Below are 288358 nucleotides of genomic sequence, written 5' to 3' on the forward strand. Positions count from 1 at the left end.
AAGAGAGGTGGCCCTGGACCGACTGAACACCGTGCGCAGATCGTGATATTCCTCCGGCACCCCTGTCAAATCACCAGGCTCCTCCTGTGAAGAAGAGACAGAGGAAACAGGAGGGATAGCAGACATTAAACATTTCACATGACAAGAGACGTTCCAGGAGAGGATAGAATTACTAGACCAATTAATGGAAGGATTATGACAAACTAGCCAGGGATGGCCCAAAACAACAGGTGTAAAAGGTGAACGAAAAATTAAAAAAGAAATGGTTTCACTATGATTACCAGAAACAGTGAGAGTTAAAGGTAGCGTCTCACGCTGAATCCTGGGGAGAGGACTACCATCCAGGGCGAACAAGGCCGTGGGCTCCTTTAACTGTCTGAGAGGAATGTCATGTTCCCGAGCCCAGGTCTCGTCCATAAAACAGCCCTCCGCCCCAGAGTCTATTAAGGCACTGCAGGAAGCTGACGAACCGGTCCAGCGTAGATGGACCGACAAGGTAGTGCAGGATCTTGAAGGAGAGACAGGAGTAGTAGCGCTCACCAGTAGCCCTCCGCTTACTGACGAGCTCTGGCCTTTTACTGGACATGAAGTGGCAAAATGACCAGCGGAACCGCAATAGAGACAGAGGCGGTTGGTGATTCTCCGTTCCCTCTCCTTAGTCGAGATGCGGATACCTCCCAGCTGCATGGGCTCAGCACCCGAGCCGGCAGAGGAAGATGGTAGTGATGCGGAGAGGGAGGCGACGGAGAGCGCGAGCTCCTTTCCACGAGCTCGGTGACGAAGATCAACCCGTCGCTCAATGCGAATAGCGAGTTCAATCAAGGAATCCACGCTGGAAGGAACCTCCCGGGAGAGAATCTCATCCTTTACCTCTGCGCGGAAACCCTCCAGAAGACGAGCGAGCAAGGCCGGCTCGTTCCAGCCACTGGAGACAGCAAGAGTGCGAAACTCAATAGAGTAGTCTGTTATGGATCGATTGCCTTGACATAGGGAAGACAGGGCCCTGGAAGCCTCCTCCCCAAAAACAGATCGATCAAAAACCCGTATCATCTCCTCCTTAAAGTCTTGATACTGGTTAATACACTCAGCCCTTGCCTCCCAGATTGCCGTGCCCCACTCACGAGCCCGTCCAATAAGGAGAGATATGACGTAGGCGACACGAGCAGTGCTCCTGGAGTAAGTGTTGGGCTGGAGAGAAAACACAATATCACACTGGGTGAGGAACGAGCGGCATTCAGTGGGCTCCCCAGAGTAACACGGCGGGTTATTGATTCTGGGCTCCGGAGATTCGAAAGCCCTGGAAGTGGCCGGTGGATCGAGGCGGAGATGGTGAACCTGTTCTGTGAGGTTGGAGACTTGGGTGGCCAGGGTCTCAACGGCATGTCGAGCAGCAGACAATTCCTGCTTGTGTCTGCCTAGCATCGCTCCCTGGATCTCGACGGCTGAGTGGAGAGGATCCGAAGTCGCTGGGTCCATTCTTGGTCGGATTCTTCTGTTATGGTGCGTGAATGAGGACCCAAAAGCGAATTAACAAACAGAGTACTTTAATGACGAACATACGTGGGCTCAGATGGACAGGTAGATTCCGACAGGACAGGACAAGGTTGCAGCACACACGATGATAGTCTGGTTCAGGCATGAGACACATAAACAAACAAACAAGAATCCGACAAGGACAGGAGCAGAAACAGAGACAGATATAGGGACCTAATCAGAGGGAAAAAGGGAACAGGTGGGGAACGGGGTGAATGGGTAATTAGGAGGAGACAAGGCACAGCTGGGGAAAAGAGGGGGAGAAAAGGTAACATAACAACGACCAGCAGAGGGAGACAGGGTGAAGGGAAAGGACAGAGACAAGACAACATGACAGATTTATGGGAAAGTTAGCCTAGCCTAACAACTAGACCGCTATTTGATTGGATTACATGAAATGTTTTTAAGAGGTTAACAAGCAAGCAGTCATGTCATTTGTCATTCACACACATACATTTATATTGGAAGGGGATAGGCATATATAATGGAAAACAAATGACATCTTTCAGTTCTACCCTCCCCTAATTATTCCTTTGATGGTACTAAAGCAATATAAGGGAGAAAATAACTATGAGTAAATCGTTCCTCCTCTTAAAGTTATGCAATAGCTATTTGTATGTAATTACACCCCTTGTTTTTTCATGGCCAACCTTCCAAGAAATAGAAATAGCTAGAAGAGATCTGTCTTTGGCTGATGGCTGGGCTGTGTTCAGAACACACTGACAGCTAACTCAGCAGAGAGGTTGTATGTCCTATGTCAGCAGAAGGACCAGGCAGATCCCAGGTAGAACCCTTTGGGGTTCCGTGTAGAACCCTTTCCACAGAGGGTTCTACATGGAACCCAAACGAGATCTCCCTGGAACCAAAAAGGGGTCTCCTATGGGAACTTCCCTAGAAGCCTTTGGAACCTTTTTTTCTAAGGCCTTACATGGAACCACACACAATAGTGCAGTAGCCTAAGTTCACTAACAAGAAAGCAGTAGCCTAGTTGTCATTTAATTTTGCAGTCTGGTTTTATTTTGCAGGAGAAAAAAGGGCCCCATGTTATACAGAAAAGTGCTTATGTCCTCTTAGTGTTTTACTCCATCTCTCTCTGGGCTTCGATGATTATTGGCATTACATTTGATGGAGGCGAGGGAGAATGCAGCTCACCTGGTCTCCCAGTCTACTCCTGTACTCTGTGTGCTGCTGAGAGAGCCCTAGATTGTGTGTCCTCACAGGGTGTCCTGTCCTCACAGGGCCAGAGAAAGAGCAGTGAATCTGTTTCTCAGTCACATCACCATACTGGTCCCCAGTGACTGTGCTGCGCCTGCGCTCTACTGCTGAGCTCGTTACCAACGATTCTCTCACTGGGGGACTGGAGCCGCTATAAATAGCCTCCAGTAGGTCTCTGGTGAGCAGGGCGGGGTGGGGTGGGGGGGGGGGGGGGTGTTATTGACTGGAGTGTCCTGGCTGTCCACCTGCGTCCTCATTCCTCTGTTACGGTCCAAAGCTAAGGGTGACTTTTCCAGGGTGTGTGTGTGTGTGTCACAGAACACCATGTGGCCTCATTTGAAATGGGATGTCAAGGTCTCTGCTGTATAGGCTAGCTGCTGTTCCACAAAGTCAAAATTCCTGATTCAAGAACGCGCTCTAGTATCGCTGACCTCGATTTACCTAGCCTACTTTTTGGTATGCGACTGAAGACTATATTTTTTTCATAGCTTTATCAGTGTGTGCATGTGCAATGTGTAGGCTACACATATGTGTGTGAATTATATAAAGTGGGGAGATGGATGAGGGGGAGATCCATTGGTGTCACCTTCCACATTTGCAGCAGGCAAGCATGCAGTCAGTCAGGGCGAGGGGCAAACACTGCAGTGCTATAATCCCCATGCATGGGGATGCACTCACTGCACAGAGCTCTCAGTACACACGGACAGAATACATTCATACTGCATACACGACGCAGCACTGAAAATGCAGTAGCAAAATGTACACAGCAGACTCTGTCAGAGACTGCAGCTCATGATTTCTTCGATTAAGTGCATACTTACACTGCTGATTGAAGAATGGCAAAGTGCAGGGAGACCTAGTGCCCAATAATTTATACACTAGATGACTGATATGGGGGAGCTGTGTTGGCGCCACCGTGCCTCCATCACTCCCTCACCATTGTAAATTATATTCTACATTCATTTTTGCCACATTTATTCTATTACAGAGACCTTTATTAATGTAGGTTGTCCAATCAAAAACGCATCTTTTGACCAATGGGTAAAATAATGAATAATAATAATTAGTCCTCTAAGAAAACCAATGGTCCAACCTCATGTCTCTGTCATAATCCATTCAAAAGTTATTTACATTTTTTTACCTATTAGGATGGCCAAAATTAGGGTGACTAAATCAATGGAGGCCAGTGGAAAAAAAGTGTACAAAAATCAGGAAAATAGCATTGGGTCAGCTTGGGTGGATGTTGGGCGAGAATGAAGGCTAACTGACAGGCTTTCTGTTGAACTCATCATCTTTGTTCTTCATAACTCATCATAAAACAATATAGAGGTAAGATGTATATCTATTTTAAGGCATTTCATTTTTTCAAGATAATTTTTTCATATTTTAATATACACTTTTAATATTAATATGAAATTCCTGTTCTGTTGATTTCTCACAAAAACAAGCGTATTTGTGAAATGTCAACGGAGCACTGAGTGTACCGCAACATTTTCATTTTAAAATTTGGCTTTTTGCAACCCTTGGAAACAACTTAGCATATGACTACCACAACATGTAAAATCCTCAAAAGTCACAGTGAGAAAGCAGAACCGCTCTATCAATAGAGCTTGGTGCTTATTATTAGATATATCAGGTTACGAAATCTGACTTTTTGGATGTAATGTTAATGTCATGTTAGAGAAAGACCCAACTGAACGATTCAAAACAGAAGAATCATATTTGTCTTGGTAAAATGTATTTTATAAAATAAGGAAGTGAAATTTAATCACCAAAGTGTGTTTTCATCCACCCTGGGCAGAGTGTGTGGACACCCTACTTAATACTTTAAAATTATATTGTGTGAGCTATACATACAAATATTTGTATTTATAAAAGCATTTTCCATAATTTATAGATATGACTAATGTAACTGTTCCCACTACAACAACATACTTAAATAAATGTAATTTTGTCCTTGAAACATTTTAATTGAAATACTGTAGAATTCCATTAATTCTGATGGAGGACTGCTCATACTGGGAAGAGCCAATATGGCCGACCGGTGGCTTCGAAGCCTCTCAATGGCCAATACATAGCATTAGTAATCCAGGGTTTATATACAGTGCATTCGGTTAGTATTCTGACCACTTCCCCTTTTCCACTTTTTGTTACGTTACAGCCTTATTCTAAAATGGATTAAATAAAACATTTTCCTCATCAATCTACACACAATACACATAATTCCAAAGCGAAAACAGGTTTTTAGACATTTTGGCAAATGTATTAAAAATAAAGAACAGAAATAACATATTTACATAAGCATTCAGACCCTTTACTATGAGACTCGAAATTGAGCTCAGGAGCATCCTGTTTCCATTCATCATCCTTGAGACATTTCAACAACTTAAATTCAATTGATTGGGCATGACTTGGAGAGGCACACACCTGTCTATATAATGTCCCACTGTTGATCGTGCATGTCAAAGCAAAAACCAAGCCATGAGGTCAAAGGAATTGTCCATAGAGCTCAGAGACAGGATTGTGTCGAGCCACAGATCTGGGGAAGGGTACCAAAAATGTTATGCAGCATTGAAGGTCCTCAAGAACACAGTGGCCTCCATCATTCTTAAATGGAAGAAGTTTGGAACCACCAAGACTCTTCCTAGAGCTTGCAGCCAGGCCAAACTGAGCAATCGGGGGATAAGAGCCTTGGTCAGGGAGGTGACCAAGAAACCGAGTTCCTCTGTGGAGATGGGAGAACCTTCCAGAAGGACAACCATCTCTGCAGCACTCCACCAATCAGGCCTTTATGGTAGAGTGGCCAGACGGAACCAACTCCTCAGTAAAAGGCACATGACAGCCCTCTTGGAGTTTGCCAAAAGGCACCTAAAGGACTTTCAGACCATGAGGAACAAGATTCTCTGGTCTGATGAAACCAAGATTGAACTCTTTGGCCTGAATGCCAGGCGTCACGTCTGGAGGAAACCTGGCACCATCCCTACGATGAAGCATGGTGGTGGCAGCATCATGCTGTGGGGATGTTTTTCAGCGGCAGGGACTGGGAGACTAGTCAGGATCGAGGGAAAGATGAACGGAGCAAAGTACTGAGAGGTACTGATGAAAACCTGCTCCAGAGGACCTCCGACTTGGGCGAAGGTTCACCTTCCAACAGGACAATGACCCTAAGCACATAGCCAAGTCAGCCAAAGCCCGGACTTGAACCTGATTGAACATCTCTGGAGAGGCCTGAAAATAGCTGTGCAGCGACGCTCCCCATCCAACCTGACAGAGCTTGAGAGGATCTGCAGAGAAGAATGAGAGAAACTCCACAAAGACACGTTTGCCAAGCGTAAAACCCAAGAAGATTCGAGGTTGTAATTGCTGCCAAAGGTTCTTCAACAAAGTACTTAGTAGAGGGTCTGAATACTTATGTAAATGTGATATTTCAGTTTTAGTTTTTTATAAATTAGCAAAAATGTCTAAACCTGTTTTTGCTCATTATGGGGTATTGTGTGTAGATTAACAAAATATGAAAAACGTCCAGCGGTCTTGTCACACCAGCCTTGTCACACCAGCCTTCGCTTTGTCTCCCCTTCCTATCCAGCTCAGATGTTCGGCGTCGCCGGCCTTCTAGCTGCTGCCAAACCTACTGCTGGCAAACGCCCTTCGCTCATCAACCCTGGACTTGTCTCGTCATCATTGCACACACCTGGTTCCAATCCCCACTCTATAACTGTATATATATATACTCCTGCCATTTGTCTTTGTCGGTCATTGCAAATGTTACTTGTTTTCCTGAGAGGAATCTCTCCTACTATTTCCTGAGTACTTTATATTTTGCACTTTGTGTTTGCCCTGTGCCTTTTTGTTTATGAAGATGCATTTTGAGCACAACAGCATTTGGGTTTCGTCCCAAATTGGGTTTCGTCCCCAGATCTATGGTGCTGAAATAAACTCAGTAGTTCTAAACCTGCGAATGCCTCCTGCCTACTCGTCTCTACACCAGTGACAGGTCTGAGAACTTTTCGAATACGCTGTACATCATTGGGTATTCCCCACAATGCGGTTTGGGATGTGATGTGAGGGAGGCTCCTGGAAAAACAGCACAAACAGGACTGGGACTAAATATCAGCCCCCCAGGCTCTTTAACAGACCAGGATGCTTAGAGACTTACACAGCAACACAAATGTAACTTACTTTACTTTATGTAGTCTGTTATAATAGCTAAATGATGTGGCAGTTTTGTTTGCATTGGCAGATTCTGTTTTGTTTGTTTTGGCTCTTGTTTCAACTGATTGCCATTTATCCACAATTAACCACTAAAGTCCAATTAGGCCTACACCACTCTGTCTGTACTGAATAGAATCCCTAGGATCTTAATTAGTGCCACTTTCTATTTCATGAGGAGCTTAATGAAATTGCTATTGTCATCCCTTCTCCCCTCACACAAGACACACACACATGATGCAGTGCTATTTGAAAGCAACAATCTCTGAGTTATCTGTGCCCATGAGGTTAGGCCTTTGCTGCACTGGAGGCCCAGGCGCCTCTAATTGCAAAGATAAGGGCAGAAGGGAGTTGGGACAGGCGCTGGTTTGGCAGTCAGACTGGCGGGAAACAGTTGCACCTCTCATGCTAGATTAGAGTCTCTCTGAGAAGTCCTTGTGCATGCTTCTGAGTGCAGTTTGGATAGCAGCTTGCAAGTCTCCGGCATCTTACTGTAGGAAACAAACAAAGGTAAGGGTTAAGGGCAGTCTCCATTTGTCATCTAATTAGTGTTCTCCATACTGTCCACATTAGTTAATGTGTAGTTACTGATAGTCATTTGATTTAACAGTGTTCATGTGAAAATAACAAACCTATTTCTTAACTGAATAATTCTACCTCTTTTGGTGAACATACCCAGAGAACAATGCCATTTTAGTCTATGTACTCAGCATTGCAAACAGTGGAAATGTATTTCTCTATTCAGTAAAACAATAGCCAACAATCTCTTTGAGAGGATGGATAAATTGACAAAGTGAGAAGGTGCAGGTCTGACTCTCCTCTCCCGGGGCCTCATTTATCAACCATGCGTACATTTCTCACCAAAATATGGCATACGTGGAGATTCAAGGATTTGTATTTGCAACAAATTACTGGGATTGATCAATCTGTCACAGAACAAATACAGTTGTATAGTCGGAAGTTTACATACACCTTAGCCAACTACATTTAAACTCAGTTTTTCACAATTCCTGACATTTAATCCTAGTAAAAATGCCCTGTCTTAGGTCAGTTAGGATCACCACTTTATTTTAAGAATGTGAAATGTCAGAATAATAGTAGAGCATGATTTATTTCAGTTTTTATTTATTTCATCACATTACCAGTGGGTCAGAAGTTTACATATACTCAATTAGTATTTGGTAGCATTACCTTTAAATGGTTTAACTTGGGTCAAATGTTTCGGGTAGCCTTCCACAAGCTTTCCACAATAAGTTGGGTGAATTTTGGCCCATTCCTCCTGACAAAGCTGGTGTCAGGTTTGTAGGCCTCCATGCTCGCACGCGCCTTTTCAGTTCTTCCCACAGATATTCAATAGGATTAATGTCAGGGTTTTGTGATGGCCCCTCCAATACCTTGACTTTGTTGTCCTTAAGTCATTTTGCCACAACTTTGGAAGTATGCTTGGTGTCATTGTCCATTTGGAAGACCCATTTGCGACCAAGCTTTAACTTCCTGACTGATGTCTTGAGATGCTGCTTCAATGAATCCCCATAATTTTCCTGCCTCATGATGCCATCTATTTTGTGAAGTGCACAAGTTCCTCCTGCAGCAAAGCACCCCCACAACATGATGCTGCCACCCCGGTGCTTCACGATTGGGATGGTGTTCTTCGGGCTTGCAAGCCCCCTTTTTCCTCCAAACATAACGATGGTCATTATTTCCAAACAGTTCTATTTTTGTTTCATCACACTAGAGGATATTTCTCCAAAAAGTATGATCTTTGTCCCCATGTGCAGTTGCAAACCGTAGTCTGGCTTTTTTATGGCGGTTTGGAGCAGTGGCTTCTTCCTTGCTGAGTGGCCTTTCAGGTTTTGTCGATATAGGACTCGTTTTACTGTGGATATAGATAATTTTGTACCTGTTACCTCCAGCATCTTCACAAGGTCCTTTGCTGTTGTTCTGGGATAGATTTGCACTTTTTTGCACCAAAGTACGTTAATAATCTCTAGGAGACAGAACGCGTCTCCTTCCTGAGTGGTATGATGGCTGCGTGGTTCCATGGTGTTTATACTTGTGTAGTATTGTTTGTACAGATGAACGTGGTACCTTCAGGCGTTTGGAAATTGCTCCCAAGGATGAACCAGACTTGTGGAGGTCTAAAATTGTGGAGGTCTAAAATTATTGGCTGATTTCTTTTGATTTCCCTGATGTCAATCAAAGAGGCATTGAGTTTGAAGGTTGGCCTTGAAATACATCCACAGGTACACCTCCAATTGACTCAAATCATGTCAATTAGCCTATCAGAAGCTTCTTCCATGACATCATTTTCCTTGAATTTTCCAAGCTATTTAAAGGCACAGTCAACTTAGTGTATGTGAACTCGAAATAATCTGTCTGTAAACAATTGTTGGAGAAATTACTTGTGTCATGCACAAAGTCTTAACTGACTTGCCAAAACTGTAGTTTGGTAACAAGAAATTTGTGGAGTGGTTGAAAATGTGCACAAATTTCTATTGAGGTGCGGGGCAGAATGTTTTAAAATGTTTTGCAGTGACAAAAAAATGTATTCTGCCCGAGTGCCAAACAATCAGGACATTAACTTTTTTTGCCACTTGTAGGACAGATTTTTTTACTTGTCCGTAATTTTTACTTGTCCCCCAATAAAAGTTATGTAACACCATTGGCCAAAAGGGTGACTTAAAATGAGTGAAGTACATAGGTGGGATGTGAATTAATTTTCTGCATTTGCCCATAGATGATGTTATTGCATCCTAGCGGCCATTCCCTTAAAATGTTTTACAAAAGGAAAAAAATAAAATTTGACTACTACGCATTTGGCTCGCACACTATGGGAGTGACGTGAGGAATCGTGACATTAACAAAATATATTTAGGGAGCCAAATCTTTTCGAATATCCTATTGTACTGTGGTGGCACCAAAGAGATGTGTAGTAGTCTAGGCCTATCTGGCTATCTGTGTTTGGCGAAGCGCGCAGATGGAGTGAGTGACACAAAGTCAACAAGCCTTGCTGGCTGTGCATCTTGTGATGGGTTGTAAAGCGTTATGGGCTACAGAGCAACTCTGCTTTCTGGATAATTATAAACTGATTCACATGTTTGCGTCATCCTCCTGTCTTATTAGGCCTAGGTTACTATATGCGTTGTGGGTAGGTTGCACATTGCTAAAATAATATGGAAATAGACCTAGGCCAACTACGCATAATTTCTTTCAGAAGCTTTCGTCAGCTGTACCCTAAGTTTTCTTTTGACTCCTCATTAGATTTTTCCATATTGATATTGTTTGCTCAATTTTCTCTTCTTGTGGTCTAAAATATTTGTCATTCAAAATAAATCTGTGATTGATAATAGCATAGACTCTGACTTTCATAATTATTCCTGTTTAAAAGCTGCAACTTTAGGACATTACACTTTATTAGAATAGTTTGGAAAATGCTCTTCATAACTTTAATTGATCTTAATGTTTTTATGATATTTCAAATAGTAGGATTAGGCTTTTGGTTGTTTGGTTCGCAACGGCAAGGAGGGATGACTTTTTCCGATCTTTTATGTCATTTATGTCAAATAATGCTTTGCTCAACTGTAAAGTTTGTTCAAATTTCTCATTTGATTTTTATATCTTGCTATTGTTACTTTTATCTCTCCCATTATTACTTTAGGCCTCCCATGTTTTGGGGTTATTGAAAGACAACTTAAATCTTTCGGAGATAGCGTAGCACTCTGTAATATTCATTAATTTGTTTGATGAAATATGAAATAGTGCGGCAGGGGAAATCTAGCATGCATTCAACTGAGAGTGGCTTAATAGGCCAATTCATATTCATATCAAATTAAGAGAAAGTATAACATTTGGGCTCCTATAAAATAAGACACCGTAGTGTTCGTTATAAAAATAGACTTTGGCTATTGGCCCAGATTATCCGACATTCGAGAGAGAAAAAAACATTTTCTGACCAGATATTTTGTGCTGCTTTGGTGAGACTCTTAGCTCTGTCTATATTGTTCTCTTTCTTTGTGTAAATATAACATATTTATTGAAAAAGGTTTTAGCAAATAGGAATATAGGCAATTTACTGCTGTGCACTGCCTGATCCAATTCTGATCGTAGTAATTGTTTAATATTGTGATTTCTTTACTTGTCCATTCGGACAACTGAAATCTATATTCTGGTTGACCAACATATTTTTTTACTTGAACCAGACAAGCCTTGATTTCGAGCCCTGACAATGGCATTATATGCTATGCAAAATACAAATTGGTGTTCAATATTTTGTTTATTTCTCTGTATAACTCTGTTGCAGATAAACATGCACCGTACAAAAAGCTAAGGGTGAAAGAATGATTTAATCATTGGTTCACGCATGAATTGTCTGAGAAATGACAGGAAAGAAATTTGGGCTAAGACTGACTGATTCTACATCTGATTGGCAGTCCTTCAGACATTTGAGAAATAGATGGCTAGCTCTGGTTAGAAAAGCAAAACATATTTCTTGAATTCTGTATCGGAGAGTGGTGTAATCAAGCCAACTTCTGGAAAGCGATCAAATCTTTGAAACAAAACTCCACCTCCTTGTTGCCCCAGCAGGTTTTGATAGCCTCTGGTCCCATGCGGAAGACACATTTCAGTTGAATGCATTCAGTTGTACAACTGACTAGGTATCCCCCTTTCCCTACTAGACAACATTTTAATAACCATTTTGCTTCAGCTGGCCACCTGTTTGAAAGGATAGTCTCTGGAAATTCATCTCATTCCACTAGGGGAGTCCTTAAGTCACTTCAGATGTGTCCAAGTAAACAGGATTATTAGGGAAATCGTTCTTCTTGCAAAGAATGTAAACTCTTAAACTATTATTTAATCTGACTATCAACAATAATCTTATTATTGTGTGCATGTAACCGTGCTCGGTAATGTAAAAAAAAATCCATAGGGGGTGATTTACTTGATTCCTTATTACTGCAGCTCTTTGCCCAACTTATTGCAGAACCATTGACCTATCTTTTTTACTTGACAATTGTTTCTGGTGTTATCCCTAAGATCTGGAACGCGGCACATGTTCTCCCCCTACATAAAGGAGGAGATCCTTCTGACTTAGATAACTACTAAATGATCTTGCCCTTCCAAAGTTTTAGAATCCCTCTCAGCTAAGAACTTTTTAAACGTATATTCTTAATGTGCATCAATTCGGTTTTAGACCTGAACATAGTACTATTTCAGCTTGTTTAAGATGATGTGTTAAATTGCTTAGATCATAAAAATCATTGTGCTGCCTTATTTATAGACCTTTCCAAGGCCATCAACACTGTTGACCATCACATTCTCATTCAAAGATGGACTGAAATAGGCCTGTGATTACTGATTACTTTTAGGGGCGACTGCCCCACAATTGCAGTTATCGATGGCAATTTGAATGCACAAAAATACCATGACGAGATCCTAAGGCCCATTGTGAGGCCCATTTTTTTTAAGGCATCTGTGACCAACAGATGCATATTATCTTTATTCCCAGTCATTTGAAATCCATAGATTAGGGCCTAATGGATTAATTTCAATTAACTGATTTCCTCATATAAACTCAGTAAAATCAATGAAAATGTTGCATGTTGCATTTATATTTTTGTTCAGTATAAATGTATTAAAAATTAATTACGTTTATCATAAGACATGAACAGAATGCATCAGTGATTCATATTTCCTGCAACTTTCTGAAGAAGTAACAAGAATTCCCCCTGGCTGTGTATGTGCGGTACATGCAGCTACCACTTTGTGTAGCCGATAGGATGCTAATGAAAAATCTTCTGGTAGATGGAAAAGCTTTCCCAAAAACCTTCTCAATTAAATGTTAACTATAAAGTAGCCAATGGCAGAATGATATCTGGCAGAATGATATCATGATTATTTGTATAAATCCAGTGGGTATTTGTTTGCAAACTCAACCATCACATGCTCTACAAAAACACTGCTAAACAACAGCCTCTTGCTAGGTGTGTACTGGAATTAAAGGGTACCTAAACCCCAAAAATGTCATAATAAAAAAATCCCAGACCTCAAAATTGGTCTTATGATCTAGTTTAAGTATTGATGTGGACTTAGAACATCCAATTGAGTTGTTTTCTATTAAAAAAAAACTGAAAAACAGGGGGAAATGGAAACCTGGAGAAACGAAACAGATAACTTAATTTTTGAAAAAGCGGAATCAGGTTTAAAACTCAAATGGATTTTATAGGGCCCTACAGATTGCAACAGCCACTATTAAACATTTGGATGCCGTCTACCATTGCGCCATTTGCTTTATCACAGGTGACAGTTGTAATACTCATCACTGCATCCTATATCAAATGGTTGGCTGGTCATCATTGAAGTCCTGCTCTCGAGCGGCTAGATGTTCTTTACCATTCGGCCATCAGATTTTCCACCAATGCTCCTCACTTAAACTGGTCATCTCTGTATACCTGTCGCAAGACCCACTGGTTGATGCTTATTTATAAAACCATCTTAGGCATCACTCCCCCCTATCTTGAGATATCTACTGCAGCCCTCATCCTCCACATACAACACCCATTCTGCCAGTCACATTCTGTTAAAGGTCCCCAAAGCACACACATCCCTGGGTCGCTCCTCTTTTCAGTTCACTGCAGCTAGCGACTGGAACGAGCTGCAACAAACATTCAAACTGGACAGTTTTATCTCACTCTCTTTATTCAAAAACTCAATCATGGACACTCTTACTGACAGTTGTGGCTGCTTTGTGTGATGTATTGTTGTCTCTACCTTCTTGCCCTTTGTGCTGTTGTCTGTCCCCAAATAATGTTTGTACCATGTTGTGTTGCTGTTATGTTGTGTTGCTACCATGCTGTGTTGTCATGTGTTGCTGCCTTGTTATGTTGTTGTCTTAGGTCTCTATTTATGTAGTGTTGTGTTGTCTCTCTTGTCGTGATGTGTATCCTATATTTATTTTTAAATTTATTTTTAATCCCAGCCCCGGTGCCCGCAGGAGGCCTTTTGCCTTTTGGTAGACCGTCATTGTAAATAAGAATTTGTTCTTAACTGACTTGCCTTGTTAAATAAAGGTTCAATTAAAATAAATTAAATATAAGTCCCATAGATCACTTCATTACTCCCTTTTTGTTTACAAAGCTCTACTACACAAACTTCCAATTTACCTAACTTCGTTCAATTTAGTTAAATCCTTTAGTTTTAGTGCCCTCCATTGTTGGAATAACCTGTATCTAATCTTGATTCCCTGGTTTTGTTACGGGAGTTTAGGTGTTTCTGCCTTGGTATAGGTTCTGAGATGAAATAGGCTATGATGCCGCGCTCCTATCGCACAGCAATACTGTAGCTTACCCATACATATTTTAAATAGGCTATTTACCTTGGAGCACGCTTGGCTATTGAATGAGTGATGGATAAATGGTAGCCTAACGTTTGTTGTGTAGCGGGAATAAACCAGTCATCTCAGAAAAGAAGAGACATGTCCTGCAATACGATTATGATTTATGCCTATATAATGAAATTAAAAGTAACATTTTAGGCTACATGCTGCTGGTTCGATCCCAGGTTGTGTCACAGCCGGCTGTGACCGGTAGCCCCAAAGGGCAGTGCACAATTGGCTCAGCACTGTCCAGGTTAGGGGAGGGTTTGGCCAGCGGGGCTTTCCTTGGCTAATCGCCCTTTAATGACTCCTTGTGGCGGGCTTGGCACTTGCAAGCTGACTTCGGTCATCATTCGAACGTTGTTTCCTCCGACACATTGGTATGGCTGACTTCCGGGTTAAACGAGCAGTGTGTTAAGAAGCAGTACGGCTTGGCTGGTCATGTTTCGGAGAACGAATGTCCCGGCATGTTGGGTTGTTGCAGCGATTAGACAATGACAACTACCAATTGAATATATATTTTGTAATATTCAATTGGGGAGAAATTGGGGTAAAGTATATAAAAAGTCAAATATATATATATTTTGTGATATTCAATTGGTAGTTGTCATTGTCTAAGCCTATTTAATCTCAGAACCTATACCAAGGCAGAAACACAATAATGTATTGATACAAACTTGAATTTATTCAGGGGAGCCCAATTGAGACCAGGATCTAATTTACAATGGACCTATACCTCAGAACCTATACCCAGGCAGAAACACAATAACACAATAAACACAATAATGTATTGATGTGTATATATATATATATATATATACATCAATACATTATATACAGTGCCTTGCGAAAGTATTCGGCCCCCTCGCCCAATTTTTCAGTTTTTGATTTGTTAAAAAAGTTTGAAATATCCAATAAATGTTGTTCCACTTCATGATTGTGTCCCACTTGTTGTTGATTCTTCACGAAAAAATACAGTTTTATATCTTTATGTTTGAAGCCTGAAATGTGGCAAAAGGTCGCAAAGTTCAAAAGGGCCGAATACTTTCGCAAGGCACTGTATATATATATATATATAAAATATATGATCAAATTTGATAAATACAACCTTTGCGGGAAAACTGCCGCACGTAAGATTTAGAGTATTTTTTTGTGTTCACGCATCTTTGATAAATAAGGCTCCAGACCTTTTTCTGCAGGTCTGTTTTTAGATGCTGGTATGTGCAGGAAACAGACTGCATACTTGGACAGGACCGTAGTTAGCCTCACTAACTGTGTGGAATGCTACTAAAAATCAGTAATCTGGGCCAAGCCATTCAGTTAGAAACATGTGCATTGCTAGGGTCTTTGCACATGGCTGTCAAGTCTAGCTATTTTGTATCCAATGTCCAGTACATATTAAATTTGCCATTTTTTTAAATTCATTCATAGTAAATTTGATGCTTAAAATTATCTTTTGCGTCAGCAGTGAAAACATGATCTGATATGATATTGGTCCAGTCGTATTTAGGCAGCCATTCAAGGTAAACAGGGGTAGCTGGTTTATGGATCTCTGTGACGTCTGTGTGTGGAATTCAGTGGCATCATGTGATATTTGTTCTCAACAGCTGCGAGGCGGTCCAGCTATTATAGTCTGATGTGCTGGTATTTAAACACCCACAATGAAATGAACATCAAATAGCTCTCATGCCAAAGCTCTGTGTAGCTAACATAGGCCTAGGTGACACCTTTTCAAGGCATCAGACGATATTTGTGGAGATGTGGACAATAGCACTACTGGTATGTCACTGTGCTATTGCAGTAACAGGTATCCTAGCTTCTGGTAGACCTACAGTATGCCACTGTGGTATTAGGCCTAACAAGTCGCTTCCAGCAGTTCCAGAGCTGTGTTTAAGCTGTGTCTAAGTGCTATGGAATCGACCATCCAGTCTTTGGAGCAAGGCCGGCAGCTGAGGTTGAGGTTGCTGAGATCTGGCTTTGACCTGCTGTGTTTACTGTGAGAGAGCTTTGACACTGGCAGTACAGGAAGTTTGGCCCTTGGGGAGCCTAGCTCTCGAGAAAAAGATGATAAAACATTAAATATACATGAAAGCCTAGCCCAGCTTCTGGATGGTGGTGAAGTGTGTGTGTGTGTGTGTGTGTGTGTGTGTGTGTGTGTGTGTGTGTGTGTGTGTGTGTGTGTGTGTGTGTGTGTGTGTGTGTGTGTGTGTGTGTGTGTGTGTGTGTGTCTACAATGGATAGCAAAACTTGACAATATGTATGTATTATAAGGCTTTCTCAGGTGTCAGAAGAACCACATTAGATATTCGCTCCACAGTGATGTACTGTAAAGGCTTTCTCACATCAATTGAGACAGAGCCACATCTGACTCAGGAAGTTGCTGTAAACTCAGCATTTTCTCTCCCGTCTCTGCTTTACTCTCATCAGGTCACAACACATACCTTCCTGTTGAACGTGGAAAGAGTGGGAGCTCGGTTTGTTGTATTGGAAAGTTTGTTGTTTAGGAAAGTTTTGAAAGTCTATTGAAAAAGTTTGGTTACTAGCTAGCTACCTTTTGAGTTGGGATGCCGCAACGTGGTTTGCATCAGTTGCTGGGACCACTACTATCTGTCCAGTGATCCTGCCAATAAGGCCAGGTCTGAGGAACTGCTTGGCGTAGCAGCTAGTCTAGCTGCTAGCTACCAGGCTATCAAGCTAGTGGGGTTTTCTTGAGGGCTTGAACACAGCCTACATTGCCGGTTAACCATTGTGGCTGGGTTCGCAGATTGTCCCGGGCTTGTGGCTGTCTAGATCCTTGCAGGTTTATTTTTTTATAATACATTTTTTTTAAACATGTATTGAATATTTAAAACATACAATATACAGTGCCTTGCGAAAGTATTCGGCCCCCTTGAACTTTGCGACCTTTTGCCACATTTCAGGCTTCAAACATAAAGATATAAAACTGTATTTTTTTGTGAAGAATCAACAACAAGTGGGACACAATCATGAAGTGGATGACATTTATTGGATATTTCAAACTTTTTTAACAAATCAAAAACTGAAAAATTGGGCGTGCAAAATTATTCAGCCCCTTTACTTTCAGTGCAGCAAACTCTCTCCAGAAGTTCAGTGAGGATCTCTGAATGATCCAATGTTGACCTAAATGACTAATGATGATAAATACAATCCACCTGTGTGTAATCAAGTCTCCGTATAAATGCACCTGCACTGTGATAGTTTCAGAGGTCCGTTAAAAGCGCAGAGAGCATCATGAAGAACAAGGAACACACCAGGCAGGTCCGAGATACTGTTGTGAAGAAGTTTAAAGCCGGATTTGGATACAAAAATATTTCCCAAGCTTTAAACATCCCAAGGAGCACTGTGCAAGCGATAATATTGAAATGGAAGGAGTATCAGACCACTGCAAATCTACCAAGACCTGGCCGTCCCTCTAAACTTTCAGCTCATACAAGGAGAAGACTGATCAGAGATGCAGCCAAGAGGCCCATGATCACTCTGGATGAACTGCAGAGATCTACAGTTGAGGTGGGAGACTGTCCATAGGACAACAATCAGTCGTATATTGCACAAATCTGGCCTTTATGGAAGAGTGGCAAGAAGAAAGCCAATGTCTTAAAGATATCCATAAAAAGTGTTGTTTAAAGTTTGCCACAAGCCACCTGGAAGACACACCAAACATGTGGAAGAAGGTGCTCTGGTCAGATGAAACCAAAATTGAACTTTTTGGCAACAATGCAAAATGTTATGTTTGGCGTAAAAGCAACACAGCTCATCACCCAGAACACACCATCCCCACTGTCAAACATGGTGGTGGCAGCATCATGGTTTGGGCCTGCTTTTCTTCAGCAGGGACAGGGAAGATGGTTACAATTGATGGGAAGATGGATGGAGCCAAATACAGGACCATTCTGGAAGAAAACCTGATGGAGTCTGCAAATGACCTGAGACTGGGACGGAGATTTGTCTTCCAACAAGACAATGATCCAAAACATAAAGCAAAATCTACAATGGAATGGTTCAAAAATAAACATATCCAGGTGTTAGAATGGCCAAGTCAAAGTCCAGACCTGAATCCAATCGAGAATCTGTGGAAAGAACTGAAAACTGCTGTTCACAAATGCTCTCCATCCAACCTCACTGAGCTCGAGCTGTTTTGCAAGGAGGAATGGGAAAAAATTTCAGTCTCTCGATGTGCAAAACTGATAGAGACATACCCCAAGCGACTTACAGCTGTAATCGCAGCAAAAGGTGGCGCTACAAAGTATTAACTTAAGGGGGCTGAATAATTTTGCACGCCCAATTTTTCAGTTTTTGATTTGTTAAAAAAGTTTGAAATATCCAATAAATGTCGTTCCACTTCATGATTGTGTCCCACTTGTTGTTGATTCTTCACAAAAAAATACAGTTTTATATCTTTATGTTTGAAGCCTGAAATGTGGCAAAAGGTCGCAAAGTTCAAGGGGGCCGAATACTTTCGCACTGTACTTGCAGTGAAGGCGCTCAACAACTACATGGCATTAGTCATCTAACAGCCTCCCATCCAGAGCAACACACAGAAGCAACCAGGGTCAACACCCTGCTCAAGGGCACGTCGACAGATCTCCCACAAGGTCAAAAACGGGGACTCCATCAGCCACCGGCCCAAGCTCCCAACTGCCATGCCACCAGCCCTCCAAGAACCCCCCCTCCCTCCCACAGTTCCCAATGAGCTGCCCCGTCAACCATCCAAAGGATATTTTAAACTAACAAAAAGAGTTCTACAAGCAGTTGTTACAACAACAAGAATATAGCTTCAAGTAGCTTCCAGGGTCAGCTCGATGTGTTTAAACAGGAGAACAGCAAGATGACAGCAGTAAGTCATTGAGTGAGGACATCAGTTGTGTATGTGAATCCATGATAACAATGGACAGAGAATTCAGATTATCTCGAGGGACAATCAAGGCAGAACAACATGGTTGTGGACGGAATTGCAGAATCTCCACATGAGACCTGGACAGAGTCTGAGGATAAAGTGAGGGAAATGATCTCGGAGAAACTGAAGATGGACCACAGGAAGATTGAGGTAGAGCGTGCCGACAGGACTGGAAAACCCACCATCAGCCCAGGTGTCAGGCAGTGCTTACATCCTCAATGACAGGCTCATTGTCCACCCTCCCTCCCTAAAGCCTGGAAGGGATGAGAGAGCTAAGCCTATGGGTTCGTAGCTTCAACTCCGTAGCACACACACACACACACACACACTTACACACACCAACTGATTAATGGTCTACTGAATGTATATTTTTTTTATCTTCCTATGTTTGCTCTTTTCCATATTATGTCTATTTATTATAAGCTACCCAGGAAAGGGCTGAAAACAGCCCATATTCATATGTTTAGCTTTAGAAATAAGGTTCATGAAATCAATTACTTGCTATCAGATCAAAATGATATATTAGCCATTTCTGAGACTCACTTAGATAATACATTTTATACAGCAGAATGCTTATGGGGGAGGTATTGGTGTATATATATTCAGAGCCATATCCCTGTAATGCTTAGAGAATATCTTATGTCAAGTGTTTTTAAAGTGTTGTGATTGCAGGTTCACCTGGTACATCTAAAGCCTTTTCTTTAGGGGTGTTGTTTTATGCCACCAATTGCTGTCAGTATCTAAATAATGTGTGAAATGCTTGATAGTGTATGTGATGTAAACAGAGGTCTACTTTCTTGGCGACTTGAATATTGACTGGTTTTCAACAAGCTGTCTGCTCAAGAGGAAGCTTCATACTGTAACCAGTGCCTGTAATCTGGTTCAGGTTATTAATCAACCTACCAGGGTGTTTACAAACACTACAGGAACAAGATCATCCACATGTATTGATCACATTTTTCCTAATACTGTTGAACTTTGTTCTAAAGCTGTATCCGTACTCATTGGATGCAGTGATCCTAATATAATGGCTACTGTATATCCAGGAAAGTCAAAGTTCTAAAAGCTGGGCCTAAAATAGTGTATCATACAAAATATTTAGCTGTGACTCATATGGATGATGTTAAAAATATGTGTTGGTCTGATGTGATTAATAAGGAGCATCCAGATGCTGCACTTGAGTGTATGAAAATTGCTTCTTCCAATTACTGATAAACATGAACCTGTTAAGAAACTGACTGTTAGAACTGTTAAGGCTCCATGGATTGATGAGGAATTGAAGAACTGTGGTTGAAAGAGATGGGGCAATAGGAGTGGCTAATAAGTCTGGCTGCACATCTGACTGGCTGACTTACTGCAAATTGAGAAATTATGTTACTGAACTCAACAAAATGCAGAAGAAACTGTATTATGAAGCCAAGATCAATGATTTAAATATTGAGTACTTAAAATAAAATTATGGGCAGAAAGACAAATTCCAACTCCATCTTTCTACAAAGGCACAAGGCGAGACACAGATGCAGACACAGGATGCAGATGGTTTGAGTCTTTGATATTTATTAATCAATCCAAAAGGGGTAGGCAAGAGAATGGTTATGGACAGGCAAAAGGTCAAAACCAGTTCAGAGTCCAGGAGGTACAGAGTGGCAGGCAGGCTCGAGGTCAGGGCAGACAGAATGGTCAGGCAGGCAGGTACGGAGTCCAGAAAACAGGCAAAGGTCAAAACCGGGAGGACTAGCAAAAAGAGAATAAAAACAGGAGTACGGGAAAACACGCTGGTTGACTTGATAGAGAGACAGGAAACACAGGGATAAATACACCAGGGAAAAAAAAGCGACACCTGGAGGGGGTGGAGTAAATCACAAGGACAGGTGAAACAGATCAGGGACACTTTCATCAAATCAGATGGCTTATTCATCACAAAACCATTTGATGTTGCCAATTATTGTAATGATTACTTGTGGGTAAATTTAGGCAGGAAATGCCAACAAGAACAGTGAGCCATCATACTCATGCATAAAAAAACAAATAATAAAAGAAAAGCGTTGTAAGTTTAAATGTTGTTAAGTTAGTGTGGGAGAGGTGAAAAAAATATTGTTATTGATCAATATTGACAAATCTCCTGGCATTGACAACTAGATATAAAGCTATTGAGGATGGTAGCTGACTCTATAGCCACTCCGATCTGTCGTAGCTTTAATCTGAGCCTAGAGGAAAGTCTTTGTCCTCAGGCCTGGAGGGAAGCCCAAGTAATTCCGCTACCTAAGAGTGGTAAAGAGGCCTTTCCTGGTTCTAACAGCAGACCTATCAGCTTGCTGCCAGCTCTTAGCAAACTGTTTGAAAAAATGGTGTTTGACCAAATACATTGCTATTTCTCTGTAAATAAGTTAACAACAGACTTTCAGCATGCTTATAGAGAAGGGCACTCAACATCTACTGCACTGACACAAAAGACTGATGATTGGTTGAAGGAATGTGATAATAAGAAGATTGTGGGAGCTGTACTGTTAGATTTCAGTGCAGCCTTTGATATTATTGACCATAACCTGTTGTTGAGAACGTATGTGTTATGGCTTTTCAACCTCTGACATATTGTGGATTCAGAGCTATCTATCTAATACAGTGGTTCCCAAACTCGTATCCCTTAAAACATTCAACCTCCAGCTGTGTACCCCCTCTAGCACCAGGGTCAGCGCACTCTCAAATGTTGTTTTTTTTGCCATCATTGTAAGCCTGCCACACACACACACACTATACAATACATTTATTAAACCTAAGAATGAGTTTTTGTCACAATCCGGCTCGTGGGAAGTGACAAAGAGTTCTTATAGGACCAGGGCACAAATAATAATATAATAATAATCAATAATTTTGCTCTTTATTTAGCCATCTTACATATGAAAACTTATTTGTTCATCAATAATGGTGAATAACTTACCACAGGTTAATGAGAAGGCTGTGCTTGAAAGGGTGCACATAACTGCAATGTTGGGTTGTATTGGAGAGAGTCTCAGTCTTAAATCATTTTCCACACACAGTCTGTGCCTGTATTTAGTATTCATGCTGGTCAGAGCAGAGAATCCACTCTCACATTGGTATGTGGTTGTAAAGGGCATCAGTGTCTTAACAGTGCAATTTACCAAGGCAAGAAACTCTGAGCACAGCCCTATCCAGAAATCTGGCAGTGGCTTCTGATTACATTTTCACAGAACCGCTTGTTGCAGTTTTGATGGGGCTCTGTAGTTTAGATATCGGCAAGTGGACTGGAGGCAGGGCAAGAAAGGGAATAATGAATCCAGTTGTTTGTGTTGTCCATTTCGGGAAAGTACCAGCGTAATTCCTCACCCGGCTCACTCAGGTGCTTCGCTATATTACATTTAACATTGTCCGTAAGTTTGAGTTAATTTGCACACAAAAAAAAGGCATTCCCTTGGCAGCAAAGAGCCTCTCGGTGGATGCTGCAGTTTACCCAAGTGGCGTCGGAGCAACTGCTTGCACGCGCGTTACCACTCCACTCTGTCTCCCTGGCATGGATTTTGCGCCCTCCGTACAGATAAACACATCTTGACCACCAAAGTCCATTTGATGTCACAAAGCTATCCAGTACTTTAAAAATATCCTCTCATGTCCTGGTTTCCAGTGGTTTGCAGAAGAGGATGTCTTCCTTAATTGACCCCCCATAAACGTTACAGACATATACCAGGAGCTGTGCTGAGAAATAGGCTGTTTACTTTGGGAACGTTATTTTTCCAAACATAAAAATAGTGCCCCCTAGCTTCAAGAGGTTAATGCAACCGGTGTGTCAGATTTAAAAAAAACTTTACGGAATAAGCATAATCTGAGAACGGTACTCGGAGCCCAATCCAGCCAGGGAAATATCCGCCATTTTGGAGTCAACAGAAGTTACAAATAACACCATAAATATTCACTTACCATTGATGATCTACATCAGAAGGCACTCCCAACAAGTCCAACGATGTATGGAATCAATCTTTAGGATGTTTTTAACATAAAACATCAATAAGCTTCCAAGCAGAGATTTCCTATGTCTGAAGAAAAGCACTGGAACGAGAGGTAACTCTGTCGGGAGCGCGCGAGAGACCAAGGCACTATGCCAGACCACTTACTCAAACAGGCCTCAAGAGCCCCTCCTTTATAGTAGAATCCTCATTAAAGTTTCTAAAGACGGTTGACATCTAGTGGAAGCCGTAGGAAGTGCAACTTTATCCATATCCCACTGTGTATTCGGTAGGCCAAGTTTTGAAAAACTGCAAACCTCCCACTTCCTGGTTGGATTCTTCTCAGGTTTTCAACTGCCATATGAGTTCTGTTATACTCACAGACATCATTCAAACAGTTTTAGAAACCTCAGAGTGTTTTCTGTCCAATAATAATAATAATAATATGCATATATTAGCATCTGGGACAGAGTAGAAGGCAGTTCACTCTGGGCACGCTATTCATCCAAAAGTGAAAATGCTGCCCCCTATCCCAAAATAGTTATTTAAACAACAATATGTGTGTTGATGTATGCTGATGATTCAACCATATACACATCAGCAACCACAGCTAATGAAGTCACTGAAACCCTTAACAAAGAGTTGCAGTCTGTTTTGGAATGAGTGGGCAGTAATAAACAGGTCATGAACATCTCTAAAACTGACAGCATTGTATTTGGTACAAATCATTCCCTAAATTATAGACCTCAGCTGAATCTGGTAATGAATGGTGTGGCTATTGAACAAGTTGAGGACACTACATTTCTTGGTTTTTACATTCGATTGTAAACTGTCATGGTCAAAACATATAGATTCAACGGTTGTAAAGATGGGGAGAGGTCTGTCCGTAATAAAGAGATGCTCTGCTTTTTTGACACCACACTCCACAAAGCATGTCCTGCAGGCTCTAGTTTTATCATATCTTGATTATTGTCCAGTCATATGGTCCAGTTCTGCAAAGAAAGATCTAGATAAGCTGCAGCTGGCCCAGAACAAAGCATAGGCCCATGCCTTGCTCAGAGGGCTAATATTAATATTATGCATGCCAGTCTCTCTTGGCTAAGAATTGAGTTAATACTGACTGTGTCAATTCTTGTTTTTTATAGGAAACATTAATGTGTTGGAAATTCCAAATTGTTTGCATAGTCAACTTACACACAGCACTGACACACACAGTTATCCCACCAGACATGCCACCAGGGGTCTTTTCACAGTCCCTAGGTCCAGAACAAATTCAAGGAAACATACAGTATTATACAGAGCGTTGAGTGCACGGAACTCCCATCTTATATACCGCAAGTGAACAGCAAACCTGCTTTCAAAAAACAAATAAACCAACACCTCACGGCACAACGCCTCTCCCCAATGTGACCTACTTGTTGTGTGTATGTACTGACATATATGTGTAAATGATAGATGCACGCACACACACACACTAAATGTTTTTAAATGTCAGTAAATTGTAAAGTATTTTGTCTGTAATGTCTTTTTTGTTATGTGTCAGACCCTAGTAAGACTAGATGTTGCTAATGGAGATCCTAGTAAATCAAATTTCTTTTTAATCTAAAAATGCTGATTAACGCTTTAAAAAACAGTTTCCTCATCTGTACACTGTTAGAGAAAAGGGTTCCAAAAGGGTCCTACGGCTGTCCCCTAGGAGAAACCTTTTTGGTTCCAGGTAGAACCCGTTTTGGTTCCAGGTAGAACCCTTTTGGTTTCCATGTAGAACCCTCTGTAGAAAGAATCTACATGGAACACAAAAGGGTTCTTCCTGGAACCAAAAGGGTTCAACCTGCAACCAAAAAGTGTTATTCAAAGGGTTCTCCTATGGGGACAGCCAAAGAACACTTTAAGGTTTTAGATATCACCATTTTTGGGGCGGCAGGTAGCCTAGAGCGTTGGGCCAGTAACCCGAAAGGTTGCTGGATCAATTCCCGGAGCTGACAAGGTAACAATCTGTCGTTCTGCCCCTGAACAAGGCAGTTAACACACTGTTCCTCTGTAGGCCGTCATTGTACGAATTTGTTCTTAACTGACTTGCTTAGTGAAATAAATGTTAAATACACATTTTTAAAAACAATCTTATTCTACTATACTGCAGAGTGGTGCTTCATGATTATGCATGGAATGGGCCTATGCTTAGAGAATGCAGATAGGCCATTTGTTGTTCTCTTTCTGTGTGCATGTGCCTTCATCAACATTCAACGGAGTCTACATCACGACTCCCTTGGGCATGTTCTGCTCTGACTTCTAAATGTAACTTGGAGGACTCAAGGCAATTCAACCCTTTATTAGCCAACTTCAGGCCTATCTGTTTTAGAAATAGGCCTAGATGAGTTGGTGTAAAAATGCGTTGCAGTAGTAGGCTACATATTGATTCCAATCATTCTGTTACCTTTGTTTGCATGAATGCAAAATAGTCAGCAACACAATCAATAGACAATGAGTTATGACTAGGTGTCCTAATACAGAGTCAGGTTAAGGTCTACCGTCCTAGCTTAATGTCCTGTCCTTTAACATCCTCCTAGAGGTCGGCCACAGCCCCTCACTGAGATTTTGCACAGAAAAGCCAATAGTTTGTTTCAGCTTATATACTGTGCGTTGACGATTGATGGTGACGAAGGATGTCCAACCGTAATTTTAACGTTAAACGCCATTTTAACAATAAACTTAGTTCACACATTTAATCTGTCTCTGCAGCCAGGGCCTAGAGGGGAACCCAGGGAGCGGAATCTCACAGAATCGGGGATGGGCTCATTTCTGCACACTTCTTTATTCAATTTAGGTTACTTTGAGGTTGAGGTTATGATTTAGCACACACATGAGTTTCCCCAGTCCCAGGTGCTGTACAGATGCACTGGAGCTGCTGATGTGGACACACACAAACACACACAAATACGGACTGTGGCGAAGGTGGCTGAAAAAATTCAATTTAAAATTCTGAAACATGCAGAATTCAAATGAAGGGTATTTAATCTCACGTAGTTTCTTAGAAATTATAAACTGGTGAAATGCTGTTACACCACATTCACCAGATCCATAGTGTGGCTGACTATGATAGTTGTAGTTCACACACAGATGTTCCTTAGATATACCATGAAAGATTTCACAGACTCCAAAACAATATCTACACAAATGTTCTTAGCTTAGGGAAGCATGATGAAGACAATTCCAACTTGTGAATGCAATGATATTTTTGTGAAAATGTATTATTTGTCTAAAAACATGCACTTTCCCTGATCTGTATACTCAGACTAGGCTGTATGTGGTAATATAATGTAATGTAGCCTAATGTAACATGAGCAGCTGAGAAAGCAGAGACAGTGGTCAGTCAGTCAGTCAGTGGTAGCTAGTAGCTACAGCAGAAGCAGCTGTAGTTTAATTTTTTTTAAATTTCACCTTTATTTAACCAGGTAGGCAAGTTCTCATTTACAACTGTGACCTGGCCAAGCTAAAGCAAAGCAGTGCGACACAAACAACAACACAGAGTTACACATGGAATAAGCAAACATACAGTCAATAATACAATAGAAAAAATTATAATAATAAAAAATAAATGTAAAAAATGTAAAAGTCTATATACAATGTGTGCAAATGAGGCAGGATAAGGGAGGTAAGGCAATAAATAGGCCCTAGTGGTGAAATACTTACAATATAGCAATTAAACACTGGAGTGATAGATGTGCAGAAGACGACTGTGCAAGTAGAGATACTGGGGTGCAAAGGAGCAAAATAAAGAAAATAAATAACAGTATGGGGATGAGGTAGTTGGATGGGCTTTTACAGATGAGCTATGTACAGGTGCAGTGATCTGTGAGCTGCTCTGATAGCTGGTGCATAAAGCTAGTGAGGGAGATATGAGTCAAATCAAAGTTTATTTGTCACGTGCGCCGAATACAACAGGTGTAGGTAGACCTTACAGAGAAATGCTTACTTACAGGCTCTAACCAATGGTGCGGGTAAAAAAGGTGTGTGTTTATTTATTTATTTATTTTACCTTTATTTAACCAGGTAGGCAAGTTGAGAACAAGTTCTCATTTACAATTGCGACCTGGCCAAGATAAAGCAAAGCAGTTCGACAGATACAACAACACAGAGTTACACATGGAGTAAAACAAACATACAGTCAATAATAAAGTATAAACAAGTCTATATACAATGTGAGCAAATGAGGTGAGAAGGGAGGTAAAGGCAAAAAAAGGCCTTGGTGGCAAGGTAAATACAATATAGCAAGTAAAACACTGGAATGGTAGTTTTGCAATGGAAGAATGTGCAAAGTAGAAATAAAAATAATGGGGTGCAAAGGAGCAAAATAAATAAATAAATTAAATACAGTTGGGAAAGAGGTAGTTGATAGGGCTAAATTATATGTGGGCTATGTACAGGTGCAGTAATCTGTGAGCTGCTCTGACAGTTGGTGCTTAAAGCTAGTGAGGGAGATAAGTGTTTCCAGTTTCAGAGATTTTTGTAGTTCGTTCCAGTCATTGGCAGCAGAGAACTGGAAAGAGAGACGGCCAAAGAAAGAATTGGTTTTGGGGGTGACTAGAGAGATATACCCGCTGGAGCGTGTGCTACAGGTGGGAGATGCTATGGTGACCAGCGAGCTGAGATAAGGGGGGACTTTACCTAGCAGGGTCTTGTAGATGACATGGAGCCAGTGGGTTTGGCGACGAGTATGAAGCGAGGGCCAGCCAACGAGAGCGTACAGGTCGCAATGGTGGGTAGTATATGGGGCTTTGGTGACAAAACGGATTGCACTGTGATAGACTGCATCCAGTTTGTTGAGTAGGGTATTGGAGGCTATTTTGTAAATTACATCGCCAAAGTCGAGGATTGGTAGGATGGTCAGTTTTACAAGGGTATGTTTGGCAGCATGAGTGAAGGATGCTTTGTTGCGAAATAGGAAGCCAATTCTAGATTTAACTTTGGATTGGAGATGTTTGATATGGGTCTGGAAGGAGAGTTTACAGTCTAACCAGACACCTAAGTATTTGTAGTTGTCCACGTATTCTAAGTCAGAGCCGTCCAGAGTAGTGATGTTGGACAGGCGGGTAGGTGCAGGTAGTGATCGGTTGAAGAGCATGCATTTAGTTTTACTTGTATTTAAGAGCAGTTGGAGGCCACGGAAGGAGAGTTGTATGGCATTGAAGCTTGCCTGGAGGGTTGTTAACACAGTGTCCAAAGAAGGGCCGGAAGTATACAGAATGGTGTCGTTTGCGTAGAGGTGGATCAGAGACTCACCAGCAGCAAGAGCGACCTCATTGATGTATACAGAGAAGAGAGTCGGTCCAAGAATTGAACCCTGTGGCACCCCCATAGAGACTGCCAGAGGTCCGGACAACAGACCCTCAGATTTGACACACTGAACTCTATCAGAGAAGTAGTTGGTGAACCAGGCGAGGCAATCATTTGAGAAACCAAGGCTGTTGTGTGTGTAGGTAAGTAAAGAAATAAAACAACAGTAAAAAGGCATTTGAAAAAAGAGTAGCAAGGCTATATACAGACATCTGTTAGTCAGGCTTATTGAGGTAGTATGTACATGTAGGTATCGTTAAAGTGACTATGCATGAACAGAGAGTAGCAGAAGCGTAAAAAGAGGGGTTGGCAGGTGGTGGGACACAATGCAGATAGCCCGGTTAGCCAATGTGCGGGAACACTGGTTGGTCGGGCCAATTTAGGTAGTATGTACATGAATGTATAGTTAAAGTGACTATGCATATAAGATTAACAGAGAGTAACAGCAGCATAAAAGAGGGGTTGGAGGGCGGGGGGGTACACAATGCAAATAGTCCTAGTAACTATTTGGTTACCTGTTCAGGAGTCTTATGGCTTGGGGGTAAAAACTTTTGAGAAGCCATTTTGTCCTAGACTTGGCACTCCGGCACCGCTTGCCATGCGGTAGTCGAGAGAACAGTCTATGACTGGGGTGGCTGGGGTCTTTGACCATTTTTAGGGCCTTCCTCTGACACCGCCTGGTGTAGAGGTCCTGGATGGCAGGCAGCTTTACCCCAGTGATGTACTGGGCTGTACGTACTACCCTCTGAAGTGCCTTGCGGTCGGAGGCCGAGCAATTGCCGTAGCAGGCAGTGATGCAACCGGTCAGGATGCTCTCGATGTTGCAGCTGTAGAACCTTTTGAGGATCTCAGGACCCATGCCAAATCTTTTTCGTTTCCTGAGGGGGAATAGGCTTTGTGGTGCCCTCTTCACGACTGTCTTGGTGTGTTTGGACCAATCTAGTTTGTTGTTGATGTGGACACCAAGGACTTTGAAGCTCTCAACCTGCTCCACTACAGCCCCGTCGATGAGAATGGGGACGTGCTCAGTGCTCCTTTTCCTGTAGTCCACAATCATCTCCTTAGTCTTGGTTACATTGAGGCATAGGTTGTTATTCTGGCACCTCCCGGCCAGGTCTCTGACCTCCTCCCTATAGGCTGTCTCATCGTTGTCGGTGATCAGGCCTACCACTGTCGTCAGCAAACTTAATGATGGTGTTGAAGTCGTGCCTGGCCATGCAGTCGTGGGTGAACAGAGAGTACAGGAGGGGACTGAGCACGCACCTCTGGGGGGCTCCAGTGTTGAGGATCAGCGTGGCAGATGTGTTGCTACCTACCCTCACTACCTGGGGGTGGCCTGTCAGGAAGTCCAGGATCCAGTTGCAGAGGGAGGTGTTTAGTCCCAGGATCCTTAGCTTGTTGATGAGCTTTGAGGGTACTATGGTGTTGAACGCTGAGCTGTAGTCAATGAACAGCATTCTCACATAGGTGTTACTTTTGTCCAGGTGGGAAAGGACAGTGTGGAGTGCAATAGAGATTGCATCATCTGTGGATCTGTTTGGGCAGTATGCAAATTGGAGTGCGTCTAGGGTTTCTGGGATAATGGTGTTGATGTGAACCATTACCAGCCTTTCAAAGCACTTCATGGCTACGGACGTGAGTGCTACGGGTCTGTAGTCATTTAGGCAGGTTGCCTTTGTGTTCTTGGGCACAGGGACTATGGTGGTCTGCTTGAAGCATGTTGCTATTACAGACTCAATCAGGGACATGTTGAAAATGTCAGTGAAGACACCTGCCAGTTGGTCAGCACGTGCCTGGAGCACACGTCCTGGTAATCCGTCTCGCCCCGCAGCCTTGTGTATGTTGACCTGTTTAAAGGTCTTACTCACGTCGGCTACGGAGAGCGTGATCACACAGTTTTCCGGAACAGCTGATGCTCTCATGCATGCCTCAGTGTTGCTTGCCTCGAAGCGAGCATAGAAGTGATTTAGCTCGTCTGGTAGGCTCGTGTCACTGGGCAGCTCGCGGCTGTGCTTCCCTTTGTAGTCTGTAATAGTTTGCAAGCCCTGCCACATCTGACGAGCGTCGGAGCTGGTGTAGTATGATTCAATCTTAGTCCTGTATTGACACTTTGCCTGTTTGATGGTTCGTCGCAGGGCATAGCGAGTCTGCAGCTTCAGTGATTTTTGCAGTTCGTTCCAGTCATTGGCAGCAGAGAACTGGAAGGAAAGGCGGCCGAAGGAGGAAATGGTTTTGGGGGTGACCAGTGAAATATACCTGCTGGAGCGCATGCTATGGGTGGGTGCTGCTATGACCTGGAGCCAGTGGGTTTGGTGGCGAATATGAAGCGAGGGTCAGCCAACAAGAGCATACAGGTCGCAATGGTGGGTAGTATATGGGGCTTTGGTGACAAAACGGATGGCACTGTGATAGACTGCATCCAATTTGCTGAGTAGAGTGTTGGAGGCTATTTTGTAAATGACATCGTCGAAGTCAAGGATCGATAGGATAGTCAGTTTTCCGAGGGTATGTTTGGCAGCATGAGTGAAGGATGCTTTGTTGCAAAATAGGAAGCCTATTTAATTTTGGATTGGAGATGCTTAATGTGAGTCTGGAAGGAGAGTTTACAGTCTAACCAGGCACCTAGGAATTTGTAGTTGTCCACATATTCTAAGTCAGAACCGTCCAGAGTAGTGATGCTGGACGGGCTTTCAGGTGTGTGCAGCGATTGGTTGAAGAGCATGCATTTTGTTTTACTTGTATTTAAGAGCAGTTGGAGGCCACGGAAGGAGAGTTGTATGGCATTGAAGCTCGTCTGGATGTTTGTTAACACAGTGTTCAATCAAGGGCCAGAAGTATACAGAATGGTGTCGTCTGCGTAGAGGTGGATCAGAGAATCACCAGCAGCAAGAGCGACATCTTTGATGTATACAGAGAAAAGATTCGGTCCGAGGACTGAACCCTGTGGCACCCCCATAGAGACTGCCAGAGGTCCGGTCAACAGGCCCTCCGGTTTGACAGTCTGAACTCTGTCTGAGAAGAAGTTGGTGAACCAGGCGAGGCAGTCATTTGAGAAACCAAGGCTGTTGAGTGTGCCGATAAGAATGCGGTGATTGACAGTCGAAAGCCTTGGCCAGGTTGATGAATACAGCTGCACAGTATTTTCTCTCATCAATGGTGGTTATGATTAGAGGTAGACCAATTATGATTTATCCAATGCCGATACCGATTTTTGGATGACCCAAAAAAATCCGCTACCGATTAATCGGCCGATTTAAAAAAAAAAAAAAATGTTTATTTGTAATAATGACAATTACAACAATACTGAATGAACACTTATTTTAACTTAATATAATACATACAAAAAAATCTATTTAGCCTCAAATAAATAATGAAACGTGTTCAATTTGGTTTAATAATGCATAACAAAGTGTTGAAGAAGTAAAAGTGCAATATGTATTATATATTGCCAGTGTATCCGGTATAGCTTCCGTCCCTCTTCTCGCCCCTACCTGGGCTCGAACCAGGAACACATCGACAACAGCCACACTCGAAGCAGTGTTACCCATCGCTCCACAAAAGACGCGGCCCTTGCAGGGCAAAGGGGAATAACTACTCCAAGTCTCAGAGCGAGTGACGTTTGAAACGCTATTAGCGCGCATCCTGCAAACTAGCTAGCCATTTCACATTGGTTACACCAGCCATTAGGCTGATAGGCTTGAAGTCATAAACAGCGCTGTGCGTGCGAAGAGCTGCTGGCAAAACGCACAAAAGTGCTGTTTGAATGAATGCTTACGAGCTTGCTGCTGCCTACCATCACTCAGTCAGACTGCTCTATCAAATCATAGACTTAGTTATAACACACAGAAGTACGAGCCTTTGGTCATTAATATGGTCGAATCCGGTAACTATCATTTCGAAAACAAAACGTTTATTATTTCGGTGAAATACGGAACCGTTTGGTATTTTATCTAACTGTTGGCATCCATCAGTCTAAATATTCTTGTTACATTGCACAACCTTCAATGTTATGTCATAATTACGTAAACTTCTGGGAAATTAGTTCGCAATGAGCCAGGCAGCCCAAACTGTTGCATATGCCCTGACTCTGCATGCAATGAACGCAAGAGAAGTGACACAATTTCACCTGGTTAATATTGCCTGCTAACCTGGATTTATTTTAGCTAAATATGCAGGTTTAAAAATATATACTTCTGTGTACTGATTTTAAGAAAGGCATTGGTGTTTATGGTTAGGTACAGTCGTCCAACGATTGTGCTTTTTTCGCAAATGCGCTTTTGTTAAATCATCCCCCAGCATTGCATCGATTATACAACACTCCTTCCGTGGCCTCCAACTGCTCTTAAACGCTAGTAAAACCAAATGCATGCTTTTCAACCGTTCGCTGCCTGCACCCGCACGCCCGACTAGCACCACCACCCTGGATGGTTCCGACCTAGAATATGTGGACATCTATAAGTACCTAGGTGTCTGGCTAGACTGCAAACTCTCCTTCCAGACTCATATCAAACATCTCCAATCCAAAATCAAATCTAGAGTCGGCTTTCTATTTCGCAACAAAGCCTCCTTCACTCACGCCACCAAACTTGCCCTAGTAAAACTGACTATCCTACCGATCCTCGACTTTGGCGATGTCATCTACAAAATAGCTTCCAATACTCTACTCAGCAAACTGGATGCAGTTTATCACAGTACCATCCGTTTTGTTACTAAAGCACCTTATACCACCCACCACTGCGACCTGTATGCTCTAGTCGGCTGGCCCTCGCTACATGTTCGCCGCCAGACCCACTGACTCCAGGTCATCTACAAGTCTATGCTAGGTAAAGCTCCGCCTTATCTCAGTTCACTGGTCACGATGGCAACACCCACCCGTAGAACGCGCTCCAGCAGTGTATCTCACTGATCTTCCCTAAAGCCAAAACCTCATTTGGCCGCCTTTCCTTCCAGTTCTCTGCTGCCTGCGACTGGAATGAATTGGAAAAATCTCTGAAGTTGGAGACTTTTATCTCCCTCACCAACTTTAAATATCTGCTATCTGAGCAGCTAACCGATCGCTGCAGCTGTACATAGTCCATCGGTATATAGCCCACCCAATTTACCTACCTCATCCCCATACTGTTTTTATTTTATTTACTTTTCTGCTCTGTTGCACACCAGTATCTCTACCTGCACATGTTCATCTGATCATTTTTCACTTCAGTGTTAATCTGCTAAATTGTAATTATTCACTCCTATGGCCTATTTATTGCCTACCTCCTCATGTCTTTTGCACACAATGTATATAGATTATTTTTTTTCTACTGTTATTTACTTGTTTATTGTTTATTGTTTACTCCATGTGTAACTCTGTTTTGTTATCTGTTCACACTGCTATGCTTTATCTTGGCCAGGTTGCAGTTGCAAATGAGAACTTGTTCTCAACTGGCCTACCTGGTTAAATAAAGGTGAAATAAAAAATAAAATAAATATGCAACGCAGGACACGCTAGATAAACTAGTAATATCATCAACCATGTGTAGTTATAACTAGTGATTATGATTGATTGATTGTTTTTTATAAAATTAAGTTTAATGCTAGCTAGCAATTTACCTTGGCTTCTACTGCATTCGCGTAACAGGCAGTCTCCTTGTGGAGTGCAACAAGAGGCAGGTGGTTGTAGCGTTGAACTAGTTAACTGTAAGGTTACAAGATTGAATCCCCCGAGCTGACAAGGTGAAAATCTGAACAAGGCAGTTAACCCACCATTCCTAGGCCGTCATTGAAAATAAGAATGTGTTCTTAACTGACTTGCCTAGTTAAATAAAGGTATATAAAAAAAAAATATATATATATTAACAAAAATCGGCAAAATCGGCGCCCAAAAATACCAATTTCCGATTGTTATGAAAATTTGAAATCGGCCCTAAGTAATCAGCCATTCCGATGAATCGGTCGACCTCTAGTTATGATATCGTTTAGGACCTTGAGCATGGCTGAGGTGCACCCATGACCAGCTCGGAAACAAGATTGCATGGCGGAGAAGGTACAGTGGGATTCGAAATGGTCGGTGATCTGTTTGTTAACTTGGCTTTTGAAGACTTAGAAAGGCAGGGTAGGATTGATATAGGTCTGTAGCAGTTTGGGTCTAGAGTGTCACCCCCTTTGAAGAGGGGGTTGACCGCGGCAGCTTTCCAATCTTTGGGGATCTCAGACGATACGAAAGAGAGTTTGAACAGCCTAGTTAATAGGGGTTTTAATTTTAGAAAGAGAGGGTCCAGATTGTCTAGCCCGAATGATTTGCAGGGGTCCAGATTTGCGGTTCTTTCAGAACATCAGCCATCTGGATTTGGGTGATGGAGAAATGGGGGAGGCTTGGGCACTGTGGGGGGCGCAGGGCTGTTGACCGGGGGTTAAAGAGAGGAGATCTCCAATGAGAAGGTGCTAATGTAGGTTACGTTTTAAAGACACGTTTATGTGGGACCGGGAGCACTGCCCTGCCCTGCCTCCAGACTCTGAAGTGGTTCCATACAGCGCCTCCGTAGCTGTTGTTTTTCTTCCTGTGTGGGAGCCAGGCAGCCACTTGGTAACCTGATCCCAGATCTGTTTGTGCTGTCTTGCAAACAACCCCAGGAATTGGCATGGCAGCTCAAACAGATCTGGGACCAGACACCGGGATAGCCTCCTGGGCCCATGGCCACAACTGGAGAATGGAGTAGAGAGTGGGACAGAAGAGCTGGGAACTGGGTGCAGATACAGCTTCTCAGCATCAATAGGAGGCTATTATTGTTTGGCCTTGAAAATACCTTTTGTAAGAATGAGTAATGACGACAATAGAGGATCCCTCCGTTGAATAAATATTATTATATTTTTCTACCTTTGATCCATTCATGCATTGTTTTTAAGTATTTTGCTTTGTGTGTTTACTGAAGTGCCCTAGTTGGTAGGTATCAGGTATCAAGGTAAGACCCATGTGCAGACTGTGTGAAGTAACAATGTTTATTGTAACAACAGGGGCAGGCAAACGACAGGTCAAGGCAGGCAGGGGTCGATAATCCAGAGTAGGAGCAAAAATACAGGATGGCAGGCAGGCTCAGGGTCAGGACAGGCAAGGGTCAAAAACCAGGAGGACAGAGAAAGAGAAGCTGGGAAAAGACAGGAGCTGACAGGAAAACGCTGGTAAGCTTGACAAACAAGACAAACTGTCACAGACAGACAGAAAACACAGGTATAAATACCCATAGGATAAGTGGGGAAGATAGACGACACCTGGAGGGGGTGGAGACAAGCACAAGGACAGGTGAAACAGATCAGGGCGTGACAGTAGGGCAATTTTTCCGATGCACAGCTAGCCTCTGAGTCTGTGTGAAGTTTTCCTCCAAGTTTTATATTGTTAGACAATAATTTAATATGATTTGAGATTGCATCAGTTAACTCTGGCAAGAAAGGGAAAAGGCAACATAGCCAGCCTATTCCTCACACTCCATGATGTCACCGTCAGGCTGTTTTTCCGTTGAGAGAAGAGAACACTCAAGGAGTTTACGAGGAGAGAATATTCCTCTCTCTTCCAAGATGATTGGCAAGTTAGTTTCTCCTTGTGAGGTGTGGGGAATATGTGTCAGTAAGAGAGGGAAACAGGGAGAGAGAGTGGGAGAGAGAATCAGAGAGAGCGAGAGAGACAGGGAAAGAGAGAGGTGAAGATGGCAGTGCTAAGAAGCCCACTCTGGCTGCCTCTCCTCTCTTCTCATTTCCTCTCATCTCCTCTCATGTTTCTCTCTGAGTGAGATATCGAGTGGACACTAGAGGCTACAGCCAACACTCTCACATATCCCACATTGACAGGTGGCTCTTCAGAACAAACCCCACACACACACCCCACATTGACAGGTGGCTCTTCAGAACAAACCTACCACACACACATGCAGCGGATTAATGCTATATAATTAATCTGTTTGGCCTGGACACAAAGGGCTGTGAGACAGGTTTAATCCTAGACACATGGAAAGTGGGATTTATAAGGAGGGTACGGGGCAACAGAAGACAAACAGCAGAGGGGCTAAGAATCTTGGAGATGGGGAAAGGGCCAATAAAACAGGGGGAAAGTTTGCAGGACCCCGGAGGGGGCAGATCCCAAGTGGACAGCCATACCCTCTGCCCAAGACGATAGCGGGGAGCCGGGGTCCGGTGGCGGTCCGCCTGTCGACGATACCTCGTGGGAAGAGCGGTCCGAGCTCTCTTCCAGGTACGCGAACAGCGGCGGACGAACATCTGGGTAGAGGGTATGTTGACCTCTTCCTCTTGCTCCTGGAAGAGCGGGGTCTGATAACTCATGGAGCACTCAAAGGGCGAGAGCTCAGTGGCCGAGCAGGGAAGGGTGTACTCCACCCACATGAGTTGCTGGCTCCAGGTGGTGGGGTTGGCCGAGACGAGGCATCGAAGAGTTGTCTCCAGGTCCTGATTGGCACACTCTGACTGGCCGTTGGATTGGGGATGAAACCCAGAGGACAGGCTGGCCGACAACCCAATGAGTGTGCTGAATGCCTTCCAGAACCGGAACGAGAACTGAGGACCACTGTTGGAAACCATGTCCACCAGAAGTCCATGGATCTGGAAGACATTCTGCACCATGAGCTGGGCAGTCTCCTTGGCAGAAGGTAGCTTAGGGAGGGGAATTAAATGGGCGGCTTTGGAAAAACCTGTCCACCACGGTGAGGATAGGGGTGTTGCGGAGGGCGACCAGTGACGAAGTCCAGGGATATATGTGACCAGGGACGATTAGGGACAGGAAGAGTTTGAAGGAGGCCAGCCGGAGTTGCCGAGGAGTCTTGTTCTGAGCACAGATGGCGCAGGCGGCGACAAACGCGGAGACGTCAGGAACCATGGTGAGCCACCATCGCACAAAGGCCAGGGTCCGACGGAAGCAAGAGTGGCAGGCAAGCCTGGAGGAATGAGCTCATTCCAGGACGGCGGAGCGGGCAGCATCTGGGACAAACATCCGGTTAGCCGGGCCCGCCTCACGGGCCTGGTTCTCTATTCCCCAGATGAGGGTAGCCGCAAGGCATGATGTAGGGGGAATGGTTTCGGGGTTCGTGGGTGTAGAAGCGGGGCAATCGCGGCGTGAAAGTGCGTCCGGCTTAACATTCTTAGACCTCGGGCGGTAGGAGATGGTGAAGTTGAACCTGGTGAACAACAGGGCCTATCGAGCTTGCATGGAGTTGAGACGCTTGGCGGTGCTGCGATATTCCAGGTTCTTGTGATCCATCCACACTACGAATGGAAGTTCTGCCCCCTCTAACCAATGTCTCCACTCCTCCAAGGCCATCTTCACTGCGAGTAGTTCTCTGTCCCCCACATCACAATTCCTCTCTGTGGCATTAAGGCAATGGGAGAAGAAGGCAGCTTAAGGTCCAGCGCAGAACGCTGGGACAGGACAGCCCCCATTCTGACATCCGAAGCGTCTACTTCCTCCATGAACTGACGGGAAGGGTCCTGATGGATCCATATGAGAGCTTTGGTGAAGTGGTTCTTAACTTCTTATGGTATAGTGGATGGTTGCGTCCCACTGGGAAAATGGGAAAATGCAGGGCGGCAAATAAAATAAAAATGATATAAAAATCAAACTTTCATTAAATGAATAACCTCAACCAAATTCCAAAGACTGGTGACATCCAGTGGAAGCGGTAGGAACTGAAGACAGGTTCCTAAGAAATATAATTTGCCAATGAGAACTCAGTGAACAGACAGACCAAAAACAAGAATTCTGAACGGCTAGTCCTCGGGGTTTTGCCTGCTACATACGTTCTGTTATACTTACATACGTGATTCAAACAGTTTTAGAAACTTCAGAGTGTTTTCTCTCCAAATCTACTAATAATATGCATATCTTATATTCCTGGCATGAGTAGCAGGAAGTTGAAATTGGGCACGCTATTTATCCAAAAGTGAAAATGCTGCCCCCTATACCTTAAGAAGTTAAGGTCCAGGAATGCCCGGTCAGCAGCTGGGGACCACGTGAACTGGACCTTGGGAGAGGTGAGTGCTAACAAGGGGTAAGCCAAGCTGCTGTAACTCCGGTTAAAACGGCGGTAAAAATTGGAAAATCCTAAGAAACATTGCAGCTGGGTTGGGGCCAATCCAGCACCGCTCTCACCTTTCCTGGATCCATCTGCACATTCCCAGCAGCGATGATGTATCCAAGGAAGGAGATGGTGGAGCGATGGAACTCACATTATTTTGCTTTGACGAACAGGTGGTTCTCCAGGAGATGCTGGAGGTCTTGTTGGACATGGAGAACGTGTTCTTGAGCTGAGCGGGAAAAGACTAGGATGTCGTCGAGGTAGACGAACACAAACCGGTTCAACATATCCCGGAGAACGCCATTAACCAGGGCATCACCAGGTATTCATAGTGTCCGCTAGCAGTGTTGAAGGCTTCCACTCATCACCTTCCCGTATCTGTACCAGGTGGTAGGCGTTCCGCAGGTCTAACTTAGAGTAGATAGTGGCCCCCTGGAGCGGCTCAAAAGCCAAGGCGATGATTGGTAGCTGGTAGCAGTTCTTAACCGTGATGTCATTGAGTCCCTGTTTGTCGATGCACAGGTGCAGGGTTTTGTCCTTCTTCTCCACAAAGAAGAACAATGCGCCGGCAGAGGAGGCAGAAAGACCAATACCCCCTGCAGCCAGGGAGTCCACGATGGACGTCTCCATAGCCTTGGGCTCCGGACCCGACAGTGAATACAGCCGTCCCCGGGGTGGTGTAGTGCCCGGCAGAAGGTCGATTCCGCAGTCATAGGGTCGATGCGGAGGAAGTGAAGTGGCCCGAGCTTTGCTGAAAACCTCCCGAAGATCCTGGTACTCCACGGGGACGGCGGAGAAGTCCGACCCTTCTTCCGGGTCCACAGGAAGACGTCCCGGGGGAAGGCTTTGCCGACTTCAGGCAATGGGCATGGCAGAACGGACTCCAGCCCATGATAGTACCAGCAGTCCAGTTGATAAGGGGATTGTGGCGCCGGCGCCAAGAAAACCCCAATACCACGGGAACCTGAGGAGACTTGATGAGCATAAACTGTATAAACTCACTGTGGTTCCCAGATACACGCAGGTGGATAGGAGTAGTATTGTGGGTGACCCTGCCTATAGAGCGCCCATCCAGTGCTCTAACATCCAGGAGACTGGAGAGGGGGTGAGTGGGGATGCCCAGCTCAGACACCAGGGTGGTGTCCATCAAACTCTCATCGGCCCCAAAGTCTGTGAGAACCCGGAGAGATTTAGACTGGTCGCCCCACAGCAGGATGTCATGGAAAGGTGTGTATGGCCCACTAGAGTACTCATATCTACTGATGAGCCTGGTCTCTTTAAGGGACAGGTAGACACATAATGACCAGCAGTTCCGCAATACAGACAACTCTGGGTGTTAAGTGTGTGTAAGCGTTCGGCTGGAGACAGCCTATCTCTGGCAAGTTGGATCGGCCCCGAAAAAGGAGAGTCGGCAGAACTCAGAGACTCTCGGGGGAACTCGGGTAAGCTTGGATCCTCTCGGGACGTAGACGCCGGGGACTTCCGGAGTTCCTCTGAGGCAAGGTGAGATTCTTTGGCGAGCGATTGGGACTGGAATCAAACCTCCTCTCCTTCCTACGTTCCTGTAGCCGCCATCGATCCGGATGGTCAAGGCGATGAGCGAATCGAGATCCGTAGGCAGCTCCCGGGCTGCGAGCTCGTCCTTAACCTCCTCCGATAAACCATGAACGTATGTTTCGAACAGGGATTCTGGGTTCTAGGCACTCTCGGCAGCCAACGTGCCGAAATCAACCGCATAGTCCGCCACACTGTGGGACTCTTGCCGAAGCTGGAGTAACTTCCAGGCAACCTCGCTCTACAACGTAGAGTCAAAAACATTTTTCACCTAAGCCACGAAGTCCTCCAGGCTGAAACACATGGCAAATTGTTGTTCCCACACCGCCGTAGCCCAGGCGAGAGCCCTCCTGGACATTAACGTTATGAGATACGCTATCTTCGAGCGGTCAGAGGGGAAGGAAAAGGGCTGGAACTCGAAGATGATGGAACACTGGGAGAGAAACGCCCAACAGGTTCCTGACCCTCCAGTGAAATGTTCCGGAGGAGGTACGTGGGGGTGGCCTGGAGAGACTCACTGCTGACAGTGGTGTTACTGGGGGGCTGGCAGGCTACTGTCGTGGCCGGCTGCCTCACAGATAATCTGCGGAGTTGCTCCAGCAATGTATTCAAGGCACAGTCATAGCGTTCTGCCAGGGAATCCGTCCAGAAGACCTCAAAGTAACTCCTCATGACTCCCAATGGTGGCTCCTTGGGAGGAGATATTGTTGTGGAGCTGGTCCGAGTCTGCTGGGTCAGTCATGACCAGTTCGTACTATCAGACCTGCAGACAGACAGTTTGAAGTAACAAAAGATTATTACAAAAATAGGGGTCAGGCAAACGACAGGTCAAGAGCAGGCAGAGGTCAGTAATCTAGAGCAGAGTCCGAAAGGTACAGAACGACAGGGCACGCAAAATGGTCAAAACCGGGAAAACTAGAAAACAGGGACTAGAGCGAAAACAGGAGTACGGAAAAAATGCTGGTAGGCTTGACAAGACAAGACAAACTGGCAACAGACAAACAGAAAACACAGGTATAAATACACAGGGGTTAATGGGGCAGAAGGGCGACGCCTGGAGGTGGGTGGAGACAAGCACAAAGACAGGGGAAACCGATCAGGGTGTAACAATCTTTTTTACTTTTAGTTTTATACACGAGCTTCAAACAGCTGAAAATACAATATTTTTGGTTCTGGAAAAAATATTTCACAGCAGTTTAGATGGTACAATGATTCTCTACACTATACATGCTTGTTTTGTCAGAAACTGAAATTAGGCAAACTATTAGAATTTTTTCAACCAGGAAATGGTGGGGTGATTTCTGCATAATGCAGCTTTAAGTCAGTGTCATGGTTACAGTCACGGTCACTTAGGCTATTATAATAATGATATAGCATGTGATGCATCTTTCCCTATGGTCATTGTTATTGTCAGAGACTCGTGGCCTCACTAATGACTGTAAATTAACAGTCAATCCGTAGTGGCTACCCAGTACACAGATGATGATCATTGTGACATGTGAGCAATGTTCCCTCTAAACTGCGTGCAGGCGCGAAGCTCCCTGTGACTGCCATGCATAACAAATATCAGCCCGCACAGAGTAGCACGAGATTGAACTTCACTGAACTTTCTAGAGTTTTCCTCCTTAGTTAACATTGTCAAAGTTTCCCTTTACTGTGGGAATTGTGATCGAGTCAACGCAATATTAGCCACTTTCAATGCAACGTCCCGAAACAAAACAAACTTTGCAAGACTTAGTATGCAAAACTAAATATGCAAGCGATTTTCTTGTAGGCAGAACACATCACTGCGTGATTCTTTTGCATTGCCATACAGACTCAACACGTACTCTACACAGACCGTTGTAGCATAACCAATCAGAGCTGCAGTAAGCCTATATGCAAATTGCCATAATGGAACTATGCCATTCAGTTTAAACTGGACTGTGTTAACAGCATGAGCGGTGGTCGTGAATAGATGCGCTTTTAAAAAAATATCAAAGCGAGAGCTGCATTTAGCCATGTGTGCACATTTTTTTTATATCCTTTGCTAGTTAATGAGTTATTAGCACAGTTATAAATCATTTGTAGTCAGCAATGGGGGAGTGGTTGCTTCCAACAAGAGCACAAAATGTGTGCATTTAAAGCCATCTTTGAAAAGCGAGTCAGGAAAATAACTTTTTTAATGCCTAAAAGGGGCACTGTTGTATTTTTAGACTGTCTTGAATAAGTTAAGTAGCCAATAGGCGTAGTGTAGTATAATTGGTCTGATTCTCTGTAATAATGGTATGGGAATAATAATTAATTTGATTTTGTAAAGTGGGAGAAGTGGATAAACAAGTTAATTTAAAGCCCTGTATGTTTTTTTTCAAATGTCTCATGGAATGCAGGCCTACATTGAACACCACATATTGGCTGCTACTGTGGACTGATTGATAGAACAGCTATTTCCATGTTAAAATGTTATGGGATGTGTTTTTCTCCATAGTTTTTGATGGTAGACCACTCTGGTAGGACTATATTACGATCAAATAACCACAGTAGCCTACTTGACCACTGTTAAAACTATAACTTAAAGCAGTTACAGCCTCAGTGTTCACAGTAAACACGCACCGGAAGTTGCACAGAAGTTTCACAATGTTGAAGGGAACATTGCTTGTGAGTCAGTTGTCTACTGGCTGAAAATCTGAAATTGTGTGTTTTTTTATTTTATGCAAGAATTAAATTGAAACTAAAGGCAGGCGGAGTGGTCTGGGCTTAATCAGGCTCTAAATCTGAATATGTTTCTGTGTGGGGTGTCAAACAGGATGTGGGGCCTGTAAACCTCTCTGCTCTCTGAAACATTTCTCAGTCGTTAGGCAGCCTTGGAAACATCTTTTGTGTGGTATAGGCCTTGTACAGTGCAGTACAGGGGTGTGGTCAGCCAGCCAGAGTTCCCTATTTTACCGCTCACCACAAACTGACTGGAGTGTTTTCCATCACAACCCAGAGAGCAGTAATATTCTCCAGCTTATTACTACCCACATTTTCTACGGACTTGTCATGTTGTAAGTTGACGATCCAAATTTGAACAGTTGGAAAATGTGTAAAATGCTTACCACAAATGCTTAATCCTTGGCCCTCCCTCTTCTCTCTACTGAAGCTAGAACTATTTTCTTCTGAGACAAAGACAAGCTTTGTCAGCACAGCCAGGACATTTGGAAGTGAGAAATGTGCACGTCGTCCACCAAGGCATCTGGTGCTTTTGATTTCTAAAATACTAGTATATTCAAAGACATGAATAAAAGAAGCACATATCTTCCTACTAAGGACGAGCAACACAGACACAGGTCTCGAAAGTTATTTACCATACAATGGGGTGATTGTGTCCTCTACAATCTGTCATACACATGAGCTAAGCCTAAGGTAGCCTAAATCAAATGACCACAGTGTCCTGAGGGAAGGGAGACAAATAACAGGATTGAAATAAAATATATTCTCAAAACAACTGCGTCTCCACCTCTCCCACCGCCTGTACCTCAGCTTGGAAAAATAGTCTGAGTGGGGAGGGAGACTTCCTCGTGGCTAGACTGTGTGTGTGTGTGTGTGTGTGTGTGTGTGTGTGTGTGTGTGTGTGCGTGTGTGCGTGCGTGCGTGCGTGCGTGCTTGCGTGTCAGAGAGAGGTATAGGCAGCACAGAGGCAGACAGGCTGCTTCCGTGTCTTGATCTGTGTGTGTGGAGGCAGTAGCAGCTGGACTACTCTTGGCCCTGCTGCTCTTTCTCAGTGGCTCTCTGATCCAAAGGTCTGGCGTGTTGCTCTCTGTGCATAGACGCTGTATGTGTAGTCTGTCCAGCTCAACTCCGGTAGGAGTCAGTCAGTGTATATAGGGGGAGTTACAGTGCAGGGCAGTTTCTGTGAAGGTGTCATCAAGACCATTGCTGTTTTCTTTCTGTGAGTACACTCTCTATGACACTCTATCCCTCTGTCTCCCTTTCTCTTTCACCCCCTTTTGATATCCATGTTTATGTTTTTTAGAGCTCAGTCTCAGTCTGTGACCTTTCAGAAGTTGGTTAAAGGTAGTCAGGTTGAAACATGAAACCTTTAAGGTATTTGAGGACATTAGTTGGACAATTGAAAATTAAAAATGTTTTTTTTTTATGGCTGATCTTAACAGATATCCACAGATCTTTTTTAGTAACATTATGGGCTAAATATACGAGTCACTTTTTCTCTGAAGTAACAACCTGCTATATAATGCTAGTGTTGGTCATAGTTCACCAGCAGTTCATCTCTTTAGAGTCTTGGTTATTTAAAGGCTGATTGAGGCTGAAGCCTGCCCTGGGCTGAGCCATGCAGAGTGGGTCACACATCAGAGGATGTGATGAAGCAGTGTGATATTCAACCCAACATCCTTTCTCCAACCCACTGCCAAACTGGGGCCAGCCAGGACTCAGGAGCCACCCACCCACTGTTTACTGTGGTGGATAATGCTGAGGAAATGAATCAGGCTCCTCCATATTCATGTTAGCTACAGTATGTTCAGCTAGCATTACAGTATGTTCAGCTAGCAATGAGAGAGAGATATATTTTAAGGGTATTACGAGGTGTATTTGGTGTATTATACCCCAAGTACATTTTTTGTTGTTGTGTGGTTGTTTAGGTAGGCCTAGATCTACAGTATTCGGTGCACCACTGCTTGTTGTAGCATCTGTCATCTCCATGGTGTGATTCCTATATAGCCAATATATGGAATCGTATGTAACCATCTGCAATCCATTCATTAAAGGACTGTGTCAGTCTTAATATTAAAGGAATAAGCACAGAGACGCCACTTAATGTGTGGGTCTATGTGGTGGGCATCTCCTCTCAGGAAGTTGACTGAGAATTGCCTCATCAGGGTCGGGGGATGTCTTCTGTCAGTGACAGAAAGAGTGAGAGTGGAGATGTCTGTCAGTGCTACCAAGCTCCATTAACCTTCTGATGATGGGAGCATGCCCCTGTGCCCTATATCCACATCTGCTCCCAGAAAAACAGAAACACTGAGCATGGGCTGGGTAGAGAGACTGGACTGGTAGCCCGCCCACAGCACCTGCTTTATTGTACCTTCCCTATGAGATCAAGATACACAGTTCATTGGAGGGAGGTCTCCCACTGTGTGGGATTATAGACTGGAAAACGTTTAAAGTTCAACTTTCTGTGGACTGGTTTCATAGGGTAATTTCCTTAAGATTATGATATAAACAGTAGCCTATTTGGTTGTTGTGGTTCATGGGATGTTTGTTGTCAAAGGGATAGCGTAGCAATGTTCTCCAAATTGTTTGTTGTCTCTCCTTTAGGGCTCAAATGGATAAGAGGAGGTCTCAAAAGTGTTTCACTCACATCTCAATCCCAAACAGATAAGAAATGTCAGTTGGTACAAGCTTTCCTTATCTAAACTCAGCAACCTTTGGATTGTTGTTAGCTCTATGTCTAAGAAAACCCCATAAGATCTCTATATTTGTAATCATCTCTTTTTGAGAAAGTCTTTACATCCCCTTGCTGTCAAAGTCCATGTAATTAGTGAAAATAACACTCCAATAGTCAGGGCAGTAGCTTTGGTAACTAGAAAATCATAATCTACTTTTTAATTTGCAGATATGCTGCTGACAAATTCCCATATTTAGCCTAACCTTCCCACAAACCGATTTTGCCACATTACTCATATTTCCTGAGGAATATTGTGTTTTTGTGAAAATGTTTGAAGGGAAATTAGGGAAAACTAATCAAGAAGACTTCATATTAATAAATAAAGTAAGCTTTCATATTCTGATGTCTTTCTCTCTCGCTCTCTCTCTCTTTCTAAGACATTGGGTTTGTCATAATTAGGTCATTTTGATGGAGGACACACTCTCAGTCTAGTAATGTCCTTCTCTCACTGCTGAGGAACATTAAAGGTTGTCTTTACATAACTGTGTCCTGACAGTATAAAAACTAAACCTTGAGTGGGGCTGTTGCAGTGACCGTATTACCGCCACACCGGCGGTCACGGTAATTAGGCTTCTCCAAGCTCTGATTCTGCTGATGGTCATTAGTAGCCTACCAAACTTGCTAACTGCCTGGTACTCAGCACTCTATTGTTCCTCTAATCACTCTGACATCAATGCAAATGTATCGAAAATCTAATCAAACACTTCATGAGAACCCATGAGCTCATGTTGTGCAACATTTCTATAGGCTATGCCAGTGGTTCCCAAACCACTTTTATACCCCTTCTAGCACCAGGGTCAGCACACTCTCAAATGTTGTTTTTTTGCCATCATTGTAAGCCTGTCACACACACACTATACGATACATTTTTAAACATAATAATGAGTGTGAGTTTTATCACATCCCGGCTCGTGGGAAGTGACAAAGAGCTCTTATAGGACCAGGGCACAAATAATAATATAATAATAATCAATTTATTTAGCCATCTTATATATAAAACCATTTGACATTGTCGGTAAGCTTCAGTTCATTTGCACACAAAAAAATCATACAATGATGGAAAGACCTGTGTGTTGTCCTTGTTAATGCAGACACAAAAGAGCTCCAACTTCTCAATCATAGCCTCAATTTTGTCCCTGTAATCCTAGATTCAGATCATTCAGGCGAGAAAAAACATCACCCAGATAGGCCAGTTGTGTGAGAAACCAGTCATCATGCAAGCAGTCAGACAAGTGAAAATTATGGTCAGTAAAGAAAACTTTAAGCTCATCTCTCAATTAAAAAAAAAATAGTCAATACTTTGCCCCTTGATAACGAGCGCATTTCTGTATGTTGTAAAAGTGTTACATGGTTGCTGCCCATATCATTGCATAATGCTAAAAATACACGAGAGTTCAGAGGCCTTGCTTTAACAAAGTTAACCATTTTCACTGTAGTGTCCAAAACGTCTTTCAAGCTGTCAGGCATTTCGAATCATAGTCGCACACCTCATGTAGGCTAGCCCATAGGCCTATATGTTTTGATAAGATTTGTATCACAACTAAAGTGGCCAAATAACATCTTAAAATTAAGCACATTCATTTGTTTTACAAGGGGTTTAGAGCCTAAATGGCATACATAAGCTTCAATATGCACATCGGAATTGGATAAGGACTCGCACAGTTGTGTCCCCGATGTGTCTGTCTTCACTTGTAGCCTGTGAAAAAGACCCGATCACGTGATGGAGAGCCATGTGAGTGAGAGGTGCTTAGGAGTGCGCAGCTCTCAGGGAGAAGAGCACAATGCAGCACTCCAGGCCAATGGCACAACGACCACTGGCCGCAAAAGACATGGATTTTTTAGGGTGCATTACGGCCACAAAAGGGATGCCACTGTAAAATTTGAGGCATTATCAAGTGCTTGTCAAATTGTGAATGAGAGACGAATGAAGAGTGTACAGTCGGCGCAAAAAAACTAAGCAGAGCTCATACCTTTCAAGCTACTTTTTAAAAATCATCATTAGAGTCTCATCATGCAGCCTTACGTTGTATTAAAAATCAAAACATATAGCCCAACGTTTGTAGAACAACTAAAGTTACATTAATAACTCTAAATTAAGAATATAGGAGTACCTATTTATTTTTTAACAACTCAACACAGATTAGCTGCATGTGCGCACACCCCCAAATCGTTTGGAGAAAATATTTATATCTTTTTTCAGCTTTATTCAGTTGTATTCTTCATACTATAAGATAATTCCACGGAATTCTAAGCAAATCTTGTCTGCAAAATGAACTAGTGTAACTCACAGCCGTTTGGCAATAGCCAGATCAGGACCAGAGTTTGCTATTCTGTTCTTCTGAAATGGTCTACATTTTCTTCATATCATGCTTTATTAGACCTGTATAAAATAAATAATGGATTTATTTTGAAGGTGTAGGCTATATTATATGGATTTATTAGACTTTTAAAAATGTAAATGTTCCAAAGGTCTCCATCAGTGGCTTGTAGGCTGTGTGTGGAAACCAGGAGATGCTATATGTGCTTATTTTAATTAATGGTCAGTTACTGTGAGACCGACAGTTATTTGCTTGACAATCACCGGCTGACTAATTTTCGTGATTGCCACAGCCCTAACCTTGAGTCATGCACTACTACGAAGGTAAAAACAAATGTGGCCCTTGTGTCTTTGTCAGGATGCAGACTTTGCCTATATAGGCCCAGGCTATGTCTCAGCATACTGCAGAGACAGGTTTTACAAACAGTGTTTTACAAACAGTGAGCTGATTTCCAAATATTAGCTAATAAGTCTTTCCCTTTATTGCTTTTGACTCATGATTATTCAACAGACTTTACCTCAGTGTTTGCTTCCTCAATTTCTGTTATTTCGCAATTTCACTACATTTTCAAATTTAAAGCTGCTCTTAGCTTTTCCTCAATTTTTGTCTCACTTCCTCATCTTGGCTTCATGTTTTACCAACTTTTCGATATGATTTACATAGGCCTAACTATTGTCACATGCATTTGCCTATCTAGCTGAGGTACAGTACCAGACCTGTCTGTGAAAATGCAAGTGTGGATGGATGATATCACACAGGCATGAGGAGAAGACAGTGGGCTCTAGCAACATCATATGACGGGCCACACACAGCACACACGTTTTGTTCTTCTATCCTCGTGGGGACCTAAAATATATTTCCATTTGAACCCCTACACCTAACCTAAAACCTAACCCTAAACTTAACTCACTAACCCCTTACCCATACCGTAACTATAACCCTAATTGTAACCCTAACCCTAAACCTAACCCCTAAGCTTAAAATAGCCTTTGTCCTCATGGGGATGTGAGAAATGTCCCCACGAGGGAGAATTGTTTTACTAGCCTTGTGGGGACTTTTGGGGATTTTAGGTAACCACATGGATAGATGAACCAATCCGATAAGACTGTAAGGACCTGCAAGTTCTCTATTTACAGTTCAATATAAAAAATATGTATATATATATATATAAAGTGACATTGGGAACTTTCCTAAGGAGACAACCACCTATAGATCAGCAGACCTGGGTTCAATGGATTCAAATTGTATTTGAAATCTATAAAATACTTTTATTGAATTTGCCCAGCGCAATGAATTTGTCCGGCGCAATGGAACTAATGGAACATTTCCAAAAGGGCAAAACTCTGCCCACCTGGCTGTCATCTCAAACTATTTTAATGATTTAAAATACCATTTGAACCCAGATCTGGGTAGATGATTTTGCTGGGAAGCCAGCTTGGTTTTTATTCCTGCTCATGCTGCCTTTCAATATACACCCCAGGAGGTTGTGTGAAAGCCTGGGCTAAAAATAAGAGGCAAGCTGCTTGTAGCATGTCACGTTAAATGTGCTAAATGCCTTGCAGTGTTAGGGCTGGAGGTATGCTAACTGTGATGTTGGTTAATGTTTTAAGAACACATACACCCTGCAATGTTCCCTGACTGATCTGCCGAATGTGGTGACATCTCACTTTCCATTCGTTTTGCCCTTTCTGGCCTGCTATCTCTTAGTATGCACTTTTTGGATCTCGAAGAATCATGTCTAGATTTTAATGCAACTTATTATAATGCAGAAGTGCCCTTTGCTTAGATTAGCTTTTTAGTTCATTGTAGAGTTGAAGTACGACTCAATTTGATTCTAAATAGGCCTTCCTGCAATAGAAATGTTAACTTTAGGTCTATGCTGTATGCTGCGGTAACTAGAGTAAATGCGGAAGCTGTCTGCCCTAAGCCCTCAGCTGATCCCTTTTATTGATGTAGGACACCAGAGGTAAATATGTACACAGTGGTGGAAAAAGTACCCAATTGTCATACTTGAGTAAAAGTAAAGATGCCTTAATAGAAAATTACTCAAGTAAAAGTGAAAGCCACCCTGTAAAATACTACTTGAGTAAAAGTCTAAAAGTATTTGGTTTTACATATACTTAATGTCAAAAGTACATTTAATTGCTAAAATATACTTAAGTATCAAAAGTAAAAGTATAAATCATTTCAAATTCCTTATATTAAGCAAATCAGACGGCACCATAAAAAAAAAACGTAATTTACAATCGAAGCGTTTGTGTTTAGTGGGTCTGCCAGATCAGAGGCAGTATGGATGATAAAGGATGTTCTCTTGATAAGTGTGTGAATTGGACCATTTTTCTGTCCTGCTAAGCATTAAAATGTAACTAGTACCTTTGGGTGTCAGGGAAAATGTATGAATTAATTACATGTCAAAGTTGTCCAAAATATAAAGAGTAAAGTACAGATACCCATAAAATGACTTCAGTGGTACTTTAAAGTTGTGGTGGCAGCATCATGTTATGGGGTGCTTTGCTGCAGGAGGGACTGGTGCACTTCGCAAAATAGATGGCATCATGAGGCAGGAAAATTATGTAGATATATTGAAGCAACATCTCAAGACATCAGTCAGGAAGTTAAAGCTTGGTCGCAAATTAGTCTTCCAAATGGACAATGACCCCAAGCATACTTCCAAAGTTGTGGCAAATGGCTTAAGGACAACAAAGTCAAGGTATTGGAGTGGCCATCACAAAGCCCTGACCTCAAATCCTATAGAATATTTGTGGGCAGAACTGAAAAAGCATGTGCGAGCAAGGAGGCTTACAAACTTTACTCAGTTACACCAGCTCTGTCAGGAGGAATGGGCCAAAATACACCCAACTTATTGTGGGAAGCTTGTGGAAGGCTACCCAAAATGTTTGACCCAAGTTAAACAATTTAAAGGCAATGCTACCAAATTCTAATTGAGTGTATGTAAACTTCTGACTGACTGGGAATGTGATGAAAGAAATAAAGCTGAAATAAATCATTGTCTCAACTATTATTCTGACATTTCACATTCTTAAAATGAAGTGGTGATCCTAACTGACCTAAAACAGGGAATTTTTACTAGGATTAAATGTCAGAAATTGTGAAAAACTGAGTTTAAATGTATTTGGCTAAGGTGCATGTAAACTTCTGACTTCAACTGTAGGTATAGCAGACTGGGTCAGAGAGAGGTTGAAAATGTTATTGAAGACACGTGCCAGCTGGTCAGCGTATGCTCTGAGTATGCGTCCTGGTAATCTGCCTGACCCTGCGGCCTTGTTAATGTTAACCTGTTTAAAGGTCTTACTCACATCGGTTACGGAGAGCATCCGGAACAGCTGGTGCTCTCATGCATTGTTCAGTGTTGCTTGCCTTGAAGCGAGCATAGAAGGCAATTAGCTCATCTGGTAGGCTCGCGTCACTGGGCAGCTTGCGGTTGTGTTTCCCTTTGTAATCTGTGATAGTTTGAAATACCCTTCCACATCTGACGAACTCAAAGCCGGCATATTAGGATTCAAGCCTGTTTGAAGGCTCGTCGGAGGTCGTAGTGGGATTTCTTATAAGCGTCTGTATTAGTGTCCCGCTCCCTGAAAGTGGCAGCTCTAGCCTTTAGCTCAGTGTGGATGTTGCCTGTAATCCATAGCATCTGGTAGGGATGTAGGTTCACTGTGGGGACGGCATCATCAATTAATTTATTAATGAAGCCGGTGACTGATGTGATAATTTCCTTAATGACATCGGATGAATCCCAGAACATATTCCAGCCTGTGCTAGCGAAACAGTCCTGTAGCTTAACATCCGCTTCATCGGACCACTTCCGTATTCAGCGCGTCACTGGTACTTCCTGTTTGTGTTTTTGCTTGTAAGCAAAAATCAGGAGGATAGAGTTATGGTCAGATTTGCCAAATGGAGGGCGAGGGAGAGCTTTGTATGCATTTCTGTGTGTGTAGTTAAGTTGATTTAGAGTTTTTTCGCCTCTAGTTGCACAGGTGACATGCTGGTAGAAATGAGGCACTCTCACTCTGTGTTTGTTTGTTTGTGTATGCTATGCGTGTCAGTCAGTAATGATTGGGATACCCTTCCCTCAGACCTCACCTCCCCACCTTGCTTCAAATCAATGAATGAGTTCCACAGGGAGCTGTAGTAAAGCTCATTACAGTAAAGAGTGGAGAAAGCAGTCAGTGGCTCTCCAAGCTAAGAGCACCACCTGTCTGCTGGACACAGACTAGCCTACATCATATTTCATTATGTGTAGGCTATTCAGAATATTTGTCTCTATTTGCAAACAGACATGTGCATTGGTTATTGATGCCAAGCCACTGCCGGTTAAATTACAATCTTCATCTTCCCCTAGTTAAGTGCCTTCAAACCAACTCAGTTGTGTGGTCTGAGTGTGTTGTGTTATATTTGGTTTCCAGTCCAAATCAAATCAAATCAAATCCCTGTGTTGTGTTTTCTCAGCTCTGTAACAGGATGTGTCCTGACTAGCGGGAGTTGACAGTCTCAATACCTCAGCTGTCCTCTCACTCTGCTCAGAGTGGTGTCATACCCATACACTGTCTTGTATGTCTTGGCACAGGCTGAAATGCCATCAGTGGCAGCACCATATCTGCTAACCACCCCTTCGCAGACTATACTCTCTCTTCTCTCAAACGTATAGGCCTACAGTAGTCTCCCTTTCACTTTACAACTGTACCAAATGTACCCAATATCTGCTTGATAAGATGTAGTCATCTTTTCCTGTACCGGATGCCACCCAAAGGGTGATGTGAATCTGGAATAGTTTATCTAATACCACGGGCCATGTTTCACTTATTTCTATTGAAATAAGCTAAATAATGTAAACCCGTACTGAATATATAGGCTAATCGTGATTCAGTTCTACTTCATAATTTCAACCAGCAGACGTCACAATGACTGAAGCATTTGTGTCATACCCATGTATTCATAATAATATTTACACCCTGTTATCTCTCTCTCTCCTGTCCATTGTAGGCAGCAGGTATAGCAGACAGAGTCATGCTGAAAGGGGGCATGGCCAAGGCAGTGCTGCCCAAGCCAGGGCTCCAGGAGAGGGCCAAGCAAGCCTCCCTTGCCCCCTCTACCACCACCTCCACCACAGCTACAGGCATCAAAACCTCCAGATCCTCCAACACCCTGGCCACAGACCTGCGCCTTAGCAGGGTGAGTGGTGCCAGACACAGTAGATGACAGGGGCACCACTGAACACACCCAACATCTCCTTGATGAATGGTGGGAGGTTGGGAGTGGAACAGGTGGGAGGGAGATAGGGGAAGAGACCACCCCTTACATTTTTCTAAGAGCATCTCTGTCCATTTGGATGATTGAAATAAATGTTCAATTGAATTAGCCTACCTCTGCATCACGTGCAGACACTGATCTCGGCAGGGTTTTACAAAGTATACACACTCTTACAAAAAAAGGTGCTATCTAGAACCTAAAAGGGTTCTTCAGCTATCCCCTTTCCACAGAGGGTTTTTACATTAAACCCAAACGGGTTCTACCTGGAACCAAAAAGGGTTGCATTGACAGCATGATTATTTGTCTGAGAGTGCTTTTCAATTTAATACTAGTAGATTGAGGATGTTTTCCAATTGGTAAGGTAATCTGTGGTTTGCTAAATCCTGACTGAGTGTGTATGTATGTGTATATTGTTCTAGCTGAAGAGGGCCAGTAGTGATGACACACTGGCCAAGCCTGCCCTGGGTGCGGCAGCCACAGGCTCACGCATGAAGAAGACTGTCACTGCAGGGGCCATCTCTGACCTGGCCGAAGCAAGACCTCGCAGCCTCTCAGGTAGGGGACCCATAGTTCAGTGCACACACACCCACACGTTTTGTTCTTTTATCCTCTTGGGGACGTAACATTTATTTCCATTCAAAATCTTATTTTCCCTAACTTTAACGAAATCTAACTCTTAAACTTAAACCTAACCACTAACCCATTACCCTAACCCTAATTCTAACCCTAATCCGAACCCCTAAATTTAAAATAGCTTTTGTTCTTATGGAGATGTGGGAAAAGTCCCCACAAGGGATAATTTTTCTTGTTTTACTATCCTTGAGGGGACTTTTGGGGATTTTAGGTCCCCACATGTATAGAAAAACCAACCCACACACACACATAGAGTGCATTCGGAAAGTATTCAGACCCTTTGACTTTTTCCATATTTTGTTACATTACAGCCTTATTCTGTATTACATATTTTTTTAGACATTTTTGCAAATGTACATACGTATTCAGACCCTTCACTCAGTACTTTGTTGAAGCACCATTGGCAGCTATTACATCCTCGAGCCTTCTTGTGTATGACACTACAAGCTTGGCACACCTGTATTTGGGGAGTTTCTCCCGATCTTCTCTGCAGATCCTCTCAAGCTCTGTCAGGTTGGAAGGAGAGCGTTGCTGCACAGCTATTTTCAGGTGTCTCCAGAGATGTTCGATCAGGTTGAAGTCCGGGCTCTGGCTGGGCCACTCAAGGACATTCAGAGACTTGTCCCGAAGCCAGTCCTGCATTGTCTTGGCTGTGTGCTTAGGGTCGTTGTCCTGTTTGAAGGTGAACCTTCGCCCCAGTCTGGTTCTGAGCGCCCTGGAGCAGGTTTTCATCAAGGATCTCTGTACTTTGCGGTGTTCATCTTTCCCTCGATCCTGACTAGTCTCCCATTCCCTGCCGCTGAAAAACATCACCACAGCATGATGCTGCCACCACCATGCTTTACCGTTGGGATGGTGCCAGGTTTCCTCCAAATGTGTCACTTGGCATTCAGACCAAAGAGTTCAATCTTAGTGTCATCAGACCAGAGAATGTTGTTTCTCATGGTCTGAGAGTCCTTTAGGTGCCTTTTGGCAAACTCCAAGCGGGCTGTCATGTGCCTTTTTACTGAGGAGTGGCTTCCGTCTGGCCACTCTACCATAAAAGCCTGATTGGTGGAGTGCTGTAGAGATGGTGGTCCTTCTGGAATGTTCTCCCATTTCCACAGAAGAACTCTGGAGCTCTGTCAGAGTGACCATCGGGTTCTTGGTCACCTCCCTGACCAAGGCCCTTCTCCCCTGAGTGCTCAGTTTGGCTGGGAAGAGCCTTGGTGGTTCCAAACTTCTTCCATTTAAGAATGATGGAGGCCACTGTGTTCTTCAATGCTGCAGACATTTTTTGGTGCCCTTCCCCAGATCTGTGCCTCGACACTTTTCTGTCTCAGAGCTCTACAGACAATTCCTTCGACCTCATGGCTTGGTTTTTGCTCTGACATGCACTGTCAATTGTGGGACCTTATATAGACAGGTGTGTGCCTTTCCAAATCATGTCCAATCAATTGAATTTACCACAGGTGGACTCCAATCAAGTTGTAGAAACATCTCAAGGATGATCAATGGAAACAGGATGCACCGGAGCTCAATTTCGAGTTTCATAGAAAAGGGTATGGATACTTATGTAAATAAGGTGTTTCTGTTTTTTATTTGTATTACATTTGCAAAAATGTCTAAAAACCTGTTTTCACTTTGTAGTTATGGGGTATTGTGTGTAGATTGATGAGGGAAAACATGTATTTAATACATTTTAGAGTAAGGCAAGAACGTAACAAAATGTGGAAAAAATCAGGGGTCTGAATACTTTCTGAAATGCACTGTATATGTACATTCATGCTACACACATATCACAACTGCTGCAACCACTCTTATTATTACACTGCACAATTTAAACACTACCCTCCAATCCCCCTTCCCCAAAACACGTGTAAATATTGGACTATAAATTGTGTGTTATTCTTATGCTAAAAGGTTTATTCTATTCTACTGAGCCATTTACTTTATGTTCATAAAGTAAATGGCAGTTAACCCACTGTTCCTAGGCCGTCATTGAAAATAAGAATTTGTTCTTAACTGACTTGCCTAGTTAAATAAAGGTAAAATAAAATATTCTTATATTTTCTTATTTCTTATTGTTGTTGCATTGTCCAGAAGGAACCTGCAATAATCATTTCGTTGGACGGTGTATATCATGTGTATCCTGTACATATGACTAATAAAACATTAAACTTGTAACACACACACACAATCACACGTCCCTTTTACTTCCTCTTTCTTTGTTATCCATATGAAACAATATTCCACCTGAAAAGAAAATGTAAACTCTGGGTCCTTCCGACAAAAAGTAACTGAATGGACAAGTATCAATCAATGTTATTCTATCAAATATTGTAGTTTACTTTTTGTATGCTGAGTTGTCTGTCTGTGTGAAATAATTACACACACTGCATTTACATATCAGAGTGTATAATGGTGTTTTTCCAATAATCAGTTCAGAAGCACACTTCACTCCTTCTTGTAGTCCCTGTTGCTGATTTCATTTTGCTCTGTGACGTACAACCAGGGAGACATCGGGTACAACTTCCCCTGATGGCCACTAGAGGGCCATAGATCATCACTCTGATTTTTCTGAAAAGGCTCAAGTTCTACAATACAAGCCATAAAGAACTTTCCCTGAAATCCCCTCTTTATTTCCATATCTGTTCAGTGTCTAGCTGGCCTGTTGGGATGCAGGTGGTAGTCTGAGTAGTCTCCTATTGTTTCGGTGTCCAAACCTGACACAGTGAGTGGACATTATCGTTGTCTGTCCCTGTAACGACCTCTGAATAGTTCTCTGAACTGTGGCCATTTGTTCTGCCATGATACAGAAAATATGAGGACTTATTTTCCAATAGGATAGGTCGGCGCTTATTGAAAGGGAAAGAATGATCATCATTGTTCTCCTTAGAGAGATTTGTGTGTGTGTGTGTGTGTGTGTGTGTGTGTGTGTGTGTGTGTGTGTGTGTGTGTGTGTGTGTGTGTGTGTGTGTGTGTGTGTGTGTGTGTGTGTGTGAAGCGTGTGCACACGTACAGTATGTGTCTTTGTGTGTGCGTTAGTGCAGCAAGCGTGAATGTGTTGGGTTGTTGTTAGTGAGTTACACACTCAGATGTTTAGTGTTAGGGACTGTCAGTCAGGGGTCCGAACATGGGTGAGCATGAGGCCATCTTACAAAAGAACACCCAGAACATGTTTGACTGAGTTGACTGTGTTGGACTCTGTGTTGGAACCTCAATAACAACCTTAGCAAATTAACCCAGGGCTCTGTCATTGTGACAGCATAATACTGTAACTGTATCACACTTTCGCCCACTGGACACATGCTGTACACATCAATCATTAAGATAGATCTCTCAATTGCAGCAGGCATTCATTATGGGCTATATTTTCTAAATATTTTGACTAGTTCACTGTTTAATGTCATTTGGATTTGCCGTAAATTTATATTAGATTCAACTATACTTTATAGTCTGTTTTACACTGAAATTTGAATTGCATTATATGTTCCATGTCACATAAGTATTTAATGCATTACACAATTAAGGCTCTTGTAATGATTTTCTGAGCATGTGAATAATAAACTCGACCCTTAGCTGTTGTATAAACCCTGTCTGGGTTTTGACTGAACTGAGCATAAGGGCTTCTTAGGAGAAGTGTTTGATTGTTTATGGTGTCCCAGTGTGAAGTATGTTGTTGCTGCTGCGTCATAGGAAGATCCTTATTTATACAGCCTGCTGTCGTTTAGTCGCTTGCATGTCTGTCTCTGATATGTTTACTACTGTTTTTGCTTGACTGGGTGTTAATTTCAAAAGAAAACAAGTGTGTCTATTTCTGTGTGTGTGTGTGTTTGGTTTTACTATCCTTGTGGGGGTCAGAAATCCTCACAAGGATAGTAAAACAAGGAAAATTGGACAAATAAGGGGACATTTCACCGGTCCCCACAAGGAAAAAGTATATTTTAAGGTTAGGGGTTAGGGAAAATAGGATTTTGAATGGGATTTAATTGTTTGGTCCCCACAAGGATAGTAAAACAAACGTGTGTGTGTGTGTGTGTGTTGTACCTACCTTTCACGTGTTGATGTGACGGGCCAGGTAGGGCATAATTGAACTATGGGAACAATATTTAATCTCACATAGAGAGCAGTAGTAACGGCATATTTTTGTAGGCATTAACTCCGCCATTGTCATGGTTCCACCTGTCACCAGAGGGCGGCAGAGACTTCCTATTGACATTAACGACACTCAGGTGTGTCCAAACCACTCAGACATTCCTAGGTTTCCTTTTGATCACTGCTCCTGAGAACCGCCTTAACCTAGGGTACCCCTGGCTAGTGCTACATAACCCACTATTATCTAGACTGGGGTATGAACAGCCAGACTAAATGCCTAAGACCCCCACCAAGAGCCTTGCCGTGTTCCCCGGCATACATTGACGACCAAGACTTTTCCGCTCTGCCTCCCGAGGACTTCGACCTCCGGGAGGCCTTCAGTAAAGAGGCAATCCACTACCCTCCCTCCTCATCGTCCATACGATGCACCATAGAAATCCTACCCGGCGCCCCCTTCCCATGGGGAAGCAGTCATGACAATTACATCCGGGAGTTGCTGGAGGCAGGTTTCATTCGCTCCTCTTCGTCCCCAGCTGGTACAGGCTTCTTCTTTTTGGAGAAGAAGGATGGAGGTCTGCGTCCCTGCATCGATTACAGAGGGCTGAACAGGATTACGATTAAGAATCGTTACCCTCTACCCCTGATGTCCGCCGCCTTGGAGTTGGCCATGGGGCCCAATTCTTCACCAAACTGGACCTCCGCAACACTTACAATCTGGTGAGAATCAAAGAGGGAGATGAATGGCCTTTAAAACCCCGAGTGGCCACTATGAGTATTTAGTCATGCCCTTCGGATTATCGAACTCACCGGCAGTCTTCCAAGCATTAGTCAATGACACGCTTAGGGATATGTTGAATCGGTTCGTCTTTGTTTACCTTCTCCAAGACCCTTCTGGAACACATCCTACACGTCTGCCAAGTCCTGAGACGCATCCTGCAGAGTCAACTATACATCAAGATAGAGAAGTGTGAGTTCCATGTATCCCAAGTTTCTTTTCTGGGCCACATTATCTTTACTGCTAGCATCCAAATGGACCCCATAAAAGTGAGAGCGGTCATCGACTGGCCCCGTCCCGCCTCACTCAAACAAGTCCAGCAGTACCTCGGGTTTGCCAATTTTTACAGGCTTTTTATATACGCAACTTTGGTGCGGTGGCAGCGCCTCTCACGGCCCAGAAACGTTTTTGCTGGATCCCAAGGCTGACAGGGCATTCGGGAAGCTCAAGAGATGTTTCGCCTCCGGACCCATCCTCGTCCATCCTGATCCTACCCATCCCTTCGTGGAAGAGGTGGATGCCTCAGACACCGGGGCAGGGGCGTACCTTTCACAGCAGAACAAGGGGTACAAGAATCTGCACCCATGTGCCTTTCTCTCCAAGCGGATCTCGCCAGCAGAACACAATTACGATGTAGGCAACCGGGAGTTCTTGGCAGGTAAGTGGGCCCTTAAAGGGTGGAGACACTGGTTGGAGGGGGAACCTCATCCTTTCGTGATTTGGAGGACCATAAGAATTTGGTCTCCATTTAAGAAGCCAAGAGGTTAAACGCTCACCAGGTTAGGAGGGCTCTGTTCTTTAACAGGTTCAACTTCACACTAGCCTATCGCCCGGGATCCAAGAATCAGAAAGCAGATGCCTTGTCCCATCAACACGATGTCTCTAACAAGGAGAGGGACTACAAGCTCATCATCTCCAGCTTCCGCATTGTGGCCCCCGTGATATGGAGTATTGAGACCACAGTCCGACAAGCCTAGACCCGAGAACCTGACCCCGGCGGGGTCTCACTAACAGATTTTATGTTCCGTGATCAACCCGTTCCCGAGTACTACAATGGGGACACTCCTCTAAATTAGGGGTCTGGGGTTAATCGGACAGTGGAGTTCCTGAGGTTAAAATTCTGGTAACCCACATGATTGAGGATGTGAGATCCTTCGTTACGGCCTGCTCCACCTGGGCCCTGAGCAAGTCCTCACAACAGTGACCAGTTGGGTTGCTCCAACCTCTGCCAATCCCCAGCCAGCTCTGGTTCCTGAGGTTGAAATTCTGGTTACCCAACATGATTGAGGATGTGAGATCCTTCGTTACGGCCTGCTCCACCTGGACCCTGAGCAAGTCCTCACAACAGCGACCAGTTGGGTTGCTCCAACCTCTGCCAATCCCCAGCCAGCTCTGGTCCCTCCTGTCCATAGACTTTATCACAGGCTTACCCCCATCCCAAAGGGCATACCTCGATCCTTACCTAAGTTGCCCTCAGCAAATCTCATGATTACCCATGTCTTTTGACTACAGGGACTTCCCCTGGACATTGTCTCGGATCGTGGGCCCCAGTTCGTCGCACGGTATTGTAAAGCCTTCTGCTCCCTTTTGGGGGTGTCGGTAAGTCTCTCCTCGGGGTTCCACCCACAGTCGAATGAGCAAACGGGGAGGGTCAACGGGTGTGGCTGTCCACCCGTGACCTTCCCTTAAGGGTGGACTCGCGGAAGCTCACTCCACGCTACATAGGACCATTCAAGATCCTGAGTTTACTATCGCCTCCAGCTTCCCAGGTCTATGAGAGTCTGTCCATACTTCCATGTCTCCCGTCTCAAGCTGGTAAGGACCAGTCCCTTCTCCCCCCACACCTGCCCCTCCGCCCCCTTGACTTCTTGATGGTCGCCCGGCCTATACTAATCTGCTGGAGGCTCGTCGGGTCTAAGGCACCCTGCAGTACCTGGTGGACTGGGAGGGCTACGGCCCGAGGAGTGGGCGTGGGTGCCTGCCAGGAACATCCTGGATCCAGGACTTTTTCGGGACTACAACCAACTATGTGGTGGTCGCCCTGGCTCCGCAGCTGGAGCCGCTCCTAGAAGGGGGGTACGGTCATAGTTCCTCCTGTCACCAGAGGGCGGCAGAGACCGTCCTAGAAACATTAACGACACTCAGGTGTGTCCAATTTACTCATTATGATTTCCCTGTTAAAATAGGTGTGATTTCTGTTGTCCTTTGCAGAAGCCGGAATTGTTTACCATGTGTGTTCGTTTCCTGAGTGAGTTTTTGAGACTTAGTGTTTGTTGTTTTTCAAGTGTACTGTGATCCTGCGGCTACTGTTTCTCAGTAAAGTATTGTGTTTATGCTTAACCACTGATTCCTCGTCTGGTCTCTTCTCTGCACCTGGGTCCAACCTCACCACGTCACAGCCAAGGCTTGTTGGCCAAAGCCTATGGGGAAATTAATGGGAGTTTTGGAGGGTGTTTGGGTAAATCCAACAATAAGTTATATGTTAAATACAGGCTTAGGAGATTTTACATGTTTTGTTCTATGAGATAATATTCCATCAGCTAACATCACGTTTTGTGAATTTTTAAGAATTTATGTAATCAAAACAAGCACAAGCACATAAAGGCCTCATAATTCATGAAGGTCATGTTAACTGACTGATATTGTCTCCTAGAACAAAATGTATATGATCTCCTAAGGCTGTGTTAACCTCAGATCTTATATTTGGTGTTTATCCCAAAACACCATGCTTTCCCAATTAACTTACTCTATTGGAATGGCTGAACGAACCAGAGGTAACTCATTTCCAGCTTTGGACTACAAGCTGGTGAGCTCTATTGTGGAAGAACGCTGTGCTATTTCATGTGTTTGGCAGCATTGTGTGTGAATACCACAAAGTAGGGTGGAGCAGGATCTGATCACACTAGACCTACTTTAACTGGCTTTGACTGACTGAATGGCTGACTGCAGCTTGCCTGTGCTCTAGCTGTTCCTACTGTGTGTACAATACACAATGGAAGTATTCAGACCTCTTCACTTTTTCTACATTTAGTTACTTTACAGCCACATTCTAAAATGGATTAAATAACTAATTTTCCTCATCAATCTACACGCAATACCTCATAATGACAAAGCGAAAACAGGTTTTTAGAGATGTATTCGGACCCTTTGCTATGACACTCGAAATTGACCTCAGATGCATCCTGTTTCCATTGATCATCCTTGATGTTTCTACAACTTGATTGGAGTCCACCTGTTGTAAATTCAATTGATTGGACATGATTTGGAAAGGCACTCACCTGTCTATATAAGGTCCCACAGTTGACATTGCATGTCAGAGCAAGAACCATGCCATGAGGTCGAAGGAATTGTCTGTAGAGCTCTGAGACAGAAAAGTGTCGAGGCACAGATCTGGGGAAGGGCACCAAAAAATGTCTGCAGCATTGAAGAACACAGTGGCCATAAGGTCGAAGGAATTGTCCGTGGAGCTCCGAGACAGGGTTGTTTCGAGCCACAGATCTGGGGAAGGGTACCAAAAAATGTCTGCAGCATTGAAAGTCCCTTAAAACACAGTGGCCTCCATCATTCATAAATGGAAGAAGTTTGGAACCACCAAGACTCTTCCTAGAACTGTCCATCGGGCCAAACTGGGCAGTCGGGGGAGAAGGGCCTTGGTCAGGGAGGTGACCAAGAACCGAATAGTCACATTGACAGAGCTTCAGAGTTCCTCTGTGGAAGAGAACCTTCCAGAAAGACAACCATCTCTGCAGTACTCCACCAATCAGGCTTTTATGGTAGAGTGGCCAGATGGAAGCCACTCCTCAGTAAAAGGCACATGACAGCCCGCTTGAAGTTTGCCAAAAGGCACCTAAAGGACTCTCAGACCATGAGAAACAACATTGTCTGGTCTGATGAAACTAAGATTGAACTCTTTGGTCTGAATGCCAAGCGTTGCGTCTGGAGGAAACCTGTCACCATCCCTATGATGAAGCATGGTGGTGGCAGCATCATGCTGTGGTGATGTTTTTCAGCGGCAGGGAATGGGATACTAGTCAGGATCGAGGGAAAGATGAACGGAGCAAAGTACAGAGTTTCTTGATGAAAACCTGCTCCAGAGCACTCATAGGTCCACAGACGATGCAATCTCAACCACACTGCACACTGCCCTAACCCATCTGGACAAGAGGAATACCTATGTGAGAATGCTGTTCATCGACTACAGCTCGGCATTCAACACCATAGTACCCTCCAAGCTCGTCATCAAGCTCGAGACCCTGGGTCTCGACCCCGCCCTGTGCAACTGGGTACTGGACTTCCTGACGGGCCGCCCCCAGGTGGTGAGGGTAGGCAACAACATCTCCACCCCGCTGATCCTCAACACTGGGGCCCCACAAGGGTGCGTTCTGAGCCCTCTCCTGTACTCCCTGTTCACCCACGACTGCGTGGCCACGCACGCCTCCAACTCAATCATCAAGTTTGCGGACGACACAACAGTGGTAGGCTTGATTACCAACAACGACGAGACGGCCTACAGAGAGGAGGTGAGGGCCCTCGGAGTGTGGTGTCAGGAAAATAACCTCACACTCAACGTCAACAAAACTAAGGAGATGATTGTGGACTTCAGGAAACAGCAGAGGGAACACCCCCCTATCCACATCGATGGAACAGTAGTGGAGAGGGTAGTAAGTTTTAAGTTCCTCGGCATACACATCACAGACAAACTGAATTGGTCCACTCACACAGACAGCATCGTGAAGAAGGCGCAGCAGCGCCTCTTCAACCTCAGGAGGCTGAAGAAATTCGGCTTGTCACCAAAAGCACTCACAAACTTCTACAGATGCACAATCGAGAGCATCCTGGCGGGCTGTATCACCGCCTGGTACGGCAACTGCTCCGCCCACAACCGTAAGGCTCTCCAGAGGGTAGTGAGGTCTGCATAACGCATCACCGGGGGCAAACTACCTGCCCTCCAGGACACCCACACCACCCGATGTTACAGGAAGGCCATAAAGATCATCAAGGACAACAACCACCTGAGCCACTGCCTGTTCACCCCGCTATCATCCAGAAGGCGAGGTCAGTACAGGTGCATCAAAGCTGGGACCGAGAGACTGAAAAACAGCTTCTATCTCAAGGCCATCAGACTGTTAAACAGCCACCACTAACATTGAGTGGCTGCTGCCAACACACTGACTCAACTCCAGCCACTTTAATAATGGGAATTGATGGGAAATGATGTAAAATATATCACTAGCCACTTTAAACAATGCTACCTAATATAATGTTTACATACCCTACATTATTCATCTCATATGTATACGTATATACTGTACTCTAAATCATCTACTGCATCCTTATGTAATACATGTATCACTAGCCACTTTAACTATGCCACTTTGTTTACATACTCATCTCATATGTATATACTGTACTCGATACCATCTACTGTATCTTGCCTATGCTGCTCTGTACCATCACTCATCCATATATCTTTATGTACATATTCTTTATCCCCTTACACTGTGTATAAGACAGTAGTTTTGGAATTGTTAGTTAGATTACTTGTTGGTTATTACTGCATTGTCGGAACTAGAAGCACAAGCATTTCGCTACACTCGCATTAACATCTGCTAACCATGTGTATGTGACAAATAAAATTTGATTTGATTTGATTTGAAATAGGGCTTGGTCTTTTACCAAATAGGGCTATCTTCTGTATACCACCCTTACCTTGTCATCACACAACTGATTGGCTCAAACGCATTAAGAAGGAAAGAAATTCCACAAATTAATTTTTAATTTAAACATATTCCAGGTGACTACCTCGTGAAGCTAGTTGAGAGAATGTCAAGAGTGTGCAGAGCTGTCATCAGCTACTTTGAAGAATCTCAAAAAATATATTTTGATTTGTTTAACACTTTTTTGGTTATTACATGATTCCATACTGTATGTATTATTTCAAAGTGTTGATGTCTTCACTATTATTCTACAATGTGTAAAATAGTTTTTTTAAATAAACAAAAACCTTTTGAATGAGTAGGTGTGTCCAAACTTTTGACTGGGTTCTGTAGATTTGTGTATAGTAACCATATTGTTCATAGCGTATCCCTTGTAAAATCCCTCTGGGGTAGCAGACTAGCAGTGTTTGTTTATTCAAAGCCCATCCACACAGTGTTTGGGGGTTGTGTTTTGGGTAGATTGCTAATTCACATCTCTCTTTATGGCTGTTGATTAGAGGCTTAACAAATTGATTTTTAGTTTGACAAAGGGCTCCTGGGAGCTGAGTGAGACTGTGAAACCAGGCACCAAGTGTGGCGCAGAATAACTTTCTCAAGCTCTCACACAATTAAACCCAGATTGGCTTTAAATGTATCAAGAGGCTTTAATGAAAGAAGTTTGTTTTTCAAGGTTTTCACACTGCAGGATACAAATTAGATTATTATACTTTGTACCTGCATAATGATTTCATCAGGCAACTTCCTAAATCATTCCTTGCTCTTCAGCCATGTTATGGGACCAGATTTTGTAAAAACATTTTTTTTTAAATAAATTTAAAAAAACACTTGTTTGTAAAGCACTCTGCATCTCAAGGAGGAGGGCACAGAGTCCACTTATCCTTGTTTGTTTTTATTTTACCTTTATTTAACTAGGCAAGTCAGTTAAGAACAATTTAGTATTTTCAATGACAGCCTAGGAACAGTGGGTTAACTGCCTTGTTCAGGGACAGGATGACATATTGTTACCTTGTCAGCTCAGGGATTCGATCTTGCAACCTTTTGGTTACTACTCCAACGCTCTAACCACTAGGGTACTTGCTGCCCCTACTTGCCGCCCCTTGATTGCAAACTGTACCAATTTATTCCCTCAGCTAAAGATGTTGAAGTCAAAATAAGCTAAGTTGGCCTTTATATCCAATCAAAATCATAAAAGAGACAGATGGATATGTCTCCACAGGGATTTCATGTTTGAAATGTTCTATCTGCCTCCTCCACACAAGTAAGTGCAGGTAGCCTAGATGTTAGAGCGGTGGGCCAGTAACCAAAAGCTTGCTGGATTGAATCCTCAAGTTGACAAGGTAAAAATCTGTCGTTCTGCGCCCTGGTAACCCACTGTTCCCCTGGACTCTGTGGATGGCGATTAAGGCAGCCCCCGACACCTGATTGATTCAGAGGGTTTGGGTTAAATGTGGGAGACACATTTTTTTGTTTTGTTTTTTTTCACCTTAATTTAACCAGGTAGGCCAGTTGAGAACAAGTTCTCATTTACAACTGTGACCTGGCCAATATAAAGCAAAGCAGTGCGACAAAAACAACAACATAGAGTTACACATGGGATAAACAAACGTACAGTCAATAACACAATAGAAAACTCTATGTACAGTGTGTGCAGATGTAGTAAGATTAGGTAGGTAAGGCAATAAATAGGTCATAGTGGCAAAATAATTACAATTTAGCATTAACACTGGAGTGATTGATGTGCAGATGATGATGTGCAAGTAGAGATACTGGGGTGCAAAAGAGCAAATCAAATATATAACAATTTTGGGATGAGGTAGTTGGGTGGGCTATTTACAGATGGGCTGTGTACAGGTGCAGTGATCGGTAAGCTGCTCTGACAGCTGATGCTTAAAGTGAGTGAGGGAGATACAAGCTTCAGTGATTTTTGCAATTCGTTCCAGTCATTGGCAGCAGAGAACTGGAAGGAAAGGCAGCCAACGTAAGTGTTGGCTTTGGGGATGACCAGTGAAATAGATCTGCCCGAGCGTGTGCTATGGGTGGGTGTTGCTATGGTAACCAGTGAGCTGAGATAAGGCGGGGCTTTACCTAGAAAATACTTATAGATGACCTGGAGCCAGTGGGTTTGGCGACGAATATGTAGTGTGGGCCAGCCAACGAGAGCATACAGGTCGCAGTGGTGGGTAGTATATGGGGCTTTGGAGACAAAACGGACGGCACTGTGATAGACTACATCTAATTTGCTGAGTAGAGTGTTGGAGGCTATTTTGTAAATAACATCGCCGAAGTTAAGGATCGGTAGTATAGTCAGTTTTACGAGGCTACAGTTGAAGTTGGAAGTTTACATACACCTTAGCCAAATACATTTAAACTCAGTTTTTCACAATTCCTGACATTTAATCCTAGTAAAAAGTCCCTGTCTAAGGTCAGTTAGGATAACCACTTTATTTTAAGAATGTGAAATGTCAGAATAATAGTAGAGAGAATTATTTATTTCAGCTTGTATTTCTTTCATCACATTCCCAGTGGGTCAGGAGTTTACATACACTCAATTAGTATTTGGTAGCATTGCCTTTAAATTGTTTAATTTGGGTCAAACATTTCGGGTAGCTTTCCACAAGATTCCCACAATAAGCTGGGTGAATTTTGGCCCATTCCTCCTGAGAAAGCTGGTGTAACAGAGTCAGGTTTGTTGGCCTCCTTGCTCGAACACACTTTTTCAGTTCTGCCCACAAATGTTCTATAGGATTGAGGTCAGGGCTTTGTGATGGCCACTCCAATAACTTGACTTTGTTGTCTTTAAGCCATTTTGCCACAACTTTGGAAGTATGCTTGGGGTCATTGTTCATTTGGAAGACCCATTTGCGACCAAGCTTTAACTTCCTGACTGATGTATCTAAGATTTATCGATGGTGACAGTGTTTCCTAGCCTCAGTGCAGTGGGCAGCTGGGATGAGGTGCTCTTATTCTCCATGGACTTTACAGTGTCCCAAAACTTTTTGGAATTAGTGCTACAGGATGCAAATTTCTGTTTGAAAAAGCTAACCTTTTACTTTCCTAATTGACTGTGTATATTGGTTCCTGACTTCCCTGAAAAGTTGCATATCGCGGGGACTATTCGATGCTAATGCAGTACGCCTCAGGATGTTTTTGTGCTGGTCAAGGGCAGTCTAGTCTGGAGTGAACCAAGGGTTATATCTGTTCTTAGTTCTACATTTTTTTAATATGGCATGCCTATTTAAGATGGTGAGGAATCCACGTTTAAAGAACAACCAGGCATCCTCTACTGAAGGGATGAAGTCAATATCCTTCCAGGATACCTGGGCCAGGTCAATTAGAAAGGCCTGCTCGCTGAAGTGTTTTAGGGAACATTTGACAGTGATGAGGGGTGGTCGTTTGACCGCAAACCCATTACGGATGAAGGCAATGAGGCACTGATCGCTGAGATCATGGTTGAAGACAGCAGAGGTGTATTTAGAGGGCAAGTTGGTTAGGATGATATCTATGAGGGTTCCCATGTTTACGGATTTAGGGTTGTACTTGGTAGGTTCCTTGATAATTTGTGTGAGATTGAGGGCATCTAGCTTAGATTGTAGGACGGCCGGGGTGTTAAGCATATCCCAGTTTAGGTCACCTAACTGTACGAACTCTGAAGATAGATGGGCAATCAATTCACATATGGTGTCCAGGGCACAGCTGCGGGCTGAAGGGGGTCTATAACAAGCGGCAACAGTGAGAGACTTATTTCTGGAGAAAAAACATTTTTTTTAAAAGAAGCTCAAACTGTTTAGGCACAGACCTGGATAGTATGACAGAACTCTGCAGGCTATCTCTGCAGTAGATTGCAACTCCGCCCCCTTTGGCAGTTCTATCTTGACTGAAAAGACGGCTAGGATATCAGGGTTGGCGGAATGTGCTAAAGCAGTGAATAAAACAAACTTAGAGAGGAGGCTTCTGATGTTAACATACATGAAACCAAGGCTTTTACGGTTACAGAAGTCAACAAATTAGAGCGCCTGGAGAATAGGTGTAGTACTGGGGGCTACAGGGCCTGGGTTAACCTCTACATCACCAGAGGAGCAGAGGAGGAGTAGGATAAGGGTACGGCTAAAGGCTATAAGAACTGGTCGTCAGTTCAGAGAAGAAAAGGAGCAGATTTCTGGGCGTGGTAGAATAGATTCAGGGTATAACACACAGACAAGGGTATGGTAGGATGTGAGTACAGTGGAGATAAACCTAGGCATTGAGTGACGATGAGATTGCATCTCTGGAGGCACCAGGTGAGGTCTCCACTTGTGTGGGGGGTGGGACTAAAGAGCTTTCTAAGGCATGTAGAATGGGACTGGCGGCTCTGAAGTGAAATATAACAATAAGAACTAACCAGTTGAAGGCATTCAGTTGTACAACTGACTAGGTATCCCCCTGTCCCATGTTGAAATAGATGAACATGACTGTCAGTGGACAGACCAGACAGGTCTGTAGAGCTGCTGCTGATCAGCCAGTGTAAAATCCCATTCAGCATGATCATGTAATGGAAGTGTGTTAGTCTAGTCAACAACGCATACATACTGGGTGGACTGTTGAGACCTATATAATGGTTAAGACATAATGATGGTTTTTGAAAGGTCTGAGATGAGATATCGGCTTGTGGTCCGAGGTCTTTAAATGATATTTTAACGTCTTTGTGTTGTGAGATGATATTCTAAGTGAAATGTCTGTGGCTTATCTTGATGTATTGATGCTGATAGCAGGGGCAATGCTTTACTTCAGAGTGTAATGAAATTTGCTGTAGCTTTTGAGATTTGTACGATTTGTACCATGCTGTCAGTCATGATTAAAGATGGTTCTGCTCTATTGATTTATGTCTACATATGATTTACTTGGTGTACTTTATCCTCTCACCACCTTGCTCTGTGGTAAGTATTTTGTACCAAAGCCTGTTTTTATTGCTGGATTATGTGTGTAACTGTCAATGTGGCTTCATCCTCCAGTATGTCAAGAGGCTTGTCTCATGTCAGTTGTCAGCATTGTTGTGTTAGAACTGTAAAATCTAATCAGCTCCTCTTCATCAGGTCCTCTTCATTATTTCATTGTGTTACTTTTTATTTTATTTTTTACTTTCGTTTATTTAGTAAATATTTTCTTAACTCTATTTCTTGAACTGCATTGTTGGTTAATGGCTTGTAAGTAGGTATTTTTCACCTGTTGTATTCGGTGCATGTGACAAATACAATTTGATTTTAAATGGCTTGTGATGATAGGCAATCTGGACTAACAGGGCTTTGATGGATGGATTTCATTACCAAGCATTGTTCAGACAGGTCAGACATTACACAATTCAAAATCTGCTTTAATTTGTGATGTTTGATGTTGGTTTGGGTGTTTTTTCCAAATAACATATTGAAAATGTTATTAAAATGTTTCACTTGTTCTAATACAGTGGGGCAAAAAAGTATTTAGTCAGCCACCAATTGTGTAAGTTCTCCCACTTAAAAAGATGAGAGAGGCCTGTAATTTTCATCATAGGTACACTTCAACTATGACAGACAAAATGAGAAAAAAAATCCAGAAAATCACATTGTAGGATTTTTAATGAATTTATTTGCAAATTATGGTGGAAAATAAGTATTTGGTCAATAACCAAAGTTTATCGCAATACTTTGTTATATACCCTTTGTTGGCAATGACAGAGGTCAAACGTTTTCTGTAAGTCTTCACAAGGTTTTCACACACTGTTGCTGGTATTTTGGCCCATTCCTCCATGCAGATCTCCTCTAGAGCAGTGATGTTTTGGGGCTGTTGCTGGGCAACACGGACTTTCAACTCCCTCCAAAGATTGTCTATGGGGTTGAGATCTGGAGACTGGCTAGGCCACTCCAGGACCTTGAAATGCTTCTTACGAAGCCACTCCTTCATTGCCCGGGCGGTGTGTTTGGGATCATTATCATGCTGAAAGACCCAGCCACGTTTCATCTTCAATGCCCTTGCTGATGGAAGGAGGTTTTCACTCAAAATCTCACGATACATGGCCCCATTCATTCTTTCCTTTACACGGATCAGTCATCCTGGTCCCTTTGCAGAAAAACAGCCCCAAAGCATGATGTTTCCCATGCTTCACAGTAGGTATGGTGTTCTTTGGATGTAACTCAGCATTCTTTGTCCTCCAAACACGACGAGTTGAGTTTTTACCAAAAAGTTATATTTTGGTTTCATCTGACCATATGACATTCTCCCAATCTTCTTCTGGATCATCCAAATGCTCTCTAGCAAACTTCAGACGGGCCTGGACATGTACTGGCTTAAGCAGGGGGATACGTCTGGCACTGCAGGATTTAAGTCCCTGGCGGCGTAGTGTGTTACTGATGGTAGGCTTTGTTACTTTGGTCCCGGCTCTCTGCAGGTCAGTCACTAGGTCCCCCGTGTTGTTCTGGGATTTTTTCTCACCGTTCTTGTGATCATTTTGACTCCAGGGAGTGAGATCTTGCGTGGAGCCCCAGATCGAGGGAGATTATCAGTGGTCTTGTATGTCTTCCATTTTCTAATAATTGCTCCCACAGTTGATTTCTTCAAACCAAGCTGCTTACCTATTGCAGATTCAGTCTTCCCAGCCTGGTGCAGGCCTACAATTTTGTTTCTGGTGTCCTTTGACAGCTCTTTGGTCTTGGCCATAGTGGAGTTTGGAGTGTGACTGTTTGAGGTTGTTGACCGGTGTCTTTTATACTGATAACAAGTTCAAACAGGTGCCATTAATACTGGTAACGAGTGGAGGACAGAGAAGCTTCTTAAAGAAGAAGTTACAGGTCTGTGAGAGCCAGAAATCTTGCTTGTTTGTAGGTGACCAAATACTTATTTTCCACCATAATTTGCAAATAAATTCATTAAAAATCATACAATGTGATTTTCTGGATTTTTTTTTCTCATTTTGTCTATCATAGTTGAAGTGTACCTATGATGACAATTACAGGCCTCTCATCTTTTTAAGTGGGAGAACTTGCACAATTGGTGGCTGACTAAATACTTTTTTTGCCCCACTGTATCTAGTTTGTGTTTGAGCATGTGGCAGCATCATTTCTCAAATGCCTCAGTTTAAAAGTAGGGAATGCATCAAAAAATGTACTTGATGTCTCTGCTTATTTAGTAAATGTATGTCATTTTGTTGCGATCATCAAGACAGTGTTCCCTAGAGACCGTGACTCCACTTCCTGGTGTCCCTATCTGTCTGCTCCTGAGACCCAGCCAGAGCCTGTTTCAAATACCACAGCACTTAAAGGGCAAATCTGGCACTGTTAACATGTGTGTTGTTTTTATGAAGTATTTAGTAGTGTCCTACACAGTTTTAGGGTAATTTTATGATTTCATGTCTATTGACTGTTTAGTGATGAGCAAAGTGATCCCTGAGCAAAGTGATGATCCCTGAGATGACTTATTAAATGAATTATGAACAGTCGTTTTTTGCTATCTATATAGCCTGTTTTCTATATATATTTTTCTGTTGCTCAGGTTTTCTTCGTCTAATAACATCTATAAATATTTTAAATAGACGCATAAGAACCTATGGAATGATATTTATAGTCAGCTTACTCCAATATTTTTATGTTGTTCAAGGCTCAAACTCCCATGATTCAGTTTGGCAAAACCACTCCCACCATCACTTTTCCAAGTTGCGGATGCAGCCATTGCGCGCTTTCCAAATAGCCTATACTTTCATACTTTTTGTTAGTTCCAATAGGCCTATGGTGTTTTTGGATGGATGGTTTCTTGGGCAGTTGCTTAGGCTGTATTTTGATTTTTGAAGATTTTATTTCAGATGCAGCTAGCATTGCTGTTACCATCAAAGATATTGCAGGCTTCAATCATGATAAACTAGGATTCCGTAGTGATTTGCCTGTAAATTTCATAATGAATGTTGTTCTTACAGGCCTAGCGTTACATGTTGTTTGGACTGTTTTTTAAAGACAGTTGCAAATACTATTATTTCAGATATAGCAGTCGAGCTAGATAGCATGCTAGCTAACCAGCATCACACACCGTAATTTATGGTTAACGTCTATTTAAAAAATATATATAAATGTTTAGTGTAATGCATTTGATTGGTGACAATAGCTAGGTTTCCATCTAATTGGCGACAGATTCGCATGCAAATATTCCTGCATTTTCAACTCTACCAATAGTTTTGTCACAAATTGTTGCGTTATATGGTCTTGGCATGTGCGCTCAACCATTGCAAATGGGTAGGCTAGTCTACATAGAGATTATTATGGATAATATTTTTATTTGTCAAACATCGATCATCATATCACCAGAATACGACCCTCGATATTTATAGGAAAGGAACATCAAGATCACCGTGCAGTTTCACCATCCTGTGAAGTTCATAATGTATTTATCCGTAGCCTTATAAACTGAATGGTTTCCTGAGTCGTAGTGAGAGGACCACACACCATATCATAGTGTGAACCAAAACTTCCTGTTTCCATCACAGCTGGCGTTTACTTGCATAAACGTATGATTACAACCCATAGTAATGTGAAATGAACTCATGACATAAGCTTCATGTTAACTTGCTAGCCAACTAAGTTAACTGCAGGCTAACGTTATTATACCTCAGAGAGGCTTAATGGCGGAGCATTGCACCATGGGAATAGTAGTATACTGTAGTCCAGGGAAATGAAAAGCTTAAATGCAGTATGACTTAAAATGCTACAACATCAACGTGTATCATATCTTACAGTAGTGCATATATACTAATAGCACAATAACTGGTTATTAAGTGGTAGAATTGTCGAGAGAGAGAGAGACGTCAGACAAGGGGTCACAGCCACGTCCAGATGACTTATTTAAGCACTTCATCAATATTTAAATGAAGCCTTCCTTCACTGTGAGAGTAGGGAATCCCTAGTGGAGCACCAGAAGGAGAGGAGGAGATAAAGAGAAGCAGTTTTTACTCTATAAATAGCAGCTTTATCATCAGCCCTAATGGGGTGAAGTGATGTGTACTACTAGCTACTTCATGGATGGGTCCTTCCTTTACCGCAGACCTGTTCTGATTTAGACACTGCTGTGCTTACATTGAATGGATGCAGAGGCCTGTGGGCAGTTTGAACTTTTAAGGTCTTGTAGTGTGTCACTGTTCAAAGGGACAGTTGTACTCAAGCCTTTTCCAGTGTCAGTGTCTTGGCTTAAAGAGACACTAGATATTTGAAATTGCCTCTGTGGATCAATATCAGTTAAGCCAAAACAAATATCTCTGCTGTATTAATAGCAAGAATACAAGTCCGCAGCTGTAACTGGTGGCTTGACAGTGTTCATACTGACCATCTAAAGGGCAAAGAAGATCCCATTGTGATGAGTGATTCAGCCCAGACCCTCAGGCTGAAGGCCCTCTGGGCCTGTCTGAAACACACTGTGTACCGGTCATTAGGAGGTCAATATGAATCATCAGATCCAACTAAGGTTATGAGGCCTTCACACCTGCTGCCTCGTTTACTGCACACTGTCCACTTCCATTTCATTAAGAACCCACTGAGAGATGTTTCACTTGCTGTAAACATCATCCACATACTGACTAGCTAGCATAGTTGACTAGCTGTTATAATTGGGCACCCACTCAACAACATATCTTTGTCTCATTAATAGATTAATGAGTGCTGTTATAGTTTCAAGTTTCGCTGTATCTATGAGGCGAAGGCCTGTCAGGCATGTCATATTTCTCCCTTCATGGTGTAGTTAAGCCCAGCCTGTCTCTCAGCCAGATGAATACTGCAGCCTCTGTCAGTGACTGATGGGGAACAGGCACCCACAGGTTTCTCACCATGTGTTGCCTCTCCAGAAGTATTATAATATGTACTTCATTCATCAGCCCAGAAACCTTATCATTTAGACATTACCACAAGTCATTGTGACTGGTTTGAGAAACCTAATAAGGGGTTCTGGTCTGTCCTCATGCCTAGCGAGCGAGCGAGGCTTCCCTGAGTGTGTGATGAATGATGTGAGTTATCCCTCGGCCTGACTGACTGTCACAGTGAAGGATGGAGAGGAAGAGGACGAGGGGAGGAGAGGGTTGCAGAGCAGCTGGTGGACGTGCCCAGACACCAGACTGGAGCTGCGTCTGAACTGGTTCCCTATTCCCCATATAGTGCACTATTTTGGATCAGGGCCCTGGTAAAAAAGAAAAGTAGCGCATTATATAATAAATAGGGTGCCATTTTGGACACACTCTGGGACCCTGGAGGCCTGTGGAGAGGCCTGGAACATGTGGCCCTGAGGGGGCATTGTATGTCTTTGTCGCCCACCTCAGACTGGGGCACAGTCACTCTCTCTATCCCCTTCTCATCGCTGTCATATGAATTAATCAAACGTGCCTCAATACCACTGGGACTCCTCAGTTCTCTCTAGCCTCCATAAGCATTCTACCATGACAGACACACACACACACACACTCAGAACAGACTCAGAGCGGTGGTAATGATGCTGGTCATGAGAAATCACGACTCCACACCCACTCAATATATTCGGGTGGGGCTTTAAAAGAGAAGGATTAACGTGCAAACAGTCTATTTAGGCAAAATATTTAGATATTTCTCATCTGACATAAGGTTTGTACACAAACACACCTGTTGTTGGTCTGTTTACTGAACTACATACAACATGCATCCATGTCATGAGAAGACTGTGTCCCAAGAAACCCCCAAAGACCCTGTGTTGGTTTACCTGGTGTGGTTCTGCAGTGATTGACTCAGACAGAAGGAGAAAGGATCATTGGAGAACACTAGAGAAGGAGGAGGAAGAGGCAACACAGCAGCATCTCTGAGTTTAAAAAGTCTATGCCCATAATTCGATTTTTTCAAATATTGCAGCAGATATCAGAGACTTGTAAAGGAAAGAGAGAAATTAACACACACACACACATAGTGATAGAGAGGGAGACACACTTAAAGATGGAAAGATAGAGGTTCCCTTCAAGCCGGGTCACTCAATAAGGGACCAATCCAACCGGAGATGACACATCAGTTCACTCCCAACTTCATTTCTCCTACTGTGGCTTTTACCATCATTAATATTTCAGACACATACATTGTGAATGAGAATGAACCCACTGCCCCTCCCTCTCCTCACACAACCCTCCCTCCGTTTTCAGACACACCCCTCCTGCAGGGAGAATGGCGCCCCCCAGTAATGCAGAGTCCTGCTATGAAAACACTGCTAGTGTGTGTGTGCACATGCATGTTTGTGTGAGAGAATGTGTGTTTAGAGTTTGCCAAAAGGGTTGGAACCACAATTATTTTCTAGTCGTTCTGACCAGCAAAATAAAGTTCTAAACCAGTTTGTTTGATTGTTCCTTTTTTTTGCAGAGCGGCACCAGAATGAAAATAAAAACATGTCTTACCTTTTTGTTGTTAATAAATTCAATGTGAAACGTGATAACTATAGTCTCCTTAACTAGCATTGAAAAGGTCTTCTCTGAATCACGCTTGTCATTTTAATAGATTACTAGACCATGCTTTTCATGGGGAGAGGCAGTTCGCCTACACAACCACACACCAGGGTTTCCATTAGCCGGAAGGGCTAATTGCTGGCTTTTGGGCAATAAAAAAAAAGAAAAGATCGGCTTTCTATCAAAGGCTTTCTATCATGCTGTGTTGATTATAATAGGCTGCTTATATTTTCCCTATAAACAATGGCTTCTTACTTTTGATATTAAACTTAACCTTTATTTATCTAGGCAAGTCAGTTAGGAACAAATTCTTATTTACAATGACGGCCTACACTGGCCAAACCCAGACGACGCTGAGCCAATTGTGCGCCACCCTGTGGGACTCCCAACCACGGCCGGTTGTGATACAGCCTGGATTCAAACAAAGGTGTCTGTAGTGACGCCTCTTGCACTGAGATGCAGTGCCTTAGTATGATACACCACTCGGGAGCACATAAAGAATTGCATGTCAGTGTTGAAGCATGCTTCTCTTCCTTCAAATACACTACCGTTCAAAAGTTTGGGGTCACTTAGAAATGTCCTTGTTTTTTTTAAAGAAAAGCAACATTTTTGTCCATTGAAATAACATCAAATTGATCAGAAATATAGTGTAGACATTTTTTATGTTATAAATGACTATTGTAGCTGGAAACGGCAGATTTTTTTATGGAATATCTACATAGTCGTACAGAGGACCATTATCAGCAACCATCACTCCTGTGTTCCAATGGCACGTTGTGTTAGCTAATCCAAGTTTATAATTTTAAAAGGCTAATTGATCATTAGAAAACTATTTTGCAATTATGTTAGCACAGCTGAAAACTGTTGTTCTGATTAAACAAGCAATTAAACTGGCCTTCTTTAGACTAGCTGAGTATCTGGAGTTTCAGCATTTGTGGATTAGATTACAGGCTCAAAATGGCCAGAAACAAATAATTTTCTTCTGAAACTTGTCAGTCTAAACTTGTTCTGAGAAATGAAGGCTATTCTATGTGAGACATTTCCAAGAAACTGAATATCTCGTTCAACGCTGTGTACTACTCCCTTCACAGAACAGCGTGAACTGGTTCTAAACAGAATAGAAAGAGGAGTGGGAGGCCCCGGTGCACAACTGAGCAAAGGGACAAGTACATTAGATTGTCTAGTTTGAGAAACAGACGCCTCACAAGTCCTCAACTGGCAGCTTCATTAAATAGTACTCGCAAAACACCAGTCTCAAGGTCACAGTGAAGAGGCGATTGATGCATTTAGTGCTCTAATCTCTGACAACTGAACCGTGAGGTGAACAATTATTGTTTTAGGAAAGTAATTTTTTTAAAATAAATTGCCGATAAAGTTTTGCATATGCTACACATCGAAACACAAGAAATGGTGTTTTGTAATTTGTTATAGGCTATTTAAGGATATATAAATGTGGCTCATTTGGCCAACATCCCTCGTTTATTGATGGCGCTGGCTGTGCCAGGTTGGATCTGAATGCATATGGATGTCCCATGTAACCAGTTCCCATGCTTTTAAAATTAAGGTTCTGTTGTGGAACTTTTCCTCAGATGTTCAATTCTGTTCCCTAAACCGGTTCCAACCCCTGGTTTGCCAGAGCTCCAGTTAGTTTGTGATCTTGCTCTCTGTTGGACAGATGAAGTCAGGAGAGTTCACATGAAAGGGAAGAGAAGAGAGAGCTCTGATGTCAGCCTCTGCCAACAAGACAAATCATCCTTTTCCTCCCCCTCTTTCCTTCCTCTCTTCCTCCTCCATCAGTCTCTCTCTTTCATCATACTGTACAGGGATATTTACTTTGTCGAGGCACAATACACTGTGTTAAAAGCAGCAGTCATGTATGCTCTGTTGTGAGAGTGAAAAACAGCTCTTCAAGTCTGTGAGACTGAGGGAAGGAGGAGGAGGGCCGGTCTGTGTGCGTGTGTGTAGCCGTGGAAGCCACTCCCCCTTTGTGCTGATTCCAGCCGTCACTGGGCTAATGAAGCCCACACGGCTCTGCCTGCCAGCCAGTGTGTCACTGCAATGTCACCAGTCTGAATGACACATACACACATACACGTACACACAATCAAGCAGCGGGACAGCCTGCCTCCACTCACTCTGCCTCAGGAAGAGCTGGAGAGAAGAGCGAGAGAGAGAGAGAGAGAAAGGAAGGAGGGAATATTATTTTTGTCTCCTGTATGTTTTTGTATCTCTACCGGTGTATCGGACTTAGACATTGCTACATACTGTTAGATAGAGAGCTTCTCTGAGCAGAGCCGGCCTCCCCCGCTGCCGGGGTTCTTGGATTAGTCCGTCCCGGTGGGGAGAGCTGCCGACCGGACCAGCATGGGGAACCAGGCGGGAAGACTGGAGGAGTCCGAGTCAGGTCTGCTACCTTACCATACCGTACTTAATCGTGTGCCAGCTTAGCACTGTTTACTCACCACTCCAACAGCAATACTCATTCACTTCATCAGCCTATCTTCCCCCCCCCCCCCCCCTCCTCTCTCTCTCTCTCTCTCTCTCTCTATCTAGTCTCTCCCCCGCCACCCTGTCTCTCTGACTCTGTGCTCTGTTGATGTGGGAGGCCAACAAAGCCATGCGTTGCCAAATAACCTAGTTATGAATCTGATCTCAGTCCGTGTCAGAAAATCCCATTTAAAAGATTCATTGTCAGACATATGGAGCTGTACCTAGACTTAGTGCCAGTGGCCCTGAACGTTGCCTGAAGCTGCATACGTGAGTGTACTTGATGGTTTGTACTGTAGGTTTACTCTGCCCTTCTCTTATTGCTCAAATGCTTCAAAGAAGGATATTAATTGACTTGTAGCGTGTTAGTTTGCATGTGTGTGTGTGCATGTCTTGTGTATATTTGTGTATGTGTGATTGGTTTACGGTGAAAAGTGCTGAGTGTGTTTTATCTTCCAGCAGCTTCCTCTCTGTCAGAGGCAGGGAATCAGCCAGAGGAGATGGTATCGCTGTCCCATGTACTCTCTCTCTCTCTCTCTCTCTCTCTCTCTCTCTCTCTCTCTCTCTCTCTCTCTCTCTCTCTCTCTCTCTCTCTCTCTCTCTCTCTCTCTCTCTCTCTCTCTCTCTAGACTGCTTAACACATTTCCATTTCAAAGTCTCTTTTAACTTCATTCAGCAGCCTTTAACTTCACATTAGTCAGTCTCATTCTCATCTCTATTTTCTCTCTCATCAACAAATGGGCCTTTCAGGTTGTTTCTTACCTCTGTCCTATCCACGAACAGCATATCTGCATTGTCAGCTCCCGTCTGTGGGCTCAGTGGCTCCTAGTGTAAAGTAACTGATACAGAGGTGTGTGTGTGTGCCATTCATCTTTGTGTGTGTTTGTAGGAGTGTGTGTGGGAGCACCTCCGTATGTAGCCAGATCTCTTTCCAACCCAAAAGGGCCTGTTCAGTGTTCTAGTGTGGGCAGCTAGTAAAGTCTCTGTGTCGCTGTAGCCAAGCAGCCAATAGAGAAAAGCCAAGCAGCCAGTGAGGCCACAGCCCACACTACACAGTGTAGCGGTTATCAGCTAGTGAGTGTTAAGTCGTGTCATTTCAGAGCGGTAGTGTGTGTGGTGTGAGATAGCACGGCAGGCTCTGATTCAGAAGGCTTCAGTACGGAGCTGCTGCATGCCAGCAGGAGAGATTAGACTCTTGGTTCCTGTCACACAAATTTCTCTACTCGACTGCTCGCGAATAGGACACTCATAACATATTGTTATTACTGTAGCTCTAAATTGGCCCCATTTAGGGTGAAGAACACTTCAGACATGACTCGTCTGTACTGAACACACACTCACAGTGAGATGAGGTGTCCTAATGTCACCTTCTCAGGGTGACTTGTCCTCTAGAACAGCTGGAAATAAACCCATCATCCCCGTGGCGTGATCCAGCTATGCTGTCACTTCCTGCTGTCTGCCTGACACAGTGTGTTTGTGTGACTGCACGTGCATGTGTTCCAGTTCATATGAAGCTAAACATCTGTCATCTGTCAAGTATTTTGATTACATTCGGTACACACACACACACACAGTCTGTTCGATCCCAGAAAGCCCCGTATTATAATTTGATGAGCTCTACTATAATGTTAATCAATCATGCTATTATTATTCTCATACCTCCACTGCCCCATCCAATCAAACAAGCCTCCACATAGTTAATGAGAATTGATCATGAAATGGGCAGATTTTTCTTCATGTACTGTAGCCTAATCTCTTGATGTATAGAAAGAAGTCTGCAGAGGAGAGGATAAATCGATCCATGAGAGAGGGACACAGAGGATTTTAATCCATTTCTCATCAGGCCTGCTTCCTATACTGGTGTTTACTAACACCTAGGATAATGCAGTCCACATTAACACGATTGCTCCCAAATAAAGGCCTAGCAATAATCCTTATGATGTTTGCTCCTTGTGAGTATATTCTAGGCCTCGTTAATGCAAAATAATTTTGTGTAAAAAGGGCATTATAAATACATTTAATTGATTGATGTTTTAGCCTCAATTTGGCAGGTAGACTGTGAGAGCCTCTGACTGGCCAGCTGTGGTATGTCTCAGATAGTATCTGGTAGAGTAGAATAACACAGCTGTTATGTGTAAGGTACGGAAGCAGACGTCGGAAAAGGAGGGAGCTCTGATTAACACTGTCTGTGATTAACACTGTCTGTTATCTCTGAGTGGAAGGATGAGATGGTTTTAAGTCATCTGGCCAGTACAGTCTGCGATAGTAGCGATACTGCTGTTTGTTTCTAAACCGCTACCAGTGTGGTTCACTGTCTTGTTTTTGCATGTTTATAGTTGATTATCTTGTCTGTATGCTGCACAAAATACTTTCCTTATTAGAAGATAAAAATAACCTTTTCTAAAATTATATAACCACCACCCTTCTTCTGACTGGGCTAGTCAGTTGTCCAGCGCTCTATTACACACTGGAAGTGTGGCCCAGTGCCCACACTCAGCAGATACTGTGATGATGACCTTATCAGTTAAATATTATGGCTGAACAGAACAGTGGGCCTATTTTCAGATCTGATTCCATGCAGTCCAGAGCTGTCTGGAAGCAGAATAAAAAACACGGCCCGTGGCGACTGGCAAGATGTTTGTCCAGTGAGGTGAGAGGGGGAGTCAGAGAGAGAGAGGGGAGAGAGAAAGAGAGAGGGAGGGCGAGACAGAGATACAGGGAGGGTTGGAACATTCATCATGCTCAAAAAAGGAAAGTGAGCTTTCACGGTCCTGTGGGATCCTCGCCCATGCAGCATAGCCGGGATGTTTGGAGGTAGTGGTAGTGCAGGAAAAGCTGCTAAAATGTTGAGAAAGCAGAGAAGCGTTTGATAGTACCAGGGTGTTTTTATGTGATACCAATGCAGTAATAACAGTGGTCACTGGAACAACATGACTGTTTGTAGTCTTTGCTCACTCTTGAGCATCAGAAGTGTCAGTGAAGGAGAGCGATAGGATAGGATAGTCTACTACACACGGTGCTGGACAGGCCCACAGGAAAAGATTCCTCAACCAAAACAACACTACATAACCAAGCTAATCAGACTGTGATAACACAGACTTTTGTTTCTCAGGAATTGCAGTGTCTACAGAGAAAGTACATTTTTCATTGTTCTGATAAATGTCTGTTCCTGATCTGACACTTTCACATTAGTAGACTTATCACATTTACTGTAGTATGATCTTCAGTCATGTCACACCCTGACCTTAGAGACCCGTTTTATTTCTCTATTTGGTTAGGTCAGGGTGTGATGTGGGGAGGAGGGCATTCTATGTTTTCTGTTTCTGTATAGTTCTCAATCAGGGACAGCTGTCTATCATTGTCTCTGATTGGAAATCATACTTAGGCAGCCTGTTTTGCCACCTAAGTGGTGGGTAGTTGTCTGTGTTAGTGGCCTGTATAGCCCTAGTCAGCTTCACGTTTGTTTTTGGTGTTTCTTGTTTTGTTGGCGACATTCTTAATAAACGATAATGTACGCTCACCACGCTGCACCTTGGTCCGGTCATTTCCCTGACGACGTTCGTGACAGAACTACCCACCACCAAAGGACCAAGCAGCTTGGCCTGGAGGAGCAGGGATCCTGGGCCCGGGAGAAGAGGGAGTGGAGGACCTCATGGACATGGGAAGAGGTTATGGCAGGGGATAAGTCCCTGCCATAAAAACAGGCGGAAACAGCAAGGGAGGAACGGCGGCGATACCAGGAGTTACGGCAACGAGGCAAGCACGAGAGGCAGCTCCAAAAATGTTTGGGGGGGGCACACGGGGAGTTTGGCAGAGTCAGGGTTCAGACCTGAGCCAACTCCTCATGCTTACAGTAGGGAGCGTGGTACTGGTCAGGCACCGTGTTATGCGGTGGAGCGCACGGTGTCTCCAGTGCGTGTTCACAGCCCGGTGCGCTACATTCCAGCTCCCCGCATCGGCCGGGCTAGAGTGGGCATCCAGCCAGGACGGATGGTGCCGGCTCAGCGCATCTGGCCGCCAGTGCGTCTCTACCGCCCAGGATATCCTGCGCCGGCTCTGTGCACTGTGTCTCCGGTGCATCTGCACAGCCCAGTGCGTCTTGTGCCAGCGCCCCATTTGCCGGGCGAAAATAACCATCCAGCCAGGACGGGTTGTGCCAGCTCTACGCTCGAGACTACGCTCGCCCCTCCACGGCCCAGAGTATCCGGTGCCTACTCCAAGAACCAAGCCTCCAGTATGTCTCCCCAGCCTGGTGGGTGCTGTGCCTGCTCCCAGAACCAGACCTACTGTATGTCTCCCCAGCCTGGTAAGCCCTGTGGTAGCTCCACGCACCAGGCTGCCCATACGTCTCCTCACTCCGGTGATGATCCATGGCACGAAACCTCCAGTGATGATCCATGGCCCGAAGCCTCCAGTGATGATCCATGGCCCAAAGCCTCCAGTGATGATCCATGGCCTGAAGCCATGACAAGTCATAATACGGTGTGTGTTTAAACATGTGTGTGTGTTGGTGGGGTGGTATGCAAGCCGTGTACACGTGCCTGTGTCTGTGCACCTGTGCCAGTTGAGGCAGGAAACAGAGTGAGTTTCTGCTGAGAGAGGGAGAGAAAGAGTGTAACGTAGAGTTCAGTTTATGCAAAGCGATTACCTGCAGATGGGTGGCAACGTGCTGGTGAGTTCTCAGGCGAGGACTATCTGTGCCTCCCCATCAGCAAATTTCACACACCACACCTCCCTGACAGCTGGGCTGCTTTCATACATGCAAGGCAATCAAGTCATTGTCTCTCACATTCTTCATGTCACTGCAAGGGATGCATCTTATTATGACATTTAGCCTATTGTACTGTCTGTACTGTCTGACTCACCCAGACTATTATAGGCCTGCCCTTTTCACACTATCGTGTCGAACCCAACCGTACAATGCTGGCTTGTAGTAACCATAGCAACTTTGGTAGATGTGTAATCAGTCCAGCGCAGCACAAAAGAGTCAGAGCCACACTGAGATCCCAACACATCTCCCAGTGGTTTAATTCCCAGCATTTCTTCTTCAGAACATTCAAGATAAGCCTCTCGTACATAGATAAGACGCTCTCTCATGTTGACATCGATAACTGTCTGTGAGAAACAGGACGTTCCTCTTGACATCGATATCGCTCTGCTGCTGAAATCGTAGTGATATTGTCTAGATCCACTGCACCTGGCAAATACTCTTCAAGAGTTATCTGGGCAGAGTCAGACCATGACACGATGAGCATTAGCAAAACACACCAAAGAATGTGCAAAGAAAGACGAGGAATCTGCAGCATCAGCTCTATTTTGTTGCATAGAGATTCTTATTGGAGACAGACCAACATTAGGATTCAGGAAACAGACCAAGAAGAGGAGTCTCAGTGAGTTGCTCTTCCCAGAGTACAGTAGCTAGAATCAGGTTAAAATACTTTTAAGAATCATTTAAATTTTTGATATGTGTTTGATTGACCCTCTGGTTTAATGGACCAATAAAAAGGGAAAAGGGATACTTAGTCAGTTGCACAACTGACTGCAATCAACCGGAATGTTTCTTCTTCATTTAACCCAACCCCTCTGGATCATCAGACTGTTAAACAGCCACCACTAACATTGAGTGGCTGCTGCCGCCAACACACTGACACTGACTCAACTCCAGCCACTTTAATAATGGGAATTGATGGGAAATGATGTAAATATATCACTAGCCACTTTAAACAATGCTACCTTATATAATGTTACTTACCCTACATTATTCATCTCATATGCATACGTATATACTGTACTCTATATCATCGACTGTATCCTTATGTAATACATGTATCACTAGCCACTTTAACTATGCCACTTTGTTTACATACTCATCTCATATGTATATACTGTACTCGATACCATCTACTGTATCTTGCCTATGCTGCTCTGTACCATCACTCATTCATATATCCTTATGTACATATTCTTTATCCCCTTACACTGTGTACAAGACAGTAGTTTTGGAATTGTTAGTTAGATTACTTGTTATTACTGCATTGTCGGAACTAGAAGCACAAGCATTTCGCTACACTCGCATTAACATCTGCTAACCATGTGTATGTGACAAATAAAATTTGATTTGATTTGATCAGAGATGTGCGGGGTTTGCTTTAATCGACATCATCGGCGACCGGGGAGCAGTTGTTGTTGATGATTAACTGCCTTGATCAAGGGCAGAACGGCAGATTTTTCTACCTTGTTGGCTCGAGGATTCGAACCAGCGACCTTTCGGTTACTGGCCCAACACTCTTAACCGCTAGGCTGCAAACCCCACCCATCTGGCACAAATGGTTTAAAAAATATATAAAACTATAAAACAGAAATAAAGATTGTAAAATAATATTTGAACCCAGGTCTGGAAGTAGCAATAATGAGGCTTTCCTGGTTCTCACCCAGTGGAGGCTCCTCAGAGGAGGAAGGGGAGGACCATCCTCCTCAGTGAATTTCATAAAAAATGACAATTGTAAAACATTTAAAAAGTTAGCCTTTTTAGATAAAACTATACTAAATATATCACGTCACCAAATAATTGATTAAAATACACTATAGAAAATCACTATCTACAGTAGCCTCAACAGCACCCTGTAGGGTAGCAACATGGCGTAGCCGGAGGATAGCTAGCTTCCGTCCTTCTCTGGGTACATTGACTTCAATACAAATCCTAGGAGGCTCATGGTTCTCACCCCGTTCCATAGACTTACACAGTAATTATGACAAATTCCGGAGGACGTCCTCCAGCCTATCAGAGCTCTTTCAGCATGAACTTACATGTTGTCTACCCAATTAAGGATCAGAGAATGATCTAGTACTGAAAGCATAAGCTACAGCTAGCACTGCAGTGTATAACATGTGGTGAGTAGTTGACTCAGAGAGAAAGACAATAGTTTAACAGTTTTTAATAAATTAATTTCTTCCAAAATGAAGGAGAAGCAAGAGAGAAATAGAGATGATGATTGTAGCGGGTTTACTAACGTATTAGTTCTATTAGCTATGTTACTTTACCTAATATGGTGACAACGATGTAGGCTGTGTGTAGCGGTTTGGCTGGAAATAATTTTTTGCCTGGTCACATACAGCTGATGTGTTGTGCATTGAAGTCCACAAGCGAAGGGAAGAGGTGAGAGTAGGAGAGCGCATAGATGCGACAAGGAATACAAAGGGGCTGCTATGAAAGTTAACTGTGTTTACGCGTGCTCAGGGGTGTATTCATTCCGCCGATTCTGTTGAAAAACGTTTCTTAAACGGAAGCAAATGGAATTAAACGGGGATAAACATACCTGAATTTGTGCAATAGAAACTCTTGTTTGCAACTGTTGGACAAATGATTACACCCTATATCAGCTATATACAAGCTAGAGTGTGTAAGGCAGTATTAAATGTCACTGTCTTTCCATGTGTCACCGTCTTTGACCTCAAATGTGTCTCTCTACCTGTGTGCACCTACATTGTAAACTTTAATTCATAGGCTTGGTTGTAGAAACCTTATGATGGGTATAGGGAAACATTTTTTATAATGTAGTATCCTAAACCTAATCGCTGTTACATTGAACAGGGTGAATGGAATATGAATAAGATTCATCCAATGTGCTGTAATAGAAATAAGGCCACGATCATGAAAAAAAAAGCGTCCTCCCTCAGCTTAAACGGCACTGACCACCACTGTTTCCACCACAGCAGTTAGGTTTACTGTACTGTAAACAAAGGGTTGTTCTGTGTTTGCAAAGTAAGGTGTGTCCTGTTTAAATGTCCTGTTTGTACACTACACAGACATTAAAGCACTAGCTGCAGAATGGCTATATGTGAATAATTTTTAGAAGCATGGTCAGAACTTAGACATCCGAGTTACCGACTTCATGTAGCCTACACTCATTGAACCTCAAAGACAGATTTAGTTGGATTTGCCATGTAAGCAGCATCCCAGTCTTTACAACAGTTTTTGTGTGTGAGGCATTTCAAACCAAACATCTCCTCAGAAGTTTGTGTATACAGTATCTCTCAATGTCTAGTTATGGATTTCCTTCAGCTAGACTGTGAAAGATAATCCAATCCTTTCCTGTTTGTTCTCTCCATGGCTGTCTGCTCTGTCATCTCCAGCCACAGACCATATTTGTTTGTAGTCTCCCGGGACTGTTTTCATGAGTAGCTGGCCAGCGCATGCAATATTTGGTCCTGGGTTGTGGATTCCGAGATTAATTTGTTTGTGATGTCCTCCTCAGCTGAGCCCAGCAGCCGTCAGCAGACCAAGCTGGTCACACCATCACTATCAGTTTTAGTTTTCACAGTAAGCACACGGAAATGTCTCCTACTTGATTAAGTTGTTTGTCTCTTGGTAAACATTTGATTTCAGACACAGCCTGTTTGTGGCATATGGCGATATCCTTACTATTACTAGAAAATATAATTTGTTTGCCTTTTGGTTACTATGGAAAAGGGTGGGGAACGGAGGTGTCTTTTTCTCAGTAATACCTTCTAAATCCTGCATGTGGAAATCTCTCTCCCATTCTCAGATTAATCCTAAACCCACACATATATTACATTTCATCATCTACAGGGATTGTTCCAGGAAAAATAATCTCAAATACTTAATCTCTTCTCAATCATGTAGGATGTGTATTTGGATCATGAGAGAAATGTAAAAGTCATGGAGAAAAGTTTATATTAGAAAATATAAATTAAGAAAGGCTGATGTGTTGGATGTTGTACTCAAATATGCAGAATGATAAAAAAAAATATATAAAAATAATTCTAAACCAAGTTTTCAGAGCCTGAAAACACGTGTGAAATACCAAGATAAACATGACCAGCTTGAGCATCAAATTGAAAGGTTGAGATGTTTTGGTTTGTCGATGTATGTTGAACCCGAACAAACCCATGATGAGTTGTCCTCTGACGGTATCTTGGCCAATCAAGTGTTTAATGTCTAAATATGGTCATCTGATGTCAATCCCTTTGTTTTAGCAGATATACGTTTTAGCTGTCGCTGTCCCCCTTTACCCTTTCTGGAGAAAATATCAAAATCTTTAAATCTCATGCGATGTGCTCATGCACTGATGTCTGTATTAAATGTATGCCTTTTGTAGAGAATGTACCTCAAAGCAGAGTTCCTCAGTAAAGGGGATGCTGTGGCTATATTATTAGCATGCACATTAGTTCAGTTTATACCCTAAAAAGGAACATCCTTCCTTCAGAATTGAATATAAATGTGTCTACTGTGGCATGCTAACTCCCCAAAGCAAAGCACATCATGCATTTTGTCTCAAAGTGCTATTTCCATGGCATTTCAACAGCTACAGTCCCTTCAGAAAGTATGCACACCTGTCATGTGTGCTCCCTCTCTGGCCTCTAGGTCACCTGGCTGCTTGTTATGGTGCACACCTGTCACCATGGTTACGCACATAGTGACACTCACCTGGACTCCATCACTGCCTTGATTATCTTCCCTATATATGTCACTCCCTTTGGTTTCTTCCCCAGTTGTCATTGTTTCTGTTTCATGTCTGTGCTTGTTCGTGTTTCTTGTTTTGTATTATGTTTTGTTTATTGATTAAATCACTCACTCCCTGACAGTAGTGGAGTGGGTAGTAAGTTTTAAGTTCCTCGGCGTACACATCACGGACAAACTGAATTGGTCCACCCACACAGACAGCGTTGTGAAGAAGGCGCAGCAGCGCCTCTTCAACCTCAGGAGGCTGAAGAAATTCGGCTTGTCACCAAAAGCACTCACAAACTTCTACAGATGCACAATCGAGAGCATCCTGTCGGGCTGTATCACCGCCTGGTATTGCAACTGCTCCGCCCACAACCGTAAGGCTCTCCAGAGGGTAGTGAGGTCTGCACAACGAATCACCGGGGGCAAACTACCTGCCCTCCAGGACACCTACACCACCCGATGTCACAGGAAGGCCATAAAGATCATCAAGGACAACAACCACCCGAGCCACTGCCTGTTCACCCCGCTATCATCCAGAAGGTGAGGTCAGTACAAGTGCATCAAAGCAGGGACCGAGAGACTGAAAAACAGCTTTTATCTCAAGGCCATCAGACTGTTAAACAGCCACCACTAACATTGAGTGGCTGCTGCCAACATACTGACTCAACTCCAGCCACTTTAATAATGGAAATGTATGTAAAAATGTATCACTAGCCACTTTAAACAATGCCACTTAATATAATGTTTACATACCTGACATTACTCATCTCATATGTATATGTATATACTGTACTCATTTAAACTGCTGCATCTTGCTGCATCTACTGCATCTTGCCATCTTTATGTAATACATGTATCACTAGCCACTTTAAACTATCCCACTATGTTTATATATCCTACATTACTCATCTCAGATGTATATACTGTACTCTATACCATCTACTGCATCTTGCCTATGCCGTTCTGTATCATCACTCATTCATATATCTTTATGTACATATTCTTTATCCCTTTACACTTGTGTGTATAAGGTAGTAGTTGTGGAATTGTTAGGTTAGATTACTCATTGGTTATTACTGCATTGTCGGAACTAGAAGCACAAGCATTTCACTACACTCGCATTAACATCTGCTAACCATGTGTATGTGACAAATATAATTTGATTTGATTTGAACTTGCTTCCTGACTCTCAGTGCACATCGCTACAACACTTCTTTACTTTATCCACATTTTGTTGTGTTACAACCTGTATTTAAAATGGATTACATTTAGATTTTGTGTCAATGATCCACACATAATACCCCATAATGTAAACGTGGAATTTTGTTTGTAGAACATTTTAGAAATGAAAAAATAAATAAAAGCTGAAACGTCTTGAATATTCAACCCCTTTGTTATGGCAAGTCTAAATAAGTTCAGGAGTAAAAATGTACTTAACAAATTGCTTAATAAGTTGCATGGGCTCATTCTGTGTTCAATAATAGTGGTTAATGTGATTTTTGAATGACTACCCCATCCCTGTACCCCACACATACAATTATTTGTACAGTCCCTCAATTGAGTAGTGCATTTCAAGCGCTGATTCAACCACATAGACCAGGGAGGTTTTTCAATGCCTCGCAAAGAAGGGCACCGATGGTAGATAAAAAAAGGAGATGCTGAATATCCCTTTGAGCATGGTGAAGTTATTAAATTGGGCTTTGGATGGTATATAAATACACCCAGTCACTACAAAGATACAGGCTTCCTTCCTAACTCAGTTGCCAGAGATGAAGAAAACTGCACAGTGATTTCACCATGAAAAGAAGAAAGCCTATACAGAAATTAAAATATTTCCAAACATGCATCCAGTTTGCAACAAGGCACCACTGCAAAAGTAATACTGCAAAAAATGTGGCCAAGAAATGAACTTTCGGTCCTGAATAGAAAGCGTTATGTTTGGGGCAAATCCAATAGCACACATCACTGAGTACCACTCTTCATATTTCCAAGCACGGTGGTGGCTGCATCACGTTATTGGTATTTTTGTGATCGGCAAGGACTAGGGAGTTTTCTTTAATATAAATATATGGAATACATCTGTAAGCACAGGCAAAATCCTAGAGGAAAACCTGGTTCAGTCTGCTTTCCAACAGATTTTCTTTTCAATATTTAAAAAACAAATATTATTTTTTTATTTTACCTTTATTTTACCAGGTAGACTAGTTGAGAACAAGTTCTCATTTACAACTGCGATCTAGCCAAGATAAAGCAAAGCAGTGTGACACAGACAACAACACAGAGTTACACATGGCCAATACAAGCCAATAACACAATAAACAAGTCAGTGACACAGTACAAAAAAAAGAACGTCTATATACAGTGTGTGCAAAAGGCATGAGGAGGTAGGCAATAAATAGGCCATAGGACCGAATAATTACAATTTAGCAGATTAACACTGGAGTGATGAATGAGCAGATGATGATGTGCAAGTAGAGATACTGAGATTCTGGGGGACGAATTCACCTTTCAGCAGGACCACAACTTAAAATACAAGGCCAAATCTACACTGGAGTTGCTTACCAAGACGACATTGAATGTTCCTGTACACTTTTGGCTTAAAATCGTCTTGAAAGTCTATGGCAAGACTTAAAAATGGCTGACTAGCAACAATCAACTTGACAGAGCTTGAATCATTTTTAAAGAATAATGGGCAAATATTGTACAATTCAAGTGTGCAAAACTCTTAGAGACTTAACCCAAAAGACTCCCATCTGTAATTGCCGCCAAAGGTGCTTGTACAGGGTTGACTCAGGGGTGTGAATACTTGTGTAAATACGATATTTCTGTATTTCATTTTAAATACATGTACAAACATTTCTAAAAACATGTTTCCACTTATGGAGTATTGTGTGTAGATGGGTGAGAAGAAGAAAAAAGTAATCAATTTTGAATTCAGGCTGTAACACAACACAAAGTGCAATAAGAAGGGGTATGAATACTTTCTGAAGGCACTGTATAGTGCAGACTTGCAGGTGTTGCTGATCTAAAAAAAGAGAGTCCACTTCTCAGCAGTATTTGATGAATGATATGCCACTTGCTGACATTAGAGTCACTCACTACCAATAATGACTTGGACACAGGAATACATGAGTATGGGGCATTTTACTTCTGCTTACAGTAGAGTTGTTGTGAATACTAGGCTCTACTCCTCTACTCCTTCCCTGCTGCCTTTCTGCTCTTGGTGTTTCAAATTGTTTTGGTTCCGGCACAGCAAGACCAGCAATTCCCCATCTCTGTATAATCAGGTAGTGGTATTTCTATATGGTGTGTGTACAGTATATTTCCGAACCATCACAAGTCAAAATGTAAGTGAGTCAGCTTTTTGGCCCCATACATACAGTAACTCTACTTCTTTCACTCCACTGAGTGATTTGCAGTCTCTATTTAGCCCAGCCAAAGCCCATCCATTCTGCTCTCTCTCTCTCCCTCTTTATTTATTTATATGCAGGATTATTGGCCAGCCTCAGCAGGGAAAATATCACCTCAGCCAATGTGGTGACAGATTCCATCCACTCTCTGTCTCTCCACACCGACCCTACTACTTATCCTTCACAGCCAGGAATGCCAAACTCACTCTTTACCTCCATTCTTTCTCCAAGTTAGTTCACATTAATATTTTCAGATTGGTCAACAGGATTTTAAAGCAACCCTTAAACTCTTCAAAAAGCCTCTAATTCACTCTGGGTTCGCGCCCAGGCTCTGTCGCAACCGGCCGCGACCGGGAGGTCCGTGGGGCGACGCACAATTGGCCCAGTGTCGTCCGGGTTAGGGAGGGCTTGGCCGGTAGGGATATCCTTGACGGGCCGGGCGCAGTGCATGCTAACCAAGGTTGCCAGGTGCACGGTGTTTCTTCCGACACATTGGTGCGGCTGGCTTCCGGGTTGGATGCGCGCTGTGTTAAGAAGCAGTGCGGCTTGGTTGAGTTGTGTATTGGAGGACTCATGACTTTCAACCTTCGTCTCTCCCGAGCCCGTACGGGAGTTGTACCGATGAGACAAGATAGTAGCTACTAAAAACAATTGGATACCACGAAATTGGGGAGAAAAAGGGGTAAAAAAATGTTAAAATAATATATACAGTGCCTTGCGAAAGTATTCGGCCCCCTTGGACTTTGCGACCTTTTGCCACATTTCAGGCTTCAAACATAAAGATATAAAACTGTATTTTTTTGTGAAGAATCAACAACAAGTGGGACACAATCATGAAGTGGAACGACATTTATTGGATATTTCAAACTTTTTTAACAAATCAAAAACTGAAAAATTGGGCGTGCAAAATTATTCAGCCCCCTTAAGTTAATACTTTGTAGCGCCACCTTTTGCTGCGATTACAGCTGTAAGTCGCTTGGGGTATGTCTCTATCAGTTTTGCACATCGAGAGACTGGGAATTTTTTCCCATTCCTCCTTGCAAAACAGCTCGAGCTCAGTGAGGTTGGATGGAGAGCATTTGTGAACAGCAGTTTTCAGTTCTTTCCACAGATTCTCGATTGGATTCAGGTCTGGACTTTGACTTGGCCATTCTAACACCTGGATATGTTTATTTTTGAACCATTCCATTGTAGATTTTGCTTTATGTTTTGGATCATTGTCTTGTTGGAAGACAAATCTCCGTCCCAGTCTCAGGTCTTTTGCAGACTCCATCAGGTTTTCTTCCAGAATGGTCCTGTATTTGGCTCCATCCATCTTCCCATCAATTTTAACCATCTTCCCTGTCCCTGCTGAAGAAAAGCAGGCCCAAACCATGATGCTGCCACCACCATGTTTGACAGTGGGTATGGTGTGTTCAGGGTGATGAGCTGTGTTGCTTTTACGCCAAACATAACGTTTTGCATTGTTGCCAAAAAGTTCAATTTTGGTTTCATCTGACCAGAGCGCCTTCTTCCACATGTTTGGTGTGTCTTCCAGGTGGCTTGTGGCAAACTTTAAACAACACTTTTTATGGATATCTTTAAGAAATGGCTTTCTTCTTGCCACTCTTCCATAAAGGCCAGATTTGTGCAATATACGACTGATTGTTGTCCTATGGACAGAGTCTCCCACCTCAGCTGTAGATCTCTGCAGTTCATCCAGAGTGATCATGGGCCTCTTGGCTGCATCTCTGATCAGTCTTCTCCTTGTATGAGCTGAAGGTTTAGAGGGACGGCCAGGTCTTGGTAGATTTGCAGTGGTCTGATACTCCTTCCATTTCAATATTATCGCTTGCACAGTGCTCCTTGGGATGTTTAAAGCTTGGGAAATCTTTTTGTATCCAAATCCGGCTTTAAACTTCTTCACAACAGTATCTCGGACCTGCCTGGTGTGTTCCTTGTTCTTCATGATGCTCTCTGCGCTTTTAACGGACCTCTGAGACTATCCCAGTGCAGGTGCATTTATACGGAGACTTGATTACACACAGGTGGATTGTATTTATCATCATTAGTCATTTAGGTCAACATTGGATCATTCAGAGATCCTCAATGAACTTCTGGAGAGAGTTTGCTGCACTGAAAGTAAAGGGGCTGAATAATTTTGCACGCCCAATTTTGCAGTTTTTGATTTGTTAAAAAAGTTTGAAATATCCAATAAATGTCGTTCCACTTCATGATTGTGTCCCACTTGTTGTTGATTCTTCCCAAAAAAATACAGTTTTATATCTTTATGTTTGAAGCCTGAAATGTGGCAAAAGGTCACAAAGTTCAAGGGGGCCGAATACTTTCGCAAGGCACTGTATATATAAAAAGGCCTCGAATTCCTTCCCTTTACTTAACTCGAACATGTTGTTGATACAGTGTGCCACGTTGATTGTGCATGACATACGGCATGGACTTTGTACTATAGCTTATACTGTATGTACTCCACATATTATGCGACTATTATAGGATGAATATCTATACTTCGAATGACCATCTATGCGGCCTCGATTTTACATTTGCGCCTTCTGTTCTCAGTCGTTTGGTTTTTAAGCAAATTCTTGGATCGAGATGTGCAATCATGCTGAAGCAGACCATTGGAGAGCATGTTATCTGAGCCCCCTGGATATAATTATGGCTTCAAATCTATTGTGGGGACTCGGGAGGTTATGGTACTATGGTAATAATCCCATAGACATGATGGCAGCATGTATGATCTGCAGGAATAAAGATTTAAAGATAGAACCACAAAGAACAAGGGAAGCGTTTGTTGGGTTTGAGAATCTGTGGATCTGCAGATACTGGACGTTTCCCAAGTGCAGATAATATATCCAGGCAAATCCCCAATGCAATAATTTCCTAAACTCAATAGTCCGGAGAGCCAATGCAAAGCCAGGCGGTGACCTTCTGGTCTAAACCCAGGACTTTTGTACACTACTTCTAAACCAGCCCTTAAGCTGACACTCACAGAGTGATGTGTGTTACAGCTGCTGCTTATCCTCCATGGTTCTGGTAACTGTCTGTGAAACTAGACCATTTACCTGATTTACACCACTTCCGATCACCGGCAAATGCAACTACACCATCCTTCAAACGGCGCACAAATCAGATTCCTATTCATTGACGTGCCTCTTATGTGGTATACTGTATGTAGTAGACTATGGGAAATGGGGGGTTTATTGAAATCCTGCATTCGTTGAGTGCCTGCCTCTACTATATCCCCTTCTGCTATCTGCTATAGTAGGCCCATAAAATGTATCTGGTGACATTCTAGAACATTCTGGGCTTTAAATCAGTTGTGATCTGCAGATCCGCTCTCTAATCATACTATGCACTCTCCTCCTCCACATTATGATGTCATGTCCTGACTCTGACCCAAAGTCTTTGGGACCTGGGACCAAGAGATTATGTTTTGGCCAGAAAAAAGCCCAGTCAGTGTAAGTGCATTTAGGCTAGAGCTTTCATCAACTCATATGGAGGAACTATTGTGGAATATCTGTCCATTTAAGTCTTTGGGACCTGAGACACAGGCCAAGAGATTAAGTTTTGACCAGAGTGAATTTGGACCGTCTGTCAGAGTTTCAGGAACCTTAGTGGAATATCTGTACATACTATAGTATTGCAAGTAAAGTTGGCCTTTGATAAGTAGAAAAACAATGCTAGAGTCTCTGTTTCTTGGCTAACTCATAGTTGGCAGTATCTATTTCTGCTAGAAGAGTTAGGATGATGATTTCAATTGTTGTCTGATGTTTGTCTGATGATGGAACCCCAAAAAAGTTAGTCTTTAAAAGAACATATACTATTTGAATCAAGGTCTGGAGGATGATGTGTCCCTTGGACTGTGACGGCTAGCGTTAACGTTTGCCTCCCCTGTCCCTGACTGACCATCCTGGCTGACCATTTCCTGTATCACAGTGACGCATATGGAAACCCCACTGTGAGTCTGTCTTCCGCACCAGCAAGAAGAGTGGAATGCCTGTGTGAGCCCAGGGCCTGAGAGATAAGCTCCAGTTTACCCAGTCACTCCCCATCCCGTCCTGTCTAGTCTGGTCACAGATCTGTTTGTGCCATCTTGCCAACTCCTGTGTTGAGTTGCCAAGACAGCACAAACATATCTGGGACCACCAGGCTATGTCCTGTCCAGTTGCTGCCTGGACAACAGGAAACCCCAGACAGAGAGAGAGATGGATATGATTTTTTATCTGACTGCTCTGTACCCCCCACGTCCACCTGACTGGAAAACATTAGACTGCACTTCCTGGAACTCCAGAGGGGGCGGGCTAGGGGTGGAAATGAGACGTGTGTGTGTGTGTGTGCACACGTGTGTGGTGTGGAAATGAGACCGAGGGAGATTCTTTCCCTTTCAAAGGTCATTGATTCCTTCGTGATAGCAGTCAGCCACTGACTGACGGTACCACTGTGTCATTGCAGATGCCAACGGTTCTGACACTTGACCGGCCTGACTGGCCCCGGCCACTTATCTGTCATCGTCTCTCCCTCTCCTGTCCCCCCTTGTAAAATTAAATTAAAGATGGCTGGGCTGGGGGCTGCCTTTCCTTCCCCTCACAATGCAGCCTGTTACCTCTTGGCTGCTGGCTTGGCTTGGCTGGCTGGTAACGCTGGTGTCCAGAAGCCACTGAGCCACACGTCCCCCGCCGATCTGTGATTTCAAACCTCATCTTCATTAAAAAGATAGATATGGACCAGAGTGCATTATTGTGATGAGGTACTCATACTGTGTGTTATTAATTAATTAAACAATTAGTTAATGTAAACAAAGCAATAATTTCCGATTATTTCAGGAAGCCATTTCAACAGGACTCGAGATCAGAAGTGGGGATACTAACAATGGTTCTCTCTGTGTGGACATGTGTTTTCTGGCATGTCAGCAGTATTCTGTGTAGAAACATGAATGTTTTAAGTTAAAAGTTGGAGTTTGGGTTAATGACTTTGGTCAAGCCTGTTGATCTTGGCTTCCACTGCTGGCTTCATTTGGCCGCCTGCAATCTAAATCCTGTTACTGTGGCTTCTCCTCCAAAACCCCCTATCCTGCAATGATTAGTCCATGATTCACTATTGTGAATATTACTTTCTTACCAAATGAGCACAAAAAAGAAAACTCTTGTCACAAAATGTTGTGTAGCCTTTCTCTTGTTCCTCAACATGACCGAAAGCCCATTCTACTTGGCAGCAGTATTTATCTTTCTTTCCAAAGCTAATGTTTCACATTATTTACACTTTTTTATCAATGAGAGCCAGTCTCCAGAGGTTGTTGGAGGATTTACATGGCCAAAAGTATGTGGACATCTGCTCGTCGAACGTCTCATTCCAAAATCATGGGCATTAATATGGAGTTGGTCCCGCTTTGCTGTTATAACAGCCTCCACTCTTCTGGGAAGGCGTTCCACTAGATTTTGGAACATTTCTTCAGAGACTTGCTAACATTCAGCCACAAGAGCATTAGTGAGGTTGGGCACTGATGTTGGGCGATTAGGCCTGTTTAGAATGTCAATGTATGCTGTAGTGTTAAGATTTCCCTTCACTGGAACTAAGGTTCCTAGCCCGAACCATGAAAAACAACCCCAGACCATTATTCCTTCTCCACCAAACTTTACAGATGGCACTATGCATTGGGGAAGGTAGTGTTCTCCTGGCATCCTCCAAACCTCCAGATTCATCTGTTAGACTGCCAGATGGTGAAGCGTGATTCATCACTCCACTGCTCCAGAGTCCAAGCGAGCTTTACACCACTCCAGCCGACGCTTGGCATTGCGCATGGTGATCTTAGGCTTGTGTATGGCAGCTCGGCCATGGAAACCCATTTCATGAATTTCCAGACAAACAGTTATTCTGCTGACGTTGCTTCCAGAGGCAATTTGGAACTCATTAGTAATTGTTGCAACTGAGGACAGACACTTTTTACGCACAGCACTCTGTGGTCCTGTTCTGTGAGCTTGTGTGACCTACCGATTTGCGGCTGAGCCATTGTTGCACCTTGACGTTTCCACTTCACAATAACAGCACTTATAGTTGCCCGATGCAGCTTTAGTAGGCCATACATTTCACTAACTAACTTGTTGGAAAGGTGGCATCCTCTGACGGTGCCACGTTGAAATTTTGCTGCCAATGTTTGTCTATGGAGATAACATGAATGTGTGCTCGATTTTATATACCTGTCAGCAACGGGTGTGGCTGAAATAGCCAAATCCACTCATTTGAAGGGGTGTCCACATACTTTTGTTTATATGTGACTGACCATCTCAAGTTGGTCTTATGTAGCAACATTTGAAATTGTATTTTTTACATTGGATAAAAGTAGAGACTCCGAGCTAGAAAATGGTATATCATACACTGCAGTTGAGGAACAATGGGAAAGTTGATAAACTTGTAAACCCACTTCTTAGAAAATGGCCCTTGAATATTTTGGTACACCTACTGGAGAGCTCTTCTTTGTCTACACCCCTTCAGTATCGTTCACACCCTCTTAAGCCTTAGCCCCACCCATCTCTTTAAGGATTCACATGTGAGGCCATGTAAACACACACTATATCAAATAAAATCTATGTTTATTTGTCACATGCAGAGGATACAGAAGATGTAAACGGTACAGTGATAGTACTTGCATAGTAGCAATATCAAAAACAGAAAGTGTCAAGATAAAAAATATTTTATATTTTTAGATGACGCTTACCCGACACACTTGTCTAAATTGATGAGTCATGTGAAGGAAATGCTATAACCACCCCTCACCCACATCTAGCTAAGTGGAAGGGTCACTATTGTCTAGACATGTGCACATGTTCATGAAATACAATAGATGGCCTTAATCACGCCCATATACACCTGCTAATTTGATGGGTCATGTAATAAACCAGCCAAAGTAGAAACTTTTGTTTAGACATGTAGCTAGCTAGCTAAACGATGAACTGGCATAACCCCAACTCATACTACTACCAATACAGACATTGTCATAGCTGTAGTATGAATCTGCAGGTGGTTAAACCTAACAAACTAGGTCCAATGTTAGCTAGTTAACATTAGGCTATAACTATCAATGCAAATGGTTTTCTGATTCAAATAATATTGTAACACAGATCATACACATGACGTTAACTAGCGATCCAGCAAGCTAACGTTTGCTAGCTAACAAACAGTACACTTTAACTTGCGATGAAAATTACTTTCTGACAAAATTAGAAACTTATCAGACTGGAGCCATTTAACTCCATTTTGTTTGTAGCTACATCTTGTTTGGCCAGCTTTGTGTCAAGTCACTCCGGTTCATACTGACCGTGGTGTGTGCAGAAATTAGCCCATCACTTTTTCCTTCTGATCTGTCGATAGCACCAGCTAAATTTAGGGCATCAATGTTGGGAAAAGTAGCAAAACTTTTGTTGTTCTCGATGGCTAATGTTATATCATATAATGCTAATGTTATATCATATAAGGTCCGGTAGGGCGGCAGGGTAACCTAGTGGTTAGAGTGTTGGACTAGTAACCGGAAGGTTGCAAGTTCCAACCCCCAAGCTGACAAGGTACAAATCTGTCGTTCTGCCCCTGAACAGGCAGTTAACCCACTGTTCCTAGGCCGTCATTGAAAATAAGAATTTGTTCTTAACTGACTTGCCTAGTTAAATAAAGGTACAAAATAAAATAAAAAAAGGACTGTCAACACATACTGAACAGCTCACGTTATAGACAGAAGCCTGCTACGTGGCAGACCAATCCAAACTCATCTCCCGGCATGTCCAGCCCTTGCATTATCTCAGCCAATCATGGCCAGTGGGAAGGTTCTTGTTTTTTTCCATGGCTAAACCAACTAGGCTTGAAATTTAACAATTTTATGGATGAAATACTAGTTTGTTTTTAAGGCATATGAAGTTCACATGAAGTTTCAGAAGGCATATCTGCGAGAAAAAAAACGTATTTCGATTTAAAAAAAAAAAAAATTACGTTCAAATGCTGCTCCTGTGAAGTAGTGACATGTGACATACGCCTAGTTTCTTGAAACGAGTCATTCGCTATCTCTCTCCATAGATTTTTTTGATCTCTCTGTTACTCTCAGCCTTTCTCTCTCATCTCTCTTTTTCTTCCCCACTTTCTCTCTCCTCTCACCATTTCAGTAACCCATAAAAATAAGGAGTTGTCATTGTCTGTCAAAGGCTTGGCAAGTCAGGCCCAGATAACTTTGGAGTCAGGAAGCGTTTGTCCCAACTGAGGATTTTAAATAGTTGGCTATTAATTCACAGCTTGTCTTCTTTGTGCTTTCCTTTAACTTCTTTTAAATTGTGAAACATATGGTGGATCATGAATACCCTGAAAGTAGGCTTAGCTAAGGGGTTTAGAAGTTATGGATGGTTTTATATGTTGTGTTGGAAGAGAAAAGTCAAATCGGTCTATCTTCTGCACTGTATCAAACATGTCGATCTCAGCATAGATAAATTGAGCCACTGAGGCTTTTCTTCAATGTTCTCCTTCCTATCACCCCCCTTTTATAGCCCAGCTAGCATCTGAAAACTGGCACCTCCTGGATAAAGCATGCCTCTGCTCTCCTCTGAGATTGGCGGACTGTTTGATGAGGATAAGATGAGATGATTCCCATTGAGCAGCTGCTCTGTCTTGGCCTTGAGGCTGCATGGCCAACTGTGCCACTAACTATCACTGCCCATACCTGGCTCTATGTGAGACCGAACCCTCCTTTTGGACAGGGAAGGGTTGGCTACAGTAACGCTGAGAGAGAGAAAGAGTGAGAGAGCGAGAGAGAAAGAGAGTAAGAGAGAGAGAGAGGGTTCCATTTTGTTTTCTTTCAAATACTTTGAGCGTTCAATTAAGCCTGTCTGCCAGATGGACGGGGTTTGCACATTTGGAACTATTCCATTGGCTCTAATGTGTCAGGTAAGCTCAATCAAGCACTATTTCAAATACTATTTGAACCCAGGTCTGGGGCCTCATTTGTAAATGTTGCGTATGCACAAAATATGTGTTAGCCAGTTTTCACGCAAAATTTGCCATTTATAAAAACTGAATTTGACGTGCTTATCCTCCCGCACACTGTAGACCATGGGTACGCACAGTTTCTAGTGGTTGAAGTCTTGCATTGCAAGAAGGCAAAAGAAGCCTAGTAGTAGTCTTGTGCAAATGGGGAATATATTATGACATTCTTATTTATAACAAAAAACAGGTAGTTAAATATAATAACAAGATTTAATAATTTGCCGTTAGTAAGAAGAGATCAAAAATCTCTAAATCTTTATTTTATCTTTGCATTTTAAAATAATTTGAAATAGGTATATTAAAACTCCTCCCCTTTTCTGACTGTGATGGTTTCATAGGCAACTCTTGAAATAGCCTATAGGCCTACAACAAGTTTGGATAGGCTACCATTCATCCCTTCTCTCATTTATTGGACCTACTTCACATTAGTAAATAGATCCACCTATTTGAAGTATTTTGCTCATTGCGATCCAATCTGAAGCACAGTTAAACGATCGAACAAACGTTTCACCTTTTCCATTGACATTTGTAGGCTTTACATTTGTTTTTTTATAATCACGGTTTCCGATTTCGGTTTCAATCATTTTTTCAAATGTTAAATGCATGGTGGTTTAGCGTGGTTTATGACCTACAATAGGATTTAACAGCTGAACAGGCAGTTGATCTTTTGCATTGAAGTGTGTAGGCTACCACTGTAAGAAGGCCTTCTGCAGTAAAACAAATGTTATACAATGTTTCAGAATACGCTGTCAGTGCAGCATATTTAGGTTCGGGAAAAAGTCAATGTAAAACATTATTGAATTCCAACAATCTGTTTACAGGTCCACCAAAAATGTGCTATTGTTTTCATCTTTCAGAAATGGTCAGAATGGCTGTGTTCCAGCCAGCCTTCCTTTCTCTGTATTGTATTTTAATGTACTGTAAATGTTTACGTACGTATTAGTTGGCTTGTTTTGCACACAGATTTATGTCATGGCTATGTGCACAGGGACAAGCTGTAGTGAAGTCATGGTAAAAGGGAGGTGAGTCCTCCCAACGAGGAAAGTGAGTTTATACAGTCCATATGGGTTTTATTCAGTTGGGCTGGGAAGTAGAAGGAGAGTGTTACTGTATGTGGGGGCTGTGAATGGGAGATGTCCCAGAGTCCCACTTCAACTCCAAACATTAGTCATCTTAATGGAAACGGACTGAGCTTAAACACATCTGTCTCTCTCTCTCATTCACTCTCCTTTTATTCATCAATCCCTCTCTTTCACTTTCCTTCTGTTACTCTTCCTCTATATGTTATATAATAAGAATAAGAGCAATTGGCATGAATATGCCCCACATGACCTATAGGTCTGGCCTATATGCTGTTTTTGCCACTGTGCAGAGATTTAGGGGAGTTGTGAAGTGTGTGTGTGTGTGTGTGTGTGTGTGTGTGTGTGTGTGTGTGTGTGTGTGTGTGTGTGTGTGTGTGTGTGTGTGTGTGTGTGTGTGTGTGTTTGTGTTTGTGTGTGAGTCTGTCAGTCTGTCATTTTCTGTTAATACACATACATGCATCCCCAAACATCTTAATATGTCAATCTGTAATGTATTATGATGTAGTCGTTTTTTAACCTAACACAACTGATTTTATCACAGTCTTTATTCATAAACAAGTAGCTGTTAAAATGTTAAAATCTTCCATGTGATAATACATAATTTAGTTGTGTATGGCCTCATTCTGTCTGTAGTGGATGCATCCACTGTAAAATGCACAGAGAAGTAAGTGATTATAGATTTTTAATGGCAGCCTGGGATCTTGGCAAAGCAAAGGCTAGTCCACTGGGAAATACACTAGAGTTCACTTGACCTGACTGATGGAGAACCAATGCAAAGTTGATTAATGGGCATTTAAATGACTGGCTTTTGCTTGCTCTCACTCAAGCGGAGTAGTTAGGTCCTTATTTTTTGACTGAAGGCAAACCGCAATGTCTGTCTGCAGTCACTCTGTGTGCCAGCCAATCTGCCATGTTATTTTTTATAGCTTTGATATTTAATGTTTTACTGGAACTATTTGTCGTTTTATTGTGATTTTATTTTATTATGAAAAGAAAGTGTCCAGCGTCCTTGCTATATATATATATACATATGTGTGTGTGTGTGTGTCATTTTTATTTTTGCAAGCTTAGCAATTTACGATTGTGTTATTGTAAAAAGAAAGCACACCGAGTTCCGAGCTCCTTGCTTTATATAGAAGCATAGTTGAGTGCTGATAAAGTAAGTTAGGTCTCTGACTCCTTTCTCTGTGGTCCCGGCCTCAGCAACACTCTCCTTTTCATCCACAGAACCCCACTTTAAGAATGCTAAACCACGCTGTGCCCCTGAGATTGTCTGAGGCTTGGCAGGCTTGGCAGGCACAGCCAGCCCGTACAAAGGGGTGATAGTCCCTGCAAAGTGCCCATCAATGGAGAAGTGCTTTAAGAGCCCAGAGGGGTGTAGGATTTCCATTCCAAATGAGCCCAGACTATTTGTTTGTGAGTGTGTGTTTGTTTGTAGGTGTGGATGTGAGCCAATGTGCCAGTGTATCTTGAATGTTTTGTGTGTGTGCGAGTGTGGATGTGTGTGTTGTTTATGGGGTTATACAGAATCCTGGTCTATCTCTTCTTGCCCAGGCTGTGCAGTAGTCTGTGCCCTCTGGAGTTGATGGCAGTCAGTCTAGTGTGTCATCAACACAGCGTTCTTTTTGTGTCTGTCCACTGACTGGGCTGCTTTGTGCTGGAACGTTCCATGTGTCCCGGACCATTCCTGGTCATCCCTGGTAACAAGAACCCCCTGTGTCTGTGTTGCTGTTTGCTGATAATTTTAAAACAAACAATAAAAGCCTTTCAGATGGCGCCCTGCTCACGCGGGGGATGAATCAGTAAAAGCTCTTCGTATTTGAGAGAGAGAGGTCTGGAAAGCCATCCGGGGCCTGTGGACCCACTGGAATGCTATAAGGCGGAGGAAGCCTTCAATGGCCACAGTAACACAGACACAGTGCCAACCAGCCAGCCATTCAGCCATCAAAACAAATAAATGGATCTATGAATATTGTTGAATGATTGACCCTTGTTGATGACAATTGCAACACCTGATGATGACAATTGCAACAACATATTATCACTGCATCACAATAGAGCTTCAATCTGAGTGGGAAATTGTTTCTATTGAATGGTAAGGACATTACAGGCATTAGTCCAAAGCATTACCACTTTACTAGTGGCCTTTCAAAAAGAAAGCAGCAGACTCTGAATGTGTGTTTTGATCATCTTTTTCAGGCGTCCAATCAGGATCCAAGAAGTCTGGTATCCCTGCCCCCAGGGAGATTCCTCCCACCATGACCCGGGACCGTGTGTCGCTGAGGGACCAGCTGCGGACCTCCACGACCAAGAAGATGACCCCCAGCGCCAGCACCTCCAGCCTGGCCACCCTGGCAGCCAAGCACCAGCGTGGCTCCACCACCACAAAGCCCAGGGTGGACGCTGAGGGCTCGGAGAGAGGCTTCCTGGAGTGCCAGGTGAAGGAGCTTCTGGCCGAGGCCAAGGCCAAGGAGTTTGAGATCAGCAAGCTGAGGATAGAGCTGCAGCGCTGCCGGGGGAAAGCCTCGTTGTCTTCATCCCCCTCGCCTCACAACACCCTCTCCACCCCACCCGAGGGTGCCCCCGATCAAGGCCAAGGTCTATCCCAGCATGCCACAGATGCCCAGGCCCTGGTAGGGGAGCTGAGGGAGAAGAACGGGAAGTTCCAGAGGGAGCTGGCGGCTCTGAGGGAGGAGAACCAGGCCCTGAAGGAGAAGCTTCTCTCCCTGGAAACTTTGCATGCCTCTCCTCTGTCCAACAACACTACCACCACCACCAGCCCCTCCAAGCCCTCCGTCAACGGCCTCCCCTCAGAAAACAACACTAGTCCCCCAGCCAAGTCACCCACACCCAGCCCGCTCAAAACCTCAGTCTCCTCCGGCAGTGACATCACCAAGGGCTCGCCCTCTCCGGACTCCTCAGAGTTTGAGAAGATCCCGTCGCAGTCTGACTCAGTGAGCAGCAGTGGTGTAGGGGTGGGGAAGGGTCCGGGTCGCGACCCCTCAGTGGAGAGCCTGACGGAGCAGATCCAGAAGATGGAGGAAAGTCAGCACAGCACGGCAGAGGAGCTCCAGGCAACACTACAGGAGCTGGCCGACCAACAGCAGGTGGTCCAGGAGCTGACGGCTGAGAATGAGCGCCTGGCCGAGAAGAAGGGCCTCCTACAGACGTCGCTGCAGCAGCAGAGGGAGAGGGTAGAGTTGCTGGCCCAGAAGAACGAGGCCCTGGCCGGGAAGCTGCAGGAGGTGGCCCAGGTCCAGAGCGGGGACGAGTCCCGGGCAGCTGAGCTGGAGCAGCGCTACACTGACCTGGTGGAGAGCTCTCACTCAGAGAGGGAGAAGCTGGTGGACATCCAGCAGCAGCTGACGGGGAGCCTGAGGACCCTGGAAGAGGAGCACCAGGAAACCCAGGGGCAGGTGAGGTCCCTCAGGCAGGAGAGGGATGACCTCCAGGGCCGGCTGGAGAAGGAGGTGGAGGCCGGGGGTGAGATGACGCGGGAGGCTGAGGAACATAGGGCTGCAACGGATGCCCTGAGGGTGGAGAACGGACGGCTCAAAGCCCAGGTGGACCTAGAGAGACAGAAGGTTGGGGAGCTGAAGGCCATGCAGAGTGCTGGGGACAGCACAGAGTTGCAGAGGCTGCTGAAGGCGGCCCATTCTGAGAGAGACAGACTGGAGGGGGAGGTAACAGAGCTACGGCAGGAGCTGCTACAGGCCCAGACTGACACTGAACACGCACAGGGACTGCTGTCCAAGGTGGGTGGGACACCAAGCCATATAGAATAGAATCGAGTAGAAACTTTATTACTCACCAAGGTGGGTGGAATACCAATTTGCATCTCATCCTCGAGCAGTCGGGGTGAGAAATGGGTGCGAGGCGGGGTTCTGTGGGGTTATTTAAGATACTCTTTAGGTAGGGTTTCAGATGTTTTCGGAAGATGGACAAGGACTTTCTTGCCCTAGCTTTAGGGGGAAGCTGGTTCCCCCAATGGGGTGCCAGGACAGAGCTTTGACTGGGCTGAGCGGGAGCTGCCCTCCCGTAGGGGTGGGAGTGCCAAGAGACCAGAGGATGCAGAACGAAGTGCTCGGGTTGGGGAGTAGGGTTTGAGCATAGCCTGAAGGTAAGGAGGGGCAGTTCCTCTTGCTGCTCCGTAGGCAAGCACCATGGTCTTGTAGTGGATACAAGCTTCCTACACAATACCTCATCTGCCATGATGGTTTGAATTAGGATAAATATTGTATTGCTAATGAAGACAGGCTTTGTGGCTATAGTTCAGCACTTTCCCTCACCACTCTCCAACGTATGAACTCATGTTCTATGAAATTGTTTTCATCTGCTTATAGGATCAGAGAGCGTGAGTGAGCAGTGGTTTTCCCCCACAACACCACACGTCAGCAGCCTGGGCTGTGTGGGTTTAGGGTACCTTCTGTGGTTGTTGATGTGAACACGGGGTGTGTCCTAGTCAGCTGCCTCTGACTGATGTCATAACTATTTGACTCTACACTGGGGTGGTCCAGTCAGGGCAGACCTGGGTTCATACAGTATTTGTTTTCTTTCAAATACTTTTGCCCCGTTTCATTGAGCCTGCCTGTTGCAATGGAACCAATGGAATATTCCCAAATGTTGAAATGCTGACCATCTGGCACACGTTGAATCAAACATTAAAACTATTTGAAAGAAAATAAATCCTATCTGAACCCTGGCAGGTCAAGTCGAGTGACATATGACTCAGGCTTCTGGCTCCTGACAAACGGGTGTGAGGGCGAGGCCGGTAAATAATGACTTCAGTCACTAACGTCATGCTCCACATACTGTAAGAAGACGTGCTGTGGAGAATGCATTGTGTCATCAATATCTTTTTTTAATACAATACATCATGCCTGGGGGCTTTCACAGTATGTGACCCAGTAACCCAGCATGTACTGTAGCCTATGATGGAGCTGTACAGATGTAGGATCTTAATTTCAAATCAAATCGAATTTTATTAATCACATGGTTCGTAAACAACAGGTGTAGACTAACAGTGAAATGATTACTTAGGGCCCAACAATGCAGAGAGAAAGAAAATAGAAAAAGTATAGAAAAATTAAATGTAATAATAATCCAAGTAATAATAAATACACAATGAGTAACAATAACTTGGCTATATCCAAAGGGTACCAGTACCATGTCGATATGCAGGGGTACGAGGACATTGAGGTATATATGTAAATATCCAGTGCATTCGGAAAGTATTCCAGTATTCGGAAAGACCCCTTGACTTTTTCCACATTTTGTTACATTACAGCCGTATTCTAATATTGATTAAATAGTTTTTACAGGTTTTTACACATTTTTGCAACTGAAATATCACATTTACATAAATATTCAGACCCTTTACTCAATACTTTGTTGAAGCACTTTTGGTATCGATCACAGTCTTCTTCTTGGCACACCTGTATTTGTGGAGTTTCTCTCATTCTTCTCTGCAGATCCTCTCAAGCTCTGTCAGGTTGTATGGGGAGCATTGCTGCTCAAATTTGAACATAAAGTGGAAAAAGTCAAGGGGTCTGAATACTTTCCGAATGCACTGTAACTAAGAATAATTGACAGGTAGTAAACAGTAGTAGCAGCGTATGTGAAGAGTCAAAAAAAGTTAGTGCAAAAAAGGTCAATGCAGAGAGTCTGGGTAGCTATTTGGATAACTATTTAACTAACTATTTAGCAGTCTTATGGCTTGGGGTAAAAGCTGTTCAGGGTCCTGTTGGTTCCAGACTTGGTGCAACTATTTAGCAGTCTTGTTTAGCAGTCTTATGCCTTCGGGGTAGAAGCTTTTCAGGGTCCTGTTGGTTCCAGACTTGTGTGTTGGTATTGCTTGCCGTGCGGTAGTAGAGAAAACAGTCTATGATTTGGGTGGCTGGTGTCTTTGACAATTTTTAGGGCCTTCCTCTGACACCACCTGGTATAGAGGTCTGAATGGCAGGACACTCTGTAGCGCCTTGTGATTGGATGCCAAGCAGTTGCCATACCAACGTGGTGATGCAGCACGTCAAGATTCTCTCAATGGTGCAGCTGTAGAACTTTCTGAGGATCTGAGGACCCATGCCAAATCTTTTAAATCTCCTGAGGGGGAAGAGGTGTTGTCGTGCCCTCTTCACAACTCTGTTGGTGTGTGGACCATGATAGGTCCTTAGTGATGTGGACACCAAGGAACAGTGGACACCTGCTCCAGTACAGCCCCTTCAATGTGAATGAGGGAGTGCTCGGCCCTCCGTTTCCTGTAGTCCACGATCAGCTCCTTTGTCTTGGTGACGTTGAGGGAGAGGTTGTTGTCCTGGCACCACACTGCCAGGTCTTTGACCTCCTCTCAACAGACACTGGGAGACAAATTTACCTTTCAGCAGGACAATTGCCTAAAACACAGGGCCAAATATACACTGGAGTTGCTTACCAATACAACCTTGAATGTTCCTGAGTGGCCTAATTACAGTTTTGACTTAAATCAGCTTGAAAATGTATGGAAAGACTTGAAAATGGCTGTCAACCAATGATCAACAACCAACTTAACAGAGCTTGAATAATTGTTTTAAGGATAATGTGTGAATATTGTATGTACAATCCAGGTATGCAAAGCTCTTAGAGACTTATCCAGAAAGATTCACAGCTGTAATCGCTACCAAAGCTGATTCTATCATGTATTGACTCAGGGTGTTGTAACACTTATCTAATTAAGATATATTAGTGTTTTTTTTCTCCATTAATTAAAAAATATTGTATTTTGTATAGATCATTGACAAAAAATGACATTTAAATCCATTTTAATTCCACTTTGTAATGCAACAAAATTAGAAATAAGTCAAGGGTTGTGAGTTCTTTCTGAAGAAACTGTATATTATCCATGTCCTTGTTCAGCCATGACTCTGAGAAACACAGTATATTACAGTTATTCAGGTCCCGTTGATACAGTAGGATAGTCTCGAACAGAGGTCGTCCAGTTGGTTCTCCAGTGTTTGTACGGTCGCCAATTGAATTAAGGGTAGAGGCGGTTTATGTACTCGCCGACATAGTTTCATCAGATAGCCCTCACGTTGGCCTCTCTTGCGCCGCCTTTTTCTTTTTCGAGTCTCGAGGACTAGGGTCTGGTCCAGAGTGAGCATTATGTCCTGCGCCTCTGACTCATTGAAGTAGAAATCTTCATCCAAATTGAGGTTAGTGATCACTGTTCTCATGTCAAGAAGCTATTTTCGGTCATTGGAAACGATGGCGGAAACTTTATGTACAAAAAAACACACACAATGATAGGGTTGGTCAAGAGCCCGATAAACGGCTGCTATCCATTGCAGTGCCATTTTAGATAATTTGAGCCAGTTTGCTACAGTATGAATAATCTTGCAGCAACAGGAAATGTGAATTATTATGTGGATTATAATCCATTTACATTTTTCTAGGGGTTGATAGATTTTTTCAAGTCTGAAATTGAAAAGTGGAAATTACAAACTTCATAAGCCTTTTAAAGCCTCAAATACACTAGAAGTTAAACATTTCCTGCATTGCAAGTTTTCCTGCATTGCAAGTTCTCCTGCAACAGGATGATCAACTGAAGATGCTACATCTGCAGTAGGGAATGCATGGGTGATTGAGGTTACTGTCAATACTGTATCAGGAAGTGAAATACCTGCAGCAGGAGACAGGGGCTCGAGACACTAAACTGTAAAATCAATGATTCATCATCACCTTTTTACCCAGCAGCCAGTTACACTGTAGTGTAGGCTATGCTATCAGATTGGCTTTAGAGGAGTTCCTACTAAACTCTTGTGCCAATGAGTCTCTGTGGACACTGGCAGGGCTGACGTCCAACAGCTTTTAACAGCTTTTTATATTTTATAACGTCAGACTACAATAGAGTATTAGCAGTTACAGTCAGTGTCATACAGATCTAAGGCTGTGGTTACAATAAGGGATGTGTCACTGTCAGTTATGCTAAGTGATATGCACACATGCCCAGACTTGAGGACATCTGGTGGTTTAGATGTGTTAATGGTGAAGTAACCCTTAATTTTCTAGTGATTAGGTGAAGATTTATGAATTAACTGTCTAATACAATCACAAAACCTCTGAGGACCTCAGTCACACCTGCTTTATGTAAAGGCCTTTTGTATTCTCCTTTCATGTTTAATATAAAGGTAACAGGTACATGAACGGACATTGAAAAAGAGGGTACACTGTCACTACAGACACAGGGCCATCTTATGGTGGCAGCCAACAGGACACCTGTAGAAAGAGGCCTGTTGAAGGATGTTTGGACTAACCAATCAGGCCATCTCTTAAATGGCTCTATGTGTGATAACCAATCAGGTCATCTCTTACTATGTCTCGCCATGTGACTAACCAATCAGATCATCTCTTACTATGTCCCAGGCTGAGGCTGAGTGCAAGCAGGTGGCAGAGCGAGCCGTAAGGCTTGAGGAAACGCTGAGTGGCCAGGTCAGTGCCCTGGAGAAGGGGGGGCAGCAGGCCGACGGCCAAATCAAGGACCTGAAGGAGACCATCTTTGAGCTGGAGGACCAGGTGGAGCAGCAGAGAGCCGTCCACCTCCACACCAACCAGACCATCCTGGACCTAGAGCGTACGTTCCCTAATTAGTGTATACAGTGGGGCAAAAAAGTATTTAGTCAGCCACCAATTGTGCAAGTTCTCCCATTTAAAAAGATAAGAGAGGCCTGTAATTTTCATCATAGGTACACTTCAACTATGACAGACAAAATGAGGAGAGAAAATCCAGAAAATCACATTGTAGGATTTTTTATTAATTTATTTGCAAATTATGGTGGAAAATAAGTATTTGGTCACCTACAAACAAGCAAGATTTCTGGCTCTCAAAGAGCTGTCAAAGGACACCAGAAACAAAATTGTAGACCTGCACCAGGCTGGGAAGTGCCAGACGTGTCCCCCTGCTTAAACCAGTACATGTCCAGGCCCGTCTGAAGTTTGCTAGAGAGCATTTGGATGATCCAGAAGAAGATTGGGAGAATGTCATATGGTCAGATGAAACCAAAATATAACTTTTTGGTAAAAACTCAACTCGTCGTGTTTGGAGGACAAAGAATGCTGAGTTGCATCCAAAGAACACCATACCTACTGTGAAGCATGGGGGTGGAAACATCATGCTTTGGGGCTGTTTTTCTGCAAAGGGACCAGGACGACTGATCCGTGTAAAGGAAAGAATGAATGGGGCCATGTATCGTGAGATTTTGAGTGAAAACCTCCTTCCATCAGCAAGGGCATTGAAGATGAAACGTGGCTGGGTCTTTCAGCATGACAATGATCCCAAACACACTGCCCGGGCAACGAAGGAGTGGCTTCGTAAGAAGCATTTCAAGGTCCTGGAGTGGCCTAGCCAGTCTCCAGATCTCAACCCCATAGAAAATCTTTGGAGGGAGTTGAAAGTCCGTGTTGCCCAGCAACAGCCCCAAAACATCACTGCTCTAGAGGAGATCTGCATGGAGGAATGGGCCAAAATACCAGCAACAGTGTGTGGAAACCTTGTGAAGACTTACAGAAAACGTTTGACCTCTGTCATTACCAACAAAGGGTATATAACAAAGTATTGAGATAAACTTTTGTTATTGACCAAATACTTATTTTCCACCATAATTTGCAAATAAATTGATAAAAAATCCTACAATGTGATTTTCATTTTTTTTTTTTCATTTTGTCTGTCATAGTTGAAGTGTACCTATGATGAAAATTACAGGCCTCTCTCATCTTTTAAGTGGGAGAACTTGCACAATTGGTAGCTGACTAAATACTTTTTTGCCCCACTGTATATCACCAGTCTTCTACTACTCTACCACCTCCATCCTGGACCTGGAGAGTACAACTGTCATCAACTGTCCTCAACCAACCTTTTACTTATTACAGAAGCACAGCACTCCTAAACACATAAGGCCGGTTTCCCGGACCCAGATTAAGCCAACACATGGACTAAATAGCATGTGCTCAAAATATTAAAAAATGTCCAGGAATGGGCTTATTCAGAGTACATCACCAGTGTGGCTCTGTTTGAGGGGAGCAGGAAGGTCTCTCGGCTGGGGCTGACAAATTGGAGCTGCTGTCTGAAGAACCAGATCTACTGCTGAGCTCCACTACATTGACAGATACAGATGTCTGAGTACTGGCCTGGCAGGGCTTTCCACTGATTCACTGTGTCCTTACAGGTTGGCTGGCTGGCTTCTGGCTAGCTGGTTAGGTCTATTAGAGGCTCTCTCCCACTGAGCCCTTAATGCTGAGATAACATGCAGATTGTCTCCCTACCATGATCCTCAGCACAGCAGACAGACAGACAGACAGACAGACAGACAGACAGACGCAGGCAGTTCTATCCCGGTTTTATTACGAGCACATCTGTCTTTGACCTACAGACCTGTTTGTGCAGTTTAGTAAAAAACTATGTTAGAACTAAATATGTGTAGCGGTCAGTATGCATTGTTTGAGTTATTTTATTTGGTTAAATCAAATCAAATATTATTGGTCACATACACATGGTTAGCAGATGTTAATGTGAGTGTAACGAAATGCTTTTGCTTCTAGTTCCGACAGTGCAGTAATATCTAACAAGTAATCCAACAATTCCCCAACAACTACATAATACACACAAATCTAAAGGGGTGAGTGAGAATATGTATATTTGAAGTCAGAAGTTTACATACTCCTTAAATACAGTTTTTCACAATCCCTGACATTTAATCCCTAAAAATTCCCTGTCTTAGATCAGTTAGGATCACCACTTTATTTTAAGGATGTGTTATGTCAGAATAATAGTAGAGAGAATTAATTATTTCAGTTTGTATTTCTTTCATCACATTACCAGTCAGTCAGAAGTTTACATACACTCAATTAGTATATGGTAGCATTGCCTTTAAATTGTTTCACTTGGGTCAAACGTTTTGGGTAGCCTTCCACAAGCTTCCCACAATAAGTTGGGTGAATCTTGGCCCATTCCTCCAGACAGAGCTGTTGTAACTGAGTCAGGTTTATAGGCCTCCTTGCTCGCACACCCTTTTTCAGTTCTGCCCACACATTTTCTATAGCATCGAGGTCAGGGCTTTGTGGTGGCCACTCCAATACCTTGACTTTGTTGTCCTTAAGCCATTTTGCCACAACTTTGGAAGTATGCTTGGGGTCAATGTCCATTTGGAAGACCCATTTGCAACCAAGCTTTAACTTCCTGACTGATGTCTTGAGATGTTGCTTCAATATTTCCACATCATTTTCCTGTCTCATGATGCCATCTATTTTGTGAAGTGCACCAGTCCCTCCTGCAGCAAGCACCTCCACAACAAAGCACTGTGCTTCATGGTTGGGATGGTGTTCTTCGTCTTGCAAACCTCACCCTTTTTCCACGCTGTCACACCATAACAATGGTCATTATGTCCAAACAGTTATATTTTTGCTTCATCAGACCAGAGGACATTTCTCCAAAAAGAACATTCTTTGTTCCCATGTGCAGTTACAAACCGTATTCTGACTTTTTTTATGGCGGTTTTGGAGCAGTGGCTTCTTTCTTGCTGATTGGCCTTTCAGGTTATGTCAATATAGGACTCGTCTTACTGTGGATATAGATACTTTTGTACCTGTTTCCTCCAGCATCTTCACAAGGTCATTTGCTGTTGTTCTGGGATTGATATGCACTTTTCGCACCAAAGTACATTCATCTCTAGGAGACCAAACGCATCTCCTTTCTGAGCGGTATGACGCTGCATGGTCCCATGGTGTTTATACTTGCTCACTATTGTTTATACAGATGAACGTGGTACCTTCAGGTGTTTGGAAATTGCTCCCAAGGTTGAACCAGACTTGTGGAGGTCTACAATTTATTTTCTGAGGTCTTGGCTGATTTATTTTGACTTTCCCATGATGTCAAGGAAAGACGCACTGAGTTCGAAGGTAGGCCTTGAAATACATCCACAGGTACACCTCCAATTAACTCAAATGATGTCAATTAGCCTATCAGAAGCTTTTCTGGAATTTTCCAAGCTGTTTAAAAGCACAGTCAACTTATTGTATGTGAACTTCTGAAACACTGGAATTGTGATACAGTGAATTATAAGTGAAAAAATCTGTCTGTAAACAATTGTTGGAAACATTACTTGTGTCATGCACAAAGTAGATGTCCTAACTGACTTGCCAAAACTATAGTTTGTTAGCAAGAAAGTTGTGGAGTGATTGAAAAACATGTTTTAATGACTCCAACCTAAGTGTATGTAAACTTCCGACTTCAACTGTACATATATGTATATGGATGAGCGATGGCCGAGCGGCATAGGCAAGGTGCAGTAGATGGTATAAAATACAGTACATACATGTGATATGAGTAATGTAAGATATGTAAACATTATTAAAGTGGCATTATTTAAAGTGGCATTGTTTAAAGTGACTCGTGATCCTTTTATTAAAGTGTCCCGTGATTGGATCTCAATGTAGGCAGCAACCTCTCTGAGTTAGTGATTGCTGTTTAGCAGTCTGATGACGCTCTGGAGAGCCTTGCAGTTGTGGGCGGTGCAGTTGTCGTACCAGGCTGTGATACAGCCCGACAGGATGCTTTCGATTGTGCATCTGTAATAGTTTGTCAGGGTTTTGGGTGACAAGCCAAATTTCTTCAGCCTCCTGAGGTTGAAGAGGCGCTGTTGCGCCTTCTTCACCACACTGTCTGTGTGTACACCCAGGAACGTAAAACTTTCCACCTTCTCCACTTCGGTCCCTTCGATGTGGATAAGGGGATGCTCCCTCTGCTGTTTCCTGAAGTCCACGATCATCTCCTTTGTTTTGTTGACGTTGAGTGAGAGGTTGTTTTCCTGACACCACACTCCGAGTGCCCTCACCTCCTCCCTGTAGGCCGTCTCGTCGTTGTTGGTGATCAGGCCCACCACTGTTGTGTCGTCTGCAAACTTGATAATTGAGTTGGAGGCCTACATGGCCAATGCAGTCGTGGGTGAACAGGGAGTACAGGAGAGGGCTGAGCACACACCCTTGTGGGGCCCCAGTGTTGAGGGTCAGCGAAGTGGAGATGTTGTACACTCATTGCATATGTCCATGGTGAGACTAGCGACATGTTGATTAAGTATGAGTTATGGATATAGCAATGCAGATTTAACTGATAATAAGCATAATAACCAAATAATGAGAAACATGATTTGAATGGATATATGCAATGAGTGTACAAAACATTAGTAACACCTTCCTAATATTAAGTTGCACCCCCTTTTTCCCTCAGAAAAGGTATGGACTCTATAAGGTGTCGAAAGTGTTCCGCAGGGATTCTGGCCCATGTTGACTCCATTCTTCCCACAGTTGTGTCAAGTTGGCTCGATGTCCATTGGGTGGTGGACCATTCTTGATACACACGGGAAACTGTTGAGCGTGAAAAACCCAGCAGCGTTGCAGTTCTTGACACACTCAAACCGGTTTGCCTGGCATCTACTACCATACCCCGTTCAAAGGCACTTAAATATTTTGTCTTGTCCATTCACCCTCTGAATTGTATACATACACCATCCATGTCTCAATTGTCTCCAGGCTTGAAAATACTGTCTCCTCCCCTTCATCTACACTGATTGAAGTGGATTTGACATGTGACATCAATAAGGGATCATAGCTTTCACCTGGTCAGTCTATGTCATGGAAAGAGCAGGTGTTCTTAATGTTTTGTACACTCAGTGTAGTAGCCATGTAGTACCACTAATATAAGAGGCAGTGTTAGATGTACTGTACACATTAATCAGACTAACATATGGCTGCAGTTCCTCCACTTGTGATATGCGCCTCTCACGGATGTATTCTGTGGTGCTGTTTTCAAAGTAATGGCATATGTGTCTTTCTTCATAGACCAACTCAAGAAGCTGGAGGAGCAGAAGTCAGAAGTGGAGAGGCAGCTGAAGATCTTGAGTAAACAGATGAAGGTAGGAGTGATCTGACTGTTAGTGGTTTTATACTTTCGGGTGCTTTGCTGGTGGTTAAGATGGTCAAGGTTTGTAACTGCTATGATGTGATGACAATCATAATGCTTATGGTATACTGTGTGTGTGTGTGTTCAGGATGAGACGGAGGAGTGGCGGCGGTTCCAGGCAGACCTCCAGACAGCCGTGGTGGTGGCCAACGACATCAAGGTAGAGGCCCAGCAGGAGATCCGCTCTCTGAGGAGGAGGTTACAGGAGGAGCAGGGGCGCAGCGCCAAGCTCTCATCAGACCTGGAGCTGCAGAAGGGAGTCAAGTACGTACCGTATGGCTGGGAGGGTTTAGTACATTCAGCAGGGCAATTCAATTATGGTCCTCGAGGGCCGAAAAACACTTCTGGTTTTTGTTTCTACCTGATATTTGCATTTACTCATCTCATGTCCCAGGTCTAAATCCGTCCCTGATTAGAAGGGAAGAATGAAACCCAGAAGTGTAATTGGCCTTAAGGGGCCAGATTTGAAAAGACCTAAAGTATACCTCCTGTACTCATCCCTCGCGCCTCTATCCAACATCCAATCTCTTATCCCTTTACCTAGCCTTTCCCCTCTCGCTCCCTCTCAGCACTGGGCCCTATCTACTCTGTCCTGGAGCTGCTGCTACTCTTGGGCTTGCCATATCCCACTGATTGTGCGTGTGTTCAATATAGTGGTCAGTATCATATAGGATGCCGTATGTGAGGCTACAGGGGGCAGAGCTGGAAGAAACATTTTGAATTTCAATACGCCATTAATCGGTTCCCTTTTAAGAGGCTTCCCCAAAAATTCAGATTTGACGTCACGGTACCTTGTGATGCTCAACATTTTGGGGTTTGCATTGAAACAAGGTGATGCTAGCTATCAATAAGGATATGAGTCCAATAATAATATCTTAATAACCAAATCCTTGGATTTTCAAGCCTCAAATCCTGGGATTGCCTGCCAATATTTGCTAAAAGAGGATTGGCAGGCAGTCCCCTCCTGCAGTATCTCTGTCTGTCCATCTGGTTCCTGCTGCAATATTCTGACTGCTCTACCAGTCTGTCTACCACTCACCACCACCAACTGTAACACACTGGGCTAGCAGTGGACCCTAGCACTTCACTGAGACAAGCTGCGCTGTCTGAATAGTGTAGCACTAATATAGTGGTCTAAGCTCTACCTAGAAAGGCTGCTGCCAAGATAGCATTGACAGCAGCACTAAACTTTTTGAGTCAGTTCTCGTCAAAATATAAATTGAGACAGACACTTTAGGAGCCATAACATAAATCCTCTGTTGTGTTTCATGTGGCTGTACACCACAGGTGGGCGACATATAGCCCTCAGGCCAGATCCGGCTCGCGAGCCCGTTCAATCTGACCCGGGGTAGGTTTGAGTAAAACAAATATAATTTGGGGCAACTGTTGAACGTCTAAACTATGTAGAAAGTATGTTGAAATTATAATGGACCTATACGTGTTCAAATGACGACCATTTCTTTGGCCCAACAATTGCTTTTGAATTTTTTTCTCTCGATGTTGCCCTCAAGACTAAATGATTGCCCACCCCTGCTGTACAACATGACCTGTTGTGCCAGGGACGTGATTGGTCGGTGTGTTGATGAAAGCTCAGCCCATTGGTCCTGTGTCTCCTGTGTAGTGACAGTGGCAGTGACAGTATGATGAGAGGCAAATAAGGCCAGTATTGTTAATGCTATACATACAGCGCTCATCAGATAGTTTCTAATATAGCTTGCCTGACATAAAACATGTAAACGTGTAAATTATAACATAAAGAAGAATGCAGTACTTTACTTTCCCCGTACGTACCTGCGACGTACCAGACCAGAAGCTACCCTCCTCCCTGAGATCGTTTGTTCTCTCAAGGATGTCCCTCTCTCAGACATGGTTCCTTATAGAAAGCCCAGGTGAGTCCACTGCACTGCGAGCTCGATGAATGCTGCCTTTAGAGGGAATGCTACTGCTGATCTAGAACTTCTGACTTTCCTTCCTGCACTGCTTCCGCTGCTTCTCACTGATTGTCTGTCTGGTTCGCTGACTAGCTGACTGACAGCTAACTATTAGTAGTCTGTGTCCTTTCATTTGGGTGGGCTGGGGTTTGCTTTGCTTAATTTCCACTGTAAAAAAAACCCTGCTACTAAACTTTTATTATGGTACTTGGCGCCACCTGCTGTTCTGTTGAATCAATCCTTTACCTAGCCTCTTGGTTCCTCTGGAGAATTGTCTTGTAGTATGACATGGAATGATTTATTTATACTCATGCTATCACTGCTTGATCAAATAAACAACATTTGGTCTGTATATAATTGTATACTGATCTCAGACATGTGGAAGAAACTCAGATCAGAATTTGACTTCATTAGCCAGTTAAGAGATGCATGGTGAGAGAGAGAGAAGAACAGACAGAGGACAGAGCCTTAACTGCAGTGTCTTTAGAAAAAGACACCACTCCGGTTGTGCTAAATACAGTATAAATGTCCAATGCAAGTACATAGCTTTTTAAGAGGGTATATTTCCTATTTATTGCAATTCATGTTGTCTCTGTGTTTCGGTCTTGTTTTTCAGACTCGGGGCTGGAGCCAGTTTTGATACCAAGACTGCAGTAGAGGGGCGGTAAAAAAGTCCACCCACATAACATCAGGACCCTCTGAAGACAGACTGACAGTATTATTGTACACAGTTGCTTTGATCGGTATTACCATACAAACTTTTCCATCATCTGGTATGTCATTCTGATGAGTTTATTAGCAAGGTTGATTGACCAGTACAGATGCAATATTTGCCCCAGACAGAGAGACAGAGTCAGACTGTAGTTTACTGTTAAACTTCCAAATGAACGCATCTTTCTCCGTGAGATCTTTCAAAAATTCTGTACACATTTTTATCTCTATTGTTTGCAATGATTTCAGTGGTATTTGTTTTTGGGAAGCTCTACTCTCTATCTGTCAAGAGATGATCTGATATGATAGGAGGAGTTTCTGTTACTGATTCCGATTTGCTTTTAGACACTTAAATTGCCTTAGTGGTGAATATTCACTTACTCAATGTGTTGCTAAATATTTTGAGAATGAGACACATTTTTTGTTTAGTTCTCTGAGGGTTGACTGAAACCAAAACAGTCTGCTTATCCACTGGAAACTGCCAGCTATTACTATGAGTCAGATTCATGTTGTAAGTTAGGTTTCATTACTACATTATGGGCCAAATACAACTTTGAAAAGCCAAACAGACAAACTTTTCAAGTTATTTTTGTTGTTCAGAGTTGGTTTTATTGGTCTTTTGGTAGATTACTGTTCTAATACTCATTTTGTTCAAGTTTCCTATCAGTTCTGCACCTGTGGTTATTATTATGATCCGTTTCTTCTAACTGACAGTTTGGAATATCTATTACTTAAAAAAGCTTGGATGATATCTATTTTTTTAATTATGGTAATAACCAAAATCAGTTCACTTTAAGTCTGTGAGATTATTCATGGCTACAAAAAATGAGTCATGTGCTCTGGTGTTCATAATGTGAATCTGATAATATGTTGTGATAATTGACCACTAGATGGCGATATTTAACAGAATATCAAGAATGTTAAAGTATCAAGAACCTGCACTGATCAGTGGTCCTAGGTTGTGTGTGTAATCATCTGGCTACTGTTTAAGTTCAGCTCACCAGTTTGAGTTCTGCCTCCAGACAACAACACTGAATCACAGACAGTGTATTATTATCACTGATAATTATCACGTCATCACTAATAATGTCCACACAGGAAGGCCGCCGTGCATTTAAGCCATAAGGGTAATCAACTGCTGATCACTGCCCAATTCAGTCCTTACTGCCTCAGACTTACAGCCGTGCCTAAAACTCATAATTTCAAAATGGCCTGTATAGTATCTCTTAACCATTATATTTCACTCTAAACTTCAACAGGCTATATCAACAAAATATATTTTGAATGCTTTATCACTCATTTTGAAGTCATTATAATTTATTTAACCTTTGTTTAACTAGGAAAAGCCCATTGAGACCCAGAGTCTCTTTTTCAAAGGAGACCTGGCCAAGAAGGCAGCAACAATCAATACATTACATAATTAAACATACAACAACAATACAATACAACAACACGATCCAGCCTAAAAAAAACAAACCCCATCAGGTCAAATAAAAAGCCTCTAGTTTCTGAGTACTGCTACAGGGTAAACGTTGGACACCCATTAGAAATGTATAATGACCAACTGCCATCCTGTAAACCTCAGGTTATAATGACTATTATTACAGAGTAACAGGACTATTCAGTGGCTGCAGTCATACAAAAGCCATAGTACTCGACCAGAAACAGACAGACGTGCTAGTAATGTTTAACTTTGAGTACTGCCGATATTGCCAAAAAAAGACCACCTTATCATAAGACATATATGGTGGTAACTGTGTGGTGATTATACCCTTTTTCTGTCTGTGAACTGCTCAACAGTTCAACGAGTGAATGTGCAACTGTTTAATTTAACTTTAAGGTTAAATCTTATTGAGACAGATCAAATATACAATGCTGTTTATTTAGAGAAATAGTCCATGTAAGGTGTTTGTCCATCTGTTTAAACTTTTTTTTATTTCATCTTTGGAAAGTCAATAAATGAAATGACTCTAGTCCCGACTTTGTCTGCGTGTGTTTGTTTGAGTTCATTCTCTTTGGGAGTTCTACTTCCTCCTCACCAGATTCCTTACTTCAGTTCTATTCTCACCCCTTCCCCATCCATCCATCTGTGACAATACTCTATCGCTTACTCACTCACTCAGGCTTTGTCCAATGTCCATAAGATACGGATGGAGTAAACTTTGTACCTTTTTTTATTTGCACTTTTGGGTGTTAGAACCAGCTATTGACTGTTCCATCATCTGAAGCGTGAACTGTACATACTCGTACACAAATATTGCATGCAACAGTCAATGCGATGGGCAAACATCATCTTCAATCATTACCTTTCTTTAGAACATTGATTGACGAAATAAATACTAAACCATTGTTCTGATAACACCTACTTAGTAAAATAATGTTCTGATAAAAATCCCTGGTAAGGTATATATAGCCTCTCACTGTAAAAGCACTTCTACCTGCTATGTGTTGTGCCATAATGTATACCGTGAGCATCTCTTCCCCTTTGTCTTTTTCAGGTCGTTGCATGATGACTCTGAGAGTTTCTCAGATGCAGATGGCAGTCCTCATTGGTGTAGCATCTCCATGACCCAGACCACCCAGACCCAGTCCACCTCCTCGCCCATTAACACCAACGGCAACGCTGCCTCCTCCCCCTCAGAGCCCGGAGCCACCGTCAAATCCCTCATCAAGTCCTTTGACACAGCTGTACAGAGTAAGCACAGAACATCCTCCTTCTCACTCCTCCACACAAGCCCGGCAGACCTGGGTTAAAATATTATTTGTTTTCTTTCAAAGTTATTTGAGTGTTTGACTGCACCTCCCTGGGTTACCAGGTAGGGGGTGGGGTGGTTGGACTATTCCATTGGTTCCAATGCACCAGGCAAGTTCAGTCAAGCACAGGCCTCTTTACAGAAATCATACCTGACTTGTCTGCATAATAGGAGAACAGCTGGCAGCCTGTCTGTCTGCTTAAGATAGATCTATCATGTTTATACAGTGGAGGCATGTATGGTCATCTATGGTATGCTCTGCTGTCCATGTGACTGTATTGATTGTGTAGCTCACTCTAATATATCTACTGCTGTACATATCATCTTTTGTATATATTTTAGATATACACAGTATAAGAATAGATTGCATTTGGATTACTGATACAGTGTTATTTGGGTTGTTCATTGAATTTGTTTTGATATTCCTTGATTTCTTGTTTTCGTTTTTATTATTTGCGTACTTGTTCGACATTTTACTGCGCTGTTAGGTGCTAATAACACAAACATTTAGTTGCACCCGCTATAACATCTGCTAAACTGTGTACGTGACCAATACACTTTTATTTGATTTGAAAGGAAAGGAATAGGAGGTGTGATTACTCTATAGACTGGCCACAGACATTCCTGAGAAAGATGTTTGTTTTGGAGCGATCTGCTGTCTCTTGTATCATCAAGGAGATAAACTCAGCAAAAAAAGAAACATCCTCTCACTGTCAACTGCATTTATTTTCAGCAAAATTAACATGTGTAAATATTTGTATGAACATAACAAGATTCAACAACTGAGACATAAACTGAACAAGTTCCACAGACATGTGACTAACAGAAATTTAATAATATGTCCCTGAACAAAGGGGGGGGTCAAAATCAAAAGTAACAGTCAGTATCTGGTGTGGCCACCAGCTGCATTAAGTACTTCAGTGCATCTCCTCCTCATGCTCTGCACCAGATTTGCCAGTTCTTGCTGTGAGATGTTACCCCACTCTTCCACCAAGGCACCAGCAAGTTCCCGGACATTTCTGGGGGGAATGGCCGTAGCCCTCACCCTCTGATCCAACAATTCCCAGACGTGCTCAATGGGATTGAGATCCGGGCTCTTTGCTGGCCGTGGCAGAACACTGACATTCCTGTCTTGCAAGAAATCACACACAGAACGAGCAGTATGGCTGGTGGTCATGTCAGGATGAGCCTGCAGGAAGAGTAACGCACAGCGTTGAGATTGCACAGCGTGGAGATTGCCTGCAATGACAACAAGCTCAGTCCGATGATGCTGTGACACACCAGACCATGACGGACCCTCAACCTCCAACTCGATCCCGCTCCAGAGTACAGGTCTCGGTGTAACGCTCATTCCTTCAACGATAAACGCTAATCCGACCATCACCCCTGGTGAGACAAACTGTGTCTTTTCATAACTGGTGTCTTTTCATAACTGTGACCTTAATTGCCTACCGTGCTAACAACCGTTCCACAGGTGCATGTTCATTAATTGTTTATGGTTCATTGAACAAGCATGGGAAACAGTGTTTAAACCCTTTACAATGAAGATCTATGATGTTATTTGGATTTTTACGAATTGTCTTTGAAAGACAGGGTCCTGAAAAAGGGCCGTTTCTTTTTTTGCTGAGTTTATGAATGAAAATTGTGGCCCGTAAATTACGCAGGATGTCAGGCCAAGGGGATGGCTGCTGAGGGGATACTTTCCTGGTTTAGCAGCAGTGATAGAGAAGGAACCCTTGCCTGTTACATCATAGCTTAAACAGCCTAACCTTAAAGGTCTAATTGCTTAACGGGGTAAGCAGATACAGTGATAGGACTCCATGGAACATCACCATGGAATACGGTATACAATGAATCTCTTTCAATTTCCAATTAAATAGCTGTCCGTGGCTAATGCACACTCATGTGTTGGGCCTTGCAGATGGACCTGGTCCTGGACACACGGTACAGATGCACTCCTCACCTAGAAGCCCTCTGAGTGGGATCCCTGTCCGCACAGCACCCGCAGCTGCTGTCTCCCCCATCCAGGTACAGTACAGGCCCTCTTCAATATGGACTACAACAGGGTTACCCAGTAGGGGTGGACATAAAAGACTGTAAAATCACCATGAAATCAGCTCAAAGTGATTTTAATTAGGGAAATTGTCACATACACCGGATAGGTGCAGTGAAATGTGTTGTTTTACAGGGTCAGCCATAGTAGTGCGGCACCCCTGGAGCAAATTAGGGCTAAGTGCCTTGCTCAAGGGCACATCAACTGATTTTCACATAGTCGGCTCGGGTATTCGAAACAGCAACCTTTCGGATATTGGCCCAACGCTCTAACTGCTAAGCTACCTGCCGCCTCTAAATAGAGAAATAAATAGAAAATAATAATAATAATGTAAATAAAGAAACATATGTGATCGTATCCCAATGTAATCAAGGTTTGAAATCAATTTGCAGTGAACAAATTATTTATACTATGTTCCGACCCACGAATTGTGGACCCTTGGACTAAAATATCAACCAATCTGTTATTGGGCTCCTAAGTGGCGCATTGGGTACTCAGGTATTCGAAACAGCAACCTTTCGGATATTGGCCCAACGCTCTAACCACTAGGCTACCCTGCCGCCCCAGACCCTGGTTCAATTCCAGGCTGTATCACAACCGGCTGTGATTGGGAGTCTCGTAGGGCGGCGCACAATTGGGCCAGTGTCGTCCGGGTTTGGCTGGGGTAGGCCATCATTGTAAAATAAGAATTTGTTCTTCACTGACTTGCCTAGTTATATATTAATTTTTTTATCTGTTTATTACCGACTAAATGTATAAAGCTTTTGTAAAGCCGTTTAAATACATTATAACCATTACTAATAATGTAAAGTGTTACAAGTTTGGTTGTCACTTTTTTTATCATCATGTGTAGGACATGAATAGGACATGATATACATTTTTTGTTTTTGTTTCTGTAGAGGCAATCGTCTATCAAACCGCTCTCAAAGACACTGGAGAAAAGGATTAACCATGGAGAGTTCTCTCATTCAGGTACATAACACTGTAGAGAGAGCAAGTATAAAAGTAGCACAGATACTGTATATACGTATATAACTTTGTAAAACACCAATTAGATCAAAACGCTTCTTTATCATTGAAACCAACGCATTCTGGCATCTTGCCTTCATCAGCACATTTGACTAACTACAAACAGTCACAACAGTCACATCCTTTGCACATCCTCCTTCCCCCTCTACCTCCCCCGTCCCTGGTTCCTGATTCCTGTGTTTCCCAGATAAGTATGGGGGCTCTGGGGATGAGCTGAAGCCCAGCAGCCTTATGAGGAAGAGTCCTTCCCTGGAGTCGGTCATCAAGTCCCCAGCAACCTTCAGCAGCCGCAGCCACTCCATGAGCTACAACAAGAACAACAGCAAGCTCAGGTGGGCCCTCCTCACTGCAGATTTAGAGAAAGAGCCCACACAACTACATTGATCACAGAAACATACAAACATGTATCACTTGTAACATCACACATCATCACCGGTTCATACACATACAGTAGATCAGGGGTTCCCAACTTTTCCTGGGGGGTAGCGGGACCTTCCATGATTTGAGGGGTAAACAAACTATTATTATTTGGATTTGGGATTTTGTTTTAATCGCCTTTGTATAAACCGATCAGTAACAACACATAACCCTGCAATGCTTTAGGCTAGAAACAAGAGGTAAACTGCCTGAGGTAGACGTGACTGCACATGGGGAGATCTTTGGTTTGTCTCTATGACATTCAGAAGCTGAGCTATGACCTAGTCAAGAAATATTAAATTTTTTACTTTGCTTGAGAAGTAATGTTATCAAATGTGTGACTGTCGCTATCAATTCACTTTCTGTAAAATATTGAGTGTTCATATAAATTCTAATATTTGGTAGTGGAATAACATTTGGGGAAATCCAGTCTTGACTTTGTATTCCATATCAAACATTATTATTATTATTATTATCATTAAACAGCCTATCTAAAATATGTCATGAGTCTTGTTAAACTACGTAGAATGGCAAGAAATGAGCTTCAAAACAACACATTTCCCTAGGTCCCTTAAATTAAACAAAATCAAGCGTGACATACAAATGTGAAAAAGAGGGCCCTGGGGAATAAAATGTTGGGAACACTTGCACTAGATGCAGCCTTTCCGTTGCAGTCATTTTGCTGTGGCGCTGCGCCATGGGAAAATCGTTGCCTCCACGCCCCAAAAATAAGGAACATGAAAAAATATTTCTGCTGCGGTGCACGAAAAACCGGACGCCCCATAGTAGAATAGCTTATCTATTTACCTATTCTGGTGACATAAAGTGGTTTCTGTGAGAGGTACAGTCGGGGGGGGGTGTTACCCCGGGTGGTAGGTAGGTTACCCTATATTCACTGTTTATGCAAGTTTTTTGGTACATAAAATGAATCAATATCAGCCTAATTAGTTAAAATATCACATTTGATTAGCTATATGCATGGTCCAATGTTAAAATAATAACATTTTTCATATATTTTCTTATTTAACCTTTATTTAACTGGGCAAGTCAGTTAATAAGAACAAATTCTTATTTACAATGACGGCCAAACCCTAACCGGACGACTCTGGGCCAATTGTGCGCGGCCCTAGGGGACTCTCAATCACTGCCGGTTGTGATACAGCCTGGAATCGAACCAGGGTCGGTAGTGACGCCTCTAGCACTGAGATGCAGTGCCTTAGACCGCTGCACCACTCGGGAGCCCCAAATAATGTTATTGGGCTCATTTCTGGAGGTGGAAAGTACATTTTATGTGGTATCAGCTACACATTTTTTTCAGAGGAAACACTGAGTAGATGACACACACCCACAAACTTTCATACATATTCATACTGAGAGATCTTAACAGTCATGCACTTGGTGTTAGTCATACTATTCACTATTAGATCAGTGACAAGCTGGCAGCGTGTTGATCATACTGTATCTATCACCGAATTGCCCCAGTTTTTACTAACTGTTACGTCCTAAATGGCACCCTATTCCCTATATTGTGCACTACTTTTAACCAGAGCCCATATGGCTTTGGTCAAAAATGGAGCACTATATAGGGAATATGGTGCCATTTGGGACGTACACACTGACTGAACCCCATGGTTTGATACTGAGAGTCCCGAGAGCCTTCTGTTCTGGTGCGCTAGTAGACACAGTAGAAGTAAACTTGGAAGAGATGAGTCAGAGAGAAATGTTAAATAAACAGCAGATTACATTTGTTGTGACTACCGAACTCAAGATGAATTAAGCATAATAAGTCTCCATGCAGGCCTCTTTCTGTTTTCTCAACCCAGCCAACAAACAATACTTTAGAACCATTTAATATAATATAATACATTGGACTATGGTAGATGAAGGAACCAATCTATCTGTTCAGACTGTTAGAGTATGTATCTGGTTGTCACGTTCTGACCTTTATTTCCTTTGTTTTGTATTTATTTAGTATGGTCAGGGCGTTAGTTGGGTGGGCAGTCTATGTTTGTTTTTCTAGGTTTTGGGTATTTCTATGTTTCGGCCTAGTATGGTTCTCAATCAGAGGCAGGTGTCATTAGTTGTCTCTGATTGAGAATCATACTTAGGTAGCCTGGGTTTCACTGTGTGTTTGTGGGTGATTGTTCCTGTCTCTGTGTTTTGCACCAGATAGGGCTGTTTTTGGTTTTCCACGTTTATTGTTGTGTAGTGTTCGTGTTTATCCTTTTTTATTAAACATGAATCAATATAACCACGCTGCGTTTTGGTCCGCCTCTACGTCACCACAGGAAAACCCTTACACTGGTCAATATGTCAGTGTATTATGTTTGTTGTTTATAACAGTGTGTTATATGTGAAAATGGGATTGTATTTGAATGTTTATGGAATCTTGGAAGATTAGTCCAAATGAGGACTAAATTAAAATAAATTAATAATAAAATCAAAATCTCTCAAACAATCACTTCAATACAGGAGATACATCGCATATGTTTACAGTCACATACAGTGCCTTGCGAAAGTATTCGGCCCCCTTGAACTTTGCGACCTTTTGCCACATTTCAGGCTTCAAACATAAAGATATAAAACTGTATTATTTTGTGAAGAATCAACAACAAGTGGGACACAATCATGAAGTGGAACGACATTTATTGGATATTTAAAACTTTTTTAACAAATCAAAAACTGAAGAATTGGCCGTGCAAAATTATTCAGCCCCCTTAAGTTAATACTTTGTGGCGCCACCTTTTGCTGCGATTACAGCTGTAAGTCGCTTGGGGTATGTCTATCAGTTTTGCACATCGAGAGACTGAAATTTTTTCCCATTCCTCCTTGCAAAACAGCTCGAGCTCAGTGAGGTTGGATGGAGAGCGTTTGTGAACAGCAGTTTTCAGTTCTTTCCACAGATTCTCGATTGGATTCAGGTCTGGACTTTGACTTGGCCATTCTAACACCTGGATATGTTTATTTTTGAACCATTCCATTGTAGATTTTGCTTTATGTTTTGGATCATTGTCTTGTTGGAAGACAAATCTCCGTCCCAGTCTCAGGTCTTTTGCAGACTCCATCAGGTTTTCTTCCAGAATGGTCCTGTATTTGGCTCCATCCATCTTCCCATCAATTTTAACCATCTTCCCTGTCCCTGCTGAAGAAAAGCAGGCCCAAACCATGATGCTGCCACCACCATGTTTGACAGTGGGGATGGTGTGTTCAGCTGTGTTGCTTTTACTCCAAACATAACGTTTTGCATTGTTGCCAAAAAGTTCAATTTTGGTTTAATCTGACCAGAGCACCTTCTTCCACATGTTTGGTGTGTCTCCCAGGTGGCTTGTGGCAAACTTTAAACAACACTTTTTATGGATATCTTTAAGAAATGGCTTTCTTCTTGCCACTCTTCCATAAAGGCCAGATTTGTGCAATATACGACTGATTGTTGTCCTATGGACAGAGTCTCCCACCTCAGCTGTAGATCTCTGCAGTTCATCCAGAGTGATCATGGGCCTCTTGGCTGCATCTCTGATCAGTCTTCTCCTTGTATGAGCTGAAAGTTTAGAGGGACGGCCAGGTCTTGGTAGATTTGCAGTGGTCTGATACTCCTTCCATTTCAATATTATCGCTTGCACAGTGCTCCTTGTGATGTTTAAAGCTTGGGAAATCTTTCTGTATCCAAATCCGGCTTTAAACTTCTTCACAACAGTATCTCGGACCTGCCTGGTGTGTTCCTTGTTCTTCATGATGCTCTCTGCGCTTTTAACGGACCTCTGAGACTATCACAGTGCAGGTGCATTTATACGGAGACTTGATTACACACAGGTGGATTGTATTTATCATCATTAGTCATTTAGGTCAACATTGGATCATTCAGAAATCCTCACTGAACTTCTGGAGAGAGTTTGCTGCACTGAAAGTAAAGGGGCTGAATAATTTTGCACGCCCAATTTTCCAGTTTTTGATTTGTTAAAAAAGTTTGAAATATCCAATAAATGTCGTTCCACTTCATGATTGTGTCCCACTTGTTGTTGATTCTTCACAAAAAAATACAGTTTTATATCTTTATGTTTGAAGCCCGAAATGTGGCAAAAGGTCGCAAAGTTCAAGGGGGCCGAATACTTTCGCAAGGCACTGTAGTTTTTCATTGTTTATCTAGAGCTAATGACAAACATGCATAATTAATGTGATATCGAGGGTGACCCAATGTCATACTATTAAACTATCAACACACACAACACACAAACACTAGATTGTCTAGATCTCTACATTGTCACGGACACAAACAACAGTATGTGAACATTTTTGTTGCTCCGCAAATGTGTTTATATTTGCTATTGTTTTCACAACTGTATGTCACCAGTGAATTCATACACTGGCTTTTAAAAAGCAACATTTGATATGACAATTCACGATTCCCCAAGCTCTAGTATGTCGTAACATGATGAAATAAACGAAATGTTTTAGTGTTCAAACTGGACCATGTAGCTCAGTGCGACCAAGGACTCTTTATGTTCCCATGGCCAAAGAGACAACTAGCTTTCATTATGACAGCCCAGGAGATCACATCAGCGACTGTGTGTGTGTGCGTGCGTGCGTGCGTGCTAATGCCTGCGTGCGTATGCCTGTGTGCGTATGCCTGCGTGTGTATGCCTGCGTGTATATGCCTGTGTGAGTGCATGCATGCATATTTACTGTATGTGAGGTTGATGGAGACCCAACACACAGGTCAGATGCCATAACTTTTGTTTCCCTCTCTGTCATTGGCTGCGGTGTCAGTGTGGAAAGAAAGGACCCCTTGGCTGCACTAGCGCGGGAGTATGGGGGATCTAAGAGGAACGCTCTACTGAAGTGGTGCCAGAAGAAAACAGAAGGCTATCCGGTAAGGGCCCTGGGTCAGAGACCTGTCTCAATACATAACCCTATGAAATTCCTCTTTCTTTCTCTCTCCCCATCTCTCTGACCCTCTCACTCTCTCTCCTCTCTCTCCCCATCTCTCTGACCCTCTCACTCTCTCTCCTCTCTCTCCCCATCTCTCTGACCCTCTCACTCTCTCTCCTCTCTCTCCCCATCTCTCTGACCCTCTCACTCTCTCTCCTCTCTCTCTCCCCATCTCTCTGACCCTCTCACTCTCTCTCCTCTCTCTCTCCCCATCTCTCTGACCCTCTCACTGTCTCTCTCTCTCTCTCCCCATCTCTCTGACCCTCTCACTCTCTCTCCTCTCTCTCCCCATCTCTCTGACCCTCTCACTCTCTCTCTCTCTCTCTCCCCATCTCTCTGACCCTCTCACTCTCTCTCCTCTCTCTCTCCCCATCTCTCTGACCCTCTCACTCGCTCTCTCTCTCTCCCCATCTCTCTGACCCTCTCACTCTCTCTCTCCTCTCTCTCTCCCCATCTCTCTGACCCTCTCACTCTCTCTCCTCTCTCTCTCCCCATCTCTCTGACCCTCTCACTCTCTCTCTTTCTCTCTCCCCATCTCTCTGACCCTCTCACTCTCTCTCTTTCTCTCTCCCCATCTCTCTGACCCTCTCACTCTCTCTCCTCTCTCTCTCTCTCCTTTCTCCCTCTTTTTCTCTGTTGCTATCTCTCTCTCTCTCTCTCCCCATCTCTCTGACCCTCTCACTCTCTCTCTTTCTCTCTCCCCATCTCTCTGACCCTCTCACTCTCTCTCTTTCTCTCTCCCCATCTCTCTGACCCTCTCACTCTCTCTCCTCTCTCTCTCTCTCCTTTCTCCCTCTTTTTCTCTGTTGCTATCTCTCTCTCTCTCCCCATCTCTCTGACCCTCTCACTCTCTCTCCTCTCTCTCTCTCCTTTCTCCCTCTTTTTCTCTGTTGCTATCTCTCTCTCTCTCTCTCCCCATCTCTCTGACCCTCTCACTCTCTCTCCTCTCTCTCTCTCCTTTCTCCCTCTTTTTCTCTGTTGCTATCTCTCTCTCTCTCTCTCGCTAGATATCAGGTATATGTCATGCAGGCCATACTGTGCAGTGAATGTTCCTAAAAATCCAAGGTTTGGTGGGGAACACTTTAGCATAGGAAAACCCATCTTAAGATACTATGTCCTTATTAGTCGCACATTGAGACAGATTATGAAGAATCTCTTTCTTGTTTAACTTGCTCTTTATTAAATACAAATAAATTATTACATTTATTTAATATGTCTTTATTATGACTAACAATGAGGTTATTAAAGATTGGCCAATAACACATGACTTATAATGTTAGAGTAAAAACACAAGTAATAAAGGCCTAATATACAGTATAACTAATAAGACCAAATAAAGGCCTAATATATAGCTAATAAGACCAAATAAAGGCCTTATAGCTAGTAATATACACACTTACAAACAACAAATTTGTGACTTATTTATATGTGCACGTATTAATAAAGTGTTACCCAAGGCTTTATACTATAAACTGTGCTTCTCATTGGAACATTTTGGCTTAAAGAGCGTATTGAGGTTTTAGGCTGTTTTTATGTAATAGTCTGCTGTGTTTACACACAGACAAACCCTCACCTCACCTGTCCTCACTGTGTGGATATAAGATGATATCATTAATGTCAGCAAATCATCCTCAATGCAAAGGGATCCAGTACAAAGAATACAGTGGAACATGTGGGTGTGTGTGAGGGGGGGCGTATCTGAGCAGACACATAAGTGAGTGTGCATGAGTGAGTGCATTTGTGTCTGTATGCATGTTATTATGTGTGTGTGTCTTGCCCTGACCTTAGTTATCTTTGTTTTCTTTATTATTTTGGTTAGGTCAGGGTGTGACAAGGGGTGGTTTGTTGTGTTTTTGTCCTGTCTAGGGTTTTTGTATGTCTATGGTTGCCTAGATTGGTTCTCAATTAGAGGCAGCTGTTTATCGTTGTCGCTGATTGGGAACCATATTTAGGCAGCCATATTCCTTGGGTAATTTGTGGGTGATTGTCTATGTTTAGTTGCCTGTGTCAGCACTATTATTATAGCTTCAACTTCATTTTGTTGTTTTTGTAAGTTTAAGTTTCTTCGTTTCATTAAAGAATATGTATTCTCATCACGCTGCGCCTTGGTCTCATCACTATAACGAACGTGACAGAATCACCCACCAAATAAGGACCAAGCAGCGTGAATGGGAGGAACAGCGCTTGGTGGAAAAATGGACCCGGGAGAAGAATGAGTGGGTAACAACCTGGGAGGAGATAGAGAGGTGGTCGATCGATCCAGAGAGAGTGCCAGTGCCCGCCTGGGATTCTATGGAACAGTGCGAGGAGGGATACAGGAGAATGTAGGAACGGCGACGATATAAGGGTACACGGCTAGCAAGGAAGCCCGGGAGGCAGCACCAAGAACATTTTTGGGGGGTGGCACACGAGGAGATTGGCTGAGTCAGGTAGGAGATCTGAGCCAACTCCTCGTGCTTACCGTGGGGAGCGTGTTACTGGTCAGGCACCGTGTTATGCGGTGGAACGCACAGTGTCTCCAGTGCGCATTTCTAGCCCGGTGCGCTCTATTCCAGCTCCTCGCATTGGTCGGGCTAGAATGGGCATCCAGCCAGGAAGGAGGGTGCCGGCTCAGCGCTCCTGGTCTCCAGTGTACCTCCTTGGACCAGGATATCCTGCGCCGGCTCTGCGTGCTGTGTGTCTGCACAGCCCTGTGCGTCCTGTACCAGCGCCCTGCTGGCACAGGACGTAAAGGGCTGCGTCCAAGTATAAACATCCAGCCAGGACGGGTTGTGTCAGCTCTACACTCCAGACCTCCAGTACGCCTCCACAGCCCAGTACGTCCTGTGCCTGCTCCCCGCACTCTCCCTGAGGTGCGTGTCCCCAGCCCAGTACCACCAGTGCCAACACCACGCACCAGGCTTCCTGTGCGGCTCCAGAGCCCTGTACGCCCTGTTCCTCCTCCCCGCACTCACCCTGAGGTGCGTGTCCCCAGCCCGGTACCACCAGTGCCGGCACTACGCACCAGGCCTATAGTGCGCCTCGGCATTCCAGTACTCCCTGTTCCTGCTCCTCGCACTCGCCATGAGGTGCGTGTCCCCAGCCCGGTACCACCAGTGCCGGCACCACGCACCAGGCCTACAGTGCACCTCACCAGTCCAGAGCGTCCGGCGACAGTACCCAGTCCAGAGCGTCCGGTGACAGTACCCAGTCCAGAGCGTCCGGTGACAGTACCCAGTCCAGAGCGTCCGGCGACAGTACCCAGTCCAGAGCGTCCGGCGACAGTACCCAGTCCAGAGCGTCCGGCGACAGTACCCAGTCCAGAGCGTCCGGCGACAGTACCCAGTCCAGAGCATCCGGTGACAGTACCCAGTCCAGAGCGTCCGGTGACAGTACCCAGTCCAGAGTGTCAGGCGACAGTACCCAGTCCAGAGCTTCCGGTGACAGTACCCAGTCCAGAGCGTCAGGCGACAGTACCCAGTCCAGAGCGTCCGGTGACAGTACCCAGTCCAGAGCGTCCGGCGACAGTACCCAGTCCAGAGCGTCCGGTGACAGTACCCAGTCCAGAGCGTCCGGCGACAGTACCCAGCCCAGAGCGTCTGGCGACAGTACCCAGTCCAGAGCGTCCGGCGACAGTACCCAGTCCAGAGCGTCCGGTGACAGTACCCAGTTCAGAGCGTATGGCGACAGTACCCAGTCCAGAGCGTCTGGCGACAGTACCCAGTCCAGAGCGTCCGGCGACAGTACCCAGCCCAGAGCGTCTGGCGACAGTACCCAGTCCAGAGCGTCCGGTGACAGTACCCAGTCCAGAGCGTCCGGCGACAGTACCCAGTCCAGAGCGTCCAGTGACAGTACGCAGTCCAGAGCGTCCGGTGACAGTACCCAGTCCAGAGCGTCCGGCGACAGTACCCAGTCCAGAGCGTCCGGCGACAGTACCCAGTCCAGAGCGTCCGGAGACAGTACCCAGTCCAGAGCGTCCGGAGACAGTACCCAGTCCAGAGCTTCCGGCGACAGTACCCAGTCCAGAGCTTCCGGTGACAGTACCCAGTCCAGAGCGTCAGGCGACAGTACCCAGTCCAGAGCGTCCGGTGACAGTACCCAGTCCAGAGCGTCCGGCGACAGTACCCAGTCCAGAGCGTCCGGTGACAGTACCCAGTCCAGAGCGTCCGGCGACAGTACCCAGCCCAGAGCGTCTGGCGACAGTACCCAGTCCAGAGCGTCCAGCGACAGTACCCAGTCCAGAGCGTCCGGTGACAGTACCCAGTTCAGAGCGTATGGCGACAGTACCCAGTCCAGAGCGTCTGGCGACAGTACCCAGTCCAGAGCGTCTGGCGACAGTACCCAGTCCAGAGCGTCCGGTGACAGTACCCAGTCCAGAGCGTCCGGCGACAGTACCCAGTCCAGAGCGTCCGGTGACAGTACGCAGTCCAGAGCGTCCGGTGACAGTACCCAGTCCAGAGCGTCCGGCGACAGTACCCAGTCCAGAGCGTCCGGCGACAGTACCCAGTCCAGAGCGTCCGGAGACAGTACCCAGTCCAGAGCGTCCGGAGACAGTACCCAGTCCAGAGCGTCCGGCGACAGTACCCAGTCCAGAGCGTCCGGCGACAGTACACAGTCCGGCGCTGCCAGAGTCTCCCGCCTGTCCGGCGCTGCCGGGGGTACTGTCACGCCCTGACCTTGTCAGAGTGTGACAAGGGGTGGTTTGTTGTGTTTTTGTCCTGTCTAGGGTTTCTGTATGTTTATGGGCTTGTTTCTAGTCTAGGTGTTTTGTATGTCTATGGTTGCCTAGATTGGTTCTCAGAGGCAGCTGTTTATCGTTGTCTCTGATTGGGAACCATATTTAGGCAGCCATATTCCTTGGGTAATTCGTCGGTGATTGTCTGTTTAATTGCCTGTGTCAGCACTATTATTATAGCTTCACGTTCATTTTGTTGTTTTTGTAAGTTTGTTTAAGTTTCTTCGTTTCATTAAAGATGTATTCTCATCAAGAATACAAAGATGTGGTCTCATCGCTATAACGAACGTGACAGCGTGTTCCCTTTCTAGGCCCACATTCACCTGGTTTAGCCCTCCACTAATAGCCTGTTTTAAGGAGTCCATTAAACACAGTGGGATTACTGGGATTACTGATTGTACATCATGTGTGAGGGCCAGCTAATGCCACTAACACTGGTAAACAAAGGTTAAGAAAGGACGGTCGGGATCTGCCTGGTCTCTGCACTGTTCTCCCTCTTAACTAAATTCCATCGCAGTATGGAGTGTGCTAGCTAGCTTACAGTAGCACCAAGGCTGCGACTGAAATTGCACCCTATTCCCTATATATTGCACTACATAGGGAATAGGGTGCCATTTCGGGCTAAGCCCAACACCACTACTCTACTTAGCCTAACAATGGCCTTGTCCAAGGGTTTCAGATATTAAAACTTCTTAAGGATCGGTGTTCTGCTAGCGAGACAACTTCTGGTGAAATTGGTGGGCGCTCAATTCAAATAAATAATCATAAATATTATGGATTTTCAACATTTTGGTACATATAAGTGTCGTATATCGGCTGAATGCTTAAATTCTTGTTCATCTAACTGCACTGTCCAATTTTTAGTAGCTATTACAGCGAAAACATGCCAAGCGATTGTTTGAGGATGGCGCCCCACATCAAAATATTTCATACATTCACAATATGATGAAATATTCACTTTTTGAAAATCTTCCTCTGATTTGTCATCCAAAGGGTCCCAGCTTCAACATGTAGGGTTGTTTTGTTAGATAAAATCCTTCTTTATATCCCAAAAAGTCAGTTTAGTTGGCGCCATCGATTTGAGTAATCCACTCGTTCAACTTGCAGAGAAAGGAATCCAAAAATCTACCCCTAAACTTTGTTTCAACAAGTCAAAATACATTTCTATTTACTCCTCAGATACCCTAAAATGTAATCAAACTATAATATTTATTTCGGAAAGAAATGTGTTCGATAGGAAACCGATTTTAGCAGATGCGTAATGTCTTCCTGGCACGCACAAACACGAATTTCCAAGACTGTGTCCTTCTAAAACTGATATTTCTTTCAGACTGCTGACACATTGTGGAAGTCATAGGAATTACATCCAGGGAGCTAATTTTCATTATGACCTTTCTCTTGCATTTCTAAGAGGACGGTCTTTCTCCAAAAAATTCTGGTTGGTTTTCTCCTACCATATCGATTGCGTTATATTCTACATTATTTTAACATTTCTACAAACTTCAAAGTGTTTTCTTTCCAATGGTACCAATTATATACATATCTTAGCTTCAGGGCCTGAGCTACAGGCAGTTTAATTTTGGCACATCATTCAGACAGGAGGTGGAGAAAAAGGGGCCTAGGCCTAATTAATACAAGGTTAAAGGTGACTAAAAATAGACTAGCTTTAAAGGATTGAATGAGTTGTTAGATCAATAGAGTTCCTGTTTTTAGGCATGTTTGATGGTGAAATGAGTCATCCCTCCACCCTGTCCTCTGTTGCCATGGTACCTCGTTCACAATTCTGACTCACTGCTGATGTTCCTAAGACACTGTAAATCCATTGTGATGAAAACAGCCAACCTTGATAGTTACAGTAGATACGTTTATTTCTCTAGCACTCCAACTGAATGGACTCTACTGTACAATGGCTGTATTTGCAGCTATGCTCTCCTTTAACTGAGAGGTGGACATGGTCTCCATCTTGACTTCTTATCCGATCGTTTCTTTCATACACAAACTAAATGGTATATAGCTGTGGGGTATTCATTTTAGTCAACACTCTTATCCAGAGCAATTAGGGTTATGTGACTTGCTCAATGGCACATCGACAGCTTTTCACCTAGACGGCTCTGTCATTCGAACCTTTCCGTTACTGGCCCAACGGTCTTAACCACTAGGCTACCTCCCGTTTCAGTCATTGGCACCTACTGGTATTCTATGGTCTACTTTTACACTCAGTGGTTCTGCTGAGGAGAATAATCATTCTCTGGTTTATGGAATGCAATAAGAGGCTTTGGTTAATAGCTGGATGAGAATTTATTTCAGTTCATGGAATGAATAGGCTCTGAGGTGACTGTTACAGTATATGATGATGCGTAATTTCCATGTGAGCGTCCATGTGTTTGAATTCCTCCTCAGATTGTGGGTCCGGTGGTTTAACACACCAGATATTTTTAGGAGGAACGTGACCAAACTTGTGAACGGCTGTACAACACGTGTGAGATGCTCAATGACATTAACATTGAGTGTTGCATAAACTGCAGAAACATCCATGTGTTTTTGTGTCAGGACAACAGCCGTCCATGTCTAAATAATTAATTAATTATTGAATTCATTCATTAATCTGTATTTGATGCCATGGGCATCAGTTTCGAGCTCTAAAATGACATTCCATCTCATGGCACATCCCAGTAGTAGGAACAGACACAGGCCTTCTCTGACCACACGGCTGCCTGGGAAAGGAAAAGGTTGCTGCCAGAGCACAATATGGGCCATAAATTGAGCTTAATATCAGGCCGGCAAAGGTCAGAGCAGACAACCAACTATGTTCACTGTCATGGCCGACTTGCCCTGGTCCGACAGAGGCACACTAATGACCTGCTAATGTGTGGAGACAGACAGCCTGTCACAGTCAAACATCTCTTCTTAAGGCTGTTGGCTTGCCAGGCTGAGGCCATAATGTTGATAGTGTTACACAGAACGGGAGGTTGGGCAGTTGAGATCCATTTTCCCTTTTCTACGTAACCATCATTCTGGTTTGATAAAGGTTAGTGGGGGTTATACCTTTCAGTTTCAACAGATTTTAGTGTATTGTTCTGTGGGATACCTATTTTACTCCATTTAGTAAGGTGGGTCGTGAGATGATATGTCCCAACTAACAGGACTCTAAAAGCTCCAAATCATGTTTTCGAGTTGAAGAGGTCATGTAATGGGGACATAATTAACTGTCACTTTGAAGTATTTTACCAGCCCTGTAGGAATATTGACTCTGCGGTGTGTGTGGTGTGTGTGGTGTGCGGTGTGTGTGCGTGTGTCTGGTGTGCGTGCCGTGTGTGTTCTCTCTGTTGCACGGCTCAGCTGAAGTAGGTGTCAGGAAACTGGCCTCATATATTTTCTCATCTGTCTGCGTGGAGCCGGAATGGCCTCTCTCTCAGACAGCCCCTTCCCCTGGCTGGAGGTCAGTTGTTATTATACCACAGATGTATTGTTTCAAGGCCTGTGGTCAAACAAGACTCTAAATTAAATTAAGATGGAAAAACAGGCACTACTGTAATCAAGAGGGGGCTATATCCCATTTAAAGTGAAAACCACTAAAGACACAGTGTGTCCCAAATGGCACCCTTTTCCTTATAGTGCACTACTTTGGGCCAGAGCCCTAGTACACTATATAGGGAATAGAGTGCCATTTGGGACGCATATTTTGAAGCTATATTCCTATTGGGGATGCAAAGCCTTATTACAATACTTTTCCTGTGGTCAATAATAATTACTGGGATGGATTTAGATGGCTGTTAGCCTAGCTGTTAGAGCGTTGGGCCAGTAAATGAAAGGTCGCCGACAAGGTGAAAAATCTGTCGATGTACCCATGAGCAAGGCACTTATCCCTAATTTGCTCTAGGGGTGCCTTACTACTACGGCTGACCTTTTAAACACCTATCCGGTGTATGTGACAATAAAACATCTTGGGTTTTTTATATGCTAGGATTTTCATTTGATTTAGCTATTAGATTACGTTAATACTAGCATAATAAATCTAGGGTCATTATTGATCACGATGAAGGGCTAACTTGGCTATTATGTGTTTGATTTTGAACACCATCCTCCTATCACATCAAACTAAAAGAGGATGGCAGGTTTATTGCAGTTTTTAATGTTGAAAACAAGATACAGTGTGAAGCCACTGTGTACGTGCGGACATACCCGTACATCTCACCTGAGCCCTCTCTCCTTAAATGGAGCAGTGATGATGGCCATGGGCCTCTATGTCTGCGCCCACTCAGGCGGTGTGTGTGTCTGCGTGTGTGTGTGTGTGTGTGTCAACCTGCCAATACGGCTCGTGCCACTGGCCATACTCCTAACGACTAACAAGGTCAACGAGATACCATTAAACGTGGTAAACAACACACACAGTGACGTGAGTGCTGGAGGTGGCCGTGCTGTTGCCATGGTGAGGAAGAGATCAATACCCCCCGGGGAGAAGAGGTAAACACAACACCACGGTAATGTGACCAAGATTAGTAGATACACACACACACACACACACACACACACACACACACTGGGACCTGAAAGATGTTCTCCAGTGGTGTGTGTGTCAACATCTGGAGGAGAGGCGCGTGCTTGGTGGGACTGCTCTCAGAACACCTCAAATGTCAGCTTCTCAGAAGAGACAATCGATCAGCAAAGACCTTAATGATGCTCTGATTGACTGGGCCCTGTGGGAGCTAGCTAGCCTCTCTCAGAGTGGATGAGAGGAGAGAAAGAGCGCTCTCACAGGAAATCAACATTCACTGTTTGTAGATTTCACACACAAACACAGACACCTCCACACACACACACACACACTTCAAACAGAGATGACCATATGTACATGCCTTGACCAAAGGCCATGCAGAAGACATTATCATCATGACAAATGATCTGTTTGAATGATGATTACAGTATCTCAGTTGTACTGAAATCCACTGCCGGTCACAGACAGTTAATCACTTCAATCACAATCAATACAGAGTCTTTAATAACAAAAGGTTTTGTTCTGATCCCCACCTGCTCTGGTTTCCCACTGTATTTTTATCATGGTGGTCTTTGATGTTGTTATATTATAACCAAAACATAAGCCTTGTTTATTGTTCAGGATGGGAACAATGAGGAGAAGGTGAACAGACAGGCTTAGCTGGGAGTCTCAGTCTGGGCTGAACAGAACGTAGCCTCAGCTGGGACTAACTGAGGTGATTGGCCTTCCTCGGTCATCCGGCCCTCTCTGAGAAACAAACACAACCACCCCTGGCGGTAGAGCGGGGGCGAGCTAGGACCCCCAGCAGTGTGAGGAAGAGGGAAGGAGCTAATGAATAGGGGGGTGGGGGTATATCTAGACAGAATAATTGGGACTTTCGAACTGTGTCATGATACTGCTGGGGTGGGCCGTAGGGAGAGGCAGCAGACGCATTGGTTAAAATGCATCATGACTCTCCCTGCCTCAAGTACCATGTATATGGGAGATACATACTTACTCAACACAATTCAAACTGACACAAAGGCCTTGGTATCCCTATATCCTATTTGACTTCTGCCACTCCTCCTAACACCCGAGAGAGAGACAGACAGACAGACACAGACAGACAGACAGACAGACAGGCAGGCAGGCAGACAGACAGACAGACAGACAGACACAGACAAACAGACAGACAGACACAGACAGACAGACAGACAGACAGACAGACAGACAGACAGACAGACAGACAGACACAGACAGACAGACAGACAGACACAGACAGACAGACAGACAGACAGACAGAGAACACAGTCCATTATTATATATGGGCAGGCTGCTTAGCTGCCTCACACTCATATTACATTTACATTTTAGTCATTTAGCAGACACTCTTATCCAGAGCAACTTACAGTTAGTGCATTCACTAGGTGGGACTACCACATATCACAGTCAAAGTAAGTACATTTTTTCTCAATAAAGTAGCTTTCAGCAAAGTCAGCGCTAGAAATATATATTTGACTTTACCTGCCGCTCGTGTGTTTGTGTGTGTGTGTGTGTGTGTGTGTGTGTGTGTGTGTGTGTGTGTGTGTGTGTGTGTGTGTTTTCCTGTCCGGCCCTGGCTGCGCTTTTCTTTCAGGCTTTCATTGGTCAGGCTGTCATGATTAATTGCATGGCCTATTAAGGCAGCTTCCCTTTTCTTTGTTGACCCACTCCTTTACTCAAATAGGGACAGACAAAGAGAGACAGGGAGAGGGGCCCAGGGTTTAAAGGGATAGCTCGGGATTTTGCAAATTAAGCCCTTTATCTACTAACCTGGCTAAAACCTAACTTGAAGTCCTCCTGACTTGATTGTTTGTAAAGGCTATTTTCTTTCTCCCTCAAACCCATGTGGACAACCACACTCCCGACCGCCGCTCCCTTCCAATACATCTGTTGGATTTGAAAATACAACATGACGTCTCAACCCAACAGGAAATAAAATACAACCGTTTGAGAGAACCAATCTAAGCTCAGCCAGAAATAAGCACAACTCGGAGCAAATACTGCATTTACAACGGCTTCCTGTCCAGACCAGTGTGTCACAGCTGTCTTTCGCTTTGAGTCACATGAGTTGCGTCAGCATGCTATTTATCTACTTCCCCAGAGTCAGATGAACTCCCGGATACCATTGTTATGTCTTGCGTCCAGGATGAAGGAAGTTAGAGGTAGTTTCGCAAGCCAATGCTAACTAGCATTAGCGCTAACTTAACGCAAAGACCGTCTTTGCGCTAAGCTAGTTATCATTGGCTCGCGAATGCATATTGACTGTAAGGTTTTATTGTAACTCCAATGATGATGTGTTGGGCCAGTGTGGTAGATATGAGAAACAAAATTAAAAAGTGAGAGATGACTGTTGGTTTGTGCTGTAGTATGTAGAGAGCTTTATTTATAGTATTGGAACTTCTTTGTTGTCGTAGCTGATGGTGATATTGTATGGCTGACTGGCTGGCAGACTTGCTGGCTGGCTTACTGACTGGCTGACTGGCTGGGCTTCCTAATGCAATCATACTGTATGTTATCTACTTAATATTTTACTGCAGTGGGCTAAATCAGGGTCACACAAAGTGTTTATTGGTAGTCTTAAACAAATCTTCTTTCGACCAATTGATTGGTGAAATGTTAAAACATGTATTTTTCCCTATTTAGACACATCCTATGTGTTTTAATCAAAACAATTATATGCACTGAGCTTGTCTGATGCTTTAAGCGAATGGTTTGATTAAATAATTAAGACTCACAAATGACTAGAGTGTCACGTTCTGACCTTAGTTCTTTTGTTATGTCTTTGTTTTAGTATGGTCAGGGCGTGAGTTGGGTGAGTTGTCTATGTTCCTTTTTCTATGTGGTGTTTTTGTGTTTGGCCTGGTATGGTTCTCAATCAGAGGCAGGTGTCGTTAGTTGTCTCTGATTGAGAATCATACTTAGGTAGCCTTTTCCCACCTGTGTTTCGTGGGTGATTACTTTCCGTTTCAGTGTTTGCACCATTCGGGACTGTTTCGGTGTTCATTTTGTTTCTCTTGTTCTTTTTGTATTCTGTATTCATTCTCATTAAATTACATTATGGATACATACCACACTGCATTTTGGTCCTCCGATCCTTCCTACTACTCCTCCTCAGAAGAGGAAGAAGAAAGCCGTTACATAGAGGGAGTCTGACTGAAAAGTTATGCTACCAAAATCCCTCATTTATTTAGGAAAAACATTCCATATTCCCTCAACGCTTGCTCTCTTTACATGACATATGTATGCATCGCATGCACGTGACCAATAGGGCCTGACCTATAGCTCCTGAGTGGTACAGCGGTCTACGGCACTGCATCTCAGTGCAAGAGGCGTCACTACAGTCCCTGGTTCAAATCCAGGCTGAATCACATGATTTGGAGTCCAATAGTGCGGCGCACAATTGGCCCTGTGTTATCCAAGTTTGGCCGGGGTAGGTCGTCATTGTAAGTAAGAATTTGTTCTTAATTGACTTGCCTAGTTAAATCAAGATTAAGTCATTTAAAAATATATATAATAATCACAACAATAAATTGGTTATAATAAGCTTGGCTAAATGAATGCAGAGGACGTAAAAAATAACTAAAAATGGGGGACTGTTTACTGGTTGCTCAGGAGGTAAAGGGGAAGTCAGATGTGTGGAATAAATTTGACTAGTTGTGGAAAATACTGGGGATAAAGAAAAAGAAGGTAAGGAGCAAGCGCTGCATATTATGTCTCACAGGTTAACTTTTGTTGCCGGCGGTTTAGACATTAACGGCTGTGTGTAGAGTTATTTTGAGGGGACAGCAAATGTACACTGTTATACAAGCTGTACACTCACTACTTTACATTGTAGCAAAGTGTAATTTCTTCAGTGTTGTCACATGAAAAGATATACTCAAATATTTACAAAAATGTGAGGGGTGTACTCACTTTTGTGATATACTGTATATGGATGATTTATAAAGCCAGGCATCTTTAACAGTTGTTTCCTCTCTCCTCACTTTTTTTAGACCATTAAGGCAAGGGCTGTTTTATCTTCTCCTAACTTCACTGCTGCCTCCACCGCATTGTTCTCAACACCAATATGCTGGTTAACTTTTCTATTATGCACATAGCAACATGGTCTAGGAAAAGGCGCCAATTCAACAGCACACTGATGTGATTCAGAACCGCGGACAGCAACTACTATCCAATGTGGGAGAAAGCGATTTGTTATAAAATAAAATAAGTTTTATTTGTGTTGCATCATTGTTCTTACATAATATAACCATATACAGTTTCAGTAGCACGTCTTAGACTAATGGACTGTGCCATCCCCACGGCCTCCACAATGGATCAGTTCACTCAGACAGATGCAAATCAGATCGAGGTCTTTTTTGTGTGTTTTTTGCTACTGCTCGTCTAAAGAAATCTCGGTAGACCAACAGCCTATCGATCAAACAATCGACCAGTTGATAAAATGGGGTCAGCCCTACACCTCACACACATGATTATGGGCTTAAAATATAGAGTAAAATATAGAGTGGAAATATATTCAATTTTGAGTTTGCATTCCAATATTACACTTTATATACATGACATGACAGAAGACTGAAATATAGCAAAACCTTTTGACATAGAAACACAGGATATTAAGGGTGGGAGTATAAAAAAAGAATGTTTATTAATTATGACATTTTGAAAAATATTAAAAACATTCCACCCATGAGGCCACTAAAGGGCGATTTGGTCATTTGACTGCAGGAAAGAGGTACAGCTGGATTACCGGCAAAGCAAATGTATACTCTCTCTCTCGATTCATCTCTCCCCCACTCTATCCATATCTAGCTTGCCCACTTCCACCTCTCTCTCCTCCTCTCCTCTCTCACCCCCTCTCTCCTTCTCAATCTCCCTTATGCCCCTTCTCTGTCTCTATCTCTCCCCCTCTTCTTGCTCTCTCCCCCACTATACTTTCATTTGATTTCTTTCTCCTTTTGGTTCTAGTAACTGGGCAGCTCAGTCTTTTGTGTAGAGCGAGACATTTCCTGTCGCTTGATGCTGTGTTTGCTTTTCTGAGCCTGGTCCCCGAGTAATGATTGGGTCTGCTGTTGTTTTAACATTCATGGTGCCCCCTCTCTATCCCCCATCCCCCTTTATTCTGCCCCCGCCCCACCCATACATGGCCAGACCAGACCAGGATGTAACTCTGTGCTCCTCAGAACAAGATACACACACACAGACTATGGACCCCGTCATCCCTACTCTACCTCCCTGCCCAACCCATGAGTCATTGTCTGAGTCAGACAGCCTGTGGGTGTATGTATCAGTGTGTCTGGCTGTCTCATCCCCATACAGTAGAATGGGCTCAGAGCTGCTGCTGCTCCAGTCCACAGACTGGCAGGACAGGAGAGAGGAGAGTAGAGGGAGGTATGGAAGGAACTCACAGCCTACATAACTGTGCAGGTCTGCCTGGGTGGGAGACAATAATAGACAGGCAATGAGTGATCTCACAGTGATGGGATATCTTGTTCTAATCTACATGCTTTTAGTTTGGTGCATTTGTACTGAATGGATTGAGTCTCTAGTGAATCAAGGAATAGATTGTAAGGTTCCTTACTGTTAATAGCACAATGGCAGTAATAACATGTTTCTTTCTATCCCATAAATTGGACCCAAGAGCAGCATCTGTTATTGAGAACGTCAGAATGATAAAGTCTCCATCCCAAACGGCACCCTATTCCCTATTTAGAGCACTACTTTTAAATCCAGACTTTTGGCAGTGCAGTGTATCGACGGAATAGGGTACCATTTGGAATGCAGCCAAAGTGACCGTTCTGTAACCTCAGGAATGCATTGCAGCATTTGAGACACCCCTATCCTCCCAGAAGCCCTGTGACAGGAAGCCCATCTGGGACAGACAGCAGGACAACTAAGTGACAGGATCAGGGGACCTACAGGGATTGCACCCAGGGGAGACAGCTCTCTGGCTGGGTGTCCTGTTCCCAACATCCCCTCTGGATCTGACAGAACATGGAAAGGAAGAAGGGGACACAAGAAATGACTCTCAATTCAACTAGGATCTACACTGTAAAAAAGAGTCAACTTAACCAATTGCTTAATCAGCATTATTCTGTGAGTTGGGTGGACTTCAGAAGGACAAGCCATTCTGCTAATGTATAAATGTTTGTTCACTCAACAAACTTTACTCATAGGGAGTTGAATGTATAAAAACCTGTTGAGTAAAATTACAAATTCGTGTTTGTCGTTCGAAGGCAACACTGTATGTTGGTTCAGCTACACTACTGGTCAAAAGTTTTAGAACACCTACTCATTCAAGGGTTTTTCTTTATTTTTACTATTTTCTACATTGAAGACATCAAAACTATGAAATAACACATATGGAATCTATATTTAAATATAATATAACATATTTTTTATATTTGAGATTCTTCAAATAGCCACCATTTCCCTTGATGACAGCTTTGAAATGTTCCCTATTGACTGACCTTCATGTCTTAAAGAAATTATGGACTGTTCTTGCCATAATATGGACTTGGTGTTTTACCAAATAAGTTTATCTTCAGTATATACCCTACATTGTCACAACACAACTGATTGGCTCAGACGCATTAAGAAGGAAAGAAACTCCACAAATGAACTTTTAATAAGGCACACCTATTAATTGAAATGCATTCCAGGTGAGTACCTCATTAATTGGTTCAGAGAATGCCAAGCGTGTACAAAGCTGTCATCAAGGCAAAGGCTGGCTATTTGAAGAATCTCAAATACAAAATATATTTAGATTTGTTTTACCCTTTTATGGTTACTACATGATTCCATGTGTGTTATTTCATAGTTTTGATGTCTTCACTATTATTTTACAGTGTAAAAAAGAGTACAAATAAAGAAAAACCTTGAATGAGTAGGTGTTCTAAATCTTTTGACCGGTAGTGTATATGCCCAAATGTCAACCAAACTCACAATGCTATTGTAGCTGGTTAAATCAAATAAAATGTTTTAATCAAATTGTATTTGTCACATGCGCAGAATACAACAGGTGTAGTATACCTTACAATGAAATGCTTACTAACAAGCCCTTAACCAACAATGTAGTTTTAAGAAAAACAATAAGAAAAAAGAGGAATAAAAGTAACAAATAATTAAAGAGCAGAAGTAAATAAAAATAAAACAATAGCGAGGCTATATACAATGTGCGGGGGCACCAGTTAGTCCAGGTAATTGAGGTAATATTTGTAGGTAGAGTTATTAAAGTGACTATGCATAGATAATAACAGAGGGTAGCAGCAGCGTAAAGGGGGGGGGGGGGGGGGGGGGGGGGGGGGGGTAATGCAAATAGACTTGGTAGCCATTTGATTAGATGTTCAGGAGTCTTATGGCTTGGGGGTAGAAGCTGTTTAGAAGCCTCTTGGACCTAGACTTGGCGCTCCTGTACCGCTTGCCGTGCGGTAGTAGAGAGAACAGTCAATGACTAGGCTGGCTGGAGTTTTTGACCATTTTTAGGGCCTGGATGGCAGGGAGCTTGGTCCCAGTGATGTACTGGGCCGTACGCACTACCCTCTGTAGTGCCTTGCGGTCTTAGACAGAGCAGTTGCCATACCAAGTAGTGATGCAACCCGTCAGGATGCTCTCGATGGTGCAGCTGTAGAATCTTTTGAGGATCTGAGGGCCCATGCCAAATCTTTACGTTTTGTTGTGCCGTCTTCACGACTGTTTTGGTATGCTTGGACCATGTTCGTTTGTTGGTGATGCTTTCAACCTGCTCCTCTACAATCCCGTCAATGAGAATGGGGGCGTTTTCGGTCCTCCTTTTCCTATAGTCCACAATCTTCTCCTTTGTCTTGATCACATAGAGGGAGAGGTTATTGTCCGGGGACCACACGGTCAGGTCTCTGACTTCCTCCCTATAGGCTGTCTCATCGTTGTTGGTGATCAGGCCTAACACTGTTGTGTCATCTTCAAACTTAATGATGGTGTTGGAGTCGTACCTGGCCGTGCAGTCATGAGTGAACCGGGAGTACAGGAGGGGACATAGCACGCGCCCCTGAGGGGCCCACGTGTTGAGGATCCGCGAGGCGGATATGCTGTTACCTACCCTTACCACCTGGGGGCGGCCCATCAGGAAGTCCAGGATCCTGTTGCAGAGGGAGCTGTTTAGTCCCAGGGTCCTTAGCTTTGGTCCTTAGCTTTGGTGAGCTTTGAGGGCACTATGGTGTTGAACACTGAGCTGTAGTCAATTAATAGCATTCTCACATAGGTGTTCCTTTTGTCCAGGTGTGAAAGTGCAGTGTGGAGTGCAATAGAGATTGCATCATCTGTGGATTTGTTGGGGCGGTATGCAATTTGGAGTGCGTCTAGGGTTTCTAGGACAATGGTGTTGATTTTTAGCCATGGCCATCCTTTCAAAGCACTTCATGGCTACTGACATGAGTGCTACGGGTCGGTAGTCATTTAGGCAGGTTACCTTAGTGTTCTTGGGCACAGGAACTATAGTGTCTGCTTGAAACATGTTGTTATTACAGATTCAGACAGGGAGAGGTTGAAAATGTCAGTAAAGACACTTGCCAGTTGGTCAGCGCATGCTCAGAGTACACATCCTGGTAATCCGTCTGGCCCTGCGGCCTTGTGAAAGTTGACCTGTTTAAAGGTCTTACTCACATCAGCTGCGGAGAGCTTGATCACACAGTTGTCGGGAACAGCTGATGGTCTCATGCATGTTTCAGTGTTACTTGCCTCAAAGCGAGCATATAAGTAATTTAGCTCCTATAGTCAGCTCGTGTCACTGAGCAGCTCTCATCTGTCCTTCCCTTTGTAGTCTGTTATAGTTTGCAAGCCCTGCCACATCCGTACGATTCCATCTTAGTCCTGTATTGACACTTTGCCTGTTTGATGGTTCGTCAGAGGGCATGGTGTGATTTCTTATAAGCTTCTGGGTTAGAGTCCCACTCCTTGAAAGCAGCAGCTCTACCCTTTAGCTCAGTTCAGATGTTGCTTGTAATCCATGGCTTCTGTTTGGGGTATGTACTCGCAGTCACTGTGGAGACAACATCATCAACACACTTATTGATGAAGCCAGTGATTGATGTGGTGTACTCCTCAATGCCATCAGAAGAATCACAGAACATATTCCAGTCTATGTTTTACCTTTATTTAACTAGTCAGTTAAGAACAAATTCTTATTTTCAATGATGCCCTAGGAACAGTGGGTTAACTGCCTTGTTCAGGGGCAAAACAACAGATTTTTTTTTACCTTGTCAGCTCAGAGATTCGATCTTGCAACCTATCGGTTACTAGTCGAACACTCTAACCACCAGGCTACCCTGCCGTCACCTTACAATTGTAAATTGAATTAACAAACTCTGCTCAAAGTGAGATGAATTTGAACAGCATATTGAGTAAAATTACAAGCTTATGTTTGCTCAAAACCATGCCAACATTATATTTCCCAGCATGCTCTATTGTAGGTTGATTTTCAGAATTTTTTGTTTCAATACCTGTGTTTTTGCATGTACATTAATTGGTTGTTTCATCTTATGCTACACAAATATAAATAAATACAAATTCTAAGCTAATCCAATCTGTTAGTAGTTGGATTTTTTGCACCTATTACTGAGATGTCTGTTTCAGTTTATATAATTTAGGTAGTCTCAATAAACTATCTTATGCAAGTTGCAGTTGATTAAAAGTTCAAATTGTTGGATGTCCTCACTTTGGCTGGATTCCCATAGGAATTGCACATCACTTTGTAAACCAGCATAATTTGACTTGCAGGAGTTTTAGACCACTGCATTAAGGTGTAATTAGTCCCTCAAAGAAAGGCCTTATGAAATATGGAATGTATTGTCATAAAGAGTTTGGGTTTTACACTGGGAAATATGAAACAAAGGTGAACATACATTCTCAAGTTGAATTGTATGTTCATTCAGCTATTTGTCCAAATGTTGAGCAAACTCACAATCCTATTGCAGCTGGTTGCCTTACAATTGTAGATTCAATGAACTTTTATGCTATTTTGTTGAATAAACTCAAATCCTATTACAGCTGGTTGCCTTACAATTGTATGTTGAATCAACATTTTTTTACAGTGTGACTGGCAGAGTGGATACCCACTGGGCACACACTGGTTGAATCAACACTGTTTCTACCAAAACGGAATAGACGTTGAATTGACATCTATGCCTAGTGAGTAGGGATGAAAGCTGGAGAAAGCCCTTGTCTTTCCTTAGACCTCTGTCTTCTCTTATTGTATGTTGGACATGATGGATGAGGTGCTGTGTGTGGAGAGAGACACACACACACAAACCCCTGGACATGCTGCGCTGGATGTTTCTGTAATGAACACGATAGGAGACAGAGTGCTGGTTTCAAGCGCAGCGCACAGCAGGTGTTTATTTGTAAAGGACCACAGGAGGAGGCAGGTAGCTGGGTCCAGGGGCAGGCAGAAGGTCATATACAGGGGTCCAAAAAAGGCAACAGTACAGGCAGAGAGAAGGCTAATGACGTAGCCCGGGAGATCAGGTACAAGGTTAAAGACAAGAAATCTGAAAGGCAAAAGTAAAGGCAGGGAATAGGCAAAAAGGCGTCGTTAATGAGGATGGCCAAAACTACGGTACACAGGAGGACTAATACGGGGAAAACCAGCGCTCCGAATAGAAAAGTGTATCAAAATAAACAATACCTCACAATGATGGGGTGCAAAGAACTGAACTAAGTAGTGTGTGTAAATGACATACAGGTGTGTGAACAGGTGATCAGAATTCAGGTGATTTGGATCTGGAGAGTGAGCTGCGTTCAGGGGATCTGTGTTTGAGAGTGTGAGCTGGAAAGTGGGCTGGAGAGTGAGCTGGAAAGTGAGCTGCGTTCAGGGGATCTACGTGTTTGAGAGTGTGAGTTGGAAGCAGATGTTTCAGTTGTAAAACACACTGGAATATGGATGAAGGGTTTATGGGAATAAGACAAGACCCTCTTACAAAACATTTGAGAAATAACACGACAGTTTGATGAGGGGTATTTCCTCATGAGGTGCCTCGTAAATGGGCATCTCTGTGCTGTAGATATTGTTATAAATTGTTGTACTTTGTTGTTGTTGTTGTATTTAATTGCATTGAGTGCATGTGAAGTGTTGATCTTGCCCACCTGTCATCTTGCTGCAAAATGAGGACCACAGTGGAAATAAGCCTCCGGGCTTGATTGTGTTTTTATACTCAATAATCTTTTATCTATGTAATATTGTCTCTGGCTGGAGCGGCCACTTTTAATTATCCAATAAATTCAATCAATCTTAACACACAGCAATACAAGTAGCTCTCCAATCGCACATGAGCTAGCTTATTGATCAACTTTGGACTAAGTATGGAGATGAAACTACACATTCGTTTTCATTTGTGTGTTGCTTCATATGTTAATGTACTTGAGTGGGTGTTTTTATGTGCTTCCGCATCTCTTAACCATGTTCTCAGGATGTAGATCATTACTTTCCCTCCTTTCCGGCTGAATGAGCAAGAACTAAATGCAACCTAAAGCTAATTGCCAGTTTATAATAGGGGACAATGAAGGTTGACCAGGTTTTTTCCATTCTCACCTTTATGCATAATGTACTGTATGTAAATAAATGCTTCATTTAAGCTTGTTATGGTTGTTAGACATTCTTATTGACACATCCACTGCTGGTACTAGAAGAAAAAGGACACCTTCCTCTCTCTATACATATATCTTTCTCTCTCTTTCTCTCTCCATCTATCTCTCTTGTAGAACATTGATGTGACAAACTTCAGCAGCAGCTGGAGTGATGGCCTGGCATTCTGTGCTCTCCTCCATACATACCTGCCCGCACACATCCCTTACCAGGAACTCATCAGTCAAGACAAGGTACCCATCTCACACACATACATGCATGCATACATGCAGACAACTGCACAAACACACACACTCATTCATTTATCATTCCAATTAAGAGCTCATGAACATGGACACCAACACTGATGTGACCTTCTACTTTCTCAATTAATTTCTTATTCAATAACCTTTTAGAGTACCTCCAAAGCATCATTCATAGCGCAACACTTTAATACCTTACACTAAAGTCTATTGTATGAGAAACATAGGCTGAGATTTACTAAAGGTATGCAGGGGCACACAACCTGTTTTGCGTGTTAAATAGCATTTTACTGTGGTGACCATTTTACTAAAGGGGTGCGTAAGCATTACAGCATGTAAAACCTACCAAATGTGGTGGAGCATGTTCCTTTACATTTGGGAGATCCTCCAAAGCACCATTGATAAAGACACATTTTAATCCCTTAGACCAGTGGTTCCCAAACTGTTTAGAATCCCATACCCCTTTGAACATTCAACCTCCAACTGCGTACCCCCTCTAGCACCACGGTCAGCTCACTCTCAAAAGTTATTTTTTTGCTGTCATTGTAAGCCTGCCACACACACACACACTATACGATACATTTATTAAACATAAGAATGAGTGTGACAAAGAGCTCTTATAGGACCAGGGTACAAATAATAATAATTCATAATTTTGCTCTTTATTTAACCATCTTACATAAAAATACAAATAAATTGTTCATAGAAAATTGTGAATAACTCACCACAGGTTAATGAGAAGGGTGTGCTTGAAAGGATGCACATAACTCTGCAATGTTGGGTTGTATTGGAGAGAGTCTCAGTCTTAAATCATTTTCCACACACAGTCTGTGTCTGTATTTCGTTTTCATGCTCGTGAGGGCGAGAATCCACTCTCACATACGTAGGTACGTGTTTGCAAAGGGCATCAGTGTCTTAACAGCGCAATTTGCCAAGGCAAGATACTCTGAACGCAGCCCAATCCAGAAATCTGTCAGTGGCTTCTGATTAAATTACATTTTCACAGAACCGCTTGTTGCAATTTCGATGAGGCTCTCTTGTTCAGATATCGGTAAGTGGACTGGAGGCAGGGCATGAAAGGGATAACGAATCCAGTTGTTTGTCGTCCATTTCGGGAAAGTACCTGGGTAATTGTGCATCCGGCACACTCTCACTCAGGTGCTTCGCTATATCACATTTGACATTGTCCGTAAGCTTGAGTTCATTTGCACACAAAAAATCATATAATGATGGAAAGACCTGTGTGTTGTCCTAATGCAGACAGAGAAGAGCTCCAACTTCTTAATCATAGCCTCAATTTTGTCCCGCACATTGAATATACTGTAGTTGCAGAGTCCCTGTAATCCTAGATTCAGATCATTCAGGTGAGAAAAAACATCACCCAGATAGGCCAGTCATGTGAGAAATTCGTTATCATGCAAGCAGTCAGACAAGTGAAAAATATGGTCAGTAATGAAAACTTGTCAATACTTTTCCCCTTGTTAACAACGCACTTCTGTATGTTGTAAAAGCGTTACATGGTCACTGCCCATATCATTGCATAGTGGAGAAAATAAACGAGAGTTCAGGGGCCTTGCTTTATCAAAGTGAACAATCTTCACTGTAGTGTCCAAAACGTCTTTCAAGCTGTCAGGCATTCCCTTGGCAGCAAGAGCCTCTCGGTGGATGCTGCAGTGTACCCAAGTGGCGTTGGGAGCAACTGCTTGCACGTGCGTTACCACTCCACTATGTCTCCCTGTCATGGCTTTTGCGCCATCAGTACAGATACCAACACATCTTGACCACCAAAGTCCATTTGATGTCACAAAGCTCTCCAGTACTTTAAAAATATCCTCTCCTATTGTCCTGGTTTCCAGTGGTTTGCAGAAGAGAATGTCTTCCTTAATTGACCCCCCATAAACGTTATGGACATATACCAGGAGCTGTGCCAGGTCTGTTGACTCATCCAGCTGTAATGCATAGAATTCACTGGCTTATCTGCGAAGCAGTAATTGTTTCACAACATCTCCTGTCATGTCACTGATGCGTCATGAAACAGTGTTGTTTGATGAAGACATTGTCTTTATAGTTTTTCCCCCAGCATTGTCCCAGCCATATCCACAGCAACAGAAATAATTAAGTCCTCCACTCTACACAAGAGAGTAACGGTTAATGTGATTGGATATTAATTATTTGACTAGGCTACCTATATTTGACATTGTGTTGTTATTTCGCTGAACACTAGATTCTATTTTTGGCAGTAAAAAGCTACTCAGGCGAGAAAAAAACCTCACCCAAATGTATAGCCCTGTTGGAAAATATAAATGGACTGTTTGAAAATGTGAAGAAAAAAAATGTGAATCACATTTTTATTTGGCGTACACCTGATGGCATTGCGTGCCCCAGTTTGGGAATAACTGCCTTAGACTAAGGCCTAGATTCAATCTGGACGGTGGAAGATCCGTGCTATAGCGCAATATAACTTTAAATGCAATGTTTCTGCATTCGCGAAGGCTGCATTCACGGTAAACACTGCATACGCGGATCTTCTGCGGTCCGGAATGAATCCAGCCCTAAGGGCTTTTGTATGACAAGCATGTACCTTTAAAGCCACCCTCTATCACTTGGTGTTAAAGAGAAGCGGCTATATATTAGTGTTGACAAACAGTCCTGCTGTATGTATGTGCAGGTGGCATATAGAGAGGAGAGAGAAGGGCACAAAAACACAGCAAACAGGCTCCGCTTCGTGCCATGTGTTGGGTTCAGCACCCCTGTGTTTATTCGACCAGCTCACTATAAACAAAAGAGGACGACACTTTGGCACACACACACACAAACACACATCCGATGCTGCATGCTATACGTGACAAATTAGCCAGGCTGATTACTATGGTAAAACCTTTCTGTGCCTTCCAGATGACAGACACAAAGCTAGCCCATCCCCAGTGAATTATTCAGTGAGGGCTGTGTGTTGGCTTTAATGTGTTCTGTTGAGTGACTTCCTAGTTTCTAGACTTACAGGCCACCTTTGAAAGCAGAAGTTAGAGTGCTCCTTTCCTAGAATGTTCTTTGGATCTTCTATCATTCCATTCCATTTATCCAAGCTCTCTGTCATGGCTCAAAATAAGGTTATTTATCAAACATTATTTACTGTTAGACTCCAACACCATGAGCTTCAGCCTCTTTGGTTTCCCAATCTCAGCTCTCATCCTTTCTTAATAAATCATTTTCACGCCGTGCAGCTGACATCATGGCACTGTCCAAAGCAAACAACAGAGGCTATATGTTCAAAAGTAGTATAGAAATAATAATAGTCTTGAATGTGCATGTCTCCCATTCCCAGCCAAAGACAACCACTTTGGTCAGAGTGGTTCTAGGTCTCCAAGAGGTCAGGACAATCAATGTAGTTTGCAAAGGAAAAAGGAGAGACAAATAAATGACCCCCCAACCCTATTTCCCCAACCCCACCCGTCCACGCTCCACTCTCCCACCCCCCTCCCGACGACCCCATACTGACAAAGCGAAAACAGGTTTTATTGAAATTTTTGCAAATGTATTCTAAATAAAAAACAGATACATTATTTACATAAGAATTCATGTATGAGGTCGAAGGAATTGTCCATAGAGCTCCAAGGCAGGATTGTGTCAAGGCACAGATCTGGGGAAGAGTACCAAAAAATGTCTGAAGCATTGAAGTCCCCAAGAACACAGTGGCCTCCATCGTTCTTAAATGGAAGAAGTTTGGAATCACCAAGACTCTTCCTAGAGCTGGCCGCCCAGCCAAACTAAGCAATTGGGGGAGAAGGGCCTTGGTCAGGGAGGGGACCAAGAACCCGAAGGACACTCTGACAGAGCTCTAGAGTTCCTCTGTGTAGATGGGAGAACCTTCCAGAATGACAACCATCTCTGCAGCACTTCACCAATCAGGCCTTTGTGGTAGAGTGGCCAGACAGAAGCCACTCCTCAGTAAAAGGCACATGACAGTCCATCTAAAGGACTCTTAGATAATGAGAAACAATATTCTCTGGTCTGTTGAAACCCATATTGAACCTTTTGATCTGAATGCCAAGCTTCACGTCTGGAGGAAACCTGGCACCATCCCTATGGTGAAGCATGGTGGTGGAAGCATCATGCTGTGGGGACGTTTTTCAGCGGCATGGACTGGGAGACTAGTCAGGATCGAGGGAAAGATGAACGGAGCAAAGTACAGCGAGATCCTTGATAATAACCTGCTCCAGAGCGCTCAAGACCTCAGACTGGGGTGAGGATTCACCTTCCAACAGGACAACGACCCTAAGCACACAGCCAAGACAACGCAGAAGTGGCTTCAGGACAAGTCTCTGAATGTCCTTGAGTGGCCCGCCAGAGCCCGGCCTTGAGTTTGATCGAACATCTCTGGAGAGACCTGAAAATAGTTGAGCAACAACGCTCCCCCTCCAACCTGACAGAGCTTGAGAGGATCTCCAGAGAAGAATGAGAGAAACTCCCCAAATACAGTTGTGCCAAGCTTGTAGCGACGTACCCAGGAAGACTCAAGGCTGTAATCGCTGCCAAAGGTGCTTCAACAAAGTATTTTTTAGAATAAGGCTATTACGAAACAAAATGTGGAAAAAGTCAAGGGGTCCGAAAACTTTTCCGAATACTTTTCCGAACACCCCTTGCCTTTTTCCACATTTTATTGTGTGACAGCCTGAATTTAAAATGGATTACACAATACCCCTTAATATCAAAGTGGATGTTTTTTTAAACATTTTTACAGATCAATTAAAAATGAAAAGCTGAAATATCTTGAGTCAATAAGTATTCAACCCTTTGTTATGGCAAGCTTCAAGTCGAGCAATGAATATCAAACAGATCCAACCACAAAGACCAGGGAGGTTTTCCAATGCCTCACAAAGAAGGGCACCTATTGCTAGATGGGTATTAATAAACAAAGCAGACATTGAAATGCCTTGGAACACGGTGAAGTTATTAATTACACTTTTGATTGTCTATCAATACACCCAGTCACTACAAAGATACAGGCGTCCTTCCTAACTTAGTTGCCGAATAGGAAGGAAACCGCTCAGGGATATCAACATGCATCCTGTTTGCAACAAGGCACTAAAGTAATACTGCAAAAAATGTGGCAAAGCAGTTCACTTTTTGTCCTGAATACAAAAGTGTTATGTTTGGGGAAAATACAATACAACACATTACTGAGTACCAAGCTCCATATTTTCAAGTATAGTGGTGTCTGCATCATGTTATGGGAATGCTTTTAGTCATCAAGGACTGGAGAGTTTTTCTGGATAAAAATGAACTGAATAGAGCTAAGCACAGGCAAAATCCTAGAGGAAAACCTGGTTCAGTCTGCTTTCCACCAGACACTGGGAGATTAATTCACCTTTCAGCGGGAGAATAACCTAAAACACAAGGCCAAATCTACACTGAAGTTGCTTACCAAGAAGACAGTGAATGTTCCTGAGTGGCCGAGTTACAGTTTTGACTTAAAGCTGCTCGAAAATCTACGGTAAGACCTGAAAATGGTTGTCTAGCAATGATCAACAACCAATTTGACAGAGCATTAAGAATTTTGAAAATAATAACGGCCAACTTTTGCACAATCCAAGTGTGGAAACTTAGAGTTTTACCCATAAAGACTCACAGCTGTAATCACAGCCAAAGGTGCTTCTACAAAGTATTGACTCTTGAATGTGAATACTTATGTAAATTGGATATTTCTGTATTTCATTTTCAATAGATTAGCAAAAAAATATAAAAACATCTTTTCACTTTATCATTATGGGGTATTGAATGTAGATGGGTGAGATAATAAATATATATTTATTCCATTTTGAATTCAAGCTGTAACACAACAAAATGTGGAATATGTCAAAGGGTATGAATACTGTCTGAAGGCACTGTAGATCTGTGGACCGTACTTTTTGAATTGCTAGCTCAGAATATGAGTTTTCCAAAAGAACATTGAGGTCAGTACTTTCGGTTACATCGTTTTTTCAATATAAATTGTGTGAGCAATCGTTTAAGGGATATGTCCACCTCTTCCAGAGCAATAGGAGACACCATATTTTTCACTATACTCAGCCAGAAGAATCATGTCTAAACCAATTTAAGATGGGGCGAAATGCTAGTGCCTGGAAATACAATTTAAAGTTTGGTACGGATAGTCCTCTTACGTCTTTCTCTCTTTGTAAGTTTGTTAATTTTATCCCGGATCGCTTAACTGAAATATACATTTTGAAACAGCACAATGCATTTTATCCCAAAAGCCAGAATGGGAACACATTGAACTACGGGAATTCAGCCGAGGCAATATAGTAATTTCGGCAATAGATATTCTCCCAGTTATAGGAACTGGGATGTTAGTCCATCTACTGAGATCAGATTGAGTTGATTAGAGCATTCTGTTAAAGTTTCTGCCAATGGTTTTATCTAAGGAAGGAAATATATAATGGGAAACAATTGGGATTCCATAAGTCTTGAGAGGCAGTAGGGCTGGTTTGGTTAGATACATTTCATAATTTGAGATGAAGCTGAATTTATCTAGAAACTTCAATGCGTTTGGGAGTGATTGAAATACATTGTCTAGATATAGTAAAATATTGTCTGTGCATAATCAGATGAAGTGATCAGCAGATTTCAGGGAAATTGGTGTTATTTCCTTCAATTTACAAATGGCATTGCCCAGGGGGTCCATTGAAATAGCAGAGGAGAAATCGGATTGCCTTGTCTACTGCTTCTAGTGATTCTGAATAAATCTGAGCAGATTCAGTTGAGTGTTTAATAGTCACATGTACAGTGTTGCAGGTGTAATTGCAGGCTACAGTGAAAATATTAGGCTCTGAGCTCCAACATGCAGGACTAAGTGAAATAAAATAAAGAAAATGGTAAAAAAATATATATATATATAGTACCAGTTAAAAATTTGCATACACCTACTCATTCAAGTTTTATTTTTTTTATTTGTACTATTTTCTACATTGTAGAATAATATTGAAGACATCAAAACTATGAAATAACACATGGAATCATGTAGTAAGCAAAAAATAGTTAATCAAATCAAAATGTATTTTCGGTTTTAGATTCATCAAAGTAGCCACCCTTTACCTTGATGACAGCTTTTCACACTCTTGAAGGAGTTCCCACATATGCTGAGCACTTGTTGGCTGCTTTTCCTTCACTCTGCGGTCCAACACATCCCAAACCATCTCAATTTGGTTGAGGTCATGTGATTGTGGAGGCCAGGTCATCTGAAGAAGTACTCCATCACTCTCCTTCTTGGTCAAATAGTCCTTACACAGCCTGGAGGTGCGTTGGGTCATTGCCCTGTTGAAAAACAAATGATAGTTCCACTGAGCGCAAACCAGATGGGATGGGGTATCGCTGCAGAATGCTGAGGTAGCCGTGCTGGTTAAGTGTGCTTTGAATTCTAAATAAATCACTGACAGTGTCACCAACAAAGCACCATCAATCCTACTTCTTCATGCTTCACGGTGGGAACCACACATGCAGAGATCATCCGTTCACCTACTCTGCGTCTCACAAAGACACAGCGGTTGGAACCAAAAATCTCAAATTTGAACTCATCAGACCAACGGACAGATTTCCACTGGTTTAATGTCCATTGGTCGTTTTTCTTGGCCCAAGCAAGTCTCTTCTTTGTATTGGTGTCCTTTAGTAGTGGTTTCTTTGCAGTGATTTGACCATGAAGGCCTGATTCACGCAGTCTCCACTGAACAGTTGATGTTGAGATGTGTCTGTTATTTGAACTCTGTGAAGCATTTATTTGGGCTACAATTTCTGAGGCTGGTAACTCTAATGAACGTATCCTCTGCAGCAGAGGTAACTCTGGTTCTTCCTTTCCTGTGGCGGTCCTCATGAGAGCCAGTTTCAACATAGCAGTTGATGGTATTTGCGATTGCACTTGAAGAAACTTTCAAAGTTCTTGAAATGTTCCATATTGACTGACCTTCATGTCTTAAAGTAATGATGGACTGTGGTTTCTCTGTCCTTATTTGAGCTGTTCTTACCATAGTACGGGCTTGGCCTTTTAACAAATAGGGATATCTTCAGTATACCACCCCTACTTTGTCACAACACAACTGGTTGGTTTAAATGCATTAAGAAGGAAATGCATTCCACAAATTAACTTTTAACAAGGCACACATGTTAATTAAAATGCATTCCAGGTGACTACCTCATGAAGCTGTGTGAGAGAATGCAAAGCTGTCATCAAGGCAAAGGGCAAAGGGTGGCTACTTTGAAGAATGTCAAAACACTTTTTTGCTTCTTACATGATTCCATATGTGTTATTTCATAGTTTTGATGTCTTCACAATTATTCTACTATGTATAACATAGTAAAAATAAAGAAAAACCCTTGAATGAGTAGGTGTGTCCAAACTTTTGACTGGTACTGTATATACACTACCATTCTACATGTTGGGGTCACTTAGAAATGTCCTTGTTTTTGAAAGAAATGCAATTTTTTTGTCCATTAAAATAACATCAAATTGATCAGAAATACCGTGTAGACATTGTTAATGTTGTAAATGACTATTGTATCTGAAAATGTATGATTTTTTTATGGAATATCTACATAGCCGTACAGATGCCCATTATCAGCAACCATCACTCCTGTGTTCCAATGGCACTTAGTGTTGGCTAAATCAAGTTTATCATTTTAAAAGGCTAATTGATCATTAGTTGATCAAAACTGCTGTGCTTATTAAAGAAGCAATAAAACTGGCCTTCTTTAGACTAGTTGAGTATCTGGAGCATCAGCATTTGTGGGTTCGATTACAGGCTCAAAATGGCCAGAAACAAAGAACTTTCTTCTGAAACTTGTCAATCTATTCTTGTTCTGAGAAATAAAGGCTATTCCATGCAAGAAATTGCAAAGAAACTGAAGATCTCGAAAATTCCTAAAACAATGAATAGAGGACTATGTTTTGCAAATTCTGTCGGCGAGGAAATATAATACATTTTCTGTGCGGCCCTCTGGAGCAACATTTGAATGACACATCTGTTCTAGATACTCTAGACAATAATACATCATGGCCAGTAGGTCAAGTCCTCCCTTGGAGGTAAATGCAATAGTGTAAATGGAGTAGTAGCCCATATGGGACACCTCAGTATATTGTCCATTGTCCATTAGTTGGTATGGTGTGATCACTGTTTTAATGTCCTGGACCATAGGCAATATAATAACAACAAAATCCAATGCTCAGCAGAAATAGTATTAATGTTCCTTCTACCCAATTGGGGAGTGGGGGGGCTGGGTCCTCGTCATTGTCTTATTCTGAGGGCAGAATCATAGCAATAGGCTAGGCTGAGTGATCATGCATGGATAACATACCTGAATATTGAGCCAGGGTTCCATCTGTCGACTTGTACCCTTGTGTGTTGGGTTTGATGTGATTATTAAAGAAGTCTTGACAGTGGAAAACATGTGTGTTGTGTTCTGGAAGGTCAAGAAGAGTTTTGCCGGGTGGATGAAGCCTCATCTAGCTTGCACAGATTTAGCTTGCGTAGCTTGGAACTCACCTCGTTGTAGGTCGCCCTCTGTTTTAGCAGTTCGGCAGGTCAGTGACTCTTTGACTGTCCTCTCGCTCTCCCTCCACCTCAGGCATACGTTTTGTCTTGGTCCCAGAGGGAATTTGGCCTGGGTGTTTAAAAGGGTTTATTTGTGGAGATGTGTGCTGTTTGTTGCTGTTTGCAGCGATCTGTGTGGTAATAAGTGTGGAAGAAGAGGGGGAAGAAGAGGAGGAAGAGAAGACGGGAGGAGAGGAGGAGGGCCCTGCAGTGTGTTATGAGTAAGGAAGTGGAGGTATTGGAGGAAGAGGGACACTGCAGTGTGTAATGAATGATGAAGAGTAGGAATAGGAGGAGGAAGACCTTGTAATGATCAACACTGTATGTTTTTCCTACAGGGCCGGAATCTGTCCCTGGCGTTTCAGGCTGCAGAGAGCATTGGCATCAAACCCTCCCTGGTGAGTTGAACTGAACAACCAGAGACCAGACAATGCACCAAAGAAGCATGGACGCTTTGATCTGGTTTATTCCTAAACAAATGACCTAATTTGATTAACTACAGAGTGCTGCAGAGAGCATCGGCAGCAAACCCTCCCTGGTGAGTTGAACTCAACAACCAGAGACCAGACAATGCACCAAAGAAGCATAGACGCTTTGATCTGGTTTATTACTAAACAAATTACCTGATTTGATTAACTACAGAATGAATAGCATGTTTTGAGTTGGTCATCTACAAAAGCAACATTTGATTAGATGATTGAATTTTATCAAGTGATAGAGTGATCAGCGTTCAATACTGTAGTGCCCTCCAAGCTCGTCAGCAAGCTCGGGACCCTGGGACTGAACTCCTCCCTCTGCAACTGGATCCTGGACTTCCTGATGGGCAGACTCCAGGTGGTGAGGGTAAGCAACAACATCTTCACCAAGCTCACCCTCAACACGGGGGTGTGTGTTTAGCCCCCTCGTGTACTCCCTGCTCTCCCACAACTGTGTGGCCACGCACGACTCCAACACCATCATCAAATTTTCTGACGACGGTGGTAGGCCTGATCACTGACAGCGATGAGACTTGGCAGTGTGGTGCCTGGACAACAATCTCTCCCTCAATGTTAGCAAGACACAAGAAGGAAACAGTGGGGGGAGCATGACCCCCTCCACATCAATAGGGCTGAAGTGGAGAGGGTCAAGAGCTTCAAGTTCCTCGATGTCCAGGTAACATGGTTGTAACGGCGCCTCTTCTCCCTCAGGAGACTGAAGAGATTTGTCATGGGCCCTCAGATCCTCAAGAAGTTTTACAGCTGCACCATCGTGAGCATCTTGACTAGCTGCATCACTGCCTGGTATGGCAACTTAACCACCCTTGACCGCAAGGCTCTACTGAGGGTGGTGCGGACGGCCCATGTACATCATTGAGCCAAAGCTACCAGCCATCCAGGACATTTATACCAGGCGTGTCTGTGGAAGGCCCAGAAAATTGCCAAAGACTTCAACTATCCCAGCCATGGACTGTTCTCAGGCTCCAAGACAGCTTATATCCCTAAGCAATAAGACTGTTGAACAGCTAACCAATGGCTGCCCACCCTCACCCACAGGCTATCGGCATTAACTGTACCTGCTCTGGCATTGCGCATGGTGATCTTAGGGTTAAGTGAGGCTGCTCAGCCATGGAAACCCATTTCATGAAACTCTCGATGAACAGTTATTGTGCTGACGTTGCCTCCAGAGGCAGTTTGGAACTCAGTAGTGAGTGTTGCAATCGAGGACAGGTGATTTTTACGCTCCACACGCTTCAGCACTCTGTGAGCTTGTGTGGCCTACCACTTTGCGGCTGAGCCGTTGTTGCTCCTAGACGTTTCCACTTCAAAATAACAGCACTTACAGTTGACAGGGCCAGCTCTAGCAGGGCATAGATTTGACGAACTGAGTTGTTGGAAAGTTGGCATCGTATGACGGTGGTACTTTGAAAGTCACTGAGCTCTTCAGTAAGGCCATTCTACTTCCAATGTTTGTCGATTGAGATTGCTTGGTTGTGTGCTCGATTTTATATACCTGTCAGCAACGGGAGTGGCTGAAATCCAATCATTTGAAGGGGTGTCCACATACTTTTGTATATATAGTGTATGTAGCCTACACGCGACCTCTCAATGCAGTTTACTGAAGGTAATCTCCATCTTACATTCATGAAATCTCCAATCTAGCTTTGTGCCAATGGCAGACGCTCAACATATGAAGTGCAGCGAGGACTACTCACTGTTAACAAAACGTCTGGTACAATGTGTCCACAAACACGCTCGAGGAAATAGACATTTTGTTCCATGATGTTACAATAACAAAAGTGAGTGCACGGGCTTCACTAGATTCGCAGGGATTTGTTGTACCGGGGCACTATCTCTGCTACTGGTGCTGAGTCACCGCTACTAGGCCTATTTGCTTGTCTGGTTGTTAAGTGGAGAATCAGATATGTTCCCTGTGACAAAATAACCACAATAAGTGGGTTATCATAAAGTATAAACAGCCACAACCTTCCAAAATTCCCCTGATAGCCAGGTGCAAGGGGAGAGAAAAGTACCAACAAGCTCAGTCAAAGATAAGCTAAATCAAACGTAATTTTCACTAGACTATAGTCCAATAATCACATAATATTTTAGGCCTACATTTAAACTAATTTACATCAACGAAATAGCGTGGTGACTTTGACAGAACTTTGAGTTGATTAAATTGTGTCAAACACAGTCATGGCCAAAAGTTATAAATTTTCACAAAGTCTGCTGCCTCAGTTTGTATGATGGCAATTTGCATATACTCCAGAATGTTATGAAGAGTGATCAGATGAATTGCAATTAATTGCAAAGTCCCTCTTTGCCATGTAAATTAACTGAATACCAAAAAAACGTTTCCACTGCATTTCAGCCCTGCCACAAAAGGACCAGCTGACATGATGTCAGTGATTCTCTCGTTAACACAATGCTGTGAGTGTTGACGAGGACAAGGCTGGAGATCACTCTGTCACGCTGATTTCTAATAACAGACTGGAAGCTTCAAAAGTAGGGTGGTGCTTGGAATCATTGTTCTTCCTCTGTCAATCATGGTTACCTGCAAGGAAACACGTGCCATCATAATTGCTTTGCACAAAAAGGGCTTCACATGCAAGGATATTGCTGCCAGTAAGATTGCACCTAAATCAACCATTTACCGGTTCATCAAGAACTTCAAGTAGAGCGGTTCAATTGTTGTGAAGAAGGCTTCAGGGCACACAAGAAAGTCCAGCAAGAGCCAGACCGTCTCCTAAAGTTGATTCAGCTGCGGGATCAGGGCACCACCAGTACAGAGCTTGCTAAGGAATGGCAACAGGCAGGTGTGAGTGCATCTGCACGCACAGTGAGGCGAAGACTTTTGGAGGATGGCCTGGTGTCAAGAAAGGCAGCAAAGAAGCCACTTCTCTCCGTGAAAAACATCAGGGACAGACTGATATTCTGCAAAAGGTACAGAGATTCTACTGCTGAGGACTAGGGTAAAGTCATTTTCTCTGATAAATCCCCTTTCCGATTGTTTGGGGCATCTGGAAAAAAAGCTTGTCCGGAGAAGACAAGGTGAGCGCTACCACCAGTCCTGTATCATGCCAACAGTAAAGCATCCTGAGACCATTCATGTGTGGGGTTGCTTCTCAACCAAGGGAGTGGGCTCACTCACAATTTTGCCTAAGAACACAGCCATGAATAAAGAATGGTACCAACACATCCTCCGAGAGCAACTTCTCCCAACCATCAATTAACAGGTGTGCCTTGTTAAAAGTTCATAAACAGGTGTGCCTTGTAAAAAGTTAAAGTTAAGGTATGGGTGGTATACAGAAGATAGCCCTATTAGGTAAAACACCAAGTCCATATTATGGTAAGAACAGCTCAAATAAGCAAAGAGAAACGACAGTCCATCATTACTTTAAGACATGAAGGTCAGTCAATCCGTAAAATGTCAAGAACTTTAAAAGTTTCTTCAAGTGCAGTCGCAAAAACCATTAAGTGGTGTGATGAAACTGGCTCTCATGAGGACCGCCACAGGAAAGTAAGACCCAGAGTTAACTCTGCTGCATATAAGTTCATTAGAGTTACGAGGCTCAGAAATTGCAGGTCAAATAAATTCTTCACGGAGTTCAAGTAACACACACATCTCAACATCAACTGTTCAGAGAAAACACTATTAAAGGACACCAACAAGAAGAAGGGACATGCTTGGGCCAAGAAACACGAGCAATGGACATTAGCCCAGTGGAAATCTGTCCTTTGGTCTGATGAATCAAAATTTGCGATTTTTGGTTCCATTCGCCGTATCTTTGTGAGATGCAGAGTAAGTGAGCGGATAATCTCTGCATGTGTGGTTCCCACCGTGAAGCTTGGAGGAGGTGTGATGGGGTGGTGGTGCTTTGCTGGTGACAATGTCAGTGATGTTTTTAGAATTCAAGACACACCTAACCAGCATGGCTACCACAGCATTCTGCAGCGATACCCCATCCCATCTGGTTTGCGCTCAGTGGAACTATCATTTGTTTTTCAACAGGACAATGACCCAACACACCTCCAGGCTGTGTAAGGGCTATTTGACCAAGAAGGAGAGTGATGGAGTGTTGCATCAGATGACCTGGCCTCCTCAATCCCCTGACCTCAACCCAATTGTCATGGTTTGGGATGAGTTGGACCACAGAGTGAAGGAAAAGCAGCCAACAAATGCCCAGCAAATGTGGGAACTCCTTCAAGACTTTTGTAAAAGCATTCCATGTGAAGCTGGTTGAGAGAATGCCAAGAGTGTGCAAAGCTGTCATCAAGGCAAAGGGTGGCTACTTTGATGAATCTCAAATATAAAATATATTTTGATTTGTTTAACACTTTTTTGGTTGTGTGTTATTTCATAGTTTTGATGTGTTCACTATTATTCTAGAATGTAGAAAATTGTTGAAAAAAAGAAAAACCCTTGAATGAGTATGTGAGTCCAAACTTTTGGCAGGTACTGTACAGTATCAACCTCAACTAGCACTGTATCCCTGCATATATGGTACTGGTACTGTCCTTGTAAATATTATTGTGCGTTTTATTTATTGTGTTTTTATTTGTATTTATCTGACCTAGTATGGTTTCCGTGCTCTTTTAAGGATCCTATTCAGGATTTTCTATTTCTTATCTTTGATATTCAACACTGCATTGTTGAGGAAGAGCTTGTAAGTAAGTACTGTTTACACATGTTGTATCCTGTGCAAGCAACAAATTAACATTGATTTGATTTGACATTTCTGATAGAGTTGGTTGAAGTGCCTCAAGCATCTGTCTATAAAATCTGCAATGTTTTGTTTTACTATTACTATTTTTCATCCATATTACATTAGAAATGTTATATAAATGTTTTAGATGCAGATGAAATAGGTGTCGTGCCACTGGTGCCATTCATGCTTGATTGACATCTGCATACATGGGTGGCAGGGATCCTCTCTCATAAACAAACAATATTTCATGAACAAACACACCGGAGCATATTATTGGCCTGTTTGTGTGTGAGTGACATTTGTGCACATATGGGCGTCAGGATCCTTGCTCGTCTTAGGATCTCCACCTCCCCTCACACACACCCAACCTTACCACGGCAGGTCCAACTTGTTCCAGAGACTCTCTCTCCCTCTGGAGCAGACTGTTATCATGACACGCACAAACCATCCCTGCAGAACTACTCAAGGCATTTACCACTGTCAACACAGGCCTACGCACGCAGACACAGAGTAACACACACACAAACCAGTGATGTAGAAAACCTGAACAGACGTGCTGCGCCTTTTATAAATCTGTCTTTGACCAATCAACAGAAGGCGTAGGACTGTCCGTAGATTGACTACTTTACATTTATTCAGATGTCAGATGTATATGTTTTATGAGGTGAAACCGTATAGACTTGTTTTTTAACTTGGCATTGTCATCTGCATTTGTATTTGCCTCAGTGCAACACCGTTTAAGAAGTCAATATAGTGACTGTGTCCGAATACCCACACTAGCGTACTACATACGTAGGCTACTCATCGTTACATACTATTTAGCACATACCGTTTAGTTAAAAAGTATGCAGTATGCCACGGCCGAAATGCAGTAGCTCAGTAGAATCTCCTGACTGGCTGTTTAGATATTGCGGGGCCAAGTGCTGGTAGAGTTTTCCAAATTCAACAGACATGCATCACATTAACCATCCTGATAATTCTGTAGCTCATTTCCAATTCGATTAATTTCTCTAAACTCTGTATAGAATAGGAATGGAGTTATAGGCCCAAGGCTGGTTATAGGCAGAATATCACATTCAACCTAAATCACAGCCCATAAAGCTCATCTATCTTATTTAAAAAGGACTAAAGACAGAAACATATAATTTGGTTCCAATTCAACATATTTATTAGTGAAACCAAAGTGTTGAAACAATTATAAATTCAATTAAATAGCCTAGTGCACACACCAAAACGTTGAAATGTTCAAATCAAAAGGCTAATGCACAAAACAACATGGACAGGCAGATGCATCGCAAATTCAGAACCGTTGGGCAGCAACATAGTAAACTAAAGCACTGATCATTGGGAACAAGATCAGAGTGACTGCTAAGGCATTATCCATAAATTAAATAATTAAATAGATAACCTAGCCTACCTAGCCTACAATCTATATGTTTAAATTAAAAGGCCTGATTAACTTGACATCAATAACTCAGCCACATCCTGAGTCCTCGGTGCCGACACATTCAGAAATCAAAAGACACTTTCAGAAATTAAATATGGTTTAGTACTGGCAAAGGACAAAATAACAAGAAACACTTTTCAATGAGAAAACAGAAATCCACTTAAAAAATGAAGTCTGTCTTCAGTTGTAGCTTAAGATGCAATAGCCTACTCGTGATAATTTTAAGGAGAACAAAAACGACATAGTTTCGCTATTTGGCATCTTCCCTAATTAATGGTTTGACTACTTGAACAGAACTAGGGCCTATCACTCGCAGCCCACCTCTTCCAATGCATTGTGGAAAAGTGTGCATCAAATTCTGCTAGATGAAGACCGGAATGAGTATAACTTCCTGGCATTTAAACCATACTTGATTTTCGAAAATTCACATAGGCCTAATATAACACATTCCTTTTTTGCATAGTGAGAAGGTGTAATGCGCGATTACACTGTTTCCCGCTATTTGTCGATTTCATTCCATAGGCCCCCCAAGTTTTCTGAGCAAATTATAATATTTTTTGTAGTTGTTGTTGGACATAAAAGACTGTAAAAACACCAGGAAATCAGCTCCAAGTGATTTTAATTTTGGAAATCTGTTCCCAAGTATTCCCACTCATAATGGAGACATGTAATTGTATACAAATTATTACATGTTAGTCAAATATTATATCTGTTTGGGCTTGTAGTCTGCCAATTATTTTAAATTATGTTCCGCCCCAAGACCATCTGCTCAAGAAAAAATCAGCCCGCGGCTGAATTGAGTTGATGATCCCTGGTGTAGAGCAAACAGCTGCATTTAGCAGTGTGTGTCTGTGTGTGTGTCTGTGTTTCTGTGCGAGCGTGCATGCTTGAGTGTGTGCATGTGCATACGTGTCAGGAAAATCATAGATCACAGTTTTGATTTGATCTGACTCCAAACCAACAGCCATTTTGAAATAGTAACAGTAAGGTCTCAGAGCCTGATAAGAAAGCAGCAGTGATGGTAACTGTCCACGTAGCTAGCCTTAATGTGTTCCCTCCTCCCTTCAGTTCCACTAAATGGGGAATAGGCTCCATTTATTTCCTACATTCTGGCAGCATTCCTTCTGATATCCGCAATACTTTATGTCAAGTAAGGCTTGCTTATAAAGTATCACATGCATGTTGTGAATTCTACTGATTATACAACGAGTGTGTATGGATGGGTATGTATCACCATGAGTAATAGTTCTTTTAAAGGTGCAAATAGCAGTTGTTGCATACATTTTTGGACTTATAAATGAATGATATGTTCCCATTGATTCTTGAAGAATATAACTTATAAATGCCTCATCAACTGTCACGCCTCATCAGAATACAAAATATAGGGTTGTTTTACTCCAGTGTTAAATTAAATGTAAACAAACACTATATAGCCTTAAAAGATGGTTAAAACTATCATTTTGATATCATGGATGGTCGGTCAGTCCTTGCATCTATAGATCTGTCTATGAATTTGAGAGTGTTTACATTTTTTCAGCCCCTCCCTCAGCTTTTTACAGAAACGGGCAGGGAGTACGCTTTGTTATTATTTCTACTGTTGATTGCTGCTTTAAAATAAATATTTTTACTGTTATTTCCCGTAAACCTAGCTCATTCTGTGCCTTTGCCTGCTCCCCTGTCATGTTCGTTGTCATGCCAATAATGGATAGGCTAAGACATGACAAGGAATGAGAGATTATTTTAAACCTGCCCAGTTTTGTATAGTGAATGTGTGGGTGTTTAGTGGACAGTGGAGGGTATATCTGTGTGGACGTAGCAGGATTTTAAAAAAGGAGTTATCTAGAACCTAAAAGGGTTCTTCGGCTGTCCCCATAGGAGAACCCTTTGAAGAACCCTTTGGGTTCCAGGTAGAATCCCTTTGGGTTCCATGTTGAACACTTTTCACAGAGGGTTCGACATGGATCCCAAAAGGGTTCTACCTAGAACCAAAAAGGGTTCTACTTGGAACTGAAAAAAGGTTATCCTATGGGGAAAACGAAGAACCCTTTTGGAACCCCTTTGTATGTTAGCTCTCTGGACATTAACGTAACTTGATTGACAATGGTATTTTCCATGTCCTACATTCTTTAAGGGCGTTTTGCCCTCATTGCATGTGAAGAGCAAGGCACACTATGGTAGCTGGGTGCTTGGGATAGTCAGGATCATAGACCTGGGCTCAAATGCTATTTGAAATCACTGCAAATACTTTAGATGGGCTTGATTGAGCATGTCTGACACTATGGACCTAATAGAATAGTTTAAAATGTGCAAACCCTGCCCAGCTGGCCCTCTAGACAGGCTAAGGCAAACACTCAAAGTATTTGAAAGATTTCAGATAGTATTTGAACCCAAGTTTGTTACAGTCAGGATCCCAGTTGGGTCCTTGCATCTTTCGTAAACCCATGCAAATGTTAAAATTACTCCCTGAGAGAGAACTTTCCAAATACACAAATCTCAAGGATAGTTCAAATCCAAAGCACTCACACACCCAAGGGACCTAAATAAGGAATTAAGTCAGGCTTAAGTGCTTAATGTGAAACTATGGTTCACTTCACTCTGCTATTAGTGCAGGGGAAGTCATAGTTGAGGTTACAATGGAACGTCAGGATTGCCATGACATTACAAAGTCCAACCCCACTGGACGTCTGAGTCAAGACATTTGCCAACCAACCCAGTCTTAGAATAATCATCCCTCAAGCTTCATGAGATGGAGTGAGACAAACACATCAAATCAAATCACATTTATTTATATAGCCCTTCTTACATCAGCTGATATCTCAAAGTGCTGTATAGAAACCCAGCCTAAAACCCCAAACAGCAAGCAATGCAGGTGTAGAAGCACGGTGGCTAGGAAAAACTCCCTAGAAAGGCAAAAACCTAGGAAGAAACGTAGAGAGGAACCAGGCTATGAGGGGTGGCCAGTCCTCTTCTGGCTGTGCCGGGTGGAGATTATAACAGAACATGGCCAAGTTGTTCAAATGTTCATAAATGACCAGCATGGTCAAATAACAATAATCACAGTAGTTGTTGAGGGTGCAACAAGTCAGCACCTCAGGAGTAAATGTCAGTTGGCTTTTCATAGCCAATCATTAAGAGTATCTACCACTCCTGCTGTCTCTAGAGAGTTGAAAACAGCAGGTCTGGGACAGGTAGCATGTCCGGTGAACAGGTCAGGGTTCCATAGCTGCAGGCAGAACAGTTGAACCTGGAGCAGCAGCACGGCCAGGTGGACTGGGGACAGCAAGGAGTCATCATGCCAGGTAGTCCTGAGGCATGGTCCTAGGGCTCAGGTCCTCCGAGAGAGAGAAAGAGATAATTAGAGAGAGCATACTTAAATTCACACAGAACACCAGATAAGACAGGAGAAGTACTCCAGATATAACAGACTGACCCTAACCCCCCGACACATAAACTACTGCAGCATAAATACTGGAGGCTGAGACAGGAGGGGTCAGGAGACACTGTGGCCCCATCTGATGATATCCCCAGACAGGGCCAAACAGGAAGGATATAACCCCACCCACTTTGCCAAAGCACAGCCCCCACACCACTAGAGGGATATCTTCAACCACCAACTTACCATCCTGAGACAAGGCCGAGAATAGCCCACAAAGATCTCCGCCACGGCACAACCCAAGGGGGGCGCCAACCCAGACAGGAAGATCACGTCAGTGACTCAACCCACTCAAGTGACGCACACCTCCTAGGGACGGCATGGAAGAGCACCGGTAAGCCAGTGACTCAGCCCCTGTAATAGAGAATCCCAGTGGAGAGAGGGGGACCGGCCAGGCAGAGACAGCAAGGGCGGTTCGTTGCTCCAGAGCCTTTCCGTTCACCTTCACACTCCTGGGCCAGACTACATTCAATCATATGATCATCAGTCTTCAGTAAAGACTTAAAGGTTGAGACCGAGTCTGCATCTCTCACATGGGTAGGCAGACCATTCCATAAAAATGGAGCTCTATAGGAGAAAGCCCTGCCTCCAGCTGTTTGCTTAGAAATTCTAGGGACAATTAGGAGGCCTGCGTCTTGTGACCGTAGCGTACGTGTAGGTATGTACGGCAGGACCAAATCGGAAAGATAGGTAGGAGCAAGCCCATCTAATGCTTTGTAGGTTAGCAGTAAAACCTTGAAATCAGCCCTTGCCTTAACAGGAAGCCAGTGTAGGGAGGCTATCACTGGAGTAATATGATCACATTTTTTGGTTCTACTCAGGATTCTAGCAGCCGTATTTAGTACTAACTGAAGTTTATTTAGTGCTTTATCCGGGTAGCCGGAAAATAGAGCAATGCAGTAGTCTAACCTAGAAGTGACAAAAGCATGGATAAATTTTTCTGCATAATTTGTGGACAGAAAGTTTCTGATTTTTGCAATGTTACGTAGATGGAAAAAAGCTGTCCTTGAAACAGTCTTGATATGATCATCAAAAGAGAGATCAGGGTCCAGAGTAACGGAGAGGTCCTTCATGGTTTTATTTGAGACAACTGTACAGCCATCAAGATTAATTGTCAGATTCAACAGAAGATCTCTTTGTTTCTTGGGACCTAGAACAAGCATCTCTGTTTTGTTTTGAGTTTAAAAGTAGAAAGTTTGCAGCCATCCACTTCCTTATGTCTGAAACACAGGCTTCTAGCGAGGGCAATTTTGGGGCTTCACCATGTTTCATTGAAATGTACAGCTGTGTGTCATCCGCATAGCAGTGAAAGTTAACATTATGTTTTCGAATGACATCCCCAAGAGGTAAAATATATAGTGAAAACAATAGTGGTCCTAAAACGGAACCTTGAGGAACACCAAAATTGACAGTTGATTTGTCAGAGGACAAATCATTCACAGAGATAAACTGATATCTTTCCGACAGATAAGATCTAAACCAGGCCAGAACTTGTCCGTGTAGACCAATTTGGGTTTCCAATCTCTCTAAAAGAATGTGGTGATCAATGGTATCAAAAGCAGGACTAAGGTCTAGGAGCACGAGGACAGATGCAGAGCCTCGGTATGACGCCATTAAAAGGTAATTTACCACCTTCACAAGTGCAGTCTCAGTGCTATGATGGGGTCTAAAACCAGACTGAAGCATTTCGTATACATTGTTTGTCTTCAGGAAGGCAGTGAGTTGCTGCACAACAACTTTTTCTATCATTTTTGAGGGGAATGAAAGATTCGATATAGGCCGATAGTTTTTTATATTTTCTGGGTCAAGGTTTGGCTTTTTCAAGAGAGGCTTTATTACTGCCACTTTTAGTGAGTTTGGTACACATCCGGTGGATAGAGAGCCGTTTATTATGTTCAACATAGGAGGGCCGAGCACAGGAAGAATCTCTTTCAGTAGTTTAGTTGGAATAGGGTCCAGTATGCAGCTTGAAGGTTTAGAGGCCATGATTATTTTCATCATTGTGTCAAGAGATATAGTACTAAAACACTTGAGTTTCTCTCTTGATCCTAGAGGTTACCATGTTAGAGACAGATATATAGATTTTTTTCTGGGTTCCCCAGGTCTATGCCATTGCCTTGGAAATCAAACATACGGTTTCATCCCAGAAGACTGATTGTTTACATCAGACATTTGACAGTAAACAGTATGGTGGTGGTGACTCACTACTAAACACCACCAAATCTAAGGCTGTTATGTAAAGCTGACCCAACCCTGGCTAGGGCTGCTCTGATGGCAGTGTCACAGGACAAGACAGGTATCCTGACCCTGTAAATGCTGGCCTGTCTGTGTCTCTAAGGCTCAGCCTTCCCTGTCTGTTTTTCTCTCACCATTATTATCTCAAATCTGATTTGTGTCTGAGCCACGATCTGTGGCCAAGGATTAAGATCCAAATCTGTGTACCAACACAAGCACACGCAGGCATGCACACACACAAACACACACACACCTTAGTCATACACTACTTTTTCTGTCCAGACTGAGTTTGAATTGATCTACATAATCGATAATGATGAAAATCAGTCTTGTATATTATATAATGTATGTAGAATTTCTTCATGTTTATATACACAAGGTGTACAAAATATTAAGAACACCTGCTCTTTCCATGTCATAGACTGAATCCAGGTGAAAACTATGATCCCTTATTGATGTCACTTGTTAAATCCTCTTCAGTCAGTGTAGATGAAGGGGAGGAGACAGTTTAAAGAAGGATTTTTAAGCCTTGAGACAATAGAGACAAGGATTGTGTATGTGTGCCATTCAGAGGGTGAATAGGCAAGACAAAATATTTAAGTGCCTTTGAACGGGGTATGGTAATAGGTCCCAGGCAAACCGGTTTGAGTAGGCCAAGAACTGCAACGCTGCTGGGTTACGCAACAGTTTCCTGTGTGTATCAAGAATGGTCCACTACCCAAAGGACGTCCAGCCAATTTGACACAACTTTGGGAAGCATTGGAGTCAACATGGAACAACATCCCTGTGGAACACTTTCAACACCTTGTAGAGTCCATGCCCCGACGAATTGAGGCTGTTCTGAGGGTAAAAGGGGGTGCAACTCAATATTACAGTAGGAAGGTGTTCCAAAAGTTTTGTACACTCAGTGTATAGCATCCATGTATGAAATGTTGTATAATGCTCCTACATCAAACAGTTGAGTGAACTGTTTTTTTTCTCTGTCTATATGTCTGTCTGCCCTTTCAGGACATTGATGAGTTGATGCACACGGACAGACCGGACTGGCAGAGTGTCATGCAGTATGTTTCTCAGATCTACAAGTACTTTGAGACTTGACCAGAGAACAGGGGGCAGGAGGACAGGAGGAGGAAGAAGAAAGGATGCACCGCAGCACTTTCTGTACGGTCCATGTCCCCTTCTCTCAACATGGAACCCTAGAACCCTTATTCCTCAAACACACTGACTGAACCCCCTCAACTGACTCTCACATCCTCCTCAACACTAAAAATTTGAACTTGCTTGGATTTACTGTTTTTCTAACTCCTACGTACAAAATGGTACAATCGACACTTTGTGTTAGAATGCTGAGATCTGTGACTGCAAATAAGAAATATAAAACCTTATTGTTAGCCCTTACATGGAAAGACATGATGCAATTACTTTTTATTGTTTATGTTGAAGTCCAATGATTATTTAGAAATTATACTTTAAAGGGATAGTTCACCCAAATTACAAAATTACATATTGGTTACCTTATCCTGTAAGCAGTCTATGGACAAGGTATGACAGCAATCCATGCATTGGTTTAGTTTCCTTGATACTTTTTCCAAATGCTAATGTTTTAGCATTTGTGGCACAAATCCCATTCAAGTCATGGCACCGATATTAGCATTGTTCGCACATGTCCAAATTATCCGAAAGTATCTAAAATGGATTATGAGCTCAACAAAGTCACTTATAGATGATTTAAACATGATTGGCGAAAAATGCTAATACCATGACTTGAATGGGATTTGTGCCACACATGCTAAAACATTATCATTTGGAAACAGCGCCAAGGAAACTAAACCAAAGCATAGATTCATTCCATCTCCATAGACTACTTACCAAGGTTATTGTGGTAAATCAAAACTGAAATTAAAACAAAAACGAATCATTATAAATTATTGAGTAAACTGAAATAAAGTAATTAGCAACCCGTTTGAAAAACTAAAACTATACTGAGACTATTATCTTTGACTCCAAAACAAACAAAAATAAAATAAAACACATTGAATGAAACATTAAATTAAACCATCACAACAAAAATGTTATGGATTCTCAATCCTTTGGGGGGTTTTCAAACAACTAGAATTTCTGCTGACCCACCCCTCCACAAATCTAACAACACAACCTTCAAATCTGAAAATGTATATTTTTACATCAACAAATAACCTTCAATTGATTACATTTTCATCTCGCTCATCAAATGTTTTGAACCAATAAATACATCCCCCGCGACCCCTCTAGGAGTTGCGACCCCGAATTTGAATACCACTGGCTTATAGCGTAAGGAAACTAATACATCATATTGTAATTTGGTGAACTATCCCTTTAAAGGAAGAGTTTGGTTTTACATGAGAAGCCTATCAAATCAAATTGACTGCTTTCCGTTCGTCCAAAAGAAACCAATGCCTTTGTTTTTGTTTACGAGACAGACCCAAGTTGCCATCTATTGGCACTACAATGAATTGACAACACTACATGTAGCTCTGAATAATATTTTACAGTCACACTATTTAATGAAAATGTGTTATTATTAATAAGAAATGTCTTCGCTGTTTAAGCACAGTGGGCCTGACTGACTGACTCAATTAAACCATTATATGGTGTCCTTTAGCAACTGTTGTTTTGGGGTTTTGCACAGCAATATGATTTTGTCTCCAGCAAGCCTCTTTTAGCTGTAGCTATCATACTGGGGATGGTCGAGGGAACATAACTGCAAAAGGTGTTGAAACTAGGACAATTACGATGATGTCATCCAAATGTACCATGAGAAACAATCCGGAATGAACCAACAACCCTGAATGTTTAGCTTCAGTCATGGTTAGTCTCTGATAAAGGAAGTACTGCAGTACAGTATTTATTTATATATGTGCTCAGAAATGTGAGAATGATGCAGGAAATGTACAGTTGAAGTCGGATGTTTACATACACTACTGCTGGAGTCATTTAAGCTTGTTTTCAACCACTCCACAAATTTCTTGCTATAGAAATTATAGCAATTTCTTGCTATAACAAACTATAGTTTTGGCAAGTCAGTTACTTTGTGCATGACACAAGTCATTTTTCCAACAATTGTTTACAGACAGATTATTTCACTTACAATTCACTGTATCACAATTCCAGTGGGTCAGAAGTTTACATACACTAAATTGACTGTGCCTTTGAACAGCTTGGAAAATTCCAGAAAATGATGTCATGGTTTTTTTTCTGATTGGCTAATTTACATAATTTGAGTCAATTGGAGGTGTACCTGTGGATGTATTTCAAGGCCTACCTTCAAACTTAGTGCCTCTTTGGGAAAATTAAAAGAAATCAGCCAAGACCTCAGGAAAGAATTGTAGACCTCCACAAGTTTGGTTCATCCTTGGGAGCAATTTCCAAATGCCTGAATGTACCACGTTCATCTGTACAAACAATAGTGAGCAAGTATAAACACCATGGGACCACGCAGCCATCATACCGTTCAGGAAGGAGATGTGTTCTGTCTCCTAGAGATGAATGTACTTTGGTGCGAAAAGTGCATATAAATCCCAGAACAACAGCAAAGGACCTTGTGAAGATGCTGGAGGAAACAGGTACAAAAGTATCTATATTTACAGTAAAACGTGTCCTATATTGACATAACCTGAAAGGCTGCTCAGCGAGGAAGAAGCCACTGCTCCAAAACCGCCATAAAAAATCCAGACTACGGTTTGCAACTGCACATGGGGACAAAGCTCGTACTTTTTGGAGAAATGTCCTCTGGTCTGATGAAACAAAAATAGAACTGTTTGGCCATAATGACCATTGTTATGTTTGGAGGGAAAAGGGTGATGTTTGCAAGCCGAAGATTACCATCCCAACCATGATGCACAGGGGTGGCAGCATCATGTTGTGGGGGTGCTTTGCTACAGGAGGCACTGGTGCACTTCACAAAATAGATGGCATCATGAGGTAGGAAAATTATGTGGATATATTGAGGCAACATCTCAAGACACCAGTCAGGAAGTTAAAGCTTGGTCGCAAATGGGTCTTCCAAATGGACAATGTCCTCAAGCATACTTCCAAAGTTATGGCATAATGGCTTAAGGACAACAAAGTCAAGGTATTGGAGTGGCCATCACAAAGCCCTGACCTCAATCCTATAGAAAATGTGTAGGCAGAACTGAAAAAGCGTGTGCGAGCAAGGAGGCCTACAAACCTGACTGAGTTACACCAGCTCTGTTAGGAGGAATGGGCCAAAATTCACCCAACTTATTGTGGGAAGCTTGTGGAAGGCTACCCTAAACGTTTGACCCAAGTTAAACAATTTAAAGGCAATGCTACCAAATACTAATTGAGTGTATGTAAACTTACAACCCACTGGGAATGTGATGAAAGAAATAAAAGCTGAAATAAATCATTCTCTCTACTATTATTCTGACATTTCACATTCTTAAAATAAAGTGGTGATCCTAACTGACCTAAGACAGGGAATGTTTACTATGATTAAATGTCAGGAATTGTGAAAAACTGAGTTTAAATGTATTTGGCTAAGGTGTATGTAGTCTTTCGACTTCAACTGTATGTGAGCGTTTTCTATTACAGAGAGAGAGATTTCTGAGATTTGCTCAGAGGTGGAAGCCTCCTCTGGACTGAGTGACAGACGGATATTGTTAAATAAAGTATTTTGTCAATCATAACTGGTCATTCTCACACTCTCTATTGTGTGTGTGTGTGTGTGTGTGTGTGTGTGTGTGTGTGTGTGTGTGTGTGTGTGTGTGCCTGCATGTGTGTTAGATAAGATTGGTTGTCATCTAAAGCCTTGTTTATAACATGTAACAGGTGTCCTGTGTCTTGATCTTCTCCATATTCACATTTTCAATCATTAAAGTAGCTGTCCAGTGTTGCAGGTTTCTATGAAGTGTAACCTAGAATTAATGACAATGTGAATGAAATATATTTCGTTCCCAAAAAGTATAATAAGGATGTTAAAAGGCTGTTATTTTCTGTTCCCCTGCAAGGCCTGTGAGGAAACAACAGAATGGTTTGGGCTTGTACCGATCAAAAACAGCTGATTTGCCAGCTCAGCCAATTCGAAGTGAATGTACTTGGATATTCAAATGAGCTATCAACTCTACGTCCCACCTACTGGCTAGCAGACTTGCTTTATTTTACCCAGGCGGCAGCTTAACCAAGACAAATAGTTTGGATGGATTCAGGATTTGGAAAAGCGTTATGGAACTACTATGGCTCTTTATTATAACAGCAATAAATGCAGATTGATTATTTCACAAACGTGAGTTGTTTCTGTCCATTGCTTGTCCCTATTCCTGATTTTTTTTCTTATTAGCTAGCTAACTAGCTGCTACCTACATCAGTCAACAGCTAACTAGGGCTCTATTCAATCTGTAACGCTGAAGCTTTACAGATTATGCGATAGAAATGTAAACATCATTTCCAATTGAGCCGACATATGCAGCGTTTACCGTGAATGCAGGCTCCGCTAAAGCGGGAACGTTGCCTTTAAATTTCAATCACGCTATAAAGCTGAACTTCCGCGATGCGGATTGAATAGAGCCACTAGGTTTCCTCTTGACATCCAATTTTTAGCAACAAACCAAAGTATTTGAAATAGAAGTGACTGGTGAAATAGATGTTGTAAAGGCTTCCTTTTAGCTAAACACCATCTGTGGATTGCTTTGCTCGACTAACTACCTTCTGTTTAGAGTGCAGTGCACTCCTGATTCTGTCTCCCCTACAAGAGAATTCAGACCAGAGAGTGAGTTAGCCTATATATTTTTTGTAACAGTTTTGTTTGGAGATAATTTTTTTGTTGTTGAATAAATGTATGTATTGGTTCTGTTAGTTTTGATAAGTGATGAAAATGTAATGAATTGAAGGACATTTGTTGATGTACAAATTTTAATTTACCAATTTTAAGGCTGTCATTAGACTTGGGGATGGGCTCCAATGAATTATGTAGAAGAAAATGGTGTTCCCACTGAAAAAGTTTAATTACCACTGATTTAGAGGGCAGTATAATGATGATTTAAATGGTTTGGTATTGGTATTTTGGTATTTTATTAGGATCCCCATTAGCTGTTGCAAAATCAGCAGCTACTCTTCCTGGGGTCCCACACAAAACACAAAACATGACATAATACAGAACATTCATAGACAAGAACAGCTCAAGGACAGAACTACATAAAACAATTTAAAGGCACACGTAGCCTACATATCAATGCATACACAAACTATCTAGGTCAAATAGGGGAGAGGCATTGTGCCATGATGGGTTGCTTCATCTGTTTTTTGAAACCAGGTTTGCTGTTTATTTGAGCAATATGAGATGGAACGGAGTGCCATGCAATAATTGCTCTATATAATAACGTACACTTTATTGAATTTGTTCTGGATTTGGGGACTGTGAAAAGACCCCTGGTGGCATGTTTGGTGGGGGTAAGTGTGTGTGTCAGAGCTGTGTGTAAGTTGACTATACATTCCATTGGGGATTTTCAACACATGAATGTTTCTTATAAGAAGAAGAAGTGATGCAGTCAGTCTCTCCTCAACTCTTAGTCTACAGAGACTGGCATGCATAGTATTTATATCAGCCCTTTGATTACAATGAAGAGCAGGACGTGATTCTCTGTTCTGGACCAGTTGCAGCTTAACTTGGTCTTTCCTTGCAACTCCGGACTGCACGACTGGACAATAATCAAGATAAGATAAAACTAGAGCCTGCAGGACTTGCTTTGTGGAGTGTGGTGTTACAGACAGACCTCTCCACATCTTTACAACCATTGAATCTATATGTTTTGACCATGACAGTTTACAATCTAAGGTAAAACCAAGAATTGTAGTCCCCTCAACTTGTCAGACACACCATTCATTACCAAATCCAGCTGAGGTCTAGAACTTAAGGAATGATTTGTACCAAATACAATGCTCTTAGTGTTAGAGATGTTCAGGAACAGTTTATTACTGGCCACCCATTCCAAAACAGACTGCAACTCTTTGTTAAGGGTTTCAGAGACTTCATTAGCTGTGAGAGAGATGCCCTGCAGTACACCACACTTTACATGTTTGACATTAGAGACGCTTCCATTAAAGAAAACCCTTATAGTTCTATAGATAGATAGCTCTGAATCCACAATATGGCAGAGGTTGAAAAGCCATAACACATACGTTTTTCCAACAACGTTTTATGGTCAATAATACGGCTGCACTGAAATCTAACAATACATCTCCCACAATCTTCTTATTATCAATTTCTTTTAAACCAATCATCAGTTATTTGTGTCAGTGCAGTTAAGTGTTAAGTGCCCTTCTCGATAAGCATGCTGAAAGTCTGATGTTAATTTGTTTACAGACAAATAACATTGTATTTGGTCAAACACAATTTTTTCCAACAGTTGCTAAGAGCTGGCAGCAAGCTGATAGGTCTGCTGTTAGAACCAGTAAAGGCCTCTTTACCATTCTTGGGTAGCGGAATTACTTGGGCTTCCCTCCAGGCCTGAGGACAAAGACTTTCCTAAGCACTCAGATATGACAGAAAGGGGTGACTATACAGTCAGCTACCATCCTCAGTAGCTTTCCATCTAAGTTGTCAATGCCAGGGGGTTTGTCATTATTGATCAATAATGTTTTTTACACCTCTCCCACACTAACTTTACAGAATTCATTATTTGTTTTTTTTATGCATGAATACGATGGCTCACTGTTCGTTGTCGCATTTCCGGCCTAAGTTTGCCCACTTTGCCAATGAAGTAATCCTAAAAATAATCGGCAACATCAAATGGTTTTGTGATGAATAAGCCATCTGATTGGATGAAAGATGGAGTTGAATTTGTCTTTTTGCCCATCATTTCAATTAAAGTACTCCAAAGAACTCCATTGATATTTGCTTCATAATACAGTTTCTTCTTATTTTTGTTGAGTTTAGTCACATCATTTTTTAATTTGCAGTAAGTCAACCAGTCAGATGTGCAGCCAGACTTATTAGCTACTCCTTTAGCCCCATCTCTTTCAACCATACTGTTCTTCAATTCCTCATCAATCCATGGAGCCTTAACAGTTCTAACAGTCAGTTTCTTAACAGGTTCATGTTTATCAATAATTGGAAGAAGCAATTTCATAAATTCATCAAGTGCAGCATCTGGATGCTCCTCATTAATCACATCAGACCAACAAATATTTTTAACATCTTTCACTTAAGATTCACAGCAAAGTATTTTGTATGATCTCTTATACACTATTTTAGGTCCAGCTGTTGTAACTTTGTCTTTACTGGATATAGCCACTATATTGTAATCACTGCATCCAATGGGATACAGCATTAGAACAAAGTTCTACAGTATTAGTAAAAATGTAATCGGTACATGTGGATGATCTTGTTCCTGTAGTGTTTGTGAACACCCTGGTAGGTTGATTAATAATTAATTAATAATAATTAATAACCTGAACCAGATTACAGGCACAGTAAGAAGTTTCCTCTTGAGCAGACAGATTGAAATGTCCAGATTAATCTACACTTGTAAGATATCCAGACACAATGTATGCCTGACTACCTCAGGAAGTGGGCAGGGAGATCTGATCACAGTCATATCACCATGTGTCTTTTGATTATCTACACCTGTCTAAACATGTCGGCACAATCAGAATGTGGACAAGATCAGGACAAAGGACGCATGTTAGAACCAGGTATATACGGTGCTTGAGTGAGTTACTGTAGGTACCCATGTATTCATTTCCCCTCTCCTTTTGTTAAGGGTTATAGGAGGAAGTGGACAGGTGTTTCTAATCCAGAATTAGAGTAGCTTTCATACATTAGAGTAAAATACACCACATGGGATGTTATGTTACAGCTTTTCAACATAACAATATTATTTGATGTGTGATGCAACAAGGTTGTAGTCAGTGGTGTGTGTCCATCGCCCTGGATGGTACCACTTTTAATTGGGTTTCCAGAAAGCCTATTAAACCTCTGTGCCAGGTTTGTGTATGGGAAGACAGTGGAAAATGGGGAGGTATTTTTGTTTTGCCATCAGGGCCATTGTTATATCCTAGTAGATTTCTAAAGTTACTTCATAGTGCAAACAGGCTGGTGCATGCCTTACAAACAGGTGAGTGCATTCTCCATATCCTGCAAACAATCCTTTATGAATAACACTTACACTGAACAAAAATATAAAAGCAACATTTAAAGTGTTGGTCCCATGTTTCATTAGCTGAAATAAAAGATCCCAGAAATTATCCATATGCACAAAAATGTTGTGCACAAATGTATTTACATCCCTGTTAGAAAGAATTTCTCCTTTGCCTAGATAATACATCCACCTGACAGGTGTGGCATATCAAGAAGCTAATTAAACGGCATGATCATTACACACGTGCACCTTGTGCTGAGGACCATGAAGGCCAGTTTTGTCACACAATATAATGCCACAGATGCCTCAAGTTTTTAGGGAGTGTGCAATTGGCATGCTGACTGCAGAAATGTTCACCAGAGCGGTTGCCAGAGAATTAAATGTTCATTTCTCTGCCATAAGCCTCCTCCAACATCGTTTTAGAGAATTTGTCAAAATGTCCAACCGGCCTCACAACCACAGACCAAGTGTAACCATGCCAGCCCAGGACCTCCCCATCCGGCGTCTTCACCTGTGGGATTGTCTGAGACCAGCCATCCAGACAGCTGATGAAACTGTGGTTTTGCACAACGGAAGAATTGCTGCACAAACTGTCAGAAACGGTCTCAGGGAAGCTAATCTGCGTGCTCGTCGTCCTCACCAGGGTCTTGACCTTGACTTTACTGCAGTTCGGCGTCGTAAACGACTTCAGTGCTCACCTTTGATGGCCATTGGCACGTTGGAGAAGTGTGCTTTTCACAGATTAATCATGGTTTTAACTGTAATGGGCAAATGGCAGACAGAATGTATGGCATCGTGTGGGCGAGTGGTTTGCTGATGTCAATGTTGTGAACAGAGTACTCCATGGTGGCGGTGGGGCTATGATAAGGGCAGGCATAAGTTAAGGACAATAAACACAATTGCAATTTATTGATGGCAATTTGAACGCACAGCGACACCGTGACGAGATCTTGAGGCCCATTGTCATGCTGTTCATCCGCCGCAATCACCTCATATTTCAACATGATAATGCACGGCCCCATGTCACAAGGATCTCTACACAATTCCTGGAAGCTGAAAATGTCCCAGTTCTTCCATGGCCTTCATACTCACCAGACATGTCACCCATTGAGCATGTTTGGGTTGCTCTGGGCGTGTTCCCGACAATATCCATAAATTTCGCACAACCATTGAAGAAGAGTGGGACAACAATCCACAGGCCACAATCAACAGCCTGATCAACACAATGTGAAGGAGTTGTGAAGTTCTGCATGACACAACTGGTTTTCAGATCCACGCCCTTACCTTGTTTTTAAGGTATCTGTGACCAACAGATGCATATCTGTATTCCCAGTCATTTGAAATCCATAGATTAGGGTCTAAATATTTTATTTCCTTAAATGAACTGTAAAATCTTTGAAATTGTTGCATTTTGACGTTTATATTTTTGTTCAGTGTAGAAAGAAGGAAATGATCCTAGGCTGAACATATCTTCATTGCTAACTGGCTAACATGAACTAGGCTAGGGGTTAGGGTTAAGGTTAGGGGAAGGGTTAGCTAAAAGGGTTAGAGTTTAAAAGTTGCTAATTAGCTAAAATGCTAAAGTTGTCTGTGATGAGATTTGAACACTCAACCTTTGGGTTACTAGACGTTTGCGTTATACACCTACCAATCCACCCCGACCAACCACCCTTCTTTCATTGCCTTAATAACCTTCTTTCAAATGTAACATAATCATTCTAATATCAGTGTTTCGGATCTACGTTTACTATGTTACGTCTAGTCTATGAGACCAGGCTGCTGAGGGAGAACAACTGGGTGGGAGTTCGTGTATGAATCAATTCACACATTTTAGACATCGGTGGAGGGATGGCCTTGAAATGAAAAGATGTAGATGTCTTGAGTGGGTTATTGCCAGCACAATAAAAAACGAAAAAACGACTACATCAACCTGAAAGCATGCAGGTTCATTGTTTACACCAACTTTAATACGCTTTAAAAAGTGATGACTTTGTCTGAGCTTCATTAAAGTGGAGCTGTTGTTCACAGCATCGCACGTCTGTAGAAATCGCTGAATTTGAGGCGTGGCTAGCCTACTTTGCGTAATGACATTTTTTTCGTTACTTGAAAAACCATGTGACGTAGTGAATCTCCACAATAATACTATGCACAACAGCCACGCAACAGATGCTTGGCTTGAAGGGACCGGGCGCACAAGTAAAGGACTGGCAAATAATGCACTGTTTCAAGAGGGGTAAGCAACAAAGCTATTTAAGAAATTGTTTGCAGATATAAGTTATGTTTTGAATGTATATTTGATAACATGTGGCTTGGTTAGAGTGATTGTAGTAGCATACTATCGCATTTTTGTTAGATTCATGATAACCAATACGAAGTCGCAAATAATTCACATTTCAAACAATTGTAATTACAGGGTTTGCTTTGGAGAAAAGTAAAGTATCCTATGTTCTTTTTCCTTTTCACAGATGGCTGTTTACGCAAACCATACTTTTGGAATGTTCTTGGATTATTGCAAAAATACTTTATTTCTCTTTTGGACCCACTAGAACAGTGTCGCTCATGACACTTATTTTCGAAGACCGACCTAATGTTCTGACATATTTGCGGAGATGAATTCGTACTACATAGTATTTGAGATATTAATAGCAATCTTGTCCATATCTGGCAATGTATTGGTTTGCTGGTCTGTCGCCATCAACACCACTCTGAAAACAGCAACTAACTACTTTTTGGTGTCTTTGGCTGTGGCAGATATTTTGGTGGGTTGCCTTGCCATCCCCTTTGCCATAACCATAAGCATCGGTATCCTTTTGGACTTCTATGGATGTCTTTTTCTTGCCTGTTTTGTTTTGGTACTGACTCAAAGCTCAATTTTCAGCCTCCTTGCAGTTGCAATTGATAGATATTTGGCCATCAATATACCCCTCAGGTGAGTACCTTTTTTATTTGGGATTTCCATTGCTAGACAGACATTGAAATCTGTGTTTTGTGATTTAAAATGAATAGCACATACTTACAAGTAATTTAGGAAAAGCCCAGACAAATAGACATGTTTTTCAAGACAGGTCAACTAGGAATACTTTATTTACGGGGAAAATGTATTGCAGTAGCGTATCATGTACACGATTAAAATGGCTTTAAAAAAGAACAAGAATAATACAGTAGACAACAAATTCACAAAAACTTCTGTGTTTTGGGATATATATTTATCTTATGGGATATATATTTATCTTAAAGTGGTGGAAAAAGTACCCAATTGTCATACTTGAGTAAAAGTAAACATAACTTAATAGAAAATGACTCAAGTGAAAGTCACAACACCAGTCTCAACGTCAACAGTGAAGAGACGACTCCGGGATGCTGGCTTTCTAGGCAGAGTTGCAAAGAAAAAGCCATATCTCAGACTGGCCAATAAAAAGAAAAGATGGGCAAAAGAACACAGACACTGGACAGAGGAACTCTGCCTAGAAGGCCAGCATCCCGGAGTCGCTTCACTGTTGACGTTGAGACTGGTGTTTTGCGGGTACTATTTAATGAAGCTGCCAGTTGAGGACTTGTGAGGTGTCTGTTTCTCAAACTAGACACTCTAATGTACTTGTCCTCTTGCTCAGTTGTGCACCAGGGGCCTCCCACTCCTTTCTATTCTGGTTAGAGGCAGTTTGTGCTGTTCTGTGTACTTTTAGCAAATGGCCAGAATAAAAAGACAAATATGCAATGCTGCTAAACCAGCCTTGATTAAGTGGAGGTTGGGCAATGATTGTCCCCCCCCCCCCAATTAGTTTAATTTGATTCAAACCAATACATTTGTTTTGTTTCTAAATACGAGATCAAAAGGCACATCTTCCTTCCATGGGCACTGTGAGTCATGGCTGGATAGGCTGCGCTTCAGCTCTCAAAATCCATGCCATCATCAACTGTGTTACACAAAAAGGAGGTCTTAACGGTATCTTAACTTCCCATTAGCGCTGCATAAAATTGTCACATTTGCGCTTGTTTTTAAGGAAACCCCTCAAATATTGCCACACCTCAGCGCAAGGGAGCTGATGTTAGACAGGTAAATTGCCGAACCTGGTGTTAGGGCTGGAAAATGCCAGTGCGGCAGTTTTTACATGACAAAATTGCAAACTATCCTCCTTGGCGCCGGCCGAAAAGGGATTCCAGAATGCACCTCCTTGCTCTGCCCTGAGATTTCCAAAGACAAGTCAACTTCAAAAACCTGCAGTCGAAGTAGCTTGAGACTAGTCATTTACGCATACAGGCTACAACACAGCACACAGCTGAACCAAAGCGTTCTTGAGGTCTCACTCATGACTGTAAATCTTGATTGTGTAGATAAACCTATGTTATGGTTTGGGGGGCACTGGGCTCTGGCTTGTTTTTCAAAGGACATGGGTGCCTGAAGAGATTGGAAAAGCAGCTTTAGAGTAGATACATTTTGCAAGGTAGCTAATTTTCCAATGGTATATTGATGTAGATTGTGAGGCACCACCCCTGGTACACTTTAAAAGGCGCTATAATAGATCATCACACCTCTCTCCCTCAGACTCTGAGACAATGGGTGGGCCCACTTGATCGATACCTAGCCTGCTGGCCTCCGTGTCATCATTGATATAGAGCTGGAGATGGCAGAGGAGCACAGTGGTGATAGCAGAGTCTGCCACACTGGCAGCCCGACGATAGATGAGACAAATTGGTTCAGATAGAGAAAATCATTATTTGCGAGACAAGACAGGAGGCAGCTGTTTTTTTAACATTTTTTATTGCAGTATCAGAGTTTAAAAGGTTTCAGTAGACATTGGGGTCTAAAATTATTGACACCCTTAAAAAGATGAGCAAAAATTACTGTATAAAATAAATAATTAAATTACTAAGCTATATTGTATGCTAAAAACATTTGGAAATTATATTATTTTATACTAATACAATTGCACAGAAGTATTTTGTTTAACAATAAATGTTTTTTTCTCAAAAAGTAGGTCAAGATTATTGACACCCCTGTTTTACATTACCTTTCAATACCTCACCTTGCAAAGATAACGGCACTGAGCATTTTTCTAAAATGTTTTATGAGTTGGAGAACACATTGGGAAGGGATCTTAGACCATTCCTCCATGCAGAATTCTTCCAGATTCTTGAAATCCTTTGTCTGTGATTATGGACTACATTATTCAGTTCAAACCACAGGTTTTCAATGGGTTTCAAGTCTGGAGACTGAGATGTCCATTGCAAAATGTTTTTTTTGTGGCTAAACCATTTCTTTGTGGATTTGATGTGTGCTTGGGGTTATTGTCTTGCTGGAAGATCCACTTACAGACAAATTTCAGCATGGCCTAAGAGCTTTATTTTCATGTCACCCAACAAATGTAAACTCCTGGAGTTTGCTAAAAAGCATTGGCACTTGGATTGGAACTGGTGCTTTGGTCAGATGACATGAAAATAGCGCTCTTTGGCCAGGCACACCAGTAGTGGGTTTGGCATCAAAATGTGAATGAATGAGCAGAAAATAATCCCATACCTACTGCAAAATATGGTGGTGGATCTTTGATGTGACGGGGCTATTTTTCTTCTGCTGGTCCTGGGGTTCTTGTTGAGGTCAATGGAATCATGAACTTTACCCAGTACAAAGATATTTTAGCCGAAAACCTGGTTGCCTCTGCCAGGATTCAGGAGGCTGAAACTCGGCCGCAAGTGGATCTTCCCTCAAGACCATAATCACAAGCACACACAAATTCACAAAGAAATAGTTAATTGGCCACAAAAATCAACATTTTGCAAAGGACATCTCAGTCTCCAGACTTGAAACCCATTGAAAACCTGTGGTTTGAATTGATAGACAAAGGATATCAAGGATCTGGAAGGATTCTGCATGGAGGAATGGTTTAAGTTCCCTCCTATTTTTGGGGGGGGAAAACTCAGTGCCCGTTATCTTTGCAAATTGATGTATTGAAAGGTATTGAAAACAAGGGTGTCAATAATTTGGATACCTTTTTGAGAATTGTTTTTAACAAAATCTCTTTCTCTGAGCAATTGTATTAAAATAATGTAATTTCCAGTTTTTTTGCATACAATATAGCTCAGTATTTGAATGATTTATTTTAGACCTTCATTTTTGATCATCTTTAACAAGGGTGGCAATAATTTCCCGACCCCACTGTAAACTAAGGCCAGGAGTTTTTCCTGCTCACAGGACTTCTTATCACATTATGTAAGAAGCCCTCTTACTTGCTACCACATCAGATTTCAGTGCCGGTGTGTGTGAAATGACAAGGCAAACGGTTGCTTTTCCATTTACAGTGGTTTTCCAAGAATGAACTTAATCAGGAAAGGAACAGCATTCTATCCAATATGTTATTCCCAGGATGGGTGAAAAATCAGATGGACTATTCTTCAGGGGGATGTTATTAAAAGAACATATCATCACATACAGAAATGTTGCAGCTCAATAGACGGGTTAGTTGTTTAGCAACAAAACTTATGCATGCACAACTATGGGGCAAAACAGACAGGGTTGTCTTAGATTGTTGATAATATGTAAACTATATTTTCGTCTCCGATGTCTATTGAATGAGCACTTGTCTCTCAAATACATCGTTACATTTGTTGGTTAGCTAGCTAGCGAATGTTAGCCATATTAGCATAGACGTAACATCAGTCAAAACAAGACCTGGTATCAATAAAAATATCAAACAAGCCACTTACGATTCACTACATACCATAACACACAACCTTCTGCCCCTTTGAAGCGCACATCGTTGGTGACGTTGTCAGCTAACCGGTCTATGCCAGCAAATGCATTATAGTCAACAAGAACATTCCTTTCAGAAAGCAAGCCAGATTGAAACATGATTTTCTATTTTACGGTTTACCCCTTTAACCAAGACCCAGACCCACATCACACACACGTGGCGTGGTAATGAGAAGAGTGTGCGGTCAGCTCAATTTACTGTTCTCTAGCCATTTCTTTAGTGTTTGTTCGGTCGGCAGGGACTTAGTCTTGTGGGACTGTAGTTCCCTTAGATCAGACTGTTTTCACAGCTGACTCTGGTGGATGTGAAACGGCAGACGAGATACTTCAAACCCTGCGAGATGGCCCTCTGTTCGGCACCCACTGACTACACACATGCGCACATACTCAAACATTTTAGGGCCTTTACTTTCTGTTTCTCAAGCTATTTTGGTATTTTCTGTCACACACACCAGACTGTCTGGAGGAAAAGATCCAATAGCATAACCTCTGGCTACTATGTTCCCAGCTAACAAACCTGCCAGGCCTCTTCACCTAGCTGTCTCTCTTCAGTTCTGTTCTCAAGTCTTTCTCTATGCTTCGAAAGAATCAGTGTTGTGTCCTTGAAAAGCTGGTTTCCTCTATGCTGCTACTGAGACTAAAATGTTTTCAGAGGCTTTTTTTTGTAAGGATGGCATTGCCAAACTAAGTGTGTGGACTTACATCATAATGACTTGGCACTATTGAGCCCCAAACACTGTGAGGCTGTTTCAATAAAGTTTGTCATTTGGCTTTTGCAGTTGTTTAATGGCATGAGAGGAAATAGGTTTGGCAACAGGTCTTCCTTACTACACACACAACAGATGTGATGTAAATACAGCAACAATGAGTGTGAATAGGATAAAGGTGGTGAGGAGTGGTTTACTAACACACTTCTGCAACACTACTGAATTCACTTCTGCAACACTACTAAATTAATTTTGTTTGTACAAAACCCAAAAGTGTAGCCTCCCACACACCAGCATTATTCAAAGTTTGCATCCAAGCAATACATTGACTCTATGGCTCTGGGTTGCATTAAAGGGTTGATGATAATTCCATTCACCAGACCAGTTCCATTTCAAATAATAGTTCAGTCATTCAGTATGGGTACACCTTTGTTGGGTGTGGTCACAAGGAACTCATATCACACAATGTCTGTGGTAGACAGACAGAAGCAACAGCCAATAGGGGGACCCTCGCTCCTTTATAAGGAGCTGTCGCTCCCGCTCGCCTCACTTTTCGCTCTTCCTTAGAAGGTTGTTATATTCCTAATTACTCTCCTCAGCCCCGACTTGGTCTAATACTTTCCAGCTATAAACTGTTCACAGGCGAACCCATGAGAATTCACTGCTGTGGAGCTAGTCCTGGCGTTTGGTAGCTAGCGTTCACCCTGTAGGTTAATAGCCTCATTTCTTAGCCATAGCCCTGGTATGGAAAAACCTGGCCTATGCGTGTGCTGCCGACGCGTAGCTGTGTTGCTAGTAGTCCTGTCGGTAACTAGCTAGCTTTCACCTCGTGGGTTAGCAGTCTAGCTATTGCAAGCACACTGGGAAGAGGTAGCCATAACTCTGTTGAAATGAGCTGGTTGTAGGTGGCACACAGTAACTGGAGAGTACCACGTGGTGCATTGCTCTACAGGCTAGATCATCTCCCACGTCCGCAGTACCTATAAGCAAGACCGGCCAGTGAAGGTGCTAATAAGCTCTCAAAATGAAATTATCACAGTGCCATCCGTTTTGTCACCAAAGCCCCATATACTACCCACCACTGCGACCTGTATGCTCTCGTTGGCTGGCCCTTGCTTCATATTCGTCGCCAAACCCACTGGCTTCAGGTCATCTATAAGTCTTTGCTAGGTAAAGCGCCGTCACTGGTCACCATAGCAGCCACCACCCGTAACACTCGCTCCAGCAGGTATATTTCACTAGTCACCCCCAAAGCCAATTCCTACTTTGGTCGCCTTTCCTTACAGTTCTCTGCTACCAATGACTTGAACGAATTGCAAAAATCACTGAAGCTGGAGACTCCTATCTCCCTCACTAACTTTAAGCACCAGCTGTCAGGGCAGCTTACAGATCATTGCACCTGTAAATAGCCAATCCAACTACCTCATCCTCATATTGTTTTTTTGTTGTTGCTTCTTTGCACCCCAGTATCTCTACTTATACATTCATCTTCTGCACATCTATCACTCCAGTGTTTAATTGCTGAATTGTAATTACTATTCATTTCCTTACCTCCCTAATCTTACTTTATTTGCACACACTGTATATATATATATATATGTTTTTTCAATTGTGTTATTGACTGTACGTTTGTTTATTCCGTGTATAACTCTGTGTTGTTTGGGTCGCACTGCTTTGCTTTATCTTGGCCAGTTCACAATTGTAAATGAGAACTTGTTCTCAACTGGCCTACCTGGTTAAATAAAGGTGAAATAAAAAAAAGTAGGGATGCTACCGTGTAGGTAGAGAGAGCTAGAGATGGAGCTAGCTCTAGTCGTGTGTTCGCCAATGCTTATCTGTGTAGCTAGCTAGTCCTGGCATAGCAAGCTAGCGTTTGCCAGAGGTTTAGTAGTCTGGCTCATACTAACACACTGCTAGCTGAAGAGAATGTGCGTTCTTCGTGAGCTAGCTTCGACTCTCATCTCTATCCTTTCTTCCTCCTCGGTGGGAATAAGCAGCACAAAATTGTAGTTAGGTGGGCTGTTAGCTGCACACGGCTAGCTCTGCCCTAACTGGCCAGAGACTGAGAAGTAAATGTTCCTTTCGGCAAAGGTGCTCAATCCTCTTGACGAGAAACCTAATTCCTAAGCTCTGTAGTGAATCCTTACCTTTTTGCCTGTGAACAGTTTAGCAAGAAAGCATTAGTCCAAGCTGATGCTGAGGAGAATATTTAGGAATATTACAACCTCATAAGGAAGAATGGAAAGTGAGGCGAGATGGCGCAACAGCGCTTTATAAAGGAGTGGGGGTCTCCCCTATTGGCTGTCGCTCCTGTCTGTCTACCATAGACGTTGTGTGATAGGAGATCCTTGTGACTATGCTCAACAAAGGCGTACCCATACTGAGTGACCTCACTCATATTTGCATATATCCGGGGTTATGTGAGAGTATTGCTGTCAGGCCTACTCTCATCTATTTATTTTTTTGTTTGTATTTGACCTTTTATTTAACTATGCAAGTCAATTAAGAACATTCTTACTTATTCTTTATTTAACTTTTTTTTATTTATTTAACCTTTTATTTAACAGTTAAGAACAAATTCTTATTTACAATGACGGCCTACCCCGGCCAAACCCGGAGACGCTGGGCCAATTGTGTGCCGACCTATGGGACTCCCAACCACGTCTGGTTGTGATACAGTCTAGAGTGAGATGGGCTGTGCTCACTTGTGCTCACAACATGTGGCACTTCATCGCCATGAATCCAAGCCTCTTAACTCCTGTTATGAATCTGTACTAGTTTGACCTGTAACGACAGATAATAGGCCTATCTCACGTAGAGATATCACACATCTCTTGAGTGGATCTCTAATTAGTGCTGGTGCCATATGCCATGTGAGGACAGGATATTTGCATACTTTGCATGCAAATCTTAAGTGTAGGCAACATTTGATGGGGTTGCCAGTGGAGCAAAGAGAAACACCTCTTCCCTTTGAGGTTATACTGTTTTTTTTTTAAGCGGATGTGCTGTGAAGTGATTGTTGACACTGTACTAGTCTGACAGGGGTTTGTGGGCTGCAATGTGCCTCAGGCGGAACCACATGAACCGTGGGGTTAGAAAAGGGAGGTGTGGGGAGAAAGGAACAGAAGAAAGGGAGACCGAGAGAGACGATGCCAGCATGCTGTCGTCATGCCAGAACTAATCCACTCAGCCGACAATTCACTGGCCCTTGCAGAGGAATGTCACCAAACCCATCAGAGACAGAGAGAGGGGGACAGAGGGAGAGGTAGTGGGAGAAGGAGAGAGGGACAGACAGTAGGGGAGAGAAGCAGAGAGAGTGTGTGAGAGGGAGAACGAGAGAGAGCGTGTGAGAGAGACAGAGAGAATGAGAGAGAGCTGTTTACCCCCCCCAGATAATAGTCCCTGCCTGGAACTCATACCTCTCTTGACTGAAAGGTTATAGGACTAAGAGGAGGAGAGAGATGGATTGTTAGAGAAGAAGAAAGATGGAGAGATGCGTGCAGTGTACCAACCCACCTCCATCACTCGAGTCGCGTCATGTCATTGTTATGTACGTTCTCAAGCCTCTCTCCAATAGTGGTGCCCTAAAATCGTGATAAGCCCAATCATTCTGGACGGAAGCTAATGACGGTTTAGTCTAAATTACATTATAGTGGCAGGAAATATGATTACATTGCTAAAGTAGTCAAATGTTTAGTAGGAAACAACTTTGCCTTCATTATCATGTCGTCAAATGTCCTTTAGACAGATGGCAGATTGTCATTAGCTAGCAAAATTCATAAAAAATGGCTAGGAATGCTAATGTTAGCAGCTAAAATTCGGTGTCCTCCCCTCAATTTTAGCTAACTAGCTATTGTTATATTGCATCTAAAGGCAATTTGGTGACATCAAAAGGTTTTACTACTAATTATTTGCCTCCATTTTAATGGAATTGTATTTCCAAGCCACTGTAAAAGCCACTGTAATTCACTTTTGATGAAATGTTCATCAGTGCTCATTGACGATGCATTGAGTAGAATGCTCAGTTGGGCAACAGTCCAAAACAAATGTTCAAAACAATATTGTGACGAAACATGCAACCCATGAATAGCCTTAGGGCCCATCCCTCCAAGAACTTAAGCATGGCTGCTGACTGAGGGACATAAGAGGAGAGAGACAGAGAAATGGATGGTAAGAAAAAAGAGGACGTGTGATGTGTGGGTCCACCCTACAGCCTTAGGGCCCATCACTTCAGGTCCCTAAGCATGGCCATGGCTGTCTGTAGATTATGGATGTCACTGGTGCCACATCATCCTTCAGAGAGGGATGGGAAATGGGGACAGAGGTAGAACCCAGGGACCCATGATTAATAATTTACTGCTGCATCACAAAAGTCCCAGCCGGTTTTGAGGCTTTGACATCTGAGGGGCTACAGGGTCATCAGTCAAATGAGCTGCTGCTTCCTGTGAAACTAAACTTCCGTGAAATGGCACATGGCTGACAGTCATTTTACTGGCAAATTGACCACGTGAAAAAGCATCTCTCATGACGAGGAGGGAAAAAACATTTCCAGCAGACAACGACCACTTCCTCTTCTTGAATAAATCAAAAAAGCTATTTTCCCCATTGTACTAAATTATTAGTATGTCTATTTTAATAGTAGTTGATATTTGTTGTTGTACTATAGGAAATATCATGTGGAAATATAATTGACATGCTTATACAGTACATGTCATTATTACATGCTATAATCAAAGCAAGTGAAATCACATGAGCACTGATAATAAGTTCATGATTATTCTTTATCTACTGTATATCTGCTGTATTGTCTCATGATTTAGCCTGAAAAATCTGTGGCTCAATGCAAAACAGTGGTTCTAAATATACCTAGCTGGAGGCAGTAGCTGTTTCCATTTGACAGTCATTCAGTCATACCACGCAGTTAACACACGTGTGAAACAGAACAAATATAAGCACCCCTTATTTGTCTATGTGTTCAACACTGTATAGATAGACTGTTGTTCTATTTTTATCTCATCCTTCTTCATATGCTAGCTATTAAGGTTAACCTCAGTGTGACTGGGCTAGGTCCTGCAGACATGTTTAGAGAGGAGATGAGTTGGACTCTGGGTGTCACGTTCTGACCTTAGTTCTGTTATTTTATCTTTGTTTTAGTATGGTCAGGACGTGAGTTGGGTGGGCAGTCTGTTTGTTTTTCTATGTTGGTTTTTGAGTTCGGCCTAGTATGGTTCTCAATCAGAGGCAGATGTTTATTGTTGTCCCTGATTGAGAATCATACTTAGGTAGCCTGGGTTTCACTTTTGGTTTGTGGGTGTTTGGCTTCCGTGTCAGTGTTTGTCGCCACACGGGACTGTTTCGTTCATTTCACGTTTATTATTTTGTATTTCGTAGTGTTCAGTTTATGTTTTAAAATAAACATTATGGACACTTACCACGCTGCGTTTTGGTCCTACGATCCTTCTCGCTTCTCCTCCTTAGAGGAGGAGGACGAGATCCCTTACACTGGGATTTTTCCTATCACATCCCTGTCTCTTAAGTTAATGTGCTCAGTGAAATGCAATATCTTACTTGCTCAAATAGCCAAATTCTTATTCTCTGTGCAATATCCAGTTCACTGCAGCAGAGCCAGCTTGTTTGCTCTGAGAGAGTGTCACAAACAAATTATCCAGATCCCTACATTGATTCAACCATGGGTTACATAACATTCCAATATCTATACTAGTATACCACTTTGAATGCATGCCCAATACAACATATTGCTTTATAAGTGGTATGCTATAGATACTGGAACAGAGCACATGACAAGGCAAAGAGAGGCTAAATGTACAGCAGGATACCTTGTGTCTGTGTAAAGCAGACAGGATGTAGGTAGTCTACACTGTGAGACGCATACAGCAGTGTGCTGCTGATATCAATATGTTTTCCATATGTCTTCCAACACATGGAGCCCAATGGCATTCTCACCCAGTCCTTGATCGATAGAAGTCTGCTGGAATGACGTCTCGTTATCTGTTGGTATCCTAATTTAGGCAATATCATGGAAATTATAGATTATTCCTGTCACAGGCCCTACCTAATATAATGTTCAGTTGGAAGAACTTTTAGGACCGCATGTTTTTGTTCTCTATTGCCTTTCTGTTACCCCTTACGTTATGTTATTCATGAATGAATGTGCAGCATTAGTGCCAGAATGCTTGATAGAAGGCCACTGTTCCTTTAAGGGCACTCTGTCACGACTATTAGGGAACAGAAAACAAGACCCTTGTATAACCCCCACAGATGTTAACACTGTCTTTTTGGTCTCTGCATGTCCCCCTATCCAGGTACAAGGAGCTGGTGACAGGCACGAGGGCCAGAAGAATCATTGCTATTTTATGGATCCTGTCCTTTGTCATCGGCCTCATCCCGTTCCTGGGTTGGAACCTGAAGGTTTCTTCCTGCCGTCAGAATGTCTCCAGCAGCCTGACAAATGGCAGCTCTGTGGGGGAAACCAGTGCCACTATCGCCCCTCGGGTGGACGATCTGAGCAGCATCAAGCTCACCTGCCAGTTTGAGAATGTGGTGGACATGCACTACATGGTCTATTTCAACTTCTTTGGCTGCGTCCTGCCTCCTCTGCTTATCATGCTGGGCATCTATGTGAAGATCTTCACTGTGGCCCGCAAGCAGATGCACCAAATTGAGCTCAAGTGCTCGGTGAGCAGCAATAGGGGCAGCCACCATCACGGGCTGCTTCAGCGCGAGATCCGTGCCGCCAAGTCTCTGTCCATCATTGTGGGGCTGTTTGCCCTCTGCTGGCTGCCCGTGCACATCCTCAACTGCCTGACCCTGTTCTACAAGGACCTATACAAGCCGGCCCCAGTCATGTACATAGCCATCATGCTGTCGCACGCCAACTCCGCTGTCAATCCCATTATCTACGCCTACCGCATCCAGGACTTCAGGAACACCTTCCGCAAGATCCTGACGCGTCAAGTCCTGTGTCAGAGGGAGGAGCTCTACCTCCACTCCTCCAATGGAAGCAGGCGGAACAGAGACCAGATCCACATGACCATTGACCCATTACTCTGAGGGGTGGGTTGCAGGGGGCATGAGCCTTTATTGTAAGGGCAAGCAACAGGGGCATGAGGCTACTAGTCCTGCCTACATGTCCTGCCGACCATTGACCCTTTACTTCATAGGTGGGGCCACAGGCCAGCCGTGTAGCTCAAAACACTACCTGTGTTCATGTTTTTGTTGTATTTAATTTTTGAATGACATTTTAAGTGAGATTAGAAATGTTTACAGAACAAAGCATGGTGGTATAATGATATACAGTGCCTTGCAAAAGTATTCATCCCCCTTTGTGTTTTTCCTATTTTGTTGCATTAATTTAAATTGATTTTTATTTGGATTTCATGTAATGAAAAGTCATGCATGCATATGTATTCACCCCTTTGCTATGAAGATCTGGTGCAATCAATTATCGTCAGAAGTCACATAATTAGATTGCACACAGGTGGACTTTATTTAACTAAGTGCCACATGATCTCTCACATGATCTCAGTATACAGTATACACCTGTTTTGAAAGGCCCCAGAGTCTGCAATACCACTAAGCAAGGGGCACCACCAAGCAAGCGGCACCATGAAGACCAAGGAGCTCTCCAAACAGGTCAGGGACAAAGTTGTGGAGAAGTACAGATCAGGGTTGGGTTATAAAAAATATCAGAAACTTTGAACATCCCACGGAGCACCATTAAATCCATTATTAAAAAATGGAAAGAATATGGCACCATAACAAACCTGCCAAGAGAGGGCCGCCCATCAAAACTCATGGACCAGGCATAACCCAACCCTGATCTGTACTTCTCCACATCTGCATTGATCAGAGGCAACAAAGAGACCAAAGATAACCCTGAAGGAGCTGCGAAGCTCCACAGCGGAGATTGGAGTATCTGTCCATAGGACCACTTTAAGCCGTACACTCCACAGAGCTGGGCTTTACGGAAGAGTGGCCAGAAAAAAGCCATTGCTTAAAGAAAAAAATAAGCAAACATGTTTGGTGTTCGCCAAAAGGCATGTGGGAGAATCTCCAAACATATGGAAGAAGGTACTCTGGTCAGATGAGACTACAATTGAGCTTTTTGGCCATCAAGGAAAACACTATGTCTGGCGCAAACCCAACACCTCTCATCACCCTGAGAACACCATCCCCACAGTGAAGCATGGTGGTGGAAACATCATGCTGTGGGGATGTTCTTCATCGACAGGGACTGGGAAACTGGTCAGAATTGAAGGAATGATGGATGGCGCTAAATACAGGGAAATTCTCGAGGGAAACCTGTTTCAGTCTTCCAGAGATTTGAGACTGGGACGGAGGTTCACCTTCCAGCAGGACAATGACCCTAAGCATACTGCTAAAGCAACACTTGAGTGGTTTAAGAGGAAACATTTAAATTTCTTGGAATGGCCTAGTCAAAGCCCAGACCTCAATCCAATTGAGAATCTGTGGTATGACTTAAAGATTGCTGTACACCAGCGGAACCCATCCAACTTGAAGTAGCTGGAGCAGTTTTGCCTTGAAGAATGGTCAAAAATCTCAGTGGCTAGATATGCCAAGATTATAGAGACATACCCCAAGAGATTTGCAGCTGTAATTGCTGCAAAAGGTGTCTCTAAAAAGTATTGACTTTGGGGGGGTGAACAGTTATGCACGCTCAAGTTTTCCGTTCTTTTGTCTTATTTCTTGTTTGTTTCACAAAACATATTTTGCATCTTCAAAGTGGTAGGCATGTTGTGTAAATCAAATGATACAAACCCCCCAAAAATCTATTTTAATTCCAGGTTGTAAGGCCACAAAATAGGAAAAATGCCAAGGGGGTGACTACTTTAGCAAGCCACTGTATGAAGCTGAATAGATGAATCTGTCAAATATGCCTTGAATGTGGAGCGTTATTTATGAGTTAAGATGAGTATTAGGCCAGGTGATGAAAAGCTAGCCTGGTCCCACATCTGTTTGTGCCGTCTTACTAACTCCTATGGTCGTTGTCATGGCCATAGCAGTTAGCAAGACCACACAAACATCTGGGACCAGGCTAGTGAAAATCTGAGTCTTATTTACTTTAAAGCTGGAATCTGTACTTGGTAAAAGTGCCACGTCCGTTTGCGATATTAAAATAACAGTTACTTCAAACAACAAATATTTTTCCCCCCTCTGACATCATTGCACGCACGATAGAACTTCAGTATGCCTACTGCAATTGTTTTTACTACGATGCTGGATGCTCCTCTCCTCCGTTTCATCAACAAAACAATAACACATGCTCTGGGGCGAACAGTGGCACTGTGCTACCTAATGCAGATTCCAGCTTTAACTGTTGAAGGATTTTTATTTTATTTTGTTGAAGCTAACTGGATTTTCAGGACTGTGAAATGAATCCACTGATGAATCCATTACTATGAGAACACCTAATTTACCATTCCTACACATTGACCATATCATAACTTAAAACACACATTTTTCTAAGCCTTAACTTTCCAAACATAATATGCATCAAGTGTTCAATGTTTACCGTTTGGTATTTGATTAGTCATGTAGCTCAAATTTGAGAAACCTGGCTGAGGTGTGTATTGTATTGTTCGTCATGGGCTATATCAGACTTCTTCATTACTGGTGTTGCATAAAAACTTGCATAGGAAACTCTGCCCAGTGGAACCAGTTTTGACTAAACAGCAACATCTCAAGTGAGAGGACACACACAACACAGCTCGGATTGGGAAAGTATTCTTACACATAATATAAACTTGTGGTGTTATTGTGCTCTGCTTGAATTTTGCAAATGTCATGGCTTCTTTAGTTCATGGAGAAAGCTCAGGAACATACAGTATGTGGTGGGCAGACTGAGTAATGAGTCATCTATAATTCAGAAACAGGATATTTAGAGATTTGCAAGAAAATCATGTCCACCTTACAAATGCCTCAATATTTGAAATTCTTGATGACTTAGTTATGTAATCTCCCTTTAAAATGATAGATTTACATGATTATTCTTAACAAAATGCTGACATTTTTTGGGGCTCTTGTTCAACATAGCCTAAATCATATCAGAAAACAAATCTGTGTTACTTATTGTTATACAGTTGAAGTCAGAAGTTTACATATACCTTAGCCAAATACATTTAAACTCAGTTTCTCATAATTCCTGACATTTAATCCTAGTAAAAATTACCTGTTTTAGGTCAGTTAGGATCACCACTTTATTTTAAGAATGTGAAAAGTCAGAATGATTTATTTCTGCATTTATTTATTTCATCACATTCCCAGTGGGTCAGAAGTTTACATAAACAATTTAAAGGCAATGCTACCAAATTGAGTCTAACTTGGGTCAAATGTTTTGGGTAGCCTTCCACAAGCTTCCCACAATAAATTGGGTGAATTTTGGCCAATTGAGCTGGTGTAACTGAGTCAGGTTTGTAGGCCTCCTTGCTCACACACCCTTTTTCAGTTCTGCCCACACATTTTCTATAGGATTGAGGTCAGGGCTTTGTTATGGCCACTCCAATACCTTGACTTTGTTGTCCTTAAGACATTTTGCCACAACTTTGGAAGTATGCTTGGGGTCATTGTCCATTTGGAAGACCCATTTGCGACCAAGCTTTAACTTCCTGACTGGTGTCTTGAGATGTTGCTTCAATATATCCACATAATTTTCCTGCCTCATGCCATCTATTTTGTGAAGTGCACCATTCCCTCCTGCAGCTAAGCACCCCCACAACATGATGCTGCCACCCCCTTGCAAGCCTCCCCATTTTCCTCCAAACATAACGATGGTCATTATGGCCAACCAGTTCTATTTTTGTTTCACCAGAGGACATTTCTCCAAAAAGTACAATCTTTGTCCCCATGTGCAGTTGCAAACCGTAGTCGGGATTTTTTATGGCAGTTTTGGAGCAGTGGCTTCTTCCTTGCGGTTATATCGATATAGGACTCATTTTACTGTGGATATAGATACTTTTGTACCCGTTTCCTCCAGCATCTTCACAAGGTCCTTTTCTGTTGTTCTGGGATTGATTCTCACTTTTTGCACCAAAGTACGTTAATCTCTAGGAGACAGAACGCGTCTCCTTCCTGAGCTGTATGACGGCTGCGTGGTCCCATGCTGTTTATACTTGTGTACTATTGTTTGTACAGATGAATGTGGTACCTTCAGGCATTTGGAAATTGCTCCCAAGAATGAACCAGATTTGCAGAGGTCCAAAAAAAAAATGGAGATCTTGTTGATTTTCCCATGTCAAGCAGAGGCACTGAGTTTGAAGGTAGGCCATGAAATACACCCACAGGTACACCTCCAATTGACTCAGGCTAATTGACATGATTTATCAGAAGCTTCTAAAGCCATGACATCATTTTCTGGAATTTTCCAAGCTATTTAAAGGCACATTCAACTTAGTGTATGTAAACTTCTGACCCACTGGTATTGTGATACGGAAAATAATGTCTGTAAACAATTGTTGGAAAATGTACTTGTGTCATGCACAAAGATGTCCTAACCGACTTGCCAAAACTATTGTTTGTTAACAAGAAATTTGTGGCGTGGTTGAAAAACGAGTTTTAATGACTCCAACGTACGTGTATGTAAACTTCCAACTTCAACTGTATATTACACATCTGAATGTCACCCTCTTCCCTTGGCATCCCTAGAAGGCCCATAATACAACCCTCACATGGACTAACACACACACACACACCTCACATGGACACAGCTGTAATGGTTTGCCCACCTGGCAAATTCCTGTGTCCTGGAACAAACCAGGCAGCTTTTAATACTCAATATTGTCAAACTGTAGGATCAACCACTTCCACGGTGTACGGTCTGCCCATGTCCTAGATTAGCAGCTAAGAGCCATGTGGCTCCATCCCCCTCACTCAGTAAGAACTCCTAAATACACCACTTCACTACACCAAGCCAAATCAGTCAATGCAATGCTGAGGAGATCCCTCTTTGTTGAATGAAACAAGTTTCCAGGGTTGGGGTTGCTCTGTAATTCCAATTCAATTCTTGAATTTGAATTGGCCACACCTGACAGGAAGCAGCAATTGAAATGAATTTGCATTAAAGAAAGTTGAATTAAATTAAATGAATGAATTGTATTTATTTTGAATTGCTTTGAATTAAATTCCACTTCCTTCAATTAAAATGAAATGAAAATCCTGCTTCTTTTGGGGTGTGGCCTATTCAAATTAAATTCAGAAATGTTTAATTGACACAAACCCTGCAGGGAACGCTAGGCCTAATGAGATTGTAGGGTTGACAAGTGCTTGTTCTGTGAAAGACAAAAATATGCTTCATTGTTGTAATTGTATTTTTGTAACAGTGAGTCTTAGTGTTGTTAAATAGACGGTGCATCGTTCTCGGTTTGAAGATGTCTCTCCCTGTACTTGACCACCAACTGATGAGCTTGCCTTTGTTGTGTTGGCATTGTGGACAATGGCCTCTTTTCTAAGAAGCTGTGACAGTCTATTTTCCTTTCAACTGGCTGAAATTAGATGTGGTTTTCTATCAAAAACAGGAAACCAGACCTCCACAAAATAAATCCAGTTTAACGAGACCCAGTTTGGATGTGACGGCACACAATCTTTGCTAAAATTAAGGTGGTTTTCCTCTGCTATGAGAAGGGCCTCCTTGCTGTGATATTAAACTGTGTTGTGTACTGTTTTTGTGTTCACAAAGTTAGATTGAACGGGATCTTAAGCACTTACAAATTTGTACAAACATACTGTACGAATTGGAATTCGTAACTTATCATATAAACGTCAGGAGAGGGAAACAAATTGCAGGATGTAACATATCATTGTGAAAATGTCATTGTGAAAATTTTGGGGGACCAGTTTTCGATAGTGAGCACTACTTTCAGAACTACTTCCTGAAATGATACAAAACCTCTGTAGTATCACTTTAACGTCTAAAAGGAATTTAAGACAAGTGTTGTCTTAGCACAGGGGTCCAACAAATACAGTATTTCCATTGTGTTTAATTTCTTAGTTTTTCCATTTCTTCACCATACACATCAACCATCACCTCTACAACTTCAAGGGCTAAACTATAGGAGTGTGCCAAACTTCAAGTACATTCCATTGGAGACTGCACTGTACTGGTATTACTATTATTTGTTCATTCAAATGTGACCTTAGCATCAAGATAAGGGTTAAATTCCATTACAATTCAGTAAACTGAAATTCCAATTCCCCAAATGCTTCGTACTGAGAAAAATGTGGAATTGGCGTTTGTTTACCTCCGGAGTTGATTGAATTGAAATGGAATTGCCCCAACCCTGCAAGATACAGTGGGTTGTAAAGCCTTCAACAAGCCTGACTTGTGAATGAAGCATACACACAAGAACAAGCTGATGTAGTTTTCCAACCTGTGCGTTTGCAAATGTGTTACAGTATTGATGTCGCTAACCAGTAGCCTAAACAGTCAACTGTGGTTCAAATCAAAGTGTATTGGTTGTGTACACAGTTTTGCTGATGTTATAGTAGGTGCAGCGAAATGCTTATGTTACTAGCTCCAACAGTGCAGTAGAATGTCTGAACGTCAATGATGTTCAGTTATTATTTCACTCAACTGACAACTAAACCAATACTGCAATTTAACATGAGAAAAATCTGTATGGTGAATTATTTTGTCAATAAAAGCTATGTATGACTTGCCTGGTTAAATAAAAAATACAAATAAAATGTTCAGACTCATATTCTTACAAGAGTTTACACAACCTACATATAACAACCATTTTCATATAAAAGGAGAGTCTTAAAATACAGTCAATGAACAGATGCATATTCTCTGGCAACAGATTAAGAACACGAACACTCACAAAAAACAGCAACATCTGTTGTCTTTTGATTTTCAGAAAGCGGAGAACCACACCAGGGTTCTAGAAGAACAGCACAATGACCTAAAAGCCATAAAAGTAATCTTCACACATGCAGACAGACTGGAGGAGACTATACAGCAGCAGTAGGCTTTGCCTTTGAAACATCTTTCCTCAGGATGTGCTGCAGTAGCTTGGTCTCAGATGGTGCTGCGTGGCTTTGAGTCTGGATCAGTGACCTGTTGGGTTGTGCTCTACGTGTCTGTGCTTTGCGTCTGTAGCTGCGGTCTGGTCTTCTAAATGTAGGTCTGGATGAGTGACCTGGGGGTCTGGTGCTCTACGTGTCAGTTCTTGCTGCTCTCCCAGAAAGGATGCTGGACATCTGCTGGTCAGACAGGGCCTCCTGCTGGGATAGCCCCATGGCCTGACTGAGGTAGGCGGCCAGGATGTGCTTGCACTGCAACAGGAGGAGGAATGTTAGGGAAGTGATAGTACAATACGTGCGTGTGTGAGAGAGAAAGAGAATAAACCCTGATGAAGGCAGCTTAGTAAATCTATTGCATTGGAGCCATGAGAGTATGCAGCTTTTATTTTCTGTGTGTCACTCAGACAGAATTGAAGTTCAGGCAAGTTTGCAGAAATGCTTAAAAATTATGATTAATATACAGGTAACTGCCAAAATACTTTCTATTCCATTCACTTCAGTAAATGGGATAGAAAGTACATTGAAAGTAGGTTCTTCCACACAGGTGTGGTTCCTGGGGTAATTAAGCAATAACAACCCATCATGCTTAGGTTCATGTATAAAATGCCATGTATAAAATGCCCAGTTGCCCATTATTTTGGCTAACCATGGCTAGAAGAAAAGATCTCAGAGACTTTGAAAGTGGGGTCTCAAAGGAGCATAGGGGGTTTAAAAGGTGTGTGCGTCAGTCTCAAGTCACCAGAGATCAACCCAATTGAACACTTGTGGGAGATTCTGGAGCGGGCCTGAGACAGTGTTTTCCACCACCAATGAAACAGAATGGTGTCCCATTCCTCCAATAGAGTTCCAGACACTTGTAGAATCTGTGCCAAGGCACATTGAAGCTGTTCTGGCAGCTCATGGTGGGCCAATGCCCTGTTAAGTCACTATGTTGGCAATTCCTTTATTTTGGCAGTTACCTGTATGTATGACTTAAACATTTTTAAATTAATTTTTTACTTATGGTTATTACATTTATAAAAACTTAATAACACTTCTACAATGTCAGAATTTGTCATACCAATGTAATAAAGGTAGGCAGAATGTATTATATTCCCAAAACTCATTGGGCAGAAATAAGACTTCTCAGAGTAACAGTACAGTACAGTGGTGTCTCTCCTGCTGGGCTGTGGACCTAGAGCAGGGAGGCAGGGCTGTCATGGTTTGTAGACTGTCCAGGCAATAGGCTCCATCCGAAACCCCCAGTGGAGACTGTGGCACTTCCCCTGGTCTGCCCTAACTGACCCATGACGGGGTCGCAATGACGATGACAGGGTCTGCAATGCCCTTAAAACTACACAGACAGCTCTGGATGTATGTGGGAGAGAGGGGGAGTAGTGTTGTCAACCTCACTGTGAAGTATGGATAGATTCTGTATTCAGGGAAATATTCAGAGGCAGCTGAGGATTTATGGGACTTCAGGGACTTTTTGGCTTTGTGCTCCCGAGAGTCATACGGGATGAACATGTTTAAACACTAGTGCCAGGGTCTTGCTAATAATTAACTGTTATACAGATCAACATGTGACTGCCTTCTGGGGGGGAAACCCTGAATGGTAGAATTCCACATCTTGTCTTGCTCAGTTATGCATGACTAGAACAGGCGGTTTGTGTGTGTGCAGGTTTTGTAGTTTATGACTGTGTGCTCTATTAATGATTGAAACATGGATTATGTCTGTGTGTTCACCAGCAGGCTCTCGTTCCTCCTGAGCACAGTGTAGGCGAAGGCTGGGCAGGAGCAGTAGTGACAGGAGGTGTAGCAGGTGTACAGCAGCCCTGACCCTCCAATCACCTTCAACAAAACAAACATGGACACAGTCAAAAACAACAGGTAGAAAGTCAAAGGAAGAGCTGGCCAAAACCACAGTTGTTCTGGAGAGTGGATTAATGGAAAAAAATTGGTCACGGAAAGACTCTCTAAAACATATCACAGTGTTGTAGGAGAAGAGCGAGAATGTCTTGTCTTTAGCAAGTACTTAAACAAACCTATCAAACAATGATGTGAATTCTGTTTGTACTGATACTGCATTCGCCTGCCACAGCTTGAGTCAATTCCACACATGTTCACAACAGCTGAGGAGCACTGTAGACAGTAGAGCAGGGTGAGGAATGAGGTGAAACAAGCTCATGACTTCATCTCATCCATCCCTGAGCTCCTCCAACACGTCCTGACACATCCCACTAACCCTGGGGCCTGTTCAGGGGGATGTTACGTTACAGAACATTAAGATAGAAATGTATGGTGTAGAACAGATATGATTGTCTGTCAGATATATGGAATTGTGTCAGTTGTATTCATTCTATTTTTAGAATATAATTCTATTTCATTCTATTCTATTTCTATCCCCAACGTTCACAATATCACTGAATAAACCCCTGACATCTGGAAAAGGGATTGTGTCGCCTATGGCCTATGGCCATGCAAACATTTTAAAAATGTATAGTTCCCTTTCTTCCTTGCATATTTCACTGATCTGGCAGAACTAGGATGGAGAAAGGTTGTCTTCACCTATCTAATCATTTCAGATCAGCATTCCAACTTAAGGAAGGAGAGGAAGTATGCATTTTTAATGAATCCAAATGTAAAACATGTATTGGGTTTGAAAGTGGAAGACAATAATTCCATGGAGCTAGACAACTGGCTCCAAATATTGAATATAGGCTACTCCAACACCGTAGCTGTAAAGTCTGGCACTCAAGATAGGGGTAGACATACTTTGTGCCAGACTCTCAGCTTCAGCCCCATTCTGAAGATGACGCATAAGGGCATTAATTCAGAGGAACTCTGCCTCGTCACCACAACTAATGACTCTCAACATGACAGAAACAGGCTCCATTATTCCCCAGCCAAGACAAATTCACAGCTATGGAGTCCCTCTAAATCACCTTCACAGTGATCTACAAAATAAAACACCTCATTTGTAGAAAAGTGACGCTTCATTATAAATGAGTAACTCTTCAGGGAATATTACATTGCGTCGATTTAAAAAAGTGACAAAAGCAGAGTTGTGAGACTGTGAGCCACCCAGCTGAGGGTACCGGAGGGAGACTGTAACCTAGGGTGTGTACTTGTTCACTCCCCCTCAAGGATTTAAGAACATTAAATTGGCATAAGAATACCAAAATGGTAGACACTCTATCTGCACACCAACTCAATGATTTTTTAAATACACTAGTTGAGGGTGAGTGAACAGGCGCACACTTCAGGGAGAGGGGAAGAACGGAAAATTGGCTCAACATATGGCGGATTGGCCATAGAAATATAATCTATTGTATTTCTATGGGACCGGCCTAGGTCAATCGGTGATGCTGAAGCCTCTAAAGCATTAGTCATTGAAAACCAGCTCACATTTGGGTCTTTTTGTCCTCTACTTGCATTTCAGAATGTGTCTCCACTTCTGAGCTCTGGCCACAAAGCAAACTTGGTAGGCCCAACACAAAACCACACTTAAACGCTCCCTGATATTCTCCTTCCACTGTTTGGAACCTGTCTAAGCTATCCTAGCAGGGGATTCCACAGTCAGCTAGAAGCGTTACATACTCTTCAATCTCAGTAAATGAAACATGAGATTCAGCTCCAGCGTGGACTGGAGTTGGAGCTACCATTTTTATGGTAGGAATGCCAGGTTCACACAGGACTACATAGAGGCAAGCCATCATGTGCCAGAGAGCTCCAAAGTTTGGAGGGACGGCTCTGTCATCAGTTCGTCACTGCCAGATCCAGTTTCAGTTGCAGCCCGTCAGGGAAGACTATAGAGGACTGCCATGGTTTGTGGGAAGTCACGACAGGCACGGGGCTGATGATGCATCTTACTCAAGGCTTCAGACTGCATCATAACTAGGGTTGCACATTCTGGGGATTATTCAGAGGTGGAAACTTTCCGTGGAAATTAACGGGAATATATGGGAATTAACAGAAATATATGCAAATTAATATTAATATCATTTAAAAGTAGATATTTGCATTGGATATATTTACCATATCATATGGAGACAGAAACATAAACCTTTTACCTCATCATAAGTAGACATAATTGCAAATGATTAAATCCTTCCAATATATTTATATCGCACGGTGTTTCAACATAACAGGTTGAACTTTAATTAAATGAGTTGACTCGTCACATGGGATGATTTCACTGAACAACAGAAAGGGAATATTGAATGATCCCCAATGATCCTTCTCATCTCTCAAAAACGTTTAACATATATCTGCAAAATGATTGCCTAGAAACTAAAGCTTTGGTTGTCTTCCTCTCAGGCTTCCATGTCTTCTCCCTGGACCTCTTCAATGTCCACCTCTTGAACATCAGATTTATAACTTTCCAACCTTGTTGAGGATGGCTCGTTGTCAGGCCACCAATTTTTCAACCCTTGTATTGGTCAGCCTGTTGCATGCTTTGGTGTGTGTTCCCAAACAAGGACCAGTTGCGCTTTGAGGCCGCTGATGTTGGTGGGATTTGGAGGATAATAGAGGCAACAGGGGAAAGAGCATGCATACACAAAGTCCCTTCCACCAGGTGGCTGATGAGATATGTTGGCATGACTACCATATTGCATCTCCATCCCAAAGCCCTTGATTGGAAGTGTACTTCGCCAGACTGCCAAGAACCTTGCCCTCATCCAGGCCAAGGATACCATAGGCCTTGTTGATCTCTGCACCAGACAGGATGATATTGCCAGCATACTTGGGGTCCAACATGTATGCTGTGGCGTGTATGTGCTTCAGGCAGAAGTCCTCACGCTTTTTGATGTATTTCAGAACTGTAGTTTCCTCTGCTTGGAGCAACAGTGAAGTGGGCAAGGCAGTATGGATTTATTCTCTTACATCTGCAAGCAGAGTCTGAACATCAGACAGGATGGCATTGTCTCCCTCAATCCGTGCAATGACTACTGCCATTGAGGAAAGTTTCCGACCCTTTGCTACCCTAATCATAACTCTGGATTATTTGTCTAGATTTGTCATAAAGGGGTGAAAAAGTGTTTCCCCTATATTTATTTAGTAGTGGTGGACCACCACTTCAAAAGAATATACTGTATATAAAATGTTTAAAAAAATTCTGGATGGTAAAACGTTTTCAGTGTAAAGTTAAGACTCAAACCAGATATAAAGTATGTAGAAAATACAGTACCAATAAAAACATTTGGACACACCTACTCATTCAAGGGTTTTTCTTTATTTTTACTATTTTCTACATTGTAGAATAATAGTGAAGACATCAAAACTATGAAATAACAAATGGAATCGTGTAGTAACCAAAAAAAGTGTTAAAAATATATATTTGAGATTCTTCAAAGTAGCCACCCTTTGCCTTGATGACAACTTTGCACACTCTTGGCATTCTCTCAACCAGCTTCATGAGGTAGTCCCCTGGAATGCATTTCAATTAACAGGTGTGCCTTGTTAAAAGTTAATTTGTGGAATTTCTTTCCTTCTTAATGTGTTTGAGCCAGTTAGTTATGTTGTGACAAAGTAGGGGTGGTATACAGAAAATAGCCTTATTTGGTAAAAGACCAAGTCCATATTATGGCAAGAACAGCTCAAATAAGCAAAGAGAAACGACAGTCCATCATTACTTTAAGACATGAAGGTCGTTCAATGCGGAAAATGTCAAGAACTTTGAAAGTTTCTTCAAGTGCAGTTGCAAAAATCATCAATCGTAATGATGAAACTGGCTCTCATGAGGACTGCCACAGGAAAGGAAGACCCAGAGTTACCTCTGCTGCAGAGGACAGGTTCATTAGAGTTACCAGCCTCAGAAATTGCAGCCAAAATGAATGCTTCACAGAGCACAGATAAATGCTTCACACACTTTCCTCATGTCTGCAAATGTATTACAAATAAAATATCACATTTACATGAGTATTCAGACCCTTTATTCAATACTTTGTTGAAGCACATTTGGCAGTGATTACAGCCTTGAGTCTTTTTGGGTATGACTATACAAGATTGGCACTTTCTCACATTCTTCTCTGAAGATCCTCTCAAGCTCTGTCAGGTTGGATGGGGATCGACACTGCACAACCAGAGATGTTCAATCGGACTCAAGTCCGTGGTCTGGCTGGACCACTCAAGGACATTCAGAGACTTGTCCTGAAGCCACTCCTGCGTTGACTTAGCTGTGTGCTTAGGGCTGTTGTCCTGTTGGAAGGTGAACCTTTGCCCCAGAGGTCTTGAGCGCTCTGGAGCAGGTTTTCATCAAGGATCTCTCTGTACTTTGCTCTGTTCATCTTTCCCTCGATCCTGACTAGTCTCCCAGAACCTGCCACTAAAAAATATCCCCACAGCATGATGCTGCCACCACCATGCTTCATCATAGGGATGGTGCCAGGTTTCCTCCAGACGTGACGCTTGGCATTCAGGCCAAAGAGTTCAATCTTGGTTTCATCGGACCAGAGAATCTTGTTTCTCATGGTCTGAGAGTCCTTTAGGTGCCTTCTGGAAAACTCCAAGTGGGCTGTCATGTGCCTTTTACTGAGGAGTGGCTTCCATCTGGCCACTCTAACCATATAGGCCTGATTGGTGGAGTGCTGTAGAGATGGTTGTCCTTCTGGAAGGTTCTCCCATCTCCACAGAGGAACTCTAGAGTTCTGTCAGAGTAACCATTCGGTTCTTGGTCACCTCCCTGACCAACATCCTTCACCCACGATTGCTCAGTTTGGACGGGTGGCCAGCACTAGGAAGAGTCTTGGTGGTTCCAAACTTCTTCCATTTAAGAATGATGGTGGCCACTGTGTTCTTTGGGACTTTCAGTGCTGCAGAAATATTTTGGTACCCTTTCCCAGATCTGTGCCTCGACACTATCCTGTCTCGGAGCTCTACGGACAATTCCTTCAACTTCATGGCTTGGTTTTTGCTCTGACGTACTGTCAACTGTGGGACCTTATATAGACAGGTGTGTGCCTTTCCAAATCATGTCTAATCAATTGAATTTACCACAGGTGGGCTTCAATCAAGTTGTAGAAACATCTCAAGGATGTACTTGAGCTCAATTTCGAGTCTCATAGCAAAGGGTCTGAATACTAATGTAAATAAGGTATTTCTGTTTTTATTTTTGATAAATTTGCAACATTTTCTAAAAATGTATGGGGTATTGTCTGTAGATTGAGAAGGGGAAAAAAGTATTTAATCCATTTTTGAATAACGCTAAAGTGTAACAAAATGTGGAAAAAGTAAAGGGGTCTGAATACTTTCCAAACACACTGTATATTGCTATTCTGCCTTTAACTTGACCCTGGTCTGATTCTCTGTGCCCTGTCACAACAGACTGAACGAACCCCATATTCTCATGGAAAAGGTCACCTGAATGTATGATTGAGTCAATGTGGCAAACAGACAGTATCAACCTATGAGCACCCTCTTAGAAAAAAGGGTTCCAAAACAGTTATTTGGCTGTCCCCATAGGAGAACAACTGTTTTTGGTTCTAGGTAGAACCCTTTTGGTTTCCATGTAGAACCCTCTGTGTAAAGGGTTCTACATAGTACTCAGAAGGGTCCTCCTATGGGGACAGCCAAAGAACCATTTTTAGATTATAGAAAAGAGTGCAGGAAAAGGCTAGTGTATTCATTAGTATCACACCAGACACAATAACAAAACAATGACATGCACAACAGGTCCCAGACTGGCTCTTTTCCCCAACCCAGAGCTACAAAGTAGACCTACTTCCAGAAAAAGGGGGTATAAACTAAGCTCTTCAGACTGAGTTTATTTATCTAGGTCTTATTGCAAGTCAAGCCTCTTCTCAGAAGTGACGTCCAACTGGCTGTGTCATGGTTCTGGTCAGTAAAAACCTGACGTTTTAAGTTTCTCTGACATCATAAAAGCTTTGAGCTGCTGGATAAAAATAGAGGCGTGGGTTGGTGGGATCAGTGCCCAGACGCCTACACAATGTTGCAGAGTGAGTTACCCCAAATCAAGGATCATCAACTTTTCTTGAGCAGACTGGAACATAATTACAAATAATTTGCAAATTGACAGCAAGAAGCCCAAAAACACACACTTTCTTTATAAAACAATATACACTTAGCCCTAGTTTAATTTGGAGTGTTGTCAAATGGAAGAAAAATAGGATGCAGGTGCCATGGCAATCCTCCAACACCAGCATTGTGACACTTGGGCAGTTGCCTCAGGTTCCATTGTTGGATTTCCCATTACAATTGACATGCTGACTGAAATCCCCTGTAGATCAATAAAGTTAAATTCAATTCAGGGAAGAACACAATAATTCCTCCTGGCTAAGAACTCAGGGGAGGAGAGAAACAAATGGTCCTCGACTACTGAATCAAAGTAAATCTTTACTCTCAACTTCCCAAATATAGTCTACCCTCCCTCCCTGAGCCAAAACAAGGCAACTTAACCTGGTCTGGTTCAAGTTATCCCAATCACACTTACTGTACGGATATGTCCCAATACTTCTGAATTAACTATTTTTCCCTGCAGACAGACAGTTCCAGGGATGGATAGAAAACAATAGCTAGGTGAAAATTGCACTCAAATCACGAGAGAAAGTAATCTAAGAGGAACAACATAACTAGCTAGCATCTCTTGATTTTGGGGGTTTATGTTTTTATATAACAATAAAGCCACGGAAATGAGTTACTCCAAAAATATGGGAAGATAGCACAGCTATCTAAATCTTACTCAGACATCTCCTCAGAACACCCACTCACAGCAATTAAAACTGTCACAGTGTCAAAGTGTCCCATTCGACACTTGTATATTTAAAGAGTAAATAGTATTGCAAATGGCGCAACCACACTACATGAATATGGGAAGAGTGTGATATTGGAAGACTTATCTACTTGTTACTGCATAGGCTTTCCAACATTGTTTTTTTCACTCACAGATGTTTTAGGAGAAAACATAATAACTTTCTATGGAAATGTAGAACTGAATTTGTGCCCGGAACCACATCATATTATAGCCTAACCATTTCCAATAAACACCACCTAATTTCACCACAGGAGTCACCAAAAACTTGAGAAGGAGAAAAAACAATTAAGGAATTTATTCCAAAGAAACAGAAACCACTGTCTGTATTTAGCCTCATTGTGTTTTTTCTGTCCCATTTCATAAAAGCAGTCAAAGGCGTTTACAGGAAACTTGGGTCACTGGACAGGCCCTGCTATGACGCAAGAGGACATGGCCTACAGGGACTCTGGGACTGGTAGGGAATGGCTATGGATTAGGTGGTTTTCCATGAGTACAACAGTAATTCATCCGTCCTTACGTGAGGTTCTGGCATTGATGTCAAGTGTTGGGAAGATAATAGCTTCTCATTAGCGTCTCTATAGTATACAAAGAAGGTCAAAATGCTTAAGACTTAGCTGTACATTTTCCTTTCATCGCTCTTTTGTGTGAATCATGGTCGATTGATTACCAAATGTTTCACTAGGTGGTTTATTGGGAAAGTGAGTACTCTAGTGCAAAGTGGGTAGCAGATGTTCACCTGATATGCTCTCCGTCCACTGGGGGATGAGACACAGGTGACAGAGCGCTGGTCCACCAGGTCCAAGGCCTGGAGGGCACAGGAGCCAAACACAAACCTCAGCCTGGGAGAGAGACAGGGATAGGGGACAGGCATGGAGAGAGACCCATATTAAGGCTAGCCCTCAACTTCATGTAAAAGTGCTTTTAAATGGAGATATAATGCATATAAAACAACAACGCAGCAATGCATATAAACAAACACCTGAGAGACAGAGCGACTGAGACATTAAGCCTGATAGCATCATTCCTAACACACTCAGCCAATTAGCCAGTGAAAAGCAGGTAATGAAGGAATGAAGAGGTCCTATACCAGGAAAATCACCCTTCAAGAATAACATCATACAGGACAGGATGTGGCTGTGACACAGCCACAGCACCCACTACATCTGGAAATTCTCACCCACCAACCAAGAGGGGAGGGCCCTGCTGTCTGGGTGACGGCATCGCCATCCCACTGTGGAAAGCACATGCCATAAAAGGCCACTCCCTCTCCCACCTCACTGGTTTCCCCAATAAAGCAAATAATCCCCAGGTAAAGATAAAGGTAAAAGGTAATACTCACGCAATAAGCAGGTCATCAGGAACTGCAAAGAAAACACACCAAAAAAACAGTGATGGGGTTAGAATAATTTACTCATTTGGTTTTAAATAGGCTTTAATCTAGAACTTATTGGTAAATCATTCCTCAGAGACATAGCTTAATGAAAAATGAATTTGCAATTTCCTTTCCTTAGTTCTCATGAAGACAGTAATGGATGAGTACTGTAGTAAGGGAGGAGTTGGCTGGCTGGGCTTCTAGAGGAAATAAGGGCTTGACCTCGTTGAAGAAGCGTCTAGCTACTGCAGTTTGTAATATGGTTTTGGAAACATAAGGAACAAGGAATAATAATAAATCATTTTCAGAAAACTAAAAGGTTAAATTACTACACACCTTTATAGGGTCAGGGTTAGTGTTTCCACACTGCCATATCTCCATGTTACAGCACTTTTTTACAGAAGACATTTGGCCACCTGTGCTAAATAGCTATCTAGCGTGCCCCGAACCTGTGTGTTTGTGTAACTGGGGAGGAAGTGTAGTTCATCAACTGGAGGCTCACAGACTATGGCTCTGTGTAAAACTGCTACAGTGTATCTATTTTATTTTAAATATTATTTCTCGCTGATATGAACGATAAGGGGCAAATCAGCATACGTTTCGATAAACCGTTTATTATTATTTAAGTTTCTAAACGTTAAAACACAGCGCCGGAATTGTAGTTTACAAGCAGCCAATCGTGGGCGAAGCTAACCACTGAAAACCCTAAGGATAAGAAGCAGTGGTGGTCGGTGCCGTTTAATATATTTTGTTTATGAGCATGGCCTTTTCTATTACAGCATATTGGACGAATGTCATTCATATTCCATTCACCCAGCTCAATGTAACATCAATAGATTTAGGATACTCTCATTTTCCCTATACCCATCATGTGGTTGCTACAACCTAGCCTATGAATAAAAGTTTACAACGTAGGTGCACAGGTCGAGAGAATTTTGAATAATCAAGGTGACAGACACATTAAAAATGTTTGTACCTTTATTTATACAGGTTTTTGTCATTGAGATTAAATCTATTTTTCAAGAGAGACCTGGTCCAACAGCAGCAGGGGGAACAAAGTTTCAGACAAAATAACTTACATACACTAACACAACATTGAACAAAACTATAGACACACATACAGTACAACAATTACATATTACGTAAAGAAACACAAATGGCATAACTGAAAAACAGCTGTCCTAAAGACAATTACACATCTATGATATTTACATTGACCGAGTGTTTAAACTCCACCAATGTGACTAGATCATCACATTTTTTTAATGTTCAGAAGAGAATTCCAGGACCACAGAGCTGAGTAACTAAAACTATTTGTACCATGACCTCATTTTTGGTAGGCGGGGGTCTAGATCATCAGGGCTAGGGGATTTCTTTCTATCAATATCTTTCAGGGCTTCAAGCACTTCTGAAACAGAGAAGGATAAGAAGGGGAACCTGACGAAGGAGTGCACAGGGGTGTCAGGTAAATTGACAGGGGGCTCATTTATACCTTTAACCTTTTCAAATAAACTGCCTGCATCAAGAAAATGCTGATGTAAGGCTTTCAGAATAGAGTTTCTCTCAGTTACAATCTGTGTGTCTATCAATAGTTGTTTGTGTATCTTTTTTGCACTCCAAACCATTCACTACTTGCCAAAATTCTGAAGGATTATTTAAATTATCCAAAGTAGATTTAAGGTAGTGGTCTGCTTTCAGTTTTCGGGACATAGCCACACCCAGATTTCAAAGATGTTTAAAAGCCTTCCAATCATCCGCCAAACCAGACCATCTTGCTTTAGCCCACATGGTATTCGGTTCCCTTATGATTTTAGTAAGTTCCTCAGTAAACCAAGGGTTCTCTCTGCCCTTAATCCTGCATTTTTTAAAGGGGCATGCCTATTGCATACACCCTGTAATGCGTTGTGGAAGTAAGAAAAGGCTAATTCAACATCTGGGGTTAATTCTATTCTATTCCATTCAATGCTAAATACATATTTTCGTACTGACACGTGAGATTGCTTAGATATTTTACCATCTCTCACACAGGCAATAGCAAAGTGATCACTTATAGTGGGGCAAAAAAGTATCTAGTCAGCCACCAATTGTGCAAGTTCTCCCACTTAAAAAGATGAGAGGCCTGTATTTTTTATCATAGGTATACTTCAACTATGACAGACAAAATGAGGGAAAAAAATCCAGAAAATCACATTGTAGGATTTTTAATGAATGTATTTGCAAATTATGGTGGAAAATAAGTATTTGGTCAATAACAAAAGTTTATCTCAATACTTTGTTACATACCCTTTGTTGGCAATGACAGAGGTCAAAAGTTTTCTGTAAGTCTTCACATGGTTTTTACACACTGCTGCTGGTATTTTGGCCCATTCCTCCATGCAGATCTCCTCTAGAGCAGTGATGTTTTGGGGCTGTTGCTGGGCAACACAGACTTTCAACTCCCTCCAAAGATTTTCTATGGGGTTGAGATCTGGAGACTGGCTAGGCCACTCCAGGACCTTGAAATGCTTCTTACGAAGCCACTCCTTCGTTGCCCGGGCGGTGTGTTTGGGATCATTGTCATGCCGAAAGACCCAGCCACGTTTCATCTTCAATGCCCTTGCTGATGGAAGGAGGTTTTCACTCAAAATCTCACGATACATGGCCCCATTCATTCTTTCCTTTACACGGATCAGTCGCCCTGGTCCCTTTGCAGAAACACAGCCCCAAAGCATGATGTTTCCACCCCCATGCTTCACAGTAGGTATGGTGTTCTTTGGATGCAACTCAGCATTCTTTGTCCTCCAAACACGACGAGTTGGGTTTTTACCAAAAAGTTCTATTTTGGTTTCATCTGACATTCTCCAAATCTTCTTTTGGATCATCCAAATGCTCTCTAGCAAACTTCAGACGGGCCTGGACATGTACTGGCTTAAGCAGGGGGACACGTCTGGCACTGCAGGATTTGAGTCCCTGGCGGCGTAGTGTGTTATTGATGGTAGGCTTTGTTACTTTGGTCCCAGCTCTCTGCAGGTCATTCACTAGGTCCCCCCGTGTGGTTCTGGGATTTTTGCTCACCGTTCTTGTGATCATTTTGACCCCACAGGGTGAGATCTTGCATGGAGCCCCAGATCGAGGGATCAGTGGTCTTGTATGTCTTCCATTTCCTAATAATTGCTCCCACAGTTGATTTCTTCCCAGCCTGGTGCAGGTCTACAATTTTGTTTCTGGTGACAGCTCTTTGGTCTTGGCCATAGTGGAGTTTGGAGTGTGACTGTTTGAGGTTGTGGACAGGTGTCTTTTATACTGATAACAAGTTCAAACAGGTGCCATTAATACAGGTAACGAGTGGAGGACAGAGGAGCCTCTTAAAGAAGAAGTTACAGGTCTGTGAGAGCCAGAAATCTTGCTTGTTTGTAGGTGACCAAATACTTATTTTCCACGATAATTTGCAAATAAATGCATTAAAAATCCTACAATGTGATTTTCTGGATTTTTTACAGGCCTCTCTCATCTTTTTAAGTGGGAGAACTTGCACAATTGGTGGCTGACTAAATACTTTTTCCCCCCACTGTATGTAATTTGCAAAAATACCAGAAGCATTAAATCGATGAGGAGTATTGGTTAAGACCAAATCAATCAAAGAGGATTTCAGAGGATACTATATATTCAATTTAGTTACACTGTTGTCAATCTGAGTGAGATTATAGGTATTGCATAGAATTTAGAGTTGATCAAAGCTAGATGATAACCAATCCTGACCAATCCTGACTCAGATCACCTATCAAGACAAACTCTTGCACACTCTTGTCTGTATCTAGCTGATCCAGGGTGTAATCATTAGTCCAACAGTTGGACACATTTTTTTATTGGACAAAATTCAGGTATGTTTATCTCCATGTCGTTCCATTTGAATCCGTTTAAGAAACATTTTTCAACAGAATACACCCCTGATCACAGGCAAACACAATTTACTTTCCTAGCAGCCACATACAAACAGCATGATCCCTTTGATCGTTGCATAATTCCTTCTCACATCTATGCATTCTCTTCTTCTCACCTTTTCACTTTGCTTGTGGACTTAAGTGCACAACACATCAGCTGTCTGTGACCATGTGAAAAAAACTTTGCAAGCCAAACCTTAATATCATAACCGCAACACACAGCCTACATAATTGTCATTCTATTAACATCATAGTCAACATAGCTAATACAACTAATGTGTTACTAAACCCACTACAATCATGCAGTACAGTGTACAGTCAGCAGCAAGCAGTTTAGCAGTTACACCAGCGGGTTCCGGTGGCAATAAATAAATAAAATAAAAACGTACCTTGACTTGAATGTGTTCCAGGGTTGGATAGCCATAGCCAGCTAGCTAACATAGCATCCCTCTCTGTTTGAGCTTGGTGTTTCAGTAGGCTAAACTAACTAGGTGCAGTCACTAGCTAAGTAAGTGAACGTTTTTGTTTTAAATACAATGATATATAGCTCTTGCATCTCTTTCATTTTTGAAGAAATGAATTTGTTAAAAACTGTTCAACTATTGTCTTTCTCTCTCTTTGAGTAAACTACTCACCACCTGTTATGCACCACAGTGCTAGCTAGCTGTAGCTTATGCTTTCAGTACAAGATTCATTCTTTGATCCTTTGATTGGGTGGACAACATGTCAGTTCATGCTGCAAGAGCTCTGATAGGTTGGAGGATGTACTCCGGAAGTTGTCATAATTACTGTGTCTATGGAAGGGGGTGTGAACCACAAGCCTCCTAGGTTTTGTATTGAAGTCAATGTTCCCAGAGGAGGACAGAAGCTAGCTGTCCTTCGGCTACACAATGGCGCTACCATACAGAGTGCTGTTGAGGCTACTGAAGACCTTCATTGTAAAACAGTGTGTTTTAATAAATTATTTGGTGACATATTTAGCATAGTTTATCTAAAAATAATAACTTTAATAATACTACATACTTAATGAGTATATAGTTCATTTTAGTATACTGTAAACAAATAGTATCCTTTCAGTTGAGCATACTTGCGCCTTTCTCCCGGAAGTTGATGCTGTTGTATGCAACCTCTTTGCTAGCTTGTTAGCATAACAAATTACTAGCTAGACTTCGGGTGTGTTTGTAAATTCAATCTGGAGTGCTAGAGTGTGCTCTAGGCGTTCGTAAATTCAGGGCGTTGTCAGATTGTCCGTTTGTAAAAAGAAAACCAGCCACGTTACGGGCACCGAAGTCTTGCTTCCAGACAAACTAAACACCTTCTTTGCCCGCTTTGAGCATAATATAGTGCCACCAATGCAGCCCTCTACCAAGGAATGTGGGCTCTCTTTCTCAGTGGACGACGTGAGTAAGACATTTAAAAAACGACCTGCCCTCCAGGGCACCTACAGCACCCGATTTCACAGGAAGGCCAAAAAGATCATCAATGACAACAACCACTTGAGCCACTGCCTCATCACCCTGCTACCATCCAGAAGGCGAGGTCAGTACAGGTGCATCAAAGCTGGGACCTAGAGACTGAAAAACAGCTTTTATCTCAAGGCCATCAGACTGTTAAACAGCCATCACTAACATAGAGAGGCTGCTGCCTACATACAGACTTGAAATCAGTGGTCACTCTAACAAATGGATTTCCTGTCACTTTATTAATGCCACTTTAATAAATTATGTTTACATACCTTGCATTACTCATCCCATATGTATATACTGTATTTAATACCATCTATTGCATCTTGCCTATGCTGCTCGGGTCATTGCTCATCCATATATTCATATGTACATATTGTTATTCCATCCCTTTACTTAGATTTCTGTATATTAGGTAGTTGTTGTGGAATCGTTAGATTACTTGTTAGATATTACTGCACTTTCAGAAACTAGAAACATAAGCATTTCGCTACACTTACACAATAACATCTGCTAACAACGATTCGATTTGACATCAGGAACTTTTTGCATCCTACCTAAATCCATACTATGACTAATAATCATAATACATACTCAATGTACGTCACAAATATTATGGTTAGCATGAGTATTCGAACACAGCTATGGTCGCTCTGTTTCGAGCTCCAAGACAACTTTGCAGTATTTGTGTGTGTTATTTCTTACATTATTTGCTCAGAACGTTTATGATATTTTTGTATTTCTATTTTTGGGGAAGTGTGTGTATTGTTTACTATTGCTGTACCGTTGGAGCTAGAAACATACGCATTTCGCTGCACCTGCGAAAACATCTGCAAAATATGTGTGAGCGACCAATAAAATGTTATTTTACTTAAAATCATAGGAGTCTCAATGGTCCATCTGACAACGACCATAAAACAAAGCCATAACAACAGTGCCATCTTCTGGCTGGCATGCCCGACTAGAGACTTGACAGATGAGATTCTGTTCAAGGAAAACTGTAACTCACTTTTAGTTTTCTCTTGGTATGTCTTCTGTATGTCTTTGAAGAGTTGTTCGGCCACCGTAGGTAAAAATGAAGGCATCTCAAAAATTAGCTACAGCAAATATACCAGAAAACGTTCATGGGCAAAGCGCACGAGATACAAAATTGATCAGAGGTCAACCAGTCGATATAGGTTGGTCAAAGTACTGAGTTGTTTACCTCATTAGTTATTGATCTACTAGAGGGAAATTTAAAAATAATAACATAGCTAGTTAGCTAAAACTCCCGGGTATTTTTCCAACTGGTTTTGTTGCGTTGTTCTTCGGGGGGGAAGTAAGCTATGTATTGGCGCCACCATCAGGATGGGAGGGTAAGTTATTTTAACTTGCAACTACTGTAGTCAAGTGTTTGACTATTTGTAACCTTGTAGATGGCGCCAAAATTCAATAGAAAACATTCGATATTAGTAAAAAATGTGACTGGAATGTCCTACTCAAATAAATTTTTATTTGTCACATGCCCCGAATACAACAGGTACAAAACGTTCTGCAACTAAAACGAGAGTTTGTATTCGACAAATTCAGCTACACTGTAGGTCCCTCCCAGGTTCGTTCCGTTCAAGAAATGGGTGATATAAAATCTGAATGCACTACCAGCGTTTTGAAGTCTGTTTAATAATACTTTCCTGTGGATATTCAGAAATTCCCAGCATAAATGGGACCAACCACCAGACAACCATTAGAGTCAGTTAAAATGTACAGTACCATGTACAGCCATGTACAGTACCAATCAAAAGTTTGGACATGCCTACTCATTCAAGGGTTTTTCTTTATTTGTACTATTTTCTGCATTGTAGAATAATAGTGAAGACATTAAAACTATGAAATAACAAAAAAAGTGTTAAACAAATCAAAATATATTTTAGATTATTCAAAGTAGCCACCCTTTGCCTTGATGACAGCTTTGCACACTCTTGGTATTCTCTCAACCAGCTTCATGAGGTACTCACCTGGAATGCATTTCAATTAACAGGTGTTCCTTGTTAAAAGGTTAATTTGTTGAATTCTATCCTTCTTAATGCATTTGAGCCAGTCAGTTGAGTTGTGACAAGGTTGGTAAAAGACCAAGCTCATATGATTAAATGTCTGAACTGCTATATTTCAGATGGCTAATGGCGAAATCTATCACCTGATGGTTTATCCGGCAAAGGTTTTTCTCTAGCTGCTTTATTCATATTTCTTGTTGCATGTTTAGGTTGTATTTATCGCATAATATTACTGGGATGAATTTGAGTCCTATGCGAAAGTGGTAGGATGTTTAATGTGAGATGAAATATGTGTGTAGACTTCAGTTTAGCAATCCTAGCTGGGTACTTGCATTCAGTTCCTCCAATTACATTTTATGAATAGCGAAGATGCATTCAATTTGAGGAATTCAGATATGACATCATTTTTAGCACTGTTCCTAAACTACGGCGCGCGACATGGTTCAATGGAGTTGTTGGCCATACTACTGACTGCAAGTGAGTGGAGGAGGTGAGGCCAGACAGAGTAGTCATCTGCTCTGACTCATGTGCACCACTGATGAGTATCAATTTGGTTATGTCTCAGAGCAGACAGGATGTATTATATGAGGTTTTGCAGTGCTTGCATAGGGTGAAACAGATAGGGGTCTTTGTCATGTTCCTCTGAGTACCAGCTCATGTGAGAGTAAAGGGGAATGAGGAGTTGGATGTGATCGCCAAGCAGGCTATTAAACATCGTAATGTTGAGATGGAATTGTCAATCAGTAAAGCAGAAGTCAATGGGTTAAATAAGAACAGTGGTTCAAAATAAGTTGCAAGAGTTGTGGAACAGGGAGAGAAAGGCAAGACACCTGTATAAGATCCAGGAAAAGGTGGGTGCGGGAAGGTCCTCAGGCCGAGAGAGAAGGGAGGAAAGTGTAGTCACAAGCTGAGACTGGGACACTCAAGGTTCAATAGAACATTAAAATTGGTGAGGAAACATCCGACTGGGAGGTGTGATCATTGTCAGGAGGAGATGGAGACAGTCCACATCAACAACAAACTAGAATGGTCCAAACACACCAAGACAGTCGTGAAGAGGGCACGACAAAGCCTATTTCCCCTCAAGAAACTAAAAAGATTTGGCATGGGTTCTGAGATCCTCAAAAGGTTCTACAGCTGCAACATCGAGAGCATCCGTGGGACCGGTTGCATCACTGCCTGGTACGGCAATTTCTCGGCCTCCGACCGCAAGGCACTTCAGAGGGTAGTGCGTACGGCCCAGTACATCACTGGGGTAAAGCTGCCTGCCATCCAGGACCTCTACACCAGGCGGTGTCAGAGGAAGGCCCTGAAAATTGTCAAAGACCCCAGCCACACCAATCATAGACTGTTCTCTCTACTACCGCATGGCAAGCGGTACCGGAGTGCCAAGTCTAGGACAAAAAGGCTTCTCAACAGTTTTTACCCCCAAGCCATAAGACTCCTGAACAGGTAGCCAAATGGTTACCCGGACTATTTGCATTGTGTGTGTCCCCCCAACCCCTCTTTTACACTGCTGCTACGCTCTGTTCATCATATATATGCATAGTCACTGTAACTATACATTAATGTACATACTACCTCAATTGGGCCGAATAATCCTTCATAGCCAGGATTAAGTGAACTGCTGGGGAAATCTTCAGGGGATGTAGTATTTCATTATGTACTTAGTTTCCTTAGAGAGATGAGATTATTGGGTAGGATTTAGACTGTGGCGGTAATGCACCTTAAAGTTGGTTGCCAACCACCATATAAAATCCACAGAAGAAGAAGAATGGTTCAATGCGCCAATTTGTTTTCTCAAATTGCCGCCGTCTTGGAGCTAGAATTTGGATCATGTATACTGTGCTGATGCCGATACAAAACAACAGTAACGGAGAGCAATGTACAATATGGTGAACTTAGCAAACAAGTCATTTTGGTAAGTATGGGGGCCGCCATCTTTATGTACCCTCACCATTGAACACCAGATATTTCATTATGCAAACAAGCAGACTGATACAATGACATAGTAATTGTCAAGGACCTTCATAGACGTCATACTGCTGATGCTGATAACTCCACACCAGTGAAGTTACTGAAGGTGTCAAAGTCAATCAGTGAGTATCACAAGGTAGTCTAATCATCCACAGTTGGGTCAAATATATTTGCACCCTTGCACTTTTCTTAAATAATTTCCCATTTCTTCTTAAATAAATTAATACATAAAAACATGGTCACCACACCTTGATATTGGATTTATCAAATTAAGCGTTATTTAAACAGCACATTTCAGATATGGAATGCAATGCAATGTGCTGTACAGCAGAAAAATGTATAAGCAATCAAAATAAAAGATTTACTACACAACAAACATAATGTAAAAAAAACAAAAGAATGACATAAACTGAACAACTAAAATAAAAAGCAAAGTTCAAAATGTGTGTTTAAAAAAAAAAAAAATATGTCCACTGATTCAAGCCCCCCTCAGATTCTCTGGCAGGCTATTCCAGAGGTTGGAGGCATAATAACTAAAGGCCGCCTCTCCATGCCTCTTGGTCCTAGGCTTTGGGATAGATAAAAGGCCAGTGCCAGAGGACCTGAAAGACCTACTGGGTACATAACTTTAACGCATGTCTGATATGTATTGGGGTGCACAATCGTGGATTGATTTAAAAGAATAGAAAAATCTTAAAATGTATTCTTAAAAACTCAAAGGCAGCCAGTGCAGAGACATTAAAACTGGTGTAATGTGTGCTCTTCGTCTGGTCTTGGTCAGTAACCATGCTGCAGCGTTCTGTAAGTTTTGCAGTTGACCAATGGCTTTCTTGGGTAGACCAGACAGGAGGGCATTACTGTAGCCAAGCCTGCTGGTAATAAAAGCATGGATGAGTCTCTCTGTATCAGCCTGAGTGAGAAACGGCCGCACCATGGCAATGTTACTCAGGTGGTCTAAAGCTATTTTGGTCACATTCCTAATGTGTGATTCGAAGTTTAGTTCAGAATCTAAAATAACACCTAGGTTTTTAACCTGGTGTTATGTCTTTATTGCCCAAGAATTCAAATGTGCGACTAGATCATCTATGTGCTTTGGCTCCAACAATAAGTACCTCTGTCTTGTCTTGATTTAACTGAAAGAAGTTATGAGCCATCCAAGTATTTAAATCACTAATACAGTCTAATAATTGATCCATGGAGCTAAAAATACTCTGGTGACACAGAAATGTAAAGTTGTGTATTGTCTGCGTAGCAGTGAAAATCAATGTTGTGGTTTCTGATAACGCTGCCAAGGGGTAACATATATAAATTGAACAGTCCCGGACCCAAAATCGAGCCTTGTGGAATGCCACATGTGGTATGTACAGTGGGGCAAAAAAGTATTTAGTCAGCCACATATTGTGCAAGTTCTCCCACTTAAAAAGATGAGAGAGGCCTGTAATTTTCATCACAGGTACACTTCAACTATGACAGACAAAATAAGAGAAAAAAAATCCAGAAAATCACATTGTAGGATTTTTAATTAATTTATTTGCAAATTATGGTGGAAATAACTATTTAGGCGTTAGTATTTAGGTGTTAGGCTAGGGCACATATCTTCAAACTTCTCATCAGGTCTGCCTTTCTGCTATTTCTCTTTAAATGATTAGTTTCCTCACTCATATAACATGCTCTCCATTTGGATGTGGCCTTTTTCAACTTTACTGGAGCTATGGCAACAACGGTTGCCCTTAATTTGCTATTAAAGTTATCAACTAAATCATCACAGGAAGGTAGAATATGTGGCGGAATATTGTTCATACACTCAATAAAACCTGTAGCAACTTCAGAGGTGAGATAGCATTTCTTAATAATGCATTCAGTATGTGCTATGGGCAACAAGGTAGTAAAAAATACACAGTGGTGATCAGATAAAGCAACATCAACAATAGACGATATGTCAATAGAAAGACCCTTTAATAACTAGGTCTAGACTATGGATGTGGTTATGGGTGGGCCTAGTAACATGTTGGATAAAGTCCATAGAGCTCAAAATATTCATCAATTCAATGGCCTTGGAGTCCGTCTCTTTGTCAACATGAATATTAAAATCGGCCAACACAATGATTTTATCATAGTTCTCAAGGACAATAGTTCAGATAAATCAGTAAAGAAAGTGGGTCAGTGCTTTGGTGGCCTTTACAGGGTTATGGCCAGCACTGGTGGATGACATTTAAACAGTATAGCATGATGCTCAAAAGACCCAAAGTTGCCATACGAAATGTCCTTACAGCTGAGAGCATTAGTAAAAATAGACACTCTCCCCCCATGCTTATTCTCTTTTCTGAATAGAGTGGGAAAAGCTGTAGTCCGGGGGGTGGCTTAAAAAAGAACGGCACTACAGTCTGATGACAGCCATGTTTTAGTGAGAAACATGCAATCAACTTTGCGCTCAGTAATAAGATCATTCACAAGAAAGGTTTTACTTGAGATTGCTCTGACATTTATGAGCGCCATATTCAATGAGTGTGGGCCACTCTGCCCCTCGAGCATCTGCCTCGAGGTAACCAATGGAATAACAACCAAATTATTAATGTTATAACCACGTTTTCCAATCTATCAGAATGGTAGGATATGACAGTTTGTATAAACTCCCTTGAAGGCAGAGTTAAAGGAACATAAATTAGGTTACTCACAATAATCATAGTGCCATTTCTACAGGAGTTGATATGCTTTCTAAGTCTTCTGTTGCTTATTTTGACAGGGAGAACTGGAGCACTACAACATTGCAAAACCAATTTTAGTTTTGTAAACTTTTGTTTACAGTTTAAATTGAGAAAATAAAGATACAATTATTGGCAGCCCAGAGCGAGTACTTGGTTGCAAACCCTTTGGCCAAGATAACTGCAGACAAATGCTTATTGTAACCATCAATGAGCTTGCTGCACCTTTCTACTGGCAATTTGGCCCACTTTTCAGCAGCAAAATGTTCTAATTCTTTCATCTTTGATGGGTGCCCTCCACCGACTGCTGTTTTCAGATTTCACTATAGGTTTTGGATTTGATTCAGATCTGGACTCTTAGCTGGCCACTCCAGAACAGTCCAGCATCTCTTCTTGAACCATTCCTGGGTGCTTTTTGGCATCATTGTCCTGCTGGAAGGCCCAGCAAAGAGCCCAATCAGCAGATTATCAAACTGTTTTGCAGTGCAATGTTCAACCAAGTGTCCAAAAACTGTCTCTCTGTTTGAGGTTGTGGGTGTTCAATCAGGACATTCAACCCCAAACAGATCAAAAGCACCTTGGAATGGTTCAAGAAGAAATTCTGTTCTGGAGTGGCCAGAGAAGAGTCCAGGGCCCAGATTCACAAAACCTTCTTAAAGAAGAAATGTATTCTTAACTGCCATTTTTTCATTAACTATAGATTTAAGAAGACATTTAAGCAAAGTTGCTAGTTCTCAAAAAGGTTATTGGAAATGTTCTGGCACTGTATCTTGTTTCTCCTTAAGCAAAAAGTTAAGAAGAAATTAGATTCTTGAAAATAAAGTTATTGGAAATGTTCTTAATTCCATGATAGCTAAACCCTTGTCTTAAACTAAGGGTAGTGAGAAAAAAGCTCATGCAAGCAATTGAACAATTTAATTCACTCACAAACCCAAGAACATGTTTTAGAACATATGCTAACATGATTGCCATTGCTAGCTAGATAGCTAGCTAAAACGATTGCCGAACTCTAAAATCTTTGTAAGAAAATCATTAAATCTTATATTGTTGAGGAACTGCAATTACGAACTATCTTATGAACTTCATATTTTTCTTAATTAAGAAGCTTCCTAAGTTTTTGCGTAAGAAGTGTTTTGTGAATCTGGGCTAGATCTTAATCACATCCATAACCTAAATCAAATCCAAGTTTATTGGTCGCATACACAGTTTAGCAGATGTTATAGCAGGTGCAGCGAAAAGCTTATGGTCCTAACCATGCAGATAAATGTCAAACATGTACACAAATAAATTAAACACATTATAATCAAGAAATGACAAGAGCTGAAAACAGCAGTTGGTGAAGGGCATTTCTAACATTAAATAATTAGAGTATTGCTGTTGAAGACTGGGCCAAATTGCCAGTAGAAAGCTCATTGATGGCTACAACTTCAAGAAGCATTTCTTGGCAGTTATCTTGGCCAAAGGCTGTACAACCAAGTACTAAACTCAGCAAAAAAGAAACGTCAACTGCGTTTATTTTCAGCAGACTTAACTTCTTATGGCTGGGGGCCGTATTGAGTAGCTTGGATGAATAAAGTGCCCAGAGTAAACTGTCTGTTACTCAGTCCCAGTTGCTAATATATGCATAGTATTAGTACATTGGGATAGAAAACACTCCGAAGTTTCTAAAACTGTTTGAATGATATCTGTGAGTATAACAGAACACATATGGGAGGCAAAAATCTGAGAAAAAATCCAACCAGGAAGTGGGAAATCTGAGGTTGGTCATTTTTCAACTCATTCCCTATTGAAGATACAGTGGGATATTGGTCATCAAATCAAATTTTATTTGTCACATACACATGGTTAGCAGATGTTAATGCGAGTGTAGCGAAATGCTTGTGCTTCTAGTTCCGGCAATGCAGTAATAACCAACAAGTAATCTAGCTAACAATTCCAAAACTACTACCTTATAGACACAAGTGTAAGGGGATAAAGAATATGTACATAAAGATATATGAATGAGTGATGGTACAGAGCGGCATAGGCAAGATACAGTAGATGTTATTGAGTGCAGTATATGAGATGAGTATGTAAACAAAGTGGCATAGTTAAAGTGGCTAGTGATACATGTATTACATAAAGATGCAGTAGATGATATAGAGTACAGTATATACGTATACATATGAGATGAATAATGTAGGGGATGTAAACATTATATTAGGTAGCATTGTTTAAAGTGTCTAGTGATATATTTTACATCATTTCCCATCAATTCCCATTATTAAAGTGGCTGGAGTTGAGTCAGTGTGTTGGCAGCAGCCACTCAATGTTAGTGGTGGCTGTTTAACAGTCTGATGGCCTTGAGATAGAAGCTGTTTTTCAGTCTCTCGGTCCCAGCTTTGATGCACCTGTACTGACCTCGCCTTCTGGATGATAGCGGGGTGAACAGGCAGTGGCTCGGGTGGTTGTTGTCCTTGATGATCTTTATGGCCTTCCTGTGACATCAGGTGGTGTAGGTGTCCTGGTTTTGTTGACGTTGAGTGTGAGGTTATTTTCCTGACACCACACTCCGAGGGCCCTCACCTCCTCCCTGTAGGCCGTCTCGTCGTTGTTGGTAATCAAGCCTACCACTGTTGTGTCGTCCGCAAACTTGATGATTGAGTTGGAGGCGTGCGTGGCCACGCAGTCATGGGTGAACAGGGAGTACAGGAGAGGGCTCAGAACGCACCCTTGTGGGGCCCCAGTGTTGAGGATCAGCGGGGTGGAGATGTTGTTGCCTACCCTCACCACCTGGGGGCGGCCCGTCAGGAAGTCCAGTACCCAGTTGCACAGGGCGGGGTCGAGACCCAGGGTCTCGAGCTTGATGATGAGCTTGGAGGGTACTATGGTGTTGAATGCCGAGCTGTAGTCGATGAACAGCATTCTCACATAGGTATTCCTCTTGTCCAGATGGGTTAGGGCAGTGTGCAGTGTGGTTGAGATTGCATCGTCTGTGGACCTATTTGGGCGGTAAGCAAATTGGAGTGGGTCTAGGGTGTCAGGTAGGGTGGAGGTGATATGGTCCTTGACTAGTCTCTCAAAGCACTTCATGATGACGGAAGTGAGTGCTACGGGGCGGTAGTCGTTTAGCTCAGTTACCTTAGCTTTCTTGGGAACAGGAACAATGGTGGCCCTCTTGAAGCATGTGGGAACAACAGACTGGGATAGGGATTGATTGAATATGTAAACACATCAGCCAGCTGGTCTGCGCATGCTCTGAGGGCGCGGCTGGGGATGCCGTCTGGGCCTGCAGCCTTGCGAGGGTTGACACGTTTAAATGTTTTCCTCACGTCAGCTGCAGTGAAGGAGAGTCCGCATATTTTGGTTGCGGGCCGTGTCAGTGGCACTGTATTGTCCTCAAAGCAGGCAAAAAACGTTATTTAGTCTGCCTGGGAGCAAGACATCCTGGTCTGTGACGGGGCTGGTTTTCTTTTTGTAATCCGTGATTGACTGTAGACCCTGCCACATACCTCTTGTGTCTGAGCCGTTGAATTTAGATTCTACTTTGTCTCTCTGGTCATGTTGCACTTCCTAAGGCTTCCACTAGATGTCAACAGTCTTTAGAAGCTTGTTTGAGGCTTCTACTGTAAAGGAGAACTCTTTGAGTCAGTGGTCTGGCAGATTGCCACAAGCTCGTGATGCTCGTTCATGTGAGAGTTAGCTCATTGCTTTTCTGAAGACAAAGGAATTCTCCGGTTGGAACATTATTGAAAATTTACGCTACGGACTGTAACGGAACTTTGGACTTTTCGTCTGCAACTAGTGAATGCGCCTCGTGAGTTTTGGATTTGTTTACACTGCTTCTTAACACAGCGCGTGTCCAACCCGGAAGCCAGCCACACCAATGTGTCGGAGGCTACACCGTGCACCTGGCAACCTTGGCTAGCGCGCACTGCGCCCGGCCCGCCACAGGAGTCGCTGGTGCGCGATGAGGCAAGGAGATCCCTACCGACCAATCCCTCCCTAACCCGGACGACGCTAGGCCAATTGTGCGTCGCCCCATGGACCTCCCGGTCGCGGCCGGTTACGACAGAGCCTGGGCGCGAACCCAGGGACTCTGATGGGACTCTACAGCCTTTAACCACTGCGCCACCCGGGAGGCCCAGCCATAAGAAGTTTAACATGTGTAAATATTTGTATGAACATAACAAGATTCAACAACAGACATAAACTGAATAAGTTCCACAGACATGTGACTAACAGAAATTGAATAATGTGTCCCTGAACAAAGGGGCGGTCAAAAGTAACAGTCAGTATCTGGTGTGGCCACCAGCTGCATTAAATACTGCAGTGCATCTCCTCCTCATGGACTGCACCAGATTTGCCAGTTCTTGCTGTGAGATGTTACCCCACTCTTCCACCAAGGCACCTGCATGTTCCTGGACATTTCTGGGGGGAATGGCCCTATCCCTCACCCTCCCATCCAACAGGTCCCAGACGTGCTCAATGGGATTGAGATCTGGGCTCTTCGCTGGCCATGGCAGAACACTGACATTCCTGTCTTGCAGAAAATCAAGCACAGAACGAGCAGTATGGCTGGTGGCATTGTCATGCTGGAGGGTCATGTCAGGATGAGCCTGCAGGAAGGGTACCACATGAGAGAGGAGGATGTCTTCCCTGTAATGCACAGCGTTGCCTGCAATGACAACAAGCTCAATCCGATGATGCTGTGACCCTCCACCTCCAAATCGATCCTGCTCCAGATTACAGGCCTCGGTGTAACGCTCATTCCTTCGACGATAAACGCGAATCCGACCATCACATCTGGTGAGACAAAACCGCGACTCGTCAGTGAAGAGCACTTTTTGCCAGTCCTGTCTGGTCCAGCGACGGTGGGTTTGTGCCCATAGGTGACGTTGTTGCCGGTGATGTCTGGTGAGAACCTGCCTTACAACAGGCCTACAAGCCCTCAGTCCAGCCTCTCTCAGCCTATTGCAGACAGTCTGAGCACTGATGGAGGAATTGTGTGTTCCTGGTGTAACTCGAGCAGTTGTTGTTTCCATCCTGTACCTGTCCCGCAGGTGTGATGTTCGGATGTACCGATCCTGTGCAGGTGTTGTTACACGTGGTTTGCCACTGTGAGGCTGATCAGCTGTTCATCCGGTCTCCCTGTAGTGCTGTCTTAGGCGTCTCACAGTACGGACATTGCAATTTATTTCCCTGGCCACATCTGCAGTTCTCATGCCTCCTTGCAGCATGCCTAAAGCACTTTCACGCAGATGAGCAGGGACCCCGGGCATCTTTATTTTTGTGTTTTTCAGTCAGTAGAAAGGCCTCTTTATTGTCCTAAGGTTTCATAACTGTGACCTTAATTTCCTACCGTCTGTAAACTGTTAGTGTCTTAACGACCGTTCCACAGGTGCATGCTCATTAATTGTTTATGGTTCATTGAACAAGCATGGAAAACAGTGTTTAAACCATCTACAAGGAAGATCTGTGAAGTTATTTGGATTTTTACAAATTATCTTTGAAAGACAGCGTCCTGAAAAAGGGACGTTTCTTTTTTTGCTGTGTTTAGCTCCAGGGTGTTCATTTTTGTAAACTTAAGTTTACAAAAATAAAATTCGTTCTGCAATGTTGAAAAATCCAATGAGGTGTTCAACTTATTTTAGAAGAACTAGGGAATTATTTAATTATTAAGAAAAGTGCAAGGGTGCCAATATATTTGTCCACAACGGTTTGTGGATAGACAAATGTATTCTCTTCTCATAGGTTACAAAGATCTGCATGATCCTGGATCTGATTTCAAACCCTACAGGTCCCCTTTCAACCCAAAAATCTAGACCGTGTGGAGAAAATACAAGGTAAGTTATTGAAAATAATTATTGGAAACCTGGTGTTATCCGCAGAGAACATTCACCGGACTGCTTTAAGCGATATAGTTCCTATTTTCCAAGTTAGAGAGGTGCAGGCCAAGATGTGTGTGCTCTTGTTCCATGTCAAGTCATATGTAGACACAAGACTAGACATTGAAGTAAACAGCCTATACATTGCGGTCTCAACTGGCCAAACCAAACTACAAATATGGGACAGACTAATATCCATCTCTGCATAAACGTATTTCTCAACGCTGTGTAGTGACCAGCGCTACCTCACCACCACCAAAGACACAACAATCTCTTAAATTGATGACATCTCTGTTCTTGGAATGAGCAGGCTATATAACTATGAAAGGGCTTGCTACTTGTCATCTTTAACTGTTAGCCTTGAAGTCATGACAACAGAAGAATACCTTACTTCTCACCAATTCAGTACTGAAGTCCTACCTGACCCAAAGAAACCTGCTTCATCTTTTGGCTGATGTAGAATGTTGAGGACAACGGAGGGGCCCAGACATCTGGTTGAAAGTAGGGTTTAACTTACTGATTTAGCCTTGTTTTAGCCTCCTCAAAAGATATGCTAGAAGCCATGATTGAAACAAACAAGTTGTCTTGGAGGTGTGGTTTGATATGGGTGTTTCCTTTCCACCACCAAGACACACCCGTGTGTCAGACCCTCAAAAAAAAAAAAAAGGTTGTCTTGTCTTTCAGGTGTACCGCATTCCAGAGATCCCACGTTCCAGCCAAAAGAATGCTACACATTTGGCCTGATTTACAGTCTGTTGGTCTTCAGCCGGAATGTGGAAAGGCTGTTCCGTTGAGCGTTCTTTCGGCATACCAAATAAAACAAAGTTGATTGTTTTTGGTTGTACTGTGAGTCATTATAGATGAGCATTGCATTATATTGATGAAGCTATTATCCTCTTGACCTAGACTTCATGATAGAGGTCTCAGAACCTGTAAACCAATGACCAATCCGAGAAAGAAACAAAAGATCCCCATTTCAGAGGTGGAGAACTGATCCACTTTATTGATTGGTCTGAACTCTTGTAATAGACTACTAAGAGACATTGTGCGATACAAACATTGCATTTCAACATCATGGGATACACGGGTTTTCAAGTCTCAAATTTTTAAACATAAAAAAGTTACCACGATGTTTGACAGATTTGGTGCCTCCGAAATGGCAACCTATTCCATATATAGTGCACCGGCTCTGGTCAAAAGAAGTGCACTATATAGGGAATAAGGTGCTATTTTGGACAAAGACACAGCTGAAAAGTTGCACTTAGTCTTTTCCGGCTTCATTTCGATGTATCTTTTAAGATTCAAGTTTCGTAACCTTTTTCTCATTGCCGTTGTAAACACTTGACATCCCATCAAAAATAGGATGAATAAAATTGATGTTGAAAATAAAAATCTGAACATCAGCTTTAGGACTTTAAACAATTCAAAAGCAAAATGAAACGGAAAAAAACAAGGAAATATCCGGTTTAGAGCAGATTGGGATTATTTAAGCGAAGCAGAAGCTGAGAGAACCAAAAAACATGGTATGCTTTCACATATCCGAAAAAGGGTCTTGCAATGGAACATTACTGTCATTATTAATGTTGACCTAGTCTTTTGACAAAACGGTTGATTTATCTTGGATATTCATAGAGAATAGATTAAGAGGCAATGGACTTGAATAGTCACCATGACTGCAAAAAAGCAACTCTTCCTTAACAACTTGACTGTACCATACACAAAAGTAAAACAATTGCATGTGTCACACTACAAAACCATGTACCAGCTACAAAAGACAGGAACTCGGTCATAAACATCCAGGTTTCCATTAATTATGGGCAAAGTCAAAGCACATCTCAGTACAATCCTCTGCAGGAGCTTGAATAAGTTATACAACAGTATGCTTTTGTTGTCAAAGGTTACAAAGCAAAAAGTGCAACAATGGTGCAGACCATTCTTTATGTTTGGTTAGTTTTGTATTTTTTTTTGTCTAAAAACATAAAAGACAAATCACACAGATCAGTTTACTGTCAGGACAGTATAAAAAAAAAAGATGGGGACTACGGAATCAAAACAAATAAACAAAAAACACCAAAATATTTCTCTGAGAAAATTATTTTAAAGCTGCCTTCTTTTTCTCCAGCCACAAGGCATGGGCGAATCTTGGGCGAAGGTTCCTGACGTACTTTAGTTACCATGACAACGTGGGTTGCAGAGTACTGTAAGTAGAACATTCTGCACTGGTTGGAAACCCTAGAGAGACAGCTACGGGTCAGACTGTGTGCCATACAGTACACCCACCTTGTTTGTGGTCAGCTTAATCCAAACACAATTGGCTCATTGACAGAGTTCAGATCAACATGGGGGCCCAGAAGTAAAGTAGTCACGCGGAGAAGGAACAACATCAAGCTTATTAGTCTTCTTTCACCTTTCTGCTTGCTCCTACACCAGTGTTCTCAACTTGTTCCAAAGATATTGGTTTTGTTTTTCTCAATGGTGCAGTGACTGACAAAAGCTTTCTTTAAGTTCTAGATCAGCAGAAATATTGTTACATCCATGCATCATCTTTCTCCACAGTGTTGCAAAGACAGGCATCAAATTACAAACGCACAATTAAAATGTTAACGTGTGTGTTTGTTTCATTCACATATGTCAACAATGTTCAGGCTTTGGTGGTGCTTGGTGGGCAGGTGGATAGGGGACCTCTGTCTCTCAGCTTCACTGTGTTGGGGGGTAAGAGATGGACAGGGAGGGACAGACTGATATTCAAGATTAAACCCTGCTCCTCCCCAATTCATTCAAAAACAAAGTGGATCCATTTAAAATCAACATTAAAATAAGAATAATCAAGTGAAGAAAAAAACCAGCAGAAAGTTACTCTATTTACATACAATGATTTTTCTTATAGACAAAAGCATCTTTCCAAAAATCAAACAATTTCCCTCCAAAGAAATGTGTATTTTGTGTTGTTTTTTCATATTTATACATTCCAAGTTCTTTATCTTTCATCATATCCTCCACCCAGGCTTCCTCTGTCCTGACAGGCTGTCTGCCAAAGCTTCTGAACATAAAGGGAGTCAGTCTATCCTGAAGATTAAAGCCTGTCAGAAGTCACTCGCTGCCTTTCTTACTGCTGGCAGTCAGAGGGCGGTGTTGCACCAAAAAGGACACCCCCACACCCTCTGTTCTCCCCACACTCATTCAGCACCAGTGAGTGTTGGGGGGGAGGGGGTGGGCAGGCAGGCCTGTACTGAGAGGCCTGCCCTTCCTCTGGGGTGGGATGAGGGGCAGGTAGGGCTCTAGTGGCAGGGCTCAGTCATCGCTGTCTGACAAAGTCTCATACTGCTCCGACAGTAGGGGCTCCCGCTCCCACACCCGCTGCTGCTGGGAACCCAGAAGGCCTCCTGGTGGGGGCTGCTGGGCCTGCATGGAGGGGGAGGCCATTGAGGTGGGGGGCGTGCTGCTCAGCATGCGCATGGTCAGGGGGTTATAGGGGAACTGCATAGAGCCTGGAGAGAGATGCGAGACAGGATAGTCTTTAGAGGGATTTTTCTTATTTAGAAAATCCTGATTTCTGAAATCCCATGTGGCTGTTAATAATGTGGTATTGTGTACACAGACAAATAGACAGAGACCCAGAGTTTAAACGTGTCTTGTGTCTTACCTGTGGACGAGGGCCGGTCCTCCCAGGCCCAGCCCGTGGCCTGCTGGTGGTAGTCTCCCTCTGAGTGGACGGAGGAGACTGATGAGGGCCGCTCCCCTCCTGCTGCCTGGGCTGCTGCTGCGTATGCCTGACCTGGGTTGGGCGACTTGGACTTCCGGCTGTTGGCTTTGCTCTGCAGTTTCTGCTTGCCTGTTGTGTTAGCAATAAGTTTTATTTGCACAAATACAGTGAAATGCTTAACTTGCAAGCCCTACTCAACAGTGCAGTATTCAACATCAAAATAGTATAACTAAAAGAGGAAGCCATTTACAGGGTCAGTGCCAGTACCGCCATTACAATGTGCAGGGATACTGGTGTATTTGAGGTAGATATGTACATGTAGGCAGGGATTAGAAGAAAGTGACTGGTAGCAGGATAAATAATAATGCGTATGGCAGCAGCATAGGTGGTGGGTGTGTGTAAGTTTGTGGGTGTTAGTGTGAGATGGGTCTATTCTGGAGAGCTTGTTCCAAATCTCAAAATGTCAAAGTATAGGGTTTTTTCTGCCCAGAGTGGGTGAAAGTCTGCTTTCGCGATAAATTCACTTCCTTCTGTTATAAAATACATTTTTACCAAGACAGATATGATTTTTTAAAACCTTTATTTAACTAGGCAAGTCAGTTAAGAACAAATTCTTATTTTCAATGACAGCCTAAGAACACTGCCTTGTTCAGGGGCAGAACGACAGATTTGTACCTTGCCAGCTGGGGGATTCGAACTTGCAACATTTCGGTTACTAGCCCAATGCTCTAACCACTAGGCTACCCTGCCGCCAGATTATTCATGTTCTGAATTGTTCGGTGGCGTCTTTCTCGAACATATTATGAACAGTAACCTAACACATCCGACAATAGCCACCGAGCTCTGTTGATAAAGCGGTGCTGCTTCTTGCAGCGACTTTTGATGGTTTTCTGCAAAAGTTGTTTCCCCAGGTTGCAAAAACTCTCAATTAACATAACGAGCTGAATTAAATGTAAAATTATTTGAAAATAAAAAGCTTACGGTACGCTCTGTTGACAATTCAGAGATACGCTTGTTTTTCTGAGAGATCTTTAAAAAATACGATTTTCATATTAATGAAAAGCGTATACTAAATCTTTTAAATTGTATATATATATATATATATATATATATATATATATATATATATATATATATATATATATATATATTGTCATGTCTCAATCGATCATACCTCTTGTTTTATGCCCTCTGGATTTGAGAAGAAAGACTTGAGCCTGTCAGTTTGCCTTAATTCTCGCACAGCATCCAGGCTAGCTGACGCAAATACTATTTTCCAGATTTTTTACTTTTTTCCTCTGGCCTCCATTGATTTAAGCCCTATCCTGTCCAAATCTGCCATGTCAGTAATTTTCACTTGTCAGGAAGGTTATTATCCGGGCCCTAAAAACCTACTGTTTTTCGGCAAACTCCAAAGGTCCTCTGATAATGCATATCCCGTGCTAATCGCCATCCCTGTGTTTTGAGGGATATTACTGAGTTTAACAGGTGCTGCACCCAGTTTGGGTTAGAACATGGGAACAAATTGATGCTTAAAACAAAGTGCTATGCACGTAGCATACAAATGATCTGTTTTGTCCTATATCAACTTTCCTAGTGTCTTACTTCTCTTTTAAAAGATGAAGTGGACACAATTGTACTAATGAATTAATAAATTGCCAAATACGTCAGGTAATTAAATATCTGCGTAGGTTACGGTTTACACATTCTTCCCAAGATGGCATAGCAGTTCAGACGTATTTTTGTCCTCGTCCTGTCGTGTCCCGTATATATATATATTTACAACTTTTTTTTCACATACATTTTTAATTTTCCAAAAACTCATCTTCAGAACACTCTCCTGCAATCCGCTTCACCAATTTATATTTATATAAAAAAGTATTATTTACCTCAGATCTGTAATCCTCCGAGAGGCTAGCCAGAAATTAGCCAGAAGCTAGCCGGGAGCTAGCCAGAAGCTGGTCCAGAAGCTACTCTGAAGCTGGTTCAGAAGCTAGTTAGCTTATTTACTGGCTAATCGTTAGTACTCAGCTAACCACGGTTTGTGGTCATCGCTGTCCTTTGGCTCGAGAATCTATCGCCAGTTTTGTACGGCGCGGTGCAGCGCAGCACGGCTCGGAACGGAACATACCGGACCAATTTTTCTCTCCATGTCCCTGGATTTCGGCCGCTGGCTCTGGACATCCATACCTGGATCTCACAGCTAGCTAGCTGCTATCCGTGTGATTATCGGCTTTCGTCGATTCCGGAGCTAACATCAATTGTTCCGGAGCTAGCCAGCTGAAGAGTTCCATCAATCACTCCTGGGCTGCAGTCACCTATCCGGACCCGTTTTGCTGCCTACGCGGAGCCCCACCGGGCCTTCACAGCTGGACTGCCGACGTTGTCTACCCGAGGGAATTGTCCGGCTGGCTCCTCCGGCGCAACGTTGCCTGGGCGCCCATCTGCGGCCTGCTAGCCGTTTGCTATCTTATCGGCTGCTATCTGAATAGACAATCGGACAATTTTTATTTTATTTTTATTTATTTATTTTTCTTCTTGGGCCTCTATAACTATATCTATTGTTTTTTATTTTTGTTGTTGTTGTGTGATTTGGATTAATCCCCTCTACAACACGGAAACCCACTGATCTACTGACGGAACGCAAGAGTTGGCTAATAACAGACCTCCATCCTATGCTAGCTTGCTCCTATGCTAGCTTGCTACCGATTTAGCTGTCTAAATCGCCGTGACCCCCAACCAACCTCTCCACTCACTGGACCCTTTTGATCACTCGACTGAGCATGCCTCTCCTTAATGTCAATATGCCTTGTCCATTGCTGTTCTGGTTAGTGTTTATTGGCTTATTTCACTGTAGAGCCTCTAGTCCTGCTCATTATACCTTATCCAACCTATTAGTTCCACCACCCACACATGCAGTGACATCTCCTGGTTTCAATGATGTTTCTAGTCTAGAGACAATATCTCTCTCTTCATCACTCAATACCTAGGTTTACCTCCAATGTATTCACATCCTACCTTACCTTTGTCTGTACATTATACCTTGATGCTATTTTATCGCCCCCAGAAACCTCCTTTTACTCTCTGTTCCAGACGTTCTAAACGACCAATTCTTATTGCTTTTAGCCGCACCCTTATTCTACTCCTACTCTGTTCCTCTGGCGATGTAGAGGTGAATCCAGGCCCTGCAGTGCCTAGCTCCACTCCTATTCCCCAGGCGCTCTCTTTTGAAGACTTCTGTAACCGTAATAGCCTTGGTTTCATGCATGTTAACATTAGAAGCCTCCTCCCTAAGTTTGTTCTATTCACTGCTTTAGCACACACTGCCAACCCGGATGTTCTAGCTGTGTCTGAATCCTGGCTTAGGAAGACCACCAAAAATTCAGACATTTTAATTCCAAACTACAACATTTTCAGATAAGATAGAACTGCCAAAGGGGGCGGTGTTGCAATCTACTGCAAAGATAGCCTGCAGAGTTCTGTCCTACTATCCAGATCTGTACCCAAACAATTTGAACTTCTACTTTTAAAAATCCACCTCTCTAAAAACAAGTCTCTCACCGTTGCCGCCTGCTATAGACCACCTACCAGGTACCTCCCCAAAGCCTTAAACACGGGCACCCTCATAGATATCATCCTAACCAACTTGCCCTCTAAATACACCTCTGCTGTTTTCAACCAAGATCTCAGCGATCACTGCCTCATTGCCTGCATCCGTAATGGGTCAGCGGTCAAACGACCTCCACTCATCACTGTAAAACGCTCCCTGAAACACTTCAGCGAGCAGGCCTTTCTAATCGACCTGGCCGGGGTATCCTGGAAGGATATTGATCTCATCCCGTCAGTAGAGGATGCCTGGATATTTAAAAAAAAATGCCTTCCTAAGAGAAATTGGTTCAAGCATTTCCACGTTTTTCCTGCTTGTGTGTTAACGAGGGCACAATCTCGCAAGCTAGGAGATGTGGTGGATTTGGCAAGTTCTATTTTTGAGAATGTTGAGGTAGAAGACAATGCCCCGAGTATGCCTTCTGCAATGCCGACAGTTTTTACCCCCGTAAAAACTAAGGCAGGGGAAAATGAAATTGTGCCCCAATTACATGACATTATTTTGTCTGTCACCCCAGAGAAGGTGATTGAATGTCAAAAAGAAGACACCAGTCTTCGCAAGTGTTTTGCTTCGGTAATTTCCATTGAGGAAGCTAAAACTAGAGAGACCGCCTACTTTATGGAAGCAGGAGTTTTGATGCGTAAATGGGCATCTCATGACACTTAATGACTGGAGTGAAGTGTGTCAAGTGGTTGTTCCTACACCGTTTCGACAGCAGGTGCTGTCACTCGCCCATGACCAGGCGTGGTCTGGACACTTGGGGATCACAAAGACTTATAACCGGGTCCTTCGTCATTTCTTCTGGCCAGGTTTGAAGTCTGACGTGGTCCAATTTTGTAAAACATGTCACATATGTCAACTCACTGGGAAAGTGAATCAAACAGTTCCACGAGCGCCACTCTGCCCGATTCCTGTGGTGGGGGAACCGTTTGAAAGAGTGATAATTGATTGTGTAGGTCCATTGCCGAAAACCAGGTCAGGTAACCAGTTCCTACTAACAATAATGTGCAGTGCTACTCGATACCCAGAGGCTATTCCTCTCCGTTCTATAACGGCTAAGACTGTGGTGAAGGCACTAGTGAAGTTCTTCTCTACGTTTGGACTCCCTAAAGTAATCCAAAATGATCAGGGATCCAACTTCATGTCTAAACTGTTTTCAAATGTGTTAAAGACATTGTGTATTTCCCATCAGGTCTCTAGTCCGTATCATCCAGAGAGTCAAGGGGCTCTAGAACGCTGGCATCAGACGCTGAAGGCAATGCTACGCAAGTATTGTATGGATACCAGTACTGATTGGGATGAGGGGGTGCCCTTTGTCCTATTTGCTATAAGGGAAACGATACAAGAGTCCTTAGGGTTCAGCCCTGCTGACCTTGTGTTTGGACACACCCCACGGGGTCCGCTTAAAGTTTTGAAGGAGCATATCTTATCTCCTACACCCAGGTAGCTTATGTGAAGGGCTCGATGAATGTGGTTGCTGACGCTCTATCACGGGTTTACTAACTGGGGAAGCGATGGCTTAGGTTATTGCAAAACTAGGTTCGCAATTTTTGTGGTGGGCGTGTTACGTTCCCCAGTTTATGTGTTGTAGTTTGTGTTTGTGCATGTGTTTATTTCAGGAAATGGCTTCCTGAAATCCTCAAGCAGCTGATTGGTTGACTCAAGGGCTAATTGGAGAGCTGACCCCGCCCCCTCGTCAAGACACAGCTGTCTCCAATTACCCATTCAATCTGAAGCTATATAAAAGCCAGTGTTCTGTTCAGGAGAGAGAGATTTGAGGTAGGGATTGCTGAGAGAGATTTTGCAAGAGAGATTTGGAGGTAGGGATTGCTGAGAGAGATTTTGCTGAGGTCATTGCAGAGCGATTGTTTGTGATAGAGTTTTTGCTAGAGGTTGATTTTGCTGGGAGTTCATTGCTGAGAGTGGGTATGTTCTGTGAGTTTGTTGCTCAGAGCTCACAGCTCATGATGAGGGGCGAACTTCATCAACATTAGATATGATGGTTATTTGATGTCCTCTGTTTCTTAGTTTGTTTGTAAAATTGTTTAATATTTTGTTTCATTTGTTCCCAGGGGAGAAGGGGAAGGCACCTTGGGAGTGCTTAGGCAAGAGGCCCGCGGGCATACATATACCCGTAGTATATTCACTGTCTAGGCACACTAGGTAAGACCTGGGCGGACCACCCCCTGTATTTTGGTTAGGGCACCAGGTGGTGCTAAATTAGGTAAGTAGTGGGTAGGCAGGTAAGATAGGAGAGGGGGGCTTTGAGATTTACTTTCTTTGCTTTGGTTCCATCCAGCCCCTTTTCCCCATATTACCGTGTACAGGAATAAAGTCCTTGTAAAACGGTACCACATTCTGCCTGTTGTCATCCTTACTCGCACCTACAGTCCATACCTTTTTCACTTCACAGGGAGTTTAGTTGTAGCAGGGTGTTGCGTTCCCTCTTCATAGAGGCGTGCGTAACACCATCTTAAATAAACATGCCCCATTCAAGAAATTTAGAACCAGGAACAGATATAGCCCTTGGTTCTCCCCAGACCTGACTGCCCTTAACCAACACAAAAACATCCTATGGCGTTCTGCATTAGCATCGAACAGCCCCCGTGATATGCAGCTGTTCAGGGAAGCTAGAAACCATTATACACAGGCAGTTAGAAAAGCCAAGGCTAGCTTTTTCAAGCAGAAATTTGCTTCCTGCAACACTAACTCAAAAAAGTTCTGGGACACTGTAAAGTCCATGGAGAATAAGAACACCTCCTCCCCACTGCACTGAAGATAGGAAACACTGTCACCACTGATAAATCCACCATAATTGAGAATTTCAATAAGCATTTTTCTACGGCTGGCCATGCTTTCCACCTGGCTACTCCTACCCCGGTCAACAGCACTGCACCCCCAACAACAACTCGCCCAAGCCTTCCCCATTTCTCCTTCTCCAAAATCTGGACCCCTACAAATCAGCCGGGCTAGACAATCTGGACCCTTTCTTTCTAAAATTATCTGCCAAAATTGTTGCCACCCCTATTACTAGCCTGTTCAACCTCTCTTTCGTGTCGTCTGAGATTCCCAAAGATTGGAAAGCAGCTGCGGTCATCCCTCTCTTCAAAGGGGGTGACACTCTTGACCCAAACTGCTACAGACCTATATCTATCCTACCATGCCTTTCTAAGGTCTTCGAAAGCCAAGTCAACAAACAGATTACCGACCATTTCGAATCTCACCATACCTTCTCTGCTATGCAATCTGGTTTCAGAGCTGGTCATGGGTGCACCTCAGCCACGCTCAAGGTCCTAAATGATATCTTAACCGCCATCGATAAGAAACATTACTGTGCAGCCGTATTCATTGATCTGGCCAAGGCTTTCGACTCTGTCAATCACCACATCCTCATCGGCAGACATGATTGCCTCGCCTGGTTCACCAACTACTTCTCTGATAGAGTTCAGTGTGTCAAATCGGAGGGTCTGCTGTCCGGACCTCTGGCAGTCTCTATGGGGGTGCCACACGGTTCAATTCTTGGACCGTCCTCTCTTCTCTGTATACATCAATGAGGTCGCTCTTGCTGCTGGTGAGTCTCTGATCCACCTCTACGCAGACAACACCATTCTGTATACTTCTGGCCCTTCTTTGGACACTGTGTTAACAACCCTCCAGGCAAGCTTCAATGCCATACAACTCTCCTTCCGTGGCCTCCAATTGCTCTTAAATACAAGTAAAACTAAATGCACGCTCTTCAACCGATCGCTACCTGTACCTACCCGCCTGTCCAACATTACTACTCTGGACGGCTCTGACTTAGAATACGTGGACAACTACAAATACTTAGGTGTCTGGTTAGACTGTAAACTCTCCTTCCAGACCCATATCAAACATCTCCAATCCAAAGTAAAATCTAGAATTGGCTTCCTATTTCGCAACAAAGCATCCTTCACTCATGCTGCCAAACATACCCTTGTAAAACTGACCATCCTACCAATCCTCGACTTTGGCGATGTCATTTACAAAATAGCCTCCAATACCCTACTCAACAAATTGGATGCAGTCTATCACAGTGCAATCCGTTTTGTCACCAAAGCCCCATATACTACCCACCATTGCGACCTGTACGCTCTCGTTGGCTGGCCCTCGCTTCATACTCGTCGCCAAACCCACTGGCTCCATGTCATCTACAAGACCCTGCTAGGTAAAGTCCCCCCTTATCTCAGCTCGCTGGTCACCATTGCATCTCCCACCTGTAGCACACGCTCCAGCAGGTATATCTCTCTAGTCACCCCCAAAACCAATTATTTCTTTGGCCGCCTCTCCTTCCAGTTCTCTGCTGCCAATGACTGGAACGAACTACAAAAATCTATGAAACTGGAAACACTTATCTCCCTCACTAGCTTTAAGCACCAACTGTCAGAGCAGCTCACAGATTACTGCACCTGTACATAGCCCAAACAACTACCTCTTTCCCTACTGTATTTAATTAATGTATTTATTTTGCTCCTTTGCACCCCATTATTTTTATTTCTACTTTGCACATTCTCCCATTGCAAATCTACCATTCCAGTGTTTTACTTGCTATATTGTATTTACTTTGCCACCATGGCCTTTTTGCCTTTACCTCCCTTATCTCACCTCATTTGCTCACATCGTATATAGACTTGTTTATACTGTATTACTGACTGTATGTTTGTTTTACTCCATGTGTAACTAACTCTGTGTCGTTGTATGTGTCGAACTGCTTTGCTTTATCTTGGCCAGGTCGCAATTGTAAATGAGAACTTGTTCTCAACTTGCCTACCTGGTTAAATAAAGGTGAAATAAAATAAATAAACAGTTCATGGTTCTTATTGATATGCATTATTATTTAGACTTTCTCTGAACTGAAGGCCATAACATTCGGCTATTCCAAGACATTTGAAATATCTTCACACCTAGGAGAGCCTCCAGGCATCCGTCATAATGGTCAATTGTGAATGAAGAAAAAATAAAGAATTACAGGGGCAGTTCGGTAAAACGAATCCCGTCTGAATCGTCCACTGTTAAAACGGACATGTTGGGGTAATAATTACATAACCACCGTTCTATAGTAATACCAGTCACGTGCGAATAGGGCTTTAGTCACCCTAATATTGGCCATCCTACAAAGGGTAAGAAAAACTCAACCTTTGAACGGATTATGATAGAGACCATTGGTTTTCTGAGTATCTACACAATTAACATAATTTTACCCATTGGTCAAAATATTTTTTGATTGGACACCCTACAAAGTACTCTATTCCAATGGATCTTTAGAGACAGGCAGGGTTAAAAAGGAGGGTGTGTAAGTATTATGTATTTACAATGTTTAGTTTACTCCTGTTTAGTGGTTTCAGTCTGCTGCGTGTGGTTGTTTGCCACTGACCCATGCTAGGTGAGGGGTTGGCCTCCTGGCGGGCCTCGTTGCTGGGGGTGTTACAGCTGGGCTGAGGCCCTCCCTGGTGCTCCTCTGGCCTTTCTTCCAGGTTGCCCATCAGGGCCTTCCGGATGATGTCCTCCAGGCCCAGGTTACTGGCCGGGTCGCTGAAGGAGTGGTTCCTGGGGTTCACGCTGCCTGGCGGGCCAAACACGCACACAGGACGAGGGGGAAGACATGGCACAGCCACCACGGTCATGTTTATTAGGGTATTCAAACAGAAACATTTAAAAAAATGTTTGTTTCAATTTATTTCATAAACTTTTGGGCTGGTTTAAATGATTTTAGTATGTTTGAATATGAGTATATGGTGTTAGAAATGTTTATACTCACTTGAGCTGGTCACAGCGGGCAAGTTGAAGATCTCTGTGCCTGGTTGTGCATTTCCTGAAAGGAGAAACAATAGCATAGTTCAGTTAGCAAACGAAATGTCTGAGTTAATCGTTTTACAGTGTCTTCCTATTACAATGTCATCCGTTGTTAAATGAAAAATGAGTGCAATGCATAGAAAATATCCTTTAAATTAATAAAATACCGTGTGAATTGAGTTCCATCAAATGCTATATTTTTTCTATCTTGGAATGCTTTCTTAAATGACGTTCTTACAAGGAAGATAAGAAGAGAGGTGACTTACCTACATCAGAATCCCCGACACCAGAGGAGTTTAACTTACGAAATATCTCCTGCTTCTTGGATTTCACCATAGGGGAGGTGTTCTCCAGCTTGGTGAAAAAGGAGGGCAGGTAGCTGACACTGCCAGGGGAGCGAGAGTCGCCCCTGTAACCAGAGAAAGGCCACCACGGGGTTAAGAGTCAGGCAGCAGAGGGCTGATTAGGCTAGCGTGCCACTGGCACCTCCCCCCAGTTTCCACTCTGTTAGCATGACAAACAGGTCACAGCTGCCCACACGGCACATTCTGTCCATGGGCACTGAAGGTATCCAGTATCCACACGCACAAATGCACGTAGACATACAAAATAAATCGCTGTCATGCTTTTTGGTTTGTCAACTTAATGGCCGAAACATACATATGTCTAGTGATATCATTGAACGTTCCATTAGGTCAGGGGTGTCATTCCATGGAGGGTCTAGTGTCTGCCGGTTTTTCTTTTTTCTTTTCAATTAAGCCCCAGACAACCTGGTGAGAGGAGTTCCTTACTAATTAGTGACCTTAATTCATCAATCAAGTACAAGAGAGGAGCGAAAACCCACAGACACACGGCCCTCTGTAGAATGAGTTTGACAAGTGTGCGTTAGGTGAACATAAAGAAATGCGAGAGCGCCCACTACTTAAGAAGATATGCCAGTCCTACACACCTCATCTCAGGCTGGTCAGCCTCTCGTCTCTGGGGTTGTTGCTGCTGCTCTCTGGCCTCCTGTTGTTTATCCTGGTAGCTCTGGGGAGGGGAGATGGGCTCATAACTCTCCACCGCCCCCCTGCCACCCCGATCAGGGGATTTACCAGGTCTGGGGAAGGGACAGAGGAAGAGAGGGAAAAGTGAGAATTTGATGGAATGGACAGGGGTGCACCACCGGGGTTATATTGATTAGGGAGAAAATGTTTTGCATGGGAGGTACAACCTGAACTTATTGCAAACCGTTTAGCTACGGTTTACCCTACTAAACAGGCTGGCTTGGTCAAGAGGTTGTGTTGGGCTACTGGTGGGTGTTGCTACTGTACCTGGCTCTGGGCTTGTCAGGGGCGTTCTCAGGAGACACTCTGCTGGGCGTGGGTCTCTGATGGTGTGATGGGGCCTGGGTCTGGTTCTCTGGGCTGTAGCGGCTGGGGCCCTTGGCACGGCCCCCGGGGCCCGAGCTAGATACTGGCAGCTGGGCGCTCTGGAATGTGGTGGTGGCAGAGGAGGAGATGGTGGTGGAGGACTGAGGAGGATCCTGGTTCCTGGCAAAGTCCTGGGTGATAATATGCTATAAAAGGAGAAAGAGGAGGACACACAGATCAGGAAGATGTTATTATTTGGAGGCACACCTCCATTTTCAGTCTCTACTCTTAAACATTTGTATCAGTTGTAAACAGTTGTCTAGTAGAGGCTGTTGTCAGAGTTGTTGAGATCATCATTTGCAGTTCAGTCGATGGATCACTCAAGATATCATCATTCAACAAATAGTGGTATAGGAGGCATACTGTACATTAATTGTTGGTAAAGTCATTTGTATTGTTTACACAGTACATGGATTGTTTGCCTTTGGAACCCAGTTAAAAAGGGCTATGAAGGAACAAGTCATTGGGGTCTTCTTCAGGCTGACTACATAGCAGTTGCCTGACAGAACTCATGCCTGGATAGGTGTTTAATATCAGCTAACCACAAAATATGATATAGCAATCTGATGCCCGACTGTGCAGGCAATGACATGGCATGCAACCGTGGAAAGCTACCAGTGTGTCTTACCGAGATGTGGTCAGCCAGGGTCATGACCCGATGGGTCTTGGGGACCTGCTGGGACTGGGAGTACCCTCCGTCAGCCTGGGAAGATGGGGGCTGCTGGGACTCCGCTGACTGGCGGTAGCGGATCATGTCAAAGGAACGCATGCCAGCTGCTGAGTGAGGATAACACACAGTTACCAGACTGAGTTGGGGAGGGTAGAGAAATGGCGGAGAGAAGTGATATATGGGAATGGAGGAGAGGGTGATATATCGGGGAGGGTGGAAGGAGGGGTAGACCTACCCCTTCTTCCACCCTCCCCGAATGTCAACAGGCAGCTGATATACGTTTGCCTCCAGCTGACAGAAATAGCTTGTTGAGTGGTCTGGTGACCAGATGGGAGCTTGTGGGGAATGGAATGGTGTCGCCTGCTCTGTCGTACTAAGCTTACAAGGTTACTGGGCTGAGGAGTCATTCGGGACATGTTGGGTAACTTAAACATTCCATAAGGAAACCAATACTTGAGAAAGAGAGCTTGAGACCTTCAAGAGAATACTTCAAGTACGCAAATTACATCTATAGTAGAGGTCGACCGATTATGATTTTTCAACACCGATATCGATTATTGGAGGACCCCAAAAAAAAGCAGATAGCGATTAAATCGGACGATTTGTATATATACAGTGCCTTGCGAAAGTATTCGGCCCCCTTGAACTTTGCGACCTTTTGCCACATTTCAGGCTTCAAACATAAAGATATAAAACTGTATTCTTTTGTGAAGAATCAACAACAAGTGGGACACAATCATGAAGTGGAACGACATTTATTGGATATTTCAAACTTTTTTAACAAATCAAAAACTGAAAAATTGGGCGTGCAAAATTATTCAGCCCCCTTATGTTAATACTAGTATTATATACTAGAAACTTTTCAGGGAAGTCAGGAACCAATACACGTAGTCAGTTAGGAAAGCAAAGGCTAGCTTTTTCAAACAGAAATTTGCATCTTGTAGCTCTAACTCCAAAACATTTTGGGACACTGTAAAGTCCATGGAGAATAAGAGCACCTCCTCCCAGCTGCCCACTGCACTGAGGCTAGGAAACACTGTCACCACCGATAAATCCACGATAATCGAGAATTTCAATAAGCATTTCTCAACAGCTGGCCATGCTTTCCTCCTGGCTACCCCAACCCTGGCCAACAGCACTGCACCCCCCACAGCTACTTGCCCAAACCTCCCCAGCTTCTCCTTCACCCAAATCCAGATAGCAGATGTTCTGAAAGAGCTGCAAAACCTGGACCCGTATAAATCAGCTGGGCTAGACATTCTGGACCCTCTCTTTCTAAAATTATCCGCTGCCATTGTTGCAACCCCTATTACCAGTCTGTTCAACCTCTCTTTCGTATCATCCGAGATCCCTAAAGATTGGAAAGCTGCCGCGGTCTTCCCCCTCTTCAAAGGGCGTGACACTCTATACCCAAACTGTTACAGACCTATAGCCATCCTGCCCTGCCTTTCTAAATTCTTCGAAAGCCAAGTTAACAAACAGATCACTGACCATTTCGAATCCCATCGTACCTTCTCCGCTGTGCAATCCGGTTTCCGGCCTGGTCATGGGTGCACCTCAGCCACACTCAAGGTACCAAACAATATCATAACTGCCATCGATAAAAAACAGTACTGTGAGCCGTCTTCATCAACCTGGCCAAGGCTTTCGAATCTGTCAATCACCGTATTCTTATCGGCCGACTCAATAGCCTTGGTTTCTCAAATGACTGGCTCGCCTGGTTCACCAACTACTTCTCAGATAGAGTTTCAGTGTGTCAAATCGGAGGTCCTGTTGTCCGGACCTCTGGCAGTCTATGGGGTTACCACAGGGTTCAATTCTCGGGCTGACTCTTTTCTCTGTATATATCAACGATGTCGCTCTTGCTGCAGGTGATTCCCTGATCCACCTCTACACAGACGACACCATTCTGTATACATCTGGCCCTTCTTTGGACACTGTGTTACCCTGTCTAGGACTAGGAACCCCGTTTCGCTAGCGGAACCCCTCGCCAACAGCCAATGAAATTGCAGGGCGCCAAATACAAATCAACAGAAATCTCATATCAAATTTCTCAAACATACAAGTATTTTACACCATTTTAAAGATACAATTCTCGTTAATCCAGCCAGTGTCTGATTTCAAAAATGCTTTACAGCGAAAGCTCCACAAACGATTATGTTAGGTCACCACCAAGCCACAGAATGACCCAACCATTTTTCCAGCCAAAGAGAGTCACAAAAAGCACAAATAGAGATAAAATGAATCACTAACCTTTGATGATCTTCATCAGATGACACTCATAGGAATTCATGTTACACAATACATGTATGTTTTGTTCGATAAAGTGCATTTTTATATTAAAAAAAATCTCATTTTACATTGGCGCGCTACGTTCAGTAGTTCTTACCGATCGCTGCAGCTGTACACACAGCCCATCTGTAAATAGCACATCCTATCTATCTACCTCACCCACATATTGTTTTATTTACTTTTTTGCACACCAGTATTTCTACTTGCACATCATCTGCACATCTATCACTCCAGTGTTAATTCGCTAAATTGTAATTACTTCGCTACTATGGCCTATTTATTGCCTTACCTCTTCACGGCATTTGCACACACTGTATATAGACTTTTTCGATTGTGTTATTGACTGTACGCTTGTTTATTCCGTGTGTAACTGTTGTTGTTTGTGTCGCACTGCTTTGCTTTATCTTGGTCAGGTCGCAGTTGTAAATGAGAACTTGTTCTCAACTGGCCTACCTGGTTAAATAAAGGTTAAATAAAAATAAATAAATAGTCCAGGTGCAGGCTTAATATTTGCCAAGCAGCTCAATGCCTCCGTAGGTTGAGTGCAGACTAGAGTTTTTTAAATGAATCTCCGACTCGCTATGCGTCGATACTTCAAAAATGTACATTCGTAAACCCTAACTGTATAGCCATGTTTGTCCTCATAAGAAGACAGGTTTTTGTTCTACGTTTGCTACGGTTTACCCTACTAAACAGGCTGGTCAAGAGCTGTATCTGTTCCTGGCTCTGGTCTCGTCAGGGTCGTTCTCGGGAGACATACCACTGACTGTTTCCTCGTTGCTGTTGCACTAAGATGGCAACTCAGCGTGAATGTGCATGTGCCAATTGAACCTCAACAAGGTAACAGTCGGTGGTTGTATTGAATTAACGTTTTATTAAAAAGTATGGATTTCAGCAAACAAAGAAAGGCACGCAACGGGACAAACATAGGTATACAGGGTAAAGGGTTTAAGAATGTACATTTTTGAATTATCGACGCATAGCGACTCGAACGAGTTGGAGGTTCATTAAAAAATTAATAAATAAATAAATAAAAACTAGTCTGTGCTCAACTCCGCAAGCTTAATCTGTGTCAGGCAAACCAGAACTGAGAAAACATCCTATTATTGAATGGCTCACAGTATAACGCTTTCTTCTTACCTTGTGTTGCTGCCTGTGCAGCCCTGTCCCTGTCAGCCCTCTCCCTGTCATCCTGCTGCTGCTTCTCCTGCTGGGCCTGGGCTGGAGAGTTGGCTGGGCTGATCACCTCGATGGCTCCTCCACTGGGGACCTCATACCGACTGGATGACACTGCAGGGGAGGGACACACACACCTTGAAAACAACCCTCTCACTGATATATGATCATTTTCTATTTTTTTGTTATTTGCTATGTTATTAAGTCTTACATGTTAAAAATGCTGGGAATTAAAACGCAAACCAAATCTATATCCAGGTGTCCACCCAACCAGCCAGTAGTATTACAGGACTGGCTCAAATCCTATTTGTCTATATATATTGTCCATGTTCTACACTGTTCCCTGTTGTATTTTATTCTATGTGGAAGACTCACAGCTGCTGGAGGAATCGGAGCTCTGGGAGCCTCTCTCCCGTGAGTCCTTGTCCGAGGCGATCTGACGCTTGATGATGACGTCGATGAAGTTGGCGGCCGTGATGGTGGTCTTTCCTCTGGTCCTCAACTCCTCCTCAATGCGTGACTTGGTGGGGGGACCCTTGTCCTTGCCCCCCTGGGGACCACCAGACCCCTCAGCGTATCCTGGGTGGGGTTTCCCCCCTGGCAGAGACATGTAGGGAGACTGCATGGAGCGCCTGTCTGCCTCCTGCTGCTGCTGCTCGTGCTGCCGCCTGGCCGCAGAGGATGATGATGATGATGAAGACATGTCGTCGTCTCGATCGTGCTTGGAGGAGTCCTTGCCCTTGTTGACGTCCATCTGAGGGGCGGATGCGGCAGCGTCCACCAGGGCAGCCAGGGCATCGGCTGCAGTGCTGTAACGGGCTCCTGCCTGGGCTGCTGCTGATGGCCTGGAGGTGGCAGAGAAGTTGAGGGTTAATATTATGTATATATAAACTCAGCAAAAAATAAAAAAACGTCCTCTCACTGTCAACTGCGTTTATTTTCAAACTTTACATGTGTAAATATTTGTATGGACATAAGATTCAACAACAGACATAAACTGAATAAGTTCCACAGACATGTGACTAACAGAAATTGAATAAATGTGTCCCTGAACAAAGGGGGGGGTAACAGTCAGTATCAAAAGTAACAGTCAGTATCTGGTGTGGCCATCAAGCTGCAGTAGGTACGGCAGTGCATCTCCTCCTCATGGACTGCACCAGATTTGCCAGTTCTTGCTGTGAGATGTTACCCCACTCTTCCACCAAAGCACCTGCAAGTTCCCGGACATTTCTGGGGGGGGGGAATGACCCTAGCCCTCACCCTCCGATTCAACAGGTCCCAGACGTACTCAATTTGGATTGAGATCCGGGCTCTTCTCTGGCCATGGCAGAACACGGACATTGCTGTCTTGCAGGAAATCACGCACAGAACCAGTATGGCTGGTGGCATTGTCATGCTGGAGGATCATGTCAGGATGAGCCTGCAGGAAGGGTACCACATGAGGGAGGAGGATGTCTTCTATGTAACGCACAGCGTTGAGACTGCCTGCGATGACAACAAACTCAGTCCGATAATGCTGTGACACACCGCCCCAGACCATGACGGACCCTCTGCCTCCAAATCGATCCATCTCCAGAATACAGGCCTCAGTGTAATGCTCATTCCTTCGATGATAAACACGAATCCGACCATCACCCCTGGTGAGACAAAACCGTGACTCGTCAGTGAAGAGCACTTTTTGCCAGTCCTGTCTGGTCCAGCAACGGTGGATTTGTGCCCATAGGCGACGTTGTTGCTGGTGATGTCTGGTGAGAACCTGCCTTTTACAACAAGCCTGCAAGCCCTCAGTCCAGCCTCTCTCAGGCTATTGCGGACAGTCTGAGCACTGATGGAGGAATTGTGCGTTCCTGGTGTAACTCGAGCAGTTGTTGTTGCCATCCTGTACCTGTCCCGCAGGTGTGATGTTCGGATGTAACGATCCTGTGCAGGTGTTGTTACACGTGGTCTGCCACTGCGAGGCTGATCAGCTGTCCATCCGGTCTCCCTGTAGTGCTGTCTTAAGCGTCTCACAGTATGGATATTGCAATTTATTTCTCTGGCCACATCTGCAGTTCTCATGCCTCCTTGTAGCATGCCTAAAGCACTTTCACGCAGATGAGCAGGGACCCTGGGCATCTTTCTTTTGGTGTTTTTCAGAGTCAATAGAAAGGTCTCTTTAGTGTCCTAAGTTTTCAGAACTGTGACCTTAATTGCCTACCATCTGTAAGCTGTTAGTGTCTTAACGACCTTTCCACAGGTGCATGTTCATTAATTGTTTATGGTTCATTGAACAAGCATGGGAAACAGTGTTTAAACCCTTTACAATGAAGATCTGTGAAGTTATTTGGATTTTTACAAATTATCTTTGAAAGACAGGGTCCTGAAAAAGGGACGTTTCTTTTTTTGCTGAATACATTTTAATGCAAATTTTTTGATATTCTATACTTTCCACGGCTAATGCTGTGTTATTTTGCTTAAACATAATAATAAAATCAACACTGCTAAATGTATTGCTTATGAAATTTAAAAATCTCCCTGTCTAGCTTTTATTTTGGTGATATATGAGCTCATTACTTTTTCAACATACAGTACTTTACATCTGGTTAACACTGAAAACGCTTTTCCATCACACACACACTCTGAGTGTACATGGGGTGAGGGCTTACAAGGCCAGAGCGGAGCAGGCTTAGACTCACATGAGAGGGGTGATGACGCCCTTGCTGTTGGTTCCTTGGAAGATGCTGGGTCGCTGCTGCTGGGCTTCCTGTGACCTCATAGATGGGGAGGGGCTACGCAGGTAACCACGGCTTCCTGGTCTATCTGGCTGCCCTGGACCTGGGGGAAAAACAAGAGCTGACTTCCATAACAGAAAAAAGCAATTCAAAGTTGGAAGCTTATAATGGCTTTTTCAACGCTGTCCCAAAAAACAGGCTACATTAAAAATCCCTTAACTCTTAATCCCTCAGCCAAGTTCAATCAAAACAAACTGCTATGAACTAGTTGGCACTGTATTGTTGATGACACTGTACAATATAAATGGCATTGAGGTTCACCTCCACGCATGTAGTCATTGGCAACCGCTGCAGCCACCACTCGCTCACGCTCTCGTTGTCTGTACTCCTCCCTTTCCCTCTCCCTGTTCTCCCTTTCTCGCTCCTTTTCCCTCTCTTTCTCTCGATGCTCCCTTTCTCTTTCGCGCTCCCTCTCTCGTTCTCGCTCCTGACAGGCAGCTGCTGTAGCTGCGAGGTGGGCTTGGTGGCCTGTGGACACAAAGAAACAGACAACACACACACACACACACAGTAGGTTTACACACCGTCTCTACTTACGGTACAGTCGCTGAGGGGTAGAAGGATGGTTGGGCCGCCTTAAGCACACAGTGCTGTTGTGAATGCCCGATGACACAGAGAGGAGTGTCCTGCCCGGATGTTGATCAGGATAGACAGCAGAGATGTTCTGGGTACCATCTCAAATGGAGCTTTCTACTCATTTTGGCATTTACTTTTTTGTTACATTTCCCAATTAATGAGGTAAACTGAACATCTGATTTTGGGTAGAGAGGTTACTGCAGTAGGTGTTTTACTGTAGAGAGATTTCTGCAGTAGGTGTTTACTGTAGAGAGGTTACTGCAGTAGGTGTTTACTGTAGATAGGTTACTGCAGTAGGTGTTTACTGTAGAGAGGTTACTGCAGTAGGTGTTTACTGTAGAGAGGTTACTGCAGTAGCTGTTTACTGTAGAGAGGTTACTGCAGTAGGTGTTTATTGTAGAGAGGTTACTGCAGTAGCTGTTTACTGTAGAGGTTACTGCAGTAGCTGTTTACTGTAGAGAGGTTACTGCAGTAGGTGTTTACTGTAGAGGTTACTGCAGTAGGTGTTTACTGTAGAGAGGTTACTGCAGTAGCTGTTTACTGTAGAGGTTACTGCAGTAGCTGTTTACTGCAGTAGGTGTTTATTGTAGAGAGGTTACTGCAGTAGGTGTTTACTGTAGAGAGGTTACTGCAGTAGATGTTTACTGTAGAGAGGTTACTGCAGTAGGTGTTTACTGTAGAGAGGTTACTGCAATAGCTGTTTACTGTAGAGAGGTTACTGCAGTAGGTGTTTATTGTAGAGAGGTTATTGCAGTAGATGTTTACTGTAGAGAGGTTACTGCAGTAGGTGTTTACTGTAGAGGTTACTGCAGTAGCTGTTTACTGTAGAGAGGTTACCGCAGTAGGTGTTTACTGTAGAGAGGTTACTGCAGTAGGTGTTTACTGTAGAGGTTACTGCAGTAGCTGTTTACTGCAGTAGGTGTTTATTGTAGAGAGGTTACTGCAGTAGGTGTTTACTGTAGAGAGGTTACTGCAGTAGCAGTTTACTGTAGAGAGGTTACTGCAGTAGGTGTTTACTGTAGAGGTTACTGCAGTAGGTGTTTACTGTAGAGAGGTTACTGCAGTAGCTGTTTACTGTAGAGGTTACTGCAGTAGGTGTTTACTGTAGAGAGGTTACTGCAGTAGGTGTTTACTGTAGAGAGGTTACTGCAGTAGGTGTTTACTGTAGAGAGGTTACTGCAGTAGCTGTTTACTGTAGAGGTTACTGCAGTAGCTGTTTACTGCAGTAGGTGTTTATTGTAGAGAGGTTACTGCAGTAGGTGTTTACTGTAGAGAGGTTACTGCAGTAGATGTTTACTGTAGAGAGGTTACTGCAGTAGGTGTTTACTGTAGAGAGGTTACTGCAGTAGCTGTTTACTGTAGAGAGGTTACTGCAGTAGGTGTTTATTGTAGAGAGGTTATTGCAGTAGATGTTTATTGTAGAGAGGTTACTGCAGTAGGTGTTTACTGTAGAGAGGTTACTGCAGTAGGTGTTTACTGTAGAGGTTACTGCAGTAGCTGTTTACTGTAGAGAGGTTACTGCAGTAGGTGTTTACTGTAGAGAGGTTACTGCAGTAGCTGTTTACTGTAGAGGTTACTGCAGTAGCTGTTTACTGCAGTAGGTGTTTATTGTAGAGAGGTTACTGCAGTAGGTGTTTACTGTAGAGAGGTTACTGCAGTAGCAGTTTACTGTAGAGAGGTTACTGCAGTAGGTGTTTACTGTAGAGGTTACTGCAGTAGGTTTTTACTGTAGAGAGGTTACTGCAGTAGCTGTTTACTGTAGAGGTTACTGCAGTAGGTGTTTACTGTAGAGAGGTTACTGCAGTAGGTGTTTACTGTAGAGAGGTTACTGCAGTAGGTGTTTACTGTAGAGAGGTTACTGCAGTAGCTGTTTATTTAGATCTGGTCCATAGGTGTGTTCAGGTCAATTCAGATTCTCAGAGCTCAGGGGTGCAGCAGGGCAGAGTGCTTCAGGGGGTTGAGGGTAGGAGGGGGGAATAAAGGAACAAGAGGGGGGTAAGAGAACAGGAGGGTCAGGTTGGTGTTGGGGCAGGGGGGTCCTCACCTGGAGATATGGAGGCTGGGTTGAAAGGCCTAGGAGGGAAAGGGGGTTGAGCTCCGGGGATGTAGGTGATGCGGTCCATAGTGGGAGTACCTGTTCCCCCAGGGTGAGGCAACAGGATAGTTGGAGGCATCTGGGCTAGATCAATAATCCCTTTTACAGACAGAAGCAAAGGGCCAATGGTGAGCAACACGAACCAAATCCATAGGATCAATTTGAAGAGGTATGAATGAACACTGTGTACAGTAAGTAGCCTTGGTTTTACCAGTCACCTTTCTCTGAACAGTGCTCAAAAACATGTGTTTTTGTAATAGGGCTGCTTAATTTTCAAAAAGGTGCGTGGAGTGGTCACCTTGTAAGAGGCAATCACTGAGCAAACGAAAGTCTGAATTGAATGTTTGTCAATAACCAATTTAGAAAATGGAGTATTAGCTGCAGGCCCAAAATATACGTCAACAAATCAGCAATAATAAACTAAATGAAAACTCTAAATCAATATGAGGCAATTTGTCAGGGTCATTTGCTTCTGGGCGTCTGGAAAAGGTAGCCACGAATTCACAAGAACACAGACTGCGTTCTACCCATCACCCCACATCTCTCCCTCCTCTCCCTACCTCCCTCAGGTGAGAGAAGGACACACAAACAGACAGACAGCAGTCAGAGTCCAGTACCTCGCGCTCCGGGAGGATAAGAGATGGCAATCTGTTGCTGTTCCCGTGGCGACAGGCCCCTGGCAACATCGGGCCGTGGTATAACCTGCATCTGCTGTGAAGTGATATAATCGTTGAGGATGGTCTGCCTTGTGTTCTCCATGGTGTACAGCTGGTAGGTGTTGTGGTAGCCCGTCGGGGACGGCTGCCTCGGGAACATGTATGCAGCTGCATGGGGAGGAGGGGAAAGGAGAGGTGCAGATAGAGACCAAAAATATGAACAGCAGGCGAACAGATGGTGATTACTCTACTGACGTCAATGGACTCAACCTGAGACTGGACAGGACACTCAGTGCCTATGAATGAAAAATGACAAAGCAACCCCAGTTCACCCAGTCTATCATTCAACGATTTAGGTCTATTATTGTGTTGTTCATAGAGGTTGGCTCAGGTTCATATAATATAATTTCTTCCCCTGAATACATTGAGCATTTGACTGAGCCTGCATGGAGTGCCAAATGGGCAGGGTTTGCACTTTTGGGACTATTCCATCGGTTCCATTGCGCCAGGCTCACAAAAAAAATAATAATATTATTTGAACCCATGCTTGGTGGGTCAGGGTAACAGGGTGTGTTGTGTGTCCTACCAGGGTCCAGGACGGCACGGTGGAAGAGGGTAGGGTCTAGGTGTGGAGGCAGGTGGAAGCGAGGCTCTCCGGGGGCCATGGGGCGGTGGTGGGGGTCAAAGGGGCTGTGGGAGGCCATAGGGTGGTTGGGATCACCCCCTGACACAGGGGACTTGGCTGGAACACTGTCCCTCTGATTGGGGGTCATGGTACTCTTCCTATCGTGGGACGTAGGCTTCCCAGTGCCTGGATAGGGGAGAGAAATGACAATAACACAAATGGCTTTCATCAAAACAAAAATCAATAAAGTAAACATAAGGATTAACAAAAATGTGTTCACTTGCAATGTTTTCAAATTGTACTGATAAAGCCACACATCATTGCTTGTGAAGTGATTGCTGTACAATGAAATGGCCTCGTGCAAATACATCTGACAGAAGATCTATGAATTGAAAGTGAATACTTTGAGAGGGAAGGTCAGACAAGACGTACCCTCCTGTCCTCGGCCCAGCATGGGCGAGCCTCTGGACATGGAGCTGGTGCAGTAGTTGACCGGGGTCCTGCGGGCATCTGCGTCTTGGTACATGCCAGGGCTGAGCTGGGACTTGCCTTGCTCCTGGTGGGTGGAGCGCAGCACGGAGGTGGTCGAGTTGACCACAGAGGTGTGGCGCGCTCGCTGCTGCTGCTCCGCCGTGGCCTTGCTCTCCTCGTACTTGGCCCGCTCCATGGCCTCCAGCTGGGGCATGGTGGGGCCATGGGGCAGCCTACTGGGACTGGTGATCAGGGACTTGACGTTGTGCTTGATGGCCGACTGGCTCAGAGGATGGCCCTGGTAGAGGGAGAGGAGGGATTGGATTGTCTGTTGGTGACAACGAACAGACAGCACTCACTCAATCACTGGCACACCCACGCACGCACACAGCTGCAGAACACAAACACAAACACACTTACCTGGGATATGGAGCCCTCCATGGCGGCTCGGCTGTTGGCAGCCATGTCGGGGGTCTTGCGGGGGTCCTGTCCAGGCTGCTCCTGGCGGGGGATCTCATGGATGGAGCGACCCATCTCCTTAATGGTGTTCACCCCCTCATAGGGCTTACCCTTACCTATCCCCCCCTCAAATGAGCGGATGGGTGGGCTCTCCCTCTTTATCTGCTTGCCGTACTTCATGGTCTCCTCATAGGCCTCTGCAGAGGTTCTGGGTGTACCTGGAGTGGGAAGAGAAAAATACAAATACATTTTAAAACTTGAGTTACCTGAAAAGTCAAAATCATATTTGCTGAGTTTAATTTGTGGTTTTCAATTGAATTATTTAAATAGGAGCTGCGATGATGTCACCTGATAACTTAATTACCTTGCATGATGGATCCAGTCATCATGGGCCTCTCCTTAGACTCCCCATGGGGACTTTCTCTGGGCAGGGCTCGGATTATCAACCCTGACACACACACAAAGTCAGTCACTATCACCTAGTGGCCTGAATATATGCACAGAGATTAGGGTAGAAGACAAAACCCACTCTCTTACAGACGTGCACACACACACACACACGCCTTACCCTCGAAGGGGGCTCCTTCTCTCCCGGGGTGGCCTCTGGCGGCCTCCATCATATCGTGGGAACGTTTGAGCTCATGGCCTGACCTGGGGCTACACGTGGCCTCTCTTGGGTTCTTAATGGCTACGGAGACAGGAACACAATATATGTTAATTTAGGCCGATTTAGATATACAGACCTAATTCTTGCTACCAATAAATGCTGATGAATGTCTGACTTCAGGTGCACACAGGTACCATTTTCATTGTCCCAATTGACTAACTCCCTGGGTAAACTAATGCCCAGGATAAGTAATAGGATCATACACAATGCAATGCAGCACATTTCCAGAAACGACTATACTGTAGTATAAATCTGAAGTCCCATAAGTAACACACTACACTGAAAAATATCAGATTTACAAGAAGATCAAGTCGCGGAGTGACCACTAACACAGCTTCCTATTACCATCGTAGGATAGGATGTGTCCACTCTTGCCCTCGTAGATGACGTGTCCCTTGGCCAGATGTTCCCGGGCCTTCTCTGGGTTGCTCAGTTCCTCCGTGGCCAGCTTGGTGTTGGTGCCCTTCAGCAGGTCAGCCGCAATGCTGGACCCAGACAGGGCTGGCGTGCCCTGGTCACACAGAAGAGAGGTAGAGAGAAAAGTAAAGATGGACAGAGAGAAATGGGTCCAATTAAAGGTCAGAAACCAGGAACAACTCAACTTTTTCATAATAATGTTTATTTAACTTACATAGCACTTTTCATTTAAAATAAAATCGGCTCCAAAAATATTAGACTAATTCACAGCATACATCATAAGAAAACCTGTGATATTAGATGTCCATAGACAGCGTGGTGCTTGGATACACATAATGGCTTAGCAATGTTATTGTAACTGTAATACCTGTGTGATTGATCCTCTGGATGGGTTGCCTCTGCTGATACCCCCATCCATTGGGCCTCCTAGAAGGAAGACAACAGACAGAGGTTGGTATGTGTGGATATAGATGAGGGTTGTACAGTTGTTGGCATTATATTCCTGGTCAGAATCATTGAAGCCTTACTCCGATTTTCCCTCATTCTCCCGGAAGTTTGCACTCGTTGACTTCATCTCAAGGATTTAAAGTAATTGGTGTAAGATGGCACACTCTGGCTGCACTAATACATTGCAGCCTGAAAGAGGGAGACAGAGGTTTCCACACCCCGATGTCACCCCAGAGGTCAGTTGTGGGAGAAGGTGCGAGGAGGACTTCTAGTGAAAGGAGGTGCTTTTTGAACTGGGGCTCGTGAGGTCTCTCTCCATCTCCCTCCCTCACCAGCATGTCACATTCTGTCAAGTCTGTGCAAACAGAGGGCAGGAGGGAGGGAAGGAGGGTGGAGGCCAGACTCCTCCACTTCACTCTTCTCGATCACCTGCGATAAAGCTATTTTCTATCAATCTTGCAAACCTGGGTTCAAATAGTATGTCAAGTCTTTAGTCCCAGAAATGCAACCCCCACCCATCTGGCACTCTAGGCAGGCAAACATTGAGTATTTGAAAGATTTAAAATATGATTTGAACACAGGTGCGGTTTCTGGGTATTCACTGTGGGTAACAGCACTGTTTTGGTGAGAGTGTGAAAGGAGAAACACTTGGGAGGCAAGGACAGGCAGGATGACAGGCAGACACTTTTGTGAGATGGACAAATAGACACACACCTCTGACTACCCCCTCATACTGCATCTGGGAAAGGAGGCCCTCCGACTGGCCACGCGGAGAACACTCCTCCTGCTTAATGTAGGACACTGGGGAGAGGAAGGGAGGGAACGAACAGGGAAGGCAAGTGAAGTGGGACATTGGGACTGTGGCATCAGGTCTGAATGTGCTCAAACGTTGACAATATGCTTGTCTCTCTCTCATGCCAATCTAATAGCAGAGAGAGGACATTAGATGATGATAGACAGTATCCAGACAGTATCCACACTTGCACACCACTTAGTATGAATAAATGTAGTATGCTAGTTTGGACAATGGAATGTAGATCGGGGGTGCGTGTGTCATCCAGACTGGCTTGTCTTACCAGGTTTGGTGGGGTCCTGCTGCCTGGGCAAGCCCAGGGATATGGAGCCCACTGAGCTCTTTGCAACCTCTGGGCCACCGTAGACAGCATGGGATGGCAGGTACGTACCAGGAGTTCCCTGAAATGGCAGGAACAGACAGGTCAGAATCAGGTCAGGGTTGCAAAATTCCAGTTGGAGGATTCCCTGCCTGCTTGTTCTCTCCTGATTCTGGGAGTCCATCAACCAAGATTTCTGAAAACCTTAACTTTTGCAGAATTATACAGCAGAGAAATACAGGGAAAGTGCAATGTACACAAATAAAGGTGGAGTCAACGAATGTGTACTAAAGTTTGCTCTTTGGCATATTGGCTAGTAAACGTTACTAAATACAGAGTACTGTCTGCTACAAAGGCAAATAGCCTTATAGGTTTCTTATTAAATAATTATCACACAACAAATACTGTTAGAGTATGACTGATGAGAAAAATGTTTTATTATTTAACCAAATAGAACATGCAAAACACTTTAGCCACACCTGCTCTGGGTGCCCACCTGTGTGGGCCTAACCAGGGGGCTGGCTGGATCTGAACCCTCACCTGAGGGATATGGGTCTTACCTGGGAGATGGAGCCGCCCTGGATAAAGGAAGGCTTGTCTGTGGGTTTGGAGGTTGGAATGAGTGGAGGAGGAGATGGAATGTTGGCGGGTCGGCTGTGTCTGGAGAAAGTCACACGGACTCCATCAGGCAGACTCTGGACCACCTGGTTGGGAGCTGGCTGGAGCACTAGGAGAGAAAAACAATAGAAGTTAGGGAGTGACACCATCGATCATATGATTATTTAGCATGAACCTTGTCTAGGATACGGTGAAGAAGGGAAGAAAAAACACACAAAAAGTGTGTCAGGAAAAGAAAATCCAGAGGCACTGAAAAGTTAAAGCATTGAACATTTTTGCAACCCTCTAGAAAATATATTTATGCCTATTATGGATATTCTCATACAAAAATGATTGTACCATTTCCTGCCATTTCCACAGATCAGTCACTGTACATTATTGCAACTAAATTCAGGCTAAATTGTTTCTCATTCTCAGCCAGTGCATCATTCATTACTCTTACTAACAGGCTCCACCAGCAGCCTATCTTCTATCTATGAGTGCATGGTGATAACATTGAGGCAGATCCCCCAGACTGAAGTAAACAGTGAAGTAAACACAGTACAGTGAGTCTGGTAGCTAGAGTTAAAAGTCTGAAGCCGACCTAAACCTGATGTAACCTCCCTGCCTTCTGTCTGTCTGTACATCTGTGGGAACAGCCTCAGGGAGCGAGATCTGGCTCGTCTGAGTTCTACCCTGTTAGTGAGTCACGGTGACCGGGAGTGACCTGCCTTGAGGAAACAACCCCCACTCCCTTCCTCCCGACAGTCTGCCCGCCCTCAGTGCCCCTGCACTTTACAAAATCAAACATTTAAATTTTATCCGGGAGAGTACCTACAGCAGGCACAGACGTCAGCATCCTGGCAGCTCACACAGAGATAAGGAAACAAGCTAGGCCATGACGGAATAATGTTAAAGCCTTACTGCAGCCAGGCTCTGTGTGTGTGTAAGTAATATTAACATGCATTCATGATAGGGACAGATATTATTTTAAGGCCAGTTACAGTACAGATTAATCTACTCACAGAGAATCGGTAAAGAGAAGGGGGGGGTGGAAAAAATAAGGCCAACTGTACTGTAAGAGCTTTAGCCAATGGAAAAACAGTTGGCAACAGCACAAACAGTATGGGAGCAGGCTAGCTAAACGGTAGAGCTGAGGCCACATGGGGGAGGACAGAGGAGGGCGGTTACCTGGAGGCACGCTGTAGCGGGAGGCGTTGGGGTCGTTGGGCTGAGGAGAGGCCTTGCTCATGTCCCTGGGAGAGAGCCTGTAGGGAGATCCAGGCCGACCAGACTGGGCCTCCTGCTCCAGAGCCATCTTCATATCATAAGGCATGTAGGGGAAGGGCTTACCTGAACACAACACAGAACAGAGACATATGAATGAAAACACAGCCGCAAGATAAATGCCGCACACAAATAGATGAACAATCAGAAGATGAAACACAACCCGAGACGATTTTATTATACATTTCAATCAACAAAATAATAGGGTCTTGCCACAGATTCACAGATTTCACACACAAAAAAAGCCCATCAGCCTGCCTTACTGCTCTAACACGAACTGCGATTTCCAAGCGTCTTCAAATATCGCATTGCGGGACTACCCAAAAACCTTTTTAGCTCTTAAAAAAGGTGATAAAAGCTTTGGGTGTCTAATCACGCACTTTCCCCCCCGTCACACAAAATATACCATTCAGACTCCGAAACAGGGTAAGCCAATTGTGTCCTTTGTGGCTGAATGACTCTTCTACCCTTAAAAATAGGACCCACTTCTCTGTCTGTCTGCCTGGGGGAACTAACTGTCCTGCTCTGACACACTCAAGTCATGCTCCTTCAAAAGTCGACCACAGAATCCCTCTCTTCTCCCAGAGCCATTTCAGGAAAAACAAGCTTTCCCTATCAGAGCTTTTAGCTTTCATGTTCGCATTACGTGTAAAATGGGGTCAGCTAACATCTTGTTCTTGTTCTGGTTCAGCAGTCTGAACCGGCTCGCTCTCCTCTTTCCTTTTTTGACGCTGAACGAAAGCGAATGGGACTGAAAAATGCATAGGCTATAAATAGGCTGCTGTTGGTTGAGAGGCTCGGGTAGGTAGGGGCTTGGAGGGGGGATACCAGTGTGTATGTGTGTGTGTCCTCTCTCTTACCCTCCCTGTCCAGTACAGTGGGGCTGTGGGTAGTGAAGCGCGGGCAGTTGGGAGGTTGTCTGCTGTGCTCGGGGTCGGCCTGGTCCTGTCTCTGTTTATCCTCCGCGTGGGCCGACTCGTGCACCGCCTTGATCTGGTGCTGGAACATGGCAAAGCCACTGAGGGGGGCTCCCATGGGCATCCCGCCAGTGCTGAAAGGACTCACCTACAGGAGGAGGGTGAGGAGAAACACTCCTGTGAGGAAGACTGGAGGGGGACAAGCTCTGTACAAGTGAGCAGCTGAAGCATTGTCCTCTAACCCTGAAGTCCTTCTATCTACAATCTAGAAGTAGATGTTGATTGGACTTCAGAATGAGAAGAATAGTACTAACACCTGCCTTTAAACCATCCCCGGAGAAAGGGTAAAGTACATTATTAGATGAATGAAATGTAAAAAATGACAAACAGTTGTTAGATTGGATTGCTTTTGTGTTTGCACGCATATCTCAGCCCCATTGCTTAAACAGGCGATCCAGTTTGTCTGACTTCATCCCATAAGAAATAGAGAGACAGAAGCACCATAGAAGAAGCAATTAGAGGGAAGGAAAGGGACATCAGAAAACAATTTGACAGTGTCTGCACATTAGCATGATTGGACTACCGGTAGACAACAGATGGGCCCAAGTTCATTGATTTAGATCCCTGCAAACACATTGATCAACTGATTGATTTAACATTTCAATGGAAAAAGAAGAATCCATGAATTGAATTGATTGATTTACAGGTTGGTTGGAAAAGTGCGGGGGATGATGGACTCACTTGACGGGTAGGTTGGTCTAAACAAGACATGCTTTCACCCTGTTGCCTGCCTCCGTATGCCTGCCTCTCCGAATGGGCATATCTGATCATAGAAAAGTGTGGGTTGCTATAGTGACTGACCATGGGCGGGATGGCAGCGGCGCCCTGCTGGAACTGCTGCATGTTGAGGTGGGCCTGCTTGGCCGTGGACATCAGCACTGAGCCGGGAGGGCTGAGCAGCGAAGGCTTGTCCACACTAGAAAAAATCCTGAGGACACAGGCGAGAGGGGGAAACAGGAGAAAGGGGGAGACCAGAGAAGAGAGAGATGGTGAGACACACGGATCAGAAAGAGTTGAGGTAATGATTACAGGAGTTAGGATAAAGGAGTCCTGTATGAAGGGATTCAATTACCACTAATAATATCAACCATTTACAACCTTAATAATTCATCCAAATAGCTTTGTTTTTAAAGTCAGAAACAAGAGTCCTTAATCCCCATGATGACCACCCTGACCCACCTCTGTCTCTCGGGCTCAGCGTCCACATCCTCATCTGCACTGCAGGTGGCGCTGGAGTCATTGTCTGAGTGGTGCCCCTCTCTCTGCTCCTCTCTCTCCCCATTGTCCCCCTTCTCCTTAGCCGAGTCAGGCTCCACCTTCACCTGTACCTCAGTACCCCCTGGCTTCATGTCCACCTCCTGGGGCTCACACTTCGGGTGCACCTGGCCCTCATAGGCTGCCCGGGACCTCTCCCTGTCCTGATCCTCCTGAGAGTCAGGGTCTCTGGCCTCTCCCTCCGGGCTCTTCTCCAGCTTGACCCTCAGCTCCCCGTAGGACAGATCCTGGCCCTTTCTATCGCTGGCCTGGTCCTGATTAGACCGCTGGCTCTCTGACCCTCCAGCAATGTCTCCCCTCTGGGACTCTCCTCCGACCTTGGAGGGGTCTGCCTGGGACGGGGAAGGGGCACTCTCTGTGTCTGAGCTGTTCTCTCCACCTGTATGAATAAAATATTTAATGTTTTTTTATTATTATTTTATTTTACATGTGTCAATGCCAAGATAAATCTCTGACACGGGTGTCAGGTGACAAAAGACAAAGCCTCAGTCCCCTTCCCCCAGCATTCCTGGCTATGCCCAACCAAGTAACCCTCTCCAATCTGCAGGCAGTTACACCAACTAACCAAGGCCTTGAGGACAGTTTGGGTTTCCTTGGGAGACAATGAGAGCTTCAGGAACAACAACACATAATATAGTGACCTCCTGTAGCGTAGACAGAACTTTACAACTATCTGGTAGACTGGAACCAGATAAGGCAATCTCTCAAACTGACATGACCCAAGCATTATGACATCCAGTGACTCAGTGACACGACTAAACACAACAGATAGCAACACCCCCACACACACACCAACCAACCAGCCAACAAGCAACCCTTCCTCCACCTCCACCACCTGCCCACCCCAGCCCTACACCACCTGCCTTGGAGCATGTTGCATAGTTGGTCATCCTCCGGAGGGGCAGAGAGAGAGAGAGACTGCAAGGGTAGGGAAAGCCTCTCCTACCTCCCTGTCAGGTGAGGGGCTAAGCTCAATTAAACCACTTTGCTTTATCACAGACAAAACCTGGGGGGATATGGGCTCCACTCCAAAAGAGAGAAAGAGGGAGAGGATGAGGGTTAGGGAAAGAAGGGAGCAGAAAGAGGGGGCGAGAGAGAGATGGCTAAGAGCTACAGTCAGTGAGTGATTGGTATGTGATAAACCCGGGGAGAGAAGGCTCTCCTAAACAATGGAAGTCATGAGCACATTTACAGCCAGGACGAAATAGAAAGGTCCCACAGTTAATCTGGACTCACACTCATTAAACTATCACCATAATTGGCAGGGCAAGAAATGTGAATATTCAAAACAGGCTCTTTCTGCCCTGTTACGGCAGCCGATACAAGGGCACTTTAGGACTTTTAGGAGTGGAGAGAGTGAGAGAGAGATTGGCGTGGAGAGAGGAAGTGAAGAGAGGCAGAGGAGAGGGAGAAAGTGAGAAAGGGTGTTGGAAAGAGAGCAGAGAGTTGTGGAGAGATGGGGTGCGGGGAGAGGGGATATGAAGAGAGAGAGTGGGAGGCCCTGCAGATCAAAAGAGTGGAGCAACACACTTTCTTGACTCTTTAAAGCCAAGGAACAGTTACATAACCCAGGCCCAGCAGTCAGAATTAGTTCACATCTTTTATGTCTCGCTTTTCTCCCTCCTCCTTTTGATCCCTTTTTCTCTCTCATTAAAACTACAGACAGTAGCGAGAAAATACTGGGGCTCCTTTGCCATTAACGTAAAACGTAATTCTCACAAGACAGAAAGTTCAAGAGGCTCTTCCTGAAGTGGACTCACTCTTACAGATCTCTACACTCTTCCATAGAGAGACGCTTCTCTAACTCCGTCTCTTTTTCCCTTGCTCTTTCTCTCATTCACATTCACTACTGGATTGAACATTCTCTCAGATCAAATGTAAATCAAAACTAATTCTTAGCTATGATTGTGTGTATATTTGTGCTGTGCAGACAGTGTATCTGTGTCTGAATGCGAGGATTCACGTGTTTGTGAGTTTGGATAAACAGAGAGGGATGGTGTGAGTGACTCTGTTGTGTATGTTATTCTGGTGTGTGTTTGTGTGTCATCTCTCTGACTGACCATCACTATCCTCTGGGTTTTCATCGTCGTCAGCTGAGGCCATGCTCTCGCTCTGAGACGGGTCCCGATCACCCCGCGCCCGCCGGATGTCCTGAAGAAACACACATGCGTTATACAACAGAACGTCCACTTCACAGTTAGTTTGTAATACAGAAAATGAATTAAACATAGTTTAACATTTTTAGATTAAAGATGGTGACAGACATACATGTTCTGATATAGAGATTACAGAAACCAAAACACTTCATGTTGTACCTGAACACGGTGTATTCATTAGGCACTAAACTGAAGAAAATGTACAGAAAAAGGGAGGGATTCCTTGGACTTGTCCTGATGACAAGATATGCTTATTTTTGCTTGCCATTGCAAATAGTTTTAAAACAACCCTGATATTTAATTGTGTTGAGTATTGCTGTACCTGCTTGTGTTGCTGGAGCAGGTTGTCCAGGTTGTGCCGTCTCTTGTAGTTGAAGTAGAAGTTCTTGCACTGAGCCTCGCTCTTGGTGCCCACCATCTTGGCAATGGCTGGCCAGTTACGCCCATGCTCCACAAGGCCTGGCAGAGGAGAGAAAAGAGACTGGGTTGGGATCTGAACCTATAACTGACCCAGATTTAGCCTAATCATTGAACATTAACCTACTACTGAGTGACACCGCCTCACCTGGTAAAACCATTAACTACTGATCTCTCTTGTTCACACGCCCAGTTGTACAGTCACCCCAATGATCCTTGCTGCCATGGCCTGGAATTTTGCCACACCTTGACCAGCACTAATCTAATCAAACAATCAGCTTTGATGAAGTCTTAATAAACTGTTTAAGACAGACAGACTGTGCTTTCAGAGAGGTGCATTGGACTGGAAGACCGACAGCGGATTACCTTTGACATTCGGGTGTCTCTTCTCCCTCCCTCCCTCTTTCTCCACTGCACCGTTGAGCTAAAGGACACGGGCACTTTGACAAATCAACTCAGACTGGAGCCCAGTAGAGGACAAAGGCAAATTACAATACCATCTAAGTGAATGAGGAGAACGGGGACACTCTTGACAGAACATTTATTGAAACGTTTGGAGTCACTTGTATAGAGACTTCCATGTCGAAGTATCGGGTGAGGAGTACTTCAGGCTCTTTGACTGTAAAACAGTCTCATGATCTGGTTTGATATTTAGTAATAGTTCCTCACAGTCCCCTCAGGAATAAAAAAAAAAACTACACTAGCCCATTGAGAAAATATACTGTATAATACACCTATAATACATGTATGCAACATTGGCATCATCCTAAAACACACCTGTTCACATCCCTTACTTAGTTTTACAGTAGTCATTGTAGAAAGTGTCTTTCAAAAAACTTATGTTGTTTTGTTCACAAATATGACTTGTTGCAGTTGGATTGATCCCTAGTACTCATCAAGTGGCCTACCACCACAACACCAAGACCAAATCAGCCAAGCCCCTCCTCACATGTCCAAACCCTGTAACAGCTTACATGAAGATGGAGCGGAAAGAAATTGAAGAAAAAAAGTTAAGAATAAGAGGGGGAAGGCCCCTCTCTGACCCATCCAGCAGTAAACTCAACATATACAAAGCTGAAAATGAAAAATAAAAATGAAGCAGAACACCGTGCCAGAATCTAAAGACGTCATGTACACCATGTCTCCGTCAGGCAGCCCAATTAATAAAAAGTGCTCCTAACAAATATACGTTTTAAGAGCTCCCCCTCGGTCCCATGCTTCCCATCTGGAACAGTTTGTGCATATACTATGACAACATTTTGAGACGTTTTTGTTCCTTTTCGTCTTTGGCAAGGGTTTTTCTGACTGTTTATGCACACAAAATCTTTTCTCAAGGCAAGCCTAAGTTCGGTAGCCAAAGTCTACAACCCTTCGGTGATTAGTCAACAGTACGGATTCTTCAATGAAGTGTTTGTCATTGAACGAGAGACTAATCGTTTTCATGAATTTTTTTTTAAATTAAATAACTTGAGAAATACTTCCCCAAACATCTTAGATGTAAAATTGCTCGACTAACAGCTCCTTGGCAAAAAAATGACAAAATTAACGACATGTTTCTTGAGTCATCCTAGATTAATTCTGACTATGTTGAGGAAGTGTACGCTTTTTTCAAGTTCTTCAAGCGAAGGTCTTTTAACCTAAGCTAGCATATGGAATTGTTTTAAGAAGGTCACCAAGGATCATTTAAGCGATTTGATTGAATTTTAAGACCCCTTGAAGTATAGAAAAAGTATTATTTGATGAAACATTGAATTTGACAAACGCATTGAACAACAGATTCACCACATGGAACACCAGAAGTGCCTGTCCTGTATCTGAGCAATATAAGAAAGATCAGAGATTTGAAATTATTTTAAAAATATTTTTTTTATACATGTATTTAACCCCTTATTTTTGGCACTAAACCATCTCCATTATTATTCCTCCATTCATTTTTTTAAACTGGTACCGGGGGACCTTCAGAAGAGGCTTGTGGGCGTCCTTTCACCTTTCCACAGGGGCGTCATATTACTGTGTGGGCCAAACTGTTTGGACACTATAGACAGAAGATGGCAGATTAGCTGTACCGGCTTCAGAAGGCGCTTGTTAGGGTTATAGAGCAAAATGGAGAACACTATCATGAGTCTCACATCCATCTATATTTGTAGGCCAAACCGTTCAGACGATTTAGTGAGAAGACCAATTTTTGGGATGTCTCATGGTCTGACAAACACTGCTCTAGCTCTGCCACCTTTCATCCGCAGATGCGGAAGTGCGACATCGACAGATGCAGTGGATTGAGATGCATCCGATGCAAAAAAAAAAAAGATCTCTCTAGCTTAAAATGTACGGATTTTTATGTAAAAACATTTTATTATGCTCATTAGATGTCTTTGGGGCCATGGAAATCAACTGTAGGAGGTTAAGGGAGTATGTGAGCATACTCATTCGGCTGAGCGCCAGCTGAACCGAAGCATACAGAAGACTTAAGTCTCTCTCTCCACCACAGACTACACTGAGAAAGCTAGAGTACTGGCCTGGCTGGGAGGTAGCTATTGCCCGATGGGGGTTGGGGTTATGGGTCAATCACGCATGGACGAGTGTGTGACGCAACTGGCAAAAGCTGAAACGCTGTGGTGCGTCCACATTCAGTAACTGCTTGAAATGAAGCACTCAAATCTCAAAAAGAGTTGTTTTAGATAAAAAAGGCTTCAATGTAGAGCAACTTCAAAATAAGTCCTGATCCAGAAGCCTGACTGTGTTTTTGTGAATAATATGATCTTTAGAAGAAGCCCAAACTGTCACGCTCTGTCACAGAGCAGAGGCACTGCAGTTAGATATCAGAAAAAATATCCTTGCTCAAACCACTCCGTCCTGCTTCCCCCTTAAAGTCTCCACCAGCCAGGGGAGTGTCTGAGAGTGAGAGCTTGTATGGGAGCAAATGATTATATATATATATATATATATATATATATATATATATATCAATAAATAAAAGAGAGAGATCAAAGGAGAGAGAGAGAGGGTTGAGAGTGAAAGAGTGCGGGGGAAGGAGAAAAACGGTAAATTAAGAAATAAAAACGAAACGCTACCTTTTTTGGCAACCTCCATCTCCTCCTCGGTCCAGCGAGAAGTCTCACCGGTTTCAATGTTCGCGGCGGCAGCAGTTCCTAGTGCTAAAGTCACAGAGAGAGAACAGAAAGCTCCATATTAGCCCACAGAGATAGTACAGTGTAGCTCGGTCCACTTCTCAGCAGTCTCCTTCTCACTGCTGCTAATCAAATAATCTGTTTACATTCAGAGGCTCGCTGCTGAGGCCTGCACCTCACACTCTCTTTCCCTCTCCCTTTCTCGTGTTCTCTTGCTCTTTCGCTATCTCCCTCACAACTAGAACGACCCCCTCCTCCTGTCCCTCCCTCTTTCCCTCACAAGGGGAGGGCCCCGTGTCAGCTGATCTGGCTCCAGACAGCGGAGAAGTAGAGAGACGCACCTCCCACCCTCCAACCTCTTTGGGAAACGGCCTTGGACAAAGACAAACAGACAGACAGAGAGAACATCCCGACAACAGAGACAGACAGACTGACTAAGTAACCACTCCTCTCACTGCTACACTGCCACTTATCTATTAACCACAAACACACGTCTCTCTCAGTATCAGCCTGTCCACACTGACCCCTACCTCCCCAGCCAAATTCACAGAACAACACACTGAATAAGGGAGGATGGGCTGATGGAAGCTGGAGCTGAGAGGGAGAGTGAACCCTGGCCCACTACTCCATGGGACCCATAGAGATTGCGTAAACTTTTTCCACATTCTGTTGTGTTTGTTGCGTTACAGCTTGCATTTAAAATTGATTAAATTGAGATTTTGCATCACTGGCCTACATACAATACCCCATAATGTCAAAGTAGAATTATGTTTTTACACATTTTTACAAATTAATTAAAAAATGAAAAGCTGAAATGTATTGAGTCAATAAGTATTCATCCCTTTTGTCATGGCAAGCCTAAAAAAGTGGACTCACTCTGTGTGCAATAAGTGTTTAACATGATTTCTGAATGACTACCTAATCTCTGTACCCCACACATACAATTCTTTAAGGTCCCTCAGTCGAGCAGTGAATTTCAAACACAGATTCAACCAAAGACCAGGGAGGTTTTCCAATTCCTCGCAAAGGGCATCTATTGATAGAAGGGTAAAAATTTAAAAGCAGACTATGAATATCCCTTTGAGAATGGTGAAATGTTTAATTACACTTTGGATGGTGTATCAATCAATACACCCAGTCGCTACAAAGATACAGGCGTCCTTCCTAACTCAGTTGCCGGAGAGGAAGGAAACCGCTCAGGGATATCACGAGGCCAACAGTGACATTAAAACAGTTAGTTTTCTCCTATCACAGCCATTAAACTCTGAGGATGGATCAACAACATTGTAGTTACTCCACAATACTAACCTAATTGACAGGGTGAAAAAAAGGAATCCTGGACAGAACAAATATTCCTAAACATGCATCCTGTTTGCAATACGGCACTAAAGTAATACAGCAAAAAAAGTGGCCTTTTAGTCCTGAATACAAAGTGTTTTGGATTTCCCCCAAACGTTACAACACATTACTGAGTACCACTCTCCATAATGTTCAAGCATAGTGGCGGCTGCATCGTGTAATGGGCATGCTTGTAATCGTTAAGGGCTGGGGAGTCTTTCAGAAAAAAACTGAATTGTGCTAAGCATGGGCAAAATCCTAGAGGAAAACCTGGTTCAGTCTGCTTTACACCAGACACTTTACACCGGAATTCACCTTTCAGCAGGACAATAACCTAAAACACAAGGCCAAATGTTCACTGGAGTTGCTAACCAAGAAGACTGTGAATGTTCCTGAGTGGCCAAGTTACAGTTACAATCTACTAGAAAATCTATGGCAAAATGGTTGTCTAGCAATGGTCAACTACCAATTGAAAATAATTTTGAAAATAATAAATGGGCAAATGTTGCACAATCCAGGTGTGGAAAGAGCTTAAAGACCTAGACAGACTCACAGCTGTAATTTTTGCCAAAGGTGATTCTAACATGTATTGGCTCAGGGGATTGACACATATCTAATCAAGATAGAGTTTTCTTTTTCATAAATGTTTTACAAATGCTAGAATTTCTCTTCCACTTTGACATTCGAGTATTTTGTGTAGATTGTTGACAAAAAAATGACAATTAAATCCATTTTAATCCCACTTTGTAAAAACAACATTTTGAAAAAGTTAAGGGGTGTGAATACTTTCTGAAGGCACTGTTGCTGACATTTATAGGAGTTTTTTTTTTCTCTAGAAGAGATCCATGCCTAGACGGCTGCTAGCCAACGGTCTAGGGCCATACATAGTCTGTTAAATCTACTCAACGAAGGATAGCTGAATTACTACTTCGGTCCCATGGCACACTCAACTCACATGTTCGCCTAATCGAAACGCATTCCCTCGTTCCCCCAACATGCCTGTTAAGATCCAGGGAGGTGGTCAGGTCATTAATCTTGCCCTGCTCTTTGAAGAGATATGGCGAGACCGAAATGGCCGCCCATTCCATATATAATGATCTGCTTTTGATCCAGCCCATAGGGTTCTGGTCAATAGTAGAACACGACATAGGGAATAAGGGCCCATAGGGCTCTGGTCAATAGTAGAACACGACATAGGGAATAAGGGCCTATAGGGCTCTGGTCAAAAGTAGTGCACTGTAGAGAATAAGGGTGCCATTTCAGACGCAGATATAGATTTATAAATACAGAGTGGGAGGCTAAAACAGACTGTCTGACATTCAGCACACATACATCATAAGAGCAGGACAAGGACTAGGCTGAGGTACAGCTGAGAGGAGCCATGTCAACGGGTCCATCCTAGACGCCACACTCTATTGTCATGGTGATGATGGCTAGGGTATAGGCTCGACTCAGACTGAGCCCCCTGGCTGGGTTACACAAGCGAGAGATCGGAGGCATTGTGTTGAGGAGCAAAAACAACCTGAACCTGGTATGTATTCAGCGAGATGAAATTGCAGATAGAAATGTAATGAATAGAGCTGATTCCAGACCATCTTAGTAGTTCTAAACAATAAAATGTATATCTGAACAGACCCCAGTTTTTGCCAGGCAAGCAAGTGCATATCCTATCAGGTGTGTGTGTAAAGGGTGGTGGTGTTTTTCTTGAAGCTCAGTGGCATGACATTTACATTTTAGTCATTTAGCACAGGGGTTCCCAAACGTTTTCACTCAGGCCCGTCTTCCAGCATTGGGGAACATCCTACGCATAGGAGGCCTGCGAGCTACTTGTAGCTGGCGATCGACCTGTTGGAGACGCCAAGCGCCACACACAGACACTTGTTCATACCTCCATAGCCGAGGTTCAATACCTCGAGTGGACACAAGTAGAATTGTATTATCTACTCAGTCCCTTTGCCGCAAATACCACATAACCACAAAACTAGTAAACCACCCTAGTAAATGTAAACGTTTCTTCCTCCTTTAGCTGTTTGAGATGCACCTTTGTAAAAAAATATATTATTAGAATTAGGGGATGGTAAAAAAAAGTGTAGAATGGCTGAGGTGCTTACCTCCTCTGTTAGGGTCCATGGGAGCACCACCTGGTGCAGTTTTGGTGGGCTCTCTAACAGCCTTCTGTGTAGTAGGCTCAGCTTTGAGGGGCTGAGGAGACTCTGCAGGCAGGACAGGCTCAGGGGCGGAGGCCGGCGGTAGTGGCTCCTCAGTCGCCACAGAGGCAGCCTCGTTGGCCATGGAGCGCGTGGTGATCCTTCCCTTGCGCCGGCCCTGGCTGTTGGCGGTCTTTCTGCCGCGTGGCGTGCTCTGCTCCTTTCCGTCCTCGTCTTCCCCACCGTCACACTTGTCTTTGTCTTTGCCGATGTCCCTGAATGAGATGGGGCCAAAAGGTTTTACCTCACCATAGCATGGCTGGTAGCATAGCATCAATAACACATCATTAAAACTGTGGGTCAAGGGGATTCTGCAGTTTAAAAGCATGAATGACAGTACTGTTATACATTATTAGGCACATTTTGACATTCATTTGTTTTATATTCTACTCAACTCCTATCCAATGGACATTTTCAGAAACTGTACAAGCCTATTGTTTTGCACAGATGAATGCTTAGGAAAAAGCCATTTGCAGAGTCCCATCAACTGGATTTAAAAGTCAATTTTCATTAGCAGGTTTGTTTTACAGGCACTTGCAATGAGGCTGCCTCTCATTTGGTGGTTGGTAAGGACACGAGTCATGACTAACTGCTGCCCACGGATCCAGCTGGGTAAACAGGCAGGAAGTCATCTGGCTAATGGCTTAGTGTTATGGGGCCAAGATGGCCGCCACGCGCTCCTCCCCTCTCAGAGTCAGCTCTTTCTCAATTCGCCTTTCCTTTCAGCCTTTATCCATCTCAAAATTAATTGGAGAACTTCTGAGGGAAAGCAGGACACAAGTAATCAAGGAAAGACGAATTGAGAAAGGGCCAGAGAGTGCTCGTAAGCAAGAAGTAAACACAGGCCAGGTCAGAGGGAGGAGTACCTTCCTTCCTAGAAGAGCAGAGTCAGTCGACAAGGTCTGATTTCCATTTAGGCCTTGAGGGAGCATTTCAAATACCATTCTGCCTTTCTGCCTTGGTTTTATGGTTTTTCAAACTGCAGGATAGGCGGAACATTGAAAGCAGTCCGTCGGTGGGTGTTATGCTCAGCCTGGCCATCATGCCAGAGAAGGGCAGTGGTTCGCTCCCTCTCGCTCTCTCTCTCCATCTCTAGCTCTAGCTCCGTCCCGCGCTGGTCTGATGTACATTACATCTAAGAGGGATGATGATCCCTGTAACAAGGCTCCAGAATTCCTGTTGCCTCAACTGATAGCTACAATTTACTGGGAGGTACAGATTCTCCCTCGAAGTGTCAGAGGGGGGTCAGGCCCGAGGCTGACTCTAGCTAGGACTCTAACAGCAGTACCTGTGGGAAACCTATGAGCAAGTGTATACACACACACACACACACACACACACACACACAGCTATTCAAAATTCACCTGGAGTCCTCCTTTTCATCTTTCTCTTCCTCTTCCTTATTCTGCTCGTCCTCTTTTTTCTCCAACTTCTCCGATTTCTCCTCTTCGATTTTGTCGTCTGACTTGTCTTCTTGCGAGGGTCGTGTTATTTGCTATAAGAAAAAAAAAAGAGCAAAAGGATATACACATTTTAGCTAAATGTATTTTCAGTTGGTAAATATATACCTGCCAACTCAAGAGGATCTCCCTATATGATAACTCTGCTCAACTCTCATGATGTCACAGAGAGCACTCTAGTCTATGCAAAGTCATCATGATGACGTATAGCACCTCGAAGTTCAATCTGGGCCAGAAAGTTTACAACAAAACCTCAAGGCAGCCCATAGGTAATTCACGTCTAGTTTTGAAAAAAACTCTGCCCGTGTTTGAATTCCTATTTAGTGACTGACTGAGTGGGGCTAAAACAGCACGCCATGACCCACATCCCTTTTAAGGCAACAACAACACAATAATGGAGTGCTAGAATAATACCCTGTAGGAAAGGAAGGATTCAGAAGGAAAAATAACAGGCACTGGCAGTGTCAACAAAATATCAAAGCAATACACTGACTGTCCTATAAAATCACAACAAAAGTCTTAGAGCGACCTAGACATGATATACCATGTCATGGCCTATTAATGCACTCTCCAGCCAAGGGAAGCTACAAATCAAACAGCAGTTAAGTCCATCTCTCCATTCACCTACATTTATTGTTGCAGCAACTGCCCAGCCTACCACTGATGCTAAAAGTTCACTGTGAAAGAAGCAGGAGTGGTCTGCGGCTTAATTCTTCAGACTAAAAAGAGAGCAGATTGACTGCCCCACTAAGTGAACAACAGTACAATGTCATAATGTGATAAGTCTAACTTCCCTAGGGTTATTCCCCCGGCATCAGGGCAGTCCAATTTCCTCAAAGCTAGCTAACCAGATAAGAGAAGAAAGGGAACCAGACAGAGGGAAAGTGGAGTTTAACAGCCTGGTCATGCACCCAGTGTAGATAAGATTAAGTCTATGACCTCCTTTGATGATCTTCACATGGAGAGGGTGTCCACAGGATCATGATACACATACAAACATCATAAGTACAATCCAGGCCATTGTTCCGCCTGAAGTCCGCCTGTGTAGAAAATCAAAAGCCTCACATGACTAAATTAAGAAAATTACAGCGAAATAGATTGGGTGAGTGAGAGGGTGTCCTGGTCCTGAACCCATAACACGACCCGACTAAGCGAAAGCCGAGTTCATGTACTCAATCATATAAGTCATTACGATTTCCCATGATAACTAGTAATCACGTTAGCCTACAGTATGAATGCAGATACTGTACAAACCACACTTTTCTTTTGCAGACACCAAATCAATATAACTTTTGGCTACAAAAGTCAAAAATACTGATGCACCAATGAGAAGAATCTTAAATGTTGTATTTATAAATACTATACCAAACATTAGGAATAGCATCCCAATAGTGAGTTGCACCCCCCCCCCCCCCCCCCTTTTTTCCCCTCAGAACATGGACTACAAGGTGTCTAAAGCATTCACAGTGATTCCCATTTTGACTCCAATCTGGGAAAACCTAGGAAGGGGGTGGACCATTCTTGATACACACAGAAAACTGTTGAGTGTGAAAAACCCGGCAGCATTGCAGTTCTTGACACAACGCGGTGCGCCTGGCATGTTTTGCCCATTCACCCTCTGAATGGAGCACATAAGGAGCCCATGTCCCAAGGCTTAAAAATCCTTCTCTAACCTGTCTCTTCCACTTCATCTATCTATAACACAGTTAAAGTCAGAAGTTTAAATACACCTTAGCCAAATACATTTAAACTCAGTTTTCACAATTCCTGACATTTAATCCTAGTAAAAATCCCGTTTTAGGTCAGTTAGGATCACCACTTTATTTTAAGAATGTGAAATGTCAGAATAATAGTAGAGAGAATTATTTATTTCAGCTTTTATTTATTTTATCACATTCCCAGTGGGTCAGAAGATTACATACACTCAATTAGTATTTGGTAGCATTGCCTTTAAATTGTTTACCTTGGGTCAAACGTTTAGGGTAGCCTTCCACAAGCTTCCTACAATAAGTTGGGTGAATTGTGGCCCATTCCTCCTGACAGCGCTGGAGTCAGGTTTGTAGGCCTCCTTGCGCGATAATGCTTTTTCAGTTCTGCCCACAAATTTTCTATAGGATTAAGGTCAGGGCTTTCTGATGGCCACTCCAATACCTTGACTTTGTTGTCCTTAAGCCATTATGCCACAACTTTATAAGTATGCTTGGGGTCATTGTCCATTTGGAAGACCCATTTGCGACCAAGCTTTTAACTTCCTCACTGATGTCTTGAGGTGTTGATTCAATATATCCACATCATTATCCTCTCTCATGACGCCATTTATTTTGTGAAGTGCACCAGTCCCTCCTGCAGAAAAGCACCCCCACAACATGATGCCGCCACCGCCGTGCTTCACAGTTGGGATGGTGTTCTTCGGCTTGCAAGCATCCCCCATTTTCCTCCAAACATAACAAAGATCATTATGACTAAACAGTTCTATTTTTGTTTCATCAGACCAGAGGACATTTCTCCAAAAAGTACGATCTTTGTCCCCATGTGCAGTTGCAAACCATAGTCTGGTTTTATTTATGGCAGTTTTGGAGCAGTGGCTTCTTCCTTGCCGAGCGGCCTTTCAGATTATGTCGATATAGCACTCATTTTACTGTGGATATAGATACTCCTTTGCGGTTGTTCTGGGATTGATTTGCACTTTTCGCACCAAAGTACATTAATCTCTAGGAGACAGAATGCATCTCCTTCCCGAGCGGTAGGGCGACTGCGTGGTCCTGTGGTGTTTATACTGGAGTACTATTGTTTGTACAGATGAACGTGGTACCTTCAGGTGTTTGGAAATTGCTCCCAGGGATGAACCAGATTTCAGATTGATGAACCAGAATTCTTTTAATTTTCCCATGATGTCAAGCAAAGAGGCACTGAGTTTGAAGGTAGGCCATGAAATGAAATACATCCACAGGTACACCTCCAATTGACTCAAATGATGTCAATTAGCCTATCAGAAGCTTCTAAAGCCATGACATCTTTTTGGGGAATTTACCAAGCAGTTTAAAGGCACAGTCATTTCAGTGTATGTAAACTTCTGACCCACTGGAATTGTGATACAGTGAATTATAAGTTAAATAATCTGTCTATAAACAATTGTTGGAAAAATTACTTGGGTCATGTACAAAGTAGATGTCCTAGCTGACTTGCCAAAACTATAGTTTGTTAACAAAAATGTGTGGAGTGGTTGAAAAACGAGTTTTATTGACTCCAACCTAAGTGTATGTAAACTACCGACTTCAACTGTATATGTAGTTAGAGAGAGAGAATGCCAAGAGTGTGCAAAGCTGTCATCAAGGCAAAGGGTGGCTACTTTGAAGAATATCAAATAACATATTTTGATTTGTTTAACACTTTTTTTGGGTTACTACATGATTCTATATCTGTTATTTCATAGTGTTGATGTCTTCACTATTATTCTACAATGTAGAAAATAGTAAAAATAAAGAAAACCCCTTGAATGAGTAGGTGTGTCTAAACATTTTTCACATAGTGAATGTTCATAACACATAAGCATACAAATTTAGTGGTAATCCTTTTTGATGCATTCACTAACAGCAGTAGATACTAGATAACAAAACTCCTGGGTCAGATGCAGATCTGGGTCAGACAAGTCCAGCAGAGGGATTGAGAATAGAGCAACATTCTTTATCATCATTGCTGGCAAGGGATACCAGCAACTCCCTCCCTCCCCCTCTGCCTGATGCACGAAAGTGCTGTTCTGGAACAAGTCTGGCTATGCCAAACCAAACATCCCATGCTGGTACCAGATGGGGCTAACGAAGGTCAAAAGCCCAATGGTGAGCAGAGGGAATGAATCAGAGCGTATCAGAGAGTCAGAGCGAGCGGGAGAGAGAGAGTCAGAGCAAGCGGGAGAGAGAGAGTCAGAGCAAGCGGGAGAGAGAGAGAGTCAGAGCGAGCGAGCGAGCGAGCGAGACAGAGCGAGACAGAGCGAGAGTGAAAGCGAGAGAGTCCGAGCCAGAGAGAGACCGAGCCAGAGAGAGAGTGTTGGATAGAGAAAGTCAGAGTGAGAGAGAGTGAGTCAAAGAGAGAGAGGGAGAGTTACAGAGAGAGAGGGAGAGTTACAGAGAGAGAGTGAGAGCCTTGCCATTGAGAAGGGTAGAACACAGGAAAACCTGTCTCCCTGTAGAGGAAAGGCTGTGTAACCACTGCACAACAGCAGAAACAGAGCTGCATTTCCTGACATTTAAAAAAAAATATATACACTGCCCATCCTGTTGAGGGAAGACGCAGAGCGCTGTGGGTTGGCAGCGCACTACATTGCTGCCTGTCATAAAGATGAAGGACAGTGTCTGACAGACCAATCAACCTGCACATGTCCTCTACTGTATGCTTATTGTGATTGTTCAATGTATGGTTATTTTGACCCTTGGTTATTGTTGTTACTGTTGTCCCGTTGACCATTTTTTCATATTGTAAATATCCAAAGTAAGCTTTGGCAATATGTACATTGTTACGTCATGCCAATAAAGCAAATTGAATTGAGAGAGAGAATTTAAAAAGGATGAGTGTGACTGCATGAAGATGACATTGGGGGGTGGGCTCCCTCTATAGACAGAACACAGCATATAGACCACTTGGCCAAGTAGACGTTTTACTGAACACAACCCACAAAACACATTTGCAACTAGAACAATCTATTGCTATTAGACAAGTTCAGGTTATAGGTTAGCTCCCTGTTTCACTCTATTTAAAACATTTCAGTTCTCTATTAAAGTTATTCCTCTACACTAGGGTCCTGGTGGGGTCAGGGAGGTCCTGCGTTTGTTTTGGAGGCCATCTGCGCACCACGATGGCTTTCCTGCTTTATCTCCCCATTCTGCTCAAGTGCTTCCAGTGCTGCCTTCCACACTACAGATGTAAAAAAAACACCAGGGTTCTACAGAGCTTTTTCCCCCTGACCTGGTTTTAAATTTCCCCCCTGCTCGCTTTTAGCTGATTCACTAGCGCTGTTTGAGTTAGGAAATGACTGAACCCCAAGTCTTTTCCTACCCTGGAGTTTTTAAATGGGGCATCACACACACACACACACACACACACACACACACACACACACACACACACAGTAATAAGAAAAGAACAGGTGCCTCCTGAGTGGCGAAGCCGTCTAAGGCACTGCATCACAGTGCTAGAGGAATCACTACAGATCCGTGTTTGATACCGGGCTGTGCCGCAGCCGGCCGCGACCGGGAGACCCATGAGGCGGTGCACAAATAGGCCCACCATCGTCCGGGTTACGGGAGGGTTTGGACGGCTGGGATGTCCTTCTCCCATCGCACTCTAGCAAGCTCCGGTTTGGCAGGGTCGTGTTTTGGAGGACGCATGGCTCTCGACCTTTGCCTCTCCCGATTCTGTACAGAGTTGCAGCGATGGGACAAAACTAACTAGCAATTGGATACCACGAAATTGGGGAGAAAAAAAGGGTAAAAAGTACCACAAAAAAAGGAACAAAATAAACTTCAAAAACACCCAACTACTTACTGACTACCGCTAGCTATTCTATCGTCTACCTAAATTCAGTTCAGTATGACCTTGACTTAAATGAGCTGGGAAAACAGAATAACCCTTTAAGAAAACACTCTCCATCTAGAATTCAGTCGGATTTGGTTTCTTCGCCAAGAGAGCAAACAGAATAACCTTTACAGAAAATACTATCTACTGCTAGCCATCGAACACACCTAACTACAATTTAGTTTGACCTTTTATGATCCTATGAGCCAATAGGCTAATCCAATTAGACAACAAATGCACTAGAATGTCTGTCCTCCACTTCACTGCACTCCAGACCTGGGTTTAAATACTATTCAAAATAATTTATAATACTTTATCAGTGCTTTAATGTGCTTGCATGTTTTCATGGACAAATAGAATAGTCCCAGAACTGCAAAACCCACCCATTTGGCACTCCGGGCAGGTTAGAGAAAATGCTCAAAGTATCAAATGAATAGTACTTGAACCTAGGTCTGACTCAAAAACAGTGGCTCATTCAATCTTAACCTGCATGTCATTGATCCAGGATCCAGTTCACTGTTCCAAGTAGGCACCTGAAAATGTAGGTTGAGGGCAGGGCTTGGCTCTCTTTGGTATCCAAAGCTAATGGGATCTGCTTGACTGCTGCCAAGCGATTAGGAAAATAACAAGGGAGAGAACCCACATCTTCTTGCCATTGCAAGGAAGCATTTTTTTGTTTGTTTAACCTTTATTTAACTAGGCAAGTCAGTTAAGAACAAATTCTTATTTTCAATGACGGCCAGTGGGTTAACTGCCTTGTTCAGGGGCAGAACGACAGATTTGTACCTTGTCAGCTGGGGGATACGAACTTGCAACCTTTCGGTTACTAGCCCAATGCTCTAACCACTAGGCTACCCTGCCGCCCCATTGTTGAGAGTAGTTGTAAAGACAGACGTGGCAATTAAGATTTTCAACTGTCCGCAATGTATATTTCTCCACTTCTTCTCCTGCCGTCTGTATGGTGAGTGTAAAAGCCTGCCACTTGCTGTAGATGAGAGAATAGCATCCATGTGGCTTTTATTGAGGGTAGTAATTCCCATTAAACTGCACAGGGATTTAGTTCCAGCTCATGTCTAGGTCACCTTTAAGACTCCATGACATGCGCACACACGCACGCGCCCTTTGGCCCTGGAGGACGTGGCTGGAGGAGAAGGTCAGCAGCCTCTGGCACCTCATGAAATAACAGCCATTCCAGTCAGGAGGCATTTCAACATTCCGCATTGCCATGCAGGGAGCCAAGCAGAGGGACACACAACAGGTTTGGTGGAGAGACAGACATTTTGGAAATACAAGTGTAATGTGAATGTTCTTTGTGTATGCTTTTCTCCAATGTACAACTGTTTGGCAATTACTTTTAACGCTATAACTATGAGCTACTACTATTTCAAAACAGATCCATTCTACATCCAATGTCTAGCATGAAAAAATATGAGATTTCAATAAAAAAGGAATCGTTACACTAGCACTTTGAAATGCTCTTGAACTTCACTAGAGTTAAGTAAAGACGGGAAAAGCATGCAGTCCCTGTGCTCTACATTTTCGCTGGTTACTGGGTCAGTCCTGAACATGATGAATGATAGAAAGGGGAAAAAATGACTCACACAACCTCTAAAAGGGGCTGCTGAAGTTCCTCTCCAACTCCATTTGCAGGCAGCAGGCACATTTGTACAAGCAACTAGCCTACCGTACATCAACAACAACAGCAGCAAAAACCAGGCACCGTGCACTGCAGCCATGAGACTGTGTGATTGTGCAACAGTACAGAAAAAAACAGGAACTGTACTGAAATCCACAGTGTTCCCTGTTGTAACTAAACGTGTGTTATAAGCAAGTTTAAATGCAAGCAACTGTGGCTGTCCAAGCAACTGAAAGAGAGCGGGAGGGAGAGCAAAAGAGCACGAGGAGAAAGAGATCAGTCGAGCAAGCAGAGAGAGACAGACAGACAACACACCACAGTACTAGCTTCAAAGTCAGTAGCGGCATACCTGCAAGCTCATTTGTCGTTCATAAAAACCTTGTTGCCAATGATCAAGCCACAGCCTATAGGCGTAGCAGGTGTGAGTTTGGCCGGACCCCCGGAGGTGGTAGTGATACCTCCATTGCAGCGGTACAGATACAGCAAGACAGCGGCACCAAAGCAGAGCTCCTTAGAAGGGCTGCCTGGCCCCGGCACTGCTGCACATATTCCAGGAAAGCATGTCATCAGGCCGTTTAAGCCGCCTGAAAAATCGCCCATCTCACATGCACACTCTAATCTATGGGGGGTTACTCAAGGTAATCCCTGCCGAGCGCTTCTCTTTGATTGGCACTCGCAGCAGCATAGCAAGTTTTTTGGGCCTGTCATATCACTGGGGCGTACCACTCTGCTTTTCCTGGGGGGGTTGACTCTCTCGCTCACCGCCCAGGAAAGAAAGAAAGGAAATGGAGAGGGGGAAAAAAGTTGAGCAAAAATTAGTTTAAACAAGCTGGCTAGCCAGCCCTCAGTGCAGACTGTCGGGTTTGTTTTCCTCTTTCTCCTTTTCTCTCTCTAGCTATTTTACTAACTATTTTTCCATTGCTCCCTCTCCCTCCCTCCCTCCCTCTTGCAAGTCACTCTACACACATTCTATGGGGAATTTCAGAGAATTTACAAAAGCTCCAGCCAACGGCTTGTTTGGATCAGCACAACATCCGGCCTGGGCAGGCTGAGCTGCTTTCCACCAAATGACGAGGCCGTGGCATTTTCACTTCACTGTCAATGGGCAGTTTAAATGCATACCGCAATACATGAGTAGACGTTTACTTTATTTAAAAACAGGCAAGTCAAGTTAACAAATTATTATTCACGAAGACAGCCTGTCAATAAACAATGAAGCATTTAAACACATACCGCCCTGTAACACAAAGTTCACACTGCAGTTTTATGAAGCCCTATTACAGAAGAAATGACTTCCTAAAAGCATTTGCATAGAAGGTCATAGTGACTCTGTACTCTGGCAGAGCTAAGCTAACAGTTGTGATTATTGGAATGATTATGCTGAGGGCTGCTAGACAGTGGACATATCTTGCCTCCACTGACCCCAAAGCCAAACTTGTGATCGGTCCTCCTGGCTCCCAGACAAACAGAGCCTTCTCTGTTGTTGTTAAAATACATACATCAGATGATCCAGGGTTAGTGGAGGCTGCTGCTTGCATAGACTGAAATATAGTAAGACAGTCGCTTCCTCCAACTATTTATTGAAGTTGACAGAAGCCAGACAATCCTTCAATGAGCTCTTAAGTAGTAAAAGCAGGAATGTCCACCAACTTGACACACAAACACACTGGTTTATTATTTGATCAAGTAGGAGTACTTCATGCACACATTCTAACCATTCATCTACAGTGGTTCAGAAGTAGGGAAGTCCACTCGGGGCTCCACCCTGTAGTTGTACGCTGTTACCCTGCCAGGCGAGGAAAGACTGATGAAGGTCACCATGGCAGTGGGAAACGCACTAGTGAAAGGACCACAATGTCACTTATAAAATGTGAAGTAACCAACTATAACTATTAAGATACCGTCAATACAACTGCGCCACGCCAATAATTTCTCACATCGAATATACCCCGTTTCTCCCCACCATAATTTATTGTTAAATATTTTCCAGATAAAACAGGGTTATCAGTGATGCAAACTGGTGAGGGCCCAAAAAGATTACAAAGAAAATGTGCACTGAAACATGCAAAAAAAATCTGTAAACTGACTGGGGTTGTCAATATTTTACTAACGACGTAATACCAGGCCAAGTACCACAATACCGAGTAGTATGGTGATACCACAGGGTTTGCCACACCCCTCCCAGGACGCATTTCCCGTTTTCTAAACACTCTGCACAAAAGCCTGTCCTCTACACTTCAACTCAACACATTTACTGTACAATAGAACAGGTTACTGCAGAAAATAGCTGATTTGCTAAAAACCCAAAAGGCCTACCTGTGATTGGACTGGAGGAATATACATGCATAATGATGCAGTAAGGGTTAACACAATAGGCCTATATGAAACCATCTTTAGCCTACTTTTCAGAACACTTTACACACATCATTCTCTCTCTTACACACATACACCATCACTCTCACACACAGCTCCCAAAAGTTAGGCCCAAAAATAATTGAAGGAACATTATAAAAAAATATATATTTTTAAATTCAGATTAAGCTTAGAATAACATTGATTAGGCATATGCATTTTACCTTAGAAGCATCTCTTTGAGTAGGCCGTCTATCCCCGTTTCCATTTGTTCCTATGCAATTGTGCATAGCCAAGCTAGTCAAGTAACATGACTAAACACGGTTGTTTGTTATCAACGAACAACTTGCAACCTGTGAGTAGTATAAAACAGCCAGCGACATGGTTTATAAAATTATATAAAATGTGTGCCAATTCGTGGTAGAAAGGGGAGAATGTAGCTTCAGTAATACGGAGCATAACCTTTGAGTGGTTTTCAGTGACGTAAAGGTGCCTGTAAGCATGACTGTACCTGTGCTCTGTTTTTCCTCTATGGCAGGGGCACTCAGAGGCTGCTTGACAGCGAAGCCTAGTCAGACTGGCCCTGCTTGTTCTTACTGGTGAAATGAAATGATACGTCTCCACTTAGCTCGTGCTGCGAGTTGCTCCAATAATTAAACAAATGTAACAATAAGAAACCCCATCACTGTCTGCACACCCCAGCCTGCCATTATGGCTAAATAACATTTTAAACCTGATGGAGAAGTGCGGTGAGAAGCAGCGGAGAAGGCTAACGGCTGGTTGGGGATACTGCTGGATGCTCACAGCAGTGACACATGATATCAGAATGCTTCATCCAATAAGACATATCTGACATCAGGCTTTGAGCTCTGCTTGATATTCTATTTGAAAGACACGTAGGGATGCATTCTGTGCATTCTGTCATTAATTGAGAGAATGTAGTGATCCCACGGAGAGGATCTGTTCGCGGCCATCACCTCAATGGGTGATGCACTCTGCGCATGCACACTTCATCATCAGAGCCCCGCGGTTGACCTATTTTGAGATCAAAACTGTGAATTTGGTGAATTTGTTTTCATCCCTGTGCTCTGTCAGAGAGGGAGAAGGTGAGAAGAGGTGGACCGGTGAATCAAACCCTGTTCTCCAGGTGGTGGGCGATATTTGGTCTGGAGGCTACAGGCACCACTATTACTAGATCAACCGATTATGACGTCTCTGATGTGGTCCCACTCACTCTTGGTGCTCTGCGCTTCTGTGACCAGATCTATGTGTTTGGTTGGCTGGGGCCATAGTTCATACATAGAATGTTCTGTACATACAGGGCCAGAGAGAGCCAAATGCGTCACTGAGATGCACACACAGGAGCCAGAGGAAGGGCCAGAGGCATCGATGAGATAGGAAAGCCCCATAAGGAAAGCAGAGGCAGTCTATCCTCCTGGTAGACAGCCAGTGGAAAGAGGAGAGCTCAGACACCATACGAGCTGATAGGGAATGAATGATGTAATCAGCTGTTAGATCTATGCTGGGAATTTCAAAACAAGGTTAAATGTTAGTCAGAAACATCCGTCACAGGTGGTGATGAGTCATGGAGATGATCGATCATCGACTCACAGCGTACAACAATTCACAACATTTTACCTGCATTTTGTTAATATTATCATAACCCTGCAAACGTAAACAATGTGTACCAATGATTTTAAAAATCCAGTATGGCAGTTAATAGATGGGACTTGTATTAGTTTCATACGAAGACGTTGTTCCGCCAACTTTACCATACTGCCAACTTTTTTCTGCCTTATCCTTATATCTGAAAGGTATTGCCGGTATCAAAGCCAAAACTTCTAATTCCGCCTAACGACCAAAGCATTTTGGTTAACTTCTGCCTACGGCTTAGTATTAAACGTAGCTGTAAATGGCACACACTATGCTATTCAACTCTTGATAGTTGCTGCCCAGTTAATAACCATCCTCCTACCAGTTCTAAACTTTGCGAGGCATGTCACTTCTCCCATCTCTTCAGAGGCATGTCACTTCACCCATCTTTTCAGAGGCATGTCACTTCATCCATCTCTTCAGAGGCATGTCACTTCACCCATCTCTTCAGAGGCATGTCACTTCACCCATCTCTTCAGAGGCATGTCACTTCTCCCATCTCTTCAGAGGCATGTCACTTCACCCATCTCTTCGCATAGCGCATCACTAGGCATGTACTTAAAAAAAATAATTGAACCCTTTTTCGTGATTTCCAATTGTGATCCGATTACAATCTTGTCTCATCGCTGCAACTCCACCAATGGGCTCGGGAGTGGTGAAAGTAAAGCTATGCATCCTCCAAAACATAACCCACCAAACCACGCTTCTTAACACCCACCCACTTAACCCGGAAGCCAGCTGCACCAATGTGTCAGAGGAAACACTGTTCAATTGACGACCGAAGTCAGCCTGCAGGCGCCCTGGCCGCCACAAGGAGTCGCTAGAGCACGATGAGCCAAGTAAAGTCACCCCGGCCAAACCCTGCCCTAACACAGACGACGCTGGGCCAAATTGTGCGCCGCCCTATGGGACTCCCTGTCACGGCAGGTTGTGACACAGCCTGGGATCGAACCCAGGCCTGTAGTGATGCCTCAAGCACTGCAGTGCCTTAGACGGCTGCGCCACTCGTGAGGCCCATGCACCGTTTCCTAACCACAACTGGATGGATCCATAAAGAATTACAGTGGGAATAAATATCACTGAATGACGAAAATACAAATGCAAATGAAGGCATATATCAAATTGTTGCTTACTGAAACTCCCAAAGGCATCCAAACATTGTAATACATTTGAAGCAATAGCCTACCTGTGTGTGGTCAACTAGATTATATTTTCAGCACTGCCTTGATTGGGACAGCGCTAACGCGCTGCTTTGAGAAAAGTGTGGGGACTCATCTCCATAAATCAATGTCCAATTCGTTTTCACTGAATCTCCGTTAGGACATTGGTTAGGCTACAATTAGGCTGGGGAAACCTTAGCTAAGTTGAGGTGAGGGATGCCCATGATCATCTTGTCTAGTTGGCTCATTTATTAGAACATTTTGCCAGCAAGTTTAACAAGTGGATTATTTTTCCCTTCACTCACAGTTGCTTAGTATCCTAGGCCAACTCCCAACCAAAAGCCTGTGACGTCATTGACTTGTCTCAATCAATTGATTGAGCTTCACTGAATCTCCGTCTGAATAGGCTGTGTGGTTAATTGGTTTCTGGCTGGGTAAATAAGTAGAGGTGGTATAATAACTCCTCTATCACTGATTTAGCACAAACATAGCCCAAATCACGTGTAGGCCTATTATCAATCCGAGGGGCGGCAGAGGTTGCGAGGCTCAGTTAGTAGAGCACGGCGCTTGCAATGCCAGGGTTGCGGGTTCGATTCCCACAGGGGACAAGTACGGAGAAAAACAAGGCATGAAATGTACGCACTCACTACTTACTCTAAGTCGCTCTGGTTAAGAGCGGTGGCTTGCAAATCGTTGTAAATGTAAAAACATGAACACGAGACTCGCATGCTTTTGAAAATAGCAGTGCTTTTCATTTCTAAAATCGGTATCATGATGAAGATACTCTCAATGTAAGACCCTATATGCCTGCTCCTTAAAAAAGTGAAGTGACGGTAGGGAAGAGATGAAACGTGGATACAACTGTCATATAAAGAAATAGCACTATTTTAATATGACAGCAGTTCCACACGTTCCGGTGACAAGTTGTGTGGGAAAAATATTATGTTATATTCCATTATATTTTTCCTACAAAAATGTTTGGCGTAAAAGCAACACAGCTCATCACCCTGAACACACCATCCCCACTGTCAAACATGGTGGTGGCAACATCATGGTTTGGGCCTGCATTTCTTCAGCAGGGACAGGGAAGATGGTTCAAATTGATGGGAAGATGGATGGAGCCAAATACAGGACCATTCTGGAAGAAAACCTGATGGAGTCTGCAAAAGACCTGAGACTGGGACGGAGATTTGTCTTCCAACAAGACAATGATCCAAAACATAAAGCAAAATCTACAATGGAATGGTTCAAAAATAAACATATCCAGGTGTTAGAATGGCCAAGTCAAAGTCCAGACCTGAATCAAATTGAGAATCTGTGGAAAGAACTGAAAACTGCTGTTCACAAATGCTCTCCATCCAACCTCACTGAGCTCGAGCTGTTTTGCAAGGAGGAATGGGAAAAAAATTCAGTCTCTCGATGTGCAAAA

General features: G+C 43.1%; 4 protein-coding genes and 1 long non-coding RNA gene across 19 annotated transcripts in view; 3 read left to right on the forward strand and 2 right to left on the reverse strand.

Annotated features, from left to right (window-relative positions):
* Positions 1–43831: 43831 nt before the first annotated feature.
* On the forward strand, positions 43832–175181 carry LOC110537489 (cytospin-B). Of its 4 annotated transcripts, XM_036937439.1 has the most exons (16): positions 43832–44056; positions 52891–53079; positions 53577–53712; positions 103453–105008; positions 109651–109858; positions 115117–115190; positions 115326–115501; positions 120378–120574; positions 122554–122660; positions 123585–123657; positions 123902–124046; positions 128896–128998; positions 150018–150134; positions 160057–160116; positions 160221–160256; positions 173030–175181. In XM_036937439.1, exons 2-16 carry the CDS (start codon positions 52915–52917, stop codon positions 173117–173119), a joined length of 3243 nt encoding a protein of 1080 aa, XP_036793334.1. In that variant the 5' UTR covers positions 43832–44056; positions 52891–52914; the 3' UTR covers positions 173120–175181. The 4 variants fall into 4 exon arrangements, with proteins under 4 accessions (XP_036793334.1, XP_036793335.1, XP_036793337.1 ...); XM_036937440.1 differs by lacking the exon at positions 160221–160256; XM_036937441.1 differs by lacking the exons at positions 43832–44056; positions 52891–53079; positions 53577–53712 and adding an exon at positions 77784–78194.
* LOC118937666 lies at positions 115518–117871 on the forward strand. The gene is made up of 2 exons (XR_005034952.1): positions 115518–117126; positions 117785–117871. It is a non-coding gene; the product is annotated as an uncharacterized LOC118937666 (long non-coding RNA).
* Positions 175182–183028: 7847 nt separating the features above from the next.
* LOC110537491 (adenosine receptor A2b) lies at positions 183029–196036 on the forward strand. The gene is made up of 3 exons (XM_021623566.2): positions 183029–183391; positions 183624–184087; positions 194934–196036. Exons 2-3 carry the CDS (start codon positions 183768–183770, stop codon positions 195679–195681), a joined length of 1068 nt encoding a protein of 355 aa, XP_021479241.2. The 5' UTR covers positions 183029–183391; positions 183624–183767; the 3' UTR covers positions 195682–196036.
* Positions 196037–201607: 5571 nt separating this feature from the next.
* zswim7 (zinc finger, SWIM-type containing 7) lies at positions 201608–219962 on the reverse strand. 2 transcript variants are annotated; one of them, XM_021623567.2, is made up of 5 exons: positions 219185–219962; positions 212760–212781; positions 212157–212259; positions 204394–204498; positions 201608–202920 (listed from the first exon to the last, which is right to left on the reverse strand). In XM_021623567.2, exons 1-5 carry the CDS (start codon positions 219258–219260, stop codon positions 202801–202803), a joined length of 426 nt encoding a protein of 141 aa, XP_021479242.2. In that variant the 5' UTR covers positions 219261–219962; the 3' UTR covers positions 201608–202800. The 2 variants fall into 2 exon arrangements, with proteins under 2 accessions (XP_021479242.2, XP_036793353.1); XM_036937458.1 differs by lacking the exon at positions 219185–219962 and adding an exon at positions 217102–217384.
* An 11759-nt stretch (positions 219963–231721) lies between these two features.
* Positions 231722–288358, reverse strand: part of ncor1 (nuclear receptor corepressor 1) — a 123253-nt gene continuing 66616 nt past the window's right edge. For 2 of the 11 annotated variants that reach the window (XM_036937444.1, XM_036937445.1), the window contains 33 exons: positions 274465–274595; positions 273005–273315; positions 269499–269582; positions 266333–266469; positions 265915–266005; positions 263759–264233; positions 263261–263507; positions 262463–262667; positions 261507–261668; positions 260279–260445; positions 259683–259800; positions 259321–259407; positions 258527–258585; positions 258088–258253; positions 257644–257763; positions 257440–257523; positions 257037–257293; positions 256578–256914; positions 256107–256331; positions 255482–255688; positions 254814–254963; positions 252455–252682; positions 252098–252236; positions 249798–250267; positions 249387–249536; positions 245913–246061; positions 245186–245430; positions 244822–244971; positions 244139–244281; positions 243838–243891; positions 243454–243642; positions 234395–234583; positions 231722–234239 (listed from right to left, as the gene is read on the reverse strand). In XM_036937444.1, coding sequence (XP_036793339.1) covers positions 234043–234239; positions 234395–234583; positions 243454–243642; positions 243838–243891; positions 244139–244281; positions 244822–244971; positions 245186–245430; positions 245913–246061; positions 249387–249536; positions 249798–250267; positions 252098–252236; positions 252455–252682; positions 254814–254963; positions 255482–255688; positions 256107–256331; positions 256578–256914; positions 257037–257293; positions 257440–257523; positions 257644–257763; positions 258088–258253; positions 258527–258585; positions 259321–259407; positions 259683–259800; positions 260279–260445; positions 261507–261668; positions 262463–262667; positions 263261–263507; positions 263759–264233; positions 265915–266005; positions 266333–266469; positions 269499–269582; positions 273005–273315; positions 274465–274595 — 6123 coding nt within the window. In that variant the 3' untranslated portion in view covers positions 231722–234042. Of the gene's footprint in view, positions 234240–234394; positions 234584–243453; positions 243643–243837; positions 243892–244138; positions 244282–244821; positions 244972–245185; positions 245431–245912; positions 246062–249386; positions 249537–249797; positions 250268–252097; positions 252237–252454; positions 252683–254813; positions 254964–255481; positions 255689–256106; positions 256332–256577; positions 256915–257036; positions 257294–257439; positions 257524–257643; positions 257764–258087; positions 258254–258526; positions 258586–259320; positions 259408–259682; positions 259801–260278; positions 260446–261506; positions 261669–262462; positions 262668–263260; positions 263508–263758; positions 264234–265914; positions 266006–266332; positions 266470–269498; positions 269583–273004; positions 273316–274464; positions 274596–282113; positions 282419–288358 lie in introns of those variants that run through there. The other 9 variants (XM_036937450.1, XM_036937448.1, XM_036937454.1 and 6 more) reach the window with 9 other exon arrangements.

Source organism: Oncorhynchus mykiss, chromosome 12, assembly GCF_013265735.2.
Source record: "Oncorhynchus mykiss isolate Arlee chromosome 12, USDA_OmykA_1.1, whole genome shotgun sequence".
NCBI classification, from domain to species: domain Eukaryota; kingdom Metazoa; phylum Chordata; class Actinopteri; order Salmoniformes; family Salmonidae; genus Oncorhynchus; species Oncorhynchus mykiss.

What these genes read in the sequence shown, in the direction of transcription:
- LOC110537489 (XM_036937439.1), top strand. Translation starts at nt 52,915, where the DNA reads ATGCTGAAAGGGGGCATGGCCAAGGCAGTGCTGCCCAAGCCAGGGCTC. An exon ending in CACAGGGACTGCTGTCCAAG is followed by an intron (nt 105,009 to 109,650) that starts GTGGGTGGGACA and finishes ACTATGTCCCAG; the next exon opens with GCTGAGGCTGAGTGCAAGCA. An exon ending in GACCATCCTGGACCTAGAGC is followed by an intron (nt 109,859 to 115,116) that starts GTACGTTCCCTA and finishes CTTTCTTCATAG; the next exon opens with ACCAACTCAAGAAGCTGGAG.
- zswim7 (XM_021623567.2), bottom strand. Translation starts at nt 219,260, where the DNA reads ATGCCTTCATTTTTACCTACGGTGGCCGAACAACTCTTCAAAGACATA. An exon ending in CCTGATGACCTGCTTATTGC is followed by an intron (nt 212,260 to 212,759) that starts GTGAGTATTACC and finishes TCTCTCTCCCAG; the next exon opens with GCTGAGGTTTGTGTTTGGCT. An exon ending in GGAGGAACGAGAGCCTGCTG is followed by an intron (nt 202,921 to 204,393) that starts GTGAACACACAG and finishes CTCCTGTTGCAG; the next exon opens with TGCAAGCACATCCTGGCCGC.
- LOC110537491 (XM_021623566.2), top strand. Translation starts at nt 183,768, where the DNA reads ATGAATTCGTACTACATAGTATTTGAGATATTAATAGCAATCTTGTCC. An exon ending in GCCATCAATATACCCCTCAG is followed by an intron (nt 184,088 to 194,933) that starts GTGAGTACCTTT and finishes CCCCCTATCCAG; the next exon opens with GTACAAGGAGCTGGTGACAG.